We start from the raw sequence: 222,893 nt of genomic DNA on the forward strand, positions 1-222,893 counted from the left end.
CTGTTGAGCCCTTACCCTGACCCTGAGCTGGGCCCCCAACAACGTTCCAGTGTGGCCCACTGCAGGACTAGAGCCCGGGTTGAGATGACAATAGGCATGCTCAAAGCCTGGCTTCAGCGTCTGCGTAAAGTCAGAGGAACCCCAGAGAGGGCGTTAGACACTATTTTGCCATGTGTTGTTCTCCATAATATTGCCACAATTAGAGGAGAGCAGCACCCTGCCACACAAATGAACAACCCTGAGCAAGACAGTCCCATCCACCCTGCAGATGTCCTGGATGGAGGAGCCGTCCGAGACATAATTTGCCAAAAACATTTCACAGATTAAGATACCATCACCCACAGCAGTCAAATAAAGAAAAATCAGTCACATTTTATGTGGTCTTTTTTATTTCCTACAAATGCAAATGCAACAATTACTATATTTAGACTGTTACAACAATTAACAATTCACCTGTGACCATGTACCCACCTCTAACTGGTGTTCCAGTAATTCAATTTCAAGATACACCTTACTAATCTGCCACTCCAAGTACACAATTTCTAAGTCAGTTTTAGCCATTTTCTTCAGGAGATGCATTTTATACAAGGCACCAGAGGGAAGCTGTGTGACTTCTTACTGTTTTTTAAAAACATGGAGTTGGATAAAGCAATGCATCAGCTATACAAGCTGATGTCTTTAGCTGCAACAATTGGAGCTACATCAGCAGGCGTAGAGAGGAGCTTCTCCTGCTTAAAGCGAGTGAAGTCATACAGCCGCAACACAATGGGCCAAAACTGTTTGAGTAACCTTGCTCTGCTGGCCACTGAAAGGAAACTGGTCAAGTCTTTGGAAAAGAATCCCTGTTGGTATGACAGGGTAACAGACCATTTCTTAGAAAAGGAAAGGAGGGAAGAATTCATATATTAATAACAAAAATGTAATAACTGACTAATAATATGACGCAGGCCTAAACTGTGCTTCCCCTGTTTCAAAGACCACCAGCCGCCACTGCTTTCTATATTTCATTTTCTGAGGCTGCCAAGTGCGCTTTGTGCCCATGGGATTGCACCTAAAAGAAAACAGAATTTTATTCAATTATATTCGACCACTTCCACCTGTAAAAGAAAGTGTGCTTAAATGTTAAATGAATAGACTTCTGCATTCAAACTTACGCACTGACTCGGGCAGCAATTCTCTCCCATGCTAACTGTCTCTCCTTTGCCAATGCAGTTGTGTTGCCCCCACCCCTTTCTTTTATTTCGAAAATGTGCTCATACTCGCCATAAACACCTATCAGAATTTCTAACTGCAGCGGGGTGAAGTAAAACAGCTTTTGTTTTCGCCGGTTGCCATGCTGAATCGTAGTATCGGAGCTCCATTGTTGATGGCTTTTTATAACTGTCATGCACGCGCTTACCTCAGAGTTAACATACTAAGGCTGCGTCCGCATACTAACGTACTAAATAGTACGTCAAAACAGTACGCCACCATTAGTAGTACGTCCAAATACATATTATGCATAGAGTAGTATGTGAATAGTACCCGGATGACATACTACTTCCGTTGGAAAAACGAAGGCTGTGTCCGAAATGGCATACTACCGTATTACATACTACATACTAGCCTAGTATACACTGCATACTGCGCACTACTCCACACACTAGTATACAGTATGGTACGCAATTATGAGAACTTTCGTGTAGTGTACTACACGTTTGCTATCGTTTGGGCTATCTGTTCTGTTAAAATCGAACAACACACGACAACCACAAATATGTATCAAAAGTAGCCCTATAAGAAAGCGTATGAAGACTTATTACATCAAAATATGCAACTGATACATTTATATTCGGAACTGCAGCTGCAGTTGAAGTTGAAGCTGGTTCTGTCGCTGTCCGCCATGTTTTTAATATTCTTTGACAGTTGGAGATCACCGCGTTGCTTCATGGGATGCAGTAGTCGGCGAAGTGAGCTCGGGATGTATACTAGAAATTTTCGCCAGAGTAGTACATCATCCGGGTAACTGTCGTGTACTGCAAAATTTTTATTTTTCACGTACTGCCTACTACTTACTACTTTTACGTCATAATTAGTATGCGAGTAGTATGTAGTATGCCATTTCGGACACAGCCGAAGTATGCGAGCACTGGACACTTTTCAATCCCATAAGGCCATATGGAAAAAAGGGGCGTTTCTGATGCGGTGTTTAAATGTACTGCAGTGTCCGTTTACAGGTAGTCGTCATTAAACCGCGATTATAAAGCTCACGCGCAAAAATGTGGCGCAATTTGATTACCTCATTAGTGCGGCCAAATTCTAGCATACTTTCTTGTCTAAAATCTTTTAGTACGTACTCCGCACTACGTACTTCAATGCAAGTTTAGTGTGCAGTATGTAGTATGCGGTTTTGGACGCAGCCTCAGAGTTGACTGAACCAACTCAGATCAGCTTTTCTGGAACCGAAAACTCGGAGTTTCCCATCACAGGCTTCATCAGCTCAGAGTTCAGGATTAAACTCAGAGTTTGTTAAAGACGCTATCTGGAATACCCCCTAGATTTTTAATTTATTTGACCATTTTGTTATTCCCAGTGAAGCGCGAGGAACCAACCCTTACGTATCATTCGCCTGCTTTGTAAATCGAGCTACGCAAATCAGCTTCCATGCTGATATTTCTATGGTCCTTAACTGCTGAACTAATGGTAAACACAGCTAGCGACCCCAGTTGCTTACCTACAGCGAGAAATCAGTTCAGTAAACGGGCCAAGCCACTTAAAACGTGTGTCACTTTAACAGTTTCATAAAAACTGTTAATTTCAGCTATTTATTTACACAGCCTTCACATTAAATCATGCTACCATGAATGCCGCCATGTCTTCTAAGCTGTCCAGTTTGCGTCCAACAAAATTGCTGGACAAACTCCATTGCAGCTCCTAAGTGAATCGTAGTATCGGAGCTCCATTGTTGATGGCTTCTTTCTAATTGTTAGGGATGCGCTTAACTCAGAGTTAACATACTCAGAGTTGACTGAACCAACTCAGATCAGATCATGCTACCATGAATGCCGCCATGTCTTCTAAGCTGTCCAGTTTGCGTCCAACAAAATTGCTGTACAAACTCCATTGCAGCTCCTAAGTGTTTTTCAAATTAGTCTGTCGCTAACAAAAATCGTTACACGGTAACAATTTAACAGCAGTCCTGACAAACAAAAAAGAAAGAGATCCATGGATTTGAGGACTCCCCCGGTGAGGTACTGAGGTAAACAATTTTAAATGTAAGCTTTGGAAGTTGACTATATATTGAGGCAAATTCGAGCTGTATGAACAGCGCATCCCACAAATAATGTTGCTCCGTCTCTTTAACATGTAAATAGGTATGTTACTGCCTCAACCTCAGTTTTATCCAATGAATGACACTCATACCTATCTTTTGTTTTAAACTGGGCTTTCTTTCTAAATTCTTTTTTATTGGTTTTAAAACAAATACAGTCCAAACTCTTAAACCGAGTAAGATGATCTCATAACAGTAGCAGTAGTATTACAGATCAAAAACTGGGCCTACTGACGGCAAAAGAATTGACACGGAAGTTTCATCTGTTCGCACTGTTTTAAGGTTCCGTTCCAAAACTACACACACGCGTCCTTTATTGGTGGCCTCGTCTTCTTGAGCACCACTCCAAATGCCGACTGGTTCGCTAAAACCGCAAAGGCAGTCGCTGCTTCTTTATTAGAGCTTGTGCCCGTCCAACCATTTCACTGACCAGTGGAAATGAAGAACAAGGATGAGAGAGGAATGCTCTTTAAAGAATAGGAACTAGGCCGTGATTTCAGTCCTTCCCACCTATAGTGAGCAGGCTTGCCTCCTGGCCTCTCCTCCAGATAGGGCCTGTGTGGGAAGATGGCGACGGACAAACAGAAACATGAAGGCAGAGTGAAGATCGGACATTACATTCTTGGCGATACGCTTGGAGTTGGAACATTTGGAAAAGTTAAAGGTGAGTATTAATGCTTTAGTCATCGATTGGACGGTTTTGTGTTGGACAGATTGCGGATAGCCAGGGTTTCATTTACACAAGAAGATGACTGTCTAGGTGCTCTACAACGCTCTTACTCGGAGTCCAAACTTTTAATTCTTAGCGTAGTTTAGCTATACAGCCAATGATAAATCGTTCGTCATTGGCAGTGAACGATGTTGTGATAATATATGTACATATTATATAAATATATTTGTTGAAAGTGCAGCAAATGTTCCACGCTAACGACATGCTGCCGCTCTGTTAGCAATGCTTACTAAACATTTGTTGTGCACATTTTAGTAACTACAACTTAGGCTGTCGCAATGTAATTTTCATGGACGTGGTGGTTTGGAATCAGTAACACTAATGTGATACTTTGGTGATACTACGTGGGGCAAACCTATTTTAAGTCTCCAGTTCGACTGTTCAGCAGACTTGTCGTTGTTGTTGGCAAACATAGCTAGCTAACTTAGCGCACCTTTCGAAGCAGAGCTCAGTGCTGTGCAAGCAGTCACCCAAGACGTCCCTAAAATACGAGCGCATTTTGCTAAATTAGTGGTATTCGGTAGCCCGATTCATTTTGTCGTACCCGCTTGCTACATTTAATACCCTAGTTAACTTCGAGACATTTATTCGTGATTTCCTTTGTCAAGATCTGGATTGGGACGTAGCAGTTGCTACATGTGGATTAGCCTATATTTTGAGGTGCGTTCGACTAGTCAAGAAGTCCGCACGCTGATCAGACTTTTAAGTTGTTAAACTGATCTGTCTGAATTTGTTTTGTGTTGAATGGATAGGACATTTTTTCCGGTAATGTCCCTAGTGATAAGTATGAAGACTAAAATATGAAGGAGCAATGTTTAACATCTCGCTTTTGTTAGTGCCTAGCATATAATTTGAGTCATTTCAGTTGTCTTTCAAGAACAACGGAAAACGAAATGAACTCCAGAGCGGAGACCAGAATGTTCCTCTTGACATTAATTACGGTGCGTAGTGTGGTGGAGAGTTGCGGTATTGCAGTTACCCTGCTCAACCGAACATTTTACGAATCGGTTGTATTTGTACAGCGATTTAGGACAATGAGTCGTATGGCAGCATTACTTTAGATGTGCAATTAAAAGGAAATACCCAAACAACTTTTTTTGTTTTAGAGACACTGTTTTCTATCCTGTCTATTTCTCTTTCATTTTAACGGATTATTCCATGTCTCACCAATAGAGCACGACTCCACTCGTCCCAGACCGTGGGAGTCACTGTGCCAGACGGTCCATAATGACGTCAAAGTGAAAATATGGAGCGGATATAAATTCTGTTATATTCATTTGGAATAAAGTCAGCCATCTTGGTGTTTTCTGTAAATCTCATATTACCTCAACACTGACCCAGTTTTGGTCCTGCAGATTATCAAGGAGAATCCAGAAAAAACCTCCCAAATCAAGCCTTAATCTCACAGTTCTGATATTTATCTGAACCATATCCATGATCCTTTATCTGAATCATATCTACTGTTACTCCTTGTAAAACAAGTATCATCTCAGTCTTCTCAAAGTACTTCCTACAAGCTTGGCAAATTAGTCACAAACATTTCCTTTTTTTAACATGACTTTATAATGCAAAATCAGATTATTTCACTGGATTGTAAGTGACCTGGTCATGTTTCTACAAATTCCTGACTTCTTGCAGCACTTGTATTGCCCATCTGAACCGTCGCTGAAGTAGTGTGTATGTGTTGTGCTGGCACACACATTGTTTCTAACACAATCAGTAACTATACTCATTAGTTTATGTGCAAAACAGACATTTTGCCTTAGGTCAGAGGGAGGCCATAACATATGGAGTTATCAGTAATTTCACATTTCTTCCTGTATTACAGAACAGTTGGGTAGAGAGAGTAACATTGCTGCTAGTCTCTGTGGGCTTAATGCTGTGTTATAACCTTATTATTTTCACTAAAAGCATAATGACCTCTGTTTCAGCCAGCGTCTCCTGACACTGCTTCAGACATTGCACTCCTGCCTTTGCAGTGTAAGAATGGGTTGTTTAGGCCATCTGACTTTTCCTAGGGCAGATTAAGACAATTCATTTCAAGCAATGAGAAGGACAGATATTCTCTACAATCCAGAGAAAACTACTGCTGAAATTAACCTTAATTTTACATTTCATCAATGTCCTCTGGTCGTTCAGAGCCCGAGAGCTGGTATTCTACACACTTTCATACCTCTTCAATGCAATCCATACCTTTCTCTCTCTGTTTGCACCTGCAGGTCTAGGAACCTAGAGTAGGCCATTTCCAGTTTTATGGCATTAAGCATAAGGGAGACACAGACTGATACACCATGTTTAGGCCAGAGATTGGTACACCATGTTTGGGCCACAGACTGCAGATTGTGGAGAGCCCTGTTTTTGCAGTTGTTGTTTTTTTTTTTCCCTCTTGAACTCTGTTCAAAGCTCCTGAAGACTGTCCAGTAGGAATCTCTGGCACATTTCTCCTGATACTGACAACAGCCCTCTCACTTAACATCTCTCCACCATATTCATCACCACTGTAAAAGGTTTTCACTAAATCCACCATGTTTTCTGCCAGATACTGTCATGTTTTGGAGTTGGGCAGCTCCATTTTTCTGGTCTCTGTGGTAATGTTGCTGTTGTTTTGACAGTTTAATAAGGGACATGAAAAACTGCTTGTTTTGTCAATAGAATGTGATGATGAAGCCACTGTTAGTGTTTTCCTTTGTCTCTTTGATCCTTTGTCTTTTTATCAATTCAATGATCTAATTCCAGAACATTTGGACAGATTTTATAAAGATTTGTCACACTGATTTGTTGCCAGTTCTAGCTCCTCTTGTGTTGCATCCAGAACCATAGCAACGTCCCATTGTATGATGGCCTGTGTTTGATTAAACTTGTCCTGTCCCAGGGGACATCTCTGAGTGCGATGCACAAATGCAAAAGCACAGAGTCCTTAGTGAAGCCTATACAGAGATGAGTCAAATTCTGTCCTCATTTCATCCCTCTTCACACAACTGTCCTCAGATCAGTGTCCTTCTTCTATGCCACCTGGATATTTTTATAGACTTTTATACAAAATTTCCCACAAACTTTTTTTTCTGGCAACAATATTTATGCCGTTTTTAAGATTTTTTTCCCTTTGCTGGTCTTTTATGCTTGTGGAACAGATGACCGTATTTTGTGAGGAGTAAGGTTGCCAATACTGATTTTGACTGTTGAAATGTTTGGAAGCCTGTTTAGATAATTGGGCCACATTTGCTGAACCAATTCTGTGTGGCCAACAAGATGTTCACAGTTCTATAAGGCAGAGTGAGATATATGGCAAAACGTCCCAGTGCTGTTTTAGTGTATATATCACACCTCAAATCAAATTGCTTGACTGGAATATAATTTGTTGTACAAATTGAACTTGACTGGGCCACTGAGGGGTGCTTTGGGGCCAGCTTTGCTTGTAACCATACAGAAACAGCATCACAAAGGTCTCAGGTGTTTGGGAGAGGTATAGCCTTGCTGCAGTGTTTGGGAGGAAGGGGAAAAAAAAGTCAGATCTGTTCTTTTATTCATGGTATTTGAGCAGTGTTATGTTGTGCGTGAAATGCAAGGACAGAAATGTTATACACTTATTCTGTGCAGAAAGATGAGATGGGGGAAGAAAAATTATGCAGGCCCTTTTGCTCAGGTCATTTTGGACCTGTTCGTGACATTTTAAGTGTTGTATTTTAAATAGCATGCAGAAACAGTCCATTAACTTTCAATCGACCTTGGCAGTCCCAATGACCCGATTGTCACAGTTTGTAAACGAGGCAGTATGCATGTGAAGGATTGTCTCAGTTTTATTGGAAAGGAACAAAAGACTTCATGCTTCACAATTCACCAGACAGGTTAACAGTTCAACACAGCGATGCCACTTATAGATGACTCAATTCCACACAGAGTACAAAGGGCAAAACTAGGAGTTTTTCTACAAGACCAGGCAAGACTGAACGAACAGGAAACAGGTGGAACTAAAGATTAAACTAACAAGATGAACTAAGGAAACCAGGTAGAAACACCAAACGAAACATAAAGCTGACCAGTAACAGGGGAAAGAGAGAACAAGGGTGTGACAGTACACCCCCTGTAACATGCGGTTCCTGCCACGGGACAGCCCATCTTGGGGAAAATGAGGAACCAGGAGGACTGGGAAACTCAGGGAGGACACAGACAGACAGTGGGGGAAGGGCAGGAGACAGAGCTGGGCAGTCCAGAGGCTCTGGTGTTGGTAGTCCAAAGGTCTCTCTTAAACTCTAAAAAATGTCAACTCAGTTGCAGTATAATTTAAAGTAACATAATAAAGAACCACTAAAGAAAATAGTCCTTTGCATTAACATGCAGCCAATATGCCATTGTTTTGGTAGAGACCTCTGGGAGAAATCACAAGCCACATTGGTTTACACTCAGTCAGCTTTACAGATTTGGCACTGCAGTTTTTGTCTAGTCTTTGCCAGATTGTCCAAGCTTATTTTAATTAGATGAGAGCCATGGCTTGTCAACAGTCTTCATCTGCTATGACAATTTCAAAGGTCAAGCATTCTCAAGGGTTTTTCAGTGTTTAAAAAAAGTGATTGTGGACTGTAAGGTTTATCCCATAGACCAGGGGTTTTCAAGCAGAGGTGTGTGAGATTGTGATGGAAATGTCAGTGTTAAATTTAGTTCACTTTATTAAAATCTCAAGGGGGTATGTTAGGAAATCTGTTTGGCTCTGGAACCCTTGCTGTAGGTGAATACTGAGCAACAGATTAGAATCAGCTCAATTGTATTTTAACAGTCATGTCTGTTACTCGTGGCCTAATCAAGTCCATGTCTGTTACTCACGGCCTAGCCAAGTCCAAGACCAAGTTTAAAGGGAACTAGTCTAAGACTGTGTGTAAACTAGTGACACTGAAAAAAGATCAAGACAGAAAAAAAATCAAGTCCCCTTCAAGACAAAGTCTTAACTGGAATTTAACTGGTTCTGGTTGAAATCCGCTACATTTCTGATGGAGTCATTAGAAAAGTATTACTTTTCACTTTGAAGGATAGATTTAAGCTTGTAACAGAACAGCAACAGTGATTGAGTGGTTGAGTTTACAGAACACTGAAATTTAGCCAAGGTGTAGCTCAAGCCCCAAACCAAAAATTAGATGATCATATTCCAAATCTTGGACTTGCAGGAGCTTATGAATACAAATTTTATTACATAACAGTTTATGATTTTGGCAATTTATATGGGGTGATGCCAGAGCAATATCCTACTTTAAAATGGTCATGTTGCATTTTATTTGTGATGATGAAAAAGCAATTGCAGTGAAACATTGTATGATCAAACTTTTTAATTTAAAATATGGCTGTACTTTTCACTCTATATTGTACTCGACTCACTCTGAAAAAAGGCAGCATGTAACCCTTTCTCCCTGAGGAGTGTTGTGCTGCATAGAGGTAAAAAGTCACATAAAACTAAACACAAATTTCACAGTTGATGAACCACTCAACATCAGGATCTGATAATGTTCCATGTAGATCTTCGCCTCCTTTTAAGAATGGCGTACCAGTAACATAGGCTAGTGAATGTCAGATAGGCTAAGCTATTAAGAGAGAACATCCATAGTTAACGCATTAAGCATTAAATTAGTCACGTAAAGTACTTTCGCTGCATGAGCTCAACTTCTACAAAGAATGACGCTTTTCAGAAGAACCATCTGCACAGTGTTTCAGGAGAATGCAGTTACTACTGTCTGATGTTTCAGGACAAGATCGTTCTCAGCATAGCGTTTTACTTTGATAGTGCATAGCAACTGTAATGCTATTCAAGTATTACATTGCAACTGAGTTTGTTGAAGTGTGAAACAAATCTGGCATTCTTAAGCCATTCTTTTGACACATCACACCATGGTTAGGCCGTTCCCATGTTTCAGTTGGAAGGGAAAAGCTTAATGTAAAACTTATCTTAAGGTTCATCTGATTGTTACTAGACAGTGAGAGAACGTTGGTGTTCCTACACTAAAAGAATGTATCAATCCATGTGAGGCCTTAATCCACATTTCTTTATAATGAATTTGTATGGTGAGGAAAAGTCTTAACATACTGAGGGTTTTATTTATTGATTTATTTATTTATTTTGTGGTACATAGATTTTATCACAAGGGACATGTGAGAACAATTTGGTTTATCTAAGTCTTCACATTAAAATACCAGTACAAAGTTTTTTTTGTGAGGCGTTTTAGCTAGATAGATAGATGTGTGTGGTGACAAGATTAGCATTTTTAAGAATGCGAAATGAAGAACACTAACTGAACACACTATTTAAATATCACTCTGTGTCCTCCCCTTGGGTGCACCCTTGCTTTTCACTCTCAGCCACAAGCTCCATGACTGAGCTGTCAGCATAGCCTGGCATCCCGAGCAGCTGAAATTGAGTCGGGCAGCTCGGAATTACAGTTCTCGAGTGGGTGCTTCTGAATGGCTCTGACAGCAATGAGATTTCAATAACAGTGTGGTCGTCACCTGCACCAAAGTCTCTAGTACCGCCGGGTCACCAGAGGCAGATTGGAACTAACGACCACCTCAGGACAGGGACATGCCTTCACCCCAAAGCAGCACAGGGTGGCCATCACTACAGGAGTGGCTGCACCACTGACCCTCTTCTTCTTTTCCATCTTTTTAATGCTGGACACCTGACCCATCACACTCTGACAGAACAGAGCAAATACCTGCCAAGCGAAGAGCCACCCCTTTTATAGTCTCCACAGCCTTTAACTGGGTGACGTCATACACGCTAGTATATGATGCCACATACTTTGAACACAAGTTGTTTAATAGTCTCCGCAGCCTCTTACCAGATGACGTCATACACACAGTTTATTATGTCACATAATTTGAACATAAGTTATGGGGAAAGAGTTTAAGAAGTCGGCTCCCCATCGGTTGCTACGGACACAGTGCAGAACAAATGAACCAATGTAAAGCTGTTGGTAAGTGTGGCTGAGGGGAAATCCAAGGAACTCAAACACGTTTTCTAATAATTATCATACCAACGTACTGCTTAAATTCGTCACATGGACATAGGAATTCTGATGAAAACAGTTACTATTGTGAGAACTCCCATTCAAACATCATTGGGACTCGTCCACTTGAACACAAACAGTAGCATGAAAATGAATTTGACTATGGAAAGCGGAGCTTGAACTGTGTGGGAGAGAGGCAGTATTCTCAAAACAAGCACAGTAACACTGCATTAAAATGACAAGCTAATCTGATCCAACAGTAACAGTCATATGAAACTGATTAAAATCTTCAAACATATGTTGAGTGAACTCACAATCAACCCATTTATATACACCAAGAAATACAACTGTGACATAAATGACTGAAGTCCCATAGTAACGTATTTCATGGATCAGCTCTAAGTCTCATAGTAACAGATATCGTGGAGCAGCTCTAAGGCTATATTGACGCTGTCAGTCCAAATCCTATTTATGTTCATATCCAATTGCAATCTGATCATGCGTAGCAAATCTGAACAGCCAAAAATCACACGAGATCCGATTTTTACAAATCCATTTCAAATCACATTTGTGTGTGGCAGAGGGAGCCATTGATGAGCGTTTGTAGGTCGTTGGACAGAGATACCGGTGGTGACGGCTGCCCGAAATAAAGCGACAAGCCTCCTCCGTCTCTTACGCTGTCTCATTATTTTTAGAAACTCGCGCCGCGGCTCCACATTGTCATGTTGTAAATAAGCAAGCCCATTTTATTACCTTCCACTTTAGTTTGTTTATATCAACTACTTTTGGGCGCAATGTCATTACTATAGCAACCAATGTGAATAAGACCGGAAATGAGGATAGCCACCCAGGCGCACAGATTGGATCTGATCACTTGCAATATATAATGTGAACAGTCAGTCAGGAAGATTGGATTCTGATCGGATGTGCAAAAAATCGTATTTTGACTGACGGTGTGAACCTAGCCTAAGTCCTGTAGTAACATATCATGGAGCAGCTCTAAGTCCCACAATGGATATTGTGGACCAGCCCTAAATCGCCTTCATTTAACAAACTAGAGTCAGTAGGTGCGTTTATATGGATCCTAATATTCCATTAATAATCAGATTCAAGTCTTAATAATCAGTCTTAAACATTCTCAAAGAATTAAGATTAGTCTAGATGGGCACAAACCCTGCAACAATGAGCTGTTTAAGCAAGCTTTGAGGAATATTCCACGCAGAGATGATGTAATTGTTATTGAAAGTATAATTAAAGTTATAAATGTCTTAAGTAGACCTACTTTACCTATCAACCTGAAGTAAAGCTGTCGTTGCCCTGGCTCTACTTGAATGTGACCGTTCTTTTGACCACTCTAACATTCATTATTTCTGTGTATGACAGGCTTAGAGATTTTTATGCAAGGTTATTTCTTCACAGTTGCAGTGAATTCCGATTGTCCGCTTGTGACATGTAAATGCGCACAAACTATCCAGTCGCTTTCATGTAAACAGTACGTTCGGAATCATCAATCGGAATAATTTCATTCCGAATGATAAAAATGTGTGCATGTAACTGTAGCTATTCATTGTTCTTCCCACAGTCATTTGAGTTAAATCAGTTGTCCACCCCTCCCCACTTGTTATGGAGTTATAAAAGGTTTAAAAACGCGGCTTAACTGTGTTTGTCTGTAATCATATGGCACTCTTGGTTTTATTCTCTTAAATGTAACACTCACTAAAAGTAAAACCTATTCTTTTTGCTGTTTTCATCTTGTGTTTTATAGTCAGATGTGTCTGTCACATCTGACTATGAAACACAAGGGGTTTGTGTTGTTGGTCAAGCGAGTTAATATTGTGTCTCTCTTGTGTTATGCAGTGCACTAATGAAATTCTCTCTCTCGCTCCTTCTCTTTCTCTCTTTCTTTCTACATTGTACAGTGGGTCAGCATGAACTGACCAAGCATCAGGTTGCGGTGAAGATTCTGAACCGGCAGAAGATTCGCAGTCTGGATGTCGTGGGGAAGATCCGTCGGGAGATCCAGAACCTCAAACTCTTTCGCCATCCTCATATCATAAAGCTGTACGTTGATGATATTTATAATAATAATAATAATTATATTTATAATCTAGCCATGCTGGGCATGCACAAGAATAAGGATTGCAATATGATCTAACTCCCATTGAAAACCATGGCCACTCTGTAAGTGTTAGAAATGGTTTAGTGTCTAAACAATGAGCAGAACTCTAATAAAGTTGCTTTGCTGAATCAGAACATTGGGCCTCATTCACCAACCATTCTTAAGAAGCAATTTCTTCTTAAAACCCAGTTACGCAGTTTTCACAAAGATTCTGACCTTCACCAATGTTTTCTTATTTGGGCTTCTCAAACATGATTTTTTTAAATAATTATTTTCATTATTTTACAAGGCATTATGGTCTTAAAAAATAAACACTACACTAACACTTCAGTTCACATCAGTTATGTTACTTAGGAGCCATGCCATCCAATAATCAGTGATTGATCACACTATTTATAGGCCAAAAGTAGGCCTATATCTGTAGGCCTACTCGTGCAATGGCATATATACTGCTGGTTCAAGATGTCGCCATGGTTCCCATTGGTCCTTGAAATCCCTGAAAGTTTGTGAATTTGAGAAAAAAAATCAAGGCTTTGAAAGTTTTACAATATACACATAAATAGAAATGGGTCATTGAAAGTGCTTGAATTTATATATTTTGTGCGAGAACAGAAATTGAAGTTCTTTTGATTTTTTTTTTTTTTTTTTAACTTAACATTAGTAAATAGGCTAAGTTCCGCTGTCTGTATGTGTGTCTCCAGCTGTCTGTATCCTTGTTTCACGCGCCACCTGCCTCGAGAAAGTGCGGCGGTCACATGCGTGCATGAGTGATAGAAGTCGAATGATGCAGGTTAAACAGCGGCAAGCAAGCGAGAAAGCTAACGTAAAAATAATTAACCTTGATCCATGTCCCAAACTATGCCGTGTTGGGTCCTTGAATTTGACAAAATTGGGCCTGGAAAGTCCTTGAATGTGATGTTTAAGAAGGTGTGGGAACCCTGTGTTGCAGATCGTGCCCTGAGAAGGGAACACACCTCTTCCAGGACCATGTAAATCTATTTGCAGAGAGTAACAAGTACCTCTTGGGACGCACTTTTAATTTGAGGACAGTGGGATTCATCATTATAAGAAAAAGATGCAAACAATTCTGTGGTTTAAGAACACGTCATGAATCTGACGTAGACTTTTTCTTAGGACCTTTCTCAAGAACAAATTTAAGAAAAAACTTGAATGAGGCCCAGTGTTAATGTAGCTACATGACATATATAACCACATTAATAGGTGAAGTACTACTGAGAAAACAATTAATTTTAAATTCATTTGAGATTGTTGTAAAATTGTTTTTGTGGAGGGTGCAAAGAAAACACTGCCCAGTTTCAAAAGTGACATGCAGTGTTTTTAAAATGTCTATTGATACACAGTGCTTTCATACAATCTTACTGTGGTATGAAAAATTCGTGCCACAATAAAAATGTGTGTGTGTATGCGTTATGTGTGTTTTAAATCTATCTGAAAATAGATTTAAAAGGGAGGTTTCTTCCTCCTCTGTTTCCAGCTCACAAGCTGCCTCTGATTATATATATATATACACTACTGTTCAAAAGTTTGGGGTCACCCAGAAAATTTCACATTTTCCATGAAAACACAAGTTCATCAGATGAGTTGCAAAATGAATAGGAAATATAGTCAAGACATAATTTTGTCCTTCAATAACTTTGCTTTCGTCAAAGAATCCTCTCTTTGCAGCTATTATAACCTTGCAGACCTTTGCCATTCTAGCTGTCGACCACTCCATTATTGACAGAATACCAGTTGACCAGTTGGCTTCTTCTCTAAGTAGTTCTTGCATAGTTTGGAGCTGTGCTTTGGGCCATTGTCCTGTTGTAGGAGGAAATTGGCTCCAATCAAGGGCCGTCCACAGGGTGTGGCATGATGTTGCAAAGTGGACTGATTGCCTTCCTTTGTTCAAGATCCCTTTTATCCTGTACAAATCTCCCACTTTACCACCACCAAAGCACCCCCAGACCATCACATTTCCTCCACCATGCTTGACAGATGGCATCAAGCACTCCTCCAGCATCTCTTCATTTGTTCTGCGCCTCACAAATGTTCTTTGTGATCCAAACACCTCAAACTTAGATTCATCTGTCATTAACACTTTTTTCCAATCTTCCTCTGTCCAATGTCTGTGTTCTTTTGCCCATCTTAATCTTTTCCTTTTATTGGCCAGTCTCAGATATGGCTTTTTCTTTGCAACTCTGCCTTGAGGGCCAGCATCCAGGAGTCTTCACTGTAGACGCTGAGACTGGTGTTTTGCGGGTACAATTTAATGAAGCTGCCAGTTGAGGCGTCTGTTTCTCAAACTAGAGACTCTAATGTACTTGTCCTCTTGCTCAGTTGCACATCGGGGCCTCCCACTTTTCTTTCTATCCTGGTTAGAGCCAGTTTGCGGTGTTCTGTGAAGGGTGAAGTACACACCATTGTATGGGTTCTTCAGTTTCTTGGACGTTTGTTGCATGGAATAGTCTTCATTTCTCAGAACAAGAACAGAATGACGAGTTTCCGAAGAAAGTTCTTTTTCTCTGGCCATTTTGAGTCTATAATCAAACCCACAAATGCTGATGCTCCAGATACTCAACTAGCCTAAAGAGGGCCAATTTTATTGCTTCTTTAATCAGCACAACAGTTTTCAGTATAATTGCGAAAGAGTCTTCTAATGATCAGTTAGCCTTTTAACATGATAAACTTGGATTAGCTAACACAATGTGCCATTGGAACACAAGCATGATGACCTCTGTACACTTATGTAGATATTCCATTAAAAATCAGCCATTTCCAGCTATAAAACTCATTTACAACATTAACAATGTCTAGATTGTCTTTCTAATCAATTTAAATTTTCTTTTTAATTGAAAAAAGTGCTTTTCTTTCAAAAACAAGGACATTTTTAAGTGACCCCAAACTTTTGAACAGGTGTGTGTGTGTGTGTGTGTGTGTGTGTGTGTGTGTGTGTGTAAATATAAAATCAAGAGAGCACTACAAAACTATTAGTTTCTCTGGTTTTACTATTTATAGGTTTGTGTTTGAACATTTTTGTTTTACTCTTTAGACTACTGACAACATTTCTCCCAAATTCCAAATATTGTCATTTAGTGCATTTATTTGCAGAAAATGACTGCTGGTCAAAATAACGAAAAAGATGCAGTGTTTTCAGACCTTGAATAATGCAAAGAAAAGAAGTTCATATTAATTTTTATACAACACAATGCTAATGTTTTAACTTAGGGGGAGTTCAGAAATCTATATTTGTTCAAATAACCCTGATTTTCAATCACAGCTTTTATGCATCTTGGCATGCTCTCCACCAGTCTTTCGCATCAAAATTCAAATTGAAGCAGCTTGGCTTTGTTTGATGGTTTATGACCATCCATCTTCCTCTTGATAATATTCCAAAGGTTTTCAGTGAGGTTCAGGTCCGGAGATTGGGCTGGCCATGATGGTCTTGATCTGGTGGTCCTCCATCCACACCTTGATTCACCTGGCTGTGTGGCATGGAGCACTGTCCTGCTGGAAAAACCAATCCTCTGAGTTGGGGAACATTTGTCAGAGCAGGAAGCAAGTTTTCTTCCAGGTTAACCTTGTACGTGGCTTGCTTCATGCGTCCTTCATAAAGACAAATCTGCCCAATACCAGCCTTGCTGAAGCACCCCCAGATCATCACCAATTCTCCACCAAATTTCACAGTGGGTGTTAGACACTGTGTCTTGAAGGCCTCTCCAGGTCTCCATCTAACCATTAGAAGACCAGGTGTTGGGCAAAGCTGAAAACTGGACTCATCAGAGAAGATGACCTTATCCCAGTCCTCTACTTTCCAATCCTTATGGTCTTTTGCAAACTTCAGCCTGGCTCTTCTTTGCTTCTCATCAGTGAGGGGCTTTTTTTTCCAGCTGTGCATGTCTTCAGCCCTGCCCCCAGGAACCTGTTTCAAACCGCCCTCGTCATGCATTTCACCCCAGCTGCCATTTGCTGTTCTTTTTGTAGGTCACTTCATGTCACTTGATGTTCAGGTGACCACCTAATCAGTACCTCATTAGGTAGAATGAGGTGTGCTTGTGTCAGAATTCAACAGACACTGGAATGGAATGGCTGCCATGCATGTAGAGATGCTGATTTAAGAAAAATTTGGAGTGGTCTCTTAATTTTTTCCAGGGCTGTGTATGAGAGAGAGAGAGTGCGTAATCTTCAGCTCATCTCATTCATAGCAAGTGATTTAAGGTTGTTATGTGTGTGTGTGTGTGTGTGTGTGTGTGTGTGTGTGTGTGTGTGTGTGAAATAATATGATTACAGTACATTTAATTTGATGGGGTTTTTTTAACAAGTTTCTGCCTTAAACCAAGAGCCAATACCTAATTTTAAATCAGTGGGTATATACTTGCAGGCTTATCATAAATATTTATTCGAGTCTGATAATGGATTCTGTATAAGCAGCAGAGCCTGCGTATGTGTAAATGAGTGCCATAATGTGACTGATCTTCACGGTGTGCCCCTTGCCCTGCATTAGGTACCAGGTCATCAGCACACCCACAGATATCTTCATGGTGATGGAGTATGTGTCAGGTGGAGAGCTCTTCGACTATATCTGCAAAAATGGAAAGGTTTGCTTTTTTATTGGCAATTTGACTGATAATTTCTTTCTGAGGGGGTATTTCTGCATTCATATATCAGACTTTTGACGCATCACATTATCTGTTGTAGAGTTTTGAAAAGTTTGGCACTTGTATGTTTTGGGGCCTGTCCAATGGGCAACATTAACATTACCAGCTATAACATGAATGAACCCTTATTTGGCCAGAGCCCAGGGTCTGAGCAGTTGCCCTTTATCTCAGGTCTGAGAGGCTGATGAAAGAACACACTCACATGGAGACTGAGTGGTAGTCCTGTTATATATATATATATATATATATATATATATATATATATATATATTTTTTTTTTTTTTTTTTTTTTTTTTCATTTATATATATGGGGGGGGGGGGATTCTCATGATCCTTCCCTTCTACAGTGCCTTAATGCTGACCTCACTGGCTGTCAGATCTGAACTGTAAAGACTGTCCAAACTGAACATGCCCAGATACCTGGGCACTTTGCATGCCAGCAAACACAACCAACCAACTCACAGACAACTTACATTGAACTTGGACGCTTATTTGAAGATAGATCATTTTTGTCTGTAGACAGTACAAAATCAGTTTGCTCATCCGACATTTTACTAAACTGTGACTGAGATATGCATATAGCCAAGGAAGGAGATTTGCCAGCATGAATAATGTACACTAGAGCAGGGAGTCATAGCGTGATGTATTTTTGTCTCCTCTGACTCATGTTTGTGTTTGTCTCCTGGTAGCTGGACGAGAAGGAGAGCAGACGTCTTTTCCAGCAGATCATCTCTGCGGTGGATTACTGCCACAGACACATGGTGGTGCACAGAGACCTGAAGCCTGAGAACGTGCTGCTGGATGCACACATGAACGCCAAGATCGCCGACTTCGGTCAGCACGTCCTCGTTTGACCTGAAGTTAGAGAGTTTCAGAGAAACAGAAGGAAATACTCTTTGTCTGGTCACTCAACATTTACTACAGTTAAATCACTAAAACATTTACTACAGTTAAAGTGGGCTGAGATTGATTCTAGAGTGATGTCATAGTGACAAACTTTATTCTCTGTATGTTCTTGTGGCCTTGTTCATCTTCTCTCAGTCAGAACACCAAACTAAGCATCAGTACACATTTTAATAACTGAACTGCAGCGCGCACACAGGAGTAACACCATGTCATGGAAAGAATGTCTTGTAGGCATTTAGTTTACAATATACCTGTTCTCACTGCAGTCTGTAAACCATGTAAACCCCATTTCATTCATTTACGTTTAATTATTCAGTTCATTAAGGCAGCACACGTTCCAGTCCACAGACCCTGAGTTTGTCATAGCGATCATTTGTCTGAAGTTATGAGTCTCCTCTCTTTTCCTTTGGTTTCCTCCCCACTTTTCCTGCCCAGGTTGTTCACTGTATTAGGATACGTCAGTCAACCAGTATCTTTTCGTTTTCTAGGTTTGTCAAATATGATGTCAGATGGAGAGTTCCTGCGAACGAGCTGCGGTTCCCCAAACTATGCTGCGCCAGAGGTCATATCTGGAAGGTTCCGTGTTTAGACTTGCCTTTTTCTTTTTATCACTAAGTAATAGGATTTTACTGAAAATTTGGTGCTGGGCAGTTTACCAAAACTTTACCATACCAGATCCATAACCTACCTTTATAGTTTTATATTAATATAAACACACCATGCTCTTCAAGTACACCTAAAACAATCAAACATGAGGGATACAGTCAAGTAACACAGACTGTGTAGATACAGCTCATAATTATGAAGGAGACAGAACTTGGTGGGTCTGTGAAAATGGGGAACAACAACATTAATGGCATGACAGAGAACAGGTCCTTCAGAAGTATCAGAGAATGTAAACAAAGCCTTTTCCAGGCAGAATGCAAACAAACCTTTTTCTAGACAGAATGCAAACAGGCTTTTCTAGGCAGAATACAAACAAAGCCTTTTCCAGACAGAATGTAAACAATGCAAACAGTTCTGTCCGGGCTAAGTGTCCTACTGCAGGTTTAGCTCAGGTTGAGTGGCTCTGAGAGGCCTTAGCTTTAGTTTTTTCCATTCCAGTTATGTGTTAACTAGTTCTTGGACTGGTCCAGTAGGGATTTTTGGTTTGATATGTGGTCATACTCTGTCAGGTTATATGCAGGTCCAGAGGTGGATATCTGGAGCAGTGGGGTGATTCTGTATGCTCTACTCTGTGGGACGCTGCCTTTCGATGATGACCATGTGCCAACACTCTTTAAGAAGATCTGTGATGGGATTTTCTTCACCCCTCAGTACCTGAACGCCTCTGTGATCAGTCTCCTCAAACACATGCTGCAGGTGGACCCCATGAAAAGAGCCACCATCAAAGAGATCCGGTCAGTACTCACCCATTTACACACAGGGCTGTGTGTAACATTTATGCACTGTTATTGATTAGTTAATTAGTGATGAATGAATCCAAACCAATTATTAGTATACTCATTAATGATTTTTGGGCACCAGGTCCACCTAAATTGACCAGGTATGTTTAGAGAAATGAAAAATATTCAGTAATAATTAAGAGGAGACAAACAAGCAAATAATGATGATTAATGATGATGATTGAAAAAATAAATCATTATAGTAAAAATAAAATATGGACATGAAGTCAAAGACTGAAGTTGAGTGAATTCAGCAATGAACAGTATTCTGGTCAGGCCAGTTAGTCTAATTAGTCCTGTGAACTGCAACTCACAGAACAGCTGCTGAGAAGGAAGATGTGATGAAAGGACAGGAAGACGTGATGAAATGACAGGATTACTAATGAGGATAACATGATGTATATCTGTCTATTAGAGTCTATTCTAGGTGGTGGATTTATTATAGTTAGAAAGACAGTTCAGTTTTCTGTGAGGAAAGTAGTCTTTTTGGGAACATTTTCTAATGCACCAAGATTCGAATAAAGTAGAAAGAGATTCTTGTTGTCTCTGCTGGTGCTTACCACCCTCCTGACCCCCCAGACATGAACCACAGTGATTCCTTTAATGCAGACATGAACCACGGTGATTCCTTTAAGGTAGACATGAAACACGGTGATGTCCTTTAAGGCAGAATGCTGTGCTTTGAGTCAGGGGTTACCATAAGGTGATTTCCAGGTTCACTGTGGCTATAATGTTGTTTCAGGCTTTATTTGGGAATCTGACAACATTGCACAGGCAGGGTAGAGGAGGTCTGGGCACCACGCACATGCTTAATTTAATCTCTCTCACTCGCTCACTTACATATGTTTTCTTTCTTAGAGAGGATGAGTGGTTTAAGCAGGATCTGCCAAAGTACCTCTTTCCCGAAGACGCCTCCTATAGCAGCACCATGATTGATGAGGAGGCACTGAAGGAGGTGTGTGAGAAGTTTGAGTGCACTGAGGAGGAGGTGCTGAATTGTCTGTACAGGTATGAGTGCTGTCATACCCCTAAACAGCTCACATATGAGGGGAGAGATCAGGTCTGGCATTGTTAACAGGCTTATGCACACAAAAAAACAAAAGAAAAAAAATGTGAATTTTACTGAAACACATCGTTGTATACACACTCAGACTAACACAAGTGCATCTGTGTACTTAAACAGTGTGGCTAGAAAAGAGTGCATCTTAAATAGAAGCCTCAAATTTTTTTGCCAGCTTTAATAAATTTGAGTGAAGAAAACATCTTTGAACGAGCAGTGCACAGGTAACAAGCTCTGGTATATCCTTTTTAAAATGAAAACTTTAGGAAATGTTTTATCAAGCTGATGTCTCAGAGGAAAAATGTCATATTTAATTGAGTAAAATACCATTAGTTGTTTGACTAATCATTATTGTAATTATCTTCTCGAGAGAATGCCTTAGCTTGGCATTAATAATAGTGAATATCCATGGTAGCATCATGTGTAGATGTAGGATAAATCATACTATGGAGATGTAGGCTAAATCATACTGTATGGAGATGTTGGATAAATCTTGTCACAGACATGCTGAAGGAGAATCATTCATTGTATGAGAGAGGGTCACAGGTCAGGCCGCCCAAGGTGCGGAGCCTGTGTGGAATTCGGAGATCCGGACACTACAACACTGATGTATTTGTGTGTCGTCGCTTAAAGAACTGATGCTACATTTAGCTGCTGCCTCCATTCTTGTTGGATGCAAAATGTGCATGATACCATAAAAGGAACCACCTGAATTTTTGTGTAATTGTTTTTTTATTTTTTGTTGTTTTTTGTTTTTTTCCATTTTTATAGGATTTACCAATTTTATCCTTAACGATCTGTTGGAAAAAACAAAAACAGTCAGTTGTCCTTTGTGAGGGTGGTTAAACTGCAGACCAAAAAGCAACAGCAATCAGCAAGACCGGGTCGTATACAGAGGGCCAGACAGTATCATACACTCATTTATCTCTCTCTCTCTCTCTCTCTCTCTCTCTCTCTCTCTCTCTCTCTCTCTCTCTCTCTTTCTCTTTCTCTTTCTCTCTCTCCCCCTCCCCCTCTCTCTGTCTCTCTCCAGTCGTAATCATCAGGATCCGCTGGCTGTTGCATATCATTTAATCATAGATAACCGGCGCATCATGAGCGAGGCCAAAGACTTCTATCTGGCCTCCAGCCCACCAGACTCTTTCCTCGATGACTTACCTGCCCACCATACGACCAAACCCCACCCAGAGCGCGTGCCCTTCCTGGTGGCAGAAGCGCAGCCACGCCCCCGCCACACTCTGGATGAGCTGAACCCGCAGAAGTCCAAACACCTGGGTGTGAGGCGGGCCAAGTGGCACCTGGGCATCCGAAGCCAAAGCCGCCCCAATGACATAATGAGTGAGGTGTGCAGAGCCATGAAACAGCTGGACTATGAGTGGAAAGTAAGGCAGTTTTTTTTTCCTGGTCAGCTCATCCCACTTTTCGGATCAGCTTGTCCGACTTTTTCACACTTGGAAGAAATCTGAATTGTTTTGCCGAGTCGTAAAGCCTGATTTATACTTCTGCATAGGCTCTACGCGGAGCCTACATCATAGCCTCGCGAGTGGCCTACACTATTGTGAGCATTTATACTTCTGCGTTGGTGTGTCTGCGTCACTCTGTAATTAAATCACCAAAAATCTAGTTTGCGGTGGAATTTCTGTGTCATTGTGTTGGTTTCTTCACGCATTACAAACGATGGATTAATGTTAAATAAAAAGTCAGAATTAAGTCCTTGCACAGCAATATCTCTAAAACAAGTTTTTCATTCAAAAGAAGGACTGGTTTCTAAACTTTGTGGGACAAACAAACAGAGCTTTCAAAATAACAAGTGCTCAGATTGCTATTTTACCAAAAAGTTTCAAAGGCGACTGAAACTGAGCGGATCATGTTGGAGTTGGAGCTAATAAATGTTGAACAACTTTTACTGAAATTACTGCAACACAGAAAAGATAAAAAACATCGGAGGAGATGGTGTTTACAACCATTGAACTGGTTGAGGCAGAAGGAGGGTGATGCTACCAAGCGGACCAATCACAGTTGTTGTGGTTTGCTTCGACGTGCGTCGCCATGACTCGTAGTTACATTTTTGGGGAGGTGCACGTCAGGCTACAGCGTAAGGTGCGCAGCTATGCAGAGCCCACGCCATACCTACAGCGTAGATTCAACGCAGAAGTATAAACTGGCCTTAAGCAGTGAATAATGTATGAGGGTTGCTAAATACAGAACATGTTTGGCATTAGGGTGATTTTTACAGCCTGGGTTGCCAGCTGTGATTCCCCAGTGACTTGCCGTGTTGAACATCTCTATTATCTGTTTCTGTGTCAGTTCAAAATGTGAAACCTGTGTTATGTGTCTCTGGCACATATGCCCTTTTCAAATATACATGGGTTTCCATATTTGTAATCTTAATTTGTATTTAGGTTTGCCAAAGCGTGTGGTCTGTGTTGGTTGCCAGACATTAAAGCGTGTATTCTGTATTGGTTGCCAAGCATTAAAGCATGTGTTCTGTATTGGTTGCCAGGCATTAAAGTGTGTGTTCTGTGTTGGTTGCCAGGTAGTGAACCCGTACTACCTGCGGGTGAGAAGGAAGAACCCCATCACTGGCATGCAGACTAAGATGAGTCTCCAGCTGTACCAGGTAGACAGCAGAACCTATCTACTGGACTTCAGGAGTATAGACGGTATGTCAAAATTAAACCATTTGTGTTTATGGGTTTTTCTACTGAAAAACCAATTTTGCTGAAGAACAGTTTTTTGAAGATTTATCTGAATTTGTATATTCTCTGTGTGTGTGTGTGTGTGAGACAGACGACGTGTTTGAGGCAAAATCGGGGACAGCAACCCCTCATCGCTCTGGCTCGGTGGGAAACTATAGGACTGCACTGAAAAACGACAGAAACGAGACCGATGAGGGGAAGGGGGACATGGGTGCCCCATCCACACCCCCTGTGGTGGGCTCTGTAACCTCTTCCCTGACCTCCTCTGTGGACTCCACAGGGGGTGAGACATTCCCCCGTCCTGGCAGTCATACCATCGAGTTTTTCGAGATGTGTGCCAATCTCATCAAGCTACTGGCACGATAACTTAAATCTCATCTCTCCCTCACTTCTCTCCCTCTGCCCCGCTCTTCCACTCTTTGTTTCTCTCTTTCTCTGTCTGTCTTTCTTTTTTTTTTTTTTGGACTTATTATAGCAATAAGCATGCATGCAGATATACAGTACTCACTGCCCTCACAGACACAAGCTTAGCGACCCAGTGCTGCCAATGGCCTAATTTAAGCAGCACAGACACAGGTATGAGTCACAGTGAGTGTCTGTACTGTATTCAAAAGCATAGCTGTCCTGGTAGAGGCATAGAAGAGTTCAGAATTAGGCAAGGTTTGTTTAAAGTAGAGGAGAAGAGGAGGTGCTCAGAATGAGGTGAGGTTTGTTTAGAGTAGAGGTGTAGTCTGCGTTAATGAGGACAGGAGGCACTTTTAGCACAGCTTGTCAATTTCCTGCTGTTCTGACTGTTGCAGCAGGTCAGCGTAGAAGGGCCATCCGTTTGACTTAAAACGCAGTTAACGGAAGCGGCCAAAATAAGGTTTGGGACCATGTCAGAGGGACCCAGTCTGACTGAGGAGGGGCAGTCACACTGCACCTCTGGTTTTGTTGCTGAAAAGGTACAGCGTTCTGTCACTTTCATCGATCCTTTCTCATTGTTTTATATGAAAACCCTGATAGATTGTTTCATTTGCTGATTTTTTCACTTGTGAGTTGAAGTGCATTTGTAAAGTGTGTGTATATATAAGTGTGTGTGTGTGTGTGTGTGTGTATATGTGTGTGTGTGTATATATATATACACACACACACACACACACCCCTACATACATGCATATATATGGGTGTGTGTATGTGTGTATATATATACACACACACACACATATATATGTACACGTCGGATGGGTTGTAGAAATATATTGATGTGATGATTTTGGTCTTGGATTGAATACGTTGAAGCATTTGAAAAGTGGTGTGCTTGGACAGCTGCAGAATGTTTTATAATGACAGTCTCCGCTCTGTTATGTGTATTTCAGTTACTTTGACGGACTATTAGTTTTGGTCTACGAGTTAAAATATGCATCCAATTAATGATTTCCAGTAATTCTGTTTTGAAACAAATGTGTATTAAAAAAAAGGCTGCTGTGAGTCATAATCTCTCATCCTCTAAAATGCCTGAGATCTTCAAACATAACTCTCCCAAAAGGATGAGAAGGAATAAGGAATCCAAACAATGGGTCAGCACAGGCCAAGTCCTCTGTAGAGAAACAGTAGCACTCTTAACAAAACACGTGCATTTATTCCTGTGTTCAAAATAACAAACATCATTTTTGTATTTCTGAAAGTGCCATCCTGCCCCCCACCTTAGTCATTTACTGAAGATGAGAAGTCATCCTGGGATGTCTGCTGCAGACTGTGAGGCTAGTCAATTAATTGGGTTTTTAAACTCTGTGTGTTATTGTTTGGCTATTGATGGCCCTGGGGTGTGGGGGTAAGGATGTGAGGAGATTAGCATGGATGGCCCTGGGGTGTGGGGCTAAGGATGTGAGGAGATTAGCATGGATGGCCCTGGGGTGTGGGGGTAAGGATGTGAGGAGATTAGCATGGATGGCCTTGGGGTGTGGGAGTAAGGATGTGAGGAGATTAGCATGGATGGCCCTGGGGTGTGGGAGTAAGGATGTGAGGAGATTAGCATGGATGGCCCTGGGGTGTGGGGGTAAGGATGTGAGGAGATTAGCATGGATGGCCCTGGGGTGTGGGGGTAAGGATGTGAGGAGATTAGCATGGATGGCCCTGGGGTGTGGGGGTAAGGATGTGAGGAGATTAGCATGGATGGCCTTGGGATGTGGGGGTAAGGATGTGAGGAACTTTACGCCCAGTGTATAGAGCACCCTGTATAATGCTCTGCACTCAATTAAGATGAATAAAAAACTATGTTCAATAAATAATACAGCTAAAGCTATGTATTATTTTTTCAAAACAAGTGAAAAATTATTTTTAATTATTATATTTCCAAAATAAACCAAAACAAGCATCCGTTTATTTTAAGGTATTTCACAGGTTTGCACCCTCTGTTGTCAGTCTCCTTCTGTAGAGTTTTGTGAGGCTGGATCGAGGACTAAATCCACAAATGCAGAGTAATGGAATGGTCAGTGGTCATATTTCCCCATGATATTTACCAAACAGCATTTTGATCTGGGTGAAGTTTGGATATTGACATGACCATTGCAAAGTGATGCTTTTGTGTTCAGTGAACTACCTCTCAGTTTGAGGCAAGATTCATGTGGGACCAAGTTTCAGATTCCAGACCATCAACAAGAGTATGAAATTCCCCTCAGCATAACCGTATGTGTGGTCTTACACGCAGCCTGTGAGGTTTAAAAATCTCATTTGACCACACTCTTCACAAAAAGCCTTATTTGTTTTTGTAAAGGCTTTTTCCAGGAAGCACTTTTAAAAGGGCAACATGACAGAGGTAGGGTTTTATACCCCACATGCAACTTGACGTGCGTTTAAAAAAATCTTTTAAGGCAACGTAGCGTGTTTAAAAACACATCTTTTAAAACACATCTTTTAAGCTGATGTAAGGTGAGCAAATGATTGCTGCTAGCTTGTTCAATGGATGATTAGCATATGTTATACACTTTGGCTCCAGCGCTCAAATAAATATGGAATTTGAAGTGTTCCTGTGGGATCTGGAAACAATGAATGGAGCTCCCCTAAATGGAATAAGGATCACAGATGGGTACAGTGAGGGGAGGCAGGTACACACAATGAGACTGTAGTTATGGTGAAAGATGTTCCACTCTTCCAACAGCAAACCTTTATCAGACTGAAACATGACTCTGAAGGGAGGAATTTGCCTGTAGCCCTGTTACAGCATCATGTTTTGATCTCAAATTTTGAGGGTTTTTTTTTTCCTCTTTTCTTGTCACTTGCTGATTTGTGTTCAGCATCAAACTGAAGACAAATGGGTTTTACGTGCTACAGCACAGTGAGCACAGGAGAGTTCCTCAGGACTCATATAAAATTAAAAATTAGCAAACTGATAACATTTATAACACCATTTGTATTTTTAAGAATAAATAACAATACTCATTATGATGTCAGCTTTAAAAACAATACTTTTTTCCCCTGCCATACTGCTAGAACTTTGGTGTGCTGCACACAAGAGAAATTCATTGCCATGATCTGTAGTATTAGTGTAAAGTGTACCGTGCCCATTTTATTGATCCTGAAATTACTGCTCATTTTATTTTGCTGTTTATAAGGCCTTCTTTGCACATGTTGTTATGGGTGTGAATAAAAGCATCCCTGCAGTTGCCAGCATTGTTAATTAGGGCTGAACGATTTTGGGAAAATGTCTAATTGCAATTTTTTTTGACGGATGTGATTTCGATTCGATTTGCGATATCATTTTTTAAAGTCAAGCTTTAGTTTAATATTCACTGTGTAATAGATTTAAAAAAATGTGATGGAGCGTTACCATATGAGACACCGTCAAAATATTAATTGCTCTATATTCTAATGCAAAATGATATAACTTAAAATATGGAATTGCTTCCAACATGTATTTATTACATTTTTTAATTGGCATAGAACATAGAACAATCTGACATGTAAGGGATAATGTATAGTCCGCCAGTCATTATCGAAAAATAAATCCCCACAGGACGAACAGGACCCCGCTTATTATATGGTTACTTGCCAAAATAATAAAAGAAACTTCACACGTTTCATTTTAATGATTTTTATTGCCGTGTCATGGCTTCCGCTGAGAAAAAAATAGTTCTTCTAGCAGACAGAACTTTTAAGTTGCAAGTTTTGCATCGCAACATGTTAGGCTACCTGCAGACTCATCAACTTAGGCTTTTTATTTCCGTTACAATAAGTGAACAGACAATGTCCGGAATGATTTAAAGATGTGAATCAGAAGCACAAAACCCGTTGCCAATGGCAGTGGTCATTAATTTTTTTCAGCGGTCATTATTAAGAAATATTGGACCTACAAACATTGGGATGGCCCATTCAATTCAGTGGAACTTTCTGCAGCGTTCTGAGGAACTGTACGTCAGACGCACTCCATAACATAGATCCTAAATCACAGCCTTTGCAATTTCATAATCGCATTGTTTCAAATCGGGAATCGATTAATCATTCAGCCCTATTGTTAATGTATGCCTGTATGGCATAATGGAAAACCTTGAATTGATGCACTTTTGGATCCAACATGTTGTGTAGAATAACTGAGTCGAGTTTGAAATGAAACCAACCCAGGAATAAGTGGTCATATTTGTTGAGAAACTGCAATTGAAGTGTTTGCATAGGAATCTCACCACCCTTTTCTACTGTCCCATCATTCTTTGTGTGTTCTTCAGATAACAAACCTGTGAGTGAGGAATCCTAAGTGAATCTGTAGCAGACAGCATTTACTACTGTTTTAGTTAAATCATGATTTTTTAGTTATGTTAAAAGGGGCCCAATTGTCAGGCTGATAACTGTAATTCAGATTGATTGTGTCAAAGTGTAATCTGTACAAATAAGCACCTAATAAACTGCAAAACTGCTGTGCTTTCTTTGCTTAACCTACATATCTTTGCTTCCTGTTGTGAAGAGTACTCAGTTTCACAGTTATTCATTGCAGTTATTTATCAGCTGACGTATGTATCCAATATTTAACTTGTGTGTCAGCAGTTACGAGTCTCTGGGGCAATGAACATGCAGAACCACACATGACACACATAGGTTCATGTTATGGGGTAATGAACGCATAAAACCACACATGACACACAGTTTGATGTTATGGGGTCATGAACACGTAGAACCACACATTACACAGGTTCATGTTATGGGGTAATGAACACAGAACCACACATGACACACACAGTTTCATGTTATGGAGCAATGAACATGTAGAACCACACATGACACAGTTTCATCTTATGTGGTAATGAACACCTAGAACCACACAGTATCATGTTATGGGGTAATGAAAACGTAGACCCACACATGACACATACAGATTCGTGTTATGGGGTAATGAACACGAAGACCCACAAGACACACACAGTCTCATGTAATGGAGTAATGAACACATAGAACCACACATGACACACACAGTCTCATGTTATGGAGTAGTGATCACATAGAACCACACATGACACAGACAGGTTCATGTTATGGGGTCATGCTCTTCCACACATGACACACACATTTCATGTTAGGAAGTACACACCATATCTTGAGGTAGCAGTTTCCAGAGAATTCAGGAATGTACTTATATCGAGTGGGCTATAATAATAATAATTATGATAATAATGTCATGTTTTTCCTGACTGCTCTGAATACGTCTTTCTAACTTGTCTCCTAAACTGTGAGCACATATCGCCAAACCTTCTTTGTTGCAATTTTTTATTCGCTCTCAACTTAAAGAATACCCAGACTGCTGGGTTGAACAGTGTGGGTGAGAACACTAATTGTTAACTAGCTTCAGCCTTCTGAGGGTGTGTTCCTGTCACCTCCCACTAAGCAAGTGGACACTGTTCCAGATCTTTTCCAAATGTAGCGATGAATCCAGCCCAAATCCATAAAATGCATAAAAAAAGACTAAAATCGTAAAATTTCAAGGAAAAACTCCTAATTTTTAGGAAGATTACCAGCAATCAATAAAATGGGCGACGGGACACATCAGTCAGCAGCTAACTTTACTTGATCATCTTATCATTAAATATTTGATAAATGTAGTTTTGCTTGTTGAACAATTAAGGTTTACAGTTTCGTTCCTCATTTTAACGCAGGCGGCAGGCTGCTCTTCTGATAGTTACCCTCTAAAATAACACGTAGCCTAAAATTATGACTCTATTCTCGTAATATTATGACTTTATTCTTGCAACATCACGACCTTATTCTTGAACTCTCAATTTTTTTTTCTCGGTGTGGTCCCATTACTCCGTCGTAAGAACAGCAATCAACTACAAAAGGATATGTCCTTATTTGCGACATTACTCTTTTGCTGCTTTTTCCATCGATGCGAAGTAGGAACTGTAGCCTAAGGTTAGTCTGACTTTGTTTGCATCAAAATACAGTCAACGTCTGTTACAGTGTGCACACGCACTGACAGAGGCAGGGGAATTGATTAAACCAGTAGTATTAGCTAGCCAGCCCGTTAACACTGCGTTTTTGTATGATTACCTCTGACATAATATATCCAAAAAAAAAAAAAACCCCTCAAGCTCTCTTGTGGGATATTTCAAATGCTCTTGGGGGCCGTCTGGCGGCCACGGCTGCCCTAAGCAGCCGCTTAGTTCGTTTAGGCGTCACGCCAGCTCTGAATTGGGGCAATCGCATCTTGAACTTTGATGCCAGTGCACCGATGCAAATTGGTGAATCTTACCATCCCTATTAAACACTGCTGCTTTTCACTAGGCTTCCACACAGTGAAATTTCACTCTGGAGATATGGTCGCAAAAACAGCAAGTAAGTCACCTAGCTCAAATGTTTGAGTGCTTAAATGAAGGTCTACAGTGGTCTATTTGCCCCGACCAGAGCTGTTGAGAGTTTTTTCTACCACTCTGGCCCCGACTAAGTTCATGTAGCATGTAAACAACAACTCATGCTGATGTAGACAAAAATCCATACATCTTTAATCATATATGTGTTTTCATGCTACATGTAGTCTTTAGCCTCCGCCATCTTGATCAGACTTTTTTTGTTGCTTCCGCCTCTCTAGAGAACGTCACATACCAAACATATCACATTCTGAACTGATCGGTTCTCACCTTGTTCTCATTTGCATAAAGTTGAGAATTCTCCTTCTCAATTTCACTTTCCTTAGCGAATCCACTCCTATTTCGCCAAACCAGAGCAAATGTCACCCCCATACAACCTGAATGAGAGTGAAGCGAAATTTGCTGCAGTGGAAATGTACCATCAGAGTGAAATTCGCCCCCATACAAACTGAATGAGAACAAAGCAAAATTCGCTGCAGTGGAAACATACCATCAGAGCAAATTTCACCCCCATACAACCTCAGTTAGAGCGAAGAAAAATTTGCTGCAGTGGAAACGTACCATTAGGCCTCAGCTCATGGCATTAAAAAGCAGGGAGGGGGCAGACACCCTCCTGTCTCTTCCACTAATGTAGTCCCTGATAACCAATGGTAACAGAGAGAGAACCCCATGCTGGCCTCCCACTGAGGAAACATCACCAATAGTGTTTATGTAGAAGCCTGGCCAAGACACAAGAACCATGGGGACCCAGACACATTCAGGTCCCTGGGGTCTTGAGTTTGTTTCTTGTCTGCTTCGCCATCCAGTCATCTCTAACCATTTGCTTACATGCAACAAAAGAACTCATAAATCAGGCATATTTGTGGTGGATCTAAAGCGCTTTTGTTACATAACAGCACTGCATAGTCAGTGTGCTTTAGTCTCACACTGGCATATTCCAGTTCTGCACAGCCATCTACAATGATAATGTCCTGTGGATCAGCTACAGCACAGATGCTTAGTGTTGGTGTGAATGTTGTTTGGATTTGTGGAGACACATACAGCACAGACTCAGCTGCCGTATCACATGGTCCCTGGTGTGAGAGTAACATGCCACATCCGGAAACCATTTCATCTCTTTTAGCATGTTGTTCACTAATTCTGTGTCTGAGGATACATTGGCTATTTGAAGGCACAAATTCTTGTCATCTGAGTCACAGTCACAGTTCCATCACCTTTGCCCACACAGTGAGAGCCATAATTGCAGTAAAAGACATGAATTACATCTTCTGGCCTTTTACCTAAAACAATCCATCGTCTTACAATCTACAAGATAGTTTCACCACTGGACACATAACCTCTATTCCTGCACTCTACTGCGTGCAGTGACATGCTTGTTACGACTGTTCGTTAAGATAGAAGAAAGAAGCATTAGATAAACATTTAAGGACAAAAATTTAAAATGTACATAGACAGTATATGGAGAATAAATGAAAAAAAAAAATACAAGTTTCAAGAGTTTATTTGTCATATGTAGGTTAACACAGGGTCAACAGTACAATGAAATGTATGAGACGAGAGAAACAGGTCAACTCAGCAATAAGAGCACTAGTCGTAAGAATAAGAGTACAGTAAGGGATTTAAATAAATAAAGAGTAAGACAATAAGGAGTTAAGAATAAGAGTAAAATAAGGGATTATATAAAATAAAGAGTAGGAGAATAAGGGGTTAATTAAGAAAAATAATAGAAAATAAGAGAGGTATGAGCAATAGAACAATTAAAATACAAGGAGGGTGCACAATAAATATAACAAAATATGAAATATAACACTATATACATGTGTGGGGGAGGCTTAAAATTTAAAGTGGCGAGTGTGAACATGCATGCTGTCATTAGTGCTGTTGCCACTGTGGGCATCACTAGTGTCTTTAGTGCCATTAGCTGCAGCCTCAAAGCGAGCGTAAAAAGCGTTAAGCTCGGCCGCCAGAGATGCACCTGCATTCAACATTCTGGAGGATGCTGTTTTATAGTTCACTATCTTTCTCAGTCCCTGCCACAGGGTCCTAGAGTCACTCTTTTGGAACTGTGACTCTAGTTTCTTCCCATAGTGCCGCTTTGCCTTCTTCACCACCCTCCGCATGCCATAGGAGACAGCCCTGTATTCGTCCATGTTCCCGATGGCGAGCCCCATGGTATAGGCAGCGGTGTGAGAACTCAGAGCGTCGCGAATGGTTTTATTCACCCACAGCTTCTGGTTAGGAGATGTTCTGATGATGGTTTTGTGGACTGTTTCATCCACCAGTTTCTCAATAAATCGTACAACTGCTTGCATAAACACATTGATGTCATCAGAGCTGCACCTGAACACGTCTCACATCCCAGAGCATCTTGCAAAGCGGCCAGCAATTGGCCCGTCCAGCGCATGACCTCCCTCTGAACAGGAGCCTCCTGTTTTGGCCTTTGTATCTAGGCAAGAGGAAGATGGCGGTATGGTCCTATTTCCCAAACGATGGATGAGACTGTGCCTTGTAGCCATCTTTGAACGGAGTAGGATCCTTTCACCGCTGGTGTGGCGGGTGATGTGTTGGTGGAGGTTTGGCACCGTGCGTTTTTGGGTTGGCGCTGTTGAAGTCCCCCGCCGCAATGAGCGCAGCATCCTGGTGATGAGTCTGGTATTGAGCAAGAGACTCATCTAGTTCACATAATGTAGTGAGAGCCTCATGTAGCTGTTGAAGTCCCCCGCCTGAGGTGGAATATAAATGGCACTGACTATGACCAAGGTAAATTCCAGAGGAAGGTAGAAAGAGCGGCATTTGATGGTCAGAAGCTCCAGGTTGGGTGTGCAGGAGCGTTAGAGAGGAACAATGCTCGCACTATCGCACCAGCTGCTGTTTACCATCAGACACACTCCCCCTCCCCTTAACTTCCCCAGCTCTATTGTTCTGTCCATCCAGTAAACCGAGAAGAACTTGGCCGTCTGGTTGGGTTCAGCTATGTCTTGGTGAAGGAGAGGAGGTTGCAGTCTCGTGTGACGGAGTTAGAAAATAAAGCAATTAGTTATTATTGATTAGTTAATGTGAATGTGATAAATGTGAATTTCATAGAATTAAGCATGTTCTATAAAGAAATGGTGTTTACGAGCCCCCTAGTGGCATGTGATGTACGGCAGATCGTTTCATTTTGGTCCCTCCGTGTCGCTGTACCCCAGTGGAAGGAGACATTTATGCGGGTATGCTCACGAATTTTTGTTGTCTCATATTTTAAGAATTACTCCAAAAATAACGTGTTTTAACATGTATTTGGATCTGCAGTCATCACACATCTCTTTTGGAAGAGCTGTAGGATCTTCCAGAATAAAAACAGATAGAAGCAGTCCTGTGTCCATTACAGTTCTTGGGTCAGAAGAGATCTGTTACACTTGTTCTCCAGACTGGACTTTGGCTAACAGGATGTTAGGCAGGGGAGCACAGTGATCTTGGGCCCTCAGCCTGTTCCTAACTCCAGCTCATTTTCCTTGGGGCCTCTGCCCCGGGTTGTGTCCTTTGTTCCTCCTCAGGATCTTGCTTGGCCAGCATGAATCCGGTGTTAAAAGCGGCAACAGGTTAGTGAATTGTTAACCAATAGATGTAAGAGTATTTCTCTCGTATCTGGTAATAGCCATGGTGAAAGATAAAGGGGTTGAAAATAGATGGAAGTGCTGAGAGAACTTACTTCAAGCTTATTTGTCTGCATTCTGTTGAATTTTTGTGCTGTTTGCCTTACTGTAATATCCTTGTTCACAGCTAACAGCAAGTATCATGTTTTTCTGCAATGCCTGACACATAATTTACATTTATATGTATTCATTTAACAAACAATTTTATCCAAAGAGACTTCCAAAACAGGCAGAATACAAACCAAGCAAAAAGCCATTAAGGGGTTGTCTGTTGCATAAGTGCCACTGCTAAGTTTCTAAGTTTCTTAGTCTCTGGTAAGACTATGATTGGGTCAGTAGCCCCCATAATATAAACTATTGGCAACAAGTATCACAAAAAGTTCAGAGTAGTACCAGTTATAGAGGAAAGGAAACCACATCATAAAAGTGAGCGCACTGAGGTCAGTATCAGCCTAGATTTACAGAATTTATAGGGAAGTACCATGATACATGCAATATACTCCTTGTCTATTTTCAATGGATTGAACATCACACTTGTTGAATTGCCGTTCATCATTGTCAATAAGGCCACTCATATACAAACAGAAAGGCATTTTGTTAAATGTGTGAGATACCAGATGTGGTTTCACATAGCTTATTTTATATGCATACATTAGTTTTGAAACCAGTGCATGTATGAGTAAACCAGAAAGTTCAAGGACCCAAATGCATTACGCAGACTAATATCTTATCTGACATATTGTTCAACCAGTAGCTGGAAATTATTACTTTACATGTTGAATAATTTATTAAAATTTAGTGGTAATTGTAACTGAAAGTAGGTGGTCAGATGTATTTCAGTAGCTTCAACAATGGGGTTGAAAGTGGGTGGTTGGGGAAGTATTGGTTGCAGATGATTTCAATACACTTTGAGCTCGGATGGCCTTGCGCCTCAGTACTAAGTTTATATTGGATTCAACGAGAAGGGATTTCTTTGAATGTTAAAGAGGCAATGCGAAAATAAATCTGAGGAAAAGATTTGGACAGCCTGCCTGCTGAAGTCAAAGGACTTTTATGGACATTCTCAGGCCTTACTTGCTGGGATTATAAAGAGAAACATCACTTAACCTACACCTGTCCCTCTTGCCCAGACCTCCTGCAAGTCCCTATTCTGAGCCAGTGGCCCACCTGTGATACTGACTCAACCTGACTGTGGAACCAAGATTAACCTGTCCTCTATAGACAGATCATAATCTCAGTTTTAACTACAGTATAGCCATTTATTCTCAGGACTTTTTACAGTTTGTCTTAAAGAAAAAATGATTGATATGAACACTGCTTGATTATCAAATTAATCTATATCTGATATCACCTATAACTCATTGAACCTCTATATATTAAACAAATCATATCCTGTACATAATTTTGTAGACCACTGAATATGGTTACCATGGACTCTTTTTATACTTTTTATGCTCTTTTCTATTGTGTCTTCATTCCTACAGGTTTTCTTCGCCCTATTCATTTTATTAGGGAGTTTTTCCTTGCCACTGTTGCATCGGGCATGCTCACTGGGGATTTAGGCTCTGATCTCTGTGAAGCTGCTTTGAAACAATTTTCAGTTGTAAAAAGCACTATACAAATCAACTTAAAACCTAAAAGTAAGAACATCAGTGATAAGGGAATAAAGGAAACATTGAATCTACCTAAACATATTATGTTCAAGGAGGGGTTATAACTCGCACAGTTTCATCTATCAGGGAAATAGTGGAAAATTTAGGCCAAACTGAGAACAGGGGAATTAGGCCAGCTGATGGTAGAGCACAGCTTTTTTTGAAAGGGGCTCTTTGATTGATGCTAATTTGACTATCATTGTTCTCCTGCTGATGCCAAAATGTGTCTGACACAGTAGGAGTTCTCTGTCCCTTTAACCTCCAACAAGGTTATATGCCAAAATCTTTGACATATCCTTGACCTGGAAGTATATACACAAAAGCTCATTAGATCTTATCTGCTGATGCCTGCTTCATATCATTCATGCTGAGGTCAGTTTGCCAAACACCTCCCTGTCCCTTGGTCTTTTACAGTGTGAAAGGGATTTCCATCATTTTAGGATGGTAATGAAACAATTTGGTTTTGGTTCAAATTTAAAAGATATCAAAAGTCATTACTGGTAACAGTTGCTCTTCTCAGTACAGTCTTGAAGGGAACCCACATGATGTGTACCATCTCCCCACCTCTGTTTGCCTTTCTCTAAAGCCTCTCTCACTTTGATGATCTAACAATCAATTCTAATCTCTTCAGAAAGGAGACACTCTGACTCTTCTAGAACGCTGAGTCGTTGTTGACGGCCCAGTTTATTGTCAATATGGACCCTTAGACTTCATTACCTCCACCTCAGTGACCTGAGTGAAAGCATGAGTAAGTGATGTTTAACTTTTTCTGAAGGCAAACACAAGCTTGTTGGTCTTGATGCAGTTTAGTTGTAGATTGCTCTTAGGACTCCAGGATGCAGTCTCGGCAGTGCACTCCCTGTCATTGCCACTGACAACACATGCCACAGTGGAGGAAATGGCCTGGGTGGAGTCTTACATCAAGGCAGTGGTGTAAGGTGTGAGGAGGAACAGGAAGAGTGTGTTGCTCAGTAGCACATCTGAGAGGTGTGTGGAGCCTCATTTTCTGTCTAACTGTCTGTCAGATAATCCATGATCCATTCTACAGTGAGTTGGTGGACCTGCCTTACCCTCAGTTTTCCACTGGTAGTGTATGGCTGGATTGGTTTGAAACAGATGGAGAAGCCAAAGAACATAACCCTCACCCAGTGCCTTTATTTTGGTGAGAGTGGATTTAGTGCAACATGAACCAGAATCAGAATAAACTTTGTTTATTTGCTGCTGGGCCTGCTTTGTGATGGTTAAGTTAATGTCTCATTTGAGATCCTTAGAGATAATGGTTCCCAAAAATTTAACACAACACTGCTGACCATTTAGCCATTTATTTCTAGTGAAAGGACTTGGCAGTGATGTTTCTAAGTTGTTGATCATCTCCATGGTTTGATGAACCATCTTCTCATTGTCTTTTTCTCCAGTGTAGTGCTTTTTGAGGGGATGAGCTGATTGAGAGAGGGGTCTGAATTGCCTAGAGGGGCCTGTGTAGTGGAATGATATGTATGATCATGGTGTAGTGGTATGATATGCATCTACGATCATGGTATAGCAGATGTCCGAGGCTCTGTCCTCTCTGGCGGGGCATTTTGTAAGCTGGAGTGTCAGTGCTTAAATTTGTGTGGTTTAATTTGCCAAGTACAGTAATCAGGGAGACCGGTAATTTTTGTTCTATGTAAATAATCTTGCGTTCGAGGTGTTGTTATGCAGAATTAGCTTTAGCTTGTGGAGGGATGTGCACATCTGAACATCACAACAGAAACAAATTTGCAACTGAGCTAAAAGATTTGCAATGGATAAAAATGCAATCCAGATTGGAGGAACATGTTTTGGATAAGACCACTCCATTTCTAGTTGATGTAGAAGCATATACCAGATAGTTCCAGTATGGTGGTCTGTCTGGTTTACTGGTAAATCCAGGCAGTTCTAATATGGGACAGTACATGGATATCAAGGGTGAGCCAGGTTTCAGTGAAGCCCAACACAGAACAGATTGAATCATCTTTTTACTTTGTTACCCGTAACTGCAGCCCATCCATTGGAGTGGGTGGACACTGGAAACAAACTGTGCAGGGAGAAAGACTTGTGATCTATGTCTGTGAAACTGTGCTAGAGAGATGGCCTCTTCTGCATGGTCAGCAGTACCTCTGCCCATTTTTCCGGGTGAATGATTAATATGTGTCCGAAATGTCTGTGCATGATAACCTCGTGTACATGTATAAATTCTAAAGACAAGTTTTGTAGAAGTGAGGTTCTTGTGTATAGGAATCCACTCTGGTCAAAGGTAATTCAAAACGTATTGCAGTCACCAACATAAATAAATACCATAAACATGCTAGACACTAAAACACTTGCCTTTTGGGGGTGCCATCTGTCCTCGATGAGTAGGGTGGCATCTTCAGTAGTAAAATTTATCTGATGAGCAAACTGGAACTACTCTAGAACTGGAACTGTTATGTGTGAGGGTAAAATTCATTCAAAGACCTTTATGATGTGGGAGGTGAGGGCCATTGATGAGTGACCATTTAGCGCAAGGCATCTGAGGGATTCTTTCCACAACACATGGTCATGCTGAGTGGACAGGACCAGTTTAACAGACCTGCTTACTGGGGTTTCAGGCATGGTATGCTGTCAAGTTGGCTGAAGCCAGATGTCTCAGTCCTGCCTGAAAAACTTTATCAGATGCTCTGACACACTGGACACCTTCAAAAAACACCTCAAAACGCACTTTTCTCAGATCTCTCTGACATCTTAACCATTAATTCCACTTTACCCATCTGTATTGGTGAAAACAGTGTAAAAAAGTTGACTCAGTAAAGTGCTAAGTCCATCCAAGGTCTTTGGAGTTCTTGGCACTAGTTTTGAAGGCCAAGATATGCCATGCCCTCTTAGGACACCAGCACTCAGAGGAATACAAAAAAAATTCTGTATAAAACACAACTTTTTATTTATAATTTGATTGCTTTAGGGTTTTTTTTTTTTGCTTTTCAATTTTTAAATTTATTTCATTGTCTGAAAATGTGTGTTATTTAGCACATCAGGACAGTTTCTGAAGAGTGGTGTCACTAGCTACCTGCCCTATAATTGTCATTAGATACCTTTCCTGTGAAATTATAACAGGCCACTGTTTTGGCACAATGATATGTTTTTAGCTGTATCTGATGTCACTGATGTCTGTTAAAAATGTTCATAACCTGAATACCTTAGCAGTGAGCAGGGAGTTAGTAAAGGTTGTAGTGTTTAAATGTGTTAACCTGTAATTATAATCAGGGGTTGTCCTGAATTGTGGCCAAGCAGCAGAGGCCGAGCGATTAGTTAACATGATGGAAGGGTAAGTGCATCTTAAGACAGCTATTTAGAAATCTCATGTTAAAAAATACCATATTCCTTGACAGATAAAAAAGTATTCATATCTGTACTTATAATTGTGGCAGGAAAAGCTTGAAGTAGATTCATTTTTTTAGAGGACAGTTTTAATGAATGAAATGACTGACATTAAATCCCCAATTCTGTAATTACTGTGATATGAGTCTTTCATTAGAGGAAGAGGAAAGGTCTCTGTAAAAACAACCCAAAAAACCCACTTTCTAACTAAAAATTTCAAGTCTCTTATACAAGTCTTTATGTCCTCTCTCTGTTACATGTTTCTGTCAAACATATACACAAAAGTCTTCACTTAGGCAGTGTTTCTGTCAAACATATCCACAAAAGTCTTCACTCAGTCAATGTTTCTGTCAGACATATCCACAAAAGTCTTCACTCAGTCAATGCTTCTGTCAGACATATCCACAAAAGTCTTCACTCAGTCAGTGTTTCTGTCAGACATATCCACAAAAGTCTTCACTCAGTCAGTGCTTCTGTCAAACATATTCACAAAAGTCTTCACTCAGTCAGTGTTCAGCCTCACCAAAAATGGAACATCATTTATAGAATCTGTAATTCTTCTCACTGGTCTTCTTCCTCTTCCTCTTCTTTCTCTTCTTCTTCTTATTTTGTGTCATGTGACCTCTTGGTGAGTCCTGGTATTGTCTTTATTTTTTATTTATTTATTTAATTTTTTGTTTGGATCTGAAGTTTTGACTTCATTACAATCTTAATTTCTGCAGTCAAACTATCCTCATTTCTTTAAAGGCTTTTAGTAGATTCAGGAATGCTGGTCCCTAGTCACAGTCACAAGTCTTTGATTAGAAGGAAAGATCTCTGATAACACACGAGAGGCCTTTAAATAAAACACCAGGCTGCATGCACTGGTATCTACTGACTGTGCCCTCCTTTGGCTCTCTGTTAACATACAATGCTCTCCTCACACAGTATCACAAAATTCATGTCAGGTTGTGCAAGCACATAAGTGGACATACATATATGGTTTTACAGACACTTCAGAAATCACTGCCATTATCATGATGAGCGAGTAAAAGATATACCGTTAAAGGACCCAAAGACCAGTTAGTGGACCAGACTAACTCTAGGACCCTTTATTACCGAGCCATATAGGAGAGGTGAAGGCTTCAGGCCATAAATAAATGACCTTTCTCTTACTTACTTTTAAGTTTTTCTAATGACGATTTCCTAAGGAATGTTTGTGCCTAAGTTGTTGATTTCAAAGAAGCTTTGTAAAAACATGTTGATCTAAACTGATTAAAAATTCATTGCAAGTACCAATTTAACGTTAGTTTACATGAGACGATAGAAAGTGCTCTTTCATGATTTATTTGACTGATCAGAAACGTGTCGTCCCCGAACACATTCAGCTGCAGCAGTGGTACCGCTGCAGTCTGAAGGAGTCAAAGGACAGTCCCTCACACAGAGCAGTCCCTCTCACAAAACAGTCCATCACACAGAACAGTCCATCACACAGAACAGTCCATCACACAGAACAGTCCCTCTCACAAAACAGTCCCTCACACAAAACAGTCCATCACACAGAACAGTCCATCACACAGAACAGTCCCTCACACAGAACAGTCCCTCTCACAAAACAGTCCCTCACACAGAACAGTCCCTCACACAGAACAGTCCCTCTCACAGAACAGTCCCTCTCACAGAACAGTCCCTCACACAGAACAGTCCCTCTCACAAAACAGTCCCTCACGCAGAACAGTCCCTCCCCATCTGATACACCAAACACTGCTGCCTGTACAAAATATAAAAACCCTAGCAATGAATTACCACTTAGAAGAAGTCAAAGGATTCTGCTGTCAGTGAGGACATCAGTAAGTTTCCTAACACATATCCTTACACAAAAATGAACTGCCCCACATGTGTGAAAAACAGTCAATACAAAACAAGAAAATGCAGATTGCTTTTTGTGCAATTACTACAATGTATAGCCTGCCTCTCTCCAACTCTAGGTTTTGTCCTGTTCACACATATCACATATTCACAGGAAGTCTCCTATATGAGTCCTGTTATAGTAACAGGGGGGTCTCTTATACGAGTGCTGTTTCAGGCAGGTCGGGCTCCTGAGTCTGTACATGCCTGCTAAAGTAAAGCACTGTACAAACACAACTGAAACAAACTGAACACTGAGGCCTTAACACACAGTGAGGTTTTTTTATGGAAAATGTTAATGAAGGTCACAGAAGAATGAGAAAAGCACCTGTGCAGGTTCTTTAAAACACTAAAGAACCTCATAATCAGATAATAATACTAGCAATAATCTGCATTTAGGATAACCTTATGAGTTATAAAAGATCTCGCACCAACAAATCAGTTTGACATCTTGAAACCTGTGAGACCTTATCACAGAATCACTCACTCACTCACTCAAGGCAAACTGCTGACCCAGCTTAGGTAGTGACACTCCTTTGTGTCCCAAGTCCATTGAAAAACTGCTGAGAGTGACAGTAATGTCACTGAGACTGGCTCCAGTGGGGGTGGCTCTGACTACGTCTGTGCCTCTGGGAGGGGTAGGCCAGGCTCACACAGGGCAGCCAGTGGGGCCAGGCCCTTACCGCCCTCACACCGGAGTCGTTTGCTCTTCATGGCAGCGGTGTTTGGCTGCTGACCGCAGAGGTTTTGATAGGGGTGTGGTGCAGGTCCATGGCGAGGGGGGGGTGCTCCACGAAGGCATATGGAGGGAAAGCTGAATCCGGCCAAACAGCAACCAGGACAGGAAATGAGTTCGTCCTCTTCGGCAGGTGGTACCAGGGGCTCTGACGCATGGCCATGGTAACCATTAACCTCACCCCATCCTAATGGATGTCCGACCCCTAATAAATCATTGCTATTCAAGTGAGGGAAAGAGGGAAATGATGGAGGTCCACTGGAGCCTGTGGTTACCCAGCCGCTAGGGGGCAATGCAGCAGAATAGAATGCAGACGATGCTGCAGAGTGCAGAGACTGTATCTGCATGGCAATGACGCTTTCTGCTGTGTCTGGGGAGCTGCTGCAGTCCATGGGCTCCATCTGACCCAATACATCCTCTTCCTTCACGCATTCTAGTGAAACCATCTCCAAGTCCAGAGCCAGACCTGAGTCCACCTCTACATTCATCAGAACCACCTTGCTTTCACTCTCTGTTTTAATAAGCTCTACCCCATTTTCCTCTCTTCTCGTACTCTCAACCTCTCCCTCCTTCTCTTTCTCCTCCAAACTTGTACCCTCTGGATCACAGAGGAAGGAGAAGGATCTGGCCAGCTGTGGTGTGCATGGCAGCGACTGGCAGCGCCGGGGGGGTCTGTGCCAGCTGGAGACTCTACCGAGTGACGGTGATGCACAGGGATCAGGGGGAGGGGGTAGGGTGAATGTGAGGGAGATGACGGACTTGCTGGGCGTATCGTACAGCTTAATACGTCCTCCGTTCAGGTCTTGTCTCAGAGAGAAGGGGTTGACTCTCGCTGGCATGCCCAGACAGGGCAGCATGGTGGAAGGCAACATGTCCGACTGACTGCGCGATAGCCTATGGTCCCCAAGTCGACGTTGTGAGACTTTCTTCCCAAATGGACTGTCATCTGTGGAAACAGGTTCTATGGAGGACCGGAAGGAAAGAGATAGTGGCAAGTCAATAAAACCATTCTGTTCCTGTGTTAGGAATCATGTTTGTACATAGGTTTGTATTTCCTTTGGAAAGTTTCAAATCAAAATTCAGTCCCTGACACTGGCGCAATTTTCCTCTCACACTCACCCAGAATAACCATGGCTCCATTATCCTCCCTCTCTCTCTCCACCGTCTCCAGGCTGATCACAATTTCAGAGAAGGATGGGCGGCTGTCAGCACACATCTGCCGAGGGAGAGAATGAGATGATCAGCTTAATACACTGAGTACTATTCAAAATGACGCTGTACTTAAAGTAAAGGAGTTGGTAAAAAAAGACTTTCTGTTGCTGAAGTTCCTCCTGTGCATGTTTGTGTGTGTGTGTGTCTGTGTATGTGTGAACAGTGTGTGCTGATGTTGGTCTGTGTGTCTTACATTGCAGCAATGAACAGCCAGTCTAAAAAGAGCATTGGGACAGTCTCCAGCCATGTGTCCAAAGGCCTCCACATCCAGCCCAAAGTCCTACACAGGGTGAACAGCAGGACATACTTTTACACACATTTTTACAGCAGGACATACTTTTACACACATTTTTACAGCAGGACATTCTTTACACACATTTTTACAGCAGGACATACTTTAGGATGCACACAGCTGCTGTTTTCTGATGTGAAACTTTTTTACCAGATTCTCTGTGATATTTATGTAAAACCAGAGGCAGTTCAAATTATACTGTTGCACAGTATAACTTTAACTTCAGAAACCACTTTTGCACTGAAGTATTTCATGCACTCTGTGTCTGCTCTAAAATTTTTATCATCTGAAATACACAAAGTGCAGCACACCCAGTCAAATCGCTGCTAAAACATAATACTTCTACTGTTGTTAGGTTTGGGCCAGGGTTTCCGCTAGGAATTGTTCTTGCCGGTCCGGTGTCCAGAAAGAATTTATTTTATCAGTCAAATTTGAAACTTACCAGTCATGTTTCAATAACAGTCTATGTTACAAATGCAAATATAATATACATCTAGGACGACAACAGAATGACAACGACCTCAAATCAGTTTGACTATTTGATGACCAGTAATGATTAAACAAAACAAACGGTAACGATTGCGCAAAACCACAACATTAGCCACTAAAATGTAAGCTATTATGAAACATCTGTAACCTGTAACAGCTGTAGCCTATTTTAAAAAAAAGGCTAGGCCTACATTGCTTCAAATGTAGCCTATAGGCTACCAGGTAACATTTTTATTTTCTTTTTTTCATTTTTCAACGCAGGTCCTCTGCTGCCAACTTGAAATCAAACGTGTCCAATGTGACTTTGCAGCTTGCAATGCGCATAAGCTGCATCACTCTTGTGCGTTTTGTATGAGCATTATTACCAGACATTTTGACCGGCAAGTTTTTAATTGATCTTCTTTTTTTTTTAAATTTACCAGGCAAAAAACACCGGCTAACAGGAAGCCTAATGCAATATTAAAGTTAAAACTATTACAACATGTATCAGGTTATTCACCAGTGTTTATTTATTACTGTCAGAGCAACTTGTAGATTAAAAATTTTCTCCACTTTTTTGAGTCCCCTAGTCACCCCTAACTTGCCTAACGGATTAAATCAGGGACACTTAAAAACAGTACTGTCACCAAATATGTCGATCGCCATTGACACCCAAGCATGAATCGTGATCTTTGTCTCCTCTGTACCCATTGAAAACCTGCAAATATTTCAATTTAAACTGAGCTTTACTAGCATTGCATCATTGTGGAAGATGTAATCACTGCATGATGTAATTAGTTTATAATTTACCTGAGGGAAGATGTGATTCATAATCACACAATAATATGGCAGTGTGAGGCACACCAAGCAGACTGATGCCCAGGCTGGATCAGAGATGCTTGAGAATTTTGAGTTTTAATCTAACATTGACACTAAAATCAAAGATGAGCCTACACCTGAGGCTTCAAAGGAAAATAAAAACAGAACAGAACTGGGTCCACTGGGCCACCTGGTGGTGGATATGAGGTATGAAACAGTTTGGGTTGAGTAAAATATCAACACTGCAACGGGTAGACTGACTTCATATAACATACTGATATAGTAATGTCATAATGCAAATCATACTCAAAGTGTTTATTTCAGGCTGATAAAAACAAGGTGAGATGCGAACAAGTCACAGGGTTTGTTTGTGAGGAGCACAAGTGTAGTAAGCTACCTCTCAATTCACGTCTGTGTTAGCTGAAAAAGTACGACTACATTAAACATCTGAGGATTAATTTGTGAATTATAAACAGAAAAGGTACACCCACATTAAAGACTACATTATCTAAATTGAAGTATTTATTTGAGAATTATAAACAGAACAGGTACATCTACATAAAAGATCGGAGTATTTATTCATCTGAAATATAAACAGCTGACAGGGTTTCATCTTGCTGCATTGTGTTTGTATTAAAAGCTCCACATTGTGCGCCGCATACATGAATCATCAAGCTCTCAGACGAACAACATGCCTCCAAGAGTGGAACGTGGAGAATTTCCCCCAGGAGTGTCGGCATTGTGGCCACTCAGTGATGTCAAAGCTATTAAAAGCATCAACCTCTCTAAAATAAATAACTTAACGATTGGTCACACACGACAATATGCAGCCATATCTGCGCACTCACACAACACACATTACCATTGTCTGTACACTACACACAAATCACACACACACTATCTAATCTAAACACACATGTATGTACACACAAATCACACGCTAAACAGGCCTCACAAACAAACCCACATATGCTAAACAGACCTCACACGCTAAACAGGCAACATACATATTCACACACACTCACATACAAACGATCATTAGTGCCATCACTAGCATTACTGGTTTCCAAGGCTATACCTCTTGTCAGAAATTTTCACAATATAACCATGAAGGCCAGACTAACTTTTGCACTGTTCTTTTTTTTTTTTAAAACCAACTCAGTATCACTGAAAAGAAAGACTGCAAATTACTACCATGAGAGTTGAAAGTTTACTATGGTTTAATATAATTATGTGATGAAGGGCTTTGTCCAGGTTATTATTAGTAGTATTATTATTATTATTATTACTATTACTATTATTGTTATTATTACTGTGAGGGTTTAAAGTTTACTACAGTTTACTATAACCATGTGATGACCTGACTCAGCCCAGGTTTACCTCGGTCCTTGGCAGGATGTCGGGGTCAGCCTCAATCCGAGCAATAATCTGGCAGAGAATAATCCCATAGGCAAAAACATCAACCTGAAACACACCGGTACAACTGATAACTGTTAATCAGATAACCATGATACATGAACTTGATTATTTCTGATTTATGTCTGCCCTAAAATGAAGAGAAAATAATAATTCCAGCCAGTCACGATAAAAGTAAAAAATCATTGTGATAGGAATACACCCACTAATGGAGTGTATGAGATTTATTCACAGCAAAAATTTTATGGTCATGTGGAATATGATATAATTCAAAATCACTGCTCAGTCACACAAAACACCTTCTCATTGTAAAGCTCTCCTCTCAGCACCTCTGGCGCCATCCAGTAGGGGGAGCCCACCACAGCTAGTGGCTGCTTATCCACACAGTCACTGGAGGAGAATGAACAAGCAACACATCTTAAGAGTGGCAGTCCTCTTCTGCTCCACTTCACTTCCAAACCTGTTTACTCACAGATATAGACTACATACCCAAAGACATAGACTACATATCCACAGACTACAGATTTTACTGATTTTTCACTTCGGTTTTGCAACAGATTTTTGGCTTTTGATATTAAATATGTTGGCTCTGATCCTGACACTAAATGTACTGCTCGGAAACGGTGTCATTTTCCTTGTTAATTTTTAAAATAAAAAATAGATATGCAATAATATGCTTATCAGGTGTATGAGTGAATCTGGCATTAGTAGTTTGAAAGTACAGTTGGCTGCTGGCCATTAAACAGTGTCAGTCTTTTCCCCAGTAACCTGGAGTGCATGTGCACACACCTGTAATCTGGGATTTTCTCTGCCAGGCCAAAGTCTCCAACTACAGCAGTGAAATGACCGTTCTCACAGCGCACCAGACAGTTCTGCAAAGACAGATCATCAGAGCATCACAACCAATGTCAAATATCAATTAACGAGTTAAGCCCAGCCCATACAAATATTGTTTAACATGTTTGTGTGAATCTGCATGTGTATTTAACAGTGTATTAATGTGTATCTATGTGTATGTGTGCACTCTGTGTGTGTACAGTGTGTGTACATATGTGTGTATACTGTGTGTGTACAGTGTGTGCATCTGTGTGTATACAGTGTGTTTCTATGTGTGAATACTGTGTGTATCTGTGTACAGTGTGTGTATCTGTGTGTGTATACTGTGTGTACAATGTGTGTATCTATGTGTTGTTGGGCAGCAACCGGAGGAGAGACTTTTTACTTTGCAATATGTGGGCTAAAAAATGTTTCAATGATTCTGAGGTTAAACATTGCACAGACTCTCCCATGTTTCCCTGTTCTCTCTCTCTTTCTGACCCTTTCTGTCACTTTCCACCCTTCCTCTACCCTTTCTACCTCTTTTCACCCTTCCTTGACCCTTTCTATCACTCTCATTCACCCTCTCCGTCTCTCTCCCCTTCATCCTAGTTCTCTCTTTTATGGCCCAAGCCTCTCTGCATTCAGGACCAATGCACACCAAAACAAATTAACACTTTCTAAATTTCACGGAGCGTCTCCTCCCTTCAGGCAGAAACACCCACAAAAGGCTAGCAGCACCCCCTGTCTGCAAATCAGATAAAATGCCAGACTTCCTGCTATCCTTCAGTTCAGCTTGCGGTTTAGCTTCAGCTTCAGTTCAGCTCCGGTTGTGTCAACCGTAATGTAGTCCATCTGTCCGCCCTGCTCATCTCTGTGAAGAATCGGCCCAGTCCCCCTACTCTGGAAGATCTGCAATGCTGAAAGACTCTCCCGGCACAGACACAAAGTCTTGCTCACGGTATACTGCTGCCAACCTCAGATACTCTGGTCTCTCATATCTGAACGTGGCTGGGCCTGCTTTTCTTCTTCACCCTTTTTCTCTCCTTCACTTACTACCATTTTGTGTGTAAGTAACTCCACTAGAACATCACTCAGATAGTTCTTTTGGTTAAGCGTGCCTCTTCATGAGTAACGCCTCATACTTGGATAGCTGTTAATTCATACAGACTTTAGATAACAAGGATATTGTTTTTGTCTACCCTTAGTTGTTTGTCTTCTTGTGAGTAGTTTAGATGCTGTTGTATGTGTGTGTATAGCGGATTTACCTTAATTCCACCTGAAACACAATTTATTCAACATTAGAGTCATTCTGTACCGTTGAATTTGATCATTGTAATAAACGTGTATGTTTATATTCCTACTATTTGAGTACTTGATAAATTATTTCCATGTTATTGAACGTGGTGATCCAGGAACTTAGTTAGCTAGAGGTATTGAATTCGAAGAGTATTATTGTACTAGCTACTTTAATGCTGTTATTTAATATATGTTAAGGCTGGTGAAGAGTTATTTGAGTAATTTCTAGGTTCAATGTTCAGAGCACTGAGCTATAAATAGAGGTTTTCAGAATAAGTGTAATTTCACTGGGTTCAGGTTCTGAAATAAGGTTATGGTTACAGCTAAGTGATATTAGTAGTACGTCTAATATTCACAGTGAACCATTAACCAGAATTTTCCTATACCAATGGCACAACAGTGTGTGTATCTATGTGTGTATAATGTGTGTATATAGTGTGTGTATACTGTGTGTATCTGTGTGTACAGTACGTGTAGCTGTGTGTGTACAGTATGTGTAGCTGTGTGTGTACAGTGTGTGTATACTGTGTGTATACTGTGTACAGTGTGTGTATCTGTGTGTGTATGCTGTGTGTTCTATGTGTGTATACTGTATCTGTGTGTACAGAATGTGTATCTGTGCATGTATACTGTGTGTGTATAGTGTGTGTATCTATGTGTATATACTGTGTGTGTGCAGTATGTGTATCTGTGTGTGTATACTGTGTATATCTGTGTATGTATAGTGTGTGTATCTATGTGTGTACACTGTGTTTATCTTTACGTGTACAGTATGTGTATCTGTGTGTTTGTAAAAATTTACAGATTTATACATTTTACTGTCATCACAGAACAAGCATTACCTTTCACATTCCTATTATAAACATGTACACATATTGTAAAGCTTGTGTATTAGTGTGTTTGGGTGTGTACCTTGGATGTGAGGTCTCTATGGAAGATGCCTTTGCTGTGGAGGTACTGTAGTCCCCTGGCAATGTCCAGAGACAGGCCAATCCTCACTGACCAGGGCAGGTATACGTCACTGTCAAGCAGCTGCTCCAGACTGCCCCCGTTAATATACTGTAACCATGACAATAGCAAAATTAAGCCTGGCTAATCACATTACACATTTCTGCAGGGTAGGATACCCATTAATCATATACAAAACATGAAGTTTTTACCTCAGTGAGAGCATGGAGCTGCCCCTCATGAACACACACTCCCAAAAACCTGAGGGTGAGAAACGTGAGAAATGAGTGAGAGAGACATCTATATGTATATGCGTATTTATAAAATCATGAAGCCAGGAGACCAGCGGACACATGTATGTGTGTGTGTGTGTCTGTATGTGTGAGTGTATGTGTGACTGTGCATGTCTCCGTCTGTGTATGTGCATGTGTGTATAAGAGTGGTATAAGAGTGTGTGTATCTGTGTATTTGTATATCTACGTGTGTGTGTGTCTGTGTGTGCGTCTGTGTGTGTGTGACGTTAGACAGACCTGAGGACATTGGGGTGGCACAGTCTGTTCATAAGCTGTACCTCTCTCAGCATGTTGGCTTTGTTACTGGCCAGTGTGTTCATCTTCAGTGCCATCACCTGACCCGTAATCCTGTGCTGCACCTGTGAAACACACACACACAGATACAGACAGCGTCACAAAGCCACACATACAGTACTTTAGGTGTTAAGAGAGAATCAGGAGACCTCATGTGTCCTCCGTACAATAGTGTCCAGGACACAGAATGGTGGCTCAGGGCTCATTCCAGAACAGTGTACAAGCACATGATACAGAGCTGAAAAACACTGGGGGAGACAAACGGCTTTAGTCACATCATGGCTAACTCCATCCATGATGCTGGGAGAGAGTCCCAAGAAATTAATCTGGTAGACTTATCAGAGTGTGATTTAGTGGGGGAGCTAGTGAGTAAAACACATAGTTTTTACATCAGCATGTTGTTTTGTCACAAGCCTCACCCGACTGATGGGCCGGACATGAGCTGGAGCCTCAGAGCCAGGACTGATTCTGAATGTGAGTAAAACCGATTACTCTTATTTCATTTATGACACTGTCTTTTGTTCTCTTAATCACTGAACATTTCTATCAGTTTTAATGTGGGCACATTTTTCTTTTTTTCTCATCATTTGACAGCTGGGTTTCAGTCAGAACAACTGTTTTAGTGACTGGACAAACTCGCTGTGGTAATACATGCTTCTATGTGATCGCGAATACTAGAATGAATTTAATGTTGTGACATGTCTTAGTATTTCTTTAGTATGTCTTTAGGGACACTCTGCTTGATCGTTTAGGGTTTTCCTTGCTCCTTTACCAACCCTTTCCCCCTTTTGACCCTCCAACCTCTGACCAAACATGTTCTGCCCATGTCTTTTTGACTATAAACAGAATATTGTTGTTATCAAGTCTTTCTCCAGTGATCTCTCCTACAAACGAGTGGGATGTATAAAGCAAGACTAAAATTGTATGAATTGTATAAGTATGCCAAAATGTAGGGTGCTTGTATTTTGGGCATCTGCGTGTTTTTATCTCTTTTTCCTTTAGCCCTGTTTACTATCCTCAGACAGAGCTCTGAGAGATGAGAGAGGCTGTTCAGAGTTCTGGAAGATAAAAGAGGCTGTTCAGAGTTCTGGGAGATGAGAGAGGCTGTTCAGAGTTCTGGAAGATAAAAGAGGCTGTTCAGAGTTCTGGGAGATGAGAGAGGCTGTTCAGAGTTCTGGAAGATAAAAGAGGCTGTTCAGAGTTCTGGGAGATGAGAGAGGCTATTCAGAGTTGGTTGTCTGAAGAAACCTGATAGCATATACTGGCCATATAACAACTTTAAATGAGAAACTCATGCTACCTGTCAGGGATCTCTTTAACACTTTTCAGCATACTGTAATTGTTTTGACCTGGCTGACACAAATGGACCGTTGATCCCAGCACCAACACACAATGCACACCAGTCCTATCGGTTTGTGGAGATCCACTCCCAGCACCAGCTGCCAGATCACTTACACATCTCCTGAATCATTTTTAAGAACCTCCACAGTCTCCACAAAGTCCACAGTCATGACATTTCATGTCTAGATAGTAACTCTGTGCCAAAATAAAAGAAACACTTGATTAAATGTGAGAGTGGGATTCCTCTAAGAGCAGCCCATGATACAGAAAGGCTCCTAGTGTTGTTGCAAATAACACCATTTGGGAGAGAAGTACCTGTTGCTTTATATGCAAGAGAAATCACTTCAGAGACCTAATGTAAAAGGCGCTGTTTAGAAACTGGTGAACCAATGATAACACACAAAAAGCTGATCCAAATGGCATACAGATGTTGTCATGGCTGCATAATGTTTCAGTGCTCGAACAGGACATAAAAAAGAGCATTGCTCAACAGTGTCATCTGCATAAGATGAAAGATCAATTGATTGGTTGACAAACGATGGGTACATGACTTTCAGTAGAAAAGATGGGTTTGGCAACAGAGTGACACCAGGGAAGTCTGGCTTCCATCTCAGACAGTCTGGGCTGACTGAAAATGCATGTAACTCACTAACTCGCTTTGCAGAGACCACAGCCAATAAGAAAGCAGTTTTCAAGGAAGCCCATTTCAAGTCTGCCTTAGCCACTGGCTCAAAAGGGGCAGTACATAGGGAGTCAAGCACGCGGTGTAAGTCCCACTGGGGGCTGGGAGAGGCTCTGTATGGGCAAAGGCACTGTGCACCTTTAAGAAAACTATGGATCAGACTTTGTTAACCAATAGTTGCATCCTCCACCTTTTCATGCCTGGCAGAAATAGCAGCCACATACACTTTCACAGTAGAGGGGGATTTACCTTCATCAAGAAGCTGTTGAAGAAACCTGTTGAAGAAAGCTGTTGAAGGCACCGAAAAGTGTGTTGGTGAAGACCCTGAAGCATCACACCAGTGAGTAAAGAGTTTCCATCAGTTTGCGTACAACAATCTTGTTGAAGGAGCCCCTGCATTCTCAATAGTATTTATAACTGTAGGGTCGCAATCTAATATAAGTTTGCTGGACCCAGAGGCTACACACATAGCTGGAGGCATTCTGGGCAAGGGGGCCACGTTGCCCTCCATCTAAGAGAGAAGATCTGCTCTTTGAGGTAACTGCTATGGAGTTCCCTGCAACAGTGAATGAAGTACTGCAAACCATGGCCTCACTGGCCATCATGGAGCTACTAAGAGAACTTGATGGTTGCACTGACGGATTCAGATTAGTACGTCTAATAGAAGGGGAAACTGGAGGGCAGGCATACAGTAGGCAGTCCGGCCAATCGTGTGCTAGAGCATCCAAGCCCATCGCTCTGTCCTCGGCTGTGAAAGAGAACCAAATGTGACAGTGTATGGACAGACAGGTTTGTGTACATTTCAGCCTCAGATTCTAAGATCACAAACTCATGCTGCCACTTACCAACACCTCGACTAATGAATCAAAAGAATTCCGCTCCATAGACCTGATGTTATATGAATGAGCATTGCATTGAGAAGTCAAAAAGGAGTCAGAATTTGTGCTTCAACCACCAAATGCATTAAATTCATAACAGGCAACAGAAGGGGGGGGGGGGGGGGGGGGGGGTCATGCACTTACCATTAGCCACCTGTAGCCCTATCAGGTTCACAATAACTCTCGTTTCCTTTTCATTGAGTCTCCACATGTAGACATTTATGAAGTAAAAAATGACCCATTGTGATTTCGCTAATGCTTCGATAATGCTAAGTTACAAAAATTGTTGACAGGACGTGAAAGTAAGGTCAAAACTTTAATGTGTGCTGTGCCCATTGGCTGAATCAGATCACTTGTGTTGGCTTTATGTTTTTTAGTCTAAAAATGATCGGTTTGTTTTATTAATATATTTATTTATTTTTCATATTTTATAAATTATAGTATTCACATATTAAAAATTAAAAAATGTAAATAAACCACAGAAATTTCTTGGGGGTGCTGGGGGGGAGCTATGGCTGCACCCCAGCCTGTGATAGAGGGCATCTGTAGTAACCACCTCTGCGCATGGTCGTTGAGCCCAGTGGGATCCAAGCTGTCAGAAAGGTCCGCTGTCGCCAAACATGAAGTGCAGACATGCACTCTTGGTTGATGGGTACAAGTCTATTCTTGTGTTGGACTAGGTCGAGGCCAAGTTGAGCTAACAACATCTGCAGAGGCTGCAGCTGTCACAGGCCCAATGGTAGAATCTGGGCATAACAGCAGCCTGAAGCGTAGTCGGTGCCCCTGGTTAATTTGTGCAACTAATGTCATGATGTCCATCACACGCCGCGGTGATAAGGTGCCTGTCATGTTTTGTAAGTTCAACACCACGCCTATAAATTGAACTGTTTGGTTTGGAAAAAGTGAGCTATTTTCCAGGTTCACAGTCAGACCCAGTCTTGTAACATGCTGCTGTAAGGCAGCTATGTCCGCGAGGCTGTGTTCCTGTGTTGGGGAACAGACAAGCCAATCATCCAAGTAGGGGAGGATTTTCATGCCCGCCTCCATCAGCGGGGACAGTGCTGCCTGCATGCATCTCGAAAACACTCTTGGAGCCAGAGACAGGCCTAAAGGTAGGACTCTGAACTGGTAGAGATGGCCCTGGAAGGCAAAGCGGAGAAAGCAACGATGGGCCTGGGTGATGGAGATGTGGAAGTACGCATCCTTTAACCCTCTGGAGTCAGCCATCCCACTGGTGGGATGAAACAGAAATTTCGAGTTTTTGTCCTAGAAACATCAAAAAAAATCCCCTGAAACCTTCAACGGTCTACTTTAAAATGTACATAGTTAGAAAGTGGATTTATTTTGTAAAACTATATGAGGGGAATAAAAAGAACAACATGCACATTTCAGTCCCTGAGTCAGAAAGCAGCTCTCGATGGCTCATCCATTTGCAAATAGAGCTATTCATATGATAATGGTCAAGTAATTCGCAAGTCGTTATTGGGTCAGTATGAAGCAAAAAAACGTGTGGAAAAGCCCAATTTGAGTCCTGTAAACAAGAGCACATTTGGGTTGTTTTTACACCGACCCAGGAGCTACGTGATGGCACAATCATGCATCTCTCTGTTTCGAGTCAAACTGGATGGATCCTAGGAGTGTCTGGTAAATGTTTGTGTTTACTGCTTGTCGTTAGCAAACCTAGCCTGTTAGCTGTTGTTATGGCAACAAAAGACCTCTCAACTGCTTTTTGGAGCAAACACTGCCAGCATTTTTTTCTACCTCATGATCTGCTGGGTAAACAACCTCACATATTTGCTCTGGTTTTTAAGTATTACGATTGCTTATTGCTGTTTGTTTGATCTGTCCCCTCGTTTTTTTGTAATTGCCGTTTTTAATCGCTTATTTTCCCATCAAAAATGAGTGGGGAAAGTTTTACAGTTCAAAGGGTTTGCACACAGCAGCAGCAGATAGTTGGATTCAATGATCTTTTGCTCCATGAAGCGACTGATCATGTTCAGAGTTATTAATGTGACTGCTGAATGTACACAGCCTGGCAATTGTTGGCAAAGCTTGTGATCTGCTGGGTAAACAACCTCACATAGCCAGCGCGTTGCTGTCTGTGGCTGAGAATCACTGGTTCAGAGCTTTTAATATGAGTATTTGCTCTTGTTTTAAAGTATTATGATTGTTGACTGCTTTTTGTTTGATTGGTCCATTTTAACTGTAGCCTGTAACCCTCTGACATTGTCATGAGAACCAACAGGTCTTGGGTTATTTCGGCCCATGCAGCCAGTTGGGACTCTGAATACAGTCCAACCATCAGTCCTGGGCCTCAGCGGAGGGCGCGGTTGGGCTTTGCGCCAGCATTAGTGGGGGTGCGGCGCATTGGGGGTGGTGGTGACAAAAGGGGGCTGAGTCCCTGGGAGTGTGTCTGTGCGCCCTGTGCACAGGGGGGTGTAGCACGGAAACCGCAACATCATCAATAAATTCTTCACTAGGGGAAGAGACAGGCAGTGTGGCTGGAGTGGCACCTGCTGGTGGTGTGCTGGGTAGCAGGTAAGCATGCTGGGGCTTAAGCTTGAGCAGCAATACTTGCAAGTAACTGCTGTGGAGATGTCATCCACTCTTTTCATTTCAAGACTGAAATGCTGGTCATTGGTCCCCCTATGCATAAGCATCTTTTTAGTGATCTTACCCTAAATTTTGACAACTGCATCATCTCTCAAAACTCTTCAGCTAAAAACCTTGGTGTGATTTTTGACTCTAGTCTCTCGCTAGTCATTCATATCAGGAACACAACCAAAACTTCCTTTTATCACCTCTGTAACATTGCTAAAATTAGGCCCTTTCTAAGTATGGCTGATGCAGAAACCATTGTTCTAGCCTCGATTACTGCAATGTTCTTTACTCTGGCCTGCCTGCCTCTAGTACCAATTGTCTTCAGCTGGTCCAGAATGCTGCTGCTAGAATTCTGACCAGAACGAGGAAATTTGATCACATTATCCCTGTCCTGGCTTCCCTTCATTGGCTCCCAATTCATGCAAGGGCAGATTTTAAGGTCCTCCTATTAACATATAAAATTTTACATGGGCTTGCGCCTTCCTACCTGTCTGACTTAATTACACCCTATAACCCACTTCGCACCATGCGCTCTCAAGATTCTGGACTATTAGTCATTCCAAGAGTTAAAAAGAAGTCTGTTGGCAACCGATCCTCTTCCTACCGCTCTCCCTTCCTCTGGAATGGTTTACCTACAGAAGTTAGCGAGGCAAACTCTCTCCATACCTTTAAAACCAGACTAAAGACTTATCTATTTTCTCGAACTTATGCATAATATAATTTTGATTTGACTTTGTCATAGACATGTAAAGCCCTTTGAGACTACAAGTAGTGATATCGGGCTCTAAATAAACGTATTATTATTATTATTTTATTGAGCACTGATTAGGAGTGGGGCAGCACGGTGGCGCAGTGGGTAGCGCTGTTGCCTCACAGCAGAAGGTCTCTGGTTTGATTCCCGGCCGGGCGGCCAGCCAGGGTCCTTTCTGTGTGGAGTTTGCATGTTCTCCCTGTGTCTGCGTGGGTTTCCTCTGGGAGCTCCAGTTTCCTCTCACAGTCCAAAGACATGCAGGTTAGGTGAACTAGAGACACTAAATTGCCCCTAGGTATGAATGTGTGTGTGTGTGCCTGCGTGACAGAGTTGCAAAGTGGATGCTGTAAGGGGGAATGGGAGAGTGAGAGAGGCCGTGCGTGTGCACGTTTTCACTGCCCCATTCTGTGTTTAGTAAACACAGCTGGGGATACCCCATTCCTGTGTGTGAGTGCCTAAATCAGCCCTGCCTTGTCCATTCATCTGGTCACACCCATTCAACGTCTGCTACAAGTGCTTGGTTGGGAAATGGCTGATGTGTTTCATCATACTACAGCTGAAAAAAACATTGGAATGATCATCTTTTTTTACTTAACAGGATTCTAACTGATTTTTATTTCAATTCTATCTTCTAGCCTCTTTAAGTGGCCCACAATAATACTTCATGTCCACCTGCTGACTTCAGAGTCAGTGTATGTTAGGTCTGGAACCAACAAAAGTCATTATACCATTATTTCATCACAAAGGACAAACCTTGCACTACATTCCATATTACTAACCCATTTGCTTAGAAGCCAAACTCTGCTTAAGATGTGAGGATGCTGTCACAAGGCAAGCTTCACTTTTCCAGGAGTTAACTGGTCATACATTTGCTTTTCCAAGATTTAACTGGTCATGCATTCATGTTCTAGGAGTTAACTGGTCATATCCATGCCAGTTAACTGATATTATAATGGAGGCTATCAACAAGATCAGTGAACTCAGAGATTCTCACTCAAGTTAAGCACACACTCACATAAAATGGGCAGATCTAGCATGAAAAGACAAATATAGAGAAATCTAGGTTGTCTAATGATGCAGGACACTGACGAAACTGTCAGTGAAATAATTCGGCCACTGCTGTGTGCATGTGGATTAGGGCTGGGCGATATGGACCAAACATCACATCTCGGTATTTTTAGATACACGATATATATCTCAGTATTTTCTATGAAGTGGGCTAAATGTTCAGTTGTAAGTCAAAGCCACATGTGAGATATCACAAGTACTTTTATTAAAACAGACTGTGATCAAAATAAAATGCAACAGAGTTTCCTTCCCTGTTTGAAAATATACAGCTGCAAAAAATGTGAATGAAAAAATAATCATGTAGAGAACATCTGCACTGTTACGACTCCAAGATACTAGCATGTATAAAGAGATTTCCACTTTGCCCTGTCTTCTCATTCTAGAGGCTCAAATATGATTCCCACTGGATCAGAGCAGCAGCATCAGTGGGGGGGGGGGGGGGGGGGGGGGGGGGGCTCCTCACTCTCCATGTCCACAAACCCAGACCAGGCTCCACTGAGCTCACACTGTCAGCCCGTCACAGAGAAAACGGCAGTCCACTACAACAGGGCTAAACAGTCTACAGCTAGAGTATGTTCTGGATATTTTTAACAATGGGACGACAGACCAGGAACTGTGGCTGTGGAACTCCAAAAATCCAAAATATACGAATATAAAACCATACAGAGAATGGAGCTCTGCTCTCAGTTAAAAAATGGAAACACCCGACTCAAATCTCATGGCCATTTTGAGTGACTATGGCAGTAGACTGTAAATACAGCTGTCAATCAGTAGACTGTAAATACAGCTGTCAATCCATAATTCTCTAAACACAATATGTCATATTTACTCAGTAGGTGGAACAGGGCACTCATTTAGCGGATTATAGGAAGGAGTAGACTGTCATCACCACACTAAATCCCACAGTACAGAAGGCACCAGTGTCATTACACCTGTATTGTGGGGACAATATGCACTCACACACTCTGTCGGACACCAACACAGCTTTACCCATGTGGAAACATATGAGAGAGATGCATCAGGCTGATCTGACAGCAGGCTTTGAGCTTAAGGAGATATTCAAAAATAAAACTTAACTACAGACATGTAATACAGAAACTGTGTGCATGTTAGCAGCTTTGATACAGAAGTAATGCGGTTTGGGTGTTTTGTGTAATTTGATTTGTAGAACTAAACATTATCTATTTAAATTAATGTTATAGTTTCAAGTTCAAAGTTACCTCCAAAGTTGGTAAAGGGCAATATGATAACAGAGAGCCATTACAATCCACAAAATGTTTGTCTTCATTGCAACTGCCAATTGTTAGTAACAATGACTGTAAAAAGCATGGACAGCGCAACATCTCTAAAAACTGAAGCAACCACAAGTCTAGCACCCCTGTTTGCAGGCTGCAGTGCAATGTGCAGCACTGCCCATCTCCCATGTGTTTCAATGGCAAAATAGCCTATTTTCCATGTCACTTTTCTTGTGTAAGGTGTCTTTCCAACCACAGTGTCTAATTCAAACAGTTAGTTTCCCCTGTGCTGATATCTGCACATTTTTTATTTTCCCCCAGAATTAGTTTTTAAAACTTTATTCTACTATATCGTAAGAAGGTGTGGATACACTTGGGAATGAAGTGATTGACAGCGTTGGCTAGAAGAGACCAGCTGCAGCACCTGCATCGCGCCCTTTCTGTTCATTACATGAAGTAGCTGAGTTTGTAGTCAAGTTTGTCAGGCAACCTAGTCCAACCTACCATTATTTTATCATTTCTTGTAACTGTTAAATTTAAATGTTTTGACTGTCATGAAGAGAAGGGGGTGGGCCTACCAAATGAGTAGGTGTGCCTGACTTACACACAGTTTGACTCTCGTCTCTGCTGCATAGACTCTTGCTCCAGATAGCAGCAGAAAGTCCCTACTGCACAAACTGGCTCCAAATTTGACAACATGGTGGAGTAATTTGGCTTCACTTCTATAGAACGGAAGGGCATGGAGCCACGCTGTCCATGCTTTTTACAGTCATTGGTTAGTACCCCTAACTGTAAGGATAACATGCATATCAATAGCATGATTAAACTGAGGTTATGAAATTCACTTCAATTCATATAATACAATTAATATATTATTCATATAATAAAATCACAGATATTGACAAATGCAAGGACAATTACATAAAATGGACATTTCAACAGTTAGTGGTTAATCAATACACATTTAATAAACTTAAACGAGGATACAGACACTAAAAGTAGATCATTGTGTGTGTAGAAAATAAACGTGTGGCTTAGGTTAAAAAAAGCCAAGTGAAACATAAAAATCTGTTAAGAAAATATGTGTCAGAGAGGAAGAATGTGAGAGTGAGGGAAGACCCAAAAAAAGAGATGTAAAGAAAGAGACAAGGAGAGAGAAAGAAAGAAAGAAAGAAAAAGAAAGAAAGAAAGAAAGAAAGAAAGAAAGAAAGAAAGAAAGAAAGAAAGAAAGAGTGTTCAGTCAGCAAGAAACGTCTGAGTATTAATAGCCGGCGGTGCACTAATAGGCTATCTGGATTTCACATCATTCTACTTAGGGCTGGGTGATATAGCCAAAAATGTTATCATGATAAAAATTTTCACATCAGTCAACATTTAGTCAGTTATCAAGATAAATCTCAAATCATTATTTCTTTTGAGTTTAAAGGCTGATTTTTGCTCCTGAGTAAAAGTTGAAGAAACCAGACAGTTAATTGTGGTTTTAAACTATTCTTTATGGTCAGAACATGACAAAAGCCCCTTTCACACATGCATTGCAACCCTGAAATAATTTAGACTCTAACCAGAGGGGCTGTTTGCATGAACGCAAATGTCCGAATCGGTCGGATCAGATTCTAAACTGACTTTATTCTACCAGCCCCCTAGTACAAAGTCCATTGTATGTTTGATTGAGTCCTTGTGCGAATGGAGCAGATTATAGTCCGGAGAATGCACAGCCAGCAAGTAGGAGTTTTGATGGCGTTTCTAACATGCGTCTGGCGCAAAACTGGAGGAATACAAACATCCGAGGGACAAAAAGAAGGGTAATTTACACAAAGACGCCAATGAAAATGTCTAACTGGAGAGACGACAAGATTCGGGGACTTCTGTCGTTAAGGGCCGACGCTGAAATTGTCGGTAGCCTAAAGCACCACTTTCGATGTGTTTAAACAAAACACTGGGATTTTCGCAGAGTACTTTTTGCGTCATGTCCTGCCTCCTGCACGTTCTACCCAGGTGAATAGCGTTATGCTAGCGACATTGGCTGTGTCTGAAATGGCATAATAGTGTACTGCGTACTGGTCCAGCATACACTGTGCATTGCACACTACTACCCGTGTAGTATACTACACGTTTGCTATCAGTTGGGCTATTTGTTCTGTTAAAAATGAACAACACACGACTACAACAAACATCTATCAAAAGTAGCCCTAGAAGAAAGTACGTAAAGGGCGGACCAAGAGAAGGGCACAGAGACAGGAGAGGCAGTGCAGACTTTTGCTGTTTATTGGAGGAAGCATCAGTTCATTGCGAAAAAAGAAGAAAATCCATTAAACTTTGGAAACCGAAAGTGAAACAAAATAAAGTGAAAAACAAAATAATTCTATACAACTAAACAAAGTCTGGTCTGGCTTCTGTTGATAGAGGTCCAAAACCAGCAGAAACAAGTTTAGCCTTTTAGGAAAAATAAATAACCAGTACTCTGGTATACTTGGACAATGGACATGGACCCTAAACAGGGGCAAAAACAGAAACAAAAGACAGGGACCCTAAACAGGGGCAAAAGACAGGGATAAAAAAAAAAAAACAGGGAGCTCCCACACACATACATATAGTTTGGTGGCCAGCACCAAACAACAGACAGAGGGGGTGACAAACAATAGAGCATGACTAATATATAAATATATAAGGTTATAGTCAAACAAATGTATCAACTGAAATTTACATGTTATTTAACAAATAATCTTATTAAAAAAATTAAAGCAAAACACATTAAGAACAATTAGGAAACACAGGGTGATGTTTGGTCCCCTCAGGTAATTAAAGATGGCATTTCCCTCCGTCTTGCCTCTTGGAACTCAATAAGTAGCCTGTGTTTCCACACGTACCCCTTTTCTTGATGGACCAACCTGGAAAGATGACTCAGGCAGGTAACAATGGATAAAGGTGAGTTACAGAATCCCTCAGCAACTAAGTTTGTGCACCTAAGTTTGTAATTTGCCCACTGGGTTGGTACCTTTTGCACACCTGGCTGGCCTAGAAGGGGTCTCCTCTCTCTGTGGTCCTTATCAAGATTGCTCCTGTTTTTCCCTAGCATCTGGGTTTTTTGAGGAGTTTTTTCATGCCCGCTATGAGGATCAAGTCAGGGGGTGCCACCCTGCTCTAGTTGTTGTAATGCTGTGGGCATGTAAAGCCCTTTGAGACTGTAAACAGTGATATTGGGCTTTAAATAAACTTGAACTTGAAACTTAACTCAGAAACTGAAAGTAAATAAAAGGCTGTGGAAGACAAATGGTAGTTTCTGTTTTTACATATTGCATATTTTATGTGTATGTGATAAATGAGGTGGAAACTAAACTGATGTAGTGGCCTATATGTGCGACCATCACACACAGCCGTCACAAGTATATGAAGTCTTATTGTACCGAAATATGCAACCGATACATTTATATTCATAACTGCAGCTGGGGTTGATGTTGGAGCCGCTTCTGTCGCCGTCTGCTGTGTTTTTTTGGGGGGGTTTTTGGCATTTGGAAATCACCGCGTTGCATCATGAGATGCAGTATCCAACAACGTGAGCTCTGGTTGTATACTACAAATTTTCGCCAGAGTAGTACATCATCCGGGTAACTGTCGTATACTGCAAAATTCTTATTTTTCGTGTACTGCATACTACTTACTATTTTTACATCAAGATCAGTGTACAAGTAGTATGTAGTATGCCATTTCGGACACAGCCAATAAGAAGTTTCTGACCACAATAAGGCTGTTGGTTGCTCAGCATTCTGGGAAAAGTCTCATCAGGAAAAAGGTCTGTGTGAGGCGTTCGTGGAGTATTTTGCTGGAACTCTGTCACAACTATAACTACAGTGGTACGTTAAAAGTATTTACTAACATCTAATTTCAACAAAGTTTTACGGTTGTTGTATCAAGTGAAAAAATATAATATCAGTGACTGCAACAACATGAACAACACAGAAGTAACACACACAATATACTTCTGGGAGTATCATTTTCAAAAATTAATAAATAAACCAAAAACTACAAAAAAAAGACACCTGTCATGTGCTGAAACTGAAATAATAAAAAAAATTTAAAATGTCAAAAAAATGTAAAATTATTAGCTGTCACATGTGGAAAAAAAAATCCTCTAAGAGCGGCTTACTTTTTTTCTTTATTCTTTTTATCTTTTTTACAATAAATACCAACAGCATAATGACCTGTTATAGGCCTATTAAAAAGGAAGTGTCTGTATATGTATAATGTTACATTATATTAAGCTATAATCAAGATATCAGAAAAAAATCCTTTGCTGGGGCCTGAATAGCCTTTGAATGGTAACCTGCACTGTAAAAGTTGATGCCTTCTTCATTTACAAATGAAAGTTCGTTTGACTTAATTTGTCATGCCTTGTTGACATTACTTATTTTGACAGAGTTTGTTCTACTTTTTAAGATGCAGTTGTTCCTTACCACATTTAGATGAGTTTACTGAACTTAACGGGCCTTTGACATTTTGAATATGTCATCACTGTGTAAATTATTTTCCCATTCTCCAACATAGCTAAAATGACCTTTTCCTGACCCTATCCATTGCATAGCCCAGTGGTTCTCAATCCTGCTCCTGGGGGACCCCTGCCCTGCATATCTTCTATCTATCGTTGCTCCAGACACACCTGAACGTGATTAACATGCTCTTGATTAAATCAGGTGTGCTCAGCCAATCAAAAGTGCCACTGATGAGTTCAGTCAGGTAGGTAGAGCAGGGAAAGATGGAAAACGTTAGGAGCAGGATTGAGAACCACTGGCATAGTCTAATTTATCATTATAAGAATGCAAAAAATCACAGAATCTGTGACAAGTATGCCATACGTATTTTGTAACACCAGAGTTTCACTCTGGACAGGAACAGCGCAAAAAAGAAAATATAAAATGCTATTAATAATTATAATTGTCAGTTGACGTTCAAAGAAGTTGTGGGAGGGGGACATTCATGCACTGAGGGTGAGTTTTCATCACAGTAGCCTAAATCATGGGAATAATTAATGATGAATATGTAAGCTGTGGCATGAAAAACTGACTCTCCAATTGCTTATTACTAATTTTTCATCTCATGTTTTAAAGTAACTTTGTTACACTCGCACTAATGAACAGCAGTGATAAGATCAAGATGCGAATGAAGACCTAACAGTATTGTAGTTTTATCAGATTCATGTTAGTTTCTAGAGATGGGTGTATGTAATTGACAGGTGAATGGGGGAATATGATGGGGTTTGGTGATTGGAGGAGCATGAAGCGGTCTCATCACTTAGTGCTCAAGTGAAGGGAAACCAGAAGCTGTCTCACTCTCATTAGGACTGTAATCTCGTCACTCTCATTTCATGTGCATACTGATTTCCCACTTGCACCTCTTGCAACTAGGGCTGCCACCCGTCCCTTATGATACAGGATCATCCTGTACTGGAAAATAAAATGCTCGGTCCGTATTGAATTAATAAGGGACGTGATTTGTCAAGTATTTTCGTACACGTCGTTTCATATATGCACTAGGTCCTCAAAGTGCTGAGAATAACATAACATCAAGTAAAATCAAGCCAGTTATACAAGCGGAGTGGGGAAGTTTAATTTTAGTGGTGAGCTACAGACCAACAAGCTCTGCGTGCTGTGTTAGATTTCACGTCAGCGTCATCGTTTCCATTAGGTGTAACTCAGTGGCTGCCTTGTATCTTACAAGTAAATATAGCACCCTCAGTTGCTGTATTTTTCTTTCCCTTATTATTTCAAAAATGTCTGAAGTTCCCCGGTGAAACATAAGAGGCTGTCGAGATATTGGGCTGAATGATCAGCCCTTTCCCTGGCAATGAATACAAGGTAAACTGTACAGTTTGCCATCAAGCTTTTTCAGTCGCCCATGGAGGGGTGTCTGACCCCAAACAGCATGCTGCACATGCTACCCATGTCTGAGCAGAGCAGACTACACAGAGTGGAATCGCTCGATTCCTTATACCTCAGACCTCCCCCGAGGTAGACATGGTGTGTTATCTAATTAATTGTATATTGCCAACTGTAGCCTATATTATAGCCTATGTTAGCCTATATTACACAGTAACCAAAACAAATAGCTAGGCAATAATCAGCACAAATATTATCCCGATATTCCATCCATTCACTTAGATTTTGGGCTGAAGGTTAAGATAGTTATTTATTTTATAAGTCAGAAATATGATACATGATATAAATATGACAATGTACAATATAAAACATCTGAATAAATAACCCTATCATCTATCCTGTATAAGCCATAAACATGATGCACTTTTAAAAATTGTTTTTTTTTTTCTTAGGGAAAAAAAGGACCACATCCTTTTGTATTTAACAGCCTAATCAATACACGTTTTCAATTAAATTAATGACGCCTCCTCTACAGGTAACAGCTGCAGAGCTGACATATGTATATAACACTGTCACGCTGTTAAGCAAAACCTGAGCTAGGACTTGCGGAGGAGGGACGGGAGCATCCCTTATTTCTCCATATAAAAGGTGGCAACCCTACTTACAACGGTGTTAACTTGATGGGACTTGAAGGTAAGATGTTTATTTTATTATTTTACTGTCAATATTACATGATTAATATTTGATTATTTGATAGAGCTGTGTCAAAGGATACACAAGCAGACATGTTTTAATTGCATGCCATATTAGTTTAACGTTAGCTATACCAGTATGAGGCAACAAAAGGTAACGTTAACGTACGGCTGCTTCCTCTCGTTAAAAGGAGAGAATGTGACAGAAGAGCAGCATTTAGTTTGAAATAACAGTAAGTACACAATCCACACTTAAAACTGTAACTGCCCGCTAGCCCATACTCATCTACTGCTAGTCTGAAATTGCATGTGGTTTGTTGTGTGTTAGCTAGGTCGCTGAAACTATGTAAATTAAGCTTAATTTCTCCAACAAGGCTCTGGTTAACACAAGATGCAGATGCACCGATGTTAAGTGTTTCTGTATATTTTTTGTAATTAATTGTTCTGAAGTTTGCTCATTTTGGCAGGGGATAGATAGCTAGTTTGCTGCACGTTCAGGCTGATGGCTGCATGTAAAAGGTTTACCTTCTGTATTTCATCTGATTCAACCTGTATTTTGGAATGGATAGATCAATATTACCGTATTAATTACAAATTACTTAAAATATGCAACTGATTTAATAATGTAGGCTGTGTAAATATAATGTTAGCCAATTCAGGGCATTTTTGTGGTTTGGTAATGTTAAAAATTGTTTTATTGTTGACATTGTTTTAATGGTCAAGACACCTGTTATAATGTGATTTATTCTCCATGTTTGCAGGGTAAAAGATGTATAGGAACGAAGATGCAGTGGGCATATAAACTCTGCAATTTCACCAGCGACGGAAGAGGTCATTTACTCAAACACTACAGATTAAAATATGGTGGCCTTACAAGGACATCACCTCTACCAGTGTTAATTTCATCGACGAAAACTGTGGTGAAAAATGTTCGTCAACGAACTTTTTTCCACAACGAAAAGAGACTATAACTAAATAAAAATGCACTTTTGAAAATAAAAACTGTGATGAAATATATTACCATTTACATTGACGAATAATAACGAAATAAAAATGTCAGAGACGGATGAATGGCAACCAAGTTAACTACCATAAGCCTATATTTTTTAGTGCATGGCACACGCTCAGTTTGCAAGATATGTACAGCCATGTATTGCACGTTTGTGATTGGTTGATACATGCTGGTAATGCTGCCACGCCAGCATCCCCCCTCCTCTGGAAATCGAACGTTAAACATTGTAACTAACGTTAACTTGGCAACTCAAATCATGGATACTCTCGGAAGGAGAAAAAGAACGGATTTGTTGACTCTTTTTAGCTATAATAAAATTGAAAATAAAACGCGGTGCAAACAATGTATGCAGAAAATCGGTGGGAAAAATACCAAAAACCTCAAGAGGCATTTGAAGACGCACCACCAAGAAATATATGATAAGGTAAGTTAGACTTCTATCAAAATCAACTTATAGGCTTGACTTTGTTAGCTAAAAGCAGACGGCTATCTTTTCTTGTTCACTTGACTAACATGAATTGTGCATATCGATAGGTTAGTTATCTGGGTGCAGGGTGAATGCAAACATTACATCAAGAATGAAGTCAATGTCCCTTCTTTTATCCAGCTAGTGGGCTGCCCCTTACTTCCCTAGCGTAGACAGCATAGTTAGATACGAGCAGGGCTCACAGTGGCACCGCTGAATATCTGTGTGCTTGATGAAATCACTGTAAGGGCTACAGCCTTACTTAAGAGGAGAGTGCTGAAAAGCCACGTGCTCAATGGACTGAGAGACTATAAATGGGGCAGGCTGTGTTAAATTTGTGTTGTATTGATACTAAACAGGTGGCGTACCAACTTATAAATTGTTGTGTCTGTGATTTTGGGGAGATGCTTAGCAGATGGTCTGTTGTATTTAAAAAATTCAACTTCAGCCATGTAGCACAAACTGTAAGCACCTTATTTCTCCTTGTGATCAAAGTGTTTCTTGATCTTGTTTCTCTCTCCCTTTTGATAGACAAAGGATGTCTCTGCATTCCAAACAGCTATTCTGCGTGGTCTCCCTGCCCTCCTTGGTGACGACATTTCGGAATTCTTACGACTTTGCTTTGTAAGTGGCTATAGTTTTGCACAATTTCTGATTAAACTGATTTGTTTGAGGTTCATTCCTAGATTTTTTTTTCCTAATTTTTCAACTCTGCTGTTTGCATCTAGGACTTTGATGTAACAGAGGACTTCACTCCCGCGTCTGTGGGCATACTGACCGTCATTCCTAAAGACAGTCCAAAGACAGGACCAACCCAGTTGCATCTCGAGCCATGCTCCATCGCAATAATCTTCACAGGAGGCATCTTCCCTGACTACTTGCAAAGTTACCCAGAAGCCCTGTGTTTGTTGTTTGGCCTCATGTACACACTCCACATAGAGTATCCAGCAGGTATGAAGAACAGATTTCAGTTCTATTGAGCTAAACAAGAAAGTAGGTAAAAAGAAGGTTTCGCCTGTTTATTTTTTCTTTCTTTTTTCTCACAGCACAATGGTGTTTCATATTTGCAGTAAGTCAAGGATGGGTCAATCATTCAGTTTCATTTTTAACAGTTTTTCATTCACTGTTACAGCATTATGCTTACAGACTTTGTCAGACTGTGGTTGTTAAAGCATTCACCTTTATTGTTTTCTTACACTGAATGCGAACTGAATTTGATACAGTCAGTCCATGCACAGTATTGCTGTTGTTATGTTTTTTGAAAAATGCCAATGAATGTGCATTTGTTGGCTTTCAATGATCTGGTCTTTATTTGAGTGAAAACAGTTAAGAATTGCTGTATAGTATGCCAAGAAATAGACAGCTTGCAAAGTGTGAAGCAGCAGTATGAGACCAAGTAAAATGCAATGTGCAATATAATATTAGTTGTATTTACTTAATTTTCCTAAGGCAACAGGTGTCCTGGATTCAATTAAGTAGACAGAACTCAGACGAAAGTCATTAGTTTTAAGTAAGTAAGCCTCACTTTCTCTTGTAATTTTAACTTAACCAGCGCAAGTTAGTTCAAATGACAAAAACCAGTGACCACAACATATTTTCCATTGTTACATACTTAGAACTTGTAATAGTTGTAACTCGACAGTAGCAAGTATTCCCAACAAATATTTTTCCAATGCTGCATTACTTATCCTGAACAAGTTCATTTACTTAGTTTTCCTAAAGCAACGGGTTTCCAAACCCAAGCTTTTTTTAAGTCAACTAATCACCGGCTGTCTTACTCGGAAAAACAATAACTTCTGTACCTGCGAGATGAGGATGGTTACAAATCTACATTAAAATACCTCGTAGCATATGCTGACCCAGCAACATACAGTTGGCCTATTGTAACAATCAACTATATAAATATTGCTTATTATAAAAATTCATGGGTTCTGTTTGATTATCCTGTAAGATATTGATATGTTTCTTTTTCAATTGTGTCTAATTCGAATTGGTTAATAAGAACAAATAAAGATGAAACATTGAGGATAGCATTTTCAAATTCTATTTTTCAATATCATACAATCAAACACAAGCATACATTAAACCCTTCCTGTTCAAACACAACAAACACAGTTCATAAAGTCCAAGGCATAATGCGCCAGCTGCACTTTACAGGCAGTCTCTCCTCTCGCTCACCATGCACAAGGAAAGTCACTCAACCGAAAGAGCAATCCCAAAAACTCAGCAAAAAAGGCAAACAAAAAAGTCCATGGAAAAGAGTCCCAATAACCCAACAGAAAGAGCAAAAAATATACATATACAATCCACAATTGAAGCCGCAAAAGGATAAAAGAAACGATCTCACTGGTTCGACAGACTCATCCTCGGTTGCCTCCACGGGCTTAGTCCTGTACCTCCGGTGAGTTTTAGATACTTTTCCCAAATAGCAATTTAAAGTGCACTTTACTCTGTGTTGTTCTCCGGGTCTCCCACAGACTCCCTGAGCTCTTTACGTGGCAGCCTCTATCCAAACACTTCTGCATCTTTAACCACAAGGTTTCAAAAGTTCACGCTGACAGCCTTGACATACAGCTGACCAAAACATAAATGTAAACAAACAAACAAAACAAATGTAAATGGAAGGGAAGACAGGTACACCTTAAAACAACTACAGGGCAATACAGCTTCCAGGATGGAATTATCTTTCAGGGATTTCCTTTAATGGTGGTTAACCACGGTACTGTCAACCTGGCATATGAATAAAGTGAATCCTATGTTACTTATGTGGCAGTGCTACACTATGATAATCGCTCATTGTGAACTGTGTGACTGGTAAAACCAAACTTGTGAACCCTCAACATGGGGGTAATTTACACTCTACGTTGCATTGTCTTTCAGAAATTGTGCAAATATTGAGGCCTGAATTGCCTTGGCTACAGTAATCGCCTACTCAAATGCTTCAAATTGTGTGGCTGGGAAAACAAAAACTTGCGCCCCCTCAGTATGGGGGTAAGTTAAAATCTACATTAAGTGACCTTTCAGAATATGTACAGATATTAAGGCCTGAATCACCTTAATATCCATACATTTCTTATTATTTCACAGTCATCATAATTGCATTTTGCACTGTGAGCTAATGAATGTATATGAGCTCATACAAAGAATAAGCATAACATCAGCATCAGCATTAAACCTCACACTTTGAAAAAGTCTGAGCTTCCTTTATCACCTCATTAGACTTGCCTATTAGTTAAGCCCACCAACACCAATACTAACACACACACACACAGACACATATTACAAACCCAAAACCCCAAAATCTTACTTCCTCCCTTTCATGATCTTACACTCAGATCTCATACCTCCCACATCCGCACATATACTTCCCCATTTACTTTCATACAACCCATTATATGCAATACCTAGTCTTGTCATGTCCTGGTATGTCAGTCTGTCCGTCCATCTGCTTGGTCTTGTCTTGTCTCATCATGTCCTGTCGTGTCAGTCTGTCTACCTGCTTGGTCTTGTCATGTTTGTCCGGCCGTCCTTTTGCTTGTTGTTGTTATGTCTCGTCATGCCTCTGTCTGTAGGTCCATCTGTCTGTTCGGGAATTATCATGGTGTTAGGTCAGGTGGATGGGTGGGTGGGAGTGGAGCAGCTTCACTAAATCTGCACTTGGGAAAAATAAATGAATAAAGTTGTCCCCCGAAGAGGGGTTGGTAGTGGCGGGCCTATTAAAAAAATAAATAAATAAACGTAACATATTACATTAACATATAAACGTTATTTTAAGTCTAAAGCATGTTAAATTACAGATACAAAATAAATTCAGATTATTCAGGAAAAAGTTTTAAATGGTAAGAGTTGGCAAACTATGACAAGATGACTCAACAAAAACTGTACCTTAGTGTGGGTAATCCTTTGCAATCGATTTTAAATCGTTGTAATCCGTTGCTTGCCATCGAAATTCCCGAAATTCACTTGTCACTGGGACAAAATGCTTAAGAGCAAAAAAAGTTGCTGTCACAAACCCAAGGTGAATGAAGCAACAGCAATGTCAAAGATGCACATGTTTAAATACCCCACTCTGTGACATCATGAATGCTTCCCAAAAGTGCACATTTTCCCACGGTTTTCTTTTGCAAGTTTAACTGTCAAAACCTTTGCCACGGTACTGTGATTATGATTTGAAATTACACCCACTTTTGGAATACTTTTTCCTAGCCAGATAATTTCAACTTTGTGAGCACATGGTACCTATTGTCTGTTGGACGGTCAGTGTATACTGGTCCCTGGTTACTACAAAGGCGATTCAGGACTGAATCTCTGCACATTTTCAGCGAGGAACTAAAATTACCCCCATATTGAGGGGGCACAAGTTTTTGTTTTCCCAACAAGACATTGACTTGAGTCTCAATGTATTGAATGTGGTTTGTGGGCTTTTAAAGTTTTTTCGCCACTTTAATTCTTTTAAAAACCCTCTCTAACTTTAGGTTTTAATCGAAAATATATATATTTAACATTTCGTAAGTGTTCTCAATTTGAAGAGTAGTCCTTTTAGTTACTTTTTGTGTTTTTTGTGCCCGCAATCAGCAGCTTTGAAATCACTTTTACTCCAAAATTCATGCTAAATTTAGCCACAAATGCTAATTTCCAATTTTCTGTTATTGGTGCTAGTTTCACACTGCAACCCAGGTGCCACCCCTCACCTAAACCAAACAGAGTATTTCAAGTAGGTGGGAATGCTTCTGACACTGACAGTCTCCTGATGTGTGAAAGGGCAGCCTCAGACAAAATGCGAACCTGATTCTGGGGACATAGTCCGTAGTGCATATGTGAAAACGGCTAAACACTCGCCAAACAGTAGAACATTTCACAAATCTGAAGTAGAACTTTCAAACCATTATAATGATAAAAATTAAGTAAAATCCTTTTTCAGTCCTTTGTCCTCAACAAAATAAATGTCTAAATAAAAGTGCTGCAATGTGATACAGCACACATTTTGAAATGGCTGAGACTGCAAAGTTTAATCGTGTTTTAAAGGATAATGTCAATAAATAAAACAATAAATAGACACAGAAATCTTAATTCTGGTCAGCATGCCAAACCCTTTGTACAGACCATTTGAAACACTCGTTGTGTGTTCTCATAGGTGATGTTGTTTCAAATGATGAAACAGGTTTGTGGTGTTGCCTGTCTTTGATGGCACTTGTCTTTCTTGTCAACGATGTCTTCATCCTTTGAGCTGGTCATGGGCACTGCTTTTTCTTTGGTGTCACTCATTTCACTTATTCCACTTCAACTACAAATCTGTCAGCCACTGTATCTGTAAAGCAATACCAAGCGCTGGCCTGAATTTATACGTCTCACCATGCAACCTAATTTGCGCAATGCAGACCTCTATTCCTATGACATGATTGGGAGTTCGGGATTCATTTCTGTGCATGCTACGTAAACATGGAAATTAATTATATCAAACATTTATTATATTGCGATAATTATTGTTATCGTTTTATCGCCCAGCCCTAATTCTACCTGACCTGCTGTAATTTAAGATACTGTAACAGTGATGTCACACACCAAACAGAGGACAGCAGCCCCCGCCCACATCCAACAACTCCAACACCATCACTGGGCACTCATTTACAAGTGTTACTCCTCATTCAACTTGCTGCAAAATCAGTTCTCTGACAATAAAAGATTATGCAAAGAGGAAGGCTTGGCAATCTAAGACGAGATTTTGCTAGACTTTGCACTTTTTATCAGGATAAGTAATAAAAATCTGAAACACAAGTTTATTTGCAGTCATCAGCAGAGAAACATTTATTAGCCTTTTGTTCCACCAGTAAGCCTCACTGTGTTCAGGACCAATGCAAATCAAAGCAACATTACCCAATTAGCATTCCTGTAGCCATAAACAAATCAAAGCAACATTACTGAACAATCACTCCTGTAGCCATAACCAAATCAAAGCAACATTACTGAACAATCACTCCTGTAGCCATAAACATCAACGGGACTTCAAAATAACCACAGTCTGATTAACCAGCTGTCAGTGAAACTACACTGTTCATAACGTCAGAGCAATTGCAACCCTTTGCTGGAAAATTACAATGGAAACCGCTTATAGCGACCACGTCTGTCCAAGTGAAACTGATCACTTTAATCGGACAATCATTATAACCAATTTTTTTTCTTTTCTTTATTTCTCATGCAGATTAGCATCTAACTGACATCTGTATACTTATTACCTGAAAATAAAGTAATGCAACGGACAGCTTCGCTATTTACGGAATTTTATGGACTTTTTCAAAATACAGTCAGCCTTCAGCTCTTTCAAACGCTTTTCAAATTACAGTACTGTACAAATGAAATTACTGAACAGTGTATAATGCAAATACACCACAATTCAGTACAGTACTGTATATGAAATATAGCTTATTGTAGTTCAAATTATAAAGGATATAGCCTAAATCTTAAAAGTAATGTGCGGTTTACAAAATACAGTAATGTCAGCAGTGCAAATACAGGGTAAGCCACGGCTTGGCCTGGGTTTCAGTGCATTTCTCAAGTTTTAACAGAATTGAAAATAAACTGTAGGCTATAAATGCCAAACTGGTAGCAGAGTTTGAAATCAAACTTAGCTGTAAAATATTCTGAGGATCACCAAGTTTCGCTGCTGCATCTCGTTGGCATGTTTTTGGGAGTTAGTCATAAGCTTCGATGAGTCTACGTTTATCACTGAGAGAAAATGACTTTCTTTTTCCAGTTATGATTTCTGCGCACGCAGCATTAGCTTCAAGTGGCTAGTCAGAAGCAAACGAGTTACCGCGAGACAAAGTAGGCCTATCAAAGTAAAGTTTTAAAAAAGGGATTACTGCAGTTTTCATTTTTATCCATATGCTGTCATGTATAAAAAGACCCAAATTGAGCACTGTAAGCAGACTACTTGATTAGTATAAGCGAATTATACAGTACTGTACTTGTATAGGAATGATTCTGTCCCAAGCTTTTTGATCCACATAAGCAGTTGATCACTATAAACCGTGATCACTATAAGCTGTTTCCACTGTGTATAAACTAAGCTATGTTTAACACTTTCCAAATTCCAACGTGTGTCTCTTCCCCTCTGGCCAGAGACACCCTCGTAAGGGATGGCAGCATCCCTATGTCCAGACCAGATAGAAGTGCAACACCTTGATGTCCTCTTATTTCATACTGTTTCGGCTGTTAGTCCTCTTGTATGTAGTTTGCAAACTATTGGCTGTTATTAGTTTGTTAGTTCATCTGTTCATCTAGAGGTTTTTGCATGAACATATGAGCCTATTTTATTCAACAGTAAATTCATTCTGTAATGTTAAACTTGATTGCTATAATAAACGTTTACATTTGGATTTTTATACTCTGACTACTTGATAAATAATCTCCAAGTTACTGGATGTGGTGATCCAGGGACTTAGCTTTCTAATTGAATTCAGTGATACGGTTAAAGTTATGTTTATAGCCAAGTAATGTTAGTTTCAGTACAGATTCAGTCTGTTTACTGTGCGCCTTTAACTGTAATTTACACATATACCATATTGCCACGACATACATTATGCAACTTTATCTGAAAGATCTGTCACTACACAACATTTTGACAAACAACCAAAAAGAATTGAGAATTTGTTTTTGTGACAAAATTGATTCATTCTCAAAAGAATACTTTACATTATGTTTCTGGCATTAAAAGACACAATAAGGTTTGCATGCATGCGTGAGTGTGTGGGGGTGGGTGTAAGTGTGTGTGTGTGTGTCTGTGTATGTGTGTGTGTCTGTGTGTGTGTGTGTAGGGATTTTTCTCATATGTGTTGTTTATGTGGTGAGTGTAGTTTTCAGGACAGGGCAACAGATAAAACTATATGTGACATAAGCCCAGACCGTCTGGTGGCTATTCTGTCCGATTCCTGGACAGCTTTGATGAAATCACAAATTCACACAAAGTATTGTGGGACCATTCAGGTATCTGTTTGAATTAATATAACAGGAAAGATGATTTAAATGTTAAATATTGATTTCTTTTAAACCTCCAAAACTATTAAGGCACTGGTTAATTACAAAAGTAAAGTTGAACAGTCAGCTAGAATTCTCACAATATTACACACACACGCACGCACACACACACACAGATACACCTCCCACACCACCTGAATTTGTTGTCCACACTGCATATACCTGTTATAAATATGACTTGCAATAACACATCCACAGACGGAAATAGTCTATGCTTGACACAATGGGAGTTAAGTTGACACACTGATGTTCTTATGTAGAAAGAACTGACAGAGAAACTGTAAATAAGAAAACCATCCCACTGTATTTGACCATTAAAAATCTGCCAGGCTCTGTAGAGGAAAAGAGTACCAGCACTTGTTCAGGATGAAAAAAAAATAGTTTTTTTAAAATAGCTTGTATACAGTGGAGTCATCAAAATATTAAATAATTACTCTCTTTTTGAATTAAGGATTTACAATTCATGGTATATTCATTGATAAGCTTATACTTATTCAGTGTATCATATGGCAATGACAGTGTCCAACTGAAAACAGAAATAGCGCACATCTCCTCCTGACCAGTGATTATTTCCCCGGTACTGTTTAAAGAAACTTAAAACCACCTCTCAACCATTATATTGTTATCACTCATAATCTATGACTTCCATTTCTATTTTAAGTTCACATATTAGTCCCAAACATTCACTGAGGATCTGCTTTTATCCTACAGCTGGATTTTTACACTTTGTCCTATCTGACTTCTCATTTAAGACTAATTGCATTCCAGTTTTCTGTTCCCAAGCCTCAGTGTAGAACACATCTGCCCTATACAGAAAACACACACGTAAGATGGTCTGCCAAGTATCTGCGATAAAATGATGAGAAAAGCTGGGCTGACACAACTATGGTTCTGAATAAGTTTCAGAAAGTTAAATTCAGAAAATTAAAATACTCAAAGTGTTCATGTAAGCAGCAACAGCACCGTGCAGAATCACAGTACATACTCAGACACGAGCATGTATGTACACATAGGGAAGGACCAGTGAAACTGCAGACGACACAGTTCTGACCTGTAATCTGATTACCTTAATGAGCGAAACCAGCCTGTCCGATCACGTCCTATCCCACGCGTACGTAACACAGTAGTGCTAATACTCAGGGCTAGCAATAATACGCAGGTGCCCTACACACCTGTCAAACGTTTATGATGTGCCAGGGTGTCAGACAAATAGTGGCGTGACGAGTAGCTAATTACTGCATATATTGTGAAAAGAATTCGCAAATCTAGATAGTGCTTGCCTTTATGTCTGTATCTATAAGCAATATATGATAAAAGTAAACATGTTACGAATACATCTCTGACAACTCACTGGAGAATAACTAACCATTTATACAATAGCATCAAAAATTTATACTGTCACAATATTATCACTGCTTGCTGTAAACAATAAAAAAAATCAATTAGGTAAGCCTAATATGGTTTGTGTGTGAGACCAAGACAGCGAATGAAACAAATGCAGGCAGCAATAGATAGCCATCAAGCCTTGCCTCCGTTTAGAGTTCCGTTTAGATGTTTTAAGCTGTTTTGATGCTTGTTTTACCTTAAACACTTCAGAGAAAAAACCAGACCCAATCTTCTCGCAGAAGAAGTCATCGATCCGTGCCAGGCTGGAAACAGCGCTCCGCAGCGCCCGATACGACGAAGGCCGAATTCGGTTCGGCCCATGTATCCCATGTACCGGGGGCTCCGAAGCTTCCTGGTCAGTCTCGTCTTGATCCATCTGGGGGATTCGGGACAGGCTCACGTCTTAGTCTTAGTCTGAATGTGCATTTACTTCATGGCACAGGGAATTATAAGATGCTTCGCCGAAGGATTAATCTTTATTTGACGTTCTTCAGACTCGGCTGCTTGAAGCGATAACTGTTTTTGGAAAAAATCTGAATAACGCCATTTGTATGAGCGCATGGGTTTCAGACATATGTATCTATAGTTTTTCTCTGGTTGATCAATCGGCATGCCCAGCAGGCTATCCCATGGCTTTCTGGGCAGTCTCGCTTCATTATCATGCCCAGAGAAACGTTAAGTCGTCCTCTGCCGACAGACTTGCGCAGCCGCTCTCGTCTCAGACCCTCTCCTGCTTGGTAGGCGTTTGCCAGTAGCGTTACGCTAGCTACAATAGGTAGTTTCTGGCCACAATAAGGTTGTCGGTCGCTCAGAATTCTGGGACAAATCTCGTCAGGAAAAAAGTCCGTGTGAAGCGTTCGTCGATTATTTAGCTGGAACTCCCTCACAACTATAATTACAATGGTACGTTATGGTAACGGTAAGTATTTACTGACAAATTTCATCGACGTTTTATGGCTGTTGTATCAAGTGACAAAATATAAAAATATCGACAGTGACTGCTACATCATGAATAGTATAGAGAGTAGCCTATTTCTGCTCTATATGAGTATAATTTTCAAAAAACAATAAATAAACCAATAAACAACAAAACCATGTCATGTGCTGAAACTGTGAAATACAAACTATTAAATAACATACGTGCAAAAAAATCCTCTGTGTTAAGAATGAATTAGGCTACTTTTTCTCTTTTTCCCCTTTTTTACAATTAATACCACCAGCATAACAATTAGCTTATGTATTATATTAAATGTTAATAATGCATTAATAATTATATTAATTGCCTAAGCACAGACTTTTAATTGTGCGGCTGGGAAAACAAAATCTTGCGATATGGCGGTTAATTCTAATTAACAATAAATTACCTTTCAGGAAATGCGCAGATATTGTGGCCTGAATCGCCTTTGTAGCAACCAGAGCCTGTTATGTACCGACCCTCTAACACAGGCCCCCTGTAATCGCCCACTCACAAACTTCAAATCGAGTCAATGCGGATTACCGGTGGCATCAGAAAATCTGATTATACTAAAAAATGTGTTTTGTTAAATATCCGTTTGTAGTAGAACTTCGCCGAATATTTTTGTAGGCTTGCCTATAGCTATAATGATAACTGAAGAACACACGCAAAGCTCCATAGAACTGTTACTTTACACGATTAGAGACAACGGAAAGAATTTTTTTTCAAAGCACACAAAGAACCAGCAAATTAACAGTGATCGATAAATTGTACTTTTGCAGACCTCGCAGAGCGTTTTTAATAACGACACTATGGATTGTTTACAGAGGTGCTGGAAAATTGTTACACACCAAGCACCAGACGTCCATGGACGTTGTGTTTTGGGCTAAATCTGGTAGGCCCGTCATGGCCTTTATTCAGCCCAAAAATAGCCGTTGAAAATTGGGCTGTGTTTAGTCCGTCTGATTTGGTCCAAATTTAGCCCAAGACAGACGTCCGTTTCGGACCACATGTAGCCCTAATACAGCCATGAAAATAAGATCACATTCCAGCAAGTGGGGAATTATATTTCGATGAAAACGTGTTTTGTGTTGTGTAAACTACACCCAGATTAGTCTTTCCGAACATCTCTGAACATAATCACTGCTGTTCAAAAACTTAAGTATATCCATATAAATACACTCAAAAAATAATTTGTTGAATGAGCGTAATTTAACCATGCCACACATTTCCATCTAAACAAATCAAGTAAAAATAATCTGTCTTTATTATGTTGTATGAACACAACATACATTTGTGGATGAAATGTAATCATTTCATTTAAGTTCAATTTATTTGCCTTGCATTGAATTCAAATGTTTGTCTTTAGTAAGTCTAGTCAAATTAATTAGTACATTGTTTGTCTATTAGTAAATTGTTTGTGAGTTCTGGTGGGTAACTCAGGTTCACACTTTATATGAGTCCAGACAACAGAGCGCAAGCCTGCGTAATGCTCTCCAAACCACTTAGGACCTCCACACCTTCAGTTAGGACACCAATGTCCTCTGGGCCATCCTCAAGCTGTGCACCCTCTTTCTGTATGACATACACTCTCATCACAGTTTGCTCCATCATTCTTTATACTTCTTTATTTATACTGATTTATACCTCTGCGTAGGCTCTACGCGGAGCCTACACCATAGCCTACGCAGGTGGCCCACGCCGTTGTGAGCATTCTGCGTTGGTGTGTCTGCGTCGCTCTGTAATGAAACCTTCAAAACGCTAGTTTGCGGTGGGATTTCTATGCCACTGTGTTGATTTCCTCGTGCATTACAAACGATGGAGTAATGTTGAATAAAAAGGTGAAAATCAGTCATTGCACAGCAATATCTGTAAAATAAGTTTTGCATTAAAAAGAAGGACTAGTTTCAAAACTTTGGGGGACAAACAAACGGAGCTCTCAAAATAACGAGCGTTCAGTTCGCCATTTGCCAAAAATTTTCAATCGCGACTGAAACTGAGTGGATCATGTTGGAGTTGGAGCTAACAAATGTTGAACAACAGTTACTTTTACTAAAATCACTGCAACACAGAAAAGAGAGAAGACATCGGAGGAGCTGGTGTGTATGACCATTGAACCGACTGAGCAGAAGGAGGATGATCCCACCAAGCGGACCAATCACAGTTGTTGTGGTCTGCTTCGACGCGCGGCGCAGCGACGCGTAGTTACATTTCTAGGGCGGTGCGCGTCAGGCTACGGCGTAGATTCGACGCAAAAGTATAAATTGGGCTTAAATTATACAGTGCAACAAGAGACTGGACGCCAGACAAAATGGATTGAAATATGCATTTTGGAAAACCTCCCAATTTATTTATGGATAAATGAAATAAGTGGCATAAAAGAAAATTAAAACGCATACATTCTAAGATGTACTATAGTAATAAACATGCAAATAGCATGTCTCTATCTCTCAGATTTGCAGATAAGAAAGAACCTGGCCAAATCATAGCGTGTATGGGCTTTGAAAATATGCTGCACTTTCTAAGTAACTCACCATGTACTTCTGTACAAGTTTCTCATGGTCTTCATTCAGGTAAGTGCACAAGGACTTGAAGAGGCATGTTCATCTGGTATGTATTGTGTCATTCTAGGGAAAAATAAGAAAAAGCGAGATAAGCCTAAACGGAGCCCTACAAACAGGACCCTAAAACGATTTACAACCACCAGTCTATCAATTTATAATACACACCTTAGAGATGGCGAGCACGTGATGGCTTATTTTTCTTCCAGTCTTCCCACCTTTGAGCCCAAAGATCTCCATCAAGCGTGGTGAGTAGTAGTCAAGCTCAGCACAGTGGTACAGTGGAAATCCACATGAACTCCTTGTCGATCTGGAAAATTGTCACTTGTCACTCAGATCACATCATAACAATATACAACACTGAAGAATATTTAAAAAAAAAAAAAAAAAGATCATTGCATCTGTATCTACATATCTGTGATGAGAGAACTGAGGAGAGATACAGAAGCCATCTACTAAATATTACATTACTTATCCTTTTTTTCTGGTCAACACTTCAATATTTCATTTGTCATTATCTGTGTGTGTTCTGGAGGCATACATAAAACCTAATATTACATAGGATATGCACCTCTTTCACAGTGAACAGAGCTGGCCACCTGCTTTTGAACTCTGCAACCACTGGCTCTCCTTGAAGAACTTCTGGTCTTCTGTATGAGAAAGTTTTCTCCATTTTCTCAGTCACAACGTGCTCATTGTTTCTTTTTTAAGTATTGCAACTCTTTCATTTTCCAGACTGTCAGTGGTTGTTCCTTTTGGATGAGTTGGACAGTAATTCACTTCGGCTCTACAGTGTTTTTTAATACTTAATGCTGCTCGACGTCTGTCGACAGACCTGCTCTTCAGTGAGTTTACTGTCACCTCAGCACACCCCAGGCCTCTTAGTCTGGTTCGGAAATTAGCCTTTTCATACTTTAGGCTGATCTTCCACCCGTAACAACCGTTGAAAGAACCCTGAGCTCTCAAACATGGGTGCTTTTTCACAAGGGCTTCAGCAACATCATTGAGATCATTGTCTGTTGGGTAGGCTTTGAATTTGATCATTTCCTCTGCCAATCATTCAAGAATTGGGATTTCAGTTTTGTTGAGGGGTTCAAATGAATTCCACTTGCACTGTACTCCACACTGGCACTCTCAAGTTCAAGTTCAGCGTCATAGCTGAAATGTGGGATGATGAACACACTTGGCTAAACCAACAACCTTGTAAATGTTGATGAACCTGGAGATGAAATGGGCTCTGTGTTCTCTGTGTCAGATGAGGAAATCGGTGAACACTCTGTCGGGCCCCGCATTGCTCGAGGTTGTGGAGATATCCTTGCACTGTCTTCCTCTGTATAATTTTGCAAGTAGATCAACTTAAGTGTCCCATTGTCTTTTATTCCAGAGATCTCTGACAGATTTATGAAACCATTTCCAAAATCAGCATCTTGGTATTGAAGCCGAATATTTTGTTGCAATCCAAAGTTTTCCGTGATGGTCTGGCACAATTCCTCTACGGAGTCTGGTATCCCTCCTGGCAGAATTAACTTCCTGGCATCATCTTCACCAAGGATTATCCTCAATCTTATAGGCTGGGCCATTTTGTAGACCTGATTATTGAAAACATTTCAGAATGAAAAAAGATATATAGGCAGTAACGATAGGGCAGGCATGTGTGTTTACAAATCTTGAATGTAAACCTGTTTCATAGGCCTACCTTGTTTTTCAAGAGTATAACAGCGCTATCTGTACGACTCAGTTTAAGAGACATCATGATTTCACTTTTACTTTTACTAATTTACTTCCTAAAATTACTTTTACTGCAGGACTATCTATTTCTGGGGAAGTCACAAAGGGGGTTATGACAGAGGGCCAATATAGTGTTTAAACTAATGTAAAGGACATAGTGTATATGCTTTGTCATAATGTAAATACTGTCGACACTAAGTCGCTTGATCAAATCACAGTTTCAACTTATAAAACAGGCTACAAGTATTTACTGTTATATTGTTATCAACAGAATATGATCTTGAGATTGGACAAAATAATTTAAATATATATTATGTTTTGGGAAAACTGTGACTTGCTGTGGACAAAGAGTGAATATTGTAAATTTTTTAAACAGATTTCAACCACCCAAGTATGAAGAGTGATTGAGACTTTACTTTCACTATATGGGATGGTATGAAAAGTAATACTTACAAAAACTACTTCCGTTTTCCCTGCAAGTCAACGTGTCTCTTCAAAATAGCCAGACGCATGCCCCCGACTGAATAGGCAGCTAACGGATAGTCATCTACCAGTTCCCCATGCGAGCCACTTCTCTTACATGTGTAGGGGTTGTCAGGCCCGTAGACCATACTACCCATAATTCCCTGCTTGACCCCATGGGTAATCTGAACCCATCTTCTCAGCTTTCACTGTAACGGTATTGGATACAGCAATGGAGCCAGATACCAGATACAGTGATGACGCAATTTTCGCCATAAAATCGCGGAAAATTCCAAACTCTCTCTCTCCAGCTCTTCAATTCTCCAACTCCATAGCAGCGGCTCACTCTAGCAGCAGCTCACTAGCAGCGGGTGTCTCAAGCGGGTGTTCCTGCCTGCATACGGAGACTCCGTTACGCCCTGGCATTGGATCTCTCGGACGAGTGATCCTACTGGGATAAAGAGACACCATTTCTCTGCCGAAGAAAAGAACAAAGTAACAACGAAGCGAGATATTTGTACAGCCAAAGTTTTAATGTACTTTCTCTCGCGCAGTTGCAACTTTATCTTCAACCGGCTAATTACACTGTAACGCACACAGTATTCGACGGAAGAAAAGGCGACCGGATCCCTTTTTATTTCTTTAAACATCGACGAACTAGATCAAGAACCCCTCAAGATCATCGGACGAGCAACGGAGCCGCGAAGATCTTCAAGCGACAAGGAAAAAGAACTTCTCCCTGGACCTGCGAATCGCACTGCTCATCAGGCCACCAAAGACGCATCTTCGGTCGCCACGCAATGAGCTATTCAAAGGCTGGCATCTGGGCACATTTTAGTCTTAAGATTATATGCAGTTAACGTGAAGGAAGTTTTGTTATTTGAATTCTTTTATGATTTGAATGTACACACTGTATTTCATGCACAATGCGGTTTTTAGCTGTTCGTTATTTTCTTTTGGTTACAACTCATGAAGGATAGATCTGGCATGCATTCTTTCTCTCTCTAACTCCCTTTTTCTGATTGCACACCTCCAACATTGGGATTGCAGTGTGACTTAAGGGTTGGGTAGAGTTGCTGAGTTTAGGGCCTACTTGCTTGAGACTAGCTCACAAGTTAGAGATTCTTTGTTCCCTCACACACATGCGCTTCTCGTTGCCCATCCCCACTTGGTGCCTAGCACACACGCTCGCGCACTACATCATCATACCACACATACCTCTTGCCTGTGCGCCTGCGCACAGCCTCTCTCCCTCGCTCCTCCTTCTCTTTCAGTGCGCAGTCCTACACTGAATACTTGTACATAGCCTCATCACCATTATATTACCATTTACACTTTGATCATTCTATTTGCTGCTGATTATTAATTGTACCATATCAGTATTAGTTTGCCAAGTAGAATGATTATGTTAATAAATAGTATCTTTGAAATAAACTGTTGTCCTGTCTGTTTCTGCCGCAGTATTCACTGAATGCCAACCTCTGCCATCAAAGTACTCCCATTTACCTTCATCAACCTGGTTGTTCATGAGTGTTATGGATTTAGTAGTGTAATTGTAATACATTAGTACTGCAATACTCTCTAAGACTGTAGCACAGTGTTACAGCTAGCTTATCCCATTAATCTTAGTTGTTTAATTAATAAAATATTGAACATCCAAATTAATGGTTAATAAATTATATGAGACTGATTTTTATGAGACTGATTTATTAATCCTATTGCACATACATCTTTTGGTGCCCCTGTGTTAGGATTGCAATTGTACCTACGCATGTGACGTGTTCAACTCAAAAGCTATAAAATGCTCTCTATAGCAAGCAGACAGCTTTTTCACCATGAAATGTATCTTGCCTTGCAAAATAAAGATTTGCAAAATTTCAGAAAACTCAGGCAGACCAAATGATTGACCATGGACAACAATCATGTCTTTGCTATAGTTCATACCATGGTATGACACATTTTCTGCAATGTGGACATCGACCTCATCAGGTAATCTTTGCTTGATAGCAATTGCAGCACATCGACTGGTACTGATGACACATTTGTTACCACCAAATGAATTCTCTGGTCAGAAGAATGCAAAAGAGAGGCAATCATGAGCTGATGTTTCCGAGCAAGTGTGAGTTGTATGTTTTTAAAATAGTATGGCGCACAATCTGTTTAAAAAAGCTATGCTTTGACTCATACCTCATTGTCCACTTATGAACAAGAGGTCCAAAGAGGTGAACCATGAGAGGGTAAGGTTCTAAATAATGATGTTTTGGTAGAAGGCAGCCATTTGGAAAAAGCTCCTGGTATCTCTGGCGATGTTCACTGATTTTGCATTCAAGATATGATATGGACTCATCAGAGTGGACAGGGGCTACGACAAGCTCAACTATGTCCTTTAGATCCAAAACAACATGCTAGGCCTCTGGAACAAGGGAGTCAATAATAAGAGGCAACAATCGGAGCAGAGCCCAATTTTCATGTGCATGTCCCCCAATATTTTTCTTTCCTGAGAAAGTGTGTGGTATGATATGAGGATGGTTGGTTTTATCTCCCCATTTGTGCTCAAAAGTATGGATTGAATTGTTTAGTTTCTCCAAGCTGACGTATTTTTTGGAGATCAAAACAGCAAAACAATGGGCAAGCTCCACAGGTATTACACCCTCAAATAAATCATGTACTATATCTCGGGAATATCCTGCAGTGAAATCAAAATGAATGAGATTCTTAGTCAAAATACAGTCCTGTTTAACACCACAGCACACACTTGCCGTGATGAAGTTCCTGTGTTCTACGCTCAAAAACACCAGCAGTCAATGACTGAACTTGAGGTTTCTTTGCTACACAGAATCTAAATATGTATTCACCAGAAAAACTCTCAGCAAAACCTGCAAGCCCATGGGCTCCTCGGTTGTCAGCTACTACACAATTCACAGTGCCTTTAATAAACTCATTCAACTGAGTGATAAACACACCCTGCCGCTCCAAGATTACAAGATCTTTTAACAGTGGATCCAACACTTTTTCATATCCAAATGTCCTCACATCATCACTTTTACAAAGAACTGCTAAATAAATGGATGAGAGAGCTGAATGAGAACCTGGGGGTAAATTATCTAGGACCCAATATACACTAAAAAGCTTATGCTTTTTGCGTGAGGTTCCGAGAGGATTACAAACCTCAAAATCATCAGTGTAGCATGTAATGAAGTTTCTTAACTCCTCAACACCTAGAAAGCTATTTGTTTTATAATGTTTACCATCTCGAAAAGATCTGTACACACTCTGATCACTACACAAATCCTTTGTTTTTTCATTAGTTATTTGTTCCTCAATCACTCTATCCAGTAACTGATTGTGACTAAATAATTCCTGCAATAACTGTAATAAAGGGATGCATTGAAATGATCTCCGTTGATCAACAGATAGAAAATATCCAACGGGCTCGACAACCCTGAAATTGATCTTTTAGTACTGCTTTCTTTTAAAAGAAGTTCCAAGACGGCCACACTTTCTCAAAATTTTAGTCACAGGGTTAGAAAAACATACAGAATTAGGAACTTCTTCAATAACAGCGTGGTTGATATGGAGGTTATGGCTTTTGAAAATTTCTGTAACAGTTTGCTTTGTGACTGGAGCACAAGCAGAATTTAACAAAAAATATCATTCCTCCAACAACTCATCTACAGCGGTGACTGGAATATGAAATATATGTTCCAATTTCAACAATACACCTGCTATTTTCCATTCAGTTAGTTCTGAGAGATTTTCAACAGCAGCAACAGTGTCATCATTTCCTGATACTAACTCTGTTTCAACTTCAGCATTTGCTGGACCAGTAGAACAGCCAGTGCTTACAAATTCAGGGCTCTCAACAAATACAGCTACACCTGCTTTAAAATGGTTGGTGCTAGATTGGATCAGCTTGAGGGACGCTCCACTCTAAACTCTACGCTGTTGTGATTGGTTGTTTCATTTATAGGCAACTGATGACACTCTTGGCATTCGAAAAGGTCACACGGCAGCTGTTACGCGCGCCCTTTGATTAGAATAGATGGATAAAACTAAGTGCTACCTCTGGTAATGTTAGATCGCAGTTGAAACAATAGACTGACAGCCCAAACTGCATTGTCAAGGATGCTCTAATGATGTCCTTACAGAGTATTTCCCTAGGAAACTTTTGGCAACACTGCATGACGAATAGCCATCAGTCAGTTCAAAAACATAAACAGAATTTGACGTAAAAATACAGGTCATTTGTGGACTTGGCTACCTAAGTTGCTTGTTTAATGTTTTGTCAAACTGCTTTTTCTGCTGACGGGCAACCTAATTAAGTTTTAAAAACCTCTTAATTGTGATTTTACACCCCCGACTGAAAGCACGAATGGTTTCAGCAGGTCTATGTACCCACCTAAAAGGAAACTATAGGGCGGACTGCAGTTGAGTGTCCGACCTCTGTGGAGGATGGGGGTGAGGCACACTGCAGTTGAATGTCTATCCTCTGGAGAAGATGGGGGGGGTGCACTGTAATTGAGTGTCCGTCCTCTGGGAATAATGGGGGGGGGGGGTAGCCACTGGAGCTACAGGCCCGGCGCTTTGTGGGCTTCCCGCATGAAACTCTGACCCTCTTTGCTTCCAGATGAAGCCACATCCCATCCTCATTGCTAGTCAGAGGTGTGAGGTCTTTCAGCAGGGTGCTTAATTTTTCTGAAAGTTCCTCAAGTGTGTCTTGGTCCTCAGTGACATATATTTTGTCCATGATTTGTTTGGTGAGGTTAACACATTTCTTCCTCAGATCTGTTTTTCTTGTACGTCCGCGTGGGGGCAGTCTGATGTCACATGTGTCCCTGCAAAGAAAGCAAATGGTATCATTCTCTTATTGATTTTGCACTTTGTGATGCATACCCCCTGAAACAACTTAGATTGATTATCAGTTTAAAAGTAACATTAAAGCTCTCCATATTATTGTCCTGCTTGGCTACACCGTATTTTTGGGTTTTCTCAAATTTAACAGACCTAGCTAGCTAACTAACCAGTTGTAGGTCTTGTCCCATTTAACGGGAGCTGCTGTCAATAACCCAGTCTCTCCTTAGTGACAGTAGGTAGACATAGTATATCAGCACAATTAAGGTGAACAGGTGTGCGTCGCGTAATAGCTGCTTCTGGGATCATGTATACACTGATAATAAATAACACCACTTGACCTTGTGACAAGCGAATTTATCAATTTGTTTCTCATCACATTTTCATTAATCAACTTACTCCATGATTCACCCACAACAGTTACGTTAGTTACCTCACGTTTAGCCAATTCTCCTCAGAAACCCTTTGGTTGGCTTTGCTTTCTAGCTAGCAATCATTTGTTCACTGTTAATTTCTTTACCTTTGTCATTGTAATTACGGCCCACAGAAAAAATAATAAACTTTGTCGGCAACTCTTCCTCCACTTCCTTAATAAAAGAGTGCAGATTGACACAGTTGTTAAATTGTGCCATGTTTGACGTTTGTGTTGAGAGAGTCGAGTATTTTAAAATCTCTGTCAGACACAGACAGACAGATACAGCGCGAATATCAGCTGTGATACAGAGACAGCTGGACCAACAGCAGTTGCCTAACAACGTAACAACAATCAGAGCAGAGCGTCCCTCCAGCCAATCCAATCTAGCCCCAACTCTTTAAAATCTTTCAGTGAATGTAAACAATACTTCCTGTTTTTATGTGAATGAAATGTACTGAAAACTCGTTTCACTAATGTGTTCCAATATGAACGAAAAAATCTTTGTCTGTTGTGAGGTCACTGCATTCACATAACTCACATCTAAAGGTAACTGAACTGGTAGCTGGCTGTACCTGACTGGTATGAGATGAATGAGATTTATATACGTGGGTTTTAAGTCCACTCCACATCTTAAATGTGCAGGGGCAATTTAAGTATATACAAAGATAATGTTGGCAGCTTCCATGATGATGATGTAGTTTGTAATGTTTAAGTAAAGCATACCTACAACTCTCCTTGGAGTCAAAACTCTGCACGGCCACATACATGTCACTGAAAGAAAAATAAAACACAGTAGTCAAAGATAGTTAGTTATTAGTGCACTACAGTTAACAGTGCATTTCTGCTAAAATATTGAGACATAATTGTCTGTATGTAAATGTGTTTATAAACATTTACCATGTAAGGCACAGAAGTGTGTATGAATAGGGAAAAGGGACAGCTTTATTTTGTGATTTAGTTCTGACAAAGAAAAAAGGAAAATGTAAATTAGTTCTATTAAACAGATGATTCCTGTGAAAACATAAATAAACAAAAATCTGCCAGTAATTATAACCTTGATATATTAATCATCCCACGTAATCGTGTTTACAGGTTGAGTATCCCTCATCCGAAATGCCTGGGACCAGAAGTGTTTCGGATTTTGGAATATTTGCAAATACATACTGAGATCAGGGTTTCCGTTAGCCAGTAATTAGGTTACCGGGTTTTGTTTAAAAACAAAACAAACAAACAAAAAACCCTGATAAATTATCCTCTCGGTCAAAATGTCCAGTAATAATATGCATACAAAACCATGCTATAGCGAAGGCTATCCAACAGGACATTTGTGTTTCGACAGTCGGCAGCAGGGGACTGTCAGATTGGTTACAGAGGTTTCGTAATAGCCTACATTTTAGCAGCTAATGCCTGTGGAGTGGCAGATGGAGGTGGTGGTTCCCTTTTTTTTAAAAAGGGGACTGGAAAGTGTGCTCCAATTATCAGTGTATCACACTGTTCAGCCTCCCTGGGAAAGCTTACTCCAGGGTGCCGGAAAGGAGACTCCGGCCGATTGTCAAACCTCGGATCCAGGAGGAACAATGTGGATTTCACCCTGGCCATGGAACAGTGGACCAGCTCTTCAACCCTTGCAGGGACTGGGGGATCATTGGAGTTTGCCAATCCAGTCTTCATGTGTTTTCTGGATCTGGAGAAGGCTTATGACTGTGTTCCCTGAGGTGCACTGTGGGAGGTGCTGCAGGAGTATGGGGTGCCAGGGTTGCTGCTGCGAGCCATTCGGTCTCTGTATAACCCGCAGTAAGAGCTGTGTCCACATTCTTGGCGAGTCAAGTTCGTTCCCAGTTGGTGCTGGACTCTGCCAGGGCTGTACTTTGTCTCCAGTTCTGTTTGTGATTTTCATGGACAGGATTTCAACTCTGCTTTTTGCAGATGAGGTGGTCCTGTTGGCCTCATCAAGCTGTGACCTCCAGCAGATATTGGGGCGGTTTGCAGCCTAGTGTGAAGCGGTCAGGATGAGGATCAGCACCTCCAAGTCCAAGGCCCTGGTTCTAGGCCAGAAAAAGGTGGCTTGCCCCCTCCGAGTTGGGAGTGAGTTACTGCCTCAAGTGGAGGAGTTCAAGTATCTCAGGGTCTTGTTCATGAGTGAGGGTAAAATTGAGCGGGAGCTCAACACGCGGATCGGGGCGGCAGTCATGCAGTCGTTGTACCAGACCATCGTGGTGAAGAGGGAGTTGAGCCAAAAGGCAAATCTCTCAATTTACCAGTCGATCGTTGTTCCAAACCTTGCCTATGGTCATGAGCTCTGGGTAGTGACTGAAAGAATGAGATTGCTGATACAAGCAGCAGAAATGAGTTTCCTCTGCACCCTTAGGGATAGGGTGAGGAGCTCAGACATCTGGGAAGAGCTTGGAGTAGAGCTGCTGCTCCTGCACATTTTTCAGAGGTCTTGCATTGAGTAGGGTGCTAGCTTACCTGTTTCTCTGATATAACACTGTAATGTCCAATAAAACAACAAACCACTCGAGTAGAATAATCATCCAATTCATTTGACTTACTTGGGATAAGTGGTCAAAGACAGCCTATTCTGTCAAATTAAATCCCGCTCCCTCTTTTATGATTGGCTGTCTCGGAGAAAACTGGCATTGATGAGTAGTGTTTCACCACCCCTTTCACTAAAAGCCAAACTATTTTTGACTCAGTCTATTAGTCTATTATTTTGGACGGTCATTCTTGACTGGCTGTTGCTGAATAGCACAAGAAATTCTAACAATGGGGGGCAGTTATTATGTTGTGTACTGTGGTTATGGCCCTGCTCTAAACTGCTTGAAAAACAGGCAGTTAGAGCTTTAAATTACCATCAGGCAGCAATATTGAAACAGCAGTACTTTGACTGTCCAGTCCTTTTGGTAGGCACTGTAAAGAGTGAAATTTTACCAATTTATCACAATTCAAAATGTTTTATTGCTTCTCAACTTATACTTTGATATTTTATTACATTGTGCATTCAAGTTATTACATTATTCACTAAAACAACTGTTCACTTGATATGCTGATAGATATGGGATAGATCCATTAAGTGACTGAATCAAATCCGTCCTCTCACATTATGCTGTATGACCTCATATATTGTATCTATGTATAGGCTACCAGTCCGTTTCCATATTGGCCATATGTATTTCGTGAATCTGGCCTAAAAAAAGTTTTGTCTGTCCAAAATTTAAGAGAATTTGAGGATATTTTGAGGAAGAGATCTGAGGATTTTTTTTTACCTAAATTGTCGCTAAAATTATTAAAAAATTAGATAGGGTAAAGAAACATTGGTGTGTTGAAACAAAAACATGGTTTGTTCCTGTGCAACTATCCTGCTGCTCTACTGCCTAATTTAAATACCAATGCCTAATTTAATATCAATCAAATCTCCAACTAAGGTATGTCAAACATTCACTAGCTTGTTCATTGTATCGATTGCAGGATGTTTAGCCATTCTTCCTCTGTTATTAGTAACAGCTTTGTTTGTGATAACTGTAAATTTACGGAGAAGATTGTAGCATTAGAGATGTGCATCCAGATGCTAGAAAGGGTTAGTCAGAGTGAGAATAGCCTAGTCCCTATAAAGGAAAATCTGGATGGCTCAGGCAGAGTTAGCAACCCAACCCCCCAACTCTGGCATCAGAGCCCTCATAGCGGGGCAAATGGGTGACGCTAACACTAAGGCTAGCCCATGGGAGCAACACCCCTCCCCGCTTCACATGTTAAACAGGTTTGCCCTCCTCAGTGAAACACCCGCTGAGAAACCTGAAAGAGTTCTGGTTATAAGGGATTCCATTTTACGGCAGGTGAAATTAGCTAGACCTTTAGGGGCACCAGCAGCCTTAGTTAGCTGTATACCGGGAGACAGGGCACCGGACATAGCAGGTAATCTTAAGGTTTTAAGTAAGCATAGGTTTTCAAAGTTTTTCATTTTTCATGTAGGGGCTAACGATATACACCCCGCTCTCTAGAATACCCCCCTGAAGATTTCTCACTGTAAGAATGGAGTATTGTGTAGCTTCAGAGCTTAAGAGCGGACATTAGGAATACACACTTTTCAGAAAAGGCATAGCAAAAAGTTGTGTAGTAGTGAGTAATAGTATTGAGGTCAGACAATGTTGTTTAGTTTTTTTAATAGATGGAGATGGGTGATGATAGTTGAGGGACAGTGTGGAGCAGAGGGGATGGTGCACTTCTGAAATGATATATATGCTAAAGAGGACTAAATGTACTTGTGATGGCAGAGGAGGTTTTCAGGACGGTATCTGAGCATGTGTGTAGTGTGTTTGTGTGTACACTCACTGGCCAGTTTATTGGGCAGACCATCATGAAAATGGATCATTTCTGTAGACAGTGAGACTTGTGCCTGTGCTTTATCATGTAAAGCATGTGTATGAGCGTATGTATGAGTGGCGTCAGTGGGTTTGAATGTTATTATCGGTGCTGGGTGCACTGGTTCCAGCATCTGAAACATTTTCTGTACAAACATAGATATTTTGGTCACACTGGAGCCTGGAGACTATGTGGTAAATTGCACATATGGCCCCTAAGCAGATATCTAAACATGGCTGCAGCCCTTAGACACACCAGTCCCACCTAGTGTGTAAATGAGGCATCAGTCCTAATACTACTATTACTGCTACTGAGCATAAGCTAGTGGGTCTCCCATACTGGGACAGTGGCAGGTCAGAAATTCAGTTTACACTTTTTTTTAAACAAATATGATGGAAAGATCAGCTCATTAAGGATGTTTGAAAGATTGAATTTGGGTATTTCTCTGTGATTTCACATTAAAATGGATACGACTCCTTTTTCCAAGTTGCATAATAGGGTATCTTTGCAGGCAGTTCTCCAAAATGCCTCTGTCAAACAAGCTTATCTGAAGTGTTATGAGTTCTGCTGTACAGCAATACCTAAAGAGATGACTGGCTAAAGAGATGACTTACTAACCACTAAAAGAGACGACTGACAAACTAAGATAAAGCATCAGAAAGGGGCTTTTCTGATTCACCTATCATATAAATATCGAGTTATACTTATATAAATACTGAGTTATACTGATATATAAATACCGAGCTATAGTTATACACTTACATAAATACTGAGTTATACTTATATACTTATATAAATACTGGGTTCACAGGGCCATATCTCCAAAACCGAGCAATGCTTTACAATCTTGGCCACTATAAGTTAAGACCTGCTCTCAAAATTTTTGAAGGATATTTCTGTGTAAAAAATGTTAAAGCACATTTATGATGTTAATATTTCCATCTTTCTAAGAATCACAATTCACGAGCCAGAGGGCTCACCGGATTGAGGGATGGCTACTAACTTTAGCTAGTACTAGCCAACTATCTTGCAGAGCAAATTATGCCTGTATTTCTCAAATGCAGTTAAGTGTGTATAACTAACTGCATTTCATTTTCATACGTTTGAAAAAGGGATTGATGTTCTACTAACCACTTCAGCAAAACACCCTTAAGCTGTAGCCTACATCTCCTCCAGCACTGATGCGTAACAGAGTGTGCGTGCGTCCCTGCTGTTGCGAACCGATTTCATCCTGCGACTTTTGGAAGAAACCAATACCAGAGGGACAGGGTGTGTGCGACTTTTTAAGATATGATGTATGACATAATTAGAAGAATACGTTTTACTCATAAAATGAAATAATCATAACTTCATATTATAAAAAATAATAGTAATAAAAAAAATATAAAAAATCTGGATATCAAAAAACTGGTGGGGCATAAGCCCCCAGCATGAATGGGCATGACGCGTCTGTTAATTACCATTACAAAAACGACAACTGCCCCGTAAGACTACACAAAGAGTCAAGCGCATGTTTCAAGAGTCTTACACATTTGATTAAAGCAGCTGAGAGGAAAACGAGATAGCAAGATGTAGCGAGTGATACGCGGTCCGATAGCTCATCCAAATGTCGCGCACCACGCCTCAGTTGCTCAAATACTGCTGTTTCGGTTATTTTGCTGGGTAATGCAAGAGTCAGCTGCACCTGTGTTCCTTATGACAGCCCTCATTAAAACTTTTGATCCAATAAATAAATTTGTGCATTTAAAACAAAAAATACAATCTAAGACGTAGATCAATACCAGATTGCGATATAGAGTTCTCATATTAAGATAACTACCTGAATTGGACATTTGTAGTGACTTGCGTTTTAACGAGCACTACCAATTCATTTCAATTACGGATTTTCATTGGCCGGATCAGTCGAATTTCGGGGCGAAAGCAGAGAGCTAGTTATGGGTGAAGGTGATTGTGGAAACGGAAAAGTAATAATAGTCCGCGAGTTTAACTGCGGTGACAGTTTAGAGGTCCAGCGCATCTTTCGGGAGGGTATGATGGAGATGATCCCGGACACGGCTTTTCGCGGACTGTGCCATCACCCCGAGAGCCAGCTTCTCTATGGTCTTCTGTGTTGTGAGTAAAATATTCTTTTACTGGTGTGAATTTGCTCGCTTTTAGAGCTCACTCTGATGTCGCTATGGATATTTACTAAAAGAATTCGACTCAAGACAACTCAATGTTTTAAAACTGTGTTTCCATCTACTTGCCTGGCGAATTACACGCGAACATCTTTAAGTCCGCCGTGTGATTGTAGCAAATAGACTGAAAACAAACAAAATGACGTCACATTCTCTCTCGCAACGGATTAAATTCAACAAGATTACAAGTGTTTCAGTGATTTTGTCTTACGTTGTACGCAAAAATACCGGTCGCTTTGATAGAATGATGACGAACTATCAAGAGGTCACAATGAATGGAATCTGTCTACCGTAAATGAATACTGGCCAAGTGGACATCACCCTAATTCGTTAATTAGTTACAGTATCTGATACTGTTATCAGAAGACGACAGCGTACAAACCACTGGACGGTATTATAATGTTGAGAATAATTAATGGCAATATCTGGGGGTCGGGGTCAAATTTTGAGACTTCAGCAAAAAGATTCCGTAATGTCAGAGGGACAGTTCGAAAGTTTGTGTGATTTAATAAGAAGTGATCTTTTCTCAAAACAGCGATACTACCGGTACCGATGTGTCCACGTTTTGTCCATGGCTATTTATATGTGGATGGCAAACGATTACAACTCTTTTATAACAATGTATGTGGTGATACTGTATAATGTAGATAACAAAAAAAGAAGTCCGCTGGCTGCTGAGCCTTTTCCTAGCGCTGTCCCTTTCTCGAATAGTCTACCTACAGAAATTAAGGAGGCAAACTCTCTTCATAACTTTAAAACCAAACTAAAGACTTATCTATTTTCTCTAACTTAAAGATAATATAATTTTGATTTGACTTTGTTATGAACATGTAAAGCCCTTTGAGACTATAAATAGTGGCTCTAAATACACTTTTATTATTATTATTATTATTATTATTATTATTATTATTATTATTACTATATAACATTATAAGAACAGAATAGAATAGAACAGAACAGCATAAAATAGAATGAAATCTTCTATCGTTTCTTCATTCTATTTACTGTGTGTCTGTAACTAGTTTTCTCTCTCCTCATTTGGATTTTCGAGATCGCTTAAATAGCTTTACAGTTTATTTGCTAAACTGAGTGTCCATTGTTATATGTCGTATTGTACACTTAACCAAAATCCCAAAATTGTCCATCAAGTAAAGTTGTATCTGATTTTTGTCTGCGTAAAAGCAGAAGGAAGAACGGCCACTAATTGTTTATTTGACCTGAATAGCCAATGACTCAATTAAGGATATTTCATTATTTGAAAATATTATTTGATTCTTCATTTGGGAGACATCAGTTTCTGAAGAGCAACGGCTATTTCAAATATACTTTTCTTAGGGCGAAGCATTGAATGATGAAGTGATTTGGAATTTGCCCTTAGTACTCCTTTCTTTGTCTACGCAAATATGTTTTCTTGTGTTTAAGAGGCACGCCTTAAAGCTATGTTTAATTTTGCCTGTTTCTCGGGGGTCGGGGGTATTTTTCAGTCTTGTGTTTCCTGACTACAAGATCGCTTATGATAACCTGTTGTATGCCGGCCTTGATATTATGTGCGCGCTATTACTGCAGCAAGAGAGTGGTGCACGAGTGCATGGAGCACGCGCTCAGTTCCGACATGGGCGACATTGACAAACACTATATGAAATCACCAGGTGAGATGTGAAGGTTCCTGTTTCATACTGAGTCATTCATACTGATTACAAGTACAATTACCAATAAATAAAACAATGACTATCTGTCTGTCCATGTGCTCGTGTTTCTATTTGTTTGTTTTTGTTTTTTGTTTGTTGGGGGGGGGGGGGGCGGGGTGGATACTCATTGAAGATTTTTTCTATGAAAGCTGCCAGAACAGGACTTTTCAATACCCTGTATTGGTCTCGCTAGGTCATAGTTATGAACGGTACTTTTCAAGATCCTGTATTGGTTTCGCTAGGACATAATTATGAACGGGACTTTTTAATACACTGTATGGGTTTCGCTAGGTCATAGTTATGAACGGGACTTTTTAATACCCTGTATTTGTTTCGCTAGGTCATAGCTATGAACGGGACTTTTTAATACCCTGTATTGGTTTCGCTATGTAATAGGTATGCGTCTCAGCTGCAGCGCAGGGGGACTCCAAACTCCGCAGGGAAACAGTTTAGACTTATCTTATATTCAGACATTATTTCAGTCACATGAAGAGCGCAGACTTATAATATATGTGCTTACATATGCTTACATGCATACTCTTAATATATTATTATTTTGTTTTTGACAATCTCTTGCATAACACCATACATATTTATAAATAATTTATAAATTATTATCTGTGTGTTAGCATGTGAGCAGAGGGAAATCAGTAAGAAAGTAAATTAGTTCATTATTGTGAAAAAAATTAAATTAAAATAATGATCAGTAAAAGGGCAAGAGATATATAAAGTGTACAATACATAATTTATACAAATTAATGGGTGCAATTTACTCGTGAATACATTTCAACAATACCTACAAATATTCATTTCTCATTTTGTTTATGTTTTTAAATTATTTTTTATAATCATTTATTGTTGGCTGCATTGTACTACCTTCATAACTTTACAGAAATACAACAAAATACTTTAGCACTGACTTTACACTGAATTTGAGAATGCTTCACTTCTACAGCATTTTTTTCAGGTTTCAGTCAGACTATTAGACTATCAGACTAAACAAAAACAAAACAATGAAACTTGTTAAAATACCCCATGCCCTACCCAGTACTCTGTCATTCAAAAGCACTGTCCACCAAACTGAGCACAGCTACATTACTGCTGCTGTCAGAGAGTAATCTTATGAAAGTGAACTTATCATGCCTTTCTACATCTGTACGTAATTCTTTTGTGTGTGTGTGTGTGTGTGTGTGTGTGTGCTCCTCTCCCCCCCAACACAGACACTCGTTTTTGGGTAGCAGTATTGGGTGAGCATGTGGTGGGTATGGTGGCAGCACATATTCACCGTGGGGGTGGTATTGAGTTGTTGCGCATGTCTGTGGACCAGCGTTATCGAAGACGTGGCATCGCCATGGTACTGGGACGCAGGGTGCTGCAGTTTGCAAGGCAACGTGCTCATTTCATGTCCGCTTCCTGTGTTGTTTTGGGCACCACCTCATATACCCCTGCTGCTCACCAGCTGTACCGCTCCCTGGGCTTCCGCTGCGTTGGGGTCACTGAAGGATACAGCATGACTGGTACGGGCAGGTCTCTCCTGCAGAGGGCATTCTACAGAGTGCGTCATCATCACTATCAGCTGGACATCAACACCAATTAGATATCAAAGTAGAACAGTGGGAAGGACAAAAAGATTATTTTGAAACAACAATAAGGTCAGACATCATTCATAAAATGTATTTCTTTTTTCTCCTTCATGGATGCATTTTAAGGGTTTTCCCAATAAACCTGCAGACAGTAGAACAGTGTGAAGAAACTTGTAGTACAAACTTAGACTAAGTTTCTGAACTTTTACACTTTTGGCTTATCAGTGGATTATGATGCATGAGGAGTCTTCCAGGGTCCTTAGTGTTGGTATAGAATCTAAAAATGTATAATAATGTTTATATATATTAAAACACTCCAGACTTCAGTGCTTAGCACATAGTTAAAGAAAAAGTACCTGGTATGCGATCACAAGTATGGATGAGTAGTTTATCAAACAGTAAGCATGCACATGTGTGACTTGTATGCATCATATCTCATATCGTGTGCATTCTAGAACATTAGAATTATGTGATCTGGTTATTGTGCATAATAGGCTTTCTTAACACTGAAGACAACTGTTGCTCAAATGCATCTTTTGTCAGGCCGACAATTTGCTGAAGTGACCCATATAAGCTATCACTGTGAGCTGATTGTGGTTCTGAGATTGCCTGTATCTGCAGATGAACAAAAGAGAGACACAACACGTGTCTGGGTAGTCAAATCCAGTCTACCAGTAAAATCAGGTCAAACCCAGTATACCAGTAACCCAGCATACCAGTTTTTAACTATGTCATGACCATGGTGACATTGATCTGGACTGTCTCAAATGCTGTGCCAACCTGACTGGATTGTTCTCACTCAGACTGTATAAGATTGTCATAAATAGGTTTTGAACCACTTTCAAATTTAACCAAAATCAGAACCGAACAGATATGACTCCACATGTCCTGTCCTCACTGTTGAAGAGTGATCAGTAGCCAATTTGTGAAAATTAAGAAGGGGCTCACTTTTACCTGCAGCGTGAATGTAGACATCATGGATCCCTTGTCTTCTTTTAGTTTCATGGAGCTTTTAAGAAGGGATTAGGTTACTGAGACATGCTTATATAAAAGGTTTTTTTGTGAACAAGAGGAACAAGAGTAACAGGCTCCATTCTGCTTTTATAGAAATAAAAGGCTATAAACTTCACTCAAACTTGGCGTTTATGACTAAGAATGTGCTGTTAAGAATTTCTGACACTGACAGGATAGAAATGAGAGAACAGACATAGCACATAGTGTTTAGAAATTCGAAAAGGGCTGAGATCATTCATAAAATATATACCGGACTTTTCAGAAAGGTTTCGTTATATTCATGTTTTCAACAAAGAGTGCTCAATGTTGTCACAGAAGACACATTAAAACTTCTCATCAAATGACCGTCTCAGCTTCACTATTATCAGTGGATGCTGTGGCCCCTGGGAAATGCCTGTCTTTAAAGTGTTAAGCAGTATTGTTTGTGGAATGTTAAACCTGCATGTGTGTGGATTGGGTGCTGTAGGGAGTGACATACAAAACTGCTGTGTCACTCCTATCATGTTACGCCTGTTGATCTTAACAGGCTCTGGACCAAACAGCCACCTCTGGCTCCCACAGATAAAAAAAAAACTCCCTCCCTCTTTTCTTTTTCTCTGTCCATTTCTTTGGAACCCTCTCATTCCACACAAGCCACTAAGACACTGTTTAGTGACCTATGCAACAGGCACCAAAGAAGAAAATGTGGATAATATAATGTGAAAAAAGAAAAGTGGATAATATAAGATTAAATGTACTAGCCCCCAGAGGAAATTCATCTATCACAGCAACTTATGGGAGAGGATACATTAAGACATTATTACTTAAGAGCTTTGGAAGGAGTACAGAAACAATGAGAGCACATTATCACACCATGCTCCTCCAGTATGGGAGGTGATCCCTGCCAAAATTAAAATGAAAATAAAAACGGTAAAATTAAAGTTCAAACTCTGTTTTGCCATTTTTTCAGTTCCTGCCAAAATGAAAAGTTAAATTAGAAACTCGATTTTCACTTTAATTTTCACAACAAACAAGTCTTTTCTGATGAAAATAGAAATAAAATTAAATTATCTTTTTGTCATTTCACTTCATTAGTTAGACTTTTCCTTTCAACAGATTTTGCAATACAAATCAGACAAATTGCAAACGAGAATACAAAGTTGATAAACCTATGGCAAAGTCCCGGTTTGCAATTTAATTTTTGACATCAAGGTGCTGTATCTGACAATATGAAAAGGCAAATGCAAATGAGCATTGCGTTATCATTTCCCACTTTGCGTTTTCGTTTTAGTTCGCCTACATGTAAGTATAGCCTATGCAAATATACGTTAATAAGAAATGGACGTTGCCTAAAACACGGAATCTAACAACAACAATGGCAGACACATTCTCAGAGACTACACGCTTCCATTGCAGCGAATTTTGCTTCACTCTCATTGAGGTTGAATGGGTGCGTAATTTGCACTGATATTGCGAAATTGGTGTAAATTCGCAGAACAGACATTAAGATATGGGGCCACAGCAATACAAAAAAACTCTCTCAACGGCTCTGTTTGGGGCAAGCAGACCGCTGTAGACCATCATTTAAGCACTCGAAGTTTTGAGTTAGGTGACTCGCTTGCTGTTTTTGCGACAAAGCCCCCAGTGCGAAATTTCGCAGTCCAAAATTCACAAGGTGTTTCGCTATGTGGAAACCTAGGTTGTATTGGGGCAAAATTTACACTTTTCTTCTGAGACCAAAGCCCAACCCAATCTCAGAGGCAGTTGTAATTCTTAAAATTGTATAGTTCATATTACAGAGACGGGCACTTCACTTCAGCTGATTATATTACAGACACCCACGTCTGGACAGGCACAACGCCTGTAAAGTTGGTAAATGAATACACCCCCAAAATGATGTATTTATATAACTGACATTTACTTAGTTCACACACTCACAGTCAGGGTCTTCAGAGGTGACCTTACCTGCAGGACTGACCCAGTCAAGCTGTGCAAATGTCCCCTACAGTATCAGCTTTCATGTGTTGGTCTAGCTGTGAAGGGCCATGGAAGTTTCTTAACCTTACTACTGATCATTTCATCCATTGTTTTTACATATACATCATTCCATTGCTTAGAAACTGCTTGTTTCTATATAGATGAGACCCTTTTGAGAACGTGCATAGGCAGAGGGGGCAGTGAAATTCTGTGTCACTCCATCTAAGACCCCACCTCTTCTCTTCACCAGACTCTTATAATAAATGTCTCCAACCACTCCCTCTCAGACCCTGTCCCTACACTTCACCAGTCTCTTATATTAAATCTCTCCAACCACCCTGCCTGCATCTCTGTCCACTAATTTGTTTCTTGGGATCAACAGACAATTCAAGAAACTCTGAATGTCATTAGTGGTCAAACCAAAATCATTTCACAACACCTAATATCTATAAACAATTTTTTGACCCAGCAATACAATGGTCTTGAAAGAAAAACCTCTATAATCAATATTGTTTAATCCTTCAACCTTCTTTATTTTTATTTTCAACCAAATTTTCGGATTTCAAATGTGCAAGAAGCAATCAGGAGACTGAAGGTGACACAGGCTCTCAGCCAGACCTGATCAATAAAGATCTGGACCTGATCCGTAACAGATCCGGACCCGATCTGCAAAGATCTGAACCTGCTCTAACACTGCTCTCATCTGTCATTTTGTCTTCCCTTAGTTAGACCTGAGTTCAGTGTTAAGCTGGCATTTTTGGCATCATAGACATTGTCTCTAAATTATATTAAATGTGATAAACTAAGTAAGACAGGACTGGCTATCTGTTTTATTTTGACAATTCATCACGTTTTTTGTTCATGATAATTTGTTATGTTTTATTTTTGTAAATTTAAAAATGGCTATATTGTACAGTAATACATTTCTGAATGTTTCCTCTGCAATATTCACCATTATGCTCTATCCAAAAGATAAGAAAAAAATTAACATAAAAAAGCTGATTCCTTGTGTTGATACAGCAGCAATACACCACACAACTGTCACTATACACCACACAACTGTCACTCTCTCATTCAATACACCACAACAGTCACTATCTCTCCTCATTCAATACACCACATAACTGTCACTATACACCACACAACTGTCACTATCTCACTCAATACACCACAACAGTCACTATTTCTTCGCATTCTATTCTTTCTCTGCAATGTGAGGATGGAATGAAATCTCCTGTAATCATCTACATTTAACAATGTTTGAATAAACTAAAACAAAAGGCTGAACACTCAAGGATGATCTTGGCTTGACCATGTCCATTTCCTGTTTCCAGTGATGTCATTTCCCTTTACTCCACTGTCTCAGAATGTCTTCGGCGGCATTCAGAGTTGAGTCCTCCTGTTGACAGATGTCACACATTCAATATGAGCAAATGAGAACAAAAAATTTATTTGTGCTTCAAACTCACACTTTTTTGTTGAATTCTTTTCAGACTATTTGATATGAGAACTGAAATTTTAGAATCTCAACATACTTTGGCCAGTGACACTACATTTTCATTTGTAAATACATCTGGCATTTAGAACTGATCTTCAGATTTCCCAGGATTATTTGATTAATACTTGAGTACACAATTTAAAGGAAACGGTCCATGTTCATTGGCTTCATATGACCACATTCCTTCATGAAACAGCTTTCTCTATATGACTTTCACAGAGCTAACGCCACACGCTCCAGGTAGCCCACTGATGTGTCCAGTCATCTATGCTTAGCTCATACAACTGGTTTGGAACAAAGCAAGAGGTAAAAGTGCAACTTACACACAAGTGGTAAAAGTGCAATTCACACTTGAAATCTTTGCAACTTGCAATGTCCTGTTTAGGGATAGCCTTCGTTAAAGCTATGTTTTGTATGAGGATTATTACCGGACATTTTGACCAGCAAGTTTTTAATTTTTTGGGAATTATACCAGACAAAAACCGGCAATTGCCGGCTAGCGGAAACCCTGACATATAGTGGCAAGAAAAAGTATGTGAACCTTTTGGAATCACCTAGTTTTCTGCTTTGATTGGTCATAAAATGTGATCTTATCAACATCTAAGTTACAAGTATAGACAGAATGTGCTTAACCTAATACCACACAAACAACTATAATATTTCATGTCTTTATTGGACACATCCATTAAACATTCACAGTGCTGGTGGAAAAAGTAAGTGAACCTTTGGATTCAATAACAGGTCAAACCTCCTTTGGCAGCAATAACCTCAAAAAAGTGTTTCCAGTAGCTGCTGATCAGACCTGTACAACGTTCAAGAGGAATTTTAGACCATTTTAGACCATTTTAGACGGAACTCCTTCAGCTCAGCCATATTCTGAGGATGTCTGGTGTGAACAGCTCTCTTGAGGTCATTCCACAGCATCTCTCTTGGATTCAGGTCTGGGTGCTGACTGGGCCACTCCAAAAGGCGGATTTTCTTTTTTTGAGGCCAATCTGTAGTAGATTTACTTCGATGTTTAGGGTCATTGTCCTGCTGCATCACCCGACTTCTACTGAGCTGGTGGATAGCCACCCTGACTTTAATAGGGATCAGTATGTTAGAACAATTACTATATACTACAAAAATGTTTCTGTGCAGGAGAACAGAAAGCACTTATCATGTAGAAGATGAGGCCTGAGTAAAAGTGTTTAGTCTGTACCACTGAGGGAGTGGTGAACTGGGTGTCTGTACCACTCAAGGAGCAAACATCAATTATCCTTGTGCTCTGTGAAAGGTCATCTTGGGGCCCCCACGCATGTCCTTAGATGCCTGTCTTAACATATAAAAAGCTCTGCATTCCTTAACCTCAGGGAGAACTGCACTTCAGCTCTGAGGTGTGCTTCTCCTGCGCACGTAAAATAAAGAAGAAATGATTCATCACATCTGAAGTTTGTAGTCTCTGAGACTTAACAACTCTCCATACAGAGGACTTCAAATTTCCCTTACATGCCTTTGGAGTCAACTTGTCTGGGCGCCCACCTCTAGGGAGAGTAGCCACAGTACTAAATCGTCTCCATTTGTATACAATTTGTCTAACTGTGGACTAGTAAGTACCTAAAAGTCTTTAAGATTACTTTGTAACCCCTTCCAGTTTTGTGCAAATCAACAATTCTTGATCGTAGGTCTTCAGATATCTCTTTTTTGCGAGGCATGGGTCACATCAGCAGATGCTTCTTATGAATAGCAAACTCAGAAAGTTTCAGTGTTTTTTAATAAGTTAAAGTAGCTCTACACCTCACGCCAATCTTGTGTGTGTGTGTGTGTGTACATACCATGGCTACTACAAGATACAACAGAAATACTCTTATTTCTATTTGGCAAACCACTCACCGATTGCCGCTTTCAACACCGGACTTTGGCTGAGCAAGATCCTGAGGGGGAACAAAAGACGCAATCCGAAGCGGAGGCCCCTTGTGTGAACTACATGAGGCTCTCACTCAATACCAGACTCATCACCAGGACGCTGTGCTCATTGTGACGGGGGACTTCAACAGTGCCAACTTAAAATGCGCAATGCCTAACTTCCACCAGCACATCACCTGTCCCACCAGAGGCAGAAGGATCTTAGACCATACACTCCGTTCAAAGACGGATACATGGCACAGTCTCATCCACCATTCGGGAAATCTGACCATACCGCCATCTTTCTCATGCCAAGATACAAACAGAGGCTGAAACAGGAATCTCCGGTTCAAAGGGAGATTGCACGCTGGACAGACCAATCGCTGGCCGCTCTGCAAGATGCTTTTGATGACGTTGACTGGGACGTGTTCAGGTGCAGCTCTGACAACGTCAGTGTGTTTATGGAAGCAGTTGCGGGATTCATTGAGAAACAATTATCAGAGCGTTTCCCAACCAGAAGCCATGGGTGGATAAAACCCATTCACGACACTCTGAGAACTCGCAACGCTGCCTAGAACACGGGGCTCGCCACCGGAAACATGGATGAATATAAAGCTGCATCCTATGAAGTGCGAAGAGCGGTGATGGAGGCAAAGCAGTGCTATGGGAGGAAGCTAGAGTCACAGGTCCAACAGAGTGACTCTAGGAGCCTATGGCAGAGACTGAGGAACATAACGGACTATAAAACACCAGCCTCCAAAATGGTGAACGCAGACGCATCTCTGGCGGACGAGCTGAACACTTTCTACGCTCGCTTCGAGGCTGCAGCTAACAGTGCTAGTGACAGTAGTGGTGCTCACAGCAGCAACAGTGCTAATGGCAGCCGGCATGCAGAGAATGTTGGAGCAAGTGAGGCTTTCATCATCTCAGAGCATCATGTGAGGATGGCTTTCAGGATAGTGAACACCAGGAAGGCAGCAGGATCAGACGGCATCTCAGGTCGGATCCTTAAAGCCTGCACTGATCAGCAAGCACCTGTGTTCACTGAGATATTCATCCTCTTCCTGGCACAGTCTGTAATCCCCACATGTTTTAAACAGTCTATTATCGTTCCTGTTCCAAAGAAACCCCAGCCTGCCTGTCTCAATGTCTATTGTCCAGTAGCCCTGTTGTGATGAAGAGCTCTGAAAGGCTGGTCAGAAACTTCATCTTCATTAGCCGACTCCCTGGACCCTTTACAATTTGCTTACCACCCAAATCGATCGACCGATGATGCCATCACACACCTCCTACACACAGCCCTGAGCCATCTGGACACCAGGGAGGGAAATTATGTTAAAATGCTGTTTGTTGACTACAGTTCAGCATTTAACACCATAATTCCCTCCAAATTCACCACTAAGTTAGAGGTCCTGGGACTCAGCCCGTCTCTGTCTCAATGGATGTCAGGTAGACCACAAGCAGTACGAGTGGGCAGACATGTCTGTCCCTCCCTCACCCTCAGCACCAATGCCCCCCAGGGTTGTGTCCTGAGCCCCCTGCTGTACTAATTGTACACGTATGACTGTGTGGCCACTTCCAGCTCTACCACCGTTTTCAAGTTTGCTGACAACACTGTTGTGGTCGGCCTGATCTCTGACAACAATGAGAAGGCCTAACTGGAGGAGATTAACAGCCTAGCGAACTGGTGCCAGGAAAACAACCTCCTCCTGAATGTCAGCAAGACAAAAGAGCTGACCGTGGCCTTCAGCACAAAGCAGGAGAGGAGCTACCACCCCCTGAGGATCGACAGGAATCTAGTGGAGAGACTGGACACCTTTCGCTACCTGGGTGTTCTCATCACACAGGACCTGTCATGGTCCTGCCACATTAACAACCTAGTGAAGAAGGCTCATCAGCGTCTCTACCACCTTAGATGCTTAAGAGACTTTAAACTGCCCTCTAAGGTGCTCAGGAACCTTTACACTTGCACCATCCAGAGCATCCTGATGGGAAGCATCACAGCCTGGTGTAGGAACAGCACCAAGCAGGATAGGCGGGCTCCCCAGAGGGTGGTACGATCAGTTGAGCGCACCATTCACACTGAGCTCCCTGACCTGTCGTTCATCTACAGCAAGCGGTGCTGTACCAAGGCCAGGAAGATAGGCCTCTCTGATGCGGTCAAAGAAGCGCTTCCACTGTCTGAAAGCCAACACAGAGAGAATGAGGAAGAGCTTCTTCCCCAGAGGCCATTCGGACCCTCAACCAGGCCAACTTAGGTCATCTTCTAGGGCTGGACACTGGACCCCCTTTTGCACTACACCCCCATATCTGGACCCTTTGCACTACACCTGGTAAATGCCATCCTATCACTAGGACTGGACCCTAAACCTTGCACTACACCCCATATCTGGACCTTTGCACTACACCTGTTTTTATCTACACTATTTATTGTACATGTCTGCTATTCATCTCATCTCATTTACCAAACTACCTCAGCCTGAGGTTGATGTTGATGTTGCACAGCTCACTACCTTGCACATAAACTGCACATATCTGCACTTTACTCCAGTTTCTTACCTTCTCTTATATATTTTGTACTGTATTTTTAGATTCGCCCTTATATTACATTCTTTATATTCTGTTTACATTCCATTTATGTTCTGTTTATTCTGTTTATGTATATTCTTTTTTTTATCCTTTCCTCTGTCTTGCTCTTTTCATTCAGAGAGTCAGAATACGCATTTCACTGCACGTGTGGCTGTGTGTGTGACAAATAAAAATTTGAATTTGAATACATACACAGTATGTGCTACCCAGTGAGTGTTTACCTTGGCGAAGCAGAATCTGATGTAGTTCTCAAAGCCTGCCCTGTGCTCAGGGCTGTAGAAGGCTGAGACTGGGATGGTCGCCAAACCCTGCCGACAGGAACCAGTCATCAAGAATTAACTGAATACACAACATTGGCTATCAAAAACCACACTTATCATGAAGTCAGCCTTTCCTATCAGATTACAGCTCATTTCACAGCCTATACATGCTCCATTCATTTATTACTGCTTACCTTTTCCTTTATTAGCCACTTGACAAATCTGTAGTCGTATGGTTCACCTTCAGTACTGGGGTCATTCAAGTCAACCTCTAAAAACAGAAAGAAAGAAAAAAAACAAGCATAGGAAGGTGTTAAACATAGAACCAATCATGTAAACACAGGCTATCCTCTATCACTGAACTAGTCTCATTTCATTTGACCTAACAAAAACACATATGGGTTTTAGTACAAATATGTTACTCATAAATTTCTCTCCAGCAATTCAGCTACAAAGCACTGAGATAACTGAAATCATTTCCATTTTTTAACCAAGCACCCATACTGTACAAATTTAACTGACAACACACCCTTTCAGTATATTTAAAATACTTATCAAAAATTCTGATATTTTCATTATAGTTGGATACTCACTGAAAATAGACACAGTCATTAACCTGTACGTGAGTAAAATACTCACTAAGACTGGATATGTCTGTGATCATGAAGTATCCCCCCTGGGGTACGATGGTCTGCAGGCCAACACTCTCCAGGCACTGTGCCAACCTCAGACGCTTAGCATGGAGCATAGACGGCAGTTGTACAAAGTAACTGTCCTCTGTTCCAAACTTGTCATATTCTCTCTGAAACCCCATGGCAACAGCCTCCTGCACAGGAATGACCAGAAAACATTCACTCTTACACCAACAGCACAATATGATACTGAATATGCAAACATGAAAAATAACAGTTGCCCAAGCCTTCTGGACTGCTCTGCATAGGCATGAAAATCACTGGACTGACCATAAATTCAAACAAGACAATGTAATTTGTCAGAATCCCAACACACCTTCAACCGTTACTATCAGTAAGGTTGAAGTAATCCACCAGTTCAAAATCCCATAGGTCTAAAAATCCACAGCGCAGGTGAAAATGGGCTTGTTCCTGTTTCATCAGTACATTTGTGCCCAGCACTCAGGATGGGATTATACAGGTCAAAAGCTTTCACCATTATAGCCAAAACACAAAGATGTGTTAGCAAGAGAGGTCTACTCACACATGCATACGTTCCCAGTATTACACAACACACAACACACATCACACTACACATTACACAACATGCAACAACACATATCGCACATCATACATCACAACACATATCACACAGCACATCACAAAGCATTCATGTAATGGTCTTCAGTGCCAAAATCAAAAAGTTATGCAACAGGAGAAGCAACTCAGGTGCCCAGTCCCAGTCAGGAGAGACGCAATGGAGAGTGAAGGGAGAGATGTAATGGAGAGTGAAGGGAGAGATGTAATGGAGAGTGGAGGGAGAGATGCAAGCCCAGATTAGCACCATGTGGTGCCCCTGGGTGACCACGACTCAAGTGCCCCCTTCGCACAACTATAAAATAGAAAAAGTGAGGCCATGTACGAAAAGTACTGCAGCAGTGAAGACCACAGATTTACATACACCTGTATTACATGCAAAGCTACCAGACTCTGTACATATCCTACAGACAGACTTAGGCATATATGAAATAATACTACTGCAACACCATAGATTTACACAGGTCTTAAGTATAGGGATGCATTTCTAGGAGAAAATGCGAATGTGATTGTGCCGCAGCGCGATCGAATCTTAACTGTAGAAATACTTGATCTGTCTCCAGCTGAAGTGTAGTCACAGAACAAAAGACCATTGAATCTAACTATCAACTGCCGTTGTGTGCAAGCCCTCGTCGCACCACTAGAGACCTAAAACTTTCCCCAATGTAGCGGAGAGATGTAACAGAGAGATGTAAAGGAGAGTGGAGGGAGACATGTAATGCAAGGTGGCGGGAGAGATGTAATGGAGAGATTCTGTGATTAAGACTAAGTAGTAAAGTAGCTTCATTCTTCTAGTGAAACAAAGCCATAGGGCTCTTCTATTAGGAGGTTTACTCCTTACTCTGAGTTAACTTAACCAAACAACGTACTTGGAATACTGCCCAGGCTAGCACCAGTTGTCTTAAAAGTGTGACCACTGATGAGAGCATTTTGGCTTTTTTACACTCAACTCCTTGTGATTTTGTTTATCAGGGCAGGACAAGGTATGTTCTACTGTGTTTTACCTGGGCTGCTGTGGCAGTGTGGTAAACTGAGTTCTGATGGACTGTTTTCAGATGCTTCATTATGTGCGCTGGAGCCATTGCCCAACCAACCTGAAACAAACAACAAAATCCATCAACTTACTGATACTCACCAATACTCACTCACAACCTCCCTGTGGACAACTAAGCTCTGTAGAAACAGGGTAGGAAACCCTTCAAAAATTCATGACGTCTAAGTATACACACATAAGCATACACACATAAGTAATCGAATACGATGAAACAGTGTCTCTTCACAGATTACCTTCCATCCAGTGGCGCTAAAACTTTTCCCAGCGCTCCCAATAGTAACAGTGCGCTCCCACATGCCAGAAACACTGGCTGTCATAAACACAAACAAAGATCAACAAATGAGAGGTCAAAAGGCACACTAGGGTCATGACCCTAAGCTTTCTTCTGTGAGTTACACAGTAACGTGACTCTCTGAAATTTGCTATCTTTAACAGCTGAGACTTTAACAGCTGCATGGTTCTCACCCATCTTGACATGTTTGTTTGGTTCTCACCCATCTTGACATGTTTGTTTCCGTCATATGTGAGCCACTCATAGACCTCATCACTGATACAGATCACATCATGCTTCACACATAAATCTGCAATCACCTGCAGCTCCTCCTTCTGAAACACCTGCAATTTGCAAGGTCAAGCAGGGGTCAAGTAGTAACATGAAAATTCAGAGAGCTCTATAGTATAGAATCCATAAACATTCAGAGAGCTCTATAGCATACAGTCCTGAACATAAACACGAAGCTGAACTGAGTTTATTTCTTTAGACAGCACATTGAAAGCTACAACCGTTTCTGTGTTCACTTAGTGGAGGTGAGTGTGACTGTCAGCAGTGTGGAGATTAAAGAGGGTCTGTGCAGAGATTAAAGAGGGTCTGTGTGGTTCACCTTGCCCAGTGGGTTGTTGGGAGTGTTGATGACAATGGCTTTTGTGCGAGGAGTAAATTTACTGGCCAGTTCTTCTGGTGACAATACCCAGTCGGCACTAGATCGGACAGACTGTGCCTGGTCACAGATCCCTCTCTAGGAGAAAAATAAAAGCACAGCTACATCAAAGCAGACTCGTTTAATCGCAAACATTTAAGCCTATGAAGCCTGTAAAGAGGTAACAGTAATTTGTTTTGAATTTTAAGTTTTGAATATAAGTTCTTTTAAGCATTTTAGAGAAAACATGGGAAATAGTTTTCATCAAACCATTGACATTTTTAAGGTGTACAAAATGTTCAAGCCAGGTGGCATATGCATGCCCCGACAATGTGTGACCAGGGCAGTTTATAGGTGTTAAGTAACAACTGTTTGACTGTTTTCAAAGTTTTGACAAGGCTGAACTGGTGGTGGCACTAGAGTGCAAGTCCAGTGGATCCTCAGATCACTGTGGGGCACAGAAGCATGACTGTGCCAGTTTTCATAAAAGTCAGCCAAGCAGTTCAACAGACAGGAACAGCAACCAGTTAATAACAGTAGATATTGAATCAACGGAAAGAGACACGGAGACAGGAAGAGATACAGATTTCACTGCATGTTTACAGAAAGAGAAAATCCATTATTGCTGCCACAGTGTAAACTTAGGAAGATAATGACCTTGGCCCTGTTTCAGAAAGTGGGTTTCGTGAATAGTAGAGCCCTATGGCTTTGTTTTGCTAGGAGAATGGAGCCATAGGACTCTTCCATTAGGAGGTTTACTAATTAACTCAGAGTTTTTACGAACAGAGTTTTCACTCACTTTCTGAAACAGGGCCCTGCTTTTATCTCTCTCTCCTTAGGGGATGTTACCAAACCACCCAGGTTTCCACCCAGTTGCCCAGTGAGTGAAGAGAATGCTGCCATTTCAGAATCACAGCGTAAATTCACGGTACAAAATGATTCACAAAAGTCAGATATGTTAAACCCAGTTAATCTGGCCTTATGTTACCCTATGATCTGAGGGGCAGACATCCCTTATTCACTATGTCAGAGGCATTATTGCTCTGTCTCAGAGAGATGGGAAACAGAGAGGATGGAGGAAGACCTAGAAATAAGTACTGCTGGTGAGACATACAGTGAGCATTTAGCTGAGTGAATCACATGAGTGGAGCACTCACAGGTCTGAGGGGAACATATACAGCTGTTCCCCCTGCCATCTTCACCATAGGGTAGTAACAGTCGAAAAAGGGCTCAATAATGATGACCTGATGGAGAGTCAGACATAGGTAAAGCGAAACCAAAACAAACCACTGAGCATGGTTATCACACACACACAGTTTATTTTAGTGTAAGCATAGAAGTTACCTCATCACCTTCATCAACTAGAGCTTGGAAGGCACAGAACAATGCCTGATACGCCCCCACTGTGATGAGAAAGTCTTCCATAGGGTCCACATCCCGACCAATTATCCTTCCAAAGAACTTAGCCAGTATTTTCACCAAAGGTGGGTGGCCCTGTCAGCAGGAGATAACTATAGGATTCTTACTCAAACCCAGTTTTGGAGAGAAAAGTGTGCAGCAAATGTGTGACATTTGACCAAAGCGAACCGCAAAAATAAAATTAACAAAACTAAAATTTCTCTTTTATATCGATGTACACCATCCAAAATTGATTTAGTGGGATCTGCGTGTGCACGGAGTACCTATAGGTGGGTGAGTGTGTGTGTGTGTTATAGACACTAAATGAGTGAAAACGCTGACAGCGCTGATCTTACGAAGGCACGCGTGTACTGGTGCATGGCGTAGTCTCCGCTGACCGCCCTGCCAAACGCCTCCTGGATGAAGGTGGGAGGCGGGAAGTCTGGGAAGCCTTGTCCAAGATTAACTACTTTGTACTCCGCAGCCAGGTGCGTGAATTCCACCCTAACAGACACGGCATCAACGTAAACTCAAAACACACAGACACTGTCAAACATGAACCAAGGAGCTAAATCATTTAATGAATCTTAAAGGCAGCAAGTAATTTTCCTGCCTGCTAGTCTTCAAATATTCGAACATCAGCAGTTGCCTTCTTTACAGAAGTACTGTTATACGTCATGGCAGACATGCGCAGTTTTTTGACACAGGCGTTCGTTGTTCTAGTGTTCTTAATCAAGATAGGAGGCCTCTATATGGGTTGAATCGAAGGGATAATGCTGATTGCGATTATAATCTTAATCACATAAAATAATCGATGCACGGCATTTCCATGTCCCTTTCAAAATTTAAAGTACTGCCATTGTCGCACTGAATTGCATGCACGTGAACACGGACAACATATCAAGGAGACAGTGCTGATTATTGATGAATTACCATATATTTTTGTCGATCCCTTCAATTCTGCGGGCATGAAGTTTGCGAGACATAACTACCTGTTCAAAAAAACACCAGAAGTGACATCCTTAATAAAAGACAATGGTGCTTTCTTGATATTGTTTCAAAAATTCCCCTTGAAGGAAAGGCGAGTGACAAATCCCTCACCTTATTCTGAGAAATTGTACGAGTTCGAGTTTCCTTCCAACAGATACCAGGCCCATGTAGTGTCAGTCTTCTTAACATACCAGAGTTCGCTAAGCGACCTTTAAAGCAAGTCACGTTACTACTATATGTGCAACTCGGAGCGCTGAAACACAACCAGATTTTTACCAGTCAAGTAGAATATTGCAAGCTGTAATATATTTTGATTAAAACCCAGAGTTTATACAGTGAAGGGCACTATACACCGAGTCCGCTTGTCAGTAGGTCCTGCATGGAAACGGTTCTCCGTCATTTCATTTGTGGGCAAATGCGGAGCTATGTTGCAAGTGTTACTGGTAGACTTACTGGCTCTAATCCGTACGCGTAACCGTCGAAAGGCATTCAACAGAACGGAGACAAAGTTACTGTTACTGTGTTATATCTCGGCATTTTCACTTACAGTTCAACTTCTTCAGCGTACGAGGCTACTGCATGAACTCAAACACAAAGAACTTTGGTCACTACGGTTCTCCAGCAACCCACCTTCAGGCGGCTCTTTAAAACAGCTTCCTGTGTGGGCGGGGTCTACGAGTTTCTTTTTGTATTGATGCCAAAGCCGCATCTCCACACGCTGGTCAGAGGAATGCCGTAGACCTCACCATCCAACTTTCCATTTCACCTCAACATGTAATCACGAATTGTACTTTAATGTATACTCTGAAATGTACCTTAAAAGATAAGAAACCATGATCACAATGAAAAGTAAACAACATTCTTTAAAATATAATAAAAATATTTCACAAACAAACTGTTTATTATGCTAAATATGCTGAATTTCAACATTTATTACAAAAGTTTTCAGGTGGTAGTACAATAGCTCTCACAAGAATGTCCACAAGTTTCCCATGTATGGCAGGGACAGGCTCATCTGTTCATTCATTCCTTCTCCTGGAATAACAGTAAGTCTAAAATCCTAGTGTGAACAAGGAACACAGATCATATCCCTTTACCAGGAACCCATTCATAATCAGTGCTTCCATGTCTGAGGACAGAACCCCAAAAAGCACCCAAAACAACCACAGACTTCTCATCCTGCGACTAGATCCTCCTCTATCTTTTTCACATTGTTTTTCTTTTATATCCTCCCTCTCTCTACATTGCAACCTTTTTCAGATCCTCTGGTAAAACACGGCCTCTCTTCCGCGCCTTCTGTTTGCGCTTCTCCAGCTTGTTCTGTTTGCGTTTTTGGATGTTTCTGCGTCTCTTATCCTGTCTCTGCTGCATCTTCTCCACAACCTGCTGACTCCGTTGAGTCCATTTCTTTTTCCTCTGCTCCTTTCTTTTTTCTTTTCGTTTCAGTGAGGCTCTCAGCAGATCCTCATTGTCTTTGATCTTCAGACCTTCTGCCTTGTACAGTACATTGGACCATCTCATCTTCTCCTCCTCCCTTTTGGCTTTTCCCTCATCTTTCTCTTTCAGCTCCTCCACGCGAGCTTTCCTCTGCTCCATGCGTGTCAGGAGCTGTTTATAATTCCGCCCTGTCAGAGGAGTAAAACTCCCTTTCACTCGCCGTTTCTTTTTCTCCTTTACTTTTGTTTCTTTGTCCTTGTACTCCTCACCCACCTCCACCTTGTTGAAGACCAGGGAGATCTTATCTTTGCCTGGTTTGTCTGCTGAGGGGACAGGCTGAGGAGCAGGTACACATTTCTTCTCCTCCTCTGTGCTTTCCTCTGCGGTTTTCTCTGCTAGCTTCTTCATAAGGAACTCTTTTTTCTTCCGCTTTTTACGTTCCCTCTCTTGCTTCCGTTTCTCACGTCGTCTTCTGACTTCCTCTGAGTCTTTACCAGGTCCCTGGGCAAGAGGCGGAAAAGGACAGGTGGAAGATTACGCTCTAAAACATCTATAGTTGTGACTGAAGCTACAGAAATGGAGAGACATACTAAAACTGTTTATCAACTCTTGTTTACTTCATATATTTTCTGAAGACTACAAACCTGTCCACGAGATTCTTCAATTTTCTGGTGAAGTCTCTGACGTAATATATCTATTGCAGAAAATTCAGCCTGCAATGTCCCACCTGACAGTTTAAAAGCAATACCTGGTAAGTTCACCTCTTCACAGGCACATATAAAACCATCATCACAATATAAAACCATCATCACCAATGAAACGGAGCACAGATAAAATCAACGGGGCTGTAATGAATAAATGTGGCACTCACCTCCTGTTTTTGGTTGTGCTTCCGTGGTGCTGTCATTCTGGATTTTGACGTTTGCTGCACACTGTAGTATACCACCAGGTTGGGCCTTCGCTGTGTTGGCTGCAGCTCTCTGAATACTCTTTGCTCTTGCTTTCCCATTCTTTGCAGAAACTCTGTTCATTTTGGCCACTTGTTTGTTTTTCTCCTTCTTTTTCAGTGCACCTGCTTTCCCAGCAGTGCCTCTAAATTGCACTGGAAAAAAATATATAATGATTTGTTCCTCTTTATTAGGTTCAGCAGCCAACTTGACAGTAATCATGGACCATATTTTCTGAAACAGAAGTTCTAACAATAACCTTTGACAGAAGCTCTACAGACTGTACAAACCAACTGACAAATAGACATGATATATAATAGACATTATCAACAATATCTACATTTTCCTGTTGTAATCAGCATGTACAGATTTGTTTGGCACTGGTCCCAGACTTTGATCGGACCCTGCATCGCTGCGCACGAGGTAATATTTTCGTACCGTTGTCTGTTTTTCTGAGATCGTGGTTCTGAGCTGCACACGTCTTGCGCGTCAGTTTCTCCAGGTAGTCATATTTTTCAGCAAGGCTGGCCATCTTGGCTGAAAACGATGACAGAGCATGTTCTATGAAACATTTACATCATCTTCTCCACTTCAGTAATAAGAATAAGATAACAACGAAGGGTTTATCTACATAGTTCGCTAAGGCATATTCCATTTCAACTGTGCAGGCAATTCCTCACATGCTAAACTAATTCTCTAAATCCATGAAGGCGATTAAGAACAGTCAACAAACGAAATCCAACTAACACTGATGAAAGCCACAATGACAGACAAAGGAATGGCTTTAGCATTCTTTCCTTTTTACCTGAGGTCCCAGAGAAAAAACTATTAATCCAGAGATATCACTGCTACCACTCAACAGGGTGTTGAGCAGCATAAATATGTAGTTCGGTACGCGTGGAGTAATTTAATACTTTAGCTGAGCCTCAGCGGCCATATACTGGGATACCCTGAGAAAACTAGATATAAAGTCAGCTAAATAAACTGGTTTCTTCGACGCCTGAACGTAAGTCCCACACAGTACATGCCACCAAAACACTACACGTGCGAGGCTGTTTGCGCCTGCGCTCGAGCTAGCCTGTCACCGGACATAGTTACACTGAAATGATTCCTCCTCGAACAAGTACCGTGTTGTCGCAGTGTTTTTTTTGTGTTTTACCAGTCGTCCAATGTTATGTAGCCGACCTGCTTGGCACTGCTCTCGCCCGGCAGGAACATCGTCTGACGCTTTTCTTCAGCAACGGGAATTTCTGTAAACATGAACAGCTTGAAGTTTCTGCTGTCATTGCCCAACAATACATTGAAGATCATTCGATGCCATGTATGTACATGCGTTGATCAGCTACATTTCCCTCGAGCACCTAATGGTATTGTAGACACTCAAATGAAAGTAAACACACTCATTAGCTTTACTTACATTATTTGCTTGTTGCGTACTTATTCCTTGAATAGTACCACTACCTAATGCAATTAAAATTAGTATCTGGAAATCATGCGCAGATAACAGACGATATTTTGTTGCTGGTTGAAAAATGTAACGTGTTCGTTTCCTGTCTGATTCAGGCATTTGCACTGTCTGTTCCCTTAAATCACCACGAAAAATTAGGGGTGTATTTATGTCACTCTTACAGAAATTCACTTTCTCCCCAAAGAGGACCCTCTTTGTGTCGCCACAAATCTCTCGCATTTATGGAGGTAAGACTGTGTGATCACACGTGCCAGGCACTTTGCTTTAAGGGTTAGCCACACATACAGTGTATCACACACTCCTATACATTACAGATGTTACATAATTGTCTGTTGTCCATTATCGGAGGCTATGCTTCTTGTGTAATGTAGTGGATGTGGGAGGTAAGGGAGATAGAGATATAGTCTGCGGTGAATGGATAGGATTCCTCAGCAGGGCAGCCCAAAGCTGCACCAGAGACATGCTACCTGTATTATTAGTGAATTAACAGAAGGCATAGCTGGGCCATTCCATGTCACTGGAACTATAGGCATCCACCACACCATCTTAGAGTTGGCTGACAATACACTCTGATGTGACATATCCCAAAATTTTTAGCTTCCTACTCCCAAAACTATTCTGTACAGAATTTATTTATTACTCGTGAAAACTACCTTTAAAGCATTTTTCGGTCACAGGCATTTTTCTGATCTTTGGGGCTCAATAAAAGTCAGGAAAATAAAAATGTACAGAGCTGATTTCTTACAGTTGGGCACACATTTATGGGCAGTTTAGGAATAAATAGCCTCCGGAATGATTAAAGGATTAATGTAGTTTTGGATGTACCTTATGGGCTATAACTCAGACAATTGGAATATTGCATCATCTATACTATTGATTACAAAATTGACATAGAGCACCAGAAAGTTTGAAAATAACAGTAAGTCATGCTTGTTTTCCTATAAATGCCTCAAACCGTTTCTTGCAGCTCTTGAGACAGTCATCTGACAGTGTGTACTGTCTTCAAGTAAGAACCAAGTCTTGATATTCCGGTTGTCTGAAGACACTGAACATACCAAAGTTGCAGTCTCTACTGACATAGTCCAGCAATCTCCAGATTTCCAGGAAAATTACCCGCAGCCAAATTTGTGACAGTTGTTTATGACAACAGTTGGTATTTTGGGGTGATTAGAGAGAGGTCAGACAACCAACAGGATGCCATGATGTCATTCATGAAAATGACTCGTGCACTCATCACTTGAATTAGGGACAACTGGATAAATGCTAGGTACCATTTGTTCAGGTGATTTTCCAATCATCTGAGTTATAATAATCTGACTAATCTGTAATCTGTGTAATCTGACTTTGTGTGTATGTGTAAAATGACTGTGTGTGTGTGTAAGGTGTATGTTGTGATGATATGTAGACAGTAGAAGTACTTTATTGGTCACACACACACACTAGAGCAGAGAACAGTGAAATGCAGCTTCTGCATTTAACCCGTGTGTGTGTAATCTGACTGTATGTTTGTGTGTGTGTGTGTGTGTGTGTGTGTGTGTATGTAGGTGATGTGGTGCGTGTGGGCCAGCGCTCCAGCTCCACGGCGGCTCAGGCAGAGAAGGGTGAGGACTCTTTCCTCAAATGGTTTCTCCTGCTCATTCCTGCCACCACGTTTGGCCTCGGAACATGGCAGGTACTCTGTCTGCACTTTCTGCTGGTTTGGGGTTTTTTCTATATGCTTGATTGATATGTATGTTTAGACTTGGAGGAGATTAACTAGAGGCTGTCCATTCTCTGTTATTAATTCAGTTAATAAAGATTTAAAAACAGATAAAAGGGAACATCAGTGTGTCCAGAGATATTCTGTCTTAACCCGTCTGTGTTTTTATGTAGTATTTAGTAGAAGTATTTGAAATTCTACCTGAAATTCTACCTAGTTTTAACCTATCATCATGGGAAGGGTACTGGGCACATTTTCACAAATGTCTCCTCACAATTCAAACGTAAGTGCAAATTTTCACCATTTTCTCCTCATCACGGTGGCTCAGTGGTTAGCACTGTCACCTCACAGCAAGAAGGTCCTAGATATGAATCCCGGCCATCCCAGGTTCTTTCTGTGTGGAGTTTGCATGTTCTCCCCGTGTTTGTGTGGGTTTCCTCCAGATGCTATGGTTTCCTCCCACCACAAAGCCATGCATGCTAGGATTTGTATTCATAAGACTCCTGTCAGAGACCTTGACCAAGGTACTAGGAAAATAGACCTGGAGTTGGTCCCCGGGAGCCGGCAAAGGTGGCTGTCCACTGCTCCTCGCTCATAGTGTGTGTGTGCGCTCACTGGTGTTGGGACGGGTTAAATGCAGAGGCGCTATTTCACTGCTCACTGCTCAGTGTGTGTGTGACAAATAAAGTCAGTTTGTTGTTGTTGTTAATTCAAACGTCAGTGCAAATTTTCACCATTGTTTCCTCATAATTCAAACATCAGCACATATTTTCCTCATGTTCCTCATGCAGCTGCACAGATATGTAAGAGAGATTTGGACAGATATGGTCTTTGTTGTTCACATTTGTAAATCCCTTTAGTATATCGATATGCAGCTTTCTCAGGATGACTGGTTCAGTGTAGCTTTGCAACTGAGAGATGAATGGTAAAAGATGAACGGTAAAAGTTGCTTGCTCCATGAGATAAATGTAAACAACATTGCACATCACTCAGTAAACCAAGCGCTTGTAACAAGTTGTTCTTTGTTTTTGTATCTGACTTTTAAAAAAACATTAATTATGTCATTTTGAGCTTTGCGTGAGTTAGGTTGTTTTAAGTCATAAATAGGCCACATTTTAGGAAATAAAAGTACAAAAAGATATGTGGTGCCATAACATGTAGCAGAATATCCATGGGACATTTGTGAAACTGTTAAGTATTCATGTCAACTGTTATTAATGCGTCTCTCAGACCTTTTCATATAAAGTTCTCCTGGGACAAATACAGAGGTAAAGAGTTTAATTTGAATCTGTATGTCAGTAAGAGAGAGTTTTACACTCAGATGTATGTCAGTGAGAGTGTAACACTCAGATATATGTCAGTGAGAGTGTGACACTCAGATATATGTCAGTGAGAGTGTAGCACTCAGATATATGTCAGTGAGAGTTTAACACTCAGATATATGCCACTGAGAGAGAGAGTTTTACACTCAGATACGTGTCACTGAGGGAGAGTTTAACGCTCAGATGTATGTCAGTGAGAGAGAGTTTAGCACTCAGATGTATGTCAGTGAGAGAGAGTTTAGCACTCAGATATATGTCAGTGAGAGTGTCACTCAGATGCAAAGTCTCTTACCGCAAGCAGCATTTCTCTTCTGAGTCTGATCCAGTCTAATCTAATCCGATTCTGTCTGGTCCAGTCTGACTGAATCTGGCTCAGTGTGTGTGTCCTGTTTGACTGTTGTGTGTAGGTGAAGCGCAGACAGTGGAAACTGCAGATGATAGATGATCTGAGAAGCCTGACCACAGCCGAGCCCATCCCCCTGCCATCTGAGTGAGTGTCTGTCTATTAATTTCTCTATGACAGACAGATAAAGTAACTGCTCCTCCTGTCTTCTCTCTGTGTCATTTCTCCATGACAGACAGATAAAGCAACTGCTCCTCCTGCTCTGTTTCATGAGCTGAGAGCTGTAGGCATTTGACACTTTAGTGTAATGAGCTGTAGCAGGGAGAATGAGTGTGTAAGGACACTGTGCAATAAACGGTGTTTCTGTTTCAGTCCTATGGAGCTGAGAGATTTGGAGTACAGGCGTGTGAGAGTGCGTGGACGCTTTGATCACAGTCAGGAGCTTTACGTTCTGCCGCGATCGCCCGTCGACCCAGAGAAAGAGGCTCGTGAGGCAGGCAGACTGTCCTCCAGCGGAGAGAGTGGAGCCAATGTTATAACCCCATTCTACTGCACAGACCTGGGGTAAATACACATCAATGTCATAACCTCACTCTACTGCACAGACCTGGGGAAAATACACACCAATGTTATAACCCCATTCTACTGCACAGACCTGGGGTAAATACACACCAATGTTATAACCCCATTCTACTGCACAGACCTGGGGAAAATACACACCAATGTTATAACCCCATTCTACTGCACAGACCTGGGGAAAATACACACCAATGTTATAACCCCATTCTACTGCACAGACCTGGGGTAAATACACACCAATGTTATAACCCCATTCTACTGCACAGACCTGGGGTAAATACACACCAATGTTATAACCCCATTCTACTGCACAGACCTGGGGTAAATACACACCAATGTTATAACCCCATTCTACTTTACAGACCTGGGGTAAATACACACCAATATCATAACCCCATTCTACTTTACAGACCTGGGGTAAATGCACACCAGTCATGGTTAACAGGACTGAGGAAAAAACTATATCTGTTAGCGAGATTATTTTTAATAACATGACACACTGAGTCCATTTCAGTCTAAAACATAAACTTTTGTCTGTATCCTTGAGTATTTGCACAGCATTGGATGAATCTGTTGAAACTGCTCTTAACTATTACTATATCTGTAATGGATTTACTCTATAATACTAGATTAATATCTACCTGACTCTCTTATAATTCCAGTCACATGTAACTCATGTTCTACAGTACCACATTTCCATATCTGTCTCAGTTACACTCATACAGTTACACTGTGATTTAAGTTGGCTTCATAATGTTCTGTACTCGTGTGTTTGCCTTCAGGTTCACAATTCTTCCTAATGTTTGGTTTTCTATTGTAATGTTCTGTACTCATGTGTTTGCTGTCAGGATCACGATTCTAGTGAACAGGGGCTATGTTCCCAAACAGAAGATCAGACCAGAGACCAGGATGAAAGGACAGGTGTTTCTCTTCACCCTCGTTTTCACACTTCTACGTTCTCAGAGTTATCTGCATTACATCTGAGTGTGTGTTTCAGTGTATGTGTTTCTGAGTGTGTGTTTCAGTTTGTGTATATCTGAGGGTGTGTATATCTGAGCATGTGTTTCTATGAGTGTGTTTCTGTGTGTGTATTTCTGAACATGTGTTTCAATGTGTGTATATCTGAGCGTGTGTTTCAGTGTGTGTGTGTTACAGTATGTGATTATCTGAGTGTGTGTTTCAGTGTGTGTATATCTGAGTGTGTATACTGCAGAGTGTACTTTTATCTCAGTTATTCACCTGAGGATGTCTTGGTCTCCGTGGGTGTGTGCGTTTGTGCGTGTGTGCATGCATTTTTGTGTCTGTGTGTCCTCTTTGTTCACTGATGAGATGTGTATGTATAGATGACTGATGTGATGTGTGTGTATTTGTGTGTATAGGTGACTGATGAGGTGTGTGTGCATTTGTGTGTACAGGTGACTGATTAGATGTGTGTGCGTTTGTGTGTATATGTGACTGATGAGATGTGTGTGTATTTGTGTGTATAGGTGACTGATGAGGTGTGTGTGTATTTGTGTGTATAGGTGACTGATGAGATGTGTATGTATAGATGACTGATGTGTGTGTATTTGTGTGTATAGGTGACTGATGAGGTGTGTGTGCATTTGTGTGTACAGGTGACTGATTAGATGTGTGTGTGTATAGGTGACTGATGAGGTGTGTATGTATTTGTGTGTATATGTGACTGATGAGGTGTGTTTGTATATGTGTATATAGGTGACTGATGAGCTGTGTGCGTATATGTGTGTACAGGTGACTGATGATGTGTGTGTGTATATGTGTATATAGGTGACTGATGAGATGTGTGTGTATATATGTATATAGGTGACTGATGAGGTGGATCTGGTTGGCATTGTGCGGCTGACGGAGCAGAGGAAGCCGTTTGTGCCACAGAACAATGTGGAGTCAAACCGCTGGCACTACCGTGACGTGGACACCATGGCCAAGGTCACGGGGGCAGAGCCAATCTTCATCGACGCAGTCCTGGGTTAGAGCTGCTTTATACAAACATGAACATAGATTTATACACACATTCGAACACAGATTTATACACACATTCGAACACTGATTTATACACACACGAACACTGATTTATACACACACTCACATAGATTTATACACACACTCACATAGATTTACACACATTCGAACATAGATTTATACACACACGAACATAGATTTACACACATTCGAACATAGATTTATACACACACCAACACTGATTTATACACGCACAAACTTGGATTTGCATACACATGAACCTAGATTTATACAAACACAAACAGAGATTTTGGGGCAAGGTCTTTTTTGACAAAGTAAGAAAGAGCTGCCTTAAATAAGCACCACATGATTACGCAAAATCCAGACATCTCATTTTAACACAAACGTGGATGACTGAGACCTCTAAAACAAGGTGTTGTGTGTAGTTACTCTGCTTTTAACTTCAATTTTAGTTTTAGTAACACATCTCATAAAGATGAAATAATCAGTGTTATCGCATCTCTTTTTCTGAATCTTGTAATGAATCTCCAGTGCATGCATGCAGGGTTTGTATGGTTAAGGGGTTAATGTCCACATTTTCTGCGCAGAGTGCACAGTACCAGGAGGACCAATCGGAGGCCAGACGAGAGTGACGCTGCGTAACGAGCACATGCAGTATATTATCACATGGTGAGAAATGGGAGACATCTCTTTCATTTATCATTCATTAGTGAGAGAAAAAGACATCTCACACATTCCTGTTTGTTACATTTTTACTCTTACTGCCTTTTAATGGAGGCTTAACCATAAGCAGTGTAGTGCACTGTACCGAGGCTTTGACTTCCATCATAGAACTGACTACGTGACATGAAAATGAGCTGTGTTATGACAGCGCTGTGTCAGTGCAGTACAGACCTGAGTACGTGACGTGAAAATGAGCTGTGTTATGACAGCGCTGTGTCAGTGCAGTACAGACCTGAGTACGTGACGTGAAAATGAGCTGTGTTATGACAGCGCTGTGTTAGTGCAGTACAGACCTGAGTACATGACGTGAAAATGAGCTGTGTTATGACAGCGCTGTGTCAGTGCAGTACAGACCTGAGTACGTGACGTGAAAATGAGCTGTGTTATGACAGCGCTGTGTTAGTGCAGTACAGACCTGAGTACGTGACGTGAAAATGAGCTGTGTTATGACAGCGCTGTGTCAGTGCAGTACAGACCTGAGTACGTGACGTGAAAATGAGCTGTGTTATGACAGCGCTGTGTTAGTGCAGTACAGACCTGAGTACGTGACGTGAAAATGAGCTGTGTTATGACAGCGCTGTGTCAGTGCAGTACAGACCTGAGTACGTGACGTGAAAATGAGCTGCGTTATGACAGCGCTGTGTTAGTGCAGTACAGACCTGAGTACGTGATGTGAAAATGAGCTGTGTTATGACAGCGCTGTGTTAGTGCAGTACAGACCTGAGTACGTGACATGAAAATGAGCTGTGTTATGACAGCGCTGTGTTAGTGCAGTACAGACCTGAGTACGTGACGTGAAAATGAGCTGTGTTATGACAGCGCTGAGTTGGAGCATTACCTCACTGTGGTGCTGTGTCACAGAGTGCATGGTGTGACTTGCCACAGACTGACACAGGCCCTGACTGGCTGATGCCTTGTTTCTGTTATCAGATTTCATCTTTATTTTTATAACAGGAGCTGATCTGTTGTCAGGCCTCTGTGAGCCCATCATGGCTGTTTTATCAATGTAAAATCAACACAGCAGATAAATTAGGCTCACTTACTCCACCTTTTTAAACATTATCTGAATTCTTTCCTTAACAGGTACGGGCTGTGTGCAGCCACCTCCTACATGTGGTACGCAAAGTTCATCAAACACATTAAATTATAAATCTCTCTCTCTCTCTCTCTCTTTCTCTCCCTGCCTTTCTTTTTTGTAAATAGCCATCACCTGGTATGAAGTGGTTATTGATTATATTAAAAGTAACTGGGTATTCTGGCAATAGTATAAATAAATAATTACTTTGATTTTTGCTTTGTTTTATTTTTAAGTAACTCTCATATGTATGTGTTTGGGAAGTCTGAAGGTGAAAATTCCAGTTCAAATCCAATAGACATCCAGCAGAACACCAGTAGAAAACCATTTAAAAACCAATAGAAATTTTAACTGGTTCCTATTGGTTTGTATAGGGCATCTGAAACACATTCAACTGGTTTCATATCTGGTTCCTACCGGAATGCCCAGTAGAAAACCATTTAAAAACCAATAGAAATTTCTACTGGAATTGGTCTGGTTCCAGATAGAAGCTACTGGTCTCAAACGCTCTGTATTGGTTTTGGCTGGCAACAACTAGGTTATTGAGTTCACAATGGTGTCAGAAATGTTCCAGTTGGTATTTAAATGGATTAAACTAATTTCTATCGGTAGAACCTGGAATTATAGTGAATACATCATTGCATTTGATTAATGTTGTAACTGTTTACTTCCACCACACTCACACAGGCCCAGAACACACACACATCAGAAAATGTTTTGTTTGATTGATTTAATAGGCTATAGGGTGCATTGGAGGATGGAAATTTCTAAACATTTAAACAGCAATGTCCAATTCCAGGCTGCTTAATAGGCCTAAATATGGTTAACTAAGCATACAACATTCACTAGTAATGGTACAATACAGGATTTCACTTTTAAAATCATACTTTGTCATTCTTAATGGCGGTGGCCTCCAATCTAGGGCTGCCTTTCCTGATGGGTGACACTGTTTCTTTCCTTATTTCGGGGAGGGGGCCCTCTTGTTCTCCAGACACTGTCTTGGCGAGTTCTCTTCAACTGCATTATATAAAATCCGTATGTACCCCAGAGGGGAAATAAATAATTTATACCATAAATAAAAATAAATAAATACAATTATATCAAATTATAATTATATAATAATTACAGGGCTGCCAACTTTTGAATTCAGCTTGGAGTGAGATTTTTTTTTGGGGGGGGGGGGGGTTTGTTAGTACTGTGTGCTTACCCATCAAAAAAAAAAAGAGAGAGAGAAAAAAAAAAAACTTGGCATCACAAGGCACAAGGAGTGTACAGTATTCCCGTACTGTTCCCTTACATTTATTGTCAAATGTCAAAACTGAATAGTGTTTCCTTAAATGTACTGATAACATGGAAAGTTCAATTCACATTTCTTTTTTTTTCCAAGTTGGCTGCCCTAAAACCCTAAAACCTACAACCAAAAAGTATAAAAGAAATGATTGGCTGATAACTTTTTAATCAAATTGAATAAACTGTATATAGGTCTGGGGGATAAACGATAGCAATATGTACAGCGATAGACACTTCATCAATAGCAATAAGAAAACTGTTCGATAGAATGTTCGATAGTTTCACTTGCATTTATTAAGCAAACCGCCAGGAAAGCACATAACAAATACACAAAGTTAGGTCGCATGAACAAACCCAAATCATATTCCCTCCCTGGCACATAAACAGCCTATCATTGTTCAAGTTGCCACTTGATGAACAAAACTGGGATGGCGTTATTCAATACTTCAGACGTTTTATTGACACAACTCATCAATCACCTTGACAGATCGGAACTAACCGCCCATATCTTGCACAACACTACATATAGCCTACCCCTTAATCACTGCGCATACAGATACACACACAAAATAGTCCCCGGACAGCTCCCTCGCATGACAATCATGTCCGTTGATAATGGAGCTTGCTACGAGTGACACGCAAACAGCCATTTAACAGGTGTATTGTTCAGATGCACCATCGAAATGTGACACGACAACGTGGAGGAGGAATATGAGTGCAGAAGGTCTGGAAATTGTTGATAAAAGTAAGGTAGTTAAATTCTGAGATTTCGAGAATAATGTCGAAATATTACAGGAAAAAGTATTGATAATACGAGATAAAGTCGTAATTTTAGAAAAAAGGTCATAATATTACGAGAACAACGTAAGTAAAGTAATTTTAGGCTACGTGTTATTTTAGAGTGGCAATGTCAGAGGAGCAACCTGCCGCTTGCGTTAAAATGAGGAACATAGAGCATCCTGAGCATACTTTAAGTTTCACAAATAATGAAATACTTAATCTTTTGGCACATCAGCACCACATTATCATAATCATCAGGACTTTGCTAACATTGTGCAAGAAACTGTCTATTCCGAAGAAAGAACCACACGGACTTGGAGGAAATTGCTTCTTTTGTTACGATTTTCTTCTCTTAATATTATGATTTTTTTTTCCTCGGTACGACTTTTTGTTGAAATATGACTTTATTCTAATTAAATTACGACATTATTCTCGTAATATTACGACCTTATTCTCGGAATCTCAGAATTTTTTCCCTTAATGTGACCCTAATAGTCCGTCGTACAAAATAAAGTGGTTAAATTCTACCTTTTTTTCTCCTGGTACTCATTAAAAATAGGTCAGTAAAATGATCAATAATTATCCATATCGACTGAAATGAAACATTTTATCATGATAAATTTCAGCGGTATCACTCAGCACTAATTACAGACAAATAAGATCATTTTCGTTGACAGCCGTGGTTTGTTTCTTTAGAGAACAATAACTAGCAGCTAACGTTAACTACAATGCATGTCCAAATGTTTCACTGGTGCCGTATGTTTTATCAAGTTTTTAAGCATAAAACGATGTAAATAAGTGCTGCAATGCTGCAATAACTTTGCTAACCTTGCAGGCCAGCTCTACAAATTTACACCGACGGATCCTTAGTAACACCCGACGAATTCATAAAATTAGACAAATAACCGTTGCACTTATGTATTTGTTCCTTGAGCCTTGCTTCACTCATACCCAGCGGGTTAGCTGCATAACCACAAAATCATCAAGATTGGCTGCTCCACCAGAACGAACATCGCAATGATTTGTTGTTGCACTCACTGCTGTTCCTTCGCTGAAAAATCACAGACACAGGCCTGCAACAACAGGGCTGACTACTTCATCCGTGGGGTATTGTATGCGAGTGTGAGTGTGTGTGTGGGCCCACATCCGTCGGACTTTTGTTCAATTCGTGTTTGTTTTAAAAGAGTAGTATACTGGAATGAATATTGATATCATACAGTGTTGTATTGTTATGGTTTTATTTAAATTTACAATCAGTTTTGCTGATTGAATTTATTTAAATAGTTTTAACCGGTTGTGTGGTTATTGATCCTGGTATCCTAGTTTAATACTATTATGGGTTTTTAGTGATTGTAGTGGTTACTTTGTTTAACGTCAACTTTACACAGCACGGGACACCTGTTGCTATGAAAACTACAAATTGTACAGTACCGACTTCCACCATTCCTTAAAAATCTATTTGTGCTTGTTATTTTTTATTTATTTATTTATTTCCTCATTTTACATCCAATATTCAACTTCCCTTACTATTTCAAATACAGTATTTATTCATATGAACAAACAACCAATTATATTCATAAATTACTTCTTTTAATATATCTAGATAAGGAAATCTTTAGTGCTGGTTTAGTGAATAACACACATATTCTTTAACCCTTAGTGTAATTTATTTAATTCAGTCAGTCAATCATTAAACTTATCCTCTATAAGATTTAGAAGAGATCCGCCGTTAGAAAGAACTCAGGCCTTTGCCTCAACTTAGATCGGGGTACACGTAACTATGTACTCACTAAACGCATTAACAGCAGCAGGCATACACAATATAAAGCCGTATCTACAAACAGCTGTTGTCTGGCCAGCCTAACGTTAAGGTAACCAAAAAATGAACGGTAGCAATCGTGTGCTACATTGAATACAGTCTCATCAGTGGGAGATACAAAGGGGACACACAGGGAACTGATTCGGTAACGTTACCATCTATCTTTACCTATCAATATAACTCCACTAGCATACAAGCCCACGAAGTGAGTACTTGTTTTTGTCATATGTAAAAGCTAAAGTAAGTCAAAGATAAGTTAAACACTGAATGCTACCAATTAGAGTAGCTTGCTTACCAGAGAGTAGCAAAACTTGGCCTTGGTAATAGGCTCCATCATCCAAACACCCAGTACTTGGTAGTTTTGTCGAAATCGAAACATTTTATAAGAGAATTGGGAACAACAGCCCGATAATTATTTTCCAAGTACCTGACCAGAACAAACTTTTTTTTTACTGCCAACTAAGGTTAACTGTAGACTGTAGCTGTAACGTTGCGTTTTAATCGAATGCGAAGCGAAATTCGATTGATTGCTTGGTTTTGATTGCTTGCTTTAGCGCGACGTTACTGCAAGGATTTTTCATTACACCAATCAGATTACTCAAGTGGGGCTAGAAGCCACGCCCCCTCCCCGGTCTTCAGTCATGACGGAGGACAAGTTGATCGTGTAATCAAAATGCTTGCTTTGATATAATATAATTGTTTCAGTAAATAGTGATCATGTCCAAATAAACAGTGTGTGCACTTCTTTGGTCAGCTTATAGCCGGCAAAATATAATTAATAAAAATTGACAATAGGAAGGCAGAAAACTTTCTTTAAGCAATATACAACTTTAAAAATTTGTGTTTTTAAATTGAAGATGAATTCATATTCAATTTAAAAACACTCATTTTTAAAAGAAACACTAACGCTTAAAACGTTTCACAAATGACATTTTCAAAAAAACAATGTATTCTCTTTAGTGCACTTTGTTAATTGAGTAATCAAACAATTCATTTCATTATATTTCATTATTTTTGAGTGCATTCTCAATTTACAACACTTTCTCACCAAGTGCCAAGGTATTGGGTCTGTTGAAACCAATTGTTTCCAGCTGAAATAAATAGCAGACAACACCAGTTAGCCTACATCCTATTGGTTTCAACTGGGCGGATCTTGTGAAGCAACCACTGCCCAGAGCTCTATTGGTCTAAATGGTTTCTACTGGTATTCTTAACTGGGCAAACCATTAGAATCTGAAAACCCAACTGGAAATAGTTGAAACCAGTACAGACCATTAGAGACCAGTTCATCCCAATAGACTAGCTACTGGATTTTCAGCTGGAAAAGTGAAGGTGTGGGGTAAAGGTGACATATAGCGTGGCTGTCTACAGTCCACCATGATCACACACACACGCGATTATCACATTTGGCAATCCAAAACATTTAACAATAGCTCATTAGAAACCATGGCAACCAAGTGCATATGAATCGTACCTCCACAAAATCTACTGGGAAGCTGGTCAAGACTCTGCAGTGGCCAATTCATGTGTGAAAATGATTCCTCATGCTCCTTGAACCACTCTCTCACAATTTTAGCCCTATGAACCTTGACATTGTCATCCTGGAATATGCCCGTGCCATCAGGAAAGGAAAAAGTCCACTGATGGGATAACCTGGTCATTCAGAACATTCAGGTACTCAGCTGACTTCACTTTATTGCCACATTACGTTGCTGAGCCTAGACCTGACCAACCAAAGAAAACCCAGATCATAACACTGCCTCCAGAGGCTCCAAATTCAAACAGCGACTTTTTTTGGCCAGGCAGTGTACAAAACATTGAATTAAAAAGTCCAGTTCTTGTTAGCCTGTCACATAAACTGATGTTTTAAATACCTCCCCTTTTTCTAGCAGACATTATATTTCCATATTACTCGTTTTCATATTATTACCATATACTTCCATATTCCAGATATTAACCATCTCAGTGAGCTGTCACACAAGATACTGACAGAATTATCACATTGAAATATTTCTAGTTCATCATTGTCTTTGAAAGGTAATTCAACAGTCTACTGACTGGAGCAGCCAGGATAGGTGATGAGGAATGAGTGTTTCGTCTTGAAGATCCTGCTGGGATAGACCAAGGTGCCATAGAAAATCGTTTCTGTTATAGAAACTGAAAACAACCCAAGAACTCTTGATTGTTAACAAGTCTTGAATATTAATTAGTGACTGATCAAGCTGAAATCATATGTGAAAACAACAATTTGTTCTTTAAGAGAACATGACCATTATCTTAATTTCATGTGAGGAGAGGCTTAGGTTTTCTACTGTTGTCAGTTTGGTTCTTCCACAGAAAGAAAAAGACGGATCTGGAACGGAGGGCAAGTAGTCATTAAGTCGGTTTGACAGTAATTCATATTGGTCATGAGTACCATCTCCTTCAGTCGTCTGCTGAATGAGACACTCCTCACGTCCAGCATACACAGGCACTAACTGTTTAATGAACTGCAACACAGTGCTAAAAAGTATACTGACAGTGAAAAACTTATCAGAAAGGACTGTCCGACCTTTATCATCCATTACCAAACTTATTCCGATGTGTGTAAGCCCAGCATCTGATGTGCACTTATTAAAATTCTGCCATACAATGGCCAATAATCACTTAACTTAAAAGGCAAGACAAAGAACTGGAATCTTACAAGCACAAATGAAATATCAAAATATGAAAGACTGAAAAATGCCATTTTCCAGACTACCCAGCACTACATGCAGAAGCAATCCTGAAGGAATAAACTCAATGCAGGGAGATTACTGACTCACTGAATGCTACCATTCCTCTTACGTATAAAACATGAAAGCACCTGCTACAGGGCCACACACACACACACACACAGAGCACCAGCCGTTTCAGGGGATTTTTCTTTATTATTTTTCTATTAAACAAGTGGACTGAGAGCTTAACCCAGTTTGGTGGCAAGCTCCTTGGCCTTAGCCTTCTCCAGTTTGGCGATGCGAGCTGTGGATTTGGGGCCCATAATGTTTCCACCCCAATGACGACGAATCTGAAAGAGAAAAATCACAAGTTCACAACTCAACTACTCAAATATGCCTGTCTATAGAGGAAATGGCTCCTCCACTGTCCATTCACCTTTAAAATAACACAAGAATGCATGCTACTGAAACAGCATGGTGTGTGCTTTTTACGCAGGCACAGTGGTACTCGTTGCTATTGTAACAGCACAAGCTGTGGCACTAAGATGTAGTACCATCGCTGATGAGATGAAGCAGTGGTTACAGTTAAGACCACTAACAAGTGCTGGTTATTAACAGAAACAGTGACAGTTGTGTGCAGTAGATGGCAGAAAGAGAAATATCAATTAACAACTCCTTAAACGACTCAACCTTGTCTATAGAGCAAAAAAGTGAGGGCCATGTGCAGCAGACAGTGGTTACCTCCTCGTATCTGTCGTTGTAGTTTGTCTTGATGGCTTCCACCAGCTTGGCCAGAGCAGCCTTGTCCTCACTGTGGAAAACAAAAACTCAGTTGTATCTGTGTACAGGTGAAAGTCTGATTACACTTCCTTTGCTATGCATGCACACCTCTGGTTCAGGGTTAAAAAGCTCATTTAGAACCACACAGTTTGTTCAGCTGAAGAAATTCACACATCATCACCAAGGTGCACTGATGACTAAATAATGAATTATTAACAGTACAGTATTCTGAGTGATTGTGATTTGCATGTTAGACATGGTGAACTCACGGGTTGGTCTGGGTGAACGCGACGCTCGTGCAGGTCTTTCTGTGCACCAGCCTGCCCAGTCTGGCCTTGCCCTTTACAATGCAGTAGGGAACACCCATCTTTCGGCACAGGGCTGGCAAAAACACCACCAACTATAGAGGTAGATACTGTTCTTTAGATTAAACCAACTCCAAACAACAGGCTATTTCACCAGGAGACACAGTAAATCTTCAAACATCAGTGCATTCATCGTTTCATTGTTCATGTCAACGCCAAATACAATTAAATCCATCTGCAAAAGAGCTGCTCTCTTGACTGCTGTCAGTCAGGGCTATAGCCACCACGTGTGCCATCAGGTCTATGGCCACCGCGTGTGCAGATGGAGAAAACAAAACATGCTCTGCACTAAAATATAACATACCCATTCATTATGTTAAAGCTTTCCATGGGACAACATGAGACACAAACACAGTGATCTATTCTTTCCATCTTTGCTTTGATGTCACTGTAGACTGCACACTCACCTCAATGGGGTCCACATCATGAGCAATGACAACCAGTTGAGCCTTCTTACTCTCCACGAGTGTTGTCACAGTGTTCACACCTGCACAAAGACACGCACTTAAACACACAACTCTGCATCTGTGAATTCAATGACTCCTCACAAATGTATATAAACAAATAATTCAGGGATGATTGTGTGTATGAACGCTCGTGGTGTGAGGGTCCAATTATTGGTTAGTCTCATCACCAGATTTTCTCAGAGATCATTTAAATACAGAGGCCAGTGTGGTTGAGCCGTACAAAATCAGCCAACAGTTTATCACCAGACCTAACCAGGGCAAACAAAACCAAAGAAACTCACTATTTAAGCCAGTGTTTCTCAATCCTGCTCCTGGGACCCCTGCTCTGCATATCCTCTATCCTTGCTCTGAACACACCTGATTAATGTGATTAAAATGCTCTTGATTAAATTAGGTGTGCTCAGCCAATCAAAAGTGCCACTGATGAGTTCAGCCAAGTAGGTAGAGCAGGGAAAGGTGGAAAACATGTAGAACAGGGTTCCTCCAAGAGCAGGATTGAGAAACACTAGTTTAAGCAACTGCTAAATAGGCTGTGCCCACTGATTTCGCTAACATTGTGATTTTGGTGGGTCACATTTCTGTTTAAGCTTACATATAATTTTCCAAAGAGACCATGTCCTTAATAATCTGCCTGATTGTCTGACAACCTTCAGCTTGCCTTGTACAGTAATCTATTTACTGAGATAAAAGGACTAAAACACAAATCTCTCTTTTGTGTTGCCAGGGTTCTGACTGTTAATGCCATGTTGGCACACCTGCGCGGAGAACAGGGGGCCTCTTAGTGGGCACGTCTCCCTTCCCAGCGGCCTTCTGTTCAGCACGAGCCAGCAGCCGCTGCTTTTTCTCCTGCTTGGTCTCGGGCCGGTATTTATGGGCCAGCTTAAATAGCTGAGTGGCTGAAACAGCAAAAAAAAATCAGTTATTTTCATACATTCAGTAATCCTCCACTACAGTCAGAGAGGCATGTACGAAATCCAGGAGCAGGCACAATCTCTAACGACTGGTAGGTGTCACATCCATAAATTACCATCACTCTCTGATGAAGGCATGTGGCGTCTTACCGGTTTGCCGATCCAGCGCCTGGGTAAACTGGTTGATTGCTGGTGGAACCTTCAGACGTTTGTAAAGGATGGCACGCTGGCGTTGCAGCCGGACGTAACGCGGCCATTTCACAAAACGGGTCAGATCTCGTTTGGGTTGGATGTCCTGACCTGGAGAAGTATGAAAAGTGATTTACGTTGCTCACAGTAACTTAACTGACATGACAGAGAAGAGTCACGACCTCAAAGTGACCACAGGCCACAACACACAGCTCTCGACAAAATACGTCTCCCAACAAACTATGAACTAGTGCATCAGCGATCTTGGTGGTTGGTTGTCTACATTTGTGGTTAAGATAGCAAATATTCTTTACATCATCTGCACCAGTTTGCATTTCATTCCAGCCATGTGTTATTGACAAGAATCCGTTACACGTGTTAAGCAATAAAACTCACCAATGCCAAAGTTCTTGGGCCTTTTCTCAAACAGTGGGTTCACCACTTTCTTGACCTCATGTTTCTTGGCCACTGAAGGTGCGGGTGCAACCTTCTTCCCCTTCGCCTTCTTTCCTTTAGGCTAACAAACAACACAGAACTTAGCACACAGACGGCATCCGCGCACTGAAATACACTGGGTATATACGGCTGATGCTCAGGGTTAAAAAGCTCGTATTTTAAATCCACACCATTGGTTCAGGTGAAGAAATTCAGAACATCATTGCAAAAGCCGCGTATACACGATGTAGCCACTGATCACAGTATTAGAACGGTTCGTAGCTAGGTTAGCTGATGTGACGGTACATGCAGACGCCAATTTAACCGGTTGGTGACACAATCAGGATTTCGGGTACATAAGTATATAACTCTACAAAAATGCCTTCCTGACATGCTACCACTGCCCGTAAAATGCTGTGTAGCGGTCAGAAAAAGTACAGGTATTTGTATGAGCTAACACAAACCTGTTTTTCTATTAGCAGTTTCAGGCATTTCTGCTAACACCTAGTCGAAAACTTTTATTATCAAATCTATCAAATGAATCTAGCAAATATTCACATTAACTGCACATACAAGTTGTTTTCTTCACATATGCCACGGTTTCGTTAAATCGAAACATTCTTTAAAAGAGATGTTTGAAGATTTACAGAGCTACGTCTCAATACGAAATACACTCACCATGATGGATCAGACAGAAAGGAAGAGGAAAGGATTGTGGGTAATTTAAGTACCGCGACATTTCGTAATGACGTCATGTGTAATCGACGGATATAGTATGAAATACGGAACAAAAGACGGCGGAGTGTTCGAATATATATTAATGTGATGTTGTATGTGAGTAATGCTATGTGTATTTTTCCGTTGAATTAACTGCGACTTTTAGTTAAATGAAAGATCTGTTAATCACTCAGTGTTTTAGACCCATTTTGTCACTCCGGGAATGACGACTAACATAACAACCCCAAAAATCCTGTTTACGTTGACGAAGTGTTGTCAGTTCACAACTTCCACTAATCTTATGTATTTGCCTTAGCGCAGTGCATACCCTTCGGTGTGCCACAAACAGTGTTACTTTTAGACTGTTTGTGTTAAAAGCAGCCGTTTCTTTTTGGAATAGGTGTGGTGAACGCTGTCAGAAAACGGATACGTGAAATGGCGACGCAGAGGGTTCTCCCACAAAGTAAAGAGACTCTTCTGCAGAACTACAACAAGAGACTTAAGGACGATATTCGATCCATACTTGACAACTTCACAGAGATCATCAAAACTGCCAAGGTTTGTGAGTTTGACGTGGGGAGATGTGTTCATATTTTGAAAAAAAAAGGAAAATGTTGGTACTGTAGGTGAGAGTTGTTGGTGTATTATGTTAGTTCCACATGTTTTCAGGTGGATGACGAGACCCAGGTTTCCAGGGCAACGCAGGCCGAGCAGGACCATTATGAGATGCATGTTCGAGCAGCAAATATAGTAAGAGTTTTTTTTTTCTTTTTCCTTTTTTTTTTAAACAGTGGTAAACAGCAACATAGTAAGTTTTTTTTTCAACAGTGGTAATCATGTGTAGTATAACTCACATGTGTAAAATGTTTCTTGGTTCAGAGGTTTTACAATGATAATCAGTGTAGCGTAGTTATTTGTGATCATTTGCTGATGCCCAGTCTGTGACTTTGTGTCTCCACACTGTGGTGGTGTTTTTTTTTCCGCTTTGTTTTGTATTTCTTTGTGTGAATGTGTTTGAAGGTGCGAGCTGGAGAATCGTTGATGAAACTGGTGTCAGACTTGAAGCAGTTCCTCATCCTTAATGATTTCCCGTCAGTCAACGAGGCCATCAGCCAGCGGAACCAGCAGCTGCGCTCACTCCAGGAGGAATGCGACAAAAAGCTCATCTCCCTGAGAGACGAGATCGCCATTGACCTGTATGAACTGGAAGAAGAGTATTACTCCTCCAGGTACAAATAACAGACTCCTCCGTATTACTGGTCCAGGGCTGTCGTTTTATTATTCTTCAATCGGTATAACTGGTCCAGGGCTGTTGTTTTATTATTCTCCAGTCAACATAACTGGTCTTGGACTGTTGTTTTTTTTATTCTCCAGTCAGTATAACTGGTCCAGGGCTGTTGTTTTATTATTCTCCAGTCAACATAACTGGTCTTGGACTGTTGTTTTTTTTATTCTCCAGTCAGTATAACTGGTCCAGGGCTGTCGATTTTTTACTCTTCAGCCACAGTTAGACCATCACCTGGTGCACGTTCAGCTATCAACTGCCCACTTATGCCAACACACACACAGTGCCTTAAGAACAGTTAGTATAGCTGTGGGTTGAGTGAGAGCCTTGTAGATACCTGTATGAACCCTCTCTCCATTCACACACCACAGTGAGTGATCCTTACCCCTCCCTCCATTCACACACCACAGTGCCTTTCACATGTTCAGTGCTCTTACAAACAGGTTCAGTATCTCTCTGAATGTGTTTGTTTATTTTTACTATTTGGTATCTTACTATACTAGTTTCTATGTTATCTTCACATTACCTATGCCATGGAGAATCAGTGACAGAATGCAGCATCCACAGACATGTCCCTCAACTTCATTACCTACAAAGACTTTGGCACACCCTCTTGGTACAAAAAATAAAGTTCCTGATTGTTACTGATTTTACAGCTAAAATTCTGAGGTGCCTTTTTTTCTATTTTCACACAATTCATCAGATGCCTGTGACAATGATAATAAGGTGAAGAGACTTCTATAGAGGTTAAATAAAGTTCCCCTTTCAGTCACATAAAGACATCACTGCCTATGACAAATCTGTTGTATTGTCTTTTCTATTGATCTGTAGAAGAATGTATGAAACACCTTTAAGAAATTGTAACACTTGTAAAATCCAGTTATACACTGTGTTGTGTATCCCTGCTTTGTGCTGGAGTTTTGAAGAAATGAATGTTGTCATGCAGTCGTATATCCACAAAGTGTTTCTGAGATCACGACAGTCACTGATTGTGCAGTACTGGCAGACTGTATTGGAAGGGATGGAAGGAGAATCTTAGGCTCATTAGTTGTAGAGGACCGAAAATAATTTATAACACCATATGTCTGAAAACAAATCAAATGCCATTTGCTGTTTTTAAAAGAGAATTTTGTGTTTTATATCCAATCATTAGTAAAGATTATTTAAGACATACATGTAATGTGGTGTAATAATTTGAAGTTCTGTGAAATTTGTGTAAATTGATGGTCACTTCACAGTGATGTATGTCATCATACGTAGAAACCAGTTTGTTGCATCTGTAGTTGTTTAGATTTGGAGTTAAGCAGTAAGAACGATGAGTTACAGACTTAGGAGCATGGAACATGTAAAATTGCCGAGCTTTTCTTTACATGACCGCAGGTCATTTTAACCCTGACAATAAAGCAGAGAGGATAAAGCTCACTTTTTAGTGTCCTTTTTTTTAAAAACCTCTCAGAAACTGGAATGCTTTTTCCTCCTCCGTCTTACTGCCCATGTACCATTTGTGCTCTTTGCTGCTTTAACCCTCTGCATTGCTTTAAGTGCCCCGTCTGTCTGTCAGAATTCAGTCGTGTGGCGTAACCAGGCAACATCAACAAGGCAGATTTAACACACACTGCAGTACACACAGGCTTCATTCACATTAGCCTCATTTACTTTCACAAGCTGCAAATATGGGCTAGTTCAGCTTTGGGCTGAAGTGGGATAGTGCATATAGTTTAATGTGGATGTGTTTGGACAGTTTGGGACAATGCTGGAGGGCTTCTGCTTTCTTTCCACTGTTTCTGCTTTGGCCTGAGTGCGTGAGTGTGTATCTGTGTAATATGTATTTTCTGCTGGTGCATGTGGGATGGTGTTGAACCTATGCATGTGTGCGTGTTTGTGTGTGTGTAATATGCATTTTTAGCTGTGGACAGTGGGATGCTGTTGAGCTGCCGCTTTGCGAAGCATTTCGCCGCCGGGACAGTTGGTGGTCACCCTGTGCAACCTCTGACCCAGCACTACCTGGTGTGGAGGATTATGACAGCCCTGTTGCCCCGGAAACGAATGCTCATCACCACGGCAACCATGCAAGCAACACTAATGATCAGCAATGAGGACACACATCGAACTCACAGAGGGGATGGTCCCTCAGACAAACCGCATTTCACAAACTCTGAACTCGATTTTATATCACACGGCTCACTTTAACATCTGCCAAGCGTCCCCTTCCCTGCTGGTCCCAGACAGCGCTGTAGTCCTTTAAACTGGGCTCAGACAGACCTGTAGTCCTGTTTACTGGATCCAGATAGACCTGTAGTCCTTTAAAGTGTTCCCAGACAGACCCGTAGTCCTGTCTACGGGGTCAAAACTGACCTATAGTCCTTTAAACTGGGCCCAGACAGACCTGTAGTCCACTTCACTGGGTCCATGGGGAATGGCATTAATATACAGTAGGTATTTCTGTGTTTTCATTCATGCTGGACTGATCCTTGTGTTGTCATGTCTTTTTTTCTCTGCGTGCTGTCTGTTTTCAGTGATGGGTGTATTTTTTATGTAGCATGGGAAGTGCGGTTTCTGTACTATGGTCAGTTACCATGGTAAAGGAACTCCACTCTGGTCACAAGTATTTCTCAAAGTCCATCATAAGCTTATAGTAAATTATTAGGATAATGACTTTCTTGTCAGCGCTGTCTTTAGTTATTTATTTCCACCCAGGTATGGGCACTATGGTGTTACCAAAATCATCTCATTCTGTAATAAACTTGTGAACACTGTCACCATCCCCACGTTCTGCTCTGTATCTGAGATATGTCACTGCCAAAACTGAAAGACGATGAGTCTGTTCTAAAACAGTAAAACTCAAAAGTGTCATAATAAAATGATGTATTTCTAAAATATTAATCAGCAGCATTGAACTCAAACAAACCACCCTGTCATAAATAGTACATCACTTTGTGGAAAAATGTTTTACGATTATAAAAACCGCAGGGTTCTCCCTCAAACAAGAGAACAGCAAGTGGGACACAGGCAGAACATTTCAGAGGTGAGAAGTGCGTGGTCACAGATGGCGATCTAGACATTGTAGACTGCATCTAAAGACCAGACCACAGACAGGGGCACTGTAGACTGCATCTAAAGACCAGACCATAGACGGGGACATTTTAGACTGCATCTAAAGACCAAACCATAGACAGGGACATTTCAGACTGCATCTAAAGACCAGACCATAGACAGGGACATTGTAGACTGCATCTAAAGACCAGACCATAGACAGAGACATTTCAGACTGCATCTAAAGACCAGACCATAGACAGGGACATTGTAGACTGCATCTACAGACCAGACCATAGACAGGGACATTGTAGACTGCATCTACAGACCAGACCATAGACGGGGACATTTTAGACTGCATCTAAAGACCAGACCATAGACAGGGACTGATCTGAAAAAGGTTCAGTGCCTTCAGCAAGATGTGAATGATGTGAAAAGATGATATGTGGAGTAATGTTGAATACAGTGGTAGTGGGAGAAATTAATTAACCACATGCTAAAACATTATGTCTGATGAAGTCTTATCCCTGAGCAGGGTCATTATAGTTAAGGAAAACAACGATTACAACTAAAACCAGCAGTGAAAAAACAATTCCATTAACTGAAATAAAAATAAAAATGACCGTTTTCAAAAACATGAAAACTATATAAAAACTAACAATGCAACACGAACTAAAACAAAATAGAATTGCAGGTAAAATCAGCTTTGTTTCCGTTTTCATTTCCTTTTGTTTTCTTTATTCCTTTTTCAGCCTCTATAAATCAAGGCTTTCCTCATACTACCTGAAAAGCTAAAACACAAAAACTAATTAAAAACTAAAACTAAAACTACTTATGCACTCATAAAACTAAACTGAAAGACTACATACAAAAAACCAAACCAAACTGAAAGACTAAATACAAATAAAAACTAATGAAAATTTCAAAACTATAATAACACTGCCCTGAGGAAGGCCACATAACAGTGAAAACAGGATGAAATGAAGACAGATATACATTTAATCCCAGGGATCCCATAATCCAATTTTATTTCCCTGTATTTCCTTCTGTAAAAACCCAGGATGGCTGGGCTGACAAAAGACTCTCAAAATAGAAAAAATAAAAATAAAAACATGGACATGGACACTAAGGAAACAATAACAAGAACATTTACCAAAAAACAGGGGGAGACTGGTTTGATAGACAGGGCAGAGGAGGAAAGAAGTGTGTTGTATTTGATCCTGTGGATCAGTGCATCCTCAGTATCGTCTGTTCATTTTCTTAAACTTCTCATAGTGGTAGTCATCTGTCGCCTTCTCGTTGTTTGGTCTCTTGCGATAGTTGGGCGGTGACACTGAGAGGAGGAAACAGATGTAGAAAAGAGAGCCATCATTTAAAAAGAGAAAGACCCTAATGAAAAGGAAATTCTCCAAGTATTGGTGTGGACGCGTGTTGGTGGTGCTGTTGTGGAGGTGTGTTGGCATGGATGTGTGTTGGCGTGGTGTTAGTATGGAAGTGTGTTGGTGTGGTGTTGGTGCAGACGTGTGCTGATGCGGACGTGTGTTGGTGTGATGTTGGTGCGAATGTGTGTTGGTGGTGATGGTGTGGATGTGTGTTGGTACAGATGTGTGTTGGTGGTGTTGGTGCGGATGTGTGTTGGTGGTGATGGTGTGGATGTGTGTTGGTGTGGTGTTGGTGCAGACGTGTGTTGGTGTGGATGGTGTGGATGTGTGTTGGTGGTGTTGGCGTAGATGTGTGTTGATGGTGTTGGTGTGAATATGTGTTGGTGTGGAATGTGTTGGTGGTGATGGTGGCGATGGTGTGGACGTGTGTTGGTGGTGATGGTGTGAATGTGTGTTGGTGGTGATGGTGTGGAGTTGGTGGATGTGTGTTGGTAGTGTTAGTTCAGTGATGTTGTGTTGGACAGTGTGCTAATGAGATATAAGGTCTGTGCTAGTGTGGTGTGCTCATACCCTCTGGACCTGGTTTCTCCGTGTCTCCTACACGAAGCGGCCTGACCTTAGACTCTTCTCTGTGTCGTCTCTGGGGGGCATTCATGTCCTCATGGTAGACTGAGAAAGAAAATTACATAACGCAGTTCACACATTACAGGAAACAGACAAAATCCAGTGTTAAGTGAACAGAACACCGTTCACACATCACATGAAAGAGAACACGTCCAGTATAAAGTGAACAGAACACTGTTCACACATCACATGAAAGAGAACACATCCAGTATTAAGTGAACAGAACACTGTTCACACATCACATGAAAGAGAACACATCCAGTATTAAGTGAACAGAACACTGAGTATTCCCATTTGTTATCTCACCAAATTTGGACAGAAAGCACATTGCCGAATGACTCTGCCCATGCATGGACCATATTGGTATTGGTGTGTGAAGTACCTTGAGCGTAGTGTAACAGTGGTGTTGGTGTGTGGAGTACATTGAGCGTAGTGTAATAGTGGTGTTGGTGTGGAGTACATTGAGCGTAGTGTAATAGTGGTGTTGGTGTGTGGAGTACATTGAGCGTAGTGTAATAGTGGTGTTGGTGTGTGGAGTACATTGAGCGTAGTGTAATAGTGGTGTTGGTGTGTGGAGTACATTGAGCGTAGTGTAATAGTGGTGTTGGTGTGTGGAGTACATTGAGCGTAGTGTAATAGTGGTGTTGGTGTGTGGAGTACATTGAGCGTAGTGTAATAGTGGTATGTGTGTGTAGTACATTGAGCGTGGTGTAATAGTGACATGCGTATGGAGTGTTTCAGTCAGTGCAATGGTGTGTTACTCACAGCGGTTATGCTGCACATAGTTGACAGCAATGTTTGTGGGAACAAAAGAGGTTCCACTGTCTTTCTTTTTATTCCTCTGCTCAGCAAGCAGTTTCGCTTTGGCCTCCTCTGTGCTAATGATGTTCTTAATCTTTGCACTGGAAAGAGAATAATGGAGAGCATGCTTTACTATAACACTGTATACCAAAATGTCCTAATAGTGCTATTTTTTTCAGGATTCTACAACTGACCCTTCGCTAAGTCCTGCCCCCTTGGTAACTGTTGCTACGCCTGTCAAGCTTTCACACCCAGCATGTCAATCTATAGCATTTTCAACGATATCAGTGAGAGATGTTCCAAAGGAAATAATATCAAATTTCTGGGATCATAGTTCAGAAATTTTAGAGAGAAGTCGCTAGAAAGGACTACAATATGCATTTGAGAGCTACATTCATAATATAATTTGTCGGCTGAGTATTGTGAATGAAGAGGACATTAAAATCAAGGGAAATGCTGGTTTGGCCTCGGATGAGCTATTGATCGAAGTATATGCATAAATGCAAAATAAAACAAGATCTATAAAACTAACCAAGCGAGTTAAGGATGTTTACTAGTCAGAGTCAACTTTTTAAGTAACACTGCATACATCACTAAAATCTACAAGCCTTGTGGTCACTGTTAATACCTGAGTAGCTAACGTCAAGTTAGCCAAATTAGCTATTCAACTGTTAGAGGGCTTTCGTGATACAAGTGAGCTGAGAGTCGTTGTCAACCTGAAACATTGTGAATAATTATCATTGTCAAGCCTGTACATACAGACGTATTTAGCAATTTGGCGAGTTGTAAGGTTACAATATTCGTTGTCCCAGCCGTTTGATGTCATGCTAGCCGTGGCAGTCGTTAATCACCACAGAGACAGTTTAGATACTAAATGTTGTCACTGTTGACATCTCTCCTCTAGCGTTTTTGGCTTTGGAAAAGCGAAAAATACGACACCCCCCTGTAAACTTTGAGGATATCTGTTGTCGGATTTGCAGGTTCCATATACACACCGTTTCGGCATTTTCCCTTGTTCTGAAAGCTTGACAGGTCTCCTGTGCCTAGTCACGGTTGCTAACATAGGATTGGATAGTGGCTGTTCTAGGGAGGGGCTTAGCAAAGGGTTAATGTCTTTAAACATAGTCATGGCTAAGTTTTTGTTATAACAAAACACTGTACTGGCATTGGGAAATGTTGAGAGAAGCTCCCCAGCCCTTGTTTAAATGTTCAGACATTTGAAAAGCAGGGCATGTGACACAGCAGTAAAACTCCAATGAAAACACCCTGTTCTTGGGGCATGTGTCTCTGTGGATTCCTGACCAGTAAGTAAAGTGTGGCAGTAAATGACTGACCAGTAAGTAAAGTGTGGCAGTAAATTTCAGAGTTCCTCTGGACTATAAAAAAAAGTGCTTCAACCAAGTGCACCAATCAGGAGCCCTGGTTTCTGGATTTCTGAGAAACATGTAATGTTGAATTATTTCTGAAGGCTTTGTTAAAGCACTCACTCAATGCCCAAGTCAACCTCTGGGATTCCACTCAGCATCTGATTGGACAGCATCTCCTCAGTCTTCTTGGCAGAGTTGACACGGATGTTTTCAGGCAGCTCATATAACAGGTCTTCTGCATTCTTCACCTTCACTTTCTGTTCCTCTGCCTCCACTAAGCCCTTCTTCTTCCTCAGCTCTGTCTCTATGTACTTCATCCTAAGGAGAGGAGCAAAATGGAGAAGTGAAATGAAGATAGAAGGACAGTATAGACAGAGAGAGAGAGATGACTGAAAAACAGTAAAGAGGAGATTAGAGCAGCTTAAGGAGGGGAGTGTGTGAACAGTGTCTGGAAAATCATACATTAACTCAGATTTCAGGAGCTATTCTGAACATATCAATGAGCGTGTGTGTGCCACTGTGCCACTCTGCTACTGCTCTACGAGTGAACTGCCTAATTTAAATACCAACGCCTAATTTAATACCAATCAAATCTCCGACTAAGATACGTCAAACACTCACTATGGCAAATACTCAGCTTGTTCAGTGTGTCGAGTGCAGGATGTTTAGCCATTCTTCCTCCGTCAGTAGTAACAGCTCTGTTTGTTCTAAATGTACATTAGTCAGCTCCCGAAGATTGTAGCATTAGAGATGTGCATCCAGATGCTAGAAAGGCATAGTTAGCAACTCCCCAACTCCGCCACTAGAGCCCTCACAGCTGGGCGAATGGGTGACGACTCGGTAGCATAAGCTAACGCTAAGGCTAGCCAATGGGAGCAACACCCCTCCCCGCTTCATGTGTCAAACAGGTTTGCCCTCCTCAGTGAAACACCCGCTGAGAAACCTGAAAGAGCTCTGGTTATAGGAGATTCCATTTTACGGCAGGTGAAATTAGCTAGACCTTTATGGGCACCAGCAGCCTTAGTTAGCTGTATACCGGGAGCCAGGGCGCCGGACATGGCAAGTAATCTTAAGGTGTTAAGTAAGCATAGGTTTTCAAGGACAGTTTTTCCATGTAGGAGCTAACGATATACGCCTTCGTCAATCAGAGATTACTAAAAGTAATATCGTAGAGGTGTGTAAATTAGCAAAGGCGATGTCCAATGCAGTAATATGCTCTGGCTCCATCCCAATCCGGTGAGGCGATGTAGTTTACAGCAGGTTATGGTCGCTGAACTGCTGGATGTCTGACAATAATATGGGCTTTACAGACAGTTGGAATAGTTTTGAGGGCAAGGCTGGCCTTTTAGGGCAGGACGGTGGCCATCCCACTCCGGAAGGTGCTGCTCTCATTTCTTGTAACATAGCGCATAGTCTCAGAACAGTTAATCTGTGACAATCCAGAGCCAAGGCCAGGGAGCAGACAAGCAAAAAACCTACAAAAACCTTTACATAAATTCAATGCGTTTGAAGTTCTTTACACAACGTATGTAGCCACAAAAAATAAGTCTACCCAGTCTATCACACTAATTATTATTTATAGACCCCCCGGGCCGTTCTCTGAATTCCTCGGGGAATTTGCAGATTTCATCTCAAACCTCGTTATTTCTTTAGACAAAGCTCTAATTGTCGGAGACTTTAACATTCATTTTGATAACCCAGAAGATCCTCTGAGAACAGCGTTCGTGTCCATTCTAGATTCAGTAGGGATTAATCAGACGGTCATAAGGCCCACTCATAATGGTGGTCACACCCTCGATCTTATACTAACACTCAGATTAAATGTAGGAAGTATAGTTACATTTCCACAATCTGAAGCTATCTTAGATCATTATCTTATCTCATTCAAAATGTTTCTTAGTAATAATATATGTACCTCCCCACGCTATCGTAATAAAGTTGATAATTCTGGGAGATTATTGATAAAGTTCTGCGTAGTAGTTGACATAAACATACGTTTATGTCAACTACTACGCAGAACTTTATCAATAATCTCCCAGAATTATCAACTTTGATTGGATCACTGTCATACCCCACAGAACTTGATCAGGCAACTGAATCCTTAGAGTCAGCGTTCCGCAACACATTAGATAATGTGGCCCCACTTAAAAGGAAAATAATTAGAGAGAAAAAACTAGCTCCCTGGTATAATGAGCACACACGCACCTTAAAACTTACCACGCAAAAATTAGAACGTAAAACGATTAGAATGTTTTGCTCCCCTTCAAGCGACCAAATTAACCTCACTAATTTTTTTCATCAAAATCACCAACTTGTGAATTAGATCCTTTACCTACTCGTTTCCCCAAACAGGTACTACCAGTAGTCATCGAACCTCCTCTAAAAATAATCAATTCCTCCCTTAGCACTGGCTATGTACCTAAATCCTTTAAACTAGCAGTTATCAAACCCCTAATTAAAAAACCTGACATCGACCCCTGTTCGTTGTCCAACTATAGGCCAATATCTAACCTCCCTTTTATCTCCAAGGTCCTAGAAAAGGCTGTAGCACAGCAGTTATGCTCATACCTACACAGGAATAACATTCATGAAATGTATCAGTCAGGATTTAGGTCTCATCATAGCACAGAGACAGCACTGGTTAAAGTTGCAAATGACCTATTACTGGCCTCTGATCAGGGTTGTGTGTCCTTGCTTGAGTTGCTTGACCTTAGTGCAGCCTTTGACACCATCGATCATACTATTCTCCTTGATAGACTAGAAAATGTTGTTGGAGTTAAGGGAACGGCCCTCTTATGGCTTAGGTCCTACTTGACTGATCATTATCAGTTTGTCGATGTAAATGGTGACTTCTCTATACATACTGAGGTAAAGTTTGGAGTTCCGCAAGGTTCTGTTTTAGGCCCACTGCTTTTTTCTTTATATATGCTACCTCTAGGTAATATTATTCGTAAATACGGTATTAGCTTCCACTGCTATGCTGATGACATACCGTTGTATGTCTCAGCGAAGCCAGGCGAGAGACACCAGCTTAACAAAATTGAGGAATGTGTAAAGGATATTAGGCACTGGATGCTTACTAACTTCCTCTCACCTAACTCTGAAAAGACAGAAGTACTTGTACTAGGATCACGTGCAGCTAGGAGTAAGCTTTCTGATCACATAGTAACTCTGGATGGCCTTTCTTTTTCATCATGTGCGGCAGTAAAAGACCTTGGTATAATTATTGACTCCAGTCTTTCATTTGAAGCTCATGTAGATAACATTACCAGGATAACCCTCTTTCATCTTAGAAATATTAACAGGATAAGAAATGCATTGTCATTTCACGATGCTGAAAAACTAGTTCATGCTTTCATTACCTCTAGGTTAGACTATTGTAATGCCTTGCTGTCTGGATGTTCTAATAGGTGTATAAATAAGCTGCAGTTAGTTCAGAATGAAGCAGCCAGAGTTCTTGCCAGTACCAAAAGATATGACCACATCACACCTATCTTATCCACACTGCGCTGGCTCCCGGTCAAATCTCGCATTGATTATAAAATCTTACTTTTAACATATAGAGCACTAAATGGTCTTGTGCCACAGTACCTGAGCGAACTCCTGGCCTTTTATGATCCACCATGCCTACTTAGATCAAAAGATGCAGGCCATTTGTTTGTACCTCAAGTTGTGACTGCTACAGCAGGGGGCAGAGCCTTCTCTTACAAAGCCCCACAGTTATGGAACAGCCTCCCAATTAATGTTCGAGACTCAGACACAGTCTCTATGTTTAAGTCAAGGCTGTAAACTTATCTGTTTAGACAAGCCAGTCTTGCTGGGGTCCCTGCCTGCACTCGGCACACAATGTACATTTTCCCTTAACCATTATGTGGAAATGAACTTCAAACAATCTCTCTCTCTCTCTCTCTGTCGAGCCACACGTGCTACTCCTGAGATACCAGTGATCCTGACTCCTCCTGCCCTCTGGACCGATCCATCCTGGTGTTATCTTCTTTCATCCCCCTGTCAGCATCGCCATCCTCTTTGTTTAGGCTCTGAATTTACTTGAAATTGTAATTGCCTGCTGGGTCAGCACCTATTGCACACCTGCCTGGCCAAGAAGGGGTCTCCTCTCTCTGTGGTCCTTCTCAAGATTTTCCCATTTCCCTTTTGGGTTTTTGGGGAGTTTTTTCTTTCCCGCCATGAGGATTAAGTCAGGGGGTGCTGTCCCGTCCTGTTTTGATTTTGATTGTTGTGGCATGTACAGCCCTTTGAGACTGTAAACAGTGAAATTGGGCTCTAAATACACTTGAAACTTGAATTTTGTGTGTAAAGGCATGTGCCACTGTGTTTTTTACATACATGTCTGCGTCCTCATCTCGTCTGTTTGTCTCAGCGGAGAAGGAGGTGCCGAGGTTCAGGTCGTTATCATCCTCAGGCCTTGGAAGAGCAGGAGAACACACAAGACCACAGAACAGTCACACATCTTCTCTTCACAAAATACCCACATCCAAATTCAGGACTGCAAGACAAGAGCACTGTTGACTGACCTTTGTCTGTTTCTGTCTTTCACCTTCTTCATGTCGACCACACCTCCAGTCTTTAGTTTAAAAGGGTCGTCCTAAAGCATGAAAGGTAAATGATCATCTTTACAGTATGCAGGACACTGACACACCATGCAGTGTCACACACAGGACAGTGCTACAAAATGATGTACCTCAATCTCAGCCTCCAAAGGGAGCTTCTCTCCCACCAGTAATGCTGCAATGCTAGTGAGGGGGAAAAAACAGAAAAAAACGGAAAACATATTATCTACGTAAACCTGACAAACAACTAGTAACAACACATGACCAACCACTTACATTACAAAAACAGCGCTAGATCCAGGAATATGTGGACACAAATATGCATCCCTCGCGTGTAAGCTCTCGACAGTTTGTGAATCCACACATAATGCTGCAAAGGATACTGGTGTCATTTACACTTTGGCTGTAAAATACCAACACAGCACTTTACCTGCGCATGTCATCCCCAGGGTGTAGCGTTTGGACACGTGTTACGTAACAACACAGGTTTCTCAAAAGTAAACAGTGTGTGCTTATTGCGTAAGGGAAGAATGAAAAAGCGCAGAATATTTTTTTTTGGTTTTGTTTTAATGGTTTTTATTCATTTTATCCATTCCTCATTTTTGAAATTCTTTTTTTTTAATTTCATTTAATCTATTCTTTTAATTATTTTACTCTAAACTGTTTTATTTATTAATTATGCCAATCTCTCCTGTTTTATGTCCCTTGAATTATGTGGTTTATCCTTGCTTTTTTATTGTGTGGTCTATTTTCTACCATTTTATTTATTTTATTACTTTTTATTATTATCATAATTATTTTTATTTTCTTTCTACTGATATGTAAAATCACTTTGAGCTACATTCTTTGTATGAAAAGTGCTATACAAATAAAGTATTATTATTATTATTAGATAAAAACGGGAATACAGGATTTAAAAAAACCTAGCGAATGCAAATTCTAGTAGTCCTAAATGTCTTGATAAACACGGAGCCAGATCTGATATCTAGCTCTGTCTGCGCAGAAAACGGCTGCACAATGCTTCATCTGCCGAAGATGTATCAGAGGTGTGCAAGCGAAGGGTGGCAACATGCTTAGTTCGAAACAGTATCTGTCAAATAACCAAACCGTCACATGAAATTACAAAGGAGTGAAGAGTGACTTGCTAAGTGATTTTGGGAGGGTCTGTCAGTTCGTCGATTCTACTGCAGTGGTGTCACTTTAACACACATTTAGAAGTCGGTGTCGGTGTACACACGATGTAAATAAATATAAATATCTGATTTCGAAACAGCCTCCAATGAAAAAGGAAAAGGGTAAACACACAATAGAACGTCCAGAATTTGCTACAGACCAAATACAGCGTTTGGGTTTTTTTTCGGATGGCAAAAAACGTACATGTCACACACCTCACTCCACTTTGTCTCTTCCGTAAATTTTGAAGTTCCTTTGCCTCGTCCAGTTTGGATCTGGGGGATAAAACAATTGTTGAATCGTCAAACGCAGTTTAGTGCAAAATACCACCTCTGATTGCTAGGTGGTTATGTTTGTAGCTAACTAACCAACAACTACATGACAACATTTCTACATCAGCTAAATGGCTCCCCACCTGACTTCGGCTGTTGTTTCTTCGTCTTCTTCCTCGTCAGAAGACTCTGCTTTTCTTCTCCTGAAATTCTTACCAACAGGCATGGTCACTTAATCGGATAAATTGCCTCACTGTACGCGTTTATTTTTGCAATGTGAAACTAGCGCCAATAACAGAGAAAACCGGAAATTAGCATTTGCGGCTAAATTTAGCATTAATTTAAAAATAAAAGTCATTTCAAAGCTGCTGATTTGGGGCACAAAATTCACAAAAACTGGCTCACAGAACTACTCTTCAAATAAAGAACACTTTCCATCTGTTCAATACATGTATTTTCGATTAAAACGTAAAATTAAAAGAATTAAATTAGTACAATACGGGGGTAATTTGAAATCTACATTAAATGACCTTTCAGAAAATGTATAGATATTGAGGCCTGAATCACCTTTGTAGTAACCAGGGTCAATTATGTACCAGGCCTCTAACATACAGTAGGCCAACAGTAATCGTCTACTCACAGACTTCAAATTGTGTGGCTGGGAAAACAAAAACTTGGGCCCCTTCAGTATGGGCGTAATTTCAAATCTACATTCAATGACCTTTCTGAAAATGTATATATATTGAGGCCTGAATCACCCTTGTAGTAACCTGGGGGTACTATATTTGGACCCACCATTCTCAATATGGGTGCCATTTGCATAACTTCCTAAAACTACCTCCTTTATATTATTTGTCTTGAAAGGCAATACCTCAAGTAGTCATATTAATATACACCTATCTGTACATATATCATATATTATTATATGAATTGCTGACATACCCACTGTGCATCCTTCATGTTGTACATATTTGTGAAGTAAATTTATGTAGTCTTGTGGTGCATTTTTGCTTTGGGGAATTTCACTTTTTGGATTTAGTCTGTTTTTAATATGTCAGTGTTTAATATTGTCTGCGTAATTGCATTAAACCATCAGTTATTCATGCGGTTTTCAAATCTGTTAACAGTGAAACGCATAGGCTTTTTTCATTTATCTTGCCTTTTACTTGCATGGACACATTTTCATCTTTATTCTGTTGCTCATTTAAAAGGCATATTTTAGCTTCAGGTGATGGTGAGACTTGAAATGATTATTTTAAGTCGAGAAGAATTTTCTGTTTTTTATTCCAGCTCTCCTCTGATTCTCTAACTCTCTTACAGCATTCTCTTTCATGGGCTTTGTATAATGTCTCAAATCTACTGACACATTCGTCGATCCACGTTTTTTCATTAATCAAATATTACACTTTAGTATTTTTAAAAAATAATAAACATAATAATAATATATGTAATAAAGTTTATTTATTATCACTATTTATAGTGTCAAAGGGCTTTACATGTCTATAACAAAGTCAGCTCAAAATTACATTATCCATAAGTTTGAGAAAACAGATAGGTCTTGTTTTAAACGTATGGAGAGAGTTTGCCTCCCTGACTTCTGTAGGTAAACCATTCCAGAGGAAGGGAGAGTGGTAGGAAAAGGCTCGGTTGCCAGCAGACTTCTTTTTAAACTCTTGGAATGACTAATAGTCCAGAATCTTGAGAGCGCAGGGTGTGAGGGGGGTTATAGGATGTAATTAAGTCAGACAGGCAGGAAGGTGCAAGCCTATGTAAAATTTTATATGTTAATAAGAGGACCTTAAAATATTCAACCAAATCAATGGGCAAAAAATTTGCAAAAAGCTTATCTAAAATTAGTGGTGTGAAGTATGCATTGTTATGACATTTCTCAGTCTTTGATATATCCACCTCTGCTTGTCTTTTAATACTGTCAAAACATTTAGAAAACAGTGACTTATGGTCGATGGAGATTCATTTAGGAAATTATCTGTCTTATCTTTAAATTCAAAGAGATTCAGTGTGCCTAATCTACTTTGTAGCTTCAGAACATATTCTGTCACAAGAGTGCTTGTTTTTTTACTTCCTAAAATTACACAAATGTAATAAAGTATGTCCCTAACATCCTCTATAAAAAATTAACTTATTAACATGCTGAACATATACATGCCTAACTGGTATTTATCATCCTTTCACCCATATTTACATTTGCATATTTCACTCGCTTGTTTCATTGCGTGACTTTTACAAGCTCTTATTACAGTCAAATCTAAGTCATTGGGTTGAGCCGTCCCTGTTACTATTTTCCAGCATCTCTGTAAATAATCGTCCATACTGTCGATTCAGGCCTCAATATCAATACATTTCTGAAAGGTCATTTAACGTAGATTTCAAATTACCCCCATATTGAGGGGGCACAAGTTTTTGTTTTTTGTTTTCCCAGCAGAACTTGTCGGTGATCTTCCCTCTCTTCAGGACCAAAGACCGGGACTTTGCGGGTTTGAAACTCATGTACACCCACGTTGTGAGCCTCTCTAACCCCTGGAAGATCCACCTGGCGCCTGGCACTGATGTCGTTGTCAGACCCTCAAGCTGAACTTGCTGCAATAGTCCAGGATGAGGTCTTTTACCTTCTGGGGTACGTGGTGTCTCTCCAGTGGAACCTCCACCAGCTTGTGGGGTATTGAGCCATAGGTGTTGGTGAGACCTAACCACTGTACAGCCAGGTCCCCTCTGCCCTCGCTTGCCTCCCTGATGAGCTGGGTCACCACACCCGTGTGTTGGAGGCACCCAGGGACCCCCGGTATGCCTCCCTTCTGTACCAATGTGTCAATGTAGTTGTTACTCAGCAGGAAGTCGGAGAGTCGGCAGTAGACAGCCAAAACAACTGACTTTAGAACATTAATACTCAATGTTGTTCACTCCATTAGGACCTCTTTGCCAAGGTTACCATTCAAAGGCTACTCAGACCTCAGTAAAGAATTTTTTTTCTGATAATATCTTGATGATTATGGCTTAATATAACATACATAACATAATACATATCTTTATACAGACACTTCATTTTAACCCTCTACTGCATGCATTATGATATACATGGGTAAAAAAATATTTGTAATGTTTTTTCTGCTTAAACTAGGACACTTTAACAGTATCAATATACATTTTCATGATTTTTAAATTTTCTATATATTTTTAGGGTCTGTTACCTCAGAGCAACATTATGCAGCTATGATCAAAATATGAAGATGAAAAAAATGAAAAATGAAAATGAAACAATTGATATTTTCATGCAAAAAGGAAAAATATTTATTTTAAACATCAATTTCTTTAACCAAACACTTGAACAAACAGATTTACCTGTTTTTTAATGCATTACCAATTTCATATACACGCATATATATAATATATATGCCATATATATACATAATTATATATTAAATATGATTGTAAAATATTAATATGTGAATTGCATGTTCTTTTGTATGCATTACAAAAGTCTTATTCATGGGAAATACATTTTGATGATAATTCTAGCTCTGTTCCTTACAAATATAATATACGTTACTTACTGTGCTTACTGTACATAGTATGCCTTATGTGATTCCATTATGGCATAATGTTACTTCAGGGCAACATACAGTTTTTTGTAATTTCCTAAGACACATACATTGATATGTCATGTGAAGTTTTTGAAAATACATCTTTACACACCAGTGAAGGTCGATTATTTTTTTGTAAATGATTACCTGGAGGAAAATTAGTGAAAAATGCATTTCTCGTGAGAGTAAATATGGCCCCATGTGACATGTGCACATGTGTCAAAAGAGGAAGCAAATAGCAACCTGTGGGGCATGTGACCATTTTTCTTGCAAGTTCATTGGTTAGTATTTGGGTTTCCACTTCTGATCAAGGGTTTACCAAAGAAATGGAATGTCTTATTTTCTTTAAACAAGCTAAAATAGAGTTTGTTACCTGGGAGTTACAGGATGCAGTACAGGGTTAATAGGATCATAACCGGTTGTTATGCTGTTGGTATTAATTGTAAAAGTAGAAGAAGAAGAACAAAAATAATAAAGAAAAAAAGTAATTCATTCTTAAAACAGAGGAATTTTTTTCACATATGTCGTTTAATTATTTTTTTTTAATTTCACAGTTTCGTTGTTTACTGATTTATTTATCCATTTTTGAAAATGATACTCCCAGAAAGCAGATACTCCGTATTACGTCTATATTGTTCACATTGTAGCTGTCACTGTCGATATCATTCTATTTTTTCACTTGATACAGCAACCGTAAAATTTCGATGAAATTAGATGTCAGTAAATACTTTAATGTTCCACTGTAGTTATAGCTGTGATGGAGTTCCAGAAAAATACTCGACGAACGCCTTTCACGGACTTTTTTCCTGACGAATTTTTCCCACAATTCTGAGCGACCGACAACCTAATTGTGGCCAGACACTTCTCATTCAGAGCCGTCTCAACGGCTCTGTTCTCATTGTCGCTAGCGTAATGCTGCTGTTTATTTTTCAGTCAGCGGAAAGGTGTCACTGTTGCGACCGCTCGTGCAGAGAATTCTATGCTCCTGGTTAGGTAATATTAACAAAAACAAAACATACCGCCGTCTTCTGTCTTGGCATGCTCACGCCTCAACAGCGCAAACCAAAACAAACTCAAAGAAGCAAGTTAAAGAAATAACAGATCATGAAATGACTTACAGTGCTACAAATACAATGCACACTACGTGCCAGATATATGAAATAGAATCGTAATAAATACTTGAGGGGAAAAAACAATAATTTACAAAAAAAGAGCACAAACTTATGAGGCCTGACTCTGTAACACATTTAGCACAACCTAACCAATCTAAAGTTCTTTCAGTGGCACACATGGAATGATCAAAAGACTAATCTAATACAAAATCTGTTAAATCTGATCTGTAAAAATTACTTGTAGCATTATTCATTTAATGAGAGAAAAATATTTTGATACGGTAACAGTCAATGAGAGAAAAATGTTTTGATATGGTGGAAGTCAATGAGAGAAATGTTTTGATATGGTAGCAGTCATCACATGCCATCAGAGATGACTGATTATTCTCTAGTTTCTCTCAAGTTATAGTTCTCTACTTCTTTAGCTATTCTCTAGTCTTTTTATTGGGTTTTTTCATCTCACTGTCTTTATTTACTGACGTAATGATGTTACTTTCTTTATGCTCAGTCTGGTGTGTGGAATTGGTGTTCAGCCTGGTGTGTGGGATGGGTTTGTTAGTGCTTCCTTGTGCCACCCAGCCACAGGTGCTGAAATGAACCTCATGCTAAACAAAGGGATTACAGTCTCAGCGAGTGTGAGAGACTGCGAAGTCAGTGAGCCTCATTAGCCCAAATGAATGCTTTAAATAATGCCTACTCCTGTAGGCTTCAATAATCTCCCCACACTCACTGTTTCTCTAATTACCCTGACATATAGAGTCAGACTGTCTATGCCCAAGCGGTTGCTGCTCAGACAAAGTGTGTGAGAGGTAGACAGAGGCAAATAAATTCTGTTCAGATGGTGAGTGTGTGTGTATGTGTGTGTGTGAGGCAGACAGAGGAGGGTAAATTCTATTCAGATGGTGAATGTATGTGTGAGAGAGGCAGACAGAGGCAGACAAATTCTGTTGAGATGGTGTGTGTGTGTGTGTGAGGCAGACAGAGGAGGGTAAATTCTGTTCAGATGGTGTGTGCGTGGGCGTGCGTGTATGTGTGTGTGTGAGGCAGATAGAGGAGGGTAAATTCTGTTCAGATGGTGAGTGTATGTGTGTGTGTGTGTGAGGCAGACAGAGGAGGGTGGAATCTGCTCCCCAATGTAGACAGCTTTAATACATAGATTTAATAATTTGAAAAACATTACTAATGACATATTTATAACATATTTGAATGAATTAATGAATCCTTTATAACATGAGTTTTGTGTTCAGTTAGAAATTTTTGTATTTATTAGCTGTTATATGAAGTAATGTAATCAAATATAGTCATTTTAATTCGTTTAGAATTTCTTTGAAATTTCATCAGACTGAGATTGACTGTTCCCTGTAATTCCAAGACAACTGTTAGTTCCAAAACTGAATTAACCATCAGTTCTCCGTTTTGAACAAAATTGACCCCCAGTTTTGCCCTTTCATTGTAGTGGGAGGTGCCCCTTGGGTCCCGAGGCCAAATGTGCTTGAATTGATTTGTATGCAGAAGAGCATAAATGAAAATCAATATTGTGTATTGTGGTCAGAATCGAACAGTCATGAGCCAAGGCAGGATGTGATTGCTCTTACAATTAATGTTCCGTTTGGAAACGATATTTACCACTACTTCAGCCATTGGGTAACTTGGTTTGGTTTCTGCTTGCTCTTTGAAGAGACACATTGCTTGTTTCCTATGAAAGGCATTCTCCAAATGATGTGGTAAACAGATGGCAGATGGGTTCTTATTTCCTATGAAAGACATTCTCAAAATGATGTGGTAAGCAGATGGCAGATGGGTTGACCTGCCTGCTCCAGTCCTCCAATCCATCCTCATTTTGCTGGAGTATTTGGGCCTGTGTAGTAATGCACTTGTCTGGGTAATTATAGTAGATTGATCCCACTCGCATGCTTGTCCCGAGACAACTCGTGCCTGTCCATTATACGTTCGGCTGCCATTTGAGGCTGAAACCAAGAATAACCTGTTAAGACAGTTGTGGGGGGGGGGGGGGGGGTGTTGGTCTCAGTATCAGGGCTGGGGACAAACCTCAGATTATAACAGGGTCAGGTTTGAAGATCATGGGCATGTTAGCATGTTAGCTGCATGTTAACCTAGGAACTCCATGTTTCCTGATATTTTACACTTCGAGAGAAATATCAGAGTGACACCAACCACATGGTCCATGCATGTCCAAACCTTCATTCATCAGTTTTACACTTAGGGAGATTCTTTACCCCTCTGTGCCACCTCCATAAGATAACAGACAACTTGTAATCAGCTGTGTTGAGTTTATGAGTTTATTTATCACATTTGATTGTCTGTGTAACAGAACATGCTTGGAAATGTTTGGAAGTCACTTGACAGCAAGTCATCATAATACCTATTCAGAGATTTGATACCTATGAGGTCCACATGCAGAGGTAGATGACTCAGGCCAGTTACCCATCACAGTGTCAGTCAAAAACTGCCCACTACAACCAGATGGTATGTGGGAGTATGCCATCAATGCAGGACAGCCATTCTAACATTGCAGGCCTGTCACCCGCACATGTCTCTGACAGGCCAATAAATAATCACATAATTACTTATAATCTTAAGCATGTGCAGACAAGCCTTTCTCTTTTTCCTTTGACCTGGCAACCAGCATTAAGGAGCCCAAGGACAGATGCCACATGCCACGTTTCTCCTCTGTTAATCTAATACATGGAGTTTCCTCTCTATGGACTGACCTCAGGGTCTTTCCAGGAGCTCAGGCGTCCACACAGAAATCTCAGCACAAGCAAAAAGAAGCACTGCCTTTCTCTTTATATGTTTAAACAAACAATCCTTGCAGCCTAGGATGGCATTATCCATCTCAAGACTGAGGACTAGCTGGTGCAACATAATTTTGTTACTGTTTTCTGCTAACAAGTAATGTAATGGTTTACATATTTAAATGTAATGTAATTTAATGCCATGGTATACACATTTAAATGTAATGCTCTGGTTTACACATTTAAATGTAATGTAATGTTCTGGCTAACACATTTAAATGTAATGTAATCTAGTGTAACATAATGCTCTGGTTTGCACATTTAAATGTGATGTAATGTAATGTAATACTCTGGTTTAATGTAATACTCCAGATGATGTGCTGATGTTCTGCTCCTGTTGTGAAAAACAGGAAGGTTAACAAACACAGGCAAAGGTATGACAGTGCTCCTGTTATTGTTGTCTGCACGGTTGTAAATTTTAATGTGACATGACTGTGTGAACTGTGAATTTAGTCACTGATGCAATCACAGAGGTGAGGAGTCCCTTTGTCAATATACTGTGTAATTAAGAAATATTATAAACCTATAAGTAAGAATCTACATGAGGGGAGGGGGCACCACTTACTTTTCCTTGAGGGCTGAATTCAGCTGACAACATAAAGGAAAGGCCCTGTTGTCACTGAAGGTGGTGTGTTTGGAAGTGCTTCTTTTACATCAGCCACCTTCCAGACAGCTACAGTTTGAGACCATAGCACACAAGTCAGCTTAACATTAGTGTGGTCTGATAAAATTCAGTTAAATCAGTCCACCCCATCAAAACGGAATTGTCCATTTTCACTGTCAGCTTTATGCTCATTAGCACTGGCTATGGCTTTTATGCTATCCAAACTTACATGCACAGTGTTCACTTAAACGCTCCAGTTGCCACAGTGAATTAACAGCAGTCTGTCTACAGTGCTTTGCTTCAATTTATGTAGGCCTGTGTATCAGGCAGGCCTGATCTAGCTGTTTCAAGTATGCATTTAATTGAAAAGCAATGCAACTAATACAATGAATAATATAACACGCTACTTTCAACAAGGCCACATTTTGGAGGATTTCCATGTTTATGCAGTAAACATTTAACACATTATTATTGTAATCGAATATGTCCTGTACTGCATACTGTAAAAAATGATTTGTTGTTTAAATTTGAAAAAGTGAGTAACCTGGTTGCCTGAAAATTTTGAGTTCTATGAAAATCATACAGTGAGTTAGCACAGTGAGGCATTCAAGTTGCATCAAATAAAGACAGTATGTTGATCTGACTAATATTCTAAATCAGACAGAGTTAAAATAATAATGATAATAATAATAATATTTATTTAGAGCCCAATATCACTATTTATAGTCTCAAAGGGCTTTACATGTCTATAACAAAGTCATATCAAAATTATATAATGCATAAGTTTGAGAAAATAGATAAGTCTTTAGTTTTGTTTTAAAGGTATTGAGAGAGTTTGCCTCTCTAACTTCTTTAGGTAGGAACTAGACTTTTTATTAACACAACATTATTTTTAGTTAATGTGACTTGAAATTATACATCATATCAACTCATTTGAGCATGGAACAAACAATACATTTGTACATGTACATTTGTAGTTGTATTAATGTGTATTTTTAATTTGTCTTGACTAAGATCTTACTCAGTTTAACTGTTGTATTAACATTTCAAGAAACTGACTTGGTTGCCTTAAACATCTAAGCTCACTTAACTCATCACTTAAGTTAACATGACAAAAGCCCTTTTCTACACTGTAATAAGGATTTGTTGACTCAACTAAACCCAGTCAAGTCATCTTTTTGTTTTGACTGAGTTATGTCAAACGTGTAGTATCAAGTTTATTACACTTAAGTAAATTAGTTCATACAACTTGCAGTTTGTTGACTCAACCTCCTGTGTCAAATAATTTGGACCAGAAAAGGTTAGATGAGAGAACTGAAAAAGATGTTGGTTGACCTTAATTCTCTCAAATTTGTACGAATGTGAATTAAGTTTGCTCAACATAAAATACCTTTCTTTCTTCAGTTCTTTGAGGTAACCAGTGTTTCTCTTGACAGCAACAGTTCAATTGACTTACACACATCTGAAGTTCATCCAAATTCAAACGTATTGTAACAAACTTAGAAGCGTAAGTTTAGCAATAACTCAGTTCACCCAGTCCCCTCTTTTAGGAGCTTTTCAAACACCATTGCATTGCCTTAAACATGTAGCAATTAATAAGTAAGACTTTAACACTGACACCACTGAGATGTACCCATGTGCTCTAGTCAACTTCCAAACAGTAACTGCAGATAACAAGCAGATAACAAGCACACACGAAACACATTACAGAACAGTAATCTTCTTGAGCAAGAAAAACTCTTTAACAAACATTACTGCACAACAAAATTCCACTCCCAGCATGCCCTACACAAACCAGGAAGTAACAGCAACGGAACTCTATTACAGTATGTTAAATCATCGTTATCAGTTAAGTACATTTAAATTTAGTCTAGCCAGTTCATCAGTAGGCAATGTGAATTAATCATCTAGTCTCTGTCTCAGACAGCATGTCACCACAACTTTTTAAGCATATTTCATGTTTAGTTTCGATTTCGGAGTGCGCAACACTGTGCCTGTGGCAATGACATCATATTGCCGGTGCATGCGTGTGACACAAAGTGCCAAGGCTGATTTATGTTCTGAAGTTAACTGAAGAAATGATCATGAGTTTTCAAGTCTTTTCAAGTTGGAGTTGTTGTAACTCATCATATTTTGTTGAAATGTGCAATGAGTTCACTCAGCTTGATTGCACTAGTCCACCTGACTAAAACCCCTAATCCTTTTTTACAGTGTAGGTGGTAATGTAGTGCATGTAATGTGTAATGTAATTGTTTCAACATGCAATTTTTAGTTGAAACAACAATATTGCTCGTTCATTAAAGTTATTACGAAGTTGAAGCAATGAAAACTTAATCTTCTTTGTTGTCTGGACAATTTCATAGAATTTAGTTATATCAACCAAAAAAACAGAGTTGAAATAACTAAATCCCAAGATCATCTTTTACAGTGCAGAATGGCACATAGCACAGTTACACGCATCACAGGAGAGCACATATATGGCTCGGTGATATTTTTCCACATAAAAGGACGAGAGAAAAAACAGAGGGATTAAGAAGAGAGCAGTGGTATTCTGTATTCTGTGTCCAGGTTGCTGTGCCATCAACAGCCCCATCACGAGAGAGCGATCACAGAGAGAAGCGGAGGTCATGAGTTCTGTGACCCTTCCCGTGGGGATAAGGAGACAGCAGGAGAGATCAGGAGTTGGATTCATATAACCTCCAAAGTGCAGAGTTCAGTCATTCTAAACCACTGTTGTTCCAGCCTGTGATCTAACAATGGGGTTTGGGTTGGGATGGAGAGGAGGAGGGCATGGTTACTCACCTGGCTCTTCCTAAAGAGGGCATGGTTTATTTATATCATCCAGTAGCAGGGGGCATCAGGAGTACATAAGGCCACCCAGGCGTTCCCCATTGTCCGACTTTATTTTGGGAGTCCCTCATTGTTCTGCATTCCTCCCTCTCACAAGCATGGTGAGTGTTAGTCTGTCCGTGGATGCACTGTGTGTGACTGTGCCTGTGTGTGGGTGCCCTGTGTGTCTGTGTCTGTCTGTGGATGCACTGTGTGTGACTGTGCATGTCTGTGGGTGCACTGTGTGTGATTGTGTCTGTCTGTGGATGCACTGTTGACACATGCTGGTGGTGGTGGGGGGGGGGGGGGGATGGGCATGCCTAAGATTTATAAATCTGTTGTGTGGTAATGTGCACTGTACACAAACAAATAGGACTTGAGTGGATGTGCACTCAATAAGGTAATGTGGACTTTACCTAAGCTCTACCTTCAGACGGATTATTTGGAGTGAAGTTTGGATGTTGTGGGCTGCTTTGTTACATGGAGCATTATTGTATACTGCAGATAGGCTGTAAGCTGTAATATGCAGCCTGAGAAGTCACTGTCCACTGCATTTCATGCATGTTTGATTAGTCCACAGACACATGCGGGGATCACACCCAGTCCAATGCCTGTCACAGTGCCAGGCATGTGTTTGACCTGAGAGGTCTCTGAGACATGCTCTGAGACATGCTCTGAGACTGATTTCCCCACCAAGCTAAGTTTAGATTTAGATGGTCGCTATGACACTATTGTTTCATCACTGGTACAAATCTATTGTCTGAGTATAAGTATTGTCATTGAGATGAGAACACTCAAAAAAGACTGCACCATAGCTATTGACTGACATTGAATAAAGATATGTATGTACCATAGCTATTGACTGACATTGAATAAAGATATGTATGTACCATAGCTATTGACTGACAGCGAATAAAGATATTTATGTATCATAGCTATTGACTCACAGTCTATAAAGATATGTATGTTAATTTTCCTTCCTCTAAAGGTCTTATGATCAATAGTCTCTCCTTAAACATAAATCAAATAGTTATTAAATTGAATTAATATTAATTAATCATAAGTAAAAAACAAACAAACAAACAAACAAATCTCTTTCCATTGTCACTGGAGATATGCAGGGTTTTTGTTTTTTGTTTTGTTTTATTTTTCCCAATAAGTTGGCAGCAGTTACCACTAAGTCTTTGCAATAATTTCAACCAATAGTGTGAGTACTGCAAAAAAATGCTAAACAGCCCATAAATATACAAAAATATACAAATAAACTCATATAAACACTCACATAAACTCAGTCCTGACCTTCTATTTAAAACTGGCATATTATATCCGACACGTGTGTGTCTTTCTGTTGAAAACTGGTGTAGTATATGTGACATGTGTGTGTCTTTCTGTTGAAAACTGGTGTAGTATATGTGACACGTGTGTGTCTTTCTGTTGAAAACTGGTGTAGTATATGTGACACGTGTGTGTCTTTCTGTTGAAAACTGGTGTAGTATATGTGACACGTGTGTGTCTTTCTGTTGAAAACTGGTGTAGTATATGTGACACGTGTGTGTCTTTCTGTTGAAAACTGGTGTAGTATATGTGACACGTGTGTGTCTTTCTGTTGAAAGCTGGTGTAGTATATGTGACACGTGTGTGTCTTTCTGTTGAAAACTGGTGTAGTATATGTGACACGTGTGTGTAATATACTGTGCAGGCACCTAAAAAGGCGAAGAAGAGGACGGCTGAAGGCGCCAACTCCAACGTCTTCTCCATGTTTGAACAGGCTCAGATTCAGGAATTCAAGGAGGTTGGTTGTTTCCTCTTTTTCTCCATTTCTCTCTCTCCCTCTCTCTCTGTCACTCTCTGACCCCCCCCCCCCCGCTCCCCGTCTTGTCTCACGTGCTGACTGTAGATCACTCTCTATCTTCTCATCTGCCTCTTCTTTCATCCACTCACACTGTCATTTCTGTAAATCACTCATTTGTCTGTTCTTTCAATCACTCACGCTGTCATTTCTGTAAATCACTCATATGTTAAAAGCAGTGATGCTGAAATAAAGTCCTCTGATCTAATATTTTCTCACATTAGCATCATTCGTTTACATCCACCAGTGTTCCAGTCTTATGAGGAATACTGTACAGGAATAAATGGGTTTTACTTATGGGAGAAAGCAGCATGAGGAATTATTTTAAACACAGATACATATAACACACATTTCATAGATACATATAATACCCATTTCATAGTGCCTCAGTTAACTTCTTATTTTAATGTTTATGCTGATTCTGACAGGCTTTCACTATTATGGACCAGAACAGAGACGGCTTCATAGACAAAAACGACCTACGAGATACGTTTGCTGCGCTGGGTGAGTTAAGACAACACATCTCCATGTTTAAACAGGGCAGAGAGAGGGAAAGAGAAAGGAGTGGGGAGAGCAGGGGCTTGGTAAGGGAACTTGGGGTCACCAACATTTTACAGCGCTGTGCCCTCCTCTATAATACCAGTATAATACCTATAATGTAATATATATATATATATATATAGAGAGAGAGAGAGAGAGAGAGAGAGAGAGAGAGAGACAGAGAGAGAGAGATTGAGAGCTTGTATTTGTGTGTAAAAAATATTAATGGAGGACCCCTTCTGAAGTGTACTTTTTCACAGCCTCTTTTCTCTGTAATCCAACAGGGCGCCTGAATGTGAAGCAGGAGGAGATTGATGACATGTTAAAAGAGGCCTCTGGTCCAATCAACTTCACCGTCTTCCTCACCATGTTCGGAGAGAAACTGAAGGGTTAGCTTTCCCTAGTCTTTAATGACATGACAGGAGAAGGGCAAGCCTTTTAGTCTTTACTGAAATGGACTCTAAGTCCAGAGTGTTTGTCATTCTAACTCATACAGGGCTCCTGAGCAGCACTGTCTAACAGTCCACACTCGGATTTAAAAACCATTCCTGTGCCACATCAGGCAACTGTGGTCAGGAGGAACACTCATTTAAACACTACTGAACACTACTGAACACACCAGGTGACTGGTCAGGAGGAACACTCATAGAAACACCACTGAACACTTTCCCTCACGCACAGCCCCTGTCCCCACGGCTACACCATGGTCAATGTGCCAAGGCAGTTATAGGTGGAGTTACGTGAATAGTGAATAGTGAATAGCGAAAATACTTTCCAGTTGATTGTGCAGAGAATGAGGGACTTGTTTTACATGTAAGACAGGAAATGTGTAAGACAGCAGGCATGTGCTAAGCTCCCTCACCTTATTTCAGGAGAGTGCTATGTAATGATGGAGAACCACGGCATCGTGGGTCATTGGGCATTCCAAACCTGCAGAAAAATAGGGTGCATAGCAACAAAAAAAGTTAAAAGTAAAACTCACTTTGGATCAGTGTCTACGACCTTAGTGAAGTTACAATGTATGGTCCTGAACAGAGTTACACAGAGTTTACTGAACTGGTCATGTGTACAGATGTGAGTTTACTGAACTGGCCATGTGGACAGGTGTGAGTTTACTGAACTGGTCATGTGGACAGGTGTGAGCTTACTGAACTGGTCATGTGGACAGGTGTGTTAGGTCACTGTCGGTCCTCCACAGGTGCAGACCCGGAGGAGACAATCCTGAATGCCTTTAAAGTCTTTGACCCAGAGGGAAAGGGAGTCCTCAGGAAGGAATAGTGAGTTATATTATAGTTATTGGCTCTTTCCACTGTTATACACTGTATATGTATCAGTTTATGTATGTGTGTGTGTTACTTCTGTCTTAATGCAGTTTATGTGTGTGTGTGTGTTACCCACTGTCTTAATGCAGTTTATGTATGTGTGTGTTACCTACTGTCTTAGTGCAGTTTATGTATGTGTGTGTTACCTACTGTCTTAATGCAGTGTTACAGAAATGCTGACCACACAGGCTGATAGATTCACACCAGAGGAGGTAAGACCTGCTCATACTATAGAAAATACCGTAATCACACCCTAATGAGACTGTTCTCTAAAAAGTGAGACAGTGTGAGACTGAGCAGTCTTTGGTTTTCCTCAGATGGAGCAGATGTTTGCTGCCTTTCCTCCTGATGTGGCGGGAAACCTTGACTACAAGAACCTGGTACACATCATCACACACGGAGAGGAGAAGGACCAGGAGTAAACTGTTTGTCTGCCCTGTGCCCCCTGATTCAAACTGTCTCACCCTACCTGTGCCTGTCTATCTCTTCCCACTCATTGTGTAAGAGACATGAGGTGCACCAGAGATGGACCCATAGGGGAAGAAAAAGACAGGAATAACTGACAACATTTTATCTGCAGTTTATTTATGTAGGATCTGTGAAGATGACTGGTTTTACTGCTTGTACAATAAACCACTGTGGGACTTTCAGTGCAGTGTCCTGCAACAATTTATTTCACACTGAATCAGGTTACTTTGTCCTGCAATGACTGTCTTCTATACATTCATTTTTAGACATTACTTGAAAATCCCTTGTATTACATAGTAATCATTGTTCACAATAACATATACAATGTGTAAATATGTAAAATATGTATTTTTATATTGAAAGTGGAAAAGTATTTTGCAGTACATTTGAGAGCAACAACTTTGACATGTACCAATATGTATCATTTAGAGACTTCTTTCAAACACATTGAAAACCATGTAATTTGATTCTGTTTTAATTTCATTTCAGTTTCCTCTAAATACACACATATGTGCTATGGAGACCTCTCTCTGTACACAAAACTTAACTTAGGAAGTGTGATACAGCTAAATAGTTGAACATCATAATGCAGCAACAAACAGCTACAATATCCTGGAATCATAGAACACACAGCTCAAAAACATTGTAGCTGAGTGAATTATATGACTTGCTATCAAAATTAATCATGATTGGAAAATCATCAGTTACACAACTAGCCTGAAAAGTAGATCCTAATACAGAGACAGAGCAGTCTGTGTGTACAGGTTGGTACGTGTGGATATATGTTGTTATGTGTTGGTGTGTGTGTGTGGGTATAAGTTGTGTATGGGCAGGTGTGTGTATGGGTATACGTTGTATATGTGTTGGTGTGTGGGTATATGTTGTGTATGTGTTAGGGCATGTTGGTATATGCTGTGTATGTTAAAACAGGGGAAAATAGTGAGTGGAGGGAGAAGATGGGACTAGCATTCTCAGGCGTTCTCCTTTGCTTTATTAACATTAAAATACAGAAAATCATCTCATTCTCACACATACACACACGCACATATATATTAGCAGTATGGTATTATTTAGCCTAAAGCTTATTAATATTCACATCAATAACAATTCTGATTCACTTAATAAAGCTTTTACAGCTATCATAGACACATTTGGCTTTAACCAATATGTCCACGAACCAACTCATTTCAGTGGCAACACTTTAGATCTTATTCTAGCTCGCGGACTAAATATCTCTCACGTTGTCGTCTCTCCTTACTCCGCTGACCTCTCAGACCATTTTCTTATTACTTTCCAAGTAACTCTTCCGTTGACGCCAGTTGTCTCTACCGCGGTTCGCAGCTGCCATCGCGTTAATCCTTCCACCACTGCTGCGCTCGGTGATCTGCTTCTTACTGCTCTCAGCTCTTTCAATAATCAGCAAAGATGTTTGAACTACTTGACGGACAGCATAAATTCTACCCTTCGTAATGCACTAGATATGGTAGCACCATTAACTATAAAAAATAGACGTAAACACTTAACACCCTGGTTTAATAATGAAACCCGCGCGCTGAAGCAGGTGTGTAGAAAATTGGAACGAAACTAGCGGGCAACCAAACGAGAGGTTTTTCGCCTTGCATGGCACGACAGACTGATAGATTATAAACGTACTCTCTACACAGCCAAATCCGCGTATTACTCGAAAATAATTAATGTTAACAAAAATAACCCCAGGTTCCTTTTTGATACAATATCTAAACTTACCCAGAATCACTCCCCTCAATCTAGCCCTTTTACCGCAAACGATTTTGTTGAATTTTTCTCGCAAAAAAAGACTTAATTCGTCGTAATATTCAAATTAATTTATCAAATCAGACTGCGTGCACGCTCTCTGTTACTGCGCCTAAGAGTAGTCAGGATGTGCACCCTTTAACTCAATTTAACCCTATCTCTCCAGACGCACTGTCCAAATTGGTGCTCTGCTAAACCAGCTTCTTGCCTCCTTGATCCCCTACCTGCTAAACTTTACATGGAGCTTTGGTTCTTGGCCCAACAATCTTAAACACTCTAAATATGTCACTTAAATCTGGTATTGTACCCTCCTCTTTTAAAACAGCCGTGATCAAGCCCTTACTTAAAAAAACAAACTTCAGGTGTTTTCACTCTACTGAAACCGCGCTTACTAGAGTAACTAATAATCTTTTATTAGCTATGGATGCTGGTGCTACTTCTGTTCTTATTCTGCTTGATCTGGGTGCAGCATTTGACACGGTCAGTCACACTATATTGTTAAAGTGCCTGGAAAACCAAATTGGCGTTCGTGGCCTGGCGCTCTCTTGGTTTGAATCTTATCTCTCTGAGAGAAAGCAGTGTGTCCACTATAATAATGTGACCTCTGAATACCGTAAGCTTAACTATGGTGTTCCTCAGGGATCAGTCCTTGGCCCTCTTCTATTCTCTATTTACATGCTCCCTTTGGGTGACATTATTCGTAGTTACAACATTAACTTCCATTGTTATGCTGACGATACTCAGATTTTCTTACCTATCCAGCACAATGACCGTCCTGAATTGGCTAACCTTGAGGCATGTCTTTGTGCTATTAAGGGTTGGATGTCTTCAAATTTTCCTGATGCTTAACGCAGGCAAGACTGAAATGCTGATCATTTGTCCCCCTACGCATAAGCATCTTTCTAGTGATCTTACCCTAAATTTTGACAACTGCATCATCTCTCAAAACTCTTCAGCTAAAAATTTTTTACTCTAGTCTCTCGCTAGTCACTCATATCAAGAACACAACCAAAACTGCCTTTTATCACCTCCGTAACGTTGCTAAAATTAGGCCCTTTCTAAGTATGGCTGATGCAGAAACCATTGTTCACGCATTCATCAAGTCTCGCCTCGATTACTGCAATGTTCTTTACTCTGGCCTGCCTGCCTCTAGTACCAATAGTTTTCAGCTGGTCCAGAATGCTGCTGCTAGAATTCTGACCAGAACAAAGAAGTTTGATCACATTAGCCCTGTCCTGGCTTCCCTTCATTGACTCCCAATTCATGTAAGGGCAGATTTTAAGGTCCTCTTATTAACATATAAAATTTTACATAGGCTTGCGCCTTCCTACCTGTCTGACTTAATTACCCCCTATAATCCACCTCGTACCCTGCGCTCTCAAGATTCTGGACTATTAGTCATAGAGTTAAAAAGAAGTCCGCTGGCAACCGAACCTTTTCCTACCACTCTCCCTTCCTCTGGAATGGTTTACCTACAGAAGTTAGAGAGGCAAACTCTCTCAATACCTTTAAAACAAAACTAAAGACTTATCTATTTTCTCGAACTTATGCATTATATAATTTAGATTTGACTTTGTTATAGACATGTAAAGCCCTTTGAGACTATAAATAGTGATATTGGGCTCTAAATAAATATTATTATTATTATTATAATTATTAAAGAAATTACTAAAACAACACACAGTCACACAGTCTTAACTGATTGCTTTAATATGTCATTTTAAAGTACTAATAAATAACAGGGACACATTTCCTAACTTACGATTTACAAGACAAGATAAACAAAGATTATTGACATTTAATTATATACAAAACAACATACCATTGAAACAAAACGGAGGTTTCACCGGCAGGGCCACTGTATAGTTGTCTGCTCAACTGTCAGAGAAGCAGGCCCGTTGCCATAGAAACTCACACACACCTTACACTATCACAAAAACTATTAATTTTAAGTACTCTTTACAAATTCAAATATTCAAGTAGCCATCTATAGAGAGCAAGTATTAAGACATGAAATATACATTAATCATAAGAACAAAAACATAAAAAAGAAAGTAATCTAATGTATTTACATTGATCAGCTGTTACAATCATATGACGTCGTTCCGCCAGCACTGGACAATAGCGGTTACATTAACTACTATTTGTCACTAACCTTTCACACACAAAGATGAAACTGATTCGATTACTTATTATATTATAATATATGGAGGTGGAATATTATTATTACAATAATGCAAGCCTGTTAAAATAGGGGAAAATTGGAAGGGAGAAGACGCGACTCGCATTCTCACCCTGCGCTCACACCAGCAGCACAACAAGCGACAAAGCGACAGGAAGTCATCCATTTCCAATGGTCGCTGGGCGACACGGAGCGACTAGTCGCCTGGCGACAAAATCGCCGCGTCTTGGCGACCAAAAAAAGTTGAGCAACGTTCAACTTTGTGCAAATGAGCAGCGTCAGAGTCGAGCGACGGCCAATCAGAGGGCAGACGTGTTCCTCTTATATTCTTTCGCCATGAAACGTTTTCTTAAACTTTATTTCCTATATTAGCATTTTAGTTTCTAACGTTGTCTCCGCACTTGGACAGATTGCGAATGCTACTTTGCGGTCCATGGTGAAACGGCCTGTTTGAAGCAAGATCACACTGTTTATATTAAAATAAATTACCTCCAAAATACATTTTTGTGCGGGAATGCACCTGATTTGTTCAGGCGTATATTGGGCGATACATTAATAGGCCTGCCTTTCACAAAATACAAACGTGGCATTCAACGATGAATATAGCATTTAAGTAAATATAACATATAATGTAGCCTATTTATAATATTTATGAGTATATACTTTTTTTCTTTAAGAAAACTGATGCATCTCCTGTCAATACATTTGTAGCACACTTCTCCAAAACTATATTAGCAACGCCCACAAGCTGGCTGCAAGCGACAACTAGGCGACTGCAAGCGACAGCCATACAGCGACTTGGCGACAAAAAGTCGCTGCCGGTGTGAGTGCAGGGTCAGGCATTTTCCTTCTCTGCCTGAGAACGCGCACAGCTTTCGGTTGGTCTGCAGCTTTCCCTTGTGCGGCTAACACGCACAACAGAATGAATAGAGCATTACTTAAGTTAAAACATCGAACCAATGAAATGAACATTACACAAAGAAATGACATAAACATTGAAATATAAGCAAATGACAAAGACATTCAACCATTCAAACAAACCGTTCAACCATTAGTGAATCAGACTTTTCTGTCTTGAGTGATAAATTTAACTTGTCACATGTATGGGTGTGTGTGTGTGTATGGGTATATGTTGTATGTGTTGGCGTGTGTGTGTGGGTATATGTTGTGTATGTGTTGGTGTGTGGGTATATGTTGTGTATGGGCTGGGGTGTGGGGGTAAATGTGTGGGGGGTTGCATTCACTGCCCTGATGAAGTGTGTGAACAGGTGTTTGTAGTTTGTTTTTTGTGTTGGTAAGACTGGGATAAAGACAAAGCTCCGGTGATATTTCTGTTCTTGCACTGACGTTCATAGCGTAACACAATACTGACTAATACCCCAGGGCTAGGCAATAGGCTTTCTCACTCTGATCCCTCTGTCAACAACAGGAGTGAATCTTGGAAACAGAGTCCAGAATACAGCCTGTGACAATTTCCAGCCTTTCCATGGCCTTTCCTCCATCTCTCTGTTCTCTCTCCAAACACAGAGCATATGCAATCCAAAGAAGACGACACAAAACTTCATATCCACAAGAAATGTCATCCTTGACCTTAGACAGCAGAGACTGATTTGTTGAGAGTCAAGGACACTTCTCTTGTTAAAACGTTTTGTAGACAGGGTGAGAATGTATTCATGTGATAACTTATTCCTGTTTTAAAAGTTACTGCAGGCACAGAAAATGTACTGTAGGTTGTTTAAAGGCACAGAAAATTTACTGTAGGTTGTTTCAAGGCATAGAAAAGTTACTGTAGGTTGTATAAAGGCACAAAAAATTACTGTAGGTCATGTAAAGGCACAGAGAATGTACTGTAGGTCATTTAAAGGCACAGAAAATTTACTGTCAGTTGTTTAAAGGCACAGAAAACACTCCTTAGCACAGCCCTGGTGCTCAGACATGGCTGACTTTGCTTTCTGAGAGTCAAGGTAAATTGTTGTTGATTGTTTTGACATGGTGATACTCTTTTTTATTCATTTTGGCTTGCTCTTCACTCCTTTTTCCACGGTTTCATTGTTGTCTTCGAATAAGGGCAAGCTGCACAACACTGCCCCTGTCCTTCACTTTTCTACTCATGCATTTTTGCCATTCAAGCATTGTCTTCGCATCAGAATTAGTTATTAGTTATCAGTGCAGTACACCTGATGCTGTGAGGCATGACTGACTAAAATGTTGATGTGATAATATTTTGATGAATATCACACATATATCTATGATTGAAACATTGTATTTAATGATTGATGAAATAACATATCATATGGGGTCATTTCATTAAATTCTTTAATAACTGGATCTTCGTCATAAATGAATTTACAATTTGTAATAACACGGCAGATGCTTTTTTTGCACAGACCCAGTCATTGGATGGATTCACAGTTTGTCACATGGTTCTGACCTATTTGCAATACAAATAACAGCTCAGAGAACAGAAAACTGGCACTGGACCAGCACTGACAGTCATCTCACCGTAACGCTAGCCTGGTCACAGTCCGCCGTGCCAGTCATCTCACAGTAACATTGGCCTGGTCACAGTCAGCCATGTCAGTCATCTCACAATGACGCTAGCCTGGTCACAGTCAGCCGTGCCAGTCATCTCACAGTGCCATTGGCCTGGTCACAGTCAGCCGCGCTAATCATCTCAGTGACACCAGCCTGTTCACAGTCAGCCATGCCAGCCAACTCACAGTGACATTGGCCGGTTCACAGTCAGCCATGCCAGCCATCTCACAGTGCCATTGGCCTGGTCACGGTCAGCTGTGCCAGTCATCTCCTAGTGACACCAGCCTGGTCACAGTCAGCTGTGCCAGTCATCTCACAGTGACAACAGCCCACAGTCAGCTGTGCCAGTCATCTCTCAGTGACACCAGCCTGGTCACACTTAGCCGTATTCTAGGACAGGACTCCTCCCGTGTGATTTCTGTAATTTATCTGTGGGTTTCAGTAGTTTATTGATAAAGGATCCATTATGTTGCCATCTATATTTTTCCATTTTTAGAACTGCTCTTTCTTTTTTCCTCTTCCTTCTTAATTTGACAGACCAGTACTTCCCCTGATCTCTCCCCAAATATCTCAGTTGTTTTCAGTATCACTGTGTTGACAGGTGCAGTTTTTATGCTGTTGTATTTAAATTTTAAATCATCCCATAACTGGAGTGTCAGTGTTTCTGCCAGGACTGGGGAATTTGGCCACCCATTCTGTGTATTTCATGCCTTGTGCTTTTGTTGGTTTTGGTGGATCTCCGCAATGCTTACCAGCTGGTCCGAATCCATGAGGGGGACAAGTGGAAGACGGCCTTTAACACCACCTCTGGGCACTACGAGTACCTGGTAATGCCCTTTGGTTTACCTAACTATTGGGTCTTGGCCTGTCAACCCTCACATGGAGGGCACATCATCACTGTCATTATTACAGCAGGCACTTACTCTCTGGGTCTGTAATTTCTTGGTCTGATGCTTCAAAGTCTCTCTCTTTTTCTTTTACAAAAGGGATGAATACAGAAAAACAGACCTTAAATAAAAACTTTCAGAGTCTATTAGATAAAGATAAGGATTTCATCCTGGCTACAGAGTTAAATAGATAATGAAGAGCTTAATGATAGAGTGTGAACACCTACAGTATCTTAATTAAAGCTCTTGGTCTGTGGAAAAAGAACTTTAATAATGTTTAATGGATCTTCTCAGTCTGTGAATGAGTCTGTGAATGCTTCCAGCCATCCTTTTCATATTTACAGTATTTAAATGTTTTAAGTCAAGAATGATAATCACAAGAATAGCACATTACTTTTAATACAACACAGTGCTTGACAATGAGAAGGAATGAGACCGGCTCTACTCAGCATGGGTAGAGTGCTGGAACTAAAGCCCTCCTCGCGGTCATCTGCAGAAGATTAAACACATTTCCTTACGGGAAAATACGCATGGACGTATGACAAAATCACATGCTGACCAGTCACAATTATGCTTCAGGATATCAATGATATATTTGTTTATGGTCATAAGTGCCCCTCCATTTCCTTCCCTTTAACAACAGATAAGGGTGAAAAGGTAAAAGAGAGACAGAAGATGATGCTGTAGATTTCTTTAATGAGAATTTCTTTTATCTGTTTTTAGTCCCTCTCAGACAGACCTGCCACCAGTGCCAACTCTCTTCCTGCCTCGTTGAGGGGTGACAGGCATGCGAATGGTTTTCCCCTGCTCTGTGTGCAGCACCTGGGGGAGAACCTGCTCGCACAGGGACTGATAATCCATCAGCTTCTCACTGCCTGTAAGGCACCCACACTCAGAGTCAGACAACAAAACATATTTTTACAAATACAGAAATGCACAGAAAACAAACAGATGACCCACAGAACTGGAACAAGTCTCATCCATCCACAGTATATGGTACAGAAAGTAAAACTAAATTTATGTTTTCATCTTATATGGCGTCTAGACATATTTACAACTTAATGAGGAATAAATATTACATTTTTCACCATTCCACTGCTACCAAACCCATGGGACAAACACAGACGCTTTAACCAAAAGTCCCTCACACAATGCAAATAGTTTAAACTAACTAAAATTACTCTACTTAGTATTGTCAGACTTCTATTGTAATTCATTATACAGACTTGTGTAACTCAGTATTGTCAGACTTCTGTTGCCTGTTTGATGTTACTGAGTTATGACTGCATGCATGTGATCAGTCTGCAGTTAAGCCCAAATATTTTAACTGAGGTCTAATCATGACTGTCCAGACTGTAAAAACTTCACCAGCCTCCAAATTAAGCAAACTCTAGTTGGTATACACAAAAGCCAAAAGCCAAATGGCCTTGCTGACAGACGGGGGGGTCATAGGGTTTATCTAAGGGCTGGAGACGATGAGTTCGTTAACCCCACTGTTTTAAAGACACAGTTCCATTACATTAACTAAATTAATGACTTCTTGGAAGTTAAAAGTTGTTGTAATTTCTATTAACAAGTGACTTTCTATGGTGGAAAACATTTTTATCACCCACTCTCTACACATAAACTCATACTTCATAAGTCTCCAAACGGTGTATTCACCTTGTTCCAGAACGGTGCCATTGTCTCTATCCAAAAAGCTGGCAGTGAAAGGGACCTCAGCGGCAGAGGAGCGAGGGGAGGGCAGCAGGCTGCACCCTCTGATCAGCAGGTTCTGAGGGAGGAGCTCTTGCTCCTCTGCCTCTTTAAACACTGACTCCACCAAGACCATCAACCACTCATGGACCCGCCCCTCCAGAATACCTATGGTATATTTTTATGTCCCCATGAGTTAAAACCAGCAATAATAATGACAAACTAGCTTCTACATGTCAGCAAAGAAACAAGATAAAAAAAAACAGAATCAGGAATCAGTGAGAGAACAAGCGGCCAAGAGAGAGAGATCGAGAGAGAGAGACAGAGAGTGACAGAGAGAGTGAAAGACATGGGTAAGAATGACTTATCCGTTTAAATTTCCACTCTGTCTATTTTTCAATAGGGTCCGGTAACTCAGTCCACCTGGGCTTTATGGTTCTTCTTATTCTAGTGCTAAGGAGGACAAGATATCTCAAAAGAACCAAAATAACATAAATCCCTCCACGTTAACCCCAAACACAGCACAGTTCAGTAAGCTGTAGTGATGCAGGATTTCAGAGAGCCACACATACTGAGGAACTGGTCAGCATTGTCATCCTTGACCTCGGTGCTGAAGCCCAGCCTGGCAGTGATGGTTGATGGGTCACAGGTCATTTTAGAGAAGAGGTCAGACATAGCATTCCTTAGCTGGTCCAGGGTTTTACACACCAGCATACACTGGGTCATCAGAGAGTTTGCCCTGCAGCATCTCAGCTCCAGCTCAGCCTACAATGTTGAATGAGGGAGAAGGAGGGGGACAAGTGAACACTTTCTCAGAGCCACACAAATACACACAGACACACACACACCAAATGGTGACAACATAGACATATAGTCTCACAAACTATTTTCTAAGGTCTGTGGAATAATCAAATGATTTAATGTGTCTGGACAATCTGTTTGTCTGAGTCTCCATGTCACTGTATAGACACCAGATTATCATGCAGTGAGCAGAACAGTGACACTGGCCATCTCACCCACATGGGAGGGCTCTGCCACCCATGTCAGGTAGAGTATGACTAGGACACAGACCTTGAAACCCAGATATAGGACACACATCTAAACTGTCAGACACTGCCCTAACTGGGCTGCACCACTTCTAAATATGCTGTTCCAACCTATTACACTGTATACTATACCTCCAGCTCATGCAGCCGGCCCTGCCATCGATCAGTATGCTGTTTGTTCTTCAGTTCAAACTGCTGGGTGTCCCTCTGTGTGGGCAAAAACCAAGAGTCACTCAATCAGACCAACAACAGTCATCAAGGATGTGAGAAGTTTGGGAACAATACATTCTTCACATGGGTACAACATTCCTGGCGATGTGATAACTTGCAAATGACTGTGAAAAAATGTTTGTGGTTTTTGGTTCAGTCCAGGGGGATGCTGTCATTTCTGCAACACCATTCTAGAGAGAAAAGGCAAGACTACAGCAGTTATAACTGCTAAAATTGACATCATCAAAACACGCTATGACTTTGTATTGTATTTGACTGACTTCCAGGTGGCCAGGTGTGACAACACTGAGGACTGTAGAGGAACCAAGGTGTTTTGAGGAACTATCATAAGGGAATAAAGCCCCACAGACTGGACCTGCCATCTCATCTACCAAACTTCAGAACATTCTCAGGTGGATCCAACTCTGACCATCTACCAAACCTCAGAACATTCTCAGGTGGATCCAACTATGTCCATCTACCAAACCTCAGAACATTCTCAGGTGGATCCAACTATGTCCATCTACCAAACCTCAGAACATTCTCAGGTGGATCCAACTCTGACCATCTACCAAACCTCAGAACATTCTCAGGTGGATCCAACTATGTCCATCTACCAAACCTCAGAACATTCTCAGGTGGATCCAACTATGTCCATCTACCAAACCTCAGAACATTCTCAGGTGGATCCAGCTCTGACCATGAGTTTGTTGATGCGATCTCTCAACCTGGTGCCCTCGATGTTGAGCACATTAATGTAGCTGAAGCAGGCAAAGTTCTTCTTCTCATTGTCCTTAAACTTTCTACCAATTTCCTGGAGGTCACTCTCCCCCGTCAACTCCATGATATGTGTGTGTACGGCCTGGTACGTCTCCATACTATCACCTCCTGTTTTCTCATGCTGCGTCTGCTGGGGCTCTAAACCAATGACAGACGGAATCAGTTAAATTTACAGCCATTGGCTTTTGGTCACATGATCAGAGAAACCAATAACATTTTGATCAAAAAGAGAAAAACATTATAAGCATTTCATAAAGCATTATAAAGGTTTTGTCATCAGTCAGACAAGATGGAACTAAGCACCATTTGGCTTGTTGCAAACCCCAGCTCTGAGAGATGAATTGGAGGTAGAAAGAGAGATGAAGCAATGACAGACAAATGAGGGGAAATTAATACTTTTCTTTTTTGCCCCCTGATTCTCAGCCACAAGAATGTTTTCCTGAGATTTCTGCTCCATGAATCGGCGCAGTTTGATTTCGTGATCAATGACGCGTTTGAGTTCAATCATCTCTGTGTGATAGTGAACTGTATCCTTCTTCCCGCGTTCTTTCACAGCCAGCATTCGTGCCAATGCCTCAGACCTGCCACACAGACAAACACAAATACTGTGTTACACAAACAAGCGAATATCACATATCTTCACATAACCAACTGTGTATAGAAGTTATGAAAAATATACACAAGTCCTATCTTTACAGCTAGGGAAAGCACTGGAGGGAGACAAAGGTCTGTTAAATTTGTTTTCAGGAAAAGAAGCAGACAGACACAGACACGGACACTCACAGACAGACACAGACACAGACACAGACAGGCCAACACACACACACACACACATGCACGCGCGCACACACACACACACACACACACACACAGCTGAATTGATCCTGTGAGAACTAATCTTTGTCACCTTTGGTTATAAGCTTGGACCGATTTTTCCTCCAGTTTCTTAATCTCACTGTTTTGCTGCAGCGTCTCCTTGCTTAGCTGTTTGAACATTGTGGCGAGAGTGTTCCTCTGTCTGCGCAGGTGATCGATGTCCTCACGCAACAACTGATTATCAGCCAGGAGCACGTCAAAACAAGTTGTGGCCTACAATCATCCAAAAACATTTAAACAAACAGCTCTGTCATATCTGATGAAGACATATTATTAGTCCTCTTTTGCTAAACATTAATACACTGCTTATAAGCAGCTTTGGCTAACAGCTGTCAATAATTAAATTTTAAAAAACTGTAAATTGTAAAAGACTCATGACTGCAGTGTAGGCTGTATCGGGGATAAGACTGGAGTGTGGGCTGTATCGGGGATAAGACTGCAGTGTGGGTTGTACCTGATTGATGCGGTTCTCCATAATGCCTGTGTGCTTGATCTGGTGTCGGGGTCTCTTCTGAATGTAGAGACGACCTCCCATCTCTCTTTTTTTCACCCAAATCCTCTCCTGTATCTCTTTCATCTAATCAAACACACAGTGGGCTAACAATGATGATCATAATAATTTCTTTATTAATTTTACTCCACTTCACCCAAGGCACAACCCTTGATCCATCCTGACAGGGTAAGAACTAACACACGTACATGTACAGTCAGTGGTTGCTTCCTTTCACCTGCGAGTTTACAATACTCCATCATTTAATATACCCCATTAATTTACAGTTCACCACGTTTACACATTTGTGTACTGAGACCTAAAGCTCTCTTTCGCTCCACCCTCCTCCTATGGTAGCATAGGTGAGCTGGTTTACCGTACTTTTGAATCCAGCCGGGCGAGATGAGTCTTCTGCTCTCGAATGAGTGAAACATAATGCTCACTCTTCCCAAGAAGGTGCGTGTGTTGGTCGGAAAGGCGTTCTCTCCGCGGATGGTTCATTTGGTTGTCCAACGGGATCTTTTCAAATACCTGTCTTAAATAGAAGAGAAAAAAGATTTTGTTGGCCTTTTAAATGTTTTGTCGACCTTTCTGAACTGACACCGATTTGAATTCCATCTCGGAAAAACGACAAAGTGCTTTATTGTGAGGTCAGATCCAGAGCCTTTGTTTATGAACGAAAAGAACGATTTCATATTTTCTGAGTATTTAGTCGTATTTATGTGGAACAAACCTGTCGAAGCAAATGTATACGCTTCAGAGTGAAGACCTATTGTTTTCAGCAGATAAAGAAAGTAGTTTCTTAGAATGCATGAACAGAATCATTCCAGTCTGTCGCAACAATCGCTGTCACTCAGTATGTCCCCGCGCGTTCTGAATGAGTTATCGGGTCTTGTGCAACTGTCAACACGTACGCACTTGAATCGGTGTATTTGCAGTGCCTGACAGAAATTCCTAAGGCAGAAAAGTGTCATTTTGACGTTCAGAAAAGCCTAGTTTAATTGCATCATCGTCGCACAGGTCGCTATAGCCTGGTCAAAATAAGTTACGGTCTGTGTACAGTGAGCTTCTCTTACAATTATATGGTCCCAACCAGAACCAGAACCAGAACCAAAGACGGTAAGGTAGCGAGCTCATATTTCTTATCCATCACTATTCATCAGGTGTAAAAAGCTAATCTCTCCGGGTAAAAGTTTTAATTTAATAAGCCACTTTGCCGGCGATGCGCTGTCCAAGCAACGCCTCCGCTCAATTCTCCATAGACTAAATAAAATTCACAGACAGAATTCATTTTGGTTATCTAGTTTGTAGGGTGTCGTTTTCTTCTTTCTTCAGCTCTGCAGCTGAGGTGTATGTCCTGATTGCCTCTTTCAGGACGATGCACCAAACTATGAGAAAATCAAGAACAATTTCAGCCCATCGTAGAACAGGTTCGTTGGTTGTAGGTTATGTTTTTACTAGGTTATCTGTCGCGCTGCAACGCGCAGGAGCAAGTTCAGCTGTGAATAGCGTGTGAATACAATGTGAATAATGTGCAATAAAGGGTATTCCTCTCCCCGCGGTCGGTATCCAGTGGCTCAGGAGAATCTTTGCACTGAACTATCATTTCGTTGTTCATTTTAAAGTATGCGAAAGGACGTGTTTTAACTGGTTGGAAGAAAAAGTTTACTCATTTCCTTCAGTGTAAGCTTATTTGAATGATTCTGGCTTCATTATATTGTTCCTGTGTGAATTGTGGGATAAGTATTTTCCAGTGGGTAAAATGTTCTTGTTTGACTTTGAATTTGTATCTTTGCTTTTTCATGTACCTACCATTGTCCTGGAAACATTCTGATGTCTAGGTGATATCTTTGAAATTATTCCCTTAAGTATATGTCTGGTGTATACTTGGACAGCTAGAGCTGGCTGGGCCTAGGGGGCAGAGAGCAATGGAGTAACAGTTCAAAACAAATGAAATGGTGAGAGGTTGATATGCAGGTGCCATTATAGCAACCAAGGACACAAATGTATTTTCCAAAACTTTATCCAGGATGTAAGTTTATAACTATCCAGTATGTACATTAATTTTCCAAAACTCTATCCAGAATGTAAGGTTGGAGCTTCATCCATCCATAGGGTCTTCACCTGTGGTGATGAGTCCAGTTACTATCCTCCATATCTTGACCTGTGTACTGTTGCTCATTGGTGTGTGTCTGTAATGTGGCAGTTGGTTTTCTTTTAGCATGAAAACAGTTGAAGCTGTGCTGGCTACCAGTTAAATTGCTTTAATTTTCATTCTAGATTTTTCTGGAATACCCCCCAGAACTTTCGCATCACCTTTGTACTTAACAAGAAGTTTGTTGTAAAGACAGTCCCATCCACCCTGCAGATGCCCTGGATGGAGGAGCCGTCCGAGACATAATTTGCCAAAAACATTTCTCAGATTAAGATACCTCCACCCCTAGCAGTCAAATAAAGAAAAATCAGTCACATTTTACTTGGTCTTCTTTATTTCCTACAAATGCAAATGCGACACTTACTATATTTAGACTGTTACAACAATTAACAATTCACCTGTGACCATGCACCCACCTCTAACTGGTGTTCCAGTAATTCAATTTCAAGATAGGCCTTTCTAATCTGCCACTCCAAGTACACCATTTCTAAGTCAGTTTTAGCCATTTTCTTCAGGAGATGCATTTTATACAACTCCTTAATCGATAACTGAGAAAACATAAGGATGACATTAAATTCTACAGTTCTACATGCAGAATTAACCTGGCATTTACTGAACATCTCACTGTGTCAATCTGTGCTGTGGAGGTTGATGGACTCTCCTCCTGGTAATGCCCAGTCATGCTCTGTTAAAAAGGATAAGAACGTGTCATCCCTTTAATGTGCAATTTACACTCAAAATTCCACACAAGAATGTAAAAACATTTAAATGGAGAGAGAAATATCAGTAGCTCCCATACATAATATTAAAATGTAAACCACTGTAGGCTTTTCTGAATCCCTCTCTGTGGCAGCAGACAACGTGTCTTCATCATCATCCTGTGATGAAGAAAAGCATTCTGTTTCACTATACTTTAAACTACTATATTTGGCAAAATCTCTGGAGTATTGAATACTTACAACTCATTATGCGAGAGGACATTTGTGTGTCTTAAAACAGCATTCTGTTGGGGGTTAAAGCTATTCCAAGTTTAAATAGCCACTGAATGATATTTACTTTGTTTAATATGTCAAATATGATTGTACCTCATTTTGGTTTCTATCATGAGCCTATAGGCCTAAGCAAAATGTGCCTTACCTGTTTGAACATTTTATATTTATATCTTTTTATATTTCATTTTCAGCGGCTGCCAAGTGCGCTTTGTGCCCATGGGATTGCACCTAAAAGAAAATAGAATTTTATTCAATCACATTCCACCACTTCCACCTGTAATATTAAAAGAAAGTGTGGTTAAATGTTAAATGAATAGACTACTGCATTCAAACTTATGCATTGACTCGGGCAGCAATTCTCTCCCACGCTAATTGTCTCGCCTTTGCCGATGCAGTTGTGTTGCCCCCCTTTTTTTGAAAATGTGCTCATACTCGCCATAAACACCTATCAGAATTTCTAACTGCAGTGGGGTGAAGTAAAACGACTTTTGTTTTCGCTGGTTGCCATGGTGAATCGTAGTATCGGAGCTCCATTGATGATGGCTTTTTATAATCGTCATGCATGCGCTTAGTTGATTGAACTTACTCAGACCAGCTTTTCTGGAACCAAAATCTCAAGAGTTTCCCATCTCAGGGTTCATCAACTCAGAGTTCAGGATTAAACTCAGAGTTTCTTAAACCTGCTTTCTGGAATACCCCCTGTTCTAGTGTTGGGTGTTTGGTGGAAACAGTGATTATAGGAAACAGGTGATCAGAATTCTGGCAAGGCAGAGAAAGGCGGTGCTGACACAGAGGCAGAGGCCAGGGATGTGACATATATTGTTAAGATATTACAAATCCACATAGACATAACTTCATAACATGTCATATTGTATTATGACATTTCATGACGTATCATAACATATAAGAACTTACCACAACTGATAACTTATGCTCAGAGGAACAATAACTTATCACGACTTTACAGCTCACAGTGCAGGTAGCTTACAAATAACATTAATTTATCGAACTTCTCTCCTGGATCACTGACCATATTTTCAAAAACATATTTCCTGGGGCCATTTGGTGGATGTTTTTCAGCTTTCTGGGACTGTCAGACAGGAATGTGTTCAGAATTTGTCACATGGAGCCATTGGCTCCTCTAAATTTTTTTCTGTGGCACGTTTAAACATGCCCTGTGACTTTGTCTCTAAGGATACCCAGTCGGTATAACACTCCTTCTACAATTGTGTAGCATGCTGTCAGGTCTTTGTGTTATGGTGAACCAAGGGCAATTGCAGTGTCTGGTCTCTCCACACAGGGACAAAATTGCATTTAAAGCTCTTCGGTGATGTTAGTACATCATTCACTGCTGGATCAGGGGGATATTTCTGTATCACTGCAACCGAGGCACTGCTTTCTATCTGGGGATACTTTTACGCAGAAAGCCCTTCTTGTGTCTCAGAGCTTCTTCAACTGGTCTCATCCATGAGAACGAGGAAAATACTGCTTCTTAAATCCTCTTGAAAGACTCCTTACTGAAATACCCAAGGCTTTAACAAGACCACTTTGGGTTCTGCTGTAGATTGGTGTCGGAGAGTCACCAGAGAGCTGGACACAAGTGCAGTTTCGGAGTTTTTATGACAAACACGCAAATACAAACTAAAACACAATCAGGCAGTTGTCCAAAACAAAGTTGAAATACAAACAGAAAAGCAAACATGGCAAACTCAAACTGGGATACAGATCAGGAAACAGACTAAGAATCAAACTTGGAAACAAACTAAGAATCTTAAACTGACAAACAAAGGCACGCTCAAAACACACATGGAAAAGTGTAGACTTCGTGACATGATAGAGAAATACTGGGCTTTTTAAAGAGAGGGGAATCAGGGACAACAAGGTGAACACAGGTGTAAAAGATGATGAATGGACAGGCTGATGATCAGTAAACCAGCGACACTGATTGCTGAATGGCTGGAGTCGGTGTGGGAGGAGACGAAGTCATCACAATCAGAGAGACATGGGGTCATTTACGTGTTGATTGTTTTTCTTATGGCATCAGTGTGCAGATTTATGACATGCAAAACCATACCACCATGCAAACATGCAAAACCATACCACTAACACCACCGTATATGTGTAATATTTATACACTATTAATACATATACATGTAGATGTGTGTGTGTGTGTGTGTGTGTGTGTGTGTATATATATATATAAATATATTTATATAAAAACTCAAAATTTTTTAACTTTTACAATTTTTACTTATACTATATTCTCTGTGTCATGACAAGTTGACAGCTCACAGGGTGCCGCAAAGCCTCGCGCTCTAGAATCTTTTATTACATTTTAAGTCTCATCATTAATACAGTCATTGGACTACAGCTGTAACGAATAAGCAGCCTTTCTTGTCCGTGTGATCGGTAACCTGACCATAACTTCAAAAATATGTCTAAAATGCTACATGTACCTATTTCTGTCACAGGCTGGACTATTTCTGACCACTAGAGGTCGCCAAAGACTCTTTGTTGTCCTTGCTATGTTGACCCTGCTCTCTCATTATCTAGCTCACCTGTACCTTATTGTTGCTGTCATGTGCTTTGTTTGCTTGTTAACCCAGTGTATTTACGCCCAGCCCTCTGTCTCTGTCTTTGCTAAGTCTTCGTGATTCCTTGTGTCTCTCAAGTTCTAAGCCTTTTGTTCTTTGTGGTTTCTGGATTGTGTGCCTGGTACGACTCTGGTAACCTCTTTTGGATTGTCCCTTGTCAACCTCTTTGCCTGATTTTGACCGATTTACCATACCTGACTCTGGCTTGTTTTTTTGGATTCCGATTTTGGACTTTGTATTGGATTGGTTCTGCCTGCATACTGCTTTTTTCCCTGTTTTGGATTTTTTGTCTTTGCTTGGATATTTTGTACTTTTGAGGTTTTTGAATTTTTCACCTCGGGGACCTGGGTTCTAATCCCGAGTCTGACAATTTTAAATGACAAAACAATGACAAATCACAACAAAGACACATTTTTGTGTCTTGTATACTGCTATACATATTTTTCATATTCTCCGGTCTCCATGGATGCCGACCAAGGAGGACTTCACTTCTCCAAGACAGAAAAGAAGAAAGCTTCTGTGGTCAGATGACCAAAAGTTTTCTTTTTTGTCCGGGTGAACTTTTGCAAAGGCTAGGCGAACCTTTGCAGGCCTGTGTTGTAGAAGTGGAACCCTCCTTGGTCGGTGTCCATGGTGACCAGCCCTGTGCAGTGTCTGCTGATGTATCTGCCTTGAAATGTTGGTACCAGAATCGCTCAGATTCATCAGAATGCCTTGGTGGTGGATTCTTAATGGCCTCTCACACTGCCATTCTTGCTAGTGCAGGGGTCACTTTTGGCTTCCTACCCCCACCCTTTGAGATTTTTCTTAACTCCTTGGAACTCCTTGTACTTTTAGATTATGCTTTGCACTGTGGCCACTGGCACTTGAAAACACTTGGATATGGCTTTATAGCCTTTCCCCATCTTGTAAACAGCCACAATGGTCCTCACTAAGCTCTTTGGTTTTAGCCATGACTTGCAATTGACTAGTCAATTATGTACAAAGTCTCCAGTGTCTTTCAGAAAACGAGTGGTTATTGAGACCTGAATCGTCTTTGTAGTAACCAGGGTGTATTACATACCAGGCCTCTAACACGCGGTAGGCCTACAGTAATTGCCTACTCACAAACTTCAAATTATGTGGCTGGGAAAACAAAAACTTGTGCTCCCTCAATATGGGGGTAATTTGAAATCTATGCTGCAGTACCTTCCAGAAATCTCTCAGCATGGAGAGCAAGATCTTCTTCAGTGTTGTGGCCAAGAGACTCTCCGACTTCCTGCTGAGTAACAACTACATTGACACATCAGTACAGAAGGGAGGCATACCGGGGGTCCCTGGTTGCCTCCAACACACGGGTGTGGTGACCCAGCTCATCAGGGAGGCAAGAGAGGGCAGAGGGAACCTGGCTGTACTGTGGCTAGATCTCACCAACACCTATGGCTCAATACCTCACAAGCTGGTTGAGGCTGCACTGGAGAGACACCACACACTCCAGAAGGTAAAAGACCTCATCCTGGACTATTGTAGCAAGTTCAGCTTAAGGGTGTCCTCGGGCCAGCTGACATCTGACTGGCACCAGCTAGAAGTGGGGACAATCATGGGGTTACGATCTCAGTGATTCTTTTCACGCTGGCAATGAACATGCTGGTCAAGTCAGCAGAAACAGAGTGTTTGGGCCCCCTCAGCAGCTCTGGAGTAAGGCAACCACCCATCATAGCCTTCATGGATGACCTCATGGTGACAACAACATTAGTGCCAGGCGCCAGGTGGATCCTCTAGGGATTAGAGAGACTCACAACGTTGGCGTGCATGAGTTTCAAACCCACAAAGTCCCAGTCTTTGGTCCTGAAGAGAGGGAAGATCACCGACAAGTTCCACTGGGAAAACAAAAAACAAAAACTTGTGCCCCCTCAATATGGAGGTAATTTGAAATCTACGTTAAATGACCTTTCAGAAATGTATTGAATCGACAGTATGGACGATTATTTACAGAGATGCTGGAAAATAGTAACAGGGACGGCTCAACCCAATGACTTAGATTTGACTGTAATAAGAGCTTGTAAAAGTCACGCAATGAAACAAGCGAGTGAAATATGCAAATGTAAATATGGGTGAAAGGATGATAAATACCAGTTAGGTATGTATATGTTCAGCATGTTAATAAGTTAATTTTTTATAGAGGATGTTAGGGACATACTTTATTACATTTGTGTAATTTTAGGAAGTAAAAAAACAAGCACTCTTGTGACAGAATATGTTCTGAAGCTACAAAGTAGATTAGGCACACTGAATCTCTTTGAATTTAAAGATAAGACAGATAATTTCCTAAATGAATCTCCATCGACCATAAGTCACTGTTTTCTAAATGTTTTGACAGTATTAAAAGACAAGCAGAGGTGGATATATCAAAGACTGAGAAATGTCATAACAATGCATACTTCACACCACTAATTTTAGATAAGCTTTTTGCAAATTTTTTGCCCATTGATTTGGTTGAATATTTTAAGGTCCTCTTATTAACATATAAAATTTTACATAGGCTTGCACCTTCCTGCCTGTCTGACTTAATTACATCCTATAACCCCCCTCACACCCTGCACTCTCAAGATTCTGGACTATTAGTCATTCCAAGAGTTAAAAAGAAGTCCGCTGGCAACCGAGCCTTTTCCTACCACTCTCCCTTCCTCTGGAATGGTTTACCTACAGAAGTCAGGGAGGCAAATTCTCTCCATACCTTTAAAACCAGACCTATCTGTTTTCTCGAACTTATGGATAATGTCATTTTGATTTGACTTTATTATAGACATGTAAAGCCCTTTGACACTATAAATAGTGATAATGGGCTCTAAATAAACTTATATTATTATTATGTTTATTATCTTTAAAAATACTAAAGTATAATATTTGATTAATGAAAAAAACGCGGATCGACGAATGTGTCAGTAGATTTGAGACATTATAGAAAGCCCATGAAAGAGAATTCTGTAAGAGAGTTAGAGAATCAGAGGAGAGCTGGAATAAAAAACAGAAAATTCCTCATAACTTAAAATAATCTTTTCAAGTCTCACCATCACCTGAAGCTAAAATATGCCTTTTAAATGAGCAACAGAATAAAGATGAAAATGTGTCCATGCAAGTAAAAGGCAAGATAAATGAAAAAAGCCTATGTGTTTCACTGTTAACAGGTTTGAAAACCGCATGAATAACTGATTGTTTAATGCAGTTACGCAGACATATTAAAAACAGACTAAATCCAAAAAGTGAAATTCCCCAAAGCAAAAATGCACCACAAGACTACATAAATTTACTTCACAAATATGTACAACATGAAGGATGCAGAGTGGGAATGTCAGCAATTCATATAGTAATATATATGTATAGATAGATATATATTAATATGACTAGTTGTGGCGTTGCCTTTCTAGACACATGTTTTATTGGAGAATATAAAGAAGGTAATTTTAGGAAGTTGTGCAAATTGCATTCATATTGAGGGTGGTGGGTCCAAATATACTACCCCCAGGTTACTACAAAGGCTATTCAGGTCTTAATATCCATACATTTTCTGAAAGTTCATTTAATGTAGATTTGCACAAGTTTTTGTTTTCCCAGCCACAAAACTTAAAGTTTGTCAATAGGCAATTACCCTATGCCTACCGCATGTGAGAGATGTAATACGCATGTAATACGCCCTGGTTACTACAAAGGCGATTCAGGCCTCGATATATATACATTTTCTGAAAGATACTGCAATGTAGATTAGAAATTACCCTCATATTGAGGGAGCACAAGTTTTTGTTTTCACAGCTACAGAATTTGAAGTTTGTAATAGGCGACTACTGTTGACTAGGGCTGAACGATTAATCCATTTCAAATCAAAATCGCAATTTGAACCAAAGCGATTAGCAAATCGCAAAGGCTGCGATTTAGGATGTACATTATGGAGCGCGTCTGACCTACAGTTCCTCAGAATGCTGCAGAAAGTTCCACTGAATTGAATGGGCCATCCCAATGTTCGGAGGTCTGATATTTCTTGATAATGAAAAAAATTAATGAAAAAAAATTAATGACTGCCATTTGCAACGGGTTTTATGCTTTCTGATTCACACCTTTACATCATTCTGCAAGTAGTCTGTTCACTTACCGTAATGGAAATAAACAGCCTATCTGCAACAAGTCTGCAGGTAGCCTAACATGTTGCTATGCAACACTTGCAACTTAGAAGTTCTGTTTGCTAGCAGGACTATTTTTCTCGGCAGAAGCCATGACACGCCAGCAAAATCATTAAAATGAAACCCTGTGTGAAGTTTTCTTTTTCTTTATCATTTTGGCAAGTAACCGTGTAATAAGCGGGTTCCTGTTCGTCCTGTCGGAAATTATTTTTCGATAATTACCAGCGGACTATGCATTATCCCTTACATGTTCGATTTTTCTATGTTCTATGCCAATTAAAAATGTAATAAATACATGTTGGAAGCAATTCCATATCTTTAAGTTATCATCTTTACCTTAGAAAATAGAGCAGTTAATATTTTGATGGTATCTCACGTGGTAATGCTCCATCACATCTTTTAAATCTATTACACAGTGAATATTAAACTGAAGCTTGACTTTTAAAAAAAATTATATCGCAAATCAAATCGAAATTGCAATATCTGTCAGATAAATCACAACTTGATATTTTCCCCAAATTGTTCAGCCCTACTGTAGGCCTACTGTATATTAGAGGCTTGGTACATAATCGACTCTGGTTACTAAAAAGGCGATTCAGGCCTCACTATCTATACATTTTCTGAAAGGTACTGCAATGTAGATTTCAAAATACCCCCATATTGAGAGTGCACAAGTTTTTGTTTTCCCAGCCACAGAATTTGAAGTTTGTGAATAGGCAATTACTGTAGGCCTACTGCATGTGAGAGGCTTGGTACATAATAGGCACTGGTTACTGCAAAGGCGATTCAGCTCTTAATATCCATACATTTTCTGAAAGTTCATTTATGTAGATTTCAAATTACCCCCAAATTGAGAGGGCACATTTTTTTGTTTTCCCAGCCACATAATTTGAAGTTTGTGAGTAGGCAATTACTGTAGGCCTACCGCATGTTAGAGGCCTGGTATGTAATACACCCTGGTTACTACAAAGACGATTCAGGTCTCAATAACCACTCGTTTTCTGAAAGACACTGCAATGTAGATTTCAAATTACCCCCATACTGAGGGGGCACACGTTTTTGTTTTCCCTGCCACACAATTTGAAGTTTGTGAGTAGGTGATTGCTGTAGCCAACTTGTATGTTAGAGACTTGGTACATAATAGGCCCTGGTTACTACAAAGGCATTTCAGACCTTAATATACATACCTCAAATTACCCCCATATTGAAGGTTCACAAGTTTTTGTTGTCCCAGCAAGGCAGATTGATTTGAGTCTCTATGTTTTGAATATGTTTTTTTGGCTTTTAAAGTTGTTTTGTACTACTTTAATTCTTTAAAAAACCCTTTTTAGTTTTAAGTTTTCATTGAAAATGTAAGAACCTCGCCTCCTCCCTCACCGGTTTCAGCCATTCCGCGCTCAGCATCACCGGTTTACTAATCACCGGTCTGATCACTCTCCTTCTGCACACCTGCCCTCACTTTAGTTTCCGATTACACATCTCACTATTTAAACCCCTGTCGGATCAGTCAGTGCGAAGTCTACATCTTCCCTGTGTCTACTGAGCCGTCTTATGTTTTGTGTTCCGTGTTCCAAAGTTTACTTGCCTATCTGTTAACCTGTTTGTACTCTTTCTTTGGCCCCCTGTTAACCCTGTTTGAGTTGAGCCTCTTTCTGTTTGTTTCATTTATCATTAAAAACCTTCAGTTCCTTGTACTTGTGTCCAGCACCGTTGTTCTTCCTGACTGTGACGGATCAACTCTCCGTCACGTATGGACTGTTTGCAGGCACGAACTGTTCATATCCATTCACCGCACAAACATACACATTCACCACACAACATGGACTGAGTTAAAGTTAAATATTTATTGATTGTTGTTACTGTGATTTTGTCGTGTGTGTGATGTCCAATGTCTTTGTTGATTGATCTGTAAATAAGAGAAAAAGAGACTAACGTTAGCGTTCTATATCATTCCATATCATTTCCGATTAAGTTGGCCAACTAATCCATTCGCATATTCCATTATCCTCCGTTTACCATTAAAAGTGCTACGTTAGGTTATGTTGTCTATGTGTAAATGTTGATTGATTGTTAAGTGTCAGAGGTTCACTTACCTGTGCGATGTTTCCTGGAGGTGAGGTTGCGGCAGTGACGTCAAAGAAACCGGCACGTCACAGCCTCAGCTATTTTAAAACAAAAGTCCCGCGAACTCCACAGGAGGTCCGCGGGCGTCACATCCTGTTTTTTAACTATAAAAGCCCTCCATTTTGTTTTAGACGGGGTGGGATGTTGTTGGTTGGTTGTTGTGGTTATTGGAGTGTGATAGAGAAAAATTATTGAAGAATTTATGCCTTGTCTGTTTTCTACTGTGAATAGTGCAAATAGTGTAAATACGTTTTGGTTGTTTTTTTTTCTTTCATTTTTTTTCACATTTATTATGGGCACAAAAATAAATTCACTGGGTGTTCGTCACAAAATCACAATCTTGACTCCTGCTGCCTCCTTGCCTAAGACGGCTCCGTCACACTGACAGAAAATATATATATTTAACTCCTGACAACTGTTATCAATTTGAAGATTAGTCCTTTTAGTCGCTTTTGTGCCCCAAATCAACAACCTTGATTTCCCTGATTTCCGGATTTCCCTGTTATTGGTGCTGTAAGTGCACGATTCGGGCTGGAAACACAATGCATACGCTGACGGTTAGGGTTAGGGTAGGGATAGGGTTAGTCAACTTTTGCGCAAGCGCACGCATGTGCATAACTGATCATGCTTCTGTGATGGATCGTGTACTTACACTAGTTTCACACTGCAGTATTCGTATAGTAGACCAGAAGCAGGTGTGGTTTATACTGGAAGTCAGATAAATCGGGCAAGTGTTGCATTTTCTAACCTAATATTCATTGGCAATGCAATTTTTGTGCCTTTAAAGCATCAAATTGATTTAATATTGGCATATAATTAATTATGATATATTTCCACATGCTCATACTGTCCTTTTCATCTGCTCTTTGCTTCATTTGCTCTTGTTTTTTTGTATTTTTATTTTCAACTAAATTAAGTTTTACAAACTGTCTGAACCCCTGCACCTGACTTGGTGGTGGCGACTACAGAATAGCAATCATTTTTCAACAATGTGTAGTAAATGAAACGACTAGTTAGTGAAATCAAAGTCCTGTTGCAAACAGAATGGGCATTTTTATCTTGTGGCCATCTACAATGATATGAATTGATTTGAAGAAACATAATGACGCACAGTCATGTTTCTTTTTCCCAAATTATAACGAGCAACTTTGGGTAGAAGAAATATCTGTTTCCTTCACATAATTTCTGCTTTCCTGAATAATGTATTTGGATTCGGGTACATCCCTAATATATATATATATATATATATATATATATATATATATATATATATATATATATATGTATGTATGTATGGTTTTTTTTTTTTTTTACACTTTTTTGATTACTACGTTATTCTTTATGGGCGGCATGGAGGTGCAGTGGGTAATGCTGTTGCCCAGCCACTGGGAGACATGGATTAGGGGTAATCCTGAAGGAAGAGTATGTCAAGAGTATTTTAGAGCTGAAGAGAGTGTCGACCAGACTGATGAGTATGAAGCTGGATGAAGGTGTGATGATGAATGTTGTCAGTGCATATGCCCCTCAAGCTGGGTGTGAGATGGAGGAAAAAGAAGATTTCTGGAGTGAGTTGAATGAAGTGGTGGAGAGTGTACCCAAGGAAGAGAGAGTGATGATTGGAGCTTCAATGGGCATGTTGGCAAGGGGAACAGAGGGGATGAGGAGTTAATGGGTAGGCATGGTGTCAAGGACAGAAATGCAGAGGGACAGATGGTAGTAGATTTTGCGAAAAGGATGGAAATGGCTATGGTGAACACATATTTCAAGAAAAGGGAGGAGCACAGGTTTACGTATAAGAGCGGAGGACGGTGCACACAGGTGGACTATATCCTATGCATGAGGCCCAACCTGAAAGAGACTAGAGACTGCAAGGTGGTGTCAGGGGAGAATGTAGCAAGGCAGCATCGGATGGTGGTCTGTAGGATGACTTTGGGGATCAAGAGGGGGAAGAAAGTGAAGGCAGAACCAAAGATCAAATGGTGGAAGTTGAAGAAGGAAGACTGTCGCACGGAGTTCAGGGAGGAACTACAACAGGCACTGGGTGGCAGGGAGGAGTTGCCAGATGGCTGGGAAACTACTGCAAGAGCCATAAGCTAGGAAGGTACTGGGAGTGTCTTCTGGATGGAGGAAAAGAAGGCAAGGAGATATGGTGGTGGAACCAGGAAGTACAGGAAAGTGTACAGAGGAAGAAGTTGGGCAAGAAGAATTGGAACAGCCAGAGAGATGAAGAAGGTAGACAAGAGTACAAGGAAATGTGGCACAAGGCAAGGAGAGAGGTGGCAAAGGCTAAGGAAAAGGCATATTGCGGGTTGTATGAGAGGCTGGACACTAAGGACGGAGAAAAGAATTTGTACCGATTGGCCAAACAGAGGGACCAAGCTGGGAAGCATGTGCAGCAGGTTAGGGTGATGCAAGATAGAAACGGAAATGTACTGACAAGCAAGGAGAGTTTGCTGAGAAGATGGAAGGACCACATTGAGGAGCTGATGAATGAAGAAAACGAGAGAGATAAGGTCAGACAGTGGGGTGATAGTAAATCAGGAAGTGCAGCGGATTAGGATGAAGTACGGACAGCTATGAGGAAGATGAAGAGTGGAAAGGCAGTTGGCCCGGATGACATACCTGTGGAGGCTTGGAGATGTTTGGGTGGGATGGCGGTGGAGTTCTTAATTAAATTGTTTAATGCAATCTTGGATGGGGAGAGGATGCCTGACGAGTGGAGAGAAAGTGTGCCGGTACCGATTTTCAAGAACAAGGGTGATGTGCAGAACTGTAGCAATTACAGTGGCATGAAGTTGACCAGCCACGGCATGAAGATATGGGAAGAGTGGTGGAAGCTAGGTAAAGAGGAGAGGTAATGATTAGCGAACAGCAGTATGGTTTCATGAAAGGAAAGAGCACTACAGATGAGATGTTTGCTTTGAGAATATTGATGGAGAAATATAGAGAAGGCCAGAAGGAGTTGCACTGTGTCTTTGTGGATTTAGAGAAAGCATATGATAGAGTGTCGAGAGAGGAGGTGTGGTATTGTATTAGACAGATGGGTTCAAGGTGGAGGTGGGATTAACCCAAGGATTGGCTCTGATCCCTTTCTTGTTTGCAATGGTGATGGACAGGTTGACAGACGAACTCAGGCAGGAGTCCCCAGGGACTATGATGTTCGCGGGTGACATTGTGATCTGTAGTGAGAGTAAGGAGCAGGCTGAGGAGAGCCTGGAGATGTGGAGGTATGTACTGGAGAGTAGAGGTATGAAAGTCAGTAGGAGCAAGTTGGAATACCTGTGTGCAAATGAGTAGGAGGACTGTGGAATGCTGAAACTGCAAGGAGCAGAGGTGGTGAAGGTGGATGAGTGTAAATACTTGGGGTCAATGGACAAAGTAACAGGGAGTGTAGAATTGAGGTGAAGAAGAGAGTACAGGCAGGGTGGAGTGGGTGGAGAAGAATGTCAGGAGTGATGTGCGACAGAAGTGTACCAGCAAGACCGAAAGGGAAAATGGTAGTGAGACCAGCTATGTTGTAGGGTTTGGAGTTGATGGCACTGACAAAAAGACAGGAAACGGAGCTGGAGGTAGCAGAGCTGAAGATGTTGAGATTTGCATTGGGAGTGACGAGGATGGACAGGATCAGAAATGAGTACATTAGAGGGACAGCCCATGTCAGTAAGTAAGAGAGGCAAGACTGAGGTGGTTTGGTCATGTGTGGAGGAAAGATGCTGGGTACATTTGGAAAAAGATGCTGATGATGGAGCTGCCAGGCAAGAGGAAAAGAGGAAGGCCAAAGAGAAGGTTTATTGATGTAGTGAAAGATGACATGACAGAGAATGATGCTGAGGACAGGACGAGATGGAAACGGATGATTAGCTGTGGCGACCCCTAACGGGAGCAGCTGAAAGAAGAATATATATATATATATATATATATATATATATATATATATATAAAATATTGTGTGTGTGTGTGACAAGTTAAATTCGTTACTCAAGACAAAAAGTCTGATTAATAAATGGTTGAACGGTTTGGGTTTGGTTGAATGGTTGAATGTCTTTGTCACTTGCTTATATTTCAACGTTTATGTGTGACACACACAAAAGCGTTGTCACATTTCTTTGTGTAATGCTTATTTCATGGGTTTAATGTTTCAAACAATGTGCTGTTCATTCTGTTGTGCATGTTAGCTGCATGAGGGAGAGACGCAGACTAACCGAAAGTTTTGCGTGTTCTTGGGCAGAGAAGGAAAACGCCTGAGAAAGCGAGTCGCATCTTCTACATCTGCTCACTATTTTCCCCTGCTTTAACAGGTTTGTGCTATTTTAATGACAATATTCCACTTCCATATATTATAATGTAATAAGTAATTGAATCAGTTTAATTTTTGTATATGAAAGTTTAGTGATAAATAGTAGTTAGCAAAGTCATATGAAACAGCTGATCAATGTAAATACACTAGATTACTTTCCTTTTTTTCATGGTTTCATTTTTATGATTTATGTATATTTTGTGTTTTACTACTCGTTCTATATAGATGGCTACTTGAAAATTTGAATTTGTAAAGAGTATTTGTAAGATTAATAGTTTTTGGAATGGTGTAAGGAGTGGACGCGTCCAGTAGTGTGTGTGTTTGTGTGAGTGTTTGTGTGTGTGTGTGTGTGTGTGTGTGTGTGTTTCTATGGCAACGGGCCTGCTACTCTGACAGTTGGGCAGACTACTATACAGTAGCCCTACCGGTGAAACCTCCTTTTTTTCAGTGTTGCATTGTTTTGTATATAATTAAATGTCAATCATTTTTGTTTATATTGTCTAGTAAATAGTAGGTTAATACGGGTGTCCCTGTTATTTATTAGTACTCTAAAATGGCATGTTAAAGCAATCAGTTAAGACTGTGTGACTGTGTATAATTATAGTCATTTCTTTATTAAGCTTTAAAGATTGTACAATACATTATATATATATATATATATATATATATATATATATATATATATATATATATATATAATATAACTTTATATTCCAATATAGTATGTCTGAGAATGAGATGATTTTCTATATTTTAATGTTAGAAAAGAGAAGGAGAACGCCTGAGAAAGCGAGTTGCGTCTTCTCCCTCTGCTCACTATTTTCCCCTTTTTACAGGGGTACAACGTGTGTGTGTGTGTGTGTGTGTGAGTAATGATTTAGTGATTGTAGTAAGATGATTTAGTAGTAAGTGTCCTTAAGTCGAATTGAAGCTTTATTACCATGTACAGACAATATTTCAAAGAAGTATTTAAAGTAATTGATCACATATTAATAGTTGTGAGGAATGATAGTGGATGTTTAACTCAAGTGCCTCGTACTTCAATCCGAGCCAATCCAGATAGTTTCATTAAATCTGATCTCCTGGCAGGCGGGAGCAAATCCAATAAATCCATGTAACGTTCATGCGGTAAAGTGCAGAGTGTACAGTTAGTATAATGACACTACTGCTGGTGCGTGTGTGTTCTGCAGTAGTGCCATCCACTGCTTTGATACTCTGAATTCTGTGGTTTGGCACTGAGTTTTCAAACTGTATTTGTGTTTAAGTGTATAACTGTGTAAGTGTATTTAACCCTTGCTTTTGGTGCTTGGTGCATATATATTCATATGGTCAGTAATTAAGATTGGGCAGTGGTAAAGGCATTTTTTTTCTTTTTTCAGTCCCAGGATGTTGAGATGGTGTTTTTGCATCTCCATCATGTTTTATGTTTAAAAAGTGTATTTAGCTGCATATCCCCAGGACCAGTGTTTTTCAAATCCAGGTCTGGAGATTGACTGGACAGCATGTTTTTAATGTAAGCCTGTGCTCACACTGTACATTTAACTGACACAGGGCTTGATCTCTGTTAGAGCAAATCATACTCTCTGTTAGTTTTCCAGTCCTAGTCTGTCCTTGGCCAGACACAGTGTTTTACATCCTCATCAACTGAAACTAATGGAATTCCTTGAGTGCAATTACAATTGCAATGCAACTGCATCTTCTAGTAAAGTTAATAGAAAGCTGATTCATGTGCCTTTAGCTATATCTGTTTCTTTCTTTATCAATCAGAGAATAACTTCAGGTTTTTTTTTGTTTGCTTGTTTTTTTTGAGTCGCTTTACCTTGGCCCATCCTTACATTTGGGCTCAGGATTAGCTGAATGGTGAAAAAAGAACTCCTGTGAGTGTGGGGGTGTCACAACCTGCACCGCCATTTTGGACTTTTAGTTTGCTATGTCTTTGTGCTCTTGCTGTGTCTGTCTCCACCCCTCACCTGTTCCTGTTTGTCTAATTATTGACCTTGTTAATTTTACCCAATCCTGTTTTGCCCTGTTTAGTTTCTCCTTCTATTTAAGTCCTAGTGTTTTCCTTGTCCATTGTCTATCGTTGTTTGTGTATTTTGCGCACTGTCGTGCTGCACCTTTTTGTTATCGGCTTTTGTTATTAGTTTGCACTGTATTTTGGTCTTCATTTTAAGTCAAGTCTTCTGTTTGTCACCGTCAACCATCGTGTCTTGCACTTGGGTTCTGCACCACGCCACCAGCGTGACAGAACGATAGACCCAACAAGGACCCAGCAGACACTTCTGTTTCCTGGTTAGAGACGGCTCCAGCTCCTGACCTGGGTGCGGCGGGGCTCCCTCTCTTGGTAGGTTCTCCAGCCCCTAACCTGGGGGGGGACTTTTTTTGGGGGGGGCTCCCAGCCCTAGACCCAGGCACCACATGGACTGTGGTGCTGGGCCCAACCATCTCTAGGGCTGTGTCCGCTCCTGGGTCTCCTGTCTCTGCCACCCTGAATCCCCCTCTTCAAGCAGTGACTCCGAAGGCTCCATGGAGGGTGTGCTGCCCAGCGCGAGGAATGCGCTGCTCGGCGCACCATGGAGGGTGCGCTGCCCAGCACGAGGAATGTGCTGCCCGGCGCACCATGGAGGGTGCGCTGCCCAGCGCGAGGAATGCGCTGCCCGGCGCACCATGGAGGGTGCGCTGCCCGGAGCACCATGGAGGGTGCGCTGCCCAGCGCGAGGAATGCGCTGCCCGGCGCACCATGGAGGGTGCGCTGCCCAGCGCGAGGAATGCGCTGCCCGGCGCACCAAGGAGGGTGCGCTGCCCAGCGCGAGGAATGCGCTGCCCGGCGCACCAAGGAGGGTGCGCTGCCCAGCGCGAGGAATGCGCTGCCCGGCGCACCAAGGAGGGTGCGCTGTCCTGCCCTGTTCCTGAGGCCGCTTTCCCGGCCCAGGCCAGCTCCCATGCTGACTCCCTGTCCTGGCCAGCTCCCATGCTGACTCCCTGTCCTGGCCAGCTCCCATGCTGACGCCCTGTCCTGGCCAGCTCCCATGCTGACGCCCTGTCCTGGCCAGCTCCCATGCTGACGCCCTGTCCTGGCCAGCTCCCATGCTGACGCCCTGTCCTGGCCAGCTCCCATGCTGACGCCCTGTCCTGGCCAGCTCCCATGCTGACGCCCTGTCCTGGCCAGCTCCCATGCTGACGCCCTGTCCTGTTCCCGAGGCCCTTTCCCCGACCCAGCTCAGCCCTCTAGCCGACGTCGAGGCTGTTTGAAGAGTCTGCTCCGTTCCTGTTCTTCTGCCCGGTTTGGAAAGCCCGCTCCGGTGTCCGATCCAGCCAACCTCTCACCTGCTCCGCTGCAGAGGGGACCCATCAGCAGCACCTTCAGTCTTCCCTCTGTGCGCCCCCACCCGGTCTGTTCTGGACTTCTTCTTTTGGGCCGTCTGGGAGCCGCCCCTTAAGGGGGGGGCTCTGTCACAACCTGCACCGCCATTTTGGACTTTTAGTTTGCTATGTCTTTGTGCTCTTGCTGTGTCTGTCTCCGCCCCTCACCTGTTCCTGTTTGTCTAATTATTGACCTTGTTAATTTTACCCAATCCTGTTTTGCCCTGTTTTAGTTTCTCCTTCTATTTAAGTCCTAGTGTTTTTCCTTGTCCATTGTCTATCGTTGTTTGTGTATTTTGCGCACTGTCATGCTGCACCTTTTTGTTATCGGCTTTTGTTATTAGTTTGCACTGTATTTTGGTCTTCATTTTAAGTCAAGTCTTCTGTTTGTCACCGTCAACCATCGTGTCTTGCGCTTGGGTTCTGCACCACACCACCAGCATGACAGGGGGCTAAGCATGGGCCTAGAAAGTCCCAATTAATACAGGCTGTAATCAGTGCATCCAAGGATTTGTCCCACTTTGTGATATTATGTGTTGTAAAACATTTGTATTTTATGTTTTGAACTTTAGTCAGCCTCTACTGTCCTCTTTATCTTTATTAGCATTTTGTTCATTATTGCACAATGGAAATTCCTATGACAGGCATAACAGCAGCAGGCTGAAGGGAAACATTAATGCATAAGATTTGAATTCAGTCATTCATAGTTTTAATGTTTTTGTTTTTCTTTTGGAGTAGAAAGATTTGTTCTGGACAATTTATCCAGCAAGCATTTGGATTTCATAAATTTTTATGACAAGGAGCATGTTTCTATGTTTTTATTTTAACTGTGTGTGGTCAAAATCAAACAGAACCTTTCCCAATAGCAGAATAAAATCAGCACAAATAACACTGGGAAATATACCATTGACTTTATATGTTTCAGTAAAGCAGTTTAAAGCAATTTGTGATGAATGCTTTCTTCACAGACGGAGATTATCCTGTTATATAACGCAATATTTTGAGTGCTGGCATAGAACACTAGTGCTGATCTGACTGTTGTCAAATATCACATTTGTTTAGAGTGCAGTGAGCTCAGTGGTTTCGCTGTTCTGCACTTTGCACTGTAAGCCTTTGGTATTAAGAGAATGAAAATGACAGAGTATAAAGACCACTCTGCCTCTTGTTAATATCCCATTTTATATGGCACCTCAATGAGATGCAACAGTGAATCACTGTGTGTGCAGTTTGGTGTGTGCGTTCATAGTCTTTACAGTTATAGACTTTATAGTTATCACTAATGTTACAAAAACCCCATAGTTATTTCTCCAACAAAATTTTTGGAGAAAAAGGTTTTATTCCTTTCAAAAGATCCAAACTATAATGAGGGTGTAAAAGTTCTACATCATGTAAATATAAATAAATATGTTTACGTGCATTATGTAAATGTTATTAATTATTCATGTCCATGGTATGTAAATATATATAAATATGTATATGTACATTTTGGGAGTGAATAAATATGTATATATAAATAACTTGAAAGATAAAAGTCTTCTTCTGGAAAACACTTTGGGTCAACTCCTGTTGTTTTTAAAAGTGCTAAATAAATAAAGGTGACTAGGATGTTTTCAGGATTTATTTACTTATTATTTACCTGCCTTAATTTAAACCCAAACATGTTCACACACTGACTCAGAAGCCAAGAGGACTGCCCCATGTAGTTACAATGAAGTTGTCTTTCATTAACACACCTTGGTGATATTATGATCTTAACAAAAAGAAAAGACTCATTACTTTAAATTGGCTTCATGTTTAAAAAAATTTTGAGAACTGCATCATCTCTCAAAATTCTTCAGCTAAAAACTTTGGTGTGATTTTTGACTCTAGTCTCTCGCTAGTCACTCATATCAGGAACACAACCAAAACTGCCTTTTACCACCTCCATAATATCTGTAAAATCAGGCCCTTTCTAAGTATGGCTGATGCAGAAACCATTGTTCACGCATTTGTCACGTCTCGCCTCCCTTACTGCAATGTTCTGTACTCTGGCCTGCCTGCTTCTATTACCAAAAGTTTTCAGCTGGTTCAGAATACTGCTGCCAGAATTCTGACCAGAACAAGGAAGTTTGATCATGTTACACCTGTCCTGGCTTCCCTTCATTGGCTCCCAATTCTTGCAAGGGCAGATTTTAAGGTCCTCTTTTTAACATATAAAATTTTACATGGGCTTGTGCCAGCCTACCTGTCTGACTTAATTACACCCTCCTTGGACCCCGCGCTCTCAAGATTCTGGACTATTAGTCGTTCTAAGAGTTAAAAAGAAGTCCGCTGGCAACTGAGCCTTTTCCTACCACTCTCCCTTCCTCTGAATGGTTTACCTACAGAAATTATGGAGGCAAACTCTCTCCATACCTTTAAAACGAGACTAAAGACCTATCTATTTTCTCGATCTTATGGATAATATCATTTTAATTTGACTTTGTTATGGACATGTAAAGCCCTTTGAGACTATAAATAGTGATATTGGGCTCTACATAAATTTGTGTTGTTGTTATTATTATTATTATTATTATTATTAAAGAGGTGTGCATGTCCTCTAGATGAGTGATTTTCAAATCTGAGCTCTGAGAAAATGTAAATCTGTGCCTGCACTCCATAGGTGCCTGACAAAGTCCTTGTTGATTATGAAATGAGCTGTGTTAGCGATTAGTTAGAGCCAGAAATTTATGCCCATCGAGTCTCTACGGGCTGGGTGTCAAGACACTGCTTTACATCTTAAGACAACGTTTGATCAGCCATGATGTAAACATACTGACACTGTAGCAAAATTTTTGTTATTATGTCTCTAGTGTAACTTACACTGCATACTACTCCATAATTAATAAATCACCTTAAATGTTTGTTTAAGTTTGTTAGGCTTTATCTAAATACACACAAAAAAATCTATAATCTAATTAACAACTATATTTTCAACTCTGGTTAAAGGCTGGCTTACGAAACCATAATGCAATTCCAGTGTGAATAGTCAATAGTCCAATAGTCACCTTTATCTCCTGCTCAGCTAAGATAAGACAGCCATTACCGCTATTGAGGGGAAGGTGCTAACCAGTGTTATTTGAAGAATCGGAAGAACATGAAATATTGAATATACTTAGGTGTGCGTTTTGGTTCTGTATTTCGACATTAGCAACGACGTATCCCTCCGCGTGCCGGCCTCCCCTGCTCAAATTGCAAGTAGTAGCGCAGTGTAGCAATATCGAAATTGTAGGCTAGGAGTGTAGACACGGACGATCCTACTCACCAGACCCAGCAGCAATAACAAAAGTTACAAGAAGCCCGGAGCTGTTTTGTCAATTTATTTTAACCAGAAACCCGTTTTTATCTAGTGTTAAGGTAAAGTTCGTTAGAACTGTCAATTAAGTCAGTTCGCTAGCTAGGCATGGCCGACATCGACAAGCTTAACATAGACAGTATCATTCAACGTCTCCTGGAAGGTAAGAACGTCAACGATAACATCAAGCGGTGCAAACCTGTTAACGCTAGTCAAGTTACTTGGTTTTATATTCTTGTTTTCACTTATTTAGCATCAGTGCCTGATAAATACTTGCTGGCTAACAATCTTGTTTGAGTTTTGTGGCGCTGGCTAAGGCAATGTTAGCATGCTATGTTTAGTCTCTGAGCAGCGGATGTTAAGCTAGCTAGGTAGCTGACTTGTACCACTATTTTTGTTATTTTTTATAAATTCTCGCATCATAACACAAGGTATATGAATTGATTTTCGTGTGAAATTATGTTTCAAGGAACATTAATTTTCTTAGATTGTTTGTAGAAGCTACTGAGTGTACTAGTCTCAGCTCCAGTGTTTAGCTTAGTTCATCCGTAATGCTTAGGCTTGTCCATAAATTGCTAACATGTAAACTGGCTAGGCTAGCTAGCGTAAGGTACGCTTACAAGGAACACCTAACTGGTGTCTGGTTCTTTCGCCATCTCTCTGCATTGGTAGACACTGAGGACATCAGTGATTTCGCTCTTGTTGTTAACACACAAGATAATTGTGCGTATGTTGTTTAGTTCCATATGTTCCCAAACCATACAAATTGTGATTACTCTGATAATAATGCGTACCTACGATATTCACCCCGTTGCAAGTAGCCACATAGCTACTTAGACTGACCAGGCTATGGCTTAAGCCCATCCAAGTCGTAAGAACGGTTGTAGCTAGCAAATGTAGTACAACACAATTTAGTGTCCCCAGCATAAATTTGTGGAGTGATCGATTCAGTTAAGTCAATTGTAAGAAAGTTGATTTTGAGTACAGTTGATGAGACGGTGGCGTTACTGTGATATTATTTGTTATTGAGCTGCACTGCAGGTGGGATCCGACCCACATTCACACTCCGAATGCCCTGGTTTCACTGCGCTGCACCGCACCGATGCGGTGTGCCCTCGAATGCAAGAACGCCTTAGCACAGGATGACCCACGTGCTGATACTGACAGGAACTAAGTGTGATATGAAACATCAGAGAAAACAGCAATTCAAGATATTTTTACGCAAGTCTCTGTAGGATAGGGATTGGTCCGTCTTCTGTTACAGTACGTTTAATTTCATTTGATAATACCTTATTTCCACAGAACCCCCCTCTAGAATCATTTGTCGCGTTTCCAGAGTAAGGTGCGTGTGTTAGTCGTTTACGTTTGACCATACCACCAAACACGAGTGTTTCTCAGCAATAAAGCGAAAATGGCGGTTTTCTTTTTTAATCGGTCGGACCTTGGTTTGTAAAAAGTATAAAAAAAAAATTAAAGAGAATTCTTATGTCGTTGAAGGGATTTAAACACTAACTGTGCTAGTAATATGTCTCTGAGTCATAGTTGTGTTGACTGTGTGTCCTCCCTTTTACAGTGAGCGTTCTTTTTCAAACTGATGCTACAGTATAATTAACTGTTGTTACGGGAACACCACCTGGTGACTTTAGTAACAGACAGGCTGTGATTTATGTGTAATCGTTCTGTTTTGGGGAAATTATGAAAAACTTCAACTCTTGCCAAACCAAAGTGTTTGTATTAATGACACAAAAATTAGACTGAGGTTTTGCTAGCATGGCTGTCAGACATACTAAATGTGAAACTTTGGTATGGGAGATTTAAATGTATCACAAAACCTTTATATATACTCACACACAGAGGGTAATCTTTAGTCTGGTTGCAGTGTCAGGCCAGTTTGAAAGATTAAACAGTCTTCTTTGACTGGTCCTGTCAGAGTTCTCTGTGCCTGTGGTTAAAGTAGGGTTGGGTATTGTTTGGGGTTTTTTTTTCGATACAGGTGCTATGTCCATACTTATAAAATGGTCCGAGTGCCTAAACGGTGCCTGAACCGATACTTAAAAAAAAAAAAAAAAAGGGAAGCACAAAACTAAGGTTATCGACATTAAAGAACGGCTTTGTTATTTCTAAGGCAAATTTGAACTTCAAACTGAACAGTATTTTAACTTAACACCTTAAATATACACATATAAATAAACACAAAACACTTAGTAAATTTACATAACAAATTTACATGATAAATAAAACCTACTCCAACTACAGCAATTTAACACTAAATAAGTTACAGTAATAATAATAGCAAACTAAATTTTGTGTTGGAATTCTTCACATTCTACAAACTTCAGCTTCAAGCTTCAGCAATTAACTGCAAAATAAATTTTGTGTTGGAATTCTTCATATTCTACAAACTCCAGCTTCAAACCTAAGCAATTCTATTGCAGAAATATAATCATATTTGCTTTCTCCGGCAAAATACGACACCTCTCCTGACTAACTGCATGTCCTGCACAGGAGAAAATCCTCTCAGATGGTGTCGATGAGGTCTGAACACACAGGTATGTGTTTGAAAGTGCAGAAAATATGGTGCATCCCTCTGCTTTCAAGTGTATCCCATGCGTCGCCAGATGCTTCATTAGATTTGAAATGAAGTACAGCCACACTTTAGACCGTTTAGCTTTAGGCATTTTAACTATGTTTAAGGTAGCCATCAGAGCAAGTGTAATGTTAACTAGTGATGGCACAGGACGTGCAGTTATGCTTCTGTTGCCTGTAACATCCATTTTGGAATACCAGAGGGCAAATATTTCAATCGACAGCTCAGGCATTTAAGTGGCACCGAAATCTGCATTGCGATTTGGTTTGGTAGATACCACTCGTATGGGAACCGGTGCCATTTTGGTACCAGGCTTTGGTACCCAACCGTAGGTTTAATCCAGTCGCCAACTTGGTTTTTCATAACAAAAAAAAATAGCTGGAAGTGGCAAGGATGGACTCAAAGAAGACCAGCATTTGGAAATGTTTCAGTTTAGCACCATTTTTGGGCTGATAGGCTACATTTTGGCAGCTTATACTGTTACTAAAACAGCTTTGGTATTAAAGGTTCAACATGTGTAGTGAGATGGTCACCTCAGCATTTACAGGGTCCCGGTGTGTCCTGGTTCATGTTTGGCACAAACAGCGTGTAAGCTCTGTTACAGTCATGCACACAAGATACTGCTTACAAAGTTTAAAGTTCATTAGATATACAGTGTAAAACTAAGGGACAGTTAGTCATACTCTTCCCATCAACCTGCGGATCAGATGAGGTAGCGTGTTACTTTATTATCGCTTAAGCATCTGCGCCAAGTTTGGTGACTGTGACATTTATATGCATTCAACAGACACAAATGTTTTTGTAGAGAAAACAAAGCAAAATGGTTGGCTTGTGATTGTCCTATGCTTTGACTATCCGTTCTTCCAAGAACTTGTAATTATTGTAATAACTAATAATGTTAATAGCCTTTGATGATTTCCCAAGGTGATTTAAAATTTGTGCCAACTACATTAAAAAGCAGAGTTTTTTTTTAAGGTTTTGTGTAGTTAAAAATTGACTGATAATCAAAGTTGTTATAGGTATGGGCCCTGGGGCTAAGTTTTTTGTAGGACAGTTACATACCTCTGTGTTATGTGTAACCGGAGATCTACTCATTTACCATAGTTAGCTGTCCTTCTTCCTTAGAAATAGTAGTAGAGAATGAGTATATTCATGTTTTGTACAGTAATTAATATTGTTCTGCAGGTATGGAAATTTATGGGACTTACACTTGATCATCTCTAGATCTGAATAAGTGTGGAAAAGCACAAAAATAGCAAAGAGTATAGACAGACATATTTGTCCTCGTACTACAGAGCGTTTCAGTTGTGTTTCAGGCTCTTGTCAGCGGAGACTAATCTCTGGCGTTGTACTGCATGCACTATGTTCTCACACGTCTCATTTTGTTACCCAGTCATGTCTAGTTTTATATATGCTTCTCTCACTCTTCTCACTTCTTCACTGCCTACACACATTGTTTTTACCTCTTGTTCAGCTCTCTCACTCACTCCGTACACTAATGTTATTTTTACCTGTACATGTCTGTTTACAGTCTTGATAGTTGTTTGTGTAGTTCTTTAGTTTCTGTATTTCCTGTCTGTACAGTTCATATGTGTTTTTTCACATTACCATACATGTTTATATGTATAGTATAGGCAGAGAGAGCGAGCAAGTGTGTAAGTACCACAGTACACCAACACTGCAGTGTATTAGTGTCTCTGTAAGTGACATCATTACATTGTAACTGCCTGCCTGTATTACAGCGTGTGCTTTCTACTCCTGCTTACAGATGTTGTGTGTGTTGTTCTACATATACTTCTATTGATATCCTCTTGTGTTTTAGTAGTCATATTGTTCTTGTCTAGGCTGCTGTGAACCTCAGCTTCCCTCTGAGCGCTATAAAGCACTCTTTACTCTGTCTGTTTTGTCTGTCTGTCTATCGTAAAACTCCTGCACACCAGCCATGTTGTGAGCTTGTGTTTTCTTGCTAAAATTAAAGTAAAAGATAAACAACTGAAGTAAAAAAAAAAAATACTAGACAGCTCTCAGGCATTTTAATGAATGTATGTTTAAACGAGCAGTGGCCTGTTTTCCTCTCTCCCTGTTCAGAAACAGCTTTTAACATTGCAGATTTATATGAAAGATGGCTCCTTTGCCAGTGTTCTTTATGACCAGCCATCGTTAGCTGCTTTTCTGATGAACTGATCAGACAAACAACAACAACAAAAAAGAGGTTTTCCTTGTGATTCACATGTGCTTTGCTGAAGAGTTGTGTATGTAGAGGGCTAGAAAAGAAACATCTGGTTCACTCTGCATGTTTGCTCTACATGTCTCATCTCTTGTTCACTCTACATGTTTCATCTCTTAGAAATGTTGGTGGGAACGTGATTGTACAGCTTTCCCAGCAGTTTGAAAGTTTAATCATCAAATTGATGTTTCAGGGTCCATTTACTGGTGAAATTAATGATTAATTTTGAATTTTGGTCTGTTTTACAGCATTCTTGGTTATTCTGAATCTGTATTCATAGACTAGCGATATGGTGACATAGAGCTCATGTGCGTGTTATGGTAATGGGGACAATGTATTTACTTGGAAGTTCAGCCCTTTCGTCGTATAAAAGCTCTGATATCAAAGCGCAGAAGGTCGAAGGTCAAGTCCTGTTCTCTGATTGTGACCTGGATTTGATCTGCTCAGGTGTCACACTCACTCAATTGAACATCAAACCAGGCTCTCTGATTATGCCCATAAATTACTTTATTCTCCCCTGGGACAAAGGCCACTAGGCACTCACACTGTTGTATTTATAGCCCTGTTATGGTCCTCATTGGCACAGGTAATTGACGTGAGAGCAGTTTGTCTCCGCTGTCGGTTCGCTGACACAGGCTGTTCCCCTGCCATCCTGCTTAGATTATGTAAGTGTGTATTCATAGCCAGCATAAGGTGATAAAGGTTATGATAGGAGCCTGATGCAACAGCAGGCATTCCAGCCCTGTTGTTCTTGAGACTGGAGAGACTCTCTCAGGCTTCTGTTCACTCCCCTAACATATGCGGCCCGTTTTTGACCAGTAAAATTCACTGCATTGGTTTAGGACAGAGAAGGCAGTTCTCTTCAGAGAAGTTCAATTTTCTTGTTGGCAACATTTGCACATGCGACCAAAAATCTGTCAAGTGCGACTAAACATTTTCAACTGCATTTAGCAGTTCTGTTTCTGTGTGTGTATGTGTGTAGCGCCCCCCCCCCCCCCCCAAACACAGCGAAGACCCGCCCCTACTCTGTCTCTGATTGGCTCTGACCCTGATATTCTTCTTCGCTGAATGTGGGTGGGGGGAAAAAAAAGCAGGTATGTGTATGTGTGAAACCACGCCCTACTCCTCAAGACACCACAACCTTAAAACATACTGGCAATTGAAAATGAAGACAACTATTGGTTATTTTTTCGTCAAGAAAAATGCTGCGGTGCGCATTACACCTGTCCCCGGCCCTGGAAGGCCCAGCCCAGACCCGACATCATCAGCAGAGGTACCGCTCCATCACCTGTCTCCCCTGTCTCCCGGTAAGATGCCTAATCCTGACCCAACATCTTCGGCAGAGATGGCCTTATCTGACTCCGAGCCAGAACCAGAGCCTACCACGTACAAAAAGAGCAAAACATATGCTTTTCGCAAAAAGAATGGCTTGTCCTGTCTCAATGGCTCAGATATGATAAAACAGCCAACATTATGCATTGCATTTATTGCAAAGAACGCGGCCAAAGCATGGCTGGGAACAGTGCTTTTGTTGTTGTAGCATCGGCGTTCCAAATTGAAAAATCACCATGTCTCCAAGAAACATGTCCTGTAGTGACGTAGCCAAAAATTTATTTTCGGACGGGGCTCAGCAAAAGTGAGCGAGCATGACTTTTACTCACACTCCGCCACTAGCTTACACATTCTTTATAACCTATTGCTGAACTGAATGACACGTCAGACACCCCGTGTCACAACTGTAGCGTACTCAATAACCAAGCCAGTCCAATTGTCCATTCTTTGTTTGCACTGAAACAGAATATGTGGTAAACCACAAAACGCTTTATTCATCAAGCACCCTTTAACCAGAAGTAGCGTAAAACGCATGCCCTGTCACAACACTAGCTGGGTTTCCATCCAACTATTTAATGCAAATTAACGCTTGAACTTTGCATCAAATCTTTTAAGTTGCACAAGAAATTTATTTGCTGGAAAGAGGTGATCAGCATAGGGTAAAATGATACTGGTTGATGGAAAAAGGTTTAGTCGCATCAACAAGAGGTTTGTTGCAATTTTATCACATACTTCCTTTAAAGTTGCCACAGACAAGTTTTAAACTGACAGCTGTTCTCAACTCCTCCAGTGATGAGAAGGAGAGTGTACATTTTCAATTCGTATAACACAGCTGATGGAAGTGTGCACAGACATTTCCTTATCCGAATTTTCATGAATACGCTTATGCGAAATTGTTTGGTGGAAAACCAGCTGCTATCTCCGGTTGAAGGTTTACATCGCTGGAACCAAACTTGTTAATTGGCTAATATAGATGTCAGTCAAACCCATCGAGTATTATACAAATAAAAAATTAGAACACATTTTCTTTGTTTCAGGGGCGTTTGTGATGATAATGCTATATTATCAACCAATTTAACAAACAATAACGTATAATTTTTTTAGTATGAAATAATTCCATCCTGACTCGGGGGGCCTGTGCATCTTTTGGGCAGGCCTAGGCCCGTCAGGCCCGTCTGTTGGCTACGCGGTTGACCTCCTGTGCCATGACAGATGTGTTACCGGCAGAGCAGCCCCCCTCCCCTGCACCTTTATTCCTGTTTAACATCATTTACATAATGTGTTAAGACATTACCAACGTGTATGGGAACTGACAAAAAATTTAACGTTTAAAATGTATCATTGTGGTGACAAAAGGCGCAGTGGAAAATTTTGGGTGCTCTTAAATTATGCGCTGGTGCATCTAAATGAAAAAAGTTACACGCAACCAGTGTAAAAAGTTAGTCTGGAGCCCTAGGTTAATGGAGTTTAGGCTTGACATCAGTGTTGTAATCAAGACCACCTAAACCGAGACCAAGTCCTGACCAAGACCAGAGTGTATCGAGACCGAGACAAGACCAAGACTTTGAGGGGTTGAGACAAAGTCAAGACCAAGACCAATACAGGGCGAGAGAGACCAGGACCAGAGCAGTGCAAGTCCCACATTGCATGACACACTGACGATAAAATATGGAACATGCAAACCATAGACACTTCTCAAATTGATCTGAAAGATGCACATTCCCATAAAAACAACCACATACAAACACTAGCCTGAAATCAACTTAAACATCTTTATTCAACACTGCTTTTCCATGTTTTACCATCCACCTAACACAATACAATTTTCTGTATAAGATGTTTTCTGACTTCATATGTTTTCTAATTTCAAATTTCTGACATTTTTCACATCTGTATTTATGTGTGTATTTTATGATTGCTAGAGTGTTATTGACATAAAATGAAATGACTACATCCTTTGGACCTTTGAGACCAAAAAGCGCTTTTTTGACATATTATCTGTTTTCACAAATTTCTGAGAGGTTTCACAACTATATCAACATTCAGTGCATAGGCTATTAATGAATCACATCCAGTGCATATTAATGAATCACATCCATTGATCTATAAGATGAAATGAAATGTCTACATCCTTGGGTCGGTCACTAGGACTTAGCCTGATCCAAAAAACACTTTTTTCACATGTTATGTGATTTCACAAATTTTTGAGAAGTTTCAAAACTGTATTTATGTGTTTATTTCATCAATTCCAGGGTGTTTTTAATATTTAAGATGAAATGACATGTCTACATCTGTTAGTCACTGGGACCAGGCCTGACCTTTGAAGTTGACCCAGACTCATTTTAGATATGTATTCCACTTTTTTTTCACTTTTCACTTTTTTTGAGAAATTTCACAATCATACTTTTATTGTCATTTCATCCATCCTAGTAAGTTATTGAAATCTAAGTTGAAATAAAATGCCTAGATGCCTGGTTGGTCACTAGAACTAGGGCGAACTTTTGAACAGAAAGGTCCCAAAATGTGTTTTCAAGAGTTATGTGGATCTTTATTGTTATTATTCAGAAGAGCAATCATGAGTAATCCTTTACTACTGTTTAAAGAGAAACTGAACATAACTTGATCAGGACATCCCTAATTTTTTTTTTGCCCCCTATCCCGACCCGAATCATTTAATATTGAGTATCTGCCGATACCAAGTCCCAGTCCGATACTTGTATTTTCCTAGGTAGTAGGCTACAGTTGCACCGTGCACATTTCAAGTACATTAAAGTTATTTAAACCAATTCAATGTGGGTATATGCTGAATAGCAAATGCATTAAGAAAAGAATTGCCTCCGGCCTAGCTGCTCTTGGCTTTTTTTTTTTTTTTACCCCAAAAAAAAGTTTCTTGTAAAGCTCCGGTAGAGCAGCATCCGAAATGTTGTGTTGAGAGGGTAAGGCGTACTGCTGGAGTTATACCAGAAAACATACGTAAGTGTTTGATTTTATTTAATCTTGCAGTTATTCAAGTGGTTAACTTATCTAACTGTCAGTTAGGTTGATACTTTTTCTGAAAGCCTCTTTTTTTTTTTTTTGGATGCTATCATACTTTAATACTTAGCATTAGTTAAGCAACTGTATTGCTCTCTGTGGTCGTTAGTTTAGGCTAACTCGCATACATCACACAGCTAAAGCTTAAGGTGTTTCAAATTTGAAATGGTACCTTGGTTTTTATTAGTAGCCTTGAGGATTAATGTTGTCGAGGTATGCTGACCTAAGAAACATTCAAATTTAAAAGTTAAAGGAAAACCCGTCCACCTGGAACGTTCGCCTCAATTTGCCGAATTTGAACGCACCTCTGTATTCGCTGCCACATGGGCTGGTCATCCAAAGCGATTAATTCAATTACCCTCTTGGTGATCTTTTTGGCCTTGTTGCTGTATTGAGGAAATTTCTCTCTCCTTTTAAAAGTATATCCTCCAATGTGTGCTAACCTCACTGCGGCTATCCCAGCAGTTGTGGTCTTGACCGGGCTTGAAATAAAATCCCGAGTCCTCTATGCCTGAGACCAAGACAAGACCCAGTAAAAATGTGGTCGATTCTGAGATGACCAAGACCAAGACCGATCTCAGGTACTACAGCACTGCTGGACATGTTCTAAAGTAAAGGGCTGTTGTTTCCCAGATTCCTGATGCTAATCTTTTAGAATTCTGTAATGCCTTTTTGCCATACTCCCAATGTTAAACGTGTGCCTTTCTGACCATGCGGGTGGCTTGTCGTCCTTTTCTCTGATTTTAAACCATCAGATTCAGGCTTTGGCCTTGTAGCCCCGCTGATCACCTGATGTGTACAGGCTGTGTGCATTAAGCCTATGAAAACTCATTCTTTTTTTTTGTTACAATGATTATAATACGGTGAAGAGTATTTAATCCTCTGTTTTAAAATCAGTGAAAACTAAAGCAACCAAAAAGGTAGAATTTTGTGATGCTCTCTGCCCACAACTCAAAAGGGTTTTTTTTGTTTGTTTTGTTTTTTATATATATATGTATTTCCTTACCTTCATGTAGTATTGTATAAAAATGGAACCAGTTACATTTATAGTTGAATCAACATTTTTTTTATTTGTTACATGTTTTGTTTTTCATGGAAAAAAAATCCAAAAGCACAGTTATTTCAGCTAGTGAAATACAGGGTGGCCCTGCATTTGTTGATTTTGAAGTTGTAGATTTAACTAAAGATAACGCTGAAACAGGGCTGGACAGTAAGACCAGAAATCCCTTTCTTTACATATGTTTATCTTTACCGTGGCAACCTGGAACACGGCTGTATTTTTTAAAAATCAAAAACCATTTAAAAACCGTTGACGTATCCAGTGCATAGGCTATTAACATCCATCACGTCCTTTGACGTGTCCATTGCTTATTAATGAATCACATCCATTGACATGTCCAGTGCTTAGGCTATTAACATCCATCACATCCATTGATGTATCCAGTGTATATAAGTGAAGCACATCCCAATGGCACTATGAACTTTCAGACCCGGAAAATTGCTGGACTAACTCTGACAGCAGTGCTGGGGGGACACCACATTCATACTCAAACCCCATTACCAGAACGATAATGGGACAAGTGAATTCACACATGCCATGAAAATCCCAGAAAAACAGGTATGACTTCTAACTTATGCTGTGGATGCTTTGTTTTGAACAAAATGGAAGGTGAACAGATTATACTGATTGTTGTTTTTTCTTAGGATGTTATTCCTTTACAACAGATTTTGCAGACAAATGATGTACTTCCAGACAATACTGAATTATTGTCGCTGACCGCTCCTCGCTGGTTTGCTACTTTTGGTTTAACTTTAAATCTCTTGCCACAGCTTGGCTTGAGCAAATCACTGGACAAATACGTCAAAACCGTCATTTGGCTATCTGGTGGTGTTATGTTGTTACCTTGTTCAGACTCGAGTCTCTAGCCCCTTTCACAAACAAGACCCAGAATATTACCGGGTAAATTTGTCTGGCCGTGCTAGGGATACCCCCTTTCCCATCATTCCTGGAACATTACCAGGACAAGCGTGCTCACACATGACATGAAAATCCTGGAAAGGTAGAAGTCTACTTTACATGGCTAATGACGCTAAGTTTTGAATAAAATGTGGGTGAACAGATTCAATCGAGTGGCAGCGTTAATTTACAATACATCTTGTAAACAACCAATGTTGCATACAATATTGAGTTTGCTAGCTTTTATTTAACTGATTTTATAGAGAGCTGTCTGTCGGTCTGCAGTGCTAACTGTCTGTTTGTCTGCAGTGCACTTTTCCAGTGCTAACTGTTTGTCTACAGTGCACTTTTCCAGTGCTAACTGTTTGTCTACAGTGCATTTTTCCAGTGCTAACTGTTTGTCTGCAGTGCTTTTTTCCAGTGCCAACTGTTTTTCCCCTCTGCAGTGCATTTGTCCAGTGCTGTGTGTTTTCCCCCTCTGCAGTGCATTTTTCCAGTGCCAACTGTGTGTTTTTTTTCCCTCTGCAGTGCGCGGGTCAAAGCCGGGGAAGAACGTGCAGCTGCAGGAGAATGAGATCAGAGGCCTTTGTCTGAAGTCTCGTGAGATTTTCCTCAGTCAGCCCATTCTGCTGGAGCTGGAAGCCCCGCTCAAGATCTGTGGTGAGTAACACAGACCAGAGAGGGAAGGCCTGGAAACACTTTTGAAGGGCCTGTTTCATCTCTGTGTGTGTGTGTACGAGAGTAATTTGTGTCATAAATGACATTTCAGTGGAGTTTCAGGTATTAAATAAATGATAAACATGAGTGATACAATAACAGGAAGAAAAATAAGGAGGTCTGTAATGTTCAGTGTCACAGTTGGTAAAGATGAATGAATGAGAGTGACTATAAAGGTTTGGTTAGTGATGTTGCAGAGCTTGGCTTTGTTCAGTAGAAGGGCAGGCACTGATTGGAAATAAATGAAGCATGCATACTGAATCAGGATGGGAATGCCAACACACACAGATTATGTGTTTGCATTTATGTCAGTCCACTACTGAAGGTAAAACTGGGTTTTGTCACAGGATTGAGTTAGTGTATGTCCAGGTGACGTGATGTGTTGGTTTAGTTTGTAAAACAGGTGGTACACAGTGTGTCTGTCCTGTTTATGAGAAGTGAGGCAGGCAGAGTGAGAGTACAGTTCTAAACCTTCAGTGTTTCTCACAGCACTTACCAGGCCTTTAACATCATAGTAGAGCACTCCGCAGGACTGTTTTCTTAATCCCACTCCCACCCGCTCCGACTGGATTTCTGACCATTTCTGCCCGCTCCTGCAATGTGTGTGTCCACTACTGCCCACACCTGCAAACATTCTGACCATTCACACCCGCACAATAGAGTTCCACTGATTTTTTTTTTTTTTTATTCAGCTGATAAAAAATAAAACTGGGAGGGCACTCTGAGAGGCCAATAGTCCACTCTTCTATGATATTCAAATCTGCAACCGCAACCAGTATACCACTGGATATATTTCCAAAGCTATTAGATAAAAATAAAAAATCAGAATGTATAATTGTGAAAGTTAATTTATTGTAAGAAATGCTTAGCGATTATGCTTGTGTTATGCAAGCCCACAATAACCTTTAAATAGGCTTATTTTGGTCATATTGACTTGGAAAATGGACAGTAAAGATAATTTAGGCATTATTTTCAGACCTGCTTCATTTGTATCTACAGTGATGTTTGAGATGGCTGTTATGTTTTGTTGTGTGTTTAGTCATGGCACAGCATTCACAGTAAGTGGGACTGGTTCTCGCATTTGCGACAAATTCAGTTCATTTTCAGTTCGTCTCGCAGTGTTACAGAAAGTGGAAAATAACATGTGGATCTTTCTTCCCCCATGCCATAACCCTCATGAACAACTGACCAGCAGTATCATCTGCTACGCATCACTGCTCCTGTTCTACAGACTGTTATTACACCCTGCGCACATCTACAGTAACCGAACTGTACAATAATCATACTTCCATTTCTCTTTCCCATATGTGATGCACATACTACTTTTGTCTTGTTTTGTTTTGTTTTTATTTGCACTACCCATATACATATGCACATTACCATTGTTCATGTACATTCTGTTACTTAATGCACATTACTGTTGTTGTTGTTTGCACTTCCACACCCACTTATGTATATTGATGTCTCATATAGTCTGTATATTGCGTGTATATTGTGTACTCTGGTCTGTAAATAACATGTACATTGTCTGTATAGTGCCTGTAGTACTAGAGAGACACAATCAGCCGGAATACTTGGCCAATAAATCTGATTCTGATTCTGATCCACCCTGTGAATCTTATCCACTCCAAAATTCAATGGGTTCTTCCTTGGCCTGCACTACACCCCTCCACCAAGTTTCATGAAAATCAGCCCGGTAGTTTTTGCGTAATACTGCTGACAAACAGACACACACACAAATGCCACCGAAGACAAACAGACAGACGGGCAAACAAATGGCACCGAAAATATAACCTCCTTGGCGGAGGTAATAAATAAACCTGGGTTTTTGGGGAGTTTTTTTCTTGCCCACGATGAGGATTAAGTCAGGGGGTGCCGCCCACTCCCAAAATTAAAACTGCCCGTTCCTGCGATATTTGCGTTGGGTCCCGCAGGATCCCAGTCCCAATGCAGTCCTCTAAAAACAGTCAACATCTGCCAGTGTGATCTAATAATGTGTCACATTCCTAAATCATTCCGTTGTAGTTTGGGTGTGGATGTAAAGCGTTCTGTAGTGTGGAATGGCCTGGTTAGATTTCTTTGGGAAAATGTCTCGTGTGTACTCTCCACGAGCCAAGGATTTTTGTGGTCCACATTGTTTGTGAGGACAGACTGTTGTGTGGTTACACCTATAATACTCTCAAGGTTCTGACAAAGACATTCTGTTGCATCTGTACCCTGTTCCAAATCACTTCTGCACACACACAGGTGCGCGCACACGCACACAGTATCTTGAAATGTGCTTACTTACTTTAGATAGTATAATGTAAGCATGTGGAGCAGTCACTGACTAAGGTGTGTGTCGGGGTCGTGGAGATATTCACTTTAGGCTGCTTTACACAACTCATCTCTAAACATTACTCATCATCCCAATATCCAGTTCATTTCTCAGTGATAAGAGGATGGATGTGTAATGTTGTTGTGTTTCTGTAGGTGACATCCATGGGCAATACTACGACCTGCTCAGGCTGTTTGAGTACGGTGGATATCCTCCAGAGAGTAACTACCTCTTCCTGGGGGACTATGTGGACAGAGGGAAGCAATCTCTGGAGACCATCTGCCTGCTCCTGGCCTACAAGATCAAATACCCCGAAAACTTCTTTTTGTTGAGGGGTAATCATGAGTGTGCGTCTATCAACCGCATCTACGGTTTCTACGATGAATGTGAGTCCACTTTTTAATGCAGTCCTGCGTGTAAGAGTAGACAAATTTGCAAAACTGGCGCTGGCCTGAATCATGCAGACAACATTTAATCCAGATATAAAGTTAGTTAGTGTGGCCTCCTCAGTCACACAGACAACGTTTAATCCAGATATAAATTTAGTTAGTGTGGCCTCCTCAGTCACACAGACAACGTTTAATCTAGATATAAAGTTAGTTAGTGTGGCCTCCTCAGTCACACAGACAACGTTTAATCCAGATATAAATTTAGTTAGTGTGGCCTCCTCAGTCACACAGACAACGTTTAATCTAGATATAAAGTTAGTTAGTGTGGCCTCCTCAGTCACACAGACAACGTTTAATCCAGATATAAAGTTAGTTAGTGTGGCCTCCTCAGTCACACAGACAACGTTTAATCCAGATATAAATTTAGTTAGTGTGGCCTCCTCAGTCACACAGACAACGTTTAATCCAGATATAAATTTAGTTAGTGTGGCCTCCTCAGTCACACAGACAACGTTTAATCTAGATATAAAGTTAGTTAGTGTGGCCTCCTCAGTCACACAGACAACGTTTAATCTAGATATAAAGTTAGTTAGTGTGGCCTCCTCAGTCACACAGACAACGTTTAATCCAGATATAAATTTAGTTAGTGTGGCCTCCTCAGTCACACAGACAACGTTTAATCTAGATATAAAGTTAGTTAGTGTGGCCTCCTCAGTCACACAGACAACGTTTAATCTAGATATAAAGTTAGTTAGTGTGGCCTCCTCAGTCACACAGACAACGTTTAATCCAGATATAAAGTTAGTTAGTGTGGCCTCCTCAGTCACACAGACAACGTTTAATCCAGATATAAAGTTAGTTAGTGTGGCCTCCTCAGTCACACAGACAACGTTTAATCCAGATATAAAGTTAGTTAGTGTGGCCTCCTCAGTCACACAGACAACGTTTAATCCAGATATAAATTTAGTTAGTGTGGCCTCCTCAGTCACACAGACAACGTTTAATCCAGATATAAATTTAGTTAGTGTGGCCTCCTCAGTCACACAGACAACGTTTAATCTAGATATAAATTTAGTTAGTGTGGCCTCCTCAGTCACACAGACAACGTTTAATCTAGATATAAAGTTAGTTAGTGTGGCCTCCTCAGTCACACAGACAACGTTTAATCCAGATATAAAGTTAGTTAGTGTGGCCTCCTCAGTCACACAGACAACGTTTAATCCAGATATAAAGTTAGTTAGTGTGGCCTCCTCAGTCACACAGACAACGTTTAATCTAGATATAAAGTTAGTTAGTGTGGCCTCCTCAGTCACACAGACAATTTTTAATCTAGATATAAAAAGTTAGTTAGTGTGGCTTCCTCAGTCACACAGACAACGTGAGACTGGTATTAAATCAAACGATCCAGGAAGTCTTTGGACTAACCCTAGTTAGAGAACTTGAGTACAGTTATCTCTGCTCTCAGTCATTCTGTGGAAGTCATACTCCCTGATTTTGTTTCTCTTTAACATTGTTTACTTGTCATTATTTGTTTTTGTATTGTGTTTATGAATGAATGCAGATATTTTACTGTCATGCTTTGCAAGTCACCAGTGAGTCACTTTGTCCTAGAGCAGTGACCAAACCCCTTACTGCATCTATATTCCTGTATCCTTTTACCACCGTATTTGTATTCCTCTATCCCTCCACCTGTATCTGTATTCCTGTACCCCGTTTCTGTCCTGCTATGGTCTACCTTGCTGAGTTTTTACAGCTTTTAGAGCTTTTACAGCTGTCTTGGATGTTAATAAGTAAATTGGCTGAAGACATGGGGTTTAAGGAGGGGGAAGAGGGGAGACAATCAGAATTTAAACTGTGTGTGTACGTCAGTAGCTGTGTGCTGACAGGCAGACCTGCTTCTAAGCAAAGGGACTTGTGTTTTAACTGTGATGTTATTTAATGAATTTTCAGAGTCTGATGTGTGGGTGTTTCTGATCTGTGCTTATTGTGCCAGCAAATGTGGATATGTCCTGTGTTATTGTGCCTGTTAATGTGGATATGTCCCGTATTATTGTTAGGCAAGAGACGCTACAACATCAAACTATGGAAGACATTCACCGACTGCTTCAACTGCTTGCCCATTGCAGCCATCGTTGATGAGAAGATCTTCTGTTGCCATGGAGGTACGTACAGAAAGCATCTGAGCTGATCATTTTATACACGTGTGTTCCAGTGAGTTTTGCATATCAGGCTCCACTGACTACAGTCCAGCTGCTCAGTTGGTTATCAGTTTATGGATCACTGTCTCTTATCTCTTCCTTACCTTGCAATGATGTAGTACATGCTGATGCCATCACACATGAAGCATGTTTCTCAGTTTTCCACAGACCTGCGTAGTTTAGTCAGGCAGCGTAACGGGTTCACAGGAAGGAAGGCGGCAGTCTACCAGTTGTTACTGACCCTAACTCTGACCCTAACTCTAACCCTAACAGGGGCAGCCGTGGTCAAACGGTTAGAGAACCGGGCTTGTGACTGGAGGGTTGCCGGTTTGATTCCCAGGCCCAACATCCACGGCTGTGTGCCCTTGAGCAAGGCACTTAACCCCAATGCTCCCCGGGCGCAAGGAATTCTGCCCACTGCTCCTGCGTCTGGTGTGTGTTCACTACTGGTGTGTTGGATGGGTTAAATGCAGAGGACAAATACACTGCTCACTGTTCACAGTGTGTGTGTGCAATCACAAACTTAACTTAACGTATGCTGTGATTTCAGGCAGTTACACTGTGTCTTGAGTGATTTTGCGTTCAGACTGCTGAGGAAGTGAAAACATGCAGTAACAGGTTCCATATCAAAGGCAGTTTGTTTTTTAGCATTGGCAAGGGCTGAGAAGACGCCCTTGTGACACCTCGACTGGCAGGGCATCACAGCGTGTTTGCTATTCCAAATTTCAGACAGAAATGGGAACAATAAAGAGAAAATGATTGATAAATCTTTTCTTTGAGTTGCAACATAGTCTTTGATTCATCAGCTGAATTGAGTTTTAGAGAGCAGTGGAAAACTATCAGCAGTAATGCAGATTTAGTGATGTGCTCATTAGTATTGTTCTGGCTGTCTGATTCCAGACTCAATAAAAAAAAAAAAGTTCTCTGTTTTACATTTGTCTCTGAAAGACACAAGTTGTCAAAAGCTAATGTGTATTAGCCACCATGAGCCATGCCATTTTTAATGGATTGAGGAGCTAAAACAGACCCTGTGATTTTTCTACCTTTGTGGAGTTGTTTTTTTTGTTAATGGATATGTTCCGGTGAGTGTGAACAGGAGAAAGCGGTGTGCATTTTGAGTGCGTATTTGGGTCACGTTTCTGTGGACAGAAATCCTGTTCCAGGTGCCGTGGTCTGACTGAGATCAGTCCACTCAGGGTTGTTCAATGTTTAACTTCGTTTAAGTGATATTTTATTTTTGACTGGCCATGTGGCAGCTTAATCTCCTAATCCTGTTCTGATGGGACAGTTAGAGAGGATGAAGAGGGAGCGCCAAAGCTATGGCTTAAGCTGTTTTTTTTTTTTTTCCTGGTTTTTGGATGTGTTATATTGTAGTGGGCTGTAAACGATTAGAGGCTGCAGGACAGGGGCGGGGGCATGTCTGATGAACAGACGACGCAGACGCATGTCCTGTGTCTCTGTTCACTGACACACACAGTCCCTGTTAGAGCCACAGTCAGTTGACACTGAGAACTAATTAAATGAACATGACCCATCAGAGAGAACATATCAGATCTGGACAGCAGTTTGGGACTGCCTGAAGTGGACAAAGCCATGGAGGACTGCAAGCATGACTCTGTAATGTACTTAGAATGTTAGGAGGATTTTTGTGTGTGTGTGTGTGTTTTTTTTGGGGGGGGCAGCATGTACATGGGTACATGCAGCCCAACCCTCAGTTTCCTGTTTCACATGTCAGGCAGAATGAGAACAATGGGATAAATATTCAGAGGAACCACAGCCAATGGGACAGGCCCCATGAACAGCCTCTGTATGAAACATTTAAACTTTTACTATGAACCCCCAGAAGGGTCACACTAACTGTTCTCCACAGTTCACTGTCCTGAAATGTCACTGTACTGAAATTTGGTACTTTAGTTTTTGAATGTCTGCTAATGCCAAATTTTATTACGACTGGCATAATTATGACCTGTTTTCAAAGACCTAATAGATGTTTGTGTCCATTGATCTGTCCCTGTTGGTTTATTTTCTCAGTCAAGCATTTGAATGTAATGAGGGAGGAGGAGTTCACTCTGTTGAGTTCTCCCATTCTAACCTGCTCACTGTTCTCTTGCTCCCTCTAGGCCTCTGTGGAGTTCTCCCATTCTAACCTGCTCACTGTTCTCTTGCTCCCTCTAGGCCTGTCTCCAGACCTCCAGTCTATGGAACAAATCAGACGGATCATGAGGCCCACAGATGTGCCTGACCAGGGCCTGCTCTGTGACCTGCTCTGGTCCGACCCGGACAAAGACGTGCTGGGCTGGGGGGAGAATGATCGTGGTGTCTCCTTTACATTTGGAGCGGAGGTGGTGGCCAAATTCCTGCACAAACATGACCTGGACCTAATCTGTAGGGCTCACCAGGTACAACCATTACAAACTCTCTTACCTCTGTGATGCCCTCTGCAGGGCTCACCAGTCATTCATTCACACTCATAATAGTGGAAGCATTCTCTCAGCCCCTGTTCGGTTTAGCTCCGTTCTCTATCAGATGAGACCTGCTGGGTTGTAGATGTTTTGGGTTGTTGAGAAGAGGTGAAAGGATTTAGTCTTGTGCTGTATGTGATAGTAGCTCTACGAGAGTCTGTATGACAGTGAAGAGAGAAACAAAAAAACACTGTCGAGGAACAGTTTAGAGAGAATGAGGTGTTCATGTGGCTTTATGTGAGACAGGTTGAAGAGAAGAGTAGAGAATGGGTTTCTGAGGTGTGAATGTGGTTTTATACCATCTTTCTCTCTGTGGGACAGGTTGTAGAGGATGGATATGAGTTCTTTGCCAAGCGGCAGCTTGTGACTTTGTTCTCTGCACCAAACTACTGTGGGGAGTTTGACAACGCTGGAGCCATGATGAGCGTGGACGAAACCCTCATGTGTTCCTTTCAGGTAGAGAAACCTCAGCCCTAATCTTTATGGCAAACCACAGATCCATGAAAACATGTGTACTGTTACACCGGTCTGTTCTCTGACATTCATACACATCTCAAATGAGAGACCTTTAAAAGCAGCTTTTTTGGTTTGTTTAACATTGTGCCCTATGGAAGTCATTTAAATTTATTCCAATATCTTTTGTTTCCTCTGTTCTCAGATTTTGAAACCTGCAGAGAAGAAAAAGCCCAACTCCAGCCGTCCTGTGACTCCGCCCAGAGCCATGGTCACCAAGCAGGCAAAGAAATGATTGGTGGGTGTGGTGAGGTCACCGAGCAGGCAAAGAAATGATTGATGGGTGTGGTGAGGACCATGTGGGACTTGTACCATAGTGTATCAGTCTGTCTGCTTGGACGTGTGCTTCTCTCTGTTCGGTGGTCGCTTGAGCTCACCTGGACCGTTGACTGCTTTTTTTTTTTTTTTTTTCCCCATTCCTCTCCTCCCCGTTTCTGCGGCGACCGGAGACCACGCCTCTATGATAAGAGAAGTAGAAGATGGGGAGCACCTCTTTTTCTCTTTGGTTTGATCTTTTGAGACTAAAATGGCTTTTCTAACCTTGAATAGCACCACAGTGCACCTTTCCGTCTGTACTGCATTTCCAAAGCACTGGCACAGAGATCAGCTCCTTCATTAGACCACTGACCATGGGAGGACTCTTACTGACCTGTACACTTTAGACCATTAAGAAAAATAAATCACAAAATAAAAACATGACACTCGGTGACACCCATCCTATATGTAGTGCAACGTGTTTTGGCCCCACACGTCTCTCAGACCACTGTGAACAAATCCAATTCCCAACATGTCAATGGATTTTTTGTTTTTCTTTCTTTTTTTGTCCTGTAATGTGCCATGACAGATCCCATCTGTTTTCATTATGTTTCATGAAATGGCTTGTTTTCTGCTTATATATATATATTTTTTTTTTAAATTTACATTATTATTTTAATTTTTAAAACTATTCTAGTAGAGATCAGACAGGTCTTGTATGTGTGGCATGAGTTTTTGGCATGACTTTTTTTTTGGCTGTAGCATAATAATAATTTGTAAGTTTGTGTAGTGCAGGCTGAGCACTGTTTAAGATTTTTTTTTTTCTTTTTTTTTGGCTTGAATTTGAAATCAAGTTTCTATTGGCCGGTAAAAAAACCCAGAACTGTTCTGCAAATTGTTTGTATATGTAAATACTATTTTAATCTCATATTTTAGCAGATGCCCCTTTTAGGTTTTTGTTTTGGTTGGTTTGTTTTTTTGTTTGTTTTTGACCTGGAATTCCATGTTTCACATTATGAAGCCTTTGCATCCAGGTCCAGGCATGTGAATATAGACTTTTTGTTGCATGTATGTAGTATTAGCTGATGGGGACACTGGGGTCTCAGGGCATGCACATGACGGCATGTCTTCAGGTGATTTAGCGTGTCGTTCATAATGTCCTTCACCTGGTGTCGGCAACTCCTGCTTTTAACATGAAATTTGCATTTCCAGTTTAATACAAAACTCGCATTTCCACGGTTTCTACTAAGTCACTCAAACCCTTATCAACAGAACCTGTTTTGTTTTGGTCTTGGCAATAAGTCACAATGATTTCCACATTATAAGACTTGTAATACTTACTGAATAAATTTAAGGGGAATGGGGGACTGTATATCATGCTTCCTGCTCATTCGTTCCTTCTTTCTTTTTGTGATGAGCTGAAACAGCTTACTGCCTGCTCAGGGTATTACATGAATTCATCTAATGAATTCCTGTGAATTACCCCATACTAGCCTACAGACAGCTTTACCATTACACACAAAGGCAGAACTCCCAGATCTCACGTAAAGTGCTCGCTCATAGATCAGGTGTATAGAACGGGAGGTCTCAGTCAGACACAGTGACGTGATGGTGTGCAGTGTGCAGGTATTGTAGTATAGAGACTGTTTAGAGTTCATGAAAAGATCTCACCCTATTAGTGACAATGAAAAAGAAGTATTGACCTCTCATCCCAGCCTGTGTTTAAGTAGTACTGTCCACCAGGGGACAGTCACACCCCGAAGACTGAGCCAGTTCTATTTGTAACAGGACTTGATTTGAAATACACTCACTAAAATAGGCCACTCTTACCAATAGTTTTATTTCTTTTTATAAACAAATACGTTCTGTATTAAAATAAAAATGATAGCAAATATCTGAATCCAAAACTGATCTGTGCAAATTAAGTATAGTTTCAATCCCACCCATTCATTACATATCATTCAGAGAACAGATCAGAACCAGAATATCTACGCCAAAGCCCGGCAGCCATCCTCCAGGAGTGTCCTGTTATGTGTAAAAACACCTAATCAAACTGCCCTGGAGGTTTAAAGGGGCTGAATGGGTTTGTGCAAGTATGACTGTGTAGGAGGACGGCTGCCGACCTCTGATTTCTAATAAGGTATGACATTAACAGCATAAGCTGTGTGAAGACGTGTAGCATAAACTGCATTAACTGGAAGACCACTGAGTTAGAGAGCATACCTTAACCTGTCACACCTGTTACCCTTTACAAAACTGAAACTTCACCATGAAGCGTACTAACTTCCATTACAGGCTGACTTCTAGTATGCTGAACACATTCCCCTGCAAAATGTTAATCGGTGAGGACAGATGAGTACAGTATGAAGGCTCAGGAGAGCAAGAGGTTGAAAATTTGTAACCATAACTTCACTACTCTTATTTCGAAAATGGCGTCAATCTGATCTAAGTGACAACAGAATTTCAAAGTTCTTTAGGGAACTTCGATCTCGCTCATTCAAATTTCAGAATGAAACAGATCAAATAAAGCTAATTCTTGCCCCATCACCCTCAGCGAAAACTGCATCTACAGATAAAGTGTTCTCACTTACAGTTAAATGGTATGTGAGTAAGGTAGTCATCTCTGGAAAGAAGGCAAAGGTTTGTAAACAACAGTGAAGAGTGCAGCATCTCACATTAGTAGAAAATACTGCAAAGGGGTTTTAGATGTGTGGGTAACACAGCACTCTGAGGTTGTGTCATAGTCTTGTAGGAAGAGAAGTCCATAAAAGGCAAAGTGGTGATAATGTCCCGGAGAGGGTGACGTGCTCCAGGAGTCGAGATGCGTACGGCGTGAGGAGAGCAGCAGCACCAGGATACTGATACTTTTATACAGACACCAAAATCCATGGATGACTTTCAATGTTTAGACTACTCATGACAGCTATGAAATGTGTCGTTTTTCTCTCCTTTTTTCTGACGTCATTACTGAGGTCAAACACAGCTTGCCCTTTGGAATGAAGATTTCTCAAAGCTCCTTTGGCCACAGATCCCACTGTAGTTGTCAAGAACCATCTTTCTATGGTCGTTCCACTCCAGCAGTGTTATTTTATATGTCTGGGCACATATATTACAATGTGTGCTCAACAACACACATTGGCCGTTCTGCAACATTCAGTGGTAGTACTGTTCACAGAACTCAGCCAGGAGTCCAAGAATCCAGCAGACATGAAAAAAGAGAGAGGAACATGGAGAACCACTTCAGAGATTATTGCTTGCCATCATAATGGCTTAAAATGACATATTGCTCACTGAATATTACTACGTCCAGATGTGTTTGTTTCAGGAGTGCATAGATGCAAACTATATGCCAGGAACAAGGGGGGGGGGTTTTCAAATATGAGAAAATACATTAGTTATTGTCACAGATTTTTATGTTGCTTTCCACTTTCAAAGTACAAATTTGGTTGTTTCATCTGTGTTAAGCAGATGTTTTGTGTGTCAGGTATGCCCAGGAAAGAGGACTTTCTAACCAACTCTTAACTTTAATACAGTCCAGAGTAAGTACTGACATGTCTGTATGCCCACATTACTATGGCTGTGGACCGATATTCCTGCAGCACTAGTGAGAGCATGGGCATTTAGGCTAACCTCTCTGTATGTGAATAGCCAAGTCATTTCGGCTAATCTCTCTATACATGAATAACCAAGTTATTTAGGCTAACCTGTCTATATGTGAATAGCCAAGTCATTTAGGCTAACCTGTCTATGTGCGAACAGCCAAGTCATTTAGGCTAACCTCTCTGTACGTAAATAGCCAAGTGATTTAGGCTAACCTCTCTGTACGTAAATAGCCAAGTGATTTAGGCTAACCTCTCTGTACGTAAATAGCCAAGTGATTTAGGCTAACCTCTCTGTATGTAAATAGCCAGTTCAATTAGGCTAACCTCTCTGCACGCAAATGCAAAAACAAAGTCAGAGGACTTTCTAACCAACTCTTAACTTTAATAAGTCAGTGAGACAATGTGTTTCAACAAAAGCCTGAGCACCTACCAGCCCTGCAGGAATAACTATGAGTTTTAAAGCTTGTTTCTAAACAGCATGTTGGAGAATCGTAACTGGTCGTAGTTGTTGATTTTAAAACATTTTCAAAGCAATTGACTGTGGAGTGTCTTGTCTCTGCAGGAACCTCTGGGGTTAAAATAAAGAATCCAAGTCAAACTGATCCATGCCAGCATCTTCACAGTCAGGTACTGCTAAGACAGACCT

General features: G+C 40.6%; 12 protein-coding genes and 3 non-coding genes across 23 annotated transcripts; 6 read left to right on the plus strand and 9 right to left on the minus strand.

Moving 5' to 3' along the window:
- The first annotated feature begins 3,656 nt into the window (after positions 1-3,656).
- On the plus strand, positions 3,657-24,993 carry prkaa1 (protein kinase, AMP-activated, alpha 1 catalytic subunit). Its single transcript, XM_030784233.1, has 10 exons — positions 3,657-3,974; positions 12,946-13,087; positions 17,647-17,740; positions 18,490-18,634; positions 19,195-19,282; positions 19,882-20,106; positions 21,010-21,159; positions 22,245-22,593; positions 23,748-23,874; positions 24,002-24,993. The coding sequence occupies exons 1-10, from the start codon at positions 3,878-3,880 to the stop codon at positions 24,274-24,276; spliced, it is 1,692 nt and encodes a 563-aa protein (XP_030640093.1). The 5' UTR covers positions 3,657-3,877; the 3' UTR covers positions 24,277-24,993.
- Positions 24,994-41,904: 16,911 nt separating this feature from the next.
- On the minus strand, positions 41,905-76,274 carry tesk1a (testis associated actin remodelling kinase 1a). The gene is made up of 10 exons (XM_030785014.1): positions 76,095-76,274; positions 49,826-49,947; positions 49,508-49,556; positions 49,260-49,406; positions 47,022-47,104; positions 46,532-46,622; positions 46,197-46,280; positions 43,431-43,517; positions 43,145-43,241; positions 41,905-42,986 (listed from the first exon to the last, which is right to left on the minus strand). Exons 1-10 carry the CDS (start codon positions 76,272-76,274, stop codon positions 41,905-41,907), a joined length of 2,022 nt encoding a protein of 673 aa, XP_030640874.1.
- Positions 76,275-93,163: 16,889 nt separating this feature from the next.
- Positions 93,164-96,691, plus strand: LOC115821452 (N-acetylaspartate synthetase-like). Its single transcript, XM_030785278.1, has 3 exons — positions 93,164-93,341; positions 94,891-95,055; positions 96,315-96,691. Exons 1-3 carry the CDS (start codon positions 93,164-93,166, stop codon positions 96,689-96,691), a joined length of 720 nt encoding a protein of 239 aa, XP_030641138.1.
- A 3,481-nt stretch (positions 96,692-100,172) lies between these two features.
- Positions 100,173-112,129, minus strand: kyat1 (kynurenine aminotransferase 1). Of its 4 annotated transcripts, none has more exons than XM_030783774.1 (14): positions 111,959-112,129; positions 111,617-111,714; positions 111,449-111,507; positions 110,872-111,019; positions 110,462-110,611; positions 110,275-110,361; positions 109,082-109,216; positions 108,695-108,815; positions 108,434-108,510; positions 108,151-108,240; positions 106,518-106,704; positions 106,073-106,149; positions 105,840-105,926; positions 100,173-101,046 (listed from the first exon to the last, which is right to left on the minus strand). In XM_030783774.1, exons 2-14 carry the CDS (start codon positions 111,692-111,694, stop codon positions 100,987-100,989), a joined length of 1,356 nt encoding a protein of 451 aa, XP_030639634.1. In that variant the 5' UTR covers positions 111,695-111,714; positions 111,959-112,129; the 3' UTR covers positions 100,173-100,986. The 4 variants fall into 4 exon arrangements, with proteins under 4 accessions (XP_030639634.1, XP_030639633.1, XP_030639635.1 ...); XM_030783773.1 differs by having other exon boundaries at positions 111,617-111,758; XM_030783775.1 differs by having other exon boundaries at positions 112,053-112,116.
- Positions 112,130-112,281: 152 nt separating this feature from the next.
- Positions 112,282-114,421, minus strand: surf6 (surfeit 6). 2 transcript variants are annotated; one of them, XR_004025574.1, is made up of 5 exons: positions 114,328-114,421; positions 113,814-114,044; positions 113,587-113,669; positions 112,477-113,443; positions 112,282-112,320 (listed from the first exon to the last, which is right to left on the minus strand). XR_004025574.1 is itself a non-coding variant. In XM_030784575.1 (4 exons), the coding sequence occupies exons 1-4, from the start codon at positions 114,419-114,421 to the stop codon at positions 112,745-112,747; spliced, it is 1,107 nt and encodes a 368-aa protein (XP_030640435.1). In that variant the 3' UTR covers positions 112,459-112,744. The 2 variants fall into 2 exon arrangements, 1 of the variants encoding a protein (XP_030640435.1); XM_030784575.1 differs by lacking the exon at positions 112,282-112,320 and having other exon boundaries at positions 112,459-113,443.
- Positions 114,422-115,075: 654 nt separating this feature from the next.
- Positions 115,076-123,277, plus strand: surf1 (SURF1 cytochrome c oxidase assembly factor). Its single transcript, XM_030784881.1, has 9 exons — positions 115,076-115,210; positions 115,521-115,584; positions 116,902-117,029; positions 118,786-118,868; positions 119,094-119,285; positions 120,149-120,221; positions 121,125-121,287; positions 121,889-121,970; positions 123,108-123,277. The coding sequence occupies exons 1-9, from the start codon at positions 115,148-115,150 to the stop codon at positions 123,172-123,174; spliced, it is 915 nt and encodes a 304-aa protein (XP_030640741.1). The 5' UTR covers positions 115,076-115,147; the 3' UTR covers positions 123,175-123,277.
- A 6,600-nt stretch (positions 123,278-129,877) lies between these two features.
- rpl7a (ribosomal protein L7a) lies at positions 129,878-133,534 on the minus strand. Its single transcript, XM_030784882.1, has 8 exons — positions 133,510-133,534; positions 132,793-132,913; positions 132,358-132,507; positions 132,052-132,192; positions 131,237-131,316; positions 130,734-130,864; positions 130,426-130,495; positions 129,878-130,034 (listed from the first exon to the last, which is right to left on the minus strand). Exons 1-8 carry the CDS (start codon positions 133,510-133,512, stop codon positions 129,930-129,932), a joined length of 801 nt encoding a protein of 266 aa, XP_030640742.1. The 5' UTR covers positions 133,513-133,534; the 3' UTR covers positions 129,878-129,929.
- On the minus strand, positions 130,575-130,647 carry LOC115821908 (small nucleolar RNA SNORD36). The gene has a single exon (XR_004025597.1). It is a non-coding gene; the product is annotated as a small nucleolar RNA SNORD36 (small nucleolar RNA).
- On the minus strand, positions 132,648-132,720 carry LOC115821911 (small nucleolar RNA SNORD24). The gene has a single exon (XR_004025600.1). It is a non-coding gene; the product is annotated as a small nucleolar RNA SNORD24 (small nucleolar RNA).
- Positions 132,984-133,060, minus strand: LOC115821907 (small nucleolar RNA SNORD36). Its single transcript, XR_004025596.1, has one exon. It is a non-coding gene; the product is annotated as a small nucleolar RNA SNORD36 (small nucleolar RNA).
- Positions 133,535-133,591: 57 nt separating the features above from the next.
- med22 (mediator complex subunit 22) lies at positions 133,592-136,245 on the plus strand. Its single transcript, XM_030784883.1, has 4 exons — positions 133,592-133,665; positions 133,949-134,106; positions 134,218-134,298; positions 134,569-136,245. The coding sequence occupies exons 2-4, from the start codon at positions 133,984-133,986 to the stop codon at positions 134,785-134,787; spliced, it is 423 nt and encodes a 140-aa protein (XP_030640743.1). The 5' UTR covers positions 133,592-133,665; positions 133,949-133,983; the 3' UTR covers positions 134,788-136,245.
- A 2,611-nt stretch (positions 136,246-138,856) lies between these two features.
- c9h9orf78 (chromosome 9 C9orf78 homolog) lies at positions 138,857-148,348 on the minus strand. The gene is made up of 9 exons (XM_030784884.1): positions 148,197-148,348; positions 147,997-148,056; positions 146,740-146,791; positions 146,573-146,643; positions 146,385-146,462; positions 142,161-142,358; positions 140,638-140,774; positions 139,819-139,917; positions 138,857-139,199 (listed from the first exon to the last, which is right to left on the minus strand). Exons 1-9 carry the CDS (start codon positions 148,277-148,279, stop codon positions 139,105-139,107), a joined length of 873 nt encoding a protein of 290 aa, XP_030640744.1. The 5' UTR covers positions 148,280-148,348; the 3' UTR covers positions 138,857-139,104.
- A 12,367-nt stretch (positions 148,349-160,715) lies between these two features.
- myl2a (myosin, light chain 2a, regulatory, cardiac, slow) lies at positions 160,716-163,146 on the plus strand. The gene is made up of 6 exons (XM_030783791.1): positions 160,716-160,805; positions 161,291-161,366; positions 161,687-161,791; positions 162,601-162,679; positions 162,888-162,936; positions 163,042-163,146. The coding sequence occupies exons 1-6, from the start codon at positions 160,770-160,772 to the stop codon at positions 163,144-163,146; spliced, it is 450 nt and encodes a 149-aa protein (XP_030639651.1). The 5' UTR covers positions 160,716-160,769.
- Positions 163,147-170,958: 7,812 nt separating this feature from the next.
- On the minus strand, positions 170,959-176,563 carry LOC115821229 (coiled-coil domain-containing protein 63-like). 5 transcript variants are annotated; one of them, XM_030785004.1, is made up of 11 exons: positions 176,400-176,563; positions 176,048-176,201; positions 175,631-175,753; positions 175,208-175,389; positions 174,604-174,881; positions 174,221-174,438; positions 173,443-173,517; positions 172,837-173,029; positions 172,232-172,432; positions 171,309-171,444; positions 170,959-171,059 (listed from the first exon to the last, which is right to left on the minus strand). In XM_030785004.1, the coding sequence occupies exons 2-11, from the start codon at positions 176,165-176,167 to the stop codon at positions 171,056-171,058; spliced, it is 1,530 nt and encodes a 509-aa protein (XP_030640864.1). In that variant the 5' UTR covers positions 176,168-176,201; positions 176,400-176,563; the 3' UTR covers positions 170,959-171,055. The 5 variants fall into 5 exon arrangements, with proteins under 5 accessions (XP_030640864.1, XP_030640863.1, XP_030640865.1 ...); XM_030785003.1 differs by lacking the exon at positions 170,959-171,059 and having other exon boundaries at positions 171,246-171,444; positions 176,048-176,197; XM_030785005.1 differs by lacking the exon at positions 170,959-171,059 and having other exon boundaries at positions 171,246-171,444; positions 174,697-174,881.
- Positions 176,564-198,562: 21,999 nt separating this feature from the next.
- Positions 198,563-220,017, plus strand: ppp1cc (protein phosphatase 1, catalytic subunit, gamma isozyme). The gene is made up of 7 exons (XM_030784005.1): positions 198,563-198,821; positions 210,323-210,454; positions 212,984-213,214; positions 215,275-215,379; positions 217,591-217,814; positions 218,199-218,333; positions 218,536-220,017. Exons 1-7 carry the CDS (start codon positions 198,767-198,769, stop codon positions 218,623-218,625), a joined length of 972 nt encoding a protein of 323 aa, XP_030639865.1. The 5' UTR covers positions 198,563-198,766; the 3' UTR covers positions 218,626-220,017.
- Positions 220,018-222,893: the final 2,876 nt, after the last annotated feature.

This window comes from Chanos chanos, chromosome 9, assembly GCF_902362185.1.
Source record: "Chanos chanos chromosome 9, fChaCha1.1, whole genome shotgun sequence".
NCBI classification, from domain to species: Eukaryota; Metazoa; Chordata; class Actinopteri; order Gonorynchiformes; family Chanidae; genus Chanos; species Chanos chanos.

What these genes read in the sequence shown, in the direction of transcription:
- prkaa1 (XM_030784233.1), top strand. Translation starts at nt 3,878, where the DNA reads ATGGCGACGGACAAACAGAAACATGAAGGCAGAGTGAAGATCGGACAT. An exon ending in CATCCTCATATCATAAAGCT is followed by an intron (nt 13,088 to 17,646) that starts GTACGTTGATGA and finishes GCCCTGCATTAG; the next exon opens with GTACCAGGTCATCAGCACAC. An exon ending in GCCACCATCAAAGAGATCCG is followed by an intron (nt 20,107 to 21,009) that starts GTCAGTACTCAC and finishes TTTCTTTCTTAG; the next exon opens with AGAGGATGAGTGGTTTAAGC.
- myl2a (XM_030783791.1), top strand. Translation starts at nt 160,770, where the DNA reads ATGTTTGAACAGGCTCAGATTCAGGAATTCAAGGAG. An exon ending in GGAGTCCTCAGGAAGGAATA is followed by an intron (nt 162,680 to 162,887) that starts GTGAGTTATATT and finishes GTCTTAATGCAG; the next exon opens with TGTTACAGAAATGCTGACCA. An exon ending in ATAGATTCACACCAGAGGAG is followed by an intron (nt 162,937 to 163,041) that starts GTAAGACCTGCT and finishes GGTTTTCCTCAG; the next exon opens with ATGGAGCAGATGTTTGCTGC.
- surf6 (XM_030784575.1), bottom strand. Translation starts at nt 114,421, where the DNA reads ATGGCCAGCCTTGCTGAAAAATATGACTACCTGGAGAAACTGACGCGC. An exon ending in TCTCAGAAAAACAGACAACG is followed by an intron (nt 114,045 to 114,327) that starts GTACGAAAATAT and finishes ATTTTTTTCCAG; the next exon opens with TGCAATTTAGAGGCACTGCT. An exon ending in TTGAAGAATCTCGTGGACAG is followed by an intron (nt 113,444 to 113,586) that starts GTTTGTAGTCTT and finishes CCTCTTGCCCAG; the next exon opens with GGACCTGGTAAAGACTCAGA.
- kyat1 (XM_030783774.1), bottom strand. Translation starts at nt 111,694, where the DNA reads ATGTTAAGAAGACTGACACTACATGGGCCTGGTATCTGTTGGAAGGAA. An exon ending in TTAGCGCCACTGGATGGAAG is followed by an intron (nt 108,241 to 108,433) that starts GTAATCTGTGAA and finishes TGTTTGTTTCAG; the next exon opens with GTTGGTTGGGCAATGGCTCC. An exon ending in AGTGGCTAATAAAGGAAAAG is followed by an intron (nt 105,927 to 106,072) that starts GTAAGCAGTAAT and finishes TCCTGTCGGCAG; the next exon opens with GGTTTGGCGACCATCCCAGT.
- med22 (XM_030784883.1), top strand. Translation starts at nt 133,984, where the DNA reads ATGGCGACGCAGAGGGTTCTCCCACAAAGTAAAGAGACTCTTCTGCAG. An exon ending in AGATCATCAAAACTGCCAAG is followed by an intron (nt 134,107 to 134,217) that starts GTTTGTGAGTTT and finishes ACATGTTTTCAG; the next exon opens with GTGGATGACGAGACCCAGGT. An exon ending in ATGTTCGAGCAGCAAATATA is followed by an intron (nt 134,299 to 134,568) that starts GTAAGAGTTTTT and finishes ATGTGTTTGAAG; the next exon opens with GTGCGAGCTGGAGAATCGTT.
- ppp1cc (XM_030784005.1), top strand. Translation starts at nt 198,767, where the DNA reads ATGGCCGACATCGACAAGCTTAACATAGACAGTATCATTCAACGTCTC. An exon ending in CATTCAACGTCTCCTGGAAG is followed by an intron (nt 198,822 to 210,322) that starts GTAAGAACGTCA and finishes TTCCCTCTGCAG; the next exon opens with TGCGCGGGTCAAAGCCGGGG. An exon ending in CTACGGTTTCTACGATGAAT is followed by an intron (nt 213,215 to 215,274) that starts GTGAGTCCACTT and finishes TATTATTGTTAG; the next exon opens with GCAAGAGACGCTACAACATC.
- tesk1a (XM_030785014.1), bottom strand. Translation starts at nt 76,274, where the DNA reads ATGGATCAAGACGAGACTGACCAGGAAGCTTCGGAGCCCCCGGTACAT. An exon ending in ACATCCTGCCAAGGACCGAG is followed by an intron (nt 43,518 to 46,196) that starts GTAAACCTGGGC and finishes CACCCTGTGTAG; the next exon opens with GACTTTGGGCTGGATGTGGA. An exon ending in TGGAGCCATGGTTATTCTGG is followed by an intron (nt 42,987 to 43,144) that starts GTGAGTGTGAGA and finishes GGTCCTCCATAG; the next exon opens with AACCTGTTTCCACAGATGAC.
- LOC115821229 (XM_030785003.1), bottom strand. Translation starts at nt 176,167, where the DNA reads ATGAACCATCCGCGGAGAGAACGCCTTTCCGACCAACACACGCACCTT. An exon ending in GTCCAAGCTTATAACCAAAG is followed by an intron (nt 174,882 to 175,207) that starts GTGACAAAGATT and finishes TCTGTGTGGCAG; the next exon opens with GTCTGAGGCATTGGCACGAA. An exon ending in ATCGCATCAACAAACTCATG is followed by an intron (nt 173,518 to 174,220) that starts GTCAGAGCTGGA and finishes TTGCCCACACAG; the next exon opens with AGGGACACCCAGCAGTTTGA.
- LOC115821452 (XM_030785278.1), top strand. Translation starts at nt 93,164, where the DNA reads ATGGGTGAAGGTGATTGTGGAAACGGAAAAGTAATAATAGTCCGCGAG. An exon ending in TCTCTATGGTCTTCTGTGTT is followed by an intron (nt 93,342 to 94,890) that starts GTGAGTAAAATA and finishes GGTATTTTTCAG; the next exon opens with TCTTGTGTTTCCTGACTACA. An exon ending in ACACTATATGAAATCACCAG is followed by an intron (nt 95,056 to 96,314) that starts GTGAGATGTGAA and finishes CCCCCAACACAG; the next exon opens with ACACTCGTTTTTGGGTAGCA.
- surf1 (XM_030784881.1), top strand. Translation starts at nt 115,148, where the DNA reads ATGAACAGCTTGAAGTTTCTGCTGTCATTGCCCAACAATACATTGAAG. An exon ending in TTGGCCTCGGAACATGGCAG is followed by an intron (nt 117,030 to 118,785) that starts GTACTCTGTCTG and finishes TGTTGTGTGTAG; the next exon opens with GTGAAGCGCAGACAGTGGAA. An exon ending in CTTCATCGACGCAGTCCTGG is followed by an intron (nt 121,288 to 121,888) that starts GTTAGAGCTGCT and finishes TTTTCTGCGCAG; the next exon opens with AGTGCACAGTACCAGGAGGA.
- c9h9orf78 (XM_030784884.1), bottom strand. Translation starts at nt 148,279, where the DNA reads ATGCCTGTTGGTAAGAATTTCAGGAGAAGAAAAGCAGAGTCTTCTGAC. An exon ending in GAAACAACAGCCGAAGTCAG is followed by an intron (nt 148,057 to 148,196) that starts GTGGGGAGCCAT and finishes TTTATCCCCCAG; the next exon opens with ATCCAAACTGGACGAGGCAA. An exon ending in GAGGTTGACTTGGGCATTGA is followed by an intron (nt 140,775 to 142,160) that starts GTGAGTGCTTTA and finishes TTCTCTTTCCAG; the next exon opens with TGCAAAGATTAAGAACATCA.
- rpl7a (XM_030784882.1), bottom strand. An exon ending in GCCCAAGAACTTTGGCATTG is followed by an intron (nt 132,508 to 132,792) that starts GTGAGTTTTATT and finishes ATACTTCTCCAG; the next exon opens with GTCAGGACATCCAACCCAAA. An exon ending in ACAACGACAGATACGAGGAG is followed by an intron (nt 130,035 to 130,425) that starts GTAACCACTGTC and finishes TTTCTCTTTCAG; the next exon opens with ATTCGTCGTCATTGGGGTGG.